Source organism: Cyprinodon tularosa, unplaced genomic scaffold, assembly GCF_016077235.1.
Source record: "Cyprinodon tularosa strain WSP-4 unplaced genomic scaffold, ASM1607723v1 ctg117, whole genome shotgun sequence".
Taxonomy (NCBI): Eukaryota; Metazoa; Chordata; class Actinopteri; order Cyprinodontiformes; family Cyprinodontidae; genus Cyprinodon; species Cyprinodon tularosa.
The window spans coordinates 2229477-2517834 of record NW_024037970.1 but is presented as its reverse complement, the minus strand read 5'-3'; the positions used below and the strand labels follow the sequence as shown (position 1 = coordinate 2517834).

Here is a 288358-nt window from a genome sequence, read left to right as displayed (position 1 = left end):
ACTGTGTAATATATGTGAATAGAATAGTCATACCACTACCTCACCGTTGCTCCTCACCTACTACACTCTAATATAAAAGTCAATCCACCTGTATATAAGCCATCCTGATTGTACATATGTAACCTCAAATCTCTGTGTTACTCCCTTGTATTTTTTTTTTTTTTTTTTTATTGTGTGTGATACGTGTACACTTGTACCTTAATTCTTATTCTTATCTTGATATACTGTATATACAGTGCTTGCTTGTTTATTCTTAATGCACCTTTTCCTCTTTGTTTGCACCTTCTTTAAGTACTATGCCAATATGTGACCAGTGAATTTCTCCGCTGTGAGATCAATAAAGCTGATCTAATCTAATCTAATCTAATCTAATCTAATCTAATCTAATACTAACAACATTTGCAATCTTAAGTACCCTGACCTGGTACAGAAAAAAGAAAAGAAATACAACATAGAACTAAGCAAAGCAACACATGCTGCCACTTTTGGTACTTTTCATAGCCCCTCAATTTAAACTTGAGCACTTGCATCTTAAATGTTGGACACCCTCTGTTCAACCTCCCCCAGCCTAATTATAATATTTTCCACAGTCTCTAAACTCTTTAATTCTTTCTTTAATCGAGACAACATCTGCTGCAACCATTTGTGGTGTTGCGCTCATGTTCCATATTTCTTCCATGAAGTTGGGGTTTGTATGTTTCTCTTCAGTGCAGCTTAAGTCTGTAAACAGGTTAGCAGAAGTCAGGCATGGGGCTGGTCCTCGCTGCTAGCTTGCTTCTCGTTGCTGCACCTTTGAAAAAGTTAGCTTTGTTGTTGCTTGACATTTCATCAGTAAATTATTAATATCTGGCCTCTTAGAAAGGCTTTAGGTTTTAGCATGTCAGATGTATTCATATCTGGGTAAATTGAGAGGTGTATATTCCAGATAAATGTGAGAGAAAATTGTTGGTTTCCAGAGCTTTCTTAGTATGCTGCCATTTTCCTTGGCAGTCCCACGTGAGCCTCCAAAGTTTGATTTTTTGAATATTCTTAGACCTCCAAATTGGTGATTATTTTCTGAGAAGAATCATCATGAAGCCTTTGAGTTTCAATAGGTTTTCACAGCGCTTAACTGTGCTAAGCTAAGTGCAATAAATTAAATAAAAAAGTAAATATTCTTAAACTTCACTTTAAATTAACCTAAAATAAATTACATTAAAAATACTCTATTAATCCCACACTGTAAGACATTAAGTTTAAAAAGTTGATTTTTAAACTTAAAGTTTAATTTGACCATTTAATTGTAAAACTCTTTCTGACCAATAGGGGGGGCTAGAGACTGAGCAGAGAGTGAGCACACTTCCGGAACACCTAGCCTAAAGGGGACTGCAATACCCTGTGTGACCACTAGGAGCGCATGCCTTAAACACACGCACAAATTTTGTCTTGAAATGAAATTCATGGGGACTTCCTGGAAAACTTCACGAGGCATGTTTATACACCATTTTTAGCTGCAAAATGGGGTTGTGCCGGTGGGGACCTCAAATTTGGTCCCCACGGGTACATAGGTCCCCACGTGTATGTATAGAGTCAGGCCAAAGTCCCCACGCAGTTGGAAAAACAAGAACACACACACACACACACACACACACCCACACACCATAATAAAAAATAAAAAATATAAAAAATGGAAATTGTGACATTGATTTTGTCATGATCTTGGCACTAATGCCTTGTCTGATCACTCATTTCACTCACCTGCTTATACCTGCCCAGTTCCTATTACCCGCTTATCTGAGCCACCTGCATAAAACTTTATTTAACCAGCCCTCAGTCCACTAATCAGTGCCAGTTTATTCCGAGCTATAAGGTGAGCCTGACTCCAGCGTACCTGTGTTCTGACTGCATAATCTCTCTGATCCATTCGGCCTCTCATCCTCACACTGAAAAAAAAATAGAGGTTGACAGAACTTACATTTTCTAGGCAACGTGATGCATTTGGTTTTTTGAGTTTTCCTTACTTAAATTCACTGTGGTTGAGTTTACAAAGATTTTTGAGTTCTGCCAACTTAGGTTTTTGGAGTGTTACATAGAAATTTTGAGTTCTACCAACTTAGGTTTTTGAGTTTCACCTTTAAGTTCTGAGTTCTATCAACTTTGTTTTATGAGTTTGACATATAGATTTTGAGTTCTACAAACTCAGATTTTGTAGTGTTATCTGCAAGTTGAGTTCTATCAACTCAGTTTTTTTAGTCCTACCAATCGTCTTCACTACCAATCATTCAACACACAAAAAATTATGTTAATACAACATTTTTATTGCTTCAAGCCAAACATTGCATAGATACAGTATAAAACCATGTTCAACAACATAATCTTAACTGCACAGATCAAAGTAACATGACACTGGACCAGAATGTTCTAGATTCGTAAGAGTGATGATGAGGGAAAAAACAGTAAGACACCATTTTAGTAAGAGGAAAACACACAGGTAATTTTTTGTGAAGTAAGTGTATTAACATATATGAAAAAATAACAGTTTTACAAATTTGGACGGCCTTCAGTTTGTTTTTTTCAATTGTAGTCTCTTTAAATTGGGTGCACCCTTTTAAAAAAAATAAAATGAAATAAAATGTCTTGTTTCCCAACGGAAAAAGAAAAAGGTTTTCCCTTTTTATCTCTGAGTTTTTCTTTTTAGTCCTACCAATCCGACAGGACGATGAATGCAAAAAAAGAAAGTCCTCTTCAGTCCAAATCCTTCTCTTCAATCCAAATCCAGATGTTCACACGGTTGGCTCGCCATCTCCATTTAAGGAGAGAATCCAGAATCCAGGGTATCCAAAAAACCCAGCCTGCATAGCACAACAGGGCTTAGTTAAATCCATTCACTTCTTGTTCTTAACTGTACAGTTTATATCTCTCCAAGTATGATAAATTTCAGTGTGTAATGTAACTTTTCTAACTCATTACGAATTAACTGCTGCATTACAGGGTTAACATATAAAATGTTAATGTCACTGTTTTTCTTGTAAAGCAAATAAAATCATGAAAGCAAAAAATCCACATGTAAATAATGTAAATAACAGTAAATACCCACATCGGATTAAGAAAGTAAAATAATGTAGTCTTGTAATATTCTGTGCCTGAGTGCAACAACACTGCACTACATAAAACAATTTAGAAATTTAATAAGTTATTACACTCAACTTAATGTCTCTTTTCATTTGTACAATGAAAATAACAGGCACACTCTTTTCTCTATGCATAAACACTCACCCGCACATGCGCGGCATAAACACGCACGCGCACACGCGCATTATACACGTGCACGTGCGCTGCTTTTCCTTTCATCAGAACGTGAAAAACATGTGAACTCATGCTTCAACTCGGTGGCAATACACCACAAGGGAATGCTAACTCACGGAGCTAACCGCTAACTGTCTGTACTTTGCAGCACTCACCGGGAAAACTGGTAAGGTCCCAGGGTCGTTCCTCCGTGGTTCTCCAGATGCATAAAATCACAATGTCCGCCAATCTTCTCAAACACGAGGGAAAAAGGCTGTGCCCTTGAAGAAAGGGATAGGAAACCCCGTACCGTAGTGGGCGTGTCCATGAACATAAGCAGTGCGCATGCCCATGAGTTTACAGTTGAGGGAACTCAAAAAATCTTGTATAGGCGATTTAAAACTCCTTGTTAAACCAACTTCTGAGAATTTGAGTTGGGCAAACGTGTATTTATTTGTTAGATGTCAAATTTATATTTCTGAGTCGGATTACAATACAATTGTGTGTTAGAACAACAATTGCCATTTACTTTTTTAACAGTGCAGAGCCTTCCTGTTCCCGTCTGATCTGTTTGCCTGATCTGTCTTCTGATGCATGCCTGATCTCTGTCTGCTTGTGTACCGACCAGAAACATTTCCCGACCACTAAGTCTGCCTGCCTCGTTCAGTCAGCCCCATTTTGTATCCAACCTGGAACTGTTAATGGACTCCGTCTGGATTCCCCTTCGGTGCCTCACTGGATCTCTGACCACCTGGTTATGACAACCGACCACGTTTCCAACATGGGCTTTGGCTTTGCCCTCTGCATTATCCTGCAGAACCAAGCCTGCCTGTCCTCTGACCTCCTATACGCCTGCGTCTGGGACTCTAAACAACAACTGCTGCGCTGTGTCGGCAGCCAGCCAGCCAGAACAATCCTCGACCTCTGGACTCAGACTGAACTATAAGACCAAAGGTTCCTACCTTAGACACCGACGTCATCCACCCGATTCTGTTGTTGATAAAATGTTCAAAGAAATCTGTTTTGTCTGCCTTGAATTCCTTCTGTTCTGAGCTGTTGACAGATATGCTGGTTAATTTTTTAGAATATTTTTTTTTAAAGGAAAAGTCTGTTCAATAAATGATAAGTGTTTTAATTAAGAGTAATTTTCATTTGAATGTGCTTTACTGGAGACATCCATGTTTGTCAACTTATCAGTTTGGGACGTCACGTTGCGGTATCGGCTTTTTAGCAAGTCGGCTTACCACGCCGTGACATGACTGCAGGAAGATTTCAGAAGTGTGGTGTTACTGTATTTGGGCAAAAGTGGCCATACTCAGTTCTCAGTGATCACGACAGAAAATATTGTTTTTATTTTTTTACTGATTAACGCTAAATTGATTGAGTCACCTCAAATGTATTTGTTTTAAGTATAAATAATTATCCATTGATTATTCCTTGCTGACTGGACATTTCCTTTAAAGGAAAATTCTAAATCAGTTTTTTATTTGACTAAATTATCATTTTGTAAATTGTATTTATTAGTACTTTTTCAGTTTAGTGTTATTGAGATTACTATTTTGAATTTAATATTTTCTTTAATAGGAGGGTGTGTAAAAACAACTATATATATTTATATATACTCGTACAGAGCTACCTACGTCATTCAGGATCCTAAGATAAATGGAGCCATTGTTATGAAAAGACCACTTGAATACTGAATCAAGTCTATCAAATATGCCATTAAAATTATATACTCGTTAAATCAGTTTCACACAAAAGGGATTTATAACATTTTGGAACATAAAATGTTTTTCAGAAAAACATTCTTCTCAAGCCTTCCTACATCCCCAATGCCTCCGCAGTGAGCAACCATTTTAGAGCAATATTGTGGGGGTTTTAATATTCGGTGAACTGTGGATCATTTCCTCACCTCATTATTAGAAAAATTAGTATAGCTGGACCTAATTAGCTGGATGAGTCATCTCATGGGCAAATGTGATCTTTTTCTGCCAACATACAGTATTAGTAGGAAGATGAAGATATGTATTTGAAACCTGCTATAATGAATATGTTCTAAACTTAAAAATAATAACTAGCCCAAAAAGTAATTTGGATCTTTTTTGTTTTGAGAATATTAGACTGAGAAAAATAAGATTATCTTGGAGTATCAATGTTCTTTAATGAACAATTACGGGCTACTAAAAAAAATCTGCCAATGCAGCTAGACAATTGCACTTTATAAGATACTCTGCAAGATTAAAAGGATTAAAATACTTTTTAGATGGACTTTTTGGCAGAGTTTGGATTTTTTTAGTTAGTTGAAAGAAAAGGTATATAAACACAAATTTTTTATAACTTACTAACTTTACTGTTTTAACCTTATGGTGGTTTAAAATCGCAGATGCTACTCCTCTGAGAAACCCAATACACTTTTAGTCTTAAATTATGACTAATTATAAATCAAATTGTATTTCCTGGAGTCTCTTGAGTGGAAAAATTCTGAGTAATTTCTTTTGATTCATATCTGTAGATGGATATAGAAAAATATATATATTTAAATATATATAAAAACCTTTCAAAATTTGGTCTCACTATTGATGAAGCTGGATTGTATGTCAAAGCACCGTTTTTTTTATAAGTAATGCAGTGACAAAAGAGCAATTTAAAGAGACAAATACATGAAAAAGATACTAAAGAACTCAGTGCAATGTTAATCAGAGCAACTAGTATTTACATCTTCGGGGAAATCATTTGTTCTCAGGAAAAAATGTTGCAGAACTACTTCTTTACTGAATATAACCTTAGTTTTCCAAGAGCTGTCAACAGCGATGAGGTCATCTGACTGTCTGAGTCCTTAAGCACAACAGCTGAAAGAAACCAAATGGGGCCACGATTTTGATGCCACGTCTCAGTGGCATGTGAAGTATGTGTGGGTCCTCAGCTTGCATCTGCTGGGAGGCTGCAGCCCGATCGGCCAAAGACGTCAGTGTTACGGTACTAGTGTGCATCATGTCACAGTCTGTAATCCTGCAAGCTGTTAGCAAAAGACAAGATGCCAAAGAAACTGTCACCTTAAAACCAAGATCTGCTGTTTGACGCATCCTGCTACTTCATCAATAAAGAATTCACATCTGTTAAATGCACTAAAAAAATTATTTGTATAAAACAAAAAATTGAACTAAGATGCAAGGTTTGACATTTATTGTTAAATTACACTTAAAGTCAGTTTGGCACTCCTCTGTGAGACTATTTTGCCTCATAGTAGTGTGAAATGTGAAAATCCCTATGGGACTGTTCTGGGTGGGGTGCAGTTTGATGGGGTACTGTAGGTTACTTTAATTAATCCTTATGTCAGCCTATGATTTCACTAAGTTACACCAGCTGTTAAACTTTCAAATACGCGACATCTGTAGATTAAACTGTACATGTACCTCTACAGCAGCTTGAGAGGAAAGTAAGAAGTGAAAGAATTATTTAATCCAGAGCTTTATTTATTTTATTTACTAAGATCTGCTCACACGTGAATTCACTCCCTGACTGCAGCCAGGTTTTTTGGGCACGGTGAGTGCCCAAAAAACCTGGTGGACATAACTCATGACTTCATAAGCATGATCGTTTGGCTCATATGCAACACTATGATTGAAATAAGGACGTCAAACTCGAATAACGCCATCCATACTATAAGACAGCATGCTGGGGAGGCTTTTGGAAATTGAATTTGGTCACAAACTGGTTGTAGTGGAAGACAGTGATGTAAGAACTAGTGAAGTATTGTGAAGGTTTACCCTTTTAACAACATTACAAGCGTATAATTACAGACAAATCTACAATATTGTTATAGATTAAGTATGCCAAACTTTATTCTCAGTTTCAGAGTCCTGATGAAAGCAACTTATTAGTTTTCCAGCATGTGGCCAGAGTCAGAGCCCATATAACAATCAAATTTAAGTATGTTAAAAAGGATGCAGTATAAAAGCACACAGAAAAATTGCAGAGCATTAGCCTTTAAAGATTAGAGTCTCACATATATAGTTTAGTTTAGAGTGCATCCATGCTTTGGAAGGTCTTAACAACTAAAAATCTGCTATCAAGGATTACAGACAAAATTATCTAGTCCAACATAGCTTATGTTACTGTACCATGTCATGGAGACTGGTTAAAAAAAGAAAGATATGAAAAACTGATGGGCTAAATATGAAAAGTGTGCAACTTTTTTTCAGGTTTCTAATTCTAAAAAGTTAATAATTATGTATGATTTTTCTTACACAATGCAATCCACCACGTTATGTTTTTTCTGTATTATTTTAATGAATAATTTCACAAAGCACTGCATGTAAAAGCCTCATGACTCTGGATTTAGGGCCTAGAAGGGAAATGGTGTAAGCCCTTTCTTCATTAACTAGCTGATATTTACACTGATTGTATTAAGGCCTGAACACACCAGACACAATTTAGCAGCCCATCCGATGGGAATCCAGATTGTATGAGGTTGTGATTGTTAGATCTCATTAAAATGAATGGGGCTGGTCAGATCGTACACAATTCCCTGCCCCTGGGCTTGCATAGCTACGACTGAGGTAGACCCCCGGTCTATTACGGCCGGATCTACACAAGAATTTGGTGGCAATATCATGAGTGTGACACAAAGAAAGAAAGAGAGACAACTTAAAACACATCTGCTTTGCAGAAGAATCAAAATAAAATCTCTGAATTGTAAGGTAAACCAGCCAGGCTTGCCCAGGTCAGAAACACAGTGTGTATAACAGCAAGACTCAGACATATACAATCAACAAAACACTTCTATAAATAGTGCACTTTACCCACGGTTGAAGCTCAGAAGTACATTAAATAGACAAAGTGATCCTCTTTGAGCTGCAAAAAAAAAAAAAAAAAAATGTGGAAAAACATGGATGCTGATGAGGCACAATGTGGAAAACATTCAACTTTTCATGGTTCTCTCTTTATGAAACTGTAAAAATTATTTCTGCAAACTTTAAAAAAAGATCTGTGAGTATCCCTTTTTACTGTCTCACACAGTCATAAGTTCCACACTATTATTGTGGCTGTACTTTCCTTAAACATAGCCTCCATTATATTGCATCATAGTATCAAAAGACCTTTTCTGTTTCTCTTCCACTGCAGTAAATCACTTCACTACGGTTTTTTTTTCAATTTAGGCCAAAATGTTTTATGAATCTGATCTGATCAGAGCACCTTCCTACACCAGGATGAAGTGTCTTCTTTTAGCAACCTTCAGAAGGGAATACATTTGGCTTTCTTTCAAACATGAATGTCCATTTCTGTTACCCATACACAGGTCAGGATTTCTTGGCAAAGCCAGGGCCAGAGGGGGTCTGGTTATTGGAACAGTGGGTGTGGTCTCTGCCTTAATAAATTACATGGTTAATTTGGCTCCGTCCAGCCAAGACCTACAGCATGCATTGGGGCAGGGCGCAGCTTAGCGGCTGGGAAGAGAATCAGCTCCTCCAAGGGAAAGGTTCTCCACTGGAAATAGGGATCTTTTCCTCTTCCAGTTGAAGGAGAGTTCCGGCATCAATTTGAGAAGTTCAACTTGGAGTAATTTGGGGTCCTGTTTAAGAGGGAGGGAAGAATGGGAAGGTAAAATGATAGACGGATCTGGGTGGCTGCTGTATGTTAACGCTCCACTGGTCTGTTGTGTTGAAGAGAGAGCTGAATGAAAAGGTAAAACTCTTCATTTAAAGCAAGCATGCCCAAAGTCGTTCTTGAAGGGCGGCTGTCCGGCAGGTTTTGAAGGTTTCCTTGTTTTAGCACAGCTGATTCTGATGATTGCAGTTCAGCAAAGGCCTGTTACTCCGGAATCAATTAAAATCAGCCTTGCTAGAGCAGGGAACCCTCTAAAACCTGCAGGACAGCAGCCGACATTGGACCGACATTGGGCATGCCTGATTTAAAGGTCAGTCTACATTCCAAACACTAACTATTGGAAGGAAATCTTAATAATGAGCTTTCTCTGCAGGGTGGCTGGGCACGCCTATAAAGATAGGGTGGGGAGCTTGTTCACTTGAGTAGCTCAGAGTAGAGCTGCTTCTCCTTCATATCATCTAAGTTGGCTCTGACATCTGTTTTTTCGGATGCCCTTCTGGATGCCTCCCTCAGGAGGTGTGTCAAGCACATAGCACCAGGAGGGGACTACTGCACCCTCTGCCCAGTCCCCGATAGAGTGGAAGATGATGACTACAAGCATAAGATTTCAATTTTGTGTTGGAAGCTTCGCCACAGCAATTAGCACAGACAGCTGTTGTGCAATAATTATACATTCAATGTCCACCCCGGGGACGGGGGTGGCAAATATGTTATTTAATTAGAATAATATCCGGACTGTTATACATTGCTCTGTGAACAAATGCACATTTTTCTGTGTGTTAGGAAAACAAATGAAAGTGTGAATCAAGCTCAAAATGTGTTCAAACAGATAACTACACATATATGGAATAAATTTCCCACAACTTAATTCAAAGTCATTCAACTCTAAGTCCAACATTTCAGCTGTAAACTCTTGACAAAACCAGTGAAACTCAATCAAACTACTATGTACACAGAGAAGAAATAATAAGGAATGGTTATTAAAATAATGCAAAGATATCATAGTTCAGCACGAAATTAATGTTTGAGAACCAAGATTTTCTAATTTTTACTTTTATCTTACTATTTAACTAATTTAAAGCAGTTGGAATGTTTTCAAAACAGTTTTGTGATGCAAATCCAAGAGGCAAATGAAACATTGTTTGGTAAGCAGACATGAGAGAACTCCTCTCAAAGGAGTCTTTGGTCATATTTTGGTAATTAAATGTGAGCAGCATATGAGCAAACCCTGATGTTAACGTTATATTAGTATTTAAACCCTAAGTGACATAAAGTTTGTTTCAGGTTTTGAACAACAATTCAAAACATGTCAGTATGCGGTACCATGCAGACACCATTAGTCTCTTGTAGACATTAAAGACCTGAATTGTTTGGCTGGAAACTCTTTTCTTCAGACCTGTAACCTCTGTTGATCTCCATTTTGGAAACGGCTGAGTGGTCTCCAGTGTTTAGCAGCTTATCATGTCAGGCCTGCAGCAGGAAAGCTGTCTGTTCCTATCAGATTCTCCACTTCTCAGTCTCTAGCTTCTCAAAGTTTCCTGTAAACTCAGCAAGAAATGTTGCTAAACAGTCTATATTTGCTGCAGTCTGATTCAGAATTTAGCTACCTGGTGTCCGTTTCACATGCAGGTTTAAAAAACTCAGACTAAAATCCCCAACTCTGAATTGATCTAGCCTAAGTTTGGAAAGACTGAATTTTTAGCTCCTTAAACGCTGCTGTGAATTAGTTTAATCAACTCTTAGAAGGTCCACTCAGAGTTGAACATGTGTGTAAAATCAATGGAAAGCCATTATCAGTGAGCCATTTTTTGATGAGTCACCATGACAACAGGCAACAGGAAGTGCCAATTTCATCCCCCTGGAACTGGAGATTTTAATTCAGAAATGAAAGAAATAAATGGAGAAGAAAGAGCAACAGCGTGCCCAGCACACTTCATATAAACAGGCCATTTTTACATTTAGCAAAAGCTCTCTGTTGTTCCATTTGTACATCACTAAAATAGGCTTCTTCCTGGTCAAAATCAAATTCTTAGTTGGAACTGTAACAAAAGATTTTCTAAATTACATTTTTGCCAGCAGAAACTGAATTTCAGATGGTAAAAAACAAAAAAATTTACTTGTAAGAATTAAGTTTTATGTGCCTACAAATGTTTACACATTTTTGGCGGCCATATTTACATTGATCAGCTTGACTGAATCTGTATTTATGATATCTGAAATACATTTCTTCATAGGCATAATGATACAAATGACGACGAGTAATAATAGGAATATGGAGATCTGAAATTATTTTTTCAACATCCGGAATGTTTTTTTATAGATGTGAAGAAAAGGAAAAAATGTTATTTTAGAAATTTTTTAGATATCAGAAATACATATTCAGTCAAACTAATACATATCAAAACATGCTATAGCCGATTGTAAGCCCCATAATATTACAGGAAAACTAGTTTATTTCTTGAATGGTAGTGGATAAATGCATTCTATTTAGGTGAAATCACGTGGCATTTCAAGCGTCATTTCTGCTTTTTATGTTGACCACTGTCCATCTGTGGTTTTTGCAAGCTCTGAATCTACATCCGCAGCAACTTTAAAAGGGTGCAGACTGGGGCAGCAACCCAACATGTATCTCTCGACCTCAAGTGTCTGTCTGCAGTCGCTTCAGATGTTATCATCCTAATGAATGGCAGTTATCAGTACCGTAGAACAGCTTCAGATTGTGCCTCCTTCCTACCTGTAGGCTTGATAGGCTGTTATCATCAAATGAATCCTAACCCTAAGGCAATTCCTTTTTTCCCCTGCGGTATTAATTAATCTATTTATTTGAAATCTGAAAATGACTTCAGTAATTCTTCATGTACTTTAAATAATCAAATAAATAAATGATCCACATGCCGCTCATATTAAACAAACCAAAAACAAATAAATCTCATGCCCTGTCAACTGAGTTGTAGAATCCTCTCCCAATAAATATTTAATGCTCAGTGAAGAAAATGCTGATAGTTATTTAATAAGATCCTCGTCAAACGGACATGCAATGTGTGTTTTTAAAAGATAATTGGTCTTAAGGACCTAGTGAATTATTTATTTATTTTTATTTATTTTTTTCTTTTTCGTATGCATAAAACTACGAGAAAAATCTCAGACTAAATCAGGAAATAAAACAGCGTGATTGGCTGTAAGGAGAGCGGAGACAGAGGACACTCTGAATTTACTGAACAAAACCTGCTCTAGCTCTGGGGAGAATGTTACCACGGTGACTGAAACAGAGGTTGAGGAAACTCTCATCGTGAAACAGAAAACTCAAGAGTTTCCCTGATTTCAGGTTTAGAAAACTTAAGAGTTTTGAGTAAACCTGCTTTTTGAAATGGACCTAAGGTCAACTTAGCCTTTGATCAGCTGGCAGATTCTGGTCCTTGCCTTGTGTGTTCTTTCGCTACGTCAGCTTAGTGTGAACCTCAGGGGAGATTCAGAGCAAAGAGAATCAGAATCTGAGAGATAGGACCTTTGTCCCAAGCACAGCAGGAGGCAAAATGACATGTCCCTATGGGAGTGTCTTTTGACTGTGGGGTTGCAAAAAAACTTGGAAAAAAAGGCCAACAGCAGAGGAAAACTAAAAACCCTTATACACAAATGATCAAGGTTAACATCAGCATAGACGTCAATCCTCAATGTCCAAAATTAATATCATGGTTTATGGCGCAACAAAGCCGTGCTTCTCTGATTAGCCCTCTGTTTGTTTAGCCCAAGAAAGGGCTGGCTGATCCAATAAAATGTATGAACTTAAATCAGTAGCTGTGACTTTCCAAAATGTAGAAATGCTTTAGATGCATAAATACACTTCCAAGGCACAAGTTATACCCTGAGTAAATCTTTATCATTCTTGTTTTAAAAAATTATGTTTCCCACTAAATGTCCTTAGCCTTGACAGGTGGTATGAATTTACTTTTTCTGGATGGCAGGCATGAGTTACAGCTTTATCTTTGCTGCTTTGAAGCTATGGAAGACGAAGAGGCGTTTAGATCATCATAATAAGCACACGCTGCCGCTTGTGAACTTTTGATAAAATGTTCCCATTCACCATCTACTGACAGGGCTGATGTGGGCTTTCTTGTGATTTAGAACATGAAAATAATCTAAAGCTTAACTTTAATGTTTTAGATGTTCTCTTTGCTGAACGCATGACTGTGATCTATACCCACCACAGTTTCCTACAGCTCAATATTTTCCGACTTTGACAGAAAACCAAAATGAGCAAACAATCTGGGAGAGGTTGCAATGAATGAGACATGTAACTCAAACATTTTGTCTTATGTTCATATTATCTATGGCATTCATTTTGCATTTGCACACAGAACAATAGTCTGTTTTTTACAGATTCAGCTAAATTTAATCTGTATTGAATTATAAGTTCTGTTCCAAATACAAAAAGTAAAAAAGTAATATCACATGTTGACATGGCGGCCAAATTTCACGTGACAGTCTGTGCATGTTGGTTTGTTTGCTGTGGGAAACCATCAATCAGTCTTATCCTCCATTCTAGGGAGAGGGGTTGGTCTGTGAATGTGAAATATTTTGGACACAGAGCAGAGTGACTGACAGACAACAGCTGCTGAAAAAGGCTCCTGGGTAATCTAAAGTATAAAATGTAAAAAAAAAAAAAAAAAAAAAAAAAAAAGGAAATATTGTTGCTTTGTGAACATATGCAAGGCTATTTAAGTGAGTGGAAGTAACAAGACCTGTAGAGATCTCACCAGGGAACCCATCCAGTAAGGAGGCGGATGTCTTTCAGGAAAAACAACCTACTGCTGTCGGTGCAGTCAGATCATTTACAAAATCCCTGCTCAGTGTGGAAACTGTTGCAGAGAGGGCCACATTCCCACCCATGGTGCCATGCTTAGCAAGATAAAATGCTACATTCTCACATGCCATTTTTTAAAATGTTTTTGTACACAGTGCAGCTCCCTTATATATATATATATATATATATATATATATATATATATATATATATATATATATATATATATATATATATATATATATATATATATATATATATATATATATCTAGATTAACAGATTATACAATTGAATATGTCAAAGCTGAGAAGTGTGAGTTTCTCCGTCCTTCTGTCACCTTTCTAGGTTTTGTGCTCGAGGGCGGGCAGGTGAAGCCGTCTGAGGACAAGATCAAGGCGGTTCTGGACTGGTCCACTCCCGAGAACCGTAAACAACTACAAAGGTTTCTGGGGTTTGCTAACTTCTACAGAAGGTTCATTCGAAACTACAGTCAGACAGCTCAGCCTCTTACTGCCCTAACATCTGTCAAAAAGACTTTTCACTGGTCTGCGGAGGCTGAGGCTGCATTTAATAAACTCAAGGCTCTTTTCTCTAGTGCACCCATCCTCATCCAACCTGACCCCTCCAAGCAGTTCATATTGGAGGTGGATGCCTCTGATTCTGGGGTGGGGGCAGTCTTGTCCCAAGTATCTGATTCAGACCAAAAGACTCATCCATGCGCATTTTTCTCCCGCAGACTTTCGCCCGCTGAGCAAAATTATGATGTTGGAGACAGAGAACTCCTTGCAAATAAACTGGCTCTGGAAGAATGGCAGCATTGGCTGGAGGGTGCAGAGCATCCCGTTCTGTTATGGACAGATCACAAAAACTTATCATACATTCAGTCTGCTAAACGATCCAATCCCCATCAGTCCCGTTGGTCTCTGTTTTTCTCACGATTTAACCTGATTATGTCCTACTGGCCTGGTTCCAAGAACATCAAACCCGACTCTCTCTCACACCTGTACTCGCCCGACAAACCTGAAACTCCGGACTCCATTCTCCCTGCCAGCTGCACGGTGGCTACTGTCTCCTGGGAAATCTTCGACCTGATTAAATTGGCCCAAGCTTCTGAACCCGACCCAGGAAATGGTCCGCCCAACAGAACGTATATACCTTTTTCAGTCAGGTCCCGTCTCATCCACTGGATGCATTCCGCAAAATTTTCAGCTCACCCCGGTGTAAGCAGAACCATAGCCCTGATCTCTCGCCGTTTCTGGTGGCCATCCCTGCACAAAGACACCAAAGAGTATGTCCTAGCCTGTCCCGTCTGCGCTTGCAACAAACCGTCACATCAACCTCCCTCTGGTCTTCTCCATCCACTACCTGTTCCATCTCGCCCCTGGTCCCACATCGCTGTGGATTTTGTAACAGGTTTGCCTGCATCCAAAGGTATGACAACTATCTTCACAATCATTGATAGATTTTCAAAAGCCTGCCATCTTGTCCCCCTCAGAAAACTTCCGACTGCCTTTCAAACAGCGCAGCTACTCATCAAACACGTGTTCAAACTTCATGGAATCCCCCAGGAAATCCTGTCGGGCAGAGGCCCTCAATTCACCGCACAGGTCTGGAAACATTTCTGTTCTGCCCTTGACACCAAAATCTCTCTAACTTCAGGTTATCACCCACAATCCAACGGACAAACAGAACGTCTAAACCAAGAACTGGAATCAACCCTTCGATGTTTCACGTCAACCAACCCGATCTACTGGAGCCAATATCTTCACTGGGTAGAATACGCATACAACTCACACACTTCTTCTGCAACCGGTCTGTCCCCTTTCGAAATATCCTTAGGTTATCAGCCACCCTTGTTCCCCGCCGACGAAAAGGAAATCTCTGTTCCATCAGTTCATCATCATATCCGCCGTTGCCGTAAAATCTGGAAGGACACCATGTCTGCTCTGAACCGGACATCTGCCCAAAATAAGAAATTCTCTGACCGTAAACGACGCCCTGCTCCCACAGACAACAGGTTTGGCTCTCCACACGTGACATTCCCCTCAAATCCATGTCCCGTAAACTCTCTCCTAGGTTCATCGGCCCATACAAGATCGAGTCCGTTATCAACCCGTCTGCCGTCCGCCTGCATCTGCCATCCTCACTCTGAATCCACCCAACATTCCACGTTTCCCAGATCAAACCTGTCCTGACCAGCCCTTTTGCCCTCCGTCCGACTCCCCTCCACCCGCCTGGGACATTGATGGTCACCCTGCCTTCACTGTCCGCCGGATCGTAGACTCCCGTCGCCAGGGCCAGGGCTGGCAGTACTTGGTCGACTGGGAGGGCTACGGTCCGGAGCATCGCACTTTGGTTCCTGGATCCTTCATTCTGGAGCCTGCTCTTATCGATGAATACCATGAGTCTCTGCCATCTACTTCCTTTGGACCGCCAGGAGGCGGTCGTTGAGGGGGGGTACTGTTGGGATCTGGAGGTCTGTCCACTTTCTCCACCAGAGGGCGTACTAGATCTCCTGGAGCCGGAGCTGATTGCACCACCTGTCGCTCGTCTGCTCATCAGGAGATCAGTATTTAAGGAGGCAGAGGACGTCTCTCCAGTTCCAGAGTGTTTGCCAGTTACGGTTAGCAAGCCTGAGCCAACCTGCCTGTCTGAATCTCTGACTCCCTGAAAACCTGAACCTAAACCTGATCTGTTTTCTCCTTTCTGCTTCCCTTGTTGAACCTACCTGAAACCAGAAACCCTCAAGAGTTTCTCTGTTGGAAATCTGCCTGTCTGATCTCTAAAGAACCCTGGAGAATCATTCCTGTCAAAGACCTGCCTGCCCACTCTCAGAAGAATCTGGAAGGGAAACTCTAATCTGAGATATGCAAACACTCAAACCAAGCTCTGCCTCCGCCAAGCCCTCAGCCTGCCGACAGACTCTGGACCCTCAAGGTTCCCCCCCTCTGCCGCTCAGCTCAAACTCCTGAACAGGTACAGTCCTGCTCACTCACATCCTGCAAATTACCTGGACTTCCACTAACTCCACTGTCCCCCTCTGCAGTGAACCCACTCGTGACCAGTCCTGGATCTGATTAACCCCTGGATCTGTTTATTGTTTGCACAGAAATATTTCAATAAACCTTTGAACTTCTCTCCTGCTTCAGTGTGTTCTGCATGTGGGTTAGGAACCTTAAGCCAAACATGACAGAATATATTTTTGTATATATATATATATATATATATATATATATATATATATATATATATATATATAGAGATATTATATGTTTAGATTAATCTAGATTAACAAATTATACGATGAAATATATAGTTGTGTGTATGTATATATATATATACACTATATTGCCAAAAGTATTTGCTCACCCATCCAAATTATTGGAATCAGGTGTTCCAATCACTTCCATGGCCACAGGTGTATAAATTCAAGCACCTAGGCATGCAGACTGTTTTTACAAACATTTTTGAAAGAATGGGTCGCTCTCAGGAGCTCAGTGAATTCCAGCGTGGAACTGTGATAGGATGCCACCTGTGCAACAAATCCAGTCGTGAAATTTCCTCGCTCCTAAATATTCCACAGTCAACTGTCAGCTGTATTATAAGAAAATGGAAGTGTTTGGGAACGACAGCAACTCAGCCACGAAGTGGTAGGCCACATAAACTGACGGAGCGGGGTCAGCGGATGCTGACGCGCATAGTGCGAAGAGGTCGCCAACTTTCTGCAGAGTCAATCACTACAGACCTCCAAACTTCATGTGGCCTTCAGATTAGCTCAAGAACAGTGCGCAGAGAGCTTCATGGAATGGGTTTCCATGGTCGAGCAGCTGCATCCAAGCCATACATCACCAAGTGCAATGCAAAGCGTCGGATGCGGTGGTGTAAAGCACGCCGCCACTGGACTCTAGAGCAGTGGAGACGCGTTCTCTGGAGTGACGAATCGCGCTTCTCCATCTGGCAATCTGATGGACGGGTCTGGGTTTGGCGGTTGCCAGGAGAACGGTACTTGTCTGACTGCATTGTGCCAAGTGTAAAGTTTGGTGGAGGGGGGATTATGGTGTGAGGTTGTTTTTCAGGAGCTGGGCTTGGCCCCTTAGTTCCAGTGAAAGGAACTCTGAATGCTTCAGCATACCAAGACATTTTGGACAATTCCATGCTCCCAACTTTGTGGGAACAGTTTGGAGCTGGCCCCTTCCTCTTCCAACATGACTGTGCACCAGTGCACAAAGCAAGGTCCATAAAGACATGGATGACAGAGTCTGGTGTGGATGAACTTGACTGGCCTGCACAGAGTCCTGACCTCAACCCGATAGAACACCTTTGGGATGAATTAGAGCGGAGACTGAGAGCCAGGCCTTCTCGTCCAACATCAGTGTGCGACCTCACAAATGCGCTTCTGGAAGAATGGTCAAAAATTCCCATAAACACACTCCTAAACCTTGTGGACAGCCTTCCCAGAAGAGTTGAAGCTGTTCTAGCTGCAAAGGGTGGACCGACGTCATATTGAACCCTATGGATTAGGAACGGGATGTCACTTAAGCTCATATGTGAGTCAAGGCAGGTGAGCAAATACTTTTGGCAATATAGTGTATATATATATATATATATATATATATATATATATATATATATTAGTGCTGTCAAAATTATCGCGTTAACGCGAGGCCATTTTAACGGCGATAATTTTTTTAACGTGAGATTAACGCTATGTGGTTTTATGGTACAATTTTCCAAGTACATCCCGCTGCAGCCTGCGGGAAGGCGGGGCTATTTTCCCCCAGTCTATGCATTTTCCATAGGCTTCTAGAGCGGAGCTCCTCAAGGAAAAAAGACGCTCATACACTGGGTAGCGCTCGTGCCTTTTCTTTAAGCCCCACCACCAACAAACAAGTTGAGTGTCTGGTAACTAGTAGCAACCTGAAATACGCTGAGAAAACAGATTACTGAGGTGAAATGGAATCTGCTACTGCACTCTTGCTGTCTGTGTACGCCACAGGTCGGTATCGTGTGTGTGTGTGTGGGTGTGTATGTCTGTGTGTGGGTGGATGGGTGTGTGTGTGTTCTCATTTTTGTTAAGAGGCTGAAAAGTAACTTTCTAGAGCATAGACTACCTCCATCTAGTGATGTCGGTCTATTGATTTTGATGTATTGATTGAAAATTGTTCATTATTACCTTGGTTAATTAACATCTAATGTTAACTCTACTGCATTTTATAGCAGTAGAGTAAAATGCTTGTCTTTATTCAAAAGACTGTATTAACTGTAAAGACTGTCTTTTACATCAGCCTGTTTTCAGGGCCTTTTTTTTGGCTACATTTTTGTTATTTTTTGCTACATGCCTCCCCATCTTCTTGCCATATGTTTCTATGGCATAAATCAGTGTCTGTGACCTGTTTTCATTTTAAAAAAAGAACATTGGCAAAAAACCTAGCCTGTATGTATTTTTTGTATGTCATCGAGAGTATTTAAATGATTTTCAATCAGAAAAAAAATTTGCGATTAAAATGCGATTAATCGCGAGTTAACTCAGGCATTGATGCGATTAATCGCGATTAAAAAAATTTAATCGATTGACAGCACTAATATATATATATATATATATAATTTTTCATATCAACTGATGTCTTCTTTGCATGAAAGAAATGAAAAGAAGTATTTTACAGAAGAACTGAAAGATGCTTGGACGCAAACTTTTGTTATGAATAGGTGTGCACCCCCTATCAATGGGCTGATTTTAAGCAACCTTTATGCTGTCTTTGCACCTTGTTCACAAATGGTGGCATGATATGAGGAGTGGACATTTTTGCAAACTGTTTAAATGTCTACGCTTGTTAAGTGATGTTTTTAATGACCATAAGACTGATCCTAGATCCAGGTAATGCACAGGTTACCTCAGAAAGGTGTTGTGTTTTCCTCAAAAGGGTGCAAAATCTAGCCTTAGAGAAATGACCAACCCCTACCTTGGGCGAACCCAGGTTGGGGTTGCTTCTCCTCTAAACTTAAGGTGTGTTCCAGTAATGCTTTGCTTCAATCAGGTGCTGTCACTTATTTGGCATTTCACCAACAATTTGCATGGCCTATTTCCACATTTATTTAATCTGAGTTTGACATTTTTAATTAAGTGTACAGAATTATTTCTTCTGTTTTAAACTGCTCTCACTTCTATCTGCCCCTTTCCTTTTTGAAATCAACATGGATTACCTGTTCAAGGAGTCAAGGAGATATGGCTGAATCGTGTTTGCGTCCTGTGGTCCTTCTGTCTGACCTGGATCCAGAACTGTTATTTTGCTTTGCTAGAGGACCATCCCAAAGCTTCTGAAGAGCATTCCTTACTGCATCCTATGTCAAGATATTTTTTTTTAATCTTCTATTATGATAGAAAAAAGCTTCGTTTCCATTGTGGTCCTCCTTACGTGACAACAACATCCAGTCCTTGATTAATGGATGGATGTGAAATGACAAAAGTTCAGATTTTTAAACGGCAGTGAAACATTGCTTCACTCCTGAAAGCACCTCTTCATAGGATTAACATGGTAATTACTCACTTTAGTTGCATCATTCTCATTTGATGTGATAAGAGATGTCAGGAGAGGTGTTTTTGTCACCTGATCAATGGGATTTCCGGACACCTCCCTGGAGATTTTCTGGGTTTTCCTGATAGGAGAAGACACATGGGCAGACCCAGAACTCATTGGAATGTATTAGATCTATTCTTTGTTTGGGATAAATGAAGTGTTAAAAATGGTTAAATGATCTGGGTTATGAGAGGACATCTTAAACAATGAACCGTGTCACAGCGTTAATGGTCCAAATAGGAGCATCATGGTAGTTGAAGATCTTTCCTATCCACTTGCCTTCCTGTGGACAGCTTGGCAGCTTTGTCATTGGTCACCTAATGGGAGAGATCACACATTGCTATATAACAAGAACAGGGCAAGCTGTCAGTGATCCTCTGACAGGTGCAGTTTTTCCAAAATGCCTTGCAGCTGTGCAAAGCAGAGCATCGCCAAAGCTGCTAAATCTCAGGCTCCTTGCCACTGACCCATCTCCTGCTGATTCAAGTAATGAGGTTTTTCACTCAGGCTTCCTCTGTTAAACTGGAGACGGTTTCAACTGCTGCTTCACACTCTCCTGCAGCTCCAGGCTATCCCCAGCTTCAGTTGTTGGTGGTGTCTGTTTGTAAAACACAAGGGAAGAAAAGAGTGACAGTGCGCTTCAGAGAATGAATGATGATTATGCACAAACCTCCCACAGCTAATAATGATTTGTTACAATAACTGCCAAAACATCTCATCCTGTAATGGAGTGTGGGAGTAGAGCCCTTATCATTCAGTCAAGCTTGTGAAGCAGACATGCCATCTCACAGCAGCTATTTATTTACATAATATGGTTATATAATGAATATAAATGCCTAATGCAGCGTTTTGAAGCATGGGCTTAGAAGACCATTAAGTTTAGAATAGCATGTAAATATGGACAGGAGGTTTAACTTGTGCCAACTAAGTTTATCTTTAAAGCAGAGATACTCGTCAGATTCTGTAAGACTGCTACTGGATTAGTTTTTCAGATAAATTCTAAAACCAGCTGCTTAAAGCGTACTATTGTTAAAGGCGAAGTCTGTCAAATATGATTAATTTGCTATTATTTTTAAGTGTGTACTCTAATAGATGATTCTTGTTTCTTACAGAGTTGTTTTTGACAGCCATCTTAGATTTAGTCTTAGTCTTAAGGACGAAAACTTATTAGTCTTACTCACATTTTAGTCATTACGATATGTGATGAATCAGTTTTTGTCAGTTGCAAAAAAAGTGAACCTTTACAATTTCGAATAACAACCCGATTCTTTGCCAGACTGACAGCTCTTGCCTAGATACTACAATAGCTGGGTATAGATTGCTACCATGCAGATCATCATTGCTGTTTACACCTTTACCCAAATGGCACCTGCGGTAATGGTGCGAAAAATTCCACTTAAACCCACCTGATACCGATAAGCGGTAGTTTTTGGAACTTGGGATGTCTGTAACATATGGATGTGCGTTGTCACCATTGGTTTAATTCAAGGTGCGCACTCACTATTTTTCCGGGTGTGATGTGTGATCACATACTACTGTTGCCTATTGTTGTGTCGTTACGCCATTGGCTAATCTCACTGCTTTTTCTAACCTGGAGATAAACTGCTGCCTAAGACATGTGATGCTGTAACAGAGCGCAATGCTCTAACCACTAGGTCACCACTACCCTTATGTTGAATGATGTGAAAAAAAATGAACCCTCCGAACAAACATTTTGCTTCATCCCAAAAATGTCCTCAGCTTTAGTTCACCAGCCCTTTCTGATTCTCTGGGAAGTTTCCCTACTTGTCCTTCTGATGGAACCTGCCTCTATAGGGGAGCAGGGTCCTGTTCAGAGGCCCAAATCTCAACAATTGACATCTTTTAATTCCAAAGAGCAACCTACTGACACAAAGTCCTACCATGATGAAGGAGATCCTCACCTTATCTCAGCAGCATAACCCATTCACTCTGTAGAAGAAGCCTATAGCTGTTTTAGTATCTGAATCTCATTATTTTCCTTTTCCTTTATGACCCTTGCTTTGTGTGAGCATTGATTTGTAAACTGACAGCGTTGTCTTTTGGCTTACCTTTCATATCTGTAGCCAAACAGACAGGTGCCGTGTCTGGATTACAGGAGATAAAACCTGAATTAGTATATCTCCATGAAGACTTCATCCTGCCATCACTCATAACAATGGTCAGAGAAGACTATCTGCCAAGTATGCTAAGATCAGGTGATGTGTGGGGGGTGCCTCTAAAAGCCTTTTGGTTCTGTTATAACGTCACTTGTCTTAGGCAGCAGTTTATCTCTAGGTGAGAAAAAGCTATGAGATTGGCTAATCCGGAAGGTTTGTTCCATCCCAGGATGCCCCTTTAGTGCAGTACATGTGATGGATGCAAAAAAAAGGTCTCCATCTTCATGTATGAAACTTTGCTGAAGTGGAGAGCTCCTTTTGTGAAAAAAGCTGTATGGTTAGGATTATTTTTGTCATTCATGTACAGTATATGCTCATTTTCCCAAGCAGTTTATGAAGTTAAGATTTGTCTCTCAGTGTCCTTTTGGATTTTCCTTAATCTAGAACACTGTTTATTATCTTGATATTGCTTTACAAGCCACATTTGTATAATGTTTGGATGTGTGATGTGTGGCAGGGTGTGACTTTGCAAATGTATAAGAAAGCTTCTTTAAACTGATATTTTCTTTCTAATGACGAAAGCCTGTTAGACCTGCCATACATAACCTGAGCCATTTTTCTAGTCTGAGTGAGATTAAATTCTGTTAAACCTGCAACCATGTTCTATAGTCATTTAAAATATAAACCTTTAAAAGTGTTATTTAAAGTGCCTATTCTCATTGATTTCTTCCAGGAAAGAATTACAGAGAGAAAGGTTGAAAGTGTAAACACTTAACTTTCCTTTAGACTTTGGTGAATAAAAGAGTTCTATAACCGATCCTTCTTCCAAAAAACTGTTAATCATCACTGCTCTCAAATAGCACAATAATAAGTAAATAATCTAATGTTCAGCTGCTTTTATGCAGAATTATACATGCATTTATTTAAGATTTCATTTCACTCTAGTTATTTCCACATGTATTGAATCTCAGTTTGACTTTTTTAATTAGATGTACATTATTTCTTGTTTCAAACTTTTTTCCTTACCAACCAATCTAAATTTATTTCCTGTGGCACAATAAAGGATTCCTTTTTCTTCTATCCTAGTCTATTTTAATCAAAGCTACAGAGTCTTATTTTTATCTGTATGTAAAAAGTCAAACAACAGAAAAGGTAGGATTCACTGTGCATAAATTTACTTTGCTCTTTAAAATCAAAGCTAAAAAAAAGTATTTTTAGCAGCATCTTTGAACACAGTTATTTTGGTCCATTGTAACTCTAATGATTCAACCCTTATTTTTTTGAACATGAAGTAGGACAATATGCTGCAGGTTTCTATTTTAAAGACAAGCAAATAGAATTCATGTTTTTGGTTCTATTGCAGAAAATATTAGAATAAACTATCTTGCTTCATTAGTTATTTTTCTATGAGTGAAACAGCAGATGTACAGCGGGGCCCAACGGTGAGAATTGTCTGATTTATTTTGGCATAAGCTTGCAGGTTACAGCAGAACAAGCCGTCAGCCAGCTGTCGAGGAGTTGCTGCTCCATGACAAAAGAAGTGATTTTTATCTGAATGGTGCTGCACACTCTTATATATATATATATATATATATATATATATATGTATCTGCTTGTGCAGAAATGTCCAATGCATCAGAGTGTAGTAAAGAAAAAATAAACTTTTTAGGTGGTTTAGATTTTTGTCCTTCCAAACCTGTTTGTGTTGTTTATCCTGTAAAAAAAGTTTAACTGAATGTCTTAAAATATTCTGTAAACTAACACCCAGAGATTCCAGGTGTTTGTGTGTGAAAGTATGTTCCATCTAGTTTTTGGATCTATTGATAGATTTAAAACATCTGGAAAAAATACAAGAACAGAAAAATATGCAAGGGAATAATTACTGTGAGGGAATGATTTCATTGCATCATTTGTTGAATCGATAGAAACTGGTCTCTACTGTGCAAGAAGATATACTCTTAACACAACACTAGAATTATGTTGCATTAAGAGTAAAGCTTGGCAGGGGAATGAGCATCGTATGTGTGAGTCATTAGTCTCCTATTTATGTAGATGGAAATCCGTCTCAACCATCTCTGCAATCCGTATTTCAATCCCTTAGATAGTATAATTGCAGGCTACAGTCTTTCTAATTCTGGGCCTAAAATAAAAAAAAAGGAGTTTTTAGAAACCTTAAAATGACCATCAATGATGCAATTAGATACTTTAACATAATTATTTTTCTTGCGATATATCTTACGAAACATCCTGTTTTACATCAGGTAACAATCAGTATAATTTGGAACAAGATATCTTTTACGGAATAAGTTATGAAGAGGTTTTTTTTTCTTCTTTTAAGAAACACCATTAGTGGATATCAACATGATTTCTTGTTACAAAAAAGAAAGAGATTAACAAATGCCCCTTTCCATTTGTAACTCAGAGTAATGTGCTACAGTTCGACAGCTTGTTTTACAGTTCCAACAACATTTTAATAATTAATACCTTACTGTTAAAGAAGATTACTTATAGGCTATAGTGTCCAAGAGATCTATTAGCTAACATCAAACTAGCATTAGGGGGTGTTAGCTTACGTTCACATATGCTCCAGCTCATATCATTTGATACAGCATGGTATCTCTCTCTTTGATCATATCCAGGGTGCTTTATATAGCAATAGTGATAGAGTGAAGAGATTTTCATAGGTGTGACCAGGGATTGGCTACTGTGTGCTGATGGATGCACCTAGAGCCAAAAGTGGCATATGGCAGGTGCCTGTTGGGAAGCGGCTTCTGCCAGTTGGAAACCGTCTTATACCAGTTGGAAAGAGGCTTTTGCCAGTTGCGAAGCGGCTTATGCCAGTTGGGAACTGTCTTATGCCAGTTGGCAAGTGGCTAATGCCAGTTGGGAACCGTCTTATGCCAGTTGGGAAGCGGCTTGTGCCAGTTGGGAAGCGGCTTATACCAGTTGGGAACTGCCTTATGCCAGTTGGCAAGCGGCTTATGCCAGTTGGGAACCGTCTTATACCAGTTGGAAAGAGGCTTTTGCCAGTTGGGAAGCGGCTTATGCCAGTTGGGAACTGCCTTATGCCAGTTGGCAAGCGGCTTATGCCAGTTGGGAACCGTCTTATACCAGTTGGAAAGAGGCTTTTGCCAGTTGGGAAGCGGCTTATGCCAGTTGGGAACTGTCTTATGCCAGTTGGCAAGCGGCTTATGCCAGTTGGGAACCGTCTTATGCCAGTTGGGAAGCGGCTTGTGCCAGTTGGGAAGCGGCTTATGCCAACTGGGAACCAGCATATGCTAGCTGGGAAGTGGCTTATGCCATTAGGGAACTGTCTTATGCCAGTTGGGAACTGTCTTATGCCAGATAGGAACTGGCTTATGCCGGTTGGGAAGCGGCATATGCCTGCTGGGAAACGGCTTATGCCATTAGGGAACCGTCTTATACCAGTTGGAAAGAGGCTTTTGCCAGTTGGGAAGCGGCTTATGCCAGTTGGGAACTGTCTTATGCCAGTTGGCAAGCGGCTTATGCCAGTTGGGAACCGTCTTATGCCAGTTGGGAAGCGGCTTGTGCCAGTTGGGAAGCGGCTTATGCCAACTGGGAACCAGCATATGCTAGCTGGGAAGTGGCTTATGCCATTAGGGAACTGTCTTATGCCAGTTGGGAACTGTCTTATGCCAGATAGGAACTGGCTTATGCCGGTTGGGAAGCGGCATATACAAAAAAAGTGTTCTGAAAAGAGCATAAATTCTATGTTTTCCATGTTTGGTGTTCAGGTTATTGAAGTAAAAAATGCATTAATGTATTTTTTTGTAAGTTTGTAGTTAATATACTAACAATAAAATGCTAGAGAGCATCCCTGATACCACCTTCAGTTTTGAAGGGGAAATTCGTGTTCTCCAGGTGTTGAATTATGTCCACATGGGAACAACAAATCCTCCGCTAAGATTGGCGACAGGGAGGCCAATGATTGGCAAGGTTATAAGTGGCCATGCCTCCCCAAGGCCATTGCCTACCTCTGCCCCTGTCTAGCAGGCCACAATCCTCTCTGGTACTCCTCATTTACTCTGACCGACTAAAGCCATAAAATGAGCAGCAGAAAGTGGATGATGTGTTGACCAGACCCTTTCTGACCTGAATAGATTAGATAACAATGGAAAGGAGGCATAGGGTTATTAAACTGTGATTAATTCAATTATATATTAAAAAAGCAACGCTATGAGGTACTATGTGTAGATCCACACTTGGCCCATTGCTGCTTCCCTAAACAAGAGTAAGCAGTTATAGAAAATTGATGAACTGTAAATTCAGTCTTTGCTGCACATTTATCTGGTTTAAAACTATACTCTTGGACCCAAATTAGTACCTTTTATCCTTGTTTGCTTCACTCTCAAATAATTCGAGCACACTCCACAGCTCAAAGATGATACCCTGGGGAAGCTTAACAAGAAATCCTTCTCATCATAACCTCCTAAATACAAAATGCAACCCAGAAGCAAGCTTGACTTTTGAAAATGCAAACACAGTCCAGCTTTGTTTATACTGGGACCAGATGACCTATAAAGCAGCAGGCAACACAAAACAGGAATCAGACAGGAAGCAGGAACTGATCTATAGAACACATGTGGATAAGACAGTCAAACTCTCATGACAAAGTTAGATTCTTCAGAGAAGGGGGATGGAAACCAAATATGTCTATGTCAGGCAAAATTGTTTGGCTTTCATAGGGAGTGTTTTTTGATTCAAAATGGATAAAATAGAAATCAGTGCAATGGAGATAATGTGTGCTTTAAGATAAATACAATGGGGGATGTTCAACACCTGTTTGTTTTTTTCTGGTACAGGTTTATCATCTATCATCGTATTATTAAAGCATACATGTTTTATTTGTTAGTATATAGTATGTAGTACCTACGTAACATCTTTTCTTATAGTTTCTTTGTTCTCCATTTTATTTAGTATAAACCATCAATCTGCCAGCGGGTGGATAGGAGAGGAAAATTTATTTCTCCCTACATTTCTCTTAAACAGACACAAAATATAAAATAAGCTAGCTTAAATCATGAAAAATAACTGATTGTAGCTCATGTCTTGCACAGGTCTGTTGATTGATTGTCTGCTGAGCGTGGGTTTAATCAAACAATGAGCAATCTGGCGTTATCTCTTATATAAAGAGAGTGACTTTTTTTTTCTTCTAAAGCTTTTGATAAAAGAAAGCTCATTTTCAATCCAGTAATTAATAATTTTCAAGAGTGCTTGATCTATTATTTCTAAATCCATCTAAGTTTGTGAATAGAAAAAGAAAATCAAAAATACGACCATGGAGGATTATTATCAGGAGTTGTTGCCAAATTCTCTGCAGCACGTTCTTGGGGTAAATGACCAGACATGCCAGGATTGCTTGTGTCTCCTCCTGTGAAGATTAGCATCTCCTCCCTACTCTCTTACTGAGTGTTAGATTTGTTGAGTGTCTGTTTTGGCTCCAGAGGGAGAGATCTTATCTGAGTGGAGACACAGCTTGTTCTGCATCAGCTCACCTTAAGAGAAAGTCTGGCTCTGCCTTTGAAACATCTGTACAGTGTTGTTGTGGTCAACACTCTAGGGATAAAAACCAAAGTATTTGCATATAATGATTATCGTTTGCCTGATAGTTCCATGGCGTCGCTAAAAAAATCAACAAAGATTATTTGTGCTTTTCGTATGCAACCTACAGCCTTTATCAGTACAACACAACTATCTGTTCTGGTACAAACAAGAATATCATTGTTCAAATCAGCATCTGTGTAGTTAATCAGCACAATAAGTAAGGGTTGTTTCTGTCCACTGTATATATCCAATATTCAGAAGGATGGATGGATTAGTGCAAAGTTAAAGACTCAAAGGAATTGGCTGGGCTTCCTTAGGTTGATAAAGTTAAAAAGATTAGCATTATATGGTCAGTATAATTTGACTTTATGTTAGTAGAATCACAGGCTGATTAGAATGTGGCCATTTGTCAATTCATGAGAACGCACGTACAGACTCGCGTTCTCATCAAGTCCGGTCTTGGCAAGAACACAGGAAAGTCTGGACTTTCAATGAAGCGCTCCATTGAAAGCTGCTGTTGCCGCAGTGCATGCTGGGACAGCTTTCAATCTCAAGAACGGAAATGTCTGCTCTGATGCATACTCGATAAAGATGGCAATGGCAATTCGAACAGTGCTCGGGCTGAGGCTGATGACGTTTCACGAGTACAAGAGCACAAAAGAACGCTCAAGAAAGCATATTGAGAAGCGGCCTGTATCTGTAACTGCAATATGAATTTAAACCTCTATGATCTCCTCATCAGTGGATTGGATAAGTAGATGGGGCCAGAAGGAAAGCGTCAGATGGTGAACTTTCCCTGCATGATATCCAGTTGCTATTGTGAAATTCTCAAAGTCCTAAGCTTGTCTCCAACAGCCTTCCCGTTATCTCCAAGAACCAGTCTTTATAGTAATGGTCCTCCTCTGTTCCACTGGCTTTTCATACCGAACGGTCCATCGTCCAACACCTTCTGCAAGGATTTGAGGGATTGCATTCGTCCATGAAATCAACTGGTTTTCCTTAGATAGAAGAATCAATTTGACTATATGATCTAGTGAACTGTAAAGTGCCTTGAGATGACATGTGTTGTGAATTGGTGTTCTATAAATAAATTGAATAGAACATAAACTGAATTGCAACCTCATCCATCTGCAAAGAAAGAAAAATCCAGTCCACAGCCACTTATACTAAAGCTCAGTGAAATGTTCTACCTCCTCCTGGAATCCAGCTCTGGATCTTAGCCACAAGTCCCATTAGTTTGGTACATCAGATCAGTCCCTGTCAAACTGTTAGGGAAGCTCACTTACCTCTCCTCCCAGTGCTGTGTTGCATCCGTTTGGGATTGAGATTTGTTGACCTCTCAAGTTCTTAAAATAAAGTAAAAATTATTTTACAATTACTGCTAGTGCAGTTGTTTACAGAGCAATGGCATAACAACACAACAATAGACCCGTAAGCAACATTATCTGGGTGGGCCCCATATGAAGTACCACACGTGTTGAAGGTTCAGGATACGGCGACAGTTCCATTAATCGTTTATACAATTATGCTGTTCTCAGTAGTATATAATCACACATCCCACACAGAAAAATAGTGACACACGTTGAATAGAACCGTTGGTGACAGCGCACCACCACATGTTACAGACATCCCAAGTTCCAAAAACATAATTTCAGGGAGATGTTGATCCCCAAAACTTCCGGGACACGTGGGATGTCTGATGTTACCCAACAAGCCATCGGGCTACCTTGAGCTTCACACCCCCCCTCCTCACCCACGCTCTCTCGATTCATCTCCTGGTCTCAATTGATGTTTTAAAAGCAATTGTAGGGGACCAGCCAAGGGCCCATCAAGCAAAGTGTGGAAATTTTGAATGGCTACTCCTGTAACATTGCTTCTCTGCTTCAGTTGAACTCCACTACTCCGAGCTGCTTCATATTCACTGTCAGATGACCAAACAAATACCACACAACCAAATATTTTTCTCTATATTTGACACCCAGTGCAATAACTATACATATAAATCTAAATATACATCTATATAAATACCCATGTAAACTCCCTGTGCAATAGCCTTGTATAATGATCCTACAGATAAAAAAAAAAAAAAAAAAAAAAGCTGAAATATGTGGATGCACTTTATATACCATATATATCCCATGCACCTTTTTCTTCCTCTTGCACATTCTTTCCTCTGGCACATATAATTAGAAATGAAATTAATATTAATGACAACAGATTGTGCTTCCCTAAAAAGCAACAATGTCCCCATCTGAAACTACTGACATTGGAAATCAGTCCAATAGCTGCCAGAAAAAACGGAAACAAAAAAACACAATACTGGAATACATCAGCCTACTTTTAAAATTTTTGATATGAGTAGCAGTTAGAAAAAACGATGCTTATGTTTGATATTTATGTTTTTAGTGGAACATATTGGTTAATAAATTGGTTAGTTGTTTTCATACCTGTTCTTATTCTCTGTATGAGTAATATTACTTGCTCAATTTTTTTCCCATTATTTTACACTCTGATAATGCATGGGGTCAATATAAGTATTGAACCTATTAGTTGTGGTGGATGATCTTGCATTGGTAGCTTTACTACTGAGCCTTCTTTTTTTCATTTTCATATGATAGACTAAACATAGCACTATGAGATGTTCAAATATTGGACTATAAATAAAGCTGTTCTTTACAGATGGAACACGTGGATACTGGAAAAAAATTAATAACAATTGGACTCACTTAGCAAGTATTTGGCATGATGGCAGATTTTATTTAGAGGCGTCAATGTAAAGGGAAACATCCATGATAAACATGTTTACAAATATTATGTAAAAGTATATATATATATATATATATATATATATATATATATATATATATATATATATATATATATATATATATATATATATATATATATATATATATATATATACTGCTTTGTCATCAATGGAATTACTTTCCAAAAGCATGAATATGCTTGTCCCTTTAAGGTGGTTTCAAAGATCCTGTTGTAGATTATTAAATACAGATCTTGTTTTTTTTTTATTTCAATCTAAACTTTTCTGCTTTTTTATAATATAATATAAAGAATTTTGCAAGGTCAGCATCCTTTACCAGAACAAATCTACAATTTTAGAGAAAAATTACAGTTCAAGTAAATAATCTAAAAACCCAAACATCTATCGCTCCATCTTTGTCTACTGATCCATCAGGGTCATGGTGGGGCTGGTACCTGTCTGCAACAATCTATGGGCAAAAGGCAGGGACTGCACACATACAGGGATTGCAGGGTAACACATAATAACTAGAAAATTCCTCAAGGAAATTTATCGTAAACAAATGTAAAAATTGAATCTAATAGCCTTACAAAAACTTAGTACAAAAAATCAAAGTATATTGAAAAGCAGGTAATATAAAAATTGTTTAGTGAAAAGTCTTCAGTGAGATTTAAAACAATATATATATAATAATGAAGATAATATTTGAACTTTATTGATCTGATATTGGAGAAATGTATCTCTGCATTTAACCCATCCACTTTGGGGAGCAATGTGAGTTTAAGGTTCTTGCTCAGGCACCCAGAGTGCAGTCTGTGGGAGTGGGGCTCGAACTCAGAACCTCAGGATTCCAAGCTCTATGCCCTAATCACTAGGCAACACCATATAATCCTTGAGAAACTTCATTAACTGATCTAATCAACCATTAAAGGACACACCCCCTGAATCTGAACACAGACATAACCAAGGACTTATTACCTGGTTGAAGGAAAATTAGGCTGGATTTCTTCTCTCTGGTTTGTCCATCTCTGCTTGTCAGCATAGGATATTTGTTTAGGATTGAAAGAACAGTCTATCTAATAACACAAAATAAAAATACCTCTACATTTGATTTTATGAAGGTTGCTAGTGTAATGTAGAAGTGAATAATGATGGTGCTTTTTAACACACTTCTTTCAGTTTTACACTCACAGAAGTTTCAACAGGATCTAACTAAAGAAGGTGAGAGTTCACTTAATTACCACCACTGTGAGCAGTGAAGATGAAGGCACACCCCGTCAGGCATGCAGTCAGCACCTGTCAATCACAGAGAAAACCTGCTACTAAATTTACATATCTTACTGTGATAGCTTTGTTTGAAAAGCAACAATGTTTTAAAAGTTGTTGTACTTTATAGCATAATACCTCTGCTTTAATCTAACCCAGTGGTTCCCAAAGTGTTGGACCCGCCTCCTAGGGGCACCCAATATTATTGCTTCCCGTAGTGGAAATTAATGGAAGAGATCATCTATTCTGTAGTTTTGCTCAGTGACACAGTGGGTGGCACTGTTGCCTTGCAGCAAGAAGTTTGCATTGAGTTTGCATATTCTCCCTGAGCATGCATGGGTTCTCTACAGGTACTCCAGCTTCCTCCCAGTCCAAACACATAACTGTTAGGTCAATTGGTTTCTCTAAATTGTCCTTAGGTGTGAGTGTGTGCATGAATGGTTGTTTGTCTTTATGTGTAGCCCTGCGATGGACTGGCGACCTGTCCAGGGTGTACCCCGCCTCTCGCCCGTAGACAGCTGGAGATATGCACCAGCCCCCCTCGCGACCCCGCTTGGGATAAGCATGACAGAAAATGGATGGATAGTTTTTGTTTTATATTATTAATAGCAGTGTTGATTTTTTTTACACAGTAAAAAAAAAAAACTGTTACAGTTGAAACAATGTAACTATAAAGGTAGTAGTTGTATAATTTAAAGGAGATCCTAATGTGATTCTAGATGTTTAAAGGCCCCAAATGAAATACATTTTATGCTCTGACTTGTGTGCAACATGTCAGAGCTGATTTTTGAAAATGAGAAACTTTTTATGTGTTTTTTTTCTTTCAATTTAGTGCAAAAAAAGAAATAAATGAGAAAACATGATGACAGTTTTTTTTCCATCTCCTTGTTTTTGTCACTAAATGAAAAACAAAAATTCGAATTAGTTTGTTTTTCATCTTTGGTTTCAAATGAAATGACAAACTGCCTGATTATACGCAGAACATTACTGCCATGTATTTCTTGGTCCAACTGTTAATAGGCTTTGGGGGCATAAGTAGGTGCTGTTGGTAGGAGAATTGCTCAGTAGGCACAAATGCTTTCTTGTAAATGAAAGGGAGAGAGCTCTCAGAAATTTTTAGGAACCTCTAGTCTTTCTTGTTTTAAAGAATATTCCCTAAAAGACCATTAAACAAGTTCCACAGTTTTTGCCACCCTTTGACCCGTTATTTGAAATGATACCAGTTTTGTGCGCATTAACGGAGAAGAGAAAACATATCGCATTCTGCGGCGCCAACTGCACAGTTTTTTCCTTTAGAAGCGTAGTCTGTTATTAAGAAAGTTATACTGTACATAATTATTGAAAATTTTTAGCAAATGTTAATGTTAAATGTTTCTCATAATCTTTACCTCTAGAAGACTAGTTGGATTTCATTTGCATAGAGACACCAGGGGGAGATCTGGTGCAGGTCCATTTCACAAAGCAGGTTTGACAAACACAGATTCAAATCCGCAACTCTAAATAGATTTGGCCTAATGTTGGGAACCCTGAGTTTTTGGTTTCAAAACGGCTGCTATGAATTAGTTCAATCAAGTCCAAGCACATGTGCAAAAACCATGAAAAGCCATTATCAGTGGAGCATTGATTCGACGAGTCACCGTGACAACAGGCAGCAGGAAGTGCCTATTTTACCCCACTTAAACCAGATATTTTAATGCAGAAATGCAATAAAAAAAAAAATGGGAATGTGTTTAAAAGACAGAGAAACAGCATTACAAATACAAAGGAGAGGAAGGTGGTGGAGGAGAAGATAGCTGCATAGGTTCATATGAAGTGGGCTGTGAAAAACTGTTTTTACATTTAATAAAAACACTGTGCTCTTTGTTGTTCCATTTGTAGATCCCAACAATAACTTTCTTCCTGATAAAATCACTCTCCCAGTCTGAATGGTAATAATGCATTTTCTAAATTACATTTTTGTAGAAGAAAGAAATTTTAGAAGGTAAAAAAACAAAATTGTACTAGTAGGATATAAAGTTTTATATATTTAGAAATATTTACAAATTTAAGAAGCCATTCTGACATTTATCAGCTTGACTGAATATATATATATATATATATATATATATATATATATATATATATATATATATATATATATATATATATATATATACATTTTATGCACAAAACTACGACAAATATCATACTAAATCAGAAAAAAAAAAACGGGATTGGCTGTAGGGAGAGCGGAGACAGAGGACACTCCGAGTTTAACCGGCTACCAACCAGGTTAACTCATGTTACTATAGCAACTGAACCAGACGTTGATTTAACTCTTTGTCAAACGGCAAAGTCAGAGTTTACTACTTTGTCTGTATGATCTGGTGAACTGTAAAGAGCCTTGAGATGATATGTGTTGTTAATTGGCCCTATATAAGCAAACTGAATTGAAACTAAATTAATGAGCTGGTTGGGAGCAGGTGTGAGCAGGACCAACTGGGAGGAAGCCAAGGAGAAAGGGAAAAACAAGCACAAGGGGTCAACAGAGGATAATTAAATACCTAAGCACTGGTAGAAATAAACTGCAATGACACAAAACACAAATAAACTTAAAAATAAACTCAAATAGAGGGCAGAACCTTGACAACTGGACATTCAAAAGACTTTTCAACGATATGAAAATTACAGCTTTTCAACTTTAACTTTGGGTTCAAAGTGGGTCACAGAGGACCGAAACTCTGCAGGTGGATTGGTACCAGCAATTGCCGGTCTGGTATCACTGCTGTTGTCTTTCCTTCCTTGAATTGTGTTAACACACTGCTCCCGAGCAGCAAACTGGATATACCCCTACTAATATACAGAGGTCTAAGAGAGGTGATTACACATTAACAACATTCAGCTGGAATGAAAACTCATTCTGCTGCAGATAAACAGAATGAATTCTGACTGCCATTCACTGATGAAGCCCAACAGTTATAATTGAGTTGTTTAGAGGTTTCAAACTGTCAATTTAATTCCGACCTGTTGGTGTGAAATAAATTGAAAAGAGGCGAGACACTGATTTGAACTCCTGGAATCAGAAAGAGGGAAACTGAGCTGAGTGTTAATTACAAGAGATAATCATTCATAGACCAGTGAGTCCCTAGAGACAGGGGTTATTGAATCTGTGCTCCAGAGGAGGTTGTGAGTTTTAAATTAACTGCACAGATTTTAAATAAAAGAAAATGAAGGCTTTATCAATCAGTGAGGGGGGAAAAACTATCAAAACGATTTAAAGAGATACAACAAATACAGACAAGAATAAGATTAAAGTTTAGATGAGACCACAGAATCAGTGGGTTTAGTGGCACAGCAGTGCACTGTGTTTATTAAAGAGACGTGCACGTCAAATTAAACTTTTTTTTCTTTACACATGCAAAGAAAAGACATTTTAGATGTAATGTTAACCTGAGCTGCACTTTGAGGCAGAACATTTTACAATTTATCACATTTGACATCTTTACAGACTCCTGATGTGCAAATGGAGCAACCAAAGTCATATTCTGCAAGGAGATACAGATGGTTGTTTTGGCACTCTTTAAACGATCCTCAAAATGCAATATTTTCAGTATCTGTTAATATAATCTGTCGTAGAGACAGATTTAAGCTCAGTTACAAACGTTCCAGATGGTCCCATTTAATAAACAACACAGTCAAGCTCAGCTTAACATTCAAATTGTTTAGAAGAAAAAGGTTTTCTTAGGAAACTCGTGTATTTAGATGAAGTCATTGAGTTGAGGCAATCGTTCTTCCTGAATGAGAATCTTGCAGTTGTGGTCATTTGATTGTACTGAGGGTATAACTTGCATAATGCTTCATACTGAGAATGAATCTCTAAACAGGTTCTCTCCTCCACGAGAACCTTACTGAAAAATTCTACTAATTAAGTACTTTCTTTGTTACTTCAGGAAGGTGGGGTAGGTTACTTTCAGTCAGTTGAAAAGCAGCTTACAGCAATAGATGGGGGAGAAGGATTTAGTTTTAGTTGTTCTGAAAGTTTGACAAATACCACCTGTGCATACATTGATGGCATTCAAAATATCATCAGTATCTACAGTAGGTGAAAAGATTAGTGCACCGTGGACACACTTCCAGTCCAACAAAAGGAAACACATAAGTGAGCTAATAACTCACCCCCACCTTAGGGAAATTTCAGATTAGGAATTAATCTAACATTTTTGGCACTTTTAAAGGAAACGGGTGTAAAAAAAAAACACAGCTGTGGTTGAAATGATAAGGTGATAACGCTGCCTGCAGAAAGAAAGCTCAGAGTCTCATATCCAAGTGAGCAAAAAATATCTCCTCAGTACTAGCAAGACTTGAAATAAAGGCACAGCCCCTGCCTGCCTGATCAATTAGAAAGAAGGTTGTGGATCAGAAATGTTTCAATTGACTTTTCTAGAGGTAAAGATGCAACAGAGGCTCTTTATGCTGCAGGCATTCAGGTGAACCAAGAGTACACAAAAGATCCCCGGTGCACCTCTACCACCCCAGATAGTCTGAGAAATAGAGAGATGAGCTCTGACTGCAAACACACTGGACCTGGGAAGCTTTTTTATGAGAACTTGCCTTCTGGCAGTCTCAGGGTCATAAGGGCAAGGAAAAAAGACAAAAGGAAAGCTTCCTCCCCAGGGCAGTGAGAGCTCCGGTGAAAGCCTGAACCTGGTGGCCGCCCTACTCTCTGCATTTTCACTATTTTTTTTTATAGACATTCAATTTACAAACAAAGATAGAGTATTAATTTCTTGCAACTAATAACTAAATACACAGTCATATCACTCCAGAGCTACCTGTGCACATTTGGTTTTCCTCTTGAGGTATAACAGTTAAGGGTCTTGCTCAGAGACTCACTGTCGCAGTCTGTGGGAATGGGGCTCGAACTCAGAACCTCAGGACTCGAAGCTCTATGCTCTTACCCATAGGCCGCCACTAAATGATTGCTCAAACACCTGTAAGTTTTAGTCTGTGCATGCATGATTGTCAGGTGCTATCCTGTGAGACACTGGCTACCTAGATATATGGAGGTATCCCACAATTTGAACTGTCATCTACACATGTATGGTGAACTTTAAGAAAATGATATCATTTTTAAGAAACCAACTGATGATCTCTGTTGTGAAACTGGGAAATAAAATGTATGCTTAAAGCAACGCAGACATGCTTTGCCCTTTTTCCATGTTTTATTAACACCTTCACCATAATGCTGCTGTTCAGAAGATGTGTGGTTTGCTGCACAGAAGAGAGGAGCCAGGTCCCCTTAGAGAAGATTGTGTAAAAATACCTCTCTCTTTATGATCCAAACTTCTAAAATGTGCTAGGATATTAAGTGTTTTCTTATTATTGTAAACGGCTCAAAAAAGTATTATCAAAAGCTTCTGGTGACATGCAACCACATGCGAGTATGTGTCAATGTGGGGGTGGAGGTTGGTTGAGGCCCCAAATGCAGAGATGAGGGAGGCAGACATGACTTCTAGCAGGTTTGATTAAATAAAGAGGGCGACAGAAACAAAATCCAACAACAAAATACTAGAAATCAAAAACCAGGGGAAAACACACATGAGGAGCCAAGCAACGACAAGAAACCAGCACTTAAGAGCTGCACAGGGAGAGTATATATGGGAGACAAAGACCTAGGTAATTAGCTAGGAGGGAGCAGGTCTGAATAGAAGTGATGAGAAGGGAGGTAGGGGAAAGGAGACAGGCACAAGAGGGGCAACAGAGAGTAACTCAAGACTGCTTGAATATAACACAAAATGGAAAAGAAACCAATAAACAAGAAAACACAAAATAACATAAATCAAAGTGGAATTGAAAACTTAGAAAGAAACTCATACAGAACGCGATCCTAAACGTGGAGAGGAGGAAGGAGATCATCTTGGACTTCAGGAAGAACCGGCCTAACACGCTTCACTGGTCATCAACAGCTCAGCTGAAGAGGTGGTCAGCAGCACCAAATTCCTACAGACACCCTCACCTGGAATGTAAACACCACCTCACTGATCAAAAGGGCACAGAAGCACATGTACTTCCTGTGGAGGATGAGGAGAGGCCACCTGCTCCCACCCATCCACACCACCTTCCACAGAAGCACCATAGAGAGCATTCTGACCAGCTGTCTCACTGTGTGGTGTGGAGGCTGCAGCGCCTCAGAGGGGAGGAAGGTGAGGAGAGCCCGTAACATCATAAATGACCCCTCACATGCCCACCATGGACTGTTCTCCCTGCTGCCCTCTGGGAAGAGGCTTCAAAGCATCCGATGCAGGTCCAGCAGATTCCATAACAGCTTCTTCCCCACTGCCATCAGGCTTCTGAATGTTGAAAAAAAAACTGAAAAAATAAAAAATTAAATTAAAAAGGTGAATGTTGGAAAAACTGTAAATCCTATCACATTCTTATATTTACATCTGATCACTGCTGCACTTTAAGAAATAGAAACTTCTTGAGAGCTCTGCAAAACTAAATTTAGTTTTGTATACACTCTGTGTAGGAAAAAAATGACCAAAAGTCTAAGTCTAAGAAGTCCACAAGGGAGAACCATTTGTGTCTTTCTCCATAGCCATCCCCACTCTTTATTGTAACAGGATCCTATTTTCTAAGCTTAACCCATACCTTTAAACAGACTTTAATGTGTACCAGAGGTTGGTAAAGTAACCATCTTTCTCAGGGATGTTACCCAAATGTGTCACATTATGGCACTTTTTCATTCCCACTGAGGTAAACTGCGAGTGGAACAACCATGTTGTCAAAAAATGGAGAAAAAGTGTTCCAGTGAAAGTTTTTCTGGGAAAACATGGAGAGGCATAATTATGTAATTATGTCTGAATACATGTTGCTTCCAATGTTTGCCCACAGACACGTGTATTTCTGATTTAGATTAGTTTTCTCTTAATATGACCAATGGTCTGTTGGAGGTTTAAGAAAAAAGCTATAGAAAGCTGAAGAGTTCTGTATCAACCAACCTAAAATATAGGACATGTTCATTCCTGCTAGAAAATCCAGTATAATCATTCAGTGCTGCCTGTTTGTAGAAAAAAAAAACACTTACTGGGATGTTTTCTCTTTACGTGGGGGTAATTTGTGGTGTGACCATGGAAAGTACAATTTAAAAGTATTATCTACTGACTGTAAATGGTTATTAGGGTGTCACTCAAAGTACAGATGCAGGTTTCTCTAAAAGGCAAGTAACATATCTAAAGCAGATGTGAAGTTATATTAAAGAGTGACTCTATACAAATATATACAAACTCCCAAATGGAAAAAACAGACAGTTTTCTTTAACCGTGGTGCTGCTTCAAGCACCCTTTGAACAGACTGTTAGAAAGGACTAATTAATTAATTAATATCACCCTTTAAATACATATTATTTTATCCTAACTTACCGACTAACTTTTAGAGAAGCTAAAAACTATAACATCTAAGGAAATGTAATGCTTAACAACATAATCCAAATATTGTTTTCTTTTTTCTGCACATATATGCATGGTGTCCATTTGCTATGACCAGTTCACTCACATTCATACTTGTTATTATTTCATTTTATTTTGTATTTATTTTTATTTTATTTTATAAAACTACTAAAAACATTCTATGTTCAAATATTAAAGAAAATATTTTTTGGGACATTATTAAATAGTTTATCTAAAGCTTTGAGCATGTTTGAGCGGTTGTTTGCTGGCATAATGGAGGTCCTGTGAGGGTAAGAAGCGAGTAACTTACTTTCTGGAAAAACAAGTTACCTCCACCATATTATGTAGGAAAGTGTTGACCCACCCCCTCTAGAAGTACACATCTTGACCTTGTCTGACCTGCATAGTAAGTAAACGCCTCTTTCTCGGATCAGGGAGTGGTGATGTGAGGTAGATCACAATCACTTTTGCTCAAAGTTAAGATAATGTGACTCTTTTACCACCCGATCTGCACAGTGACAGTAACTGTTCTTTTTAAGCTAATTTCTAAATCATGAAAATGTCTTTTTTCATGAAAGAAGTAATGAAAATGTCTTTTTTTGTTTTAGAGGTCACAGACTTCATATAGAAGACCCTAATCCCCATGAAATCATAAAGCAATGGCTCTAGAGCAGGAGTAACCAATTAAAAATCAATGGGGTCCGAATAAAGAAAATCAACAACTAGTAAAGGTCCAGAGAAATTTTTAATTATAATCCGTTACTTTAAACATAATTTATCAATGAAATAAAATGAGGTTTTGATGCATCCATGTTATACAGTGACTTTTTAAATAATAAATATATAAAAGAAAAAAGTAAAACATATTTCCATTTTAAAATCAAAAGTGTTTTTTAAGTAGATAACAACAAACATTCAGTGCGGTATATAGAAAATGTCCTGATTCACACATTTTATAAAACTCCTGAACAGACCGTTTTTTCTTTCTTTTATATGGCTCAATGAGAGCAGTGGGCTTTAAGCCGCCCTGCAAGGCTTTACACCTGGGTTTGAATGGAGACAAAGCCGTTCTTAAGCACATATCAAGGTGCTCATTTGTGAGCCTGGATCCATATTTATTTTTGACTAAGGTCATGGTGGACAATCCTGCTTCACAGCAGCAGGTTGAACCAAACATACTCGAAACGTGCATGGTCAACTTTGAGAACGCCATTTCACTTTTCTGTCACCATTTCACCACAGTTCTTCCAGCAGTCCACACTTTCTTTCACGTTTTCTCATCATCGTTACCCACCACCCAGCTTGCAACAGGTTCTAAAAGTAGCTAGCGGCAACAGCCCTGACTTACACAACTCAGTGGCTAATATGCATCATGTGTAGCCTGGTCCCGGAGGGCTTTACCGTACAAACAGGAGAAGAGGTGCAAGTGAAATTAGACACTGTCGGCAGAAAACATGTGGTAATTATAAATGTTTTAAATCAGGTTGGGTCTGGATGAGCCAGCAGGTGGGTCTGGATCCGGACAGCGGTCCGCCAATCCGTGACCTCTGGTCTAGGGCGATGTCAGGAAATGGTCGGTGCTGACTTTAACAGAGGAGACTTAACACTGAAGACAGGTGGGGGGTTTTCGGGTTTGAAGCATAGCACCAGGGGGAAAAAAAATGGTTCAATAGCAAATCAATGGTCCTTAGTGCCAAGACCAATATACTTATATGTCTATAGGGCTTATAAAGTATGATGTGGAACCTGTTATTTAATTAAAAAACTATGTTAACTGGTTATGACAGTTTGAAGTATAACCAAACATTTCTTAATAGGTTTTTGAGTGTCGAATGTGTAACATAAGCACTCAGTTAAGTATAGTAGAAACAGTCAATTCTAGTGGCGGTCAAGTAGGGAGTTTTCCTCTACTAATTTCTTGCCTTTTATCCTACTTAGCTTAAATCATTTCATCAGCCATAAGAAAAATCCTTCAGTAATCAGGAATACTTTTTTAGCTTTGAACACAAAACATGTCATGGAAAGAGTATTTGCTTCATTCTCATGATTTACCCATGCGAACACGTCATCTTAGAGGAAATAATCGTTATATTCAGGTGACAGGTTTGTGTTGATGAGCTTTCTCACCTTAAATCGGCTAATGAGTTCAACAGGCTAATTATTATGCACAGTGTAGAGAGTGACAGACTGAAGGACAGTGTAATTTCGTCTTATCTCCGTTAGAGACCAAGCAGCTTGGTCTCCTAAAGTATCTCTAAAACCTGCCCTAACCCTATACTGGAGTATAGGGTAATAATTAGAACAGAATAGAAAATCCCTTTATTGTCCCAAAATGTTGAAATTCTGGAAAGACAAGCAAACACAAATCCAGCCTCTGCATGTGTCGGATACTTAGTTTAGGATTTGAATCCCAATTGATCGATGATTCTTCGGAACATTAGGGAATATGGTTTGATGTGTAAAAATAGACTTATTTTCTCTGTTAGCTCAGTTTTAATCCACTTCCCAACGGGCTGAGCACAGTCACAGCTTGAGCTCCTTATACTTTGAGGATAAACATTTCATCCTGACAGATTTAAAGTGCAGATTGAAGAGAAAAAAGTAAAGACAAAAAGGTTGATATCATTTTGCAGAAATAATTGTTGTAGGGCTGTAAACGCTGTAATTTTTGCTTTTTTTAATCTACTTTATTCCCTTTTTTATTCCCTAGTTATCTTTTGCTCAAACCTGACAGGATGGCTGAACAGAAAGATTTATTCTGTCATCTGTGATGTTTAACTATGATGTTCTGAATGCAAAAAGTCTAAACTCATAATTAGATCATCATGATGATCTAGTAATAATGAGATCATATATTATGAGATCAGCAAGATTTTCATCAAAAAGTGAAAATTTTTATATCTACAATTATAAGGATTGTAGGAAGGTGTGAAAGAAAGCATGAACAGTTTAATACTGCATACCAGTAAAGGATTTAGAGATTCAGAAAAAGAACAAACCACAAATGCATATATGATAAATTTTGATGAATTCTGCCGTCCTGGAAAAACTAGTGGAAAAGACATAACCAGGCTGTCTTTACCTGCACTCTCCAGGAAGCAAATATCTTGACTGTGCTGTGCCTTTAAAGTAAAGAAATGCCTTATTTGTCTTATTAGTGATGTAATGCGGAGCATCATTATTGCTCAATGTCGAGACAAAGTGTCTCATGTAATCTGCATAGTGACAGCCACTACTGTTTTATTGGTTAACGATAAAGTTGTGAAAGGGATTTTTGCAGCCTCATGAGGTCTGAAACTTTGCTTAGCTTTGCTAACAGGAGCCTAATCACAAGAAGTGGCAGGAAATGGTAATGTCATGAAATTGAGGACACCCACATACTGAGAGAGGTGGCTCTGCTTTGATAGCAAGTGTCTTTCTTCCAAGTGAGTAGAAATCAACTACTCAAAGGAAATATCTAATTATATATATATATATATCCCTTTAGTTGACTTTGAAAGGCTTAACAGGACAGATATTTTTGCTGTTATTAAAAACATACCCAATTCACGCTAGTTGATGCTAAAGATAATTCTCTGTTCTTTAATATCCAAAGATCAGAAAGACAGACATGTAACAACCTTTCCATACATTTTAAAGCTATTCAGTTGGATTGTTTGTGTCTTACCAGCCCAGCATGTCTAGAAGAGGTTCCTTGATCTTTTATTTTTAGCCGTGAACCCAAAATCGTAACCTCAACGCTCAGCTACATCCCATTGGGATGCCCTCATCTTACCACGTGACCACAGGAGGTTTGGATCTCACTAATCTCTAGAGGTAATGAAAAGGCTTAGACCAATTAATGTTAGAGATGCCCCTCTTAAAGAGAAACTGCACTCAGTGGAAACCACCACCCCACCCAAAAAAAAAGCGGCGTGTCTTTCCCCACTAAGTACATCTGCGCTGCTCACATAAACGTTTAAACAGTGCTCTTATCTTGTAACACAGCATTATGTAACAAACAAACAGATGACAGCGCATCTCACTGTCATCTGTTAAAGATGCAGCATGATAACATTTGGAGGACGACAAAGATAAAGCGATTCTGGTGTAACCAAAGAAAAACATCATACTTTTTTGTAAGTTTTGTTTATTTGTAAGGGTGTTTTACTCTTTACCCTCGTTATAAATGTAAAAGTTAAAACCTGGAAATCATGTGTTTTGTTTCAATTAAGGAGTTTATTTCTGATAGTGAAAGAGGCAGGTATCTCTCAAAGGATAAAACAATGTGAAAAGAATAAACTTTATTGAAAAGCAAATGTTTTTTTTACAATTATTAAAATATATGACATGTCAAAGCTTATTTTTATCCTTTAGGGTAAGCTGGTCCACCACAAAATATTGATCTAACTTCCAGTTAAATAACAAAAAAGTAAAACATATTGTACATTTCAAAGCATACTTCAAACCTAAATGTGCCTGACTTAAAGTCAAACATCACCCTGGAAATGTTATTTTTCTAATGGTGAACTTGAAGTATTATGACTGAAAATTTTCATACCAGCCTACAAAGAATAAACTTTGTTTATCTTTTCTATGCTTTTCACAGGTGCTGCTAGCTTAGATGAGCTTTATTGATCTCACAGCGGAGAAATTCACTAATTTCTTGCCATCAAATATTGAGCTGTCACTACAATCACACCTGGATATTGATTATCCTGATTGCTGTAATAATTCTTTTTTTATTATAAATAATTACTAAAGAAATATACTTTGAAATTATAAATAATGAAGCAATATTTTATATTCAAATTAGAAATTATCCAAAATTAATTACTGAATGCATAATGGATGACAAGCATACTGTATAATGACTATATTTGAAATGTTAGATTATCAATTAAAAATCTCAATCTCAATTTACCAGCAGATGTGGTTGTTTCAACAGGTTGTGCTTCTTTAATACGTTTAAGCACCAGTAAATGATAATAAAATTATTATTCCAACATATTCGATCTTATCATCTCCGATAATGTGATGACACAACAAAACAAAATAAAACGGCAGGAAATAAACACTGAATACAGGAACCTGTACATTTGTAGCATAAATTCTATCACATAGGAAAAGGTAAGTTTGATTAACTTATTAACTTAGGTTCTTGCCAAATTAGACACATAATGAGTCACACCATTAGATGGAAATAATAGTTCAAATTATGCTCTTGTGAAACATTCTCATAATTAAAACATGATTATACAAGTTTGTAAGATCTGGTTAACCTCATGGATTTATTTCTCACAGATCCATAGCTGTTGAGAAAAACAACCGTCATCGTTCCATTTCCCCCCTGAATCTGTCTGCACCATCTCTCCACAGTCCTGTCCTCTGTAGTTGTTGGGCTGTCCAGGCAGCCAGTACCTGATAGAGGCAATAAAGACAGGAAAATTCTATTAATCCAACCTGAAAAAAAGGGAAATAAAACATTGTACCTTTCCCTTATTGTGATGGATGCACTTCTTTTTTTTCGTTGATTCCGTCTGTAATCACTAATCCCGTTCAAACCTTCGCCTAATGTCATGACTTTGCAAACCACTTTCAGACAAGATAGAAGGTTATAGGATTAACAAGAATTATATATCCTCAAAACTTAGAATCAGTTTTTGAAGCTGCATTATTGTTTTGAAGATGAAGCATAGATCATAATTACTAACCGAGGCAGTGGTTGTCTAAATAATACAGTTGGTTTATTTAAAGAGTTTTCTATTATCAGTTTTCTAATGATACTGCCACCTATGGTCAAGACAGATATTTATATTAGAACATATGCTGATGAAGGTTCTCAGTCATCCAGGTCATAGTCATTCCGTAAAAATTCAAAAAGTATCCACTGGACTTGGTTTTCAAGATTTGAAGACGTTTCGCCACCTCTCCAGGAAGCTTTCTCAATTCAAATGTCTGGATCCGCAGTGAGTTTGAGTCTTATATAGGCAAAGCCTTGTATCGCTTGGAAACATGCAAATGGTAACCAATGAATGGGTCGTTTGGTTCCATCATTAGCCTGTAATATCTGAACCTGTCTATGATTCTGAGAGTCGGTCGTTAAGGGGGGAGGATTGCCGTTAAGGTGGGGATTGTCTCCTGTAATACATGAAACCTGTCTATGATTGTTAAGAGTCGGTCGTTAAGGAGGTATTGTTCACCGGCTAGAGCGGGTAGGTCCCTCGTTCCTCTGTGATGGGGTGGGGGGTTTGGTGGTATCTTGAAGGGATCATGTCTATGATTGAATTGTATTAAGTAAGTATGTGTTTTTGAAAGCTGGAATCTGAGTCCACCACCTCTGTTTAAAGTTGTTTTTTCTCTCTTAACATAGATGGCTTCCTTCACGCCCCTCTCAAACCACCTATTTTCTTTATCCAGAATGTGAACATTTTGAGGACCAGAATGTTCGCATTGCATGTTTCCAAGCGATACAAGGCTTTGCCTATATAAGACTCAAACTCACTGCGGATCCAAACATTTGTATTGAGAAAGCTTCCTGGAGAGGTGGAGAAACGTCTTCAAATCTTGGAAACCAAGTCCAGTGGATATTTTTTGAATTTTTACGGAATTATATTAGAACAGAAATCTTCAGAGAACATTAAGAAATTTGCACCAAGGGGTTTGACTGATGAATTGTTCTTAAATATATTTATCTGATAGGCAACTGTGCGTATTTGTAGCATGCATTCTAAAGATTTGTAGGCTATTATATTGAAAGAATAGTGAGCATTTAAATTATAATCTAAAGGCTGCTTTGATTTACACTTCATTTGCTGGAACAAAAGTATATCCACACTGGATAGAATCGTCGTTATTCTAAGGACGTTTCAGACATCACCAGCCAACATCAACTCTGATTGATGTTGGCTGCCTCTGGAATAGTCTCTCTCCTTTTTAATTCTATTTTAAATTATATTTATTTTTGTGAAAACGTTTTAAAAACTTTATTTTTTTTACCTTAATACCTTTAGCCAGTTATTGCTTCTCAATATGGAAAAAAAATATAAAGTTCTATAGCATCTAGTTTGCTTTTTTTTTTAGTGATCTGATTACAATATGGCATCTAGGTAATCATAAAGCAACTCACCTGTCCAACTCACACACCAAAATAGTGCAAATTATTACTCAGTGCCTTCAGATATATAGAACTTTTAATTGTTTATTTTATTCATCAATAAAATACAGACATCTTATATTTCATAGCTGAACCTAGAGTTGATTTTTAAGTTCCAGTAGGACAGCTTTCCATACACTTAAGAAAATTTAAAAGTAACAGCATAGTGACTTTGACTAGTAATGAGTTACTTTGATTTTGCTGTCACTGAGTACTCACAATCCTGGGCTGCGTTACAATCATTGTCACATGACTAAACAAATACCGCATAACAGATTCCCTCCTGAAACAAAAACAGCATAACAATGTAAATAGATGTTGGTTTTTAATACTGGCCCAGTTTTACTTATCAGTCCGATACCAATAAACATTTAAAAACCAACATTTCCTGATAACGGTTTTTGTCAATGTTTGTAATTGGCCAATACTAAGATTCTACTTACGATTTTGTGACAGGGGTCTTATCCACCCACATCCAAACTCCCTCTGTGAGACTGTCGGTGAGACCAATCCAGGCATTTTGATCTTTATGCAGCATCCCATGAACAAAGCTCTGGTTAGCACGGAAAAAGAGGAATAACTGTTTAGGACTTCTCAGAGCACTTTTCTTTTCTTTTTTTTTTTTTTCTTTTTTTTTTTTTACATTATTTGACTATTAATTATATCCTAAAGTTCCATTAATTACTCTATAGGGTTGTAATTATGACAATTGATGCATTTTTTACAGCCAGAATGTATTTTTTGGTCTAATTTTATAATAATGAAAATAAACAACATAAAACTTTTTTAGCGTATTAGCATCAGGACCACCTTGGACTTAAAACTGTATGACTCTGTGCAATAAAAAAAAAAATAATCCAACCCTTTTTGGCATCGACTTAATCATATTTGGGAGTGGTGGTCTAGTGGTTGGGGCTCTGTGCTTGTTATCTACAGGTTCTAAGTTCAAGCCCCACTCTGGGTCCCTCAGCAGACCATTAACCCCCACACTTCTCTGCACAGTGGGAGCCCACTGCTTCCTAAGGGGATGGGTTAAATTCAGAGAATTAATTTCATTGCTCTGTACTTATGACAGTGTAATGACTATAAAAGTAAAAAAAAAAATTTAGTTACTTTAACACAATTGTTTCATGTTAACAGGGTAGGACTAAATATAATTCAATAGATGCCAAAAATAGTGCATTATTTTTTCAGTGTATATTTTTTGTTCAAACTCAAGCCTGATTTTAATAATTACATATTTTGCAAAACTAATTTTGAGGAAACTAAAGCTGTAAAACAAAGGTTACTAAAGGATATAGGTACAGTGTATCTGCAGACGGCCTAATTTGTTTCTATTCTCACCTGTTCTTCATGATTGTTTATGATAACCAGATCCGCCCCCTCGGAAATGCAGGCTCTACGGCTTTCTGTCCAGTTCTTTTTCACCGTTGAAACAAAATAGCATTTTGTTTTAAAATACCTCCAATGCGTTGGACAGAGCAACTCTAGAAATAGAAAAAAATCCTTCACCTTATGCCAGCCAACAGAATTAGCAAAGACACACAGGCAGGTGTTCAGACACTTTCTTTAACCATTTAAAAGGTGATTTATTAAACCCTCCTTCCCCCACCGGCAACTCTGTAACCTCCTCCCCTCTCACCTGTGGTGTGTTACCTGCAGCAACAACCCCTTTCTCTCCGATCCCTTTTCACCACAAAAGATCTGACTTGGCTAAAAAGCCTTTAGAAGAACAGGAAAGCTCAAGCTCTGGCACTTGCCAATGGGTCCCATTATACCATCTGCATATCAACAAGTCTCAGGATCTTTGCAAGGTTTTCCTCCGCTTCACTCTGTTTCCCCAAGAAACTCACAAGTACAGGATTAAATTCCAAAAGGCCTGTCATTCTGTAATCTGAAGTCCCAAATCCTTTTGTCAAAGCATCTGAAGGACATCATTGGCCCCAGTATGGACACCAAGCAGTTTGCTTTCTGGCAAACTGCTTGGTTGACAACAGTGTGAACCTGGAAGGATGACAAGGATGATGTTCCTGTTTGTGGGCCTCAACACAGACACTCCACTAAGTTCAGAGTGCCAGCTTCTAGCAATCGAGTCAATCGGCAGGTTATTAACAGATTAACAGCAGCAGGTGAGGCCAGGGAGACAGATCCACTGGTGTGGTCAGAACCACCTAGAGCATAACCTGCTACAGAACTGATAGTTGACCTATCTAGAACACTCCCCACATTGCCTTCTATTACCATCATCAGTAATATACTGTCTTCTGTGGATCATTTCTGATTCTTAAAATCTAAGTTACTCTGGAGTCGAAGATGAACCTTTCAAATGAGCAGAGCATGTTGTCATTTTTGCACACCCATTGTACAGTCTGTCTTATGCCCATCAATCACTGCGTGGTTTGGCTCAGCCACAAAACAAGACAGGACAAGACTAAAACAATCAATCAGATTTGAAAAGACGATCATCATAGCTGTTTTTCTTCCATCCAGTACTTAAACATATCTAGGACTCCATCTGAAAACCTCAAATCTGTATGGACCATCAAGCCAAGGCATAAGTGCATCTGAGGCGGCCATATGAAATATTATCCTAATAGTGCTCGCACCACTGAAGGAACTAGGACCAGGAAGCAGTCTGCTTACTGGTGGCATTTAATTTAAGGAAGGTAGCCCTTGATGTCCCTAGCCACTGCCAGGAGCTATATGCTTGTCCATAATCATTTGCCTGACAGGACACAGAGTTGAGCAAAAAGACATTATGTTGTGACATGTATGCATCTTCATAAGTTTTGGATTTTATAACAGAGAGCTTCTACAGTTTACTATATGTTGGTAACTTTGTTTTTTTATAGTTCCTTTTGCAAAGGCTGTAGTCCAAATTTTGCCACCCGCTTTCATATGTATCCCCTGCAAAATGGGTTCTGTATGGTTAAGGGCTGTCTGGACTCAGCTCAGCAGTCCAGAGGTCTTTTCTGCCCTAGACATTGCTTTTACTTTTGACTCCACATATGAAGAAGGGATAGGAGTGATAAACAGAAGCCTAAGATTAATGAATGGGTAACATCTGCAGATCACACATATGCTGGACAAAAACTGTTCAGACTTTTACCTTCAGGTCAGTGCTAAAGAGCATCACTTTATTCCCTCAGTAGGTCATAAAAACCCTGCAGAGTAGTCACCCTGTTTATTGGGCCCTATTCAAATGCACATATTTTCTTTTATTTTCAAATCTCCTTCAGTTTGTATTTTTATGCAGTGTTTTTATGGTGAGAGCATGTAAAGTCAAGTCAAATTCCTTTTTCCTTTGCACAACAATAGCTAATAAGGCTTATCTTGATACTTACACAAAATAAAACATGCTTTAAAAATGATCAAAGAAAGCCCTTACCGCTTGGAATTTCTCCTATCTTGTCTTTTGTCTTTAAAATATCTGTGGAGTTGATCAAATTTTGGCATCTCATCTGTAAATCCTCTTTTTCCTTTGTCAGCTCAGCATACTTTGTTGTCAGTAATTCTTTATTTTTCCAAAGCAAACTGTAGTTTGTCTGAATTTCAATGTTACTTCTATTCAGCATCTGGAGGCTTTCCTGTAGCTGGTCCTTCTCCTTCCTCAGAAAAGAGCAGTTTCTTTCTGACTGAACTCTCTTCACTTCAAGAGAAAATCGTGTTTGTAATTCCTCCTTTTCCGTTTGCAGGTTTTTGTATTTGGTGTTTAACAGACTTACATCTGCAGTAAGGTTATTGTGATCACTTTGTAAGTCTTTAAAAGTCTGTTGTAGCTCGTTATAGCTTGTTTTTATATGGCCACATGCTGTTTTTAAGCCACTGTAATTAGCTTGGAGTAGGTTGATCTTGTTTGTGACATTATTGATACTGAACCCCAACTTGTCTCTTTCTATTCTTAGGGATGTGCAAATTTGATGTAATTGCTCATTGTGTTCGGTCAGGTTCCTCAGCATAGCGTTAAACTGCTGCTTCTCTGCAGACAAGGCATCACGTTCACTGCATAATCTCCTGTTTTCTGCAGCAAGGATGTCATTTTGATTTTGAGTCAGAGCATTATAGGCTGCTTGTGGTGCATCTGTTGATGCAGGACAGGTAATATTATCTGTAAAATAAAAAGAACAATGAATCAAGAAATTTGCAGGATTATTATGGATATATATATCCACAATTCATCTGTAGAAGTACTCTTAATGCAATCTACCACATACAGAAAGCACATTTTACAACTGTGCATCGGAAAAGAGGAGGGATGCAGTAACCAGAAACAAAACAAAGAATCAATACCAGCTTCATAGAAGTTGAAAGATGACCAGCAACCCCTAAAGATTACAAAAACGTTTTTCAGTTTACTTTTCAATACAACACGATATTTTAAGCCGGCCTTTAGTTCGAGTAGGTCTATAATTTATCCTTAATAATTCCTTAAGAATAAATGTTACATAAGCATTTTTTTTCTTAGATGTCAGACAGAAACACTTTTCTGTGTTCCTCTCATAACATGCAGTCAGTCAACTGCTACAGCGACTCTACTGTTAAGATTTCAACAGTCAGGTGCTTCTACTGTCCAGTCGTGCACATACGTCCACACAGTGCAATGTTGAAACTATATAAACGCCCAGATTTGGAATGACAGTTGAGAAAAAGCTAGATGTGTTCTGTTGAAATGTGAAGCGCTGTGTTACGTGTACTGAGGACAGCATGTCAATTTGATCTATAAAATAAACGCTTCTTCTCCCGTCCTGAGGCAAGCAGATGATCGACTGAAGGTGTCCTAATTTTTGACCATTGAAAACCACCACAAAAACAAGAGGGAATATGGAGAAAAGCATGTCATGATCACTGAATAAATACACTCACCAACCACTTTAATAGGTACCCCATGCTAGTAACGGGTTGGACCCCCTTTTGCCTTCAGAACTGCCTCAATTCTTCGTGGCATAGATTCAACAAGGTGCTGGAAGCATTCCTCAGGGAGTTTGGTCCATATTGACATGATGGCATCACACAGTTGCAGCAGATTTGTCGGCTGCACATCCATGATGCGAATCTCCTTTACCACATCCCAAAGATGCTCTATTGGATTGAGATCTGGTGACTGTGGAGGCCATTTGAGTACAGTGAACTCATTGTCATGTTCAAGAAACCAGTCTGAGATGATTCCAGCTTTATGACATGGCGCTTTATCCTGCTGAAAGTAGCCATCAGAAGTTGTTACATTGTGGTCATAAAGGGATGGACATGGTCAGCAACAATACTCAGGTAGGCTGTGGCGTTGCAACGATGCTCAATTGGTACCAAGGGGCCCAAAGAGTGCCAAGAAAATATTCCCCACACCATGACACCACCACCACCAGCCTGAACCGTTGATACAAGGCAGGATGGATCCATGCTTTCATGTTGTAGACGCCAAATTCTGACCCTACCATCCGAATGTCGCAGCAGAAATCGAGACTCATCAGACCAGGCAACGTTTTTCCAATCTTCTATTGTCCAATTTCGATGAGCTTGTGCAAATTGTAGCCTCAGTTTCCTGTTCTTAGCTGAAAGGAGTGGCACCCGGTGTGGTCTTCTGCTGCTGTAGCCCATCTGCCTCAAAGTTCAACGTACTGTGCATTCAGAGATGCTCTTCTGCCCACCTTGGTTGTAACGGGTGGTTATTTGAGTCACTGTTGCCCTTCTATCAGCTGGAACCAGTCTGGCCATTCTTCTCTGACCTCTGGCATCAACAAGGCATTTCCGCCCACAGAACTGCCGCTCACTGGATGTTTTTTCTTTTTCGGACCATTCTCTGTAAACCCTAGAGATGGTTGTGTGTGAAAATCCCAGTAGATCAGCAGTTTCTGAAATACTCAGACCAGCCCTTCTGGCACCAAAAATCATGCCATGTTCAAAGTCACTCAAATCCCCTTTCTTCCCCATACTGATGCTCGGTTTGAACTGCAGGAGATTGTCTTGACCATGTCTACATGCCTAAATGCACTGAGTTGCCGCCATGTGATTGGCTGCTTAGAAATTAAGTGTTAACGAGCAGTTGGACAGGTGTACCTAATAAAGTGGCCGGCAAGTGTATATTGAAATATCTGTGATGCTGTGCACCTGCCAATCTCCCAAAGACTCTTGGAACTTTTTTAGAGTGCATGGCGTTATGATTTATTTGCTCTATCAGCAATATTTTAAACCTACTCTCCTTCTATACAGTTAGTCAGTTGGTTGCAAGGTCTGCCAATGCAATAATGTTGAGCCCTACTGCTTCCTTAAGTCAAAACCAACCAAGAATCTGAGAAATATAACAATGAGAAAAAAGTAATTTATAAGCTCACAGAGCTATAAGGAAGTGATAGTGCCTGAGCTCAGTCTCACATAACCTCAGCCTTTTTGCTTTGGTGGAGAATCCTTTCGTGTTGATGCTGCTATCACAGCTAAATGAAATAATATCCTTCTGAACTGTCAACATCCATGAAAGTTTATTTATATACTAAATATGTATCATGATCTTGGCAATGACTGGCCTACTCATTTATTTCACCTGCCTAGCTCTGCCAGGTTCTCATTACCTTTCATTTGATCCCCCTGCTTCAGCCTCTATTTAACCTGCATTCTACCACTCATCAGTGCCTGATTATTCTAGCTTTTGGTGAAAGTTTTTGAGCATATCTAGTTGTTTCTGATTGCCTGATCCTAAACCGTTCTGCCTCTGGACCTCTGAGCATTCTTGTCCCCTTTCTGACCTCTTTGCATGACCTGCCTTCAACCTCCTGCTCAATATCTGCCTGTTGACCAACCCTGTAACTGATTCCTGACACCGTCCTGGATTTCCCTTCAGCACCTCTTCAGATCTCTGATCTCCTGGCCCGGACTCCCAAGCACATCCTCGACACCGGATTTGGCTTCACACTCTGGATTATCCTGCTTTTCCTCGTCTGCTCTGTTCTGATCTCCTGCCTGTCCTTCGACCTCTGGGGCTACAGTGTCTGGGATTCTCTTGGCGGTGTCCCCGAATCTTGTTCGCAGCTGACCAGCTGGAACCAACCTTGTCCTCTGGACAGGGAGTGAACTTTAAGATCAGGCTAGTAACTCATATGTTCTTAATAATCCTCTGCCAGGTAAACATGGTCTCTAAACTGTGTTCTCCTCTTGCAGAGGTTCCTGCCTTAGATGCCCTCGCATTTCCCTGCAAATCAGTTTAATTAACATTGTTAGAAAATTAACTGTTTTTGGAAACTGGGTCCTCCATTCTGAGCTTTGACAATATGTGCTCTAAATGATTAGTTGATCTGTCCTTTTTTTAATGTATCATTTTGATGACAAAGTTTTAGCTAAAATTTTTTATTTTAAAGTGGAAACCTCAGCATGAAAAACTGAACAGAGATCCTCATTGATTAAGAGCAATAATGACCCTAAGCATGTACAGCAACTGCTCCAGTATATGTGATATTGCTGAAATAAACATGGCATGAAATGTAAAACAAAATAAACCATAAAAGAACAAAACAAACAAAGAAAAATGAAGGCTGCCCGATGCATGTACAAAAATAAAAGACTGATATTTTTCTTTTTCATGCAAGTTTAAGCTGCTGCAAACAGCCCAAAACATTAAATTATTATTATTATTATTATTATTATTATTATTATTATTATTATTATTATTATTATTATTATTATTATTATTATTATTATTATTATTATTATTATTATTATTATGCGTAAATACACATTCAGGGCCCTCTGTTGGCATGCAATTAAAATATAGCAAAATCATCACGTGGTCCCAAGAATATCATATTTATGACTCAGTCAATAAACAAGTTTGCTGGGGATAAAGACCCCCTGTTGCCTAATAAACATAACATCTTGCAGAAAAAATGAATAAAATTCATTTCTGACTAAGTTTGGGCACAAATATATGTAAGATTTTGAATGGAAACCCAAATTCTAAAACCAACGCTAACAGAGAATCACTCTGAACACAGTTGCAATGGGAAAGTAGGTCAACATGTGACATATTCTGTCAGAAAAAAATGTTTTCTAATATGATCAATGATGCATGTGATATTTTAGCTGGTAAAATTAGCTCCAAAAGCCATCAAAGATAAAACGTTGAGGGAAAAAAATCCCTGGGTATCCAGGGAATGCACTGATCTACTAAATCCACATGAAGACAGAAGAATTGTTTTGTCAAAAAAAGAAAAAAGAAAATGCCTCCTCAAAGTTCCAGCATGCAGCTGTTCATTTTTGTTCTAATAACTGACGGCTGCATCACATTTTAACAAGAATGTTTATAGGTTTCTTTAAACAGGGAGAGATTCAAATAATAAGTGATGTTTGCCTCGAGTCACATCAGAGCAGTAGGTGGTCCTGCAGCATGAACCGAGCAGTTTGCACTTCATTATAACAAGAAAGAACTAAATATCCTGAAGAAGTCATTCTTGATCTGTAGTTCCTTGGAAAAATCTTTCATACTCTTTAAATTTCCTCAAATGTTGTTCACATTCTAACTTCAATAAAATGTATAAGGATTTTGACCTATCAGCCAGCATTATCCTCATGGATCACAATAACATATTTTAGCACACTCAGGCTGTGTCCGCCTTAATCACTATATAGGCCACTATATAGGGCACTATATAGTGATTACATCATTTTAAATGAGTGTCTGAATGTGTAGTGGATGAAAAGTAGTGGACTCGAAATTTCACACAATTAACCTTGAAAAGTAGTGGCTGTCGCTACTGGCGCCAAGGACTAATCAAAAAGATGGTGCAGCCAGAGTGTGGTGGAGTTATGTGACCAACAGTAGTGAAAAGTAGTGATCATCTGTCCGGATGGTCCGTTAACTAAGTTCATTACAAATTCCACTATATGCCTAAATCCAATGGGAACATTCAAATGCAATAGAAGAACTAAGATGGTGGAAAATATTGCTGAATGAAGTAAGTTTGCAAACAAATGTAAAATAGGACAGAATAGGAACTCAGGCCTGGATAATACAGTTTGTCTGAAAAAAAAAAAGTTGATTTTGGGGTGATGGGAAAAAAATATATATTTTTTTCCCATCACTGCTATGCACAAATTTATATCAATTTATCACATTAAATCCAAGATGAACAGTGTCTGTAATGCAGCGTGAAACCAAAATGTTTAAGAGATGTAAAAAAAATTCTGAGATGGGGATTTTGCACTTTTGAGAATTGCACAGAAAGATCTTACCTTGTTTGGCTTGGTAGGCTGCAAGGTTTTCACAAAGCATTACAAAACTAAACATCAAAACATTAGCTTTTGTGTCACCAAATAATGTACTCACAGTAGACAAGTTGTCCAATATTTCCAGCCAAAAGGACAATGCATAGTAACCCGAGACAAATGGAGACATATCTATGTCGCCACTTTCTTCCATGAATGTTCCCTGAATTAAAGAAAAAAAAAAAACTAGCTAGAATTTATAATTTGGATCTGTTGAAAATATTTTTTTAACTGTTATTCAGGCTTTGACATTAAATATCTGGAGAAAAAATGTCCTTATGCATATTGGAAACTATGAAAAACATACAATTGGTTATCCATAAAATGTAACCTCAAAGGTAACCATGATGTGGACTGTATTTATATAGAAAAGAAAAAGTTTTAATTGTTCTGGAAAAACAAAGTGCATTTCTTGGTAATGTATGCCTTTCTGCAGCAGTAAAGCTCTGTCATCTGTCAGTATTTGACAGGAAATAAAGCAAGACTGAATGAAATAAAAGTGATTTAATGTCATGCCTTTTTCTATATTGTCACAATTTTTAGATCAAAGATGTTTCCCATCGAGTCTAACAGCCTGAGATAAATTACCTAAAGAAGTCAACCCAAACATAATAACCCAAAAATAACAATGTTTTTTTTCTTTTTCACTCTTCTTACAATGTAACTTTTGAAACATATTTATTGTATTCATTAAATAATGAATTCTTACAAAAAATATATAGGTAGAAATAAGAAGAGGAGCATGGGTGTGAATACTGCACCTTGATTCAATAGGTTATAAGTGCCATCATCAGCGATGTCATCAATTTCCATCTTTTCCATGATTCTCCTGCAGTTTTCTGCTCTTCAGAAGAGAATACTAAATACAAACAACAATAATATAAAACTTTGAAAAATTATTTTCTTTCCACTGTGTTTTTATTTCTCATTTAGAAAATAAATTTGCAGCATTTCTTAGTCGTATAAGTGTAAAGTGTCCAGTTAACATTATATTAATAAAGTTTCAATATAAAGCCTTTCAGAAAATTAAATACGAAAATTGTTATATTTTCTTACTCAGATTGAATAAAATAGTCTAACTCAATACTCAAGCATACTATGTTTGAATATAAATGCACATTTAATATAATCTAATGAATCCATTCAAGCAAAACATCGTGTCTAAAATTCAATAAAATAAATGAGAAACATACAGGTTTCCACTCACCTTACCAATGTTTCAAAATGCTTCATAAATCTGAGTTCAAATATGCTTTAAATTAGCTGACTTCCCAAAGGAAACTGGATTTTTTTTTTTCTGCAGGATCATCTAAGCTCCAAAAGTGGGATGTCTTAAACGCTGCGGTCCAATATTGTGCACCTAACACTGATAGGTGTGAAAAAAAGTTCATATTTTAGGTCATTTTTGGTCAAACAGAAACATTGCTAAGTTTTATAAGTGCTTAGTAATGTTTTCTATAATTTATTCTTGTTTGAATTTTTATTGTTGTTCACAAATTGTCTAATTTAGTTTCTGTTCCTGTTTCTCACACTTGGATTTCCTTAAAAGCTTAAATAAATGAAAGTTCATCAGCACATAAAACCGGAAGACTGAAACTCAAGGGGGTAAACAGAACAGATAACCACACCTTTACGAAGTATTTGGTATGGATGTGTCAACTATTATGTTTAAATTCTCATTTAATCTTAAGGATCACTGCAGATGTAATTTTCTGTGAAGCTTTTTTTCTGTATTTAACCTATTTTTTAGGTAGCTGTGGGCAGCTTGCAGGGCCTGGGGATCAATCTGGGGCTCAGCGTCTTGCTCTGGGACAAACCTTTTATGGGTCTGTCTCAGCCTTGAACATAGCTACAAATATCAGGTTCCAGGTTGTTAATATATAACCTGGAGGAGCGTTCTCTCTCAGGCTGCTCCAGCTCTGCTGTTGAAGGGAAAGATACAGGAAATCCTTCCTGCCATATGCCATCACATTGTACAATAAAAAACAGAAATAGAAATTGAACTTATTGATCTCACAATGGAGAATTTAACTCTGCATTTAACCCATCCCCATGGGGAACAGCGGGCTTCCACTGTGCACTACCCAGGGAGCAGTGTGGGATTGAGGGATAGAACTGGGTAATTCCAACCTTCTCAGAGCACAAGCCAACACTCCAAAAATAAACTAGCAAAATAAACTTTTTTTTCAGCATACAGTAACCAGCACTGTACTGTACTCCATGTCGTAATATATTATATATAATCTATTCACTGCACCATAGTCCTGTTTACGGGACTTGATACTTATTTTATTTTACTTGTATTTTAACCAATACTGCTTGTTTATACATTTTATATTGTAATGATATTGAAAATACCTCATTGTGTTGTGACTCACTATCTGTAAAACTTCTGCTATGCTGCAATTTCCCAGCTTTGCATCAACTCTGAACAGGTTCTTTGTCACTACTAAAAACAATATCCCACCACATGTGGTACGAAGGGAATTGTGTTTTTAGGGTGTTAGCAGCATCCTAGCTCTGCCAATGAGCTCTTACCTTTCCTTTGGGAGGATAACCCTTAAACAACTGTTTTTAATGCAGGGCAAAAATTGCAATTACATTTTGGGGCAAAAATAAAAGGAAGATACAGGAAAACATCTTCTAAAAGTACGTTTTTGTGATTCAAAAAGTTACTAAAAAAACTGAACTGAGTACTGTAACTCTATAGGTTGGAGGTCTCCCCTCTAGGGGGTCCACTGAGGTACTGCAGAAGATGTCTTTCAGTCATCAATGCTCACATTCAGCGACACACAGGAGCTCTTTCAAGCTGGGCACCGTTTCATTCACAACACCTGTCCCATTAACCAGGAATCAGAATCAGAAATACTTTAATAATCCCAGGGCCAAATTACTTTCATTACATTACTCCATCTGTAATAGAGTGACTATAGGACCAGTTTGATATAACACAATTTCAGACAATATATATAAATAGGGGGTCCCCGCTCCATCTCTCCGTCAGTTTGGGGGTTATTAGCCTGGAAATCATTGAAGACCGCTGCTATAGGTAGTTGCTACCAATGTCAAACTAGCTCTGCACTGGTGGAAAAACAATACAGTGGGTATGGAGGTCTGTTGAAAACTATAAAGATGTTTTCATACAATTTTTTTATTCATGAAGTCCTCCAGAGATGCTCAACAAGTGCCACCACCAGAGCCAGGACCTGTGGCTGGATGACAGTCCCTACCAGTGATATTTATGTCTGTCCAGGACCCAGTAGCAGGACCTCCACATCACCCCCCAGTGGGTTTTTGTCTGAAATAAGCTTTCTTTGTCCGCTCTATGCCTCCAAGTTACAACGAAAATCAGATCATGATTGGTTAAAGCAACAATAATTTACAGAAAGATTGTTTATCTCCAGCGAAATTTGACATCACTCTAGTCGCAGTTTCGCTTCACTCTATTTGCATCACTCAAAACGCATCCATTGTATTGTCAACCTATAATTCACTTCTGATCTTCACATAGGGATTACATGCAGGTCATGACATAAACAGTCACCAAGCTCCCAAATGTTGGTGAATGTAAGACGTGGTGGGAAGCACAGCCACTCCTACTAGCTACTAGTGGGTATAATACTGTATACATTTCTTACTGTAGTTTTGTCAAATGCCGTCTAAATTAAGAAACGAATTGAAAGACGACAAATCCCATGACAACTGACAGCACACTGTGTTTGTTTATGCTTGTGGAGAACACAATAGTGAAGTGGTGGGGGCATTGATGTCACAGCACATTCAGGGTGTCAGAAAACCCAGAGAGCTGAGGAAAAGAAAACCTGACGATGAAACCAAAAAAGGGGAAATAAAGAAAAAGGAAAGACTCTTTCATGAAAAGTGGAAGACAGCAGGTTGAGAATGGTTTATGACCCAGGAGAGAACATCATGTGCTGCACTGACTCTTCAGATTTTTATATGAATTGTCATTCTTATTTTTGGGCTCTATGTGTTTTTTTTTTTTCTATTTAACCTGCTACGTCCATACACTGCTGCTGTTATACACTGAAAAAAAGAATTCAACCCCCTTTGGCATTTACTTAATCATATTTAGTTACTTTAACACAATTGTTTTATGTCCTACCCTGCTAACATGAAAGAATTGTGTTAAAGTAACTATATATGATTAAGTAAATACCAAAAACTGTTGCATTACTTTTTTCAGTGTAGAATAAGACGCCACTCTTTTTTATTACTTTGAACACTGAATATTTGCATATTAAAGGAGCTATACAGAGAACCTTATCAGGGCGGTGAATCAGCTGTAGACATAAACACTTAATGTAGAATTGCTATGTGTAAAATGGTCATTAACAGGTTCAAAAAAATTTACTTTTATTTTGAGTACAGTTAAGCTGGCTTTAACAATAATATACAAAATTTCCTAACAACATGGCTAGTGAAAAACGCTGAGTGGCTAATAACTTTAGATACCATGCCACATGAGCTAGTGACTAAAGAAGATAATCGCTGTTTCTCAAGTCAAGAGTATGTTCTTGACAAGAATACATGAAAGTATGGACTCGGGGGAGAATGGGAGCATGCAGAATAAATCTGGGTCAATTGGAAAAGAAGCATATTCATGACATCACCACATTCGAAGCAAGCTGGAGCTGCCAAATAAAGAAAAAAGAAGCCAACAGAGCCAGGGGTTCTTCACACACGGCTATGCAGAGAGAGGACTGCTGCGGACGGGCTGGGATTAGATCTGGCTGCGGTTAGCCTCGGAGGTCCGCTGGTTGCAATGGTCTTCTAAACATTTAAATTATTGTCTTTATATTTTATTTATTATTAAATTATGCACTAAATTAGTAAATGGGCCATATAGTGAACCTTAAAGCATAATATTCTCATCTCAAATGATCTTAAAATGTACTTTTGTAGAAAAGCAGAAACAGTAAAGAGAACTTTTAACTCAATACTCTGAGCTCTGTGAGCGCTTCCCTGGAAGCTGCTGCTGCAATTACCCAGCTGCTCTGATGCATGCTGGGTAAAGATGGAGGAGCGAGAACAACATCCGGGGACTTTGTCCATTCTCGGTCTTGTGTTCCTGTGAATTGGACCGGTATTATGGCTAAGGCTGATGAAGTTTCACGACCACACCAGAATGCACAAGTACACATATTGAGAAACGACCACAGCCAAACCCTGGTTATATGTAAACATTGCTCCATTGACAAAGTTTTTGTTCACATAAATCTTGAGAGCTTTGTATATGCATCAATATGATAGTGTTGAGATTACTGACTGAGTGGAAAGATGGCTGCCATATTCTGGATTGAAATGTCCTTACGTTAAAGGCTGCAGAGCTACATTCACACTGCAAGCAAATCCAATTATTTTGGATTTTATTAATTTAAATTTAATTAATTTGCTGTTATACAACTCATATCTGACTTTTTCATTTGGAAATAACCAGAAGAAGAGTGGCATCAAGCACACCTGTGCCTCATTTGTGGAAATCAGTCCACTTGTGAGAGTGATTAACATGAACTGCAACGATCAGTCAATCATTTTGGGGTTAAAAAAATAATAAGAGCATTATTTAATATAAATAATGCTGCATTTGATATAAATAAAACTTTTTTGGCGACGGTATTACAGGATGGTTCAATCCTATAAGACCAAGACAGTAATTAAGAACTAGTATTACATTTGTAGAACTTTTTCCATGACTTTAAGAAACAAACTTGGACATTTCTAACACATTCAAAAAGAAAAAGAAGAAAGTAGCTTGGGTAGAAAAAAACTGTAATAGCAAAAGCAAATTTAGATTGACTAAAGCCGAGAATAGAAAAGACAAGATGTCAAAGTCTGATAAGAACAGAGTCAACATACTGACATACGAGCAAGTGTCTAACTTTAGTAATCTCAGCAACAGCTGCTGCAAGTTGTAAAAACACATTTCTACAGAGTTTGTTTAATTTAAACTGTCAAAAATGTTTCTTTAAACTCCATCATCAAAGCTTTATCTTTTGACAGCATATCAAAAAAAAAAAGAAAGTTATTTTTCTATTTGCTGATTCAGTGAAACAAGTGGCTGCAACACAACTACTCTCTATATGAACATCATCTTATTTCTGAACATGATTTATTTGCTTCTTCATATACATAGTAGAGTATAGAGTTACCACCATGACAATAATATCAGCAGAAGTGTGGCGTTAAAGATGGCGTAGCCACATAAAGTGTGTCTGTCAGTTCTCAGTGACAGAAGTCACTTTGTTTTGCAGATGTGAGCCATAAGCAGCTGATATATTCATACTCGTCACAGCTGATTTAGACACCACGGCTGTCAGGCTTAGTCCACAGCTTTGAGTTACTGTTTTAATGTTTCCTTAATCGCTTGCCATGGTTTTTGCTAAGTATTTTGTTTCATATTTCAGTTATTGTTGCTTTTGTATACACGTAGGTGTATGTTGTATACACATACACACACATACAGACATCATCCATCCATCCATCCATCCATCCATCCATCCATCCATCCATCCATCCATCCATCCATCCATCCATCCATCCATCCATCCATCCATCCATCCATCCATCCATTCATCCATCCATCGCTTATCCGGGGTCAGGTCTCGGGGATGGCAGCTTCAGTAGGGAGGCCAGCTCCCAAGGCGTTCCCAGGCCAGTTGTCTTTGGTCTCTCTCTGGGTTTCCTCCCAGTGAGATATGTCATTTATTCCACTGACTGCTTGGCAATAAGACCTTTTCTAATTCAAATTTTTCTGATTCTTATGAGGCCTAACAGTGTATCTGAACTGCCGCACAATGCCCCACCTTTATAGATACAGATTACATTTATAACTGTACCTTCTTCCCAATCTGCTTTTGTCTTAGAAATGAAAATTAGTCCAGTTTAGTTCCGGCTCCTGATAATAGCCCCTCCTAGTGTCTAAAGATCTTTGATGGTGATCATTTGCCAAAAAAAAAAAAAAAAATAGGTTTACAAAATAATCCAAAAATGAATAGGATCACGGTTAATATAAAATAACATAGCATAAAATGATATATATATTACCTCTTTTGTTTTTCATCTGGTTCTTGATGGCAACCTCCTCCTCTCAATCTGTCTTTTTTTTTAGAAATTAAAAAGGACAGCTGTGGGCAAAAGAATCTGCCTCTTTGGTGTGTAGCCAACCATCACTTGAATTTGGATAGTAATTCTCACATTGAAGCAGCAGTATTGTTGGTAGGCCCACTCTCTTGCCTGGAAAGAGGGTTGTGAGAGTCATTGGCAATGGATATTGTCTGGTATGCACTGGGTGGCAATTTTTTGGAGGGACTGTGCTATTTTAGTCCTGAAGGATATTTTTGGGTTGCCAGTCTGCTGGCAATGGGACGAAGGTAGCTCCACTGGTAAAGAGTGCAAAATGGACTCATTTTTAATACGTTTTGTGTCAATTCTGAGAGACATTTAATTAGTTTAATCAATCTATGATGAATTATGTAGCACTATCACACAATAAAGTAACCAAAGTTCTTAACAGGTAAAAAAAAAATCTCATTACAAAGGAACAGTTAAACGGCTCTTCATCCTTGGCAGATGGGTTTGAATGACATAACATTTTAAAGGCCAATAATATGTGGGCCTAAGTCTGAGACCTACGTAACTTAGAAGTGGTCACAAAGCTTGAGGTTAAAGAAGACAAAGATCTTTTATTCAAAAGCCAAATTTCCATGTGTGTACATTGATGGTTCTCGACCCGGGTCCTCAAGGCACATTGCTATTAGAGATAGATTACGGATTGTGAGCTGTGTACTGTTAGATGTATGCTGATCTGTGTATCTCCATGGAAGTAATGTGATCTGGGAGTCAAAATAGGACACTGCAATCCTTGTCTTTGGGTGAGACTAATGCAGGTGTGGTTTGAGTATATAAGGGGGGGGACCAAGTTAGGGGTTCTCTTTCCTTTGGCTGATGGAGGAGATCTAAGCTTAAGGTACAGGAGTTTTCCTTTTCTTTTTGGATAACATGGAGAGTACTCCCTCTCAATCACTGCCCTGCCCCTTTTTGTTATGACACTAATGACAGGCTTAATTGCTTATTCCATTTAACTTTCTATCTCTGCCTGGTTGCTTACCTCTCATCTGATCCACCTGCTCCTGCCTCTATGTAAGGTGCTTGAATCCAGTCATCAGGGCCAGATTATTCTTGTTCCCTCTAGCCAGTGGTGAGAGTGTTTTTAGAGTTCCTTGGTTGTCATTAAGGGCGGACAGATGGACACTGCAGGTGGGGGGGCGGGGCACCGCCCAATCTCAGACACTCTGTAGTGGGAGAAACACAGGTAAGTGACCACGATCATTTGATTATCCAAGATTATTCAAGTTGGTCACTTACCTGGTTTAACAGTCCAGACCAAGAATGTCCCCAAGTGCTGCAGTCCCAGAGGTCATGCGGGAAGCCGATCCTGGTCAGGGTTCCAGAACTGACAGGAACAGACAGAACAGGCAGGTCCAGATCAGGCAGGAACAGAAACAGGTAGCAGGATCCAGACTTTCAGGCATCCACAGGCTCCCAGGAGGGTTCAGAGTCTGACTGGGACCAGAAGCATGACCAGGTGGTCACGTACAGGAGCAGACAGGATCAGGTGCAGACAGGCAGGCTCAGAGGAAGAGGGTAGCCGAGACAGGACGTAGAACCGGAACTTGATGCAGGACTTTAAACTGGTCTCCTCCCTGGAGCCAGGCTTACTGGATAAAAACTTAACCTCCCCACATATAGAGCCGAATACACAGAGGACTCCGCGGGGGAGGAACAGTGGACGATCAGGAGATGAGACAAACACTAAAACCCTCTTTCCACTGGCTGCCAGGATCCAGGACATGAACCAAGGAATAAACTCAGACAGACAGACGAACAGAAAGACAAGTAATGATCTGGCACTGAATGCTCAGGCTAAACTGAATATAACCAAGAGGAAACAGGTGAAAGGAATAAATTACAATTGAGGCAGGGAGGGAAAACCTAGGGAAAATTAAGGGGGAGCAAACAGGCCAGATCATGACATTGGTGTTTCTGATTACCTTGTTCTCCTGGGCTGCAGCATCTGGGAAACTCTGGGTGGTGCCTACCGCATCTTGCTGGCATCCCATCGGCCATAATCAACCTTGTTCTCTGACTGAACTGTTAAACCAGGTTAGTGGCTCAGGCAATAATAATCATCCTTCGTCAGATTAACTTGGTCACTAATCTGTGTTTCTCTCCTGTAAAAGTTAAAGCCTTAAATGCCATAGCTGCTGCTACTGCAGATCTGCAGTTTGTGTTTTAAATAAACACTGTTTGAGTTATCCCACTGTCTGTTTGACATATCTGCCAAAAAGAGCATAAGAGTTATTTTGGCATCATGGAGGCCCCTGAAATAATTTTGTACAAAAACACACATTCATGTAAAAATAGCTTTCATTGTTACTGAAATATAAATACTATTTCTATTGACCAACAATTTCTTTCTTATTGACAACTTTGAAAGAATTGTAAAACATTCGGACACATTTGGATTGTATATACACTAATCTAGTCTTTTTTGCAGCTTTAAGTATAACCCTGCAAGGATGTATCTTGGATTAGAAGTTGCTTATAAAGGTAAAATAATATTTCTTGCTATTTTTTTTTTTTTTTTAACTGTCTTAATATCCGGTGTGGACTTTAGAGGTGGGAAAATAGTTAAGTCATCCAAAATACACTAACAGCACACCCAGTTCACATGTTCAGCACATTGCAGTGCTGACAAAGGAGTTCACAGGAAATAAAATGAAAAAAAAAGTTTCAACTTTTTTGAGTTATTTTCGATTCCTTCTTAAACTCCTCCTTCTCTAGGTTTTGGCAGAGAAGGCAGAACTCTTGGCGCATACCAGAATTAATTAAAAGTTAGCACCCTGCGCCAATGTGCCATAAAATATAAAGACATTAAAGCTTTGGGCTACACGTTCTTCTGGGAGACAAGCAGCCAAGTAAAAATGACAAATTGTTCCCCCCTGAAAGTCATTTAGATTCACTTTTCCAAATCATCCTGCATTCTCTACGGACTGAAATATTTTGACCTTCCGGTTAAAATACATGAGAGATAAGGAGCTAACCATCAACCATGACAGGCTGTTAAAACTGGATACATCTCTATATAAGAAATACAGATAAAACCAGTTTGTCCTTTATTCTGCTGAGTATTGACTATTTAATATATATATATATATATATATATATATATATATATATATATATATATATATATATATATATATATATATATATATATATATATATATATATATATATATATATATATATATATATATATATATATATATATATATATATATATATATATATATATATATATATATATATATATAGGCTATATATATATATATATAGGCTATATATATATATATATATATATATACATATTCATTTTCACCTCTGACTTTCTTTATCACCATTTTTACATATAAATTAAATCTGCATTGCTTTATATATATATATATATATATATATATATATATATATATATATATATATATATATATATATATATATATTTTTTTTTTTTTTTTTGTACTTATTTTTCTTAAACGGAGTTTTTTTATTTTACAGTGCGTTGGATGCCTAAGGGACACACTGATATTGCGTTCAATTATAAATAACTGTCAGTACCTAAAGAGAGTAAAAGGTTTAAAATTATGTAAACCTGTGGGAGAGTAATATTTACATTTACAACTAAAAGTGTAACTCACACAAAATCATTCTTTTATTTAGGCTGTATAGACTGGATTTATAGTGTGTTATATTTGTTTTACTTTGCATATTTTACATTTTTACGTGAATTATTTTAATCTGTGCAATATGAGTCGTAAAAGTGTTGAAGTGCTGCCCCAAGTGGTTGAATAGTGGTTATTGCAGCTGAATTTCTAATTGGTTCAAGTTGTGCACACTGCTACATATCTACATAATATCAATAGGCTTTCATCATCCCTATAGTGCTCTACAAAGCCTTCTTCAATCTGCGGTAAAAGCGGGAAGAAAATTCACTGTCTCAAAAGATCTGACCATGCCCTGCAGTAGTTACCTGTGCTTGCTGTCTATGCTTAAATATGGCTGAACTTAGCTAGGTAACGGTGACATATGACATATTCTGGCCGCGCTGACCTTCCGGGCGTCGTCAAGCATAAGCCAAATTGAGATCTGTTTTTCTAATTTTACCTTTCCTAGTTTTCTTGCTGGTTTGTTGGTTGTTGGTCAAAAAAACCAACAATATTTCTGAACCAACAAGATTTCTGAGGTACGAATAGATTGTTCTGAAAATGTTACCACATATCTTGGCATTGGTGGTGTCTCCATTCATGATTCTGGATTTGAGGACTTCTTAAAGGCTCCCTTGACATTGTTAGATAGAGATATAAACTGCTTTGATTACCCATATTCTGAGTGTTTTCTAGTCATTTGTAAAATTACTTTTAAATGGTTAAATAAAATGTCAGACTGAAGAATACATATTGAGAATAAATTCATAAGCACATCAATCTATTTACTTTCAATGTCTATCAAATTTTTTGACTTTAACATTTACTCTGGAAATTAAGTAGATATCTGGTCATAATTAACTAAGCGTAAAATTGTGGATTCCATTGATCATGTGAAAGCTGAGATGGCATAGGATACAGAGCCTTCTAAAAAAAACAACAACTTTGTTTTGTCTTACCTTGTAACACAGCCTGTAGTTCTTAATAAATGAAATGTGGTGAAGTGTAATTTAAGAAGGTGAAAATGTGCACTGACTGAATAGTTACCTCCAACTTTGCCTCCAGGTAGAAGAACCTGGCACACAATTGCATCCCCCCAAAACTACAAAGCAGATGGAAGGATGAGGTTATGTTTTGTGTCTTTCTCACCTGCAGGTGTTCCCTGTACTGGAGGGAGCAGCTGAAAATCTCACTCTGTTGTCCCATCACTGCTATGTTAGATTCCTCTCACTGCAGCTCTCTGGGACCACCCTGGCATGTTTACCACATTCCTCAGGCACCCAGTTTGAGTTTGACTGACAGCTGCGGCCACTGAGTCACAGGCAGAGACTCACTTTCAACCCCAGGAACATTAAAATTCGGCTTTCACAAAGAGCGAGAGTCTAAATGCAGAAGACTGACACCAAAAATTAGCCTGCTTTTCCTCAATTATTATCCCATCACTTTCTATATTTTTCAGTGAAACGTTTTCTATTGCACTTCCATATTTTTGTCTCATTTTTTATCATCACCTCTTTCTTGTCTTTTCTAATCTCACCAAGCCATTATTCATCACTGTTTTTGATTTCCATACCTCATTTCTTTCCATCCGTTAATCGATCAATTTGCAGTGGAGAGATAACAGGTGTGGAGGCTCTGGACTATGATATTCCTCCCAAACAATATTTAAACATTAAGAGTTTCCAAGAAATAGGATGAAAATTTAGTCCTTTCAGTCTTTCGGTCTACCGCCTGAACTGGGTGAGTAGTAGGTGCCACAGAAACCTACACAGCTTAACCAGTATAACTTAACCAATATAACCAGGAAAAGTAATAAAGGAACACTTTTGTTGTAAAGCAGGAGTAACTTCAACTGTGAACTGCTGCAGTGCACATTAAGCATTAAGGCTTATACTCACCAGAAGAGCAACATCATCTGCAGAAAGAAAGATGAGCTCCTGAGATTCCAAAACTCTACTTTGTCCTGATCAACATAGGACATATAGGAAAACTAAAAATGGCTTGATTGGGCAGCAAACAAATCCCTGCTGCACTTCCTTCCAAGGTTCACCAATCAATAGGAGTCTGTTTTATCGAATTGTAGGGTACGCTTAAACACACTAAGACATTTCTCTCCTTAATGACTTGGACAAGCATCATATTGTGTTACGTTGAAGGTTTTGTCCCGCTGCTTAGTGCATCTTTAGAGGTGAGTGAACTATGACAGCTCAATAACATCCTGAGTTCTCAGCACTTTAGAATTAATCTTGGTCCCCGTGATGAGTTGTACCTGTTAGGTTTCTGTTATGTTTTTCTTTTGATATTCAGTTTTGCTTTGCTCTTTGTTTTATAGGTTTTTATGGTTTAGTTCTTATTTTGTTGTGTTCCTTGGGTTTTTCTCAGTTACTGTCTCAGTCTTGGTTCTGTTATATTTTCTTTTTAGTGTTCAGTTTTGCTTTACTCCTTGTTTTCTAGTGTTAGTGGTCTTATTTTTATTTTGCTGTGTTCTCTGGTTAATTCCTAGTTACTGTTTCAGTCTTGGCTCTTTTACTTTTTTCTTTTGAGTGTTCAGATTTGCTTTACTCCATGTTTTATAGTCTAAGTGGTTTAATTCATATTTTGTTTTTTTTCTGGTTGTTTTTAGTTCTTAGGTTTTTATTTGTTGCCCTCTGCTGCCCTCTTGACTTCTCCTTTTTTCTCTTGCTCCTTTCTTGTTTCTGCTCTACTCAGACCTGCTCCTAATCTGCTTGTTAACCCTCGTTAACACTCTCTCTGTTCTGTCCTTCTTTGCTGGGTCCTCGTCTAACCTCTTCAGTCTTCCTCCTTGAGTTTTGATTCCCTGATGTCTCCATGGTTTTCAGGTTAGTTTTCTTCTTATTTATTCATGTTTTGAATTTTAGACTCCTGGTTTCATGCTTGTTTTTTGGACTTTGTTTTTATTTTGGATTCTTGGTTGCCTATTTGTTTGGACTTTGCTTTTTTTCAGTTACCCCTTCATTAAACTAACCAAAAATTCACCTCTGCCTGCCTGCTTCTGCTTTTGGGTCCAACAATCCTAACCAAATCCTGAAAGTACCCGCTTTTGTAGAAACAGCTATCTCTACAATTGTTCATCAAACTTAAAACATTAAATATGTTTTTGTTGCATATAGAAAGGACAACCATTTTTTGGCAATATTTTCCAGACATTTATTTAGCAATATTTATTTAGACAACCTATTGTTCTCCTTTGTGTAACTAGGGTTAGAAACTATGACTTTTTCTATTTTCTACTAAGTAGATTACTCTGATTATGATATTGTTTTGACTGCATGTCTACCAAGATACAATGCTTTTTAAGCCTATACATTCTTTTTCACAGTTTTGACAGACACAATGACTATTTATTTTATTGGGACATTATGGAAGAAACCAAGGCAAATTGGTATAAGGCAAAATAATACATTAGAAGTGTCAGGAAACCTTTATTGCCCTTTTTTGTTTTTGTTTATTTATGCAGCTTTGATCTTTTCTTTACAATTTGACTTGGACTTTTTTTTAGCAAACATTTCTTTTTCTTTGTCAGATAAATTGGTTCTGACCTACTTCGATTTAGTAGCTCACCAAATCCACTAAAAGCACAGTTTCTCCTATCATAAATCCAGAGGCAGTAGCAATTCAAGGAGTTTGCTCTGTAGAAAAAAAGGGAACTTAGGGAAACTTCTGTGTTTTATTCAAAGAAACAGAAGGAAGAGAAAGAGAAGTCACTTTACTGGGAGACAAGACTGTTAACCCTACTATGGAGACCATGCTCATGACTCAGTTCTTTTTTCTGCATAAGCTGAAAACTGTATTCAGCTTTCAGTCTAACCCGTCTCCCCGTCTGCTGTAACCTATAGTATGCTTTGGTCCGGAACCTCTGAATTCATCTTTATATCTTTGAGTCTCATCACCAGGACTTTAAGATTCCAGTGTCTCCTATGTCTCTGAGGGTCCAGACTTCTACTCCTTACCTCCTGGAGAGAATCAGGTGACACCTTAACATTCACTGTCAGCAAGCTCCTATTGGCAAATAGGGGGTACTAAGCTCAAAACTCCTGAACAGGGGCCCCAGTACAATCCTTAAGCAACACCACAAAGCCTAAGTGCCATTTGGAGTTTGTGCCTCTCTATGGCCTTAAGCTCCACTCAATGCCAGTGCTTATAACTTTGTCTGCAAGTGGTATAATGTTGTAATCAGGCATCTAAAGGGCTTAACTCATTAACTGGGGTATCAAATGAGGAACCATTTTTGAAGAACCCCATTGCATTTTCCTTTAATTTCTAGAGGAACCACTTCATTAAAAAGTATTTGGATACCTTGTTTTTTCCTTATTTCTATGATAGTGCTCTATGGAGAAGAGTCTGTATCTAAGAAAACATTGTTTGTCTTAAGTTATTATCATAGATGTTTATATTTTCTATGTTTTAAAATCGAAGGTCCATTCTCTTAAACTACAATTTAAATAGATTTATATCATAGAAAAGAATGTACTCAGCTATGTCAGAGGGAAGCATCCACATCGTACTGAGGAACTCATGCAGGATTTGCAGCCTCAGCTGAACAGAGGCGGACAAGTAATGGTGTGTCACCATCACTTAGTCAACACTCATCTGTCCACCACCCTCACCATGCTAGGGAAGGTTGGGGGTGCAGATGGAGAAGAGGGGTAGTGCAGATGGGTTGCAGGTGTTGTAGGTATAATACAGGTGACACGCTTTCCCATACAGCTTATTCACTATCTGACATGTTATAATGCTTTGAGGGCAACCCCAATGATCCTGCTCATCAACAAGGCAACTGTTCACAAGAATATGATTGGGTTTTTGTGTAAACACCCTGAAAGCCGCTCCTTTAATTAGATTTTTTTAAAAGGCCAGAGATTAGAGTGTTGACAGCTACCTCAGTGGAGCTAATGGTGAGTCATTTCACAGAGTAGCAGTGATGAAAATGATTGTGTTGGCCCATGGCTTACGTTTGTCCATTAAAGAAAGCTCTTGGTAATGGGGGAATTGTCTGGAAATAATGCTGGCGTGAAACAATGATCCCCACTCAGCAACATTACACAAAAGAGCAGGAAAACCACACCTTTAAAGGGTTTTAGCACAAGCCCGGATGATTCAAATGTAATGTTACTTGAAATGTTGTTTTAAGTTGCAACAATCAAGAAGACTCGGTAACAAATTTATAAGCCAACTTTTTAAGAGATTGTTGAGAAGTACACATAGTTCATAATTTATAGGGAACTTCAAAAAAATGTAAGTACAGATCACGCTGATTAAAATATATTACTAATAACTGTAAAGAAACAATGAGGGTAATGTGAAAAAGAGTAAAGTCCAACTTATTTAAACCTCCAGCCAGCTGGACGTGCACACTGAGCAAAGTTATGCTAAAGATTTCTTCCCATTTAAAGAAAGTCTTTCCATTTCTTTGATGCAAAATTCATGCTCAGTGGAAGGGATTGCTGCAAGGTTGATTACTCACTGCTTTTAGTAGTCCCCCCTTTCCAAGAGTAGCTCTGGGGGAGGGACTGCTGCAACCTTTGTGCCTTGGACTGGTTTAAATCCAACTGACTTCTTTTGTGTCAGTAGGTAACTTTAAATAAGAGTCCACAAAAATTCAATCTGGCATGTCCTTAGGGTCCATCTTAGGGCCCCTCCTGTTTAATATCTAAATGCTCAATCTATCTCAGATTTATCATAATTAACACAAGTTGCCATAACCATGTAGACGACAGACAGCTGTACATTACGATGTGACAAGGTTAGACTATGAGCCAAATCTGTCTTTGGGTAAATGCATAGAAGAAATCAATGGATTGATGTACCAAAATTTACTCCAGCTGAATCAAAAACAGCTTTGTATGTTAAGCACAGAGCTTCAGTTAATACAGCTAAAAACCACCAATCAGGCTTGAAATCTTGGCATAGTGATGGACTCATACCTGAACCTTCATGGGCATATGAAGACAGTAGAAAAGTTAGCCTTGTAGCACCTAAAGAACAAGGATTAAAGAACTAATATCACAGCTGGACCTTGAAAAACTAAGTCATTTAACTTTTAGTAGAACTGATCATTGCAACAATGTTCCCACAGGTCTTCCCAAAAAGTTGATTAGAAAAGCTGCAGCTGATCCAGATTGCTGCTTCTGGCATCCTCACTAAACCTAAGAAAGTGGAGCGCATAGCCCCAGCTCACTCTCGATATCTCAGAGAATATATTTAAAATACTGCTGTTAGTCTATAAAACACTGAATGGTTTGGCTTCAAAATATAATACAGATTTATCAGGGATCAACCACCCAAACCTGTTCGGTCTTCTGGCTCAAATCTATTTTGCCAGAACAGAACCAAACATGGAGAAACAGCTTTCAGTTCTTTTACCCCACTTCTCTGGAATAAATACACAGAAGACTGTAACAGTGCTGAAATTGTGTTCAAATTCAATTCAATTAAATACAAAAATACTTTATTAAATTCTCTAAGGGAAATTAAATAATGACTGGATAATTAAACTGTTAGTGTTATTAAATCAAGTCTGAATATCAATTTGTTTAGAGTGGTATTTAATTGTCCTATCAAAACATTATTATTCAACTTTTCATTCCAACTTTCTTTACCTTTCTTATGAATAATCTAATCAGATTTTTTTAAATAATCTATATTACTTAGATAAATTACATTTTAAATGCCTTTATGCCATTGCAATGCATTTTTACTTTTTCTTTTTTTCAGTTACATGACTTTGAATTTTCCTGGTATTGAAATATATGCTATAAAAATAAACATACCTCTCCACTCTGAAACCAGCTCGGTTCCCTTCAATAGAATTTGTTTTATCAGTTAGGGTAATAAACTTAATTTGACTGCACTGGTTTTAAACCAGGCTGAATTTAATGTATTTTTAACTTGAAATCTGTTAATTGAGTCTGAAATGGCAATATATTTCTGTATTTAGGATTTGGGCTTGAACTAGTGTGAGTCAATGCAGCCGGTGAATTTTTACCAGGGCAGCGCAGGGACACAGCTGGTAGCGTCCCGACTGGAAAAATAAGGTCCTGGTTTCAAATTCTGGTTTGTGGTCTTTCTGCATGTAGTTTGCATGTTTGCCCGATGTCCAGCTAGCACCCACGCTCAAATGGAACAATTCAGATTAAAACATAGATTCTAGTTTTATTGTGATTATGAAGTGATCTAGACCAGCTGCTCTGATTTATATATTACCTTTGTAGAAACACCAAGTATCTGGTGACAGTGGGGAGAAACCACTGTCAAAATACACATTTCTGTCCTGTAATACCGCATTTGAATTTCTATGGTATTTCAATTTTGGATACTATAAATGTAATTTAATAATTTGCTAAGTTTATGTGAGTTCAAACCTTCAATGTTTCCAAGCCAGTTGTGCTTGTGTTTGCCACATCCTTTTTTATTAAAAATCCCTATGTATGTATAGTATATAACTAGCATACTACTATGTAACACAGGTAAAATACTGTTAAAATATTCAACTGCTTCTGAAAAAAAGCTGTTGTTAAGAAAATGTATTATAATTGCCCTAAAAAACAGTTCCAGACGACTAGTTTTCGATTTCTTTGTCCTCTTTTATGACTTGAAAAGAGAACCTCGAAAACTTAACTGACTGCTTTTACAGTGGCTGACAACACAGAGAGCAATGAAGAATCACAAGTTTCACTATCTGAGAGAGAAAAAGGGGCGTCTGAAGCTTTACTTCAGAAAGCAGAGCACGTTTTGGGCGCAATATTTTTGGAGCTGCTAGCGGATCAAAAAGCACTAAGCAACAGTAAAAATGCAATCATACAGGTGAAGCAGTGGAGTAGCAGCAGAAATAACCAAAGATTTTAACACTTAAGGACAGTAACTGATTTGTAATCTATTTAAACCTTAGAATCTGCAGTGAAGTGGTGCAATATGCCCCATGCTTTTACATTTCAGTCTTGTAATGTGTTTTTATTCTGTTAATTCAATAATAAAACATAACCGGGATGTTCAAAGAAACCGTTAAAAGTATGTTTAAATACACCTTTTATCTTGCAAACAAAAATATCTTTATCCTCCTTTATCGATATGCTATATTGATAACATAAAATAGCATGAATCTGGTCGACTACAGTTTTGAAATGATTTTGAAATTCACATTTTTTTTATGTCTGAAAAGTAGAACATGTCAGGGAAGAAGAGGACATCTGGTCACCCTACCATATAAACAATTTTGATGTTTCAGTGAGTGAGTGCTTGTTGCTATGATGCGTCTTTGCTCAGCAGCTTTGCTCATTTTAAACCAACCAATCAGCACACAGCCCATCTAAATATTCCTTAGCATACCATAAAAGGAAGAAAATCTGTCGCTTCATTCTAGGGCTTTTAACCAGGCTTGCATTAGGGCTCATAGACCAGCAAATATGCCATTTTCAGCCCAACCAATGTTACACACCCTATTTAGAGACCTTAAGGGCCAGCACCAAATACCCTATATAATCACTCTATGACCCCTTTAAAATACAAGGAAATAGCATTGTCCTTTAAGGTCTTCTTTCCTTTGTAAAATTCTGGGGCCTTTGAAATAACTTCACCAGTTGTTAAAGAATTCTCAGATTATAACAGGCTGTGTTGGGTCAGACTAATCCAGAAGTAGAGTACCCTGATAGTTTTACATCTCCATTCCAGGCAGTGCTATCACTTTTCACTCCAGAAACGTAGTGCAGCATTGCACCATTTTACCAGATTAACACTGTTTTTTTGTAAACTACTATATATCTGAACTGTTTATGACAGATATTGGTACAAGTATGTAACTACTGTGGACATCCCCTTTTAGATCACTTCCTACTGACTTTTTAGTGTCAAATTTGAACAAATATGTTGTATTTGGAGGCATGATGGCCTTTTAGGTTAAAAGGTAATTCTGCCTCAAAATACAGAGAAATATTAGCATGAATGGTTATCAACAAGATAAGACAATTACATTTAAATGTATTGCAGATTTTAATCAAAATGCAATGCGTTTCAAAGGCATGCATCCTCATCAAATGTGTTAACAGGCCAGGACAGGCAAAGTCAAACATGTCACCAGATTAAGTAGACAGTTATAGAGCAATCCCTCACCATCAGAATATATGTACAAGTAATGGTCAGTGTTTTAGGGGTGTTAGGCAATGTTGATATATAGGATGTAAAATGCCCCAGGCAGTGGTGCCATAGCATGAGATCCCAGTTCCCTGCTCTTAATGATTACGTTTACAGTCAAAATTAGGAAACCGATTAGCATCAAAGTGATGCAGCCACCCCCAGTCATACTTCGAGCGCAACCCTAAAGCACAATATCTAAATTGCATCCGGGGATCCTATTTAGATACAGTATGGGACAACTCCACTTTTCATTTTTTAACTCTATTGATAGTTAGAAGAAACTGCAGCTTTCCACCCAAGAGTCCAGGAATGTTTAACTGCACACCACATAAGAAAGAAAAAAACAGTGTAGATAAGCACACTTCAGAGCTTCTTTACTAAATGAAACAATAAATATTCAAGAGTACCTCATGAACACAGACCTCAGAGAGAGAAAAAACAATACATGGATGGTTCTGGCAGCAGAAATCGAATTGGAAGCACAACAGGAGAAGATTGACATGATCTTGGCGCTGATGATTGGCATTATCATTCACTCCTGTCACCTGTTTAATTGGCCTGGCGGCTCATTACATTAATTTTGTCCACCTGGTTGCTTTCTACTACTTATGCTGCCTTTTTGCCCACCATCGGTGGCAGAATATTCAAACTGTTTGGTGAGAGTAACTGAGTTCTGAGAGTTCTGATTCTAACCTGTTTCTGCCTTTGGATATCTGAGTTTTGCTTTGCCCTTGTCTGCTCTGTCAGTACAGTTTATTCTGGATGTAATCCTGGATTCTGGTGGTTAACCAAACTTGGACTGTGCTTCTGACCTCAGCTTGGATTCTCCTCTGGTACCTCCTCAGCTTTCTGATCTTCTGGTCTGTAAACCTGTTTCTGCTTCTACTTCGGCTCTGGATATTGCCTCATGGACACTGCTGCTCCTCGGCGTCAGCTGGCATCAGCTCTGCTAATCACTCTGAACTCTGGGAGCGGCACCCACTGAAAGTGGTGGACAATCTCCCTCTAAGGTTCATGTCCTTCCTCTGGGATCGGATTGAACTCTGTACCAGGTCAGTGAGTTTTTGCTTATAGTTATGGTCAGCCTGTTATTTTAGTCACTGACCTGAGTTTCTATCCCCACAAAAGATCTGGTTTATTCGCTCCAGCTGACAGGCAACCGCACGCTTTATTGTACTAAATAAAGAAAATTGTCCAGATCTGTCTGCTTCAAATGTTGGGTCCAAGGTTCAGATGTCCTGACAGAGCTTCATGAAAGGGCAATCCACTGATTAAAAACTGCAGAGGTCAACATTTTGGTACTGCTAATGTCCAATCTGAGTTCTTAATGATGGGACCCAAAATTAAAAAAGTACTCAGGGTGATTCTAATAACCTTGCATGCAAGCTAAATTCGCAGTATGTGTGCCTTCACAAATCCTTGCTGTACTGCTTCCACTTCCACCACTGGAGACCAGCCCAAAAAGCTAAGTAAGTGTTGCTGCTCGGTCTTGTCAGAATCCGTGATTTCATCTTTGAAAGAAAAGCAAGAGCATAAAAAAGAATAAATTGTGGTTTCTCATGGTGTCTGCTGCCCTTTCATTGTCACCGTGATTGAACTTTGGTAGGTGAGCAAAAGGTGTTGCTTCGCCCAATCTGCCTGAAAAGTTCTGTTCTCAACGTCTTTCCCTTTCCCCGAACAGATTTGATGGGAAAAGTCCCAAATTGACATTGTGGAGAACTAAACCTGAATGCCACACACTATCATTCAGGTTTAGGAGGTTATGATTCTCACATGGATTTAGAAATATCTGTTGGGGGGGTCCCGCGGCGCTCGCGGCCGGTTCGCGGCGGATGCGCATGGGCCCCGGCCGGGGGCAGGGCCGCCTGAGTGTTTTCCTGGGTGGTGCGGTCGCGGTGGGTGTTGCGGCCGGTCGCCGGGGCTTGGTGCTGGGGGGCAGGGCGTGTTTCGGTGCTCTGTGGGGCTGGGGCGTTTCGGTCGGTGCTGTGGGGGGGCTGGTGTTCGGTGCCCGGCCCTACTTCGGGGTGGCCGGCTGCCGGCGGGGCCCGCGGACTCGTCCCCGCGGCTCCCCGGGGCGCCGGCATGGCGGTGGCTGGGGGGCTTCTTCGTGGCTGTCTCTCCTCCTGCCTTGGTGGGGTCTGGTTTCCGGGGCTGGCCCCGCCTTGGTGCCTTCGCTTCTGGGGTCCCCTTGGGCGCCTGGGGCTTTGGGTCTCCCGGCGCTGGACTCAGTGCTCTGGGGGGTGTGCCTCTCCGGCTCTCCACAACCACTATTGAGCATTTTTTCTATGGTTAAAACTTTACATGCACAAGTTCACCCTCACAAACAACTACAGGTGCTAGGCTTCAGGTACTTAGAGATTCACTTCCAAACAGAAACCCCACACTCATATCTTCAGGTAACACAGAGTACATGTCAGACTTAATAATATTACGTTAGCGATAGTTTCAAGGTGTTTGCTTTATTGTATATCTCGTACCATGTTTTTTGGTTGTGCTGTTTTTTTTTTTTTTTTTTTTTTTCCATCTCATTACAGGTGTTGAAGCAGACTGAAAATGTTTTGTCATTGTCTCCTTCCTATCTCCTCTTTCTTTCATCTTTTGTCCTGTTTTTTTCTTTTTCTTTTTCCTTCTTCTTCTTCTGTTTTTCTGCTCTACTTACATTGCAGTGTCCATATGAACTGTAAAACTCCCTGCATAATTATAATAAAGCAATTTATATACATGAAACAAGTGGAGCAGTATGGCAATTGCCATACCGCTACACTTGTGAAAGTAGAATCTGTTGGGCTCCTTTTGGCATCAAGACAATTATTCTTATTGCCACCTTGCAGAACAGGACACTGTAAAAAAAAAAAAAAAAAAGAAATATCTGTCCAGTTAAGCACAAAGTTTGGATTTTGCAGAATCTTGCAGCTCTTGGTGTCTAGTAGAGGATGACTGCCCACATGAATCATTGTTTTATTGCTGTATGCATCTGCTAAGCTCTCTAACCTCAGATCATAAGCTGGGTCGAAAAGACAAACCCAGTACAATCACAGGCATGATAAACTGCCTAAGTTTGAGGACAAGAGGAAGCAGAGCAAATGCAATAAGCACCACATCTGCTTTTTATTGTTAAGTCTGCAGGGTTATCATTACTGTATAAATCACTGCTAGGGGGAACATTGATAAACCAGTCTTGGTGCACCCTGAGTCAGATCGTTTGCCTCCTGAGTTGTTAATATGAGATACGCTCTCAGTGAAAGACAATCATTTAGACCTGCTGATAGAAGTACTGTAAACAAGAGAGTATAGGACATACATTTACTGTTATTGTTTGCACAGTGATACCCAGTGCAGCTTTGTAAGGAGGACATTTATTCTAAGGAATGCAGAACCGATAAAAGTGGATTTATGCTGAGTTATAAAAGCGGAGGAGATCTCTATCCCCATATCACTGCAAGCTCACAGTCTTGTGGCTGAATTTAGCCAATCAGTTTTATAGCTTAGGTAAGGTCACTTCATAGAATAACAGACATGGAGCTCTGGTTAAAATGATAGCCATGTGGTAATTTCATAGGTCATTTAAACTCTTGAGAACAATTCATGTTACTTCAAATTCAGAGATGATTGAGCCATGGGAGAGGTGAATCTTTAAAAAAGCATTGGAGAAAGCTGCAGGAGCAGCTGCCAGTTTCTTATAGGTTTAAAATCCACTCAGCTGCTTTACAGACATTTTTATTTGTAGCTCAGAACAAATACAACTACAAGATATAACAAATGTTTAAAATAAAAATGTTACATTTTCTCCATTTGTGGATGATTTACTCCGTGTCTCTACAGAAAGACAATATTCTATAATGTTTATTTATAGTTAAAATTAAGCTAGATAATAAAATGCAGCGAAGTTTAAACATGAAGAATAAAGCTAATTTAGCAAGTCCAAATCTACCTCCAAAAAAGAGAGCTCTGCCTTATAGAGCTCTGTGTATTTAAAAAGTACAGCCTTCTAGTGCCCTTTTCATGGGTAAACCTTTAGCCAAGTGATCTGTTTTTAAACGGATTAAGATTAAGGGAAGCAGATAAAAAGAAAAATGCATCAGATAAACATCCTGGATTTTTAGAAGGTTTCCGGCTATTGAAACATTGTTTTCTATGTACTATTCATTAGTTGTTCTCTAGCATTTTCTGGGTTCCTTAATATGAATATAGAAAATTACATCTCCTTGACTGCCTTGACTTTAAAAAGAAGAAAATTATTGGAAAATGTTATGCTAAAGGCCATATGATCGGCTCAACCTTTAAACAAAATGTGTCCCAGTTAGACTTCCTATATAATCATATTGAAAGAATATTCTGTTATGATTACTCCTTAAATACTGAGATGATTCAGCCGTGTGAACAAACTGTGACATGGTTTGTGCAGATATAATCCCAGGTTGAGTCAGACGTTTTACTTTGCAAGCATTTAGCGTCTGTCTGGGGGATTGTAGCCATGCTAAAAAACACGGCCGACAACAGGAGCCAGAGAGGTGGAAGCTCACAAAGCAGGCTTTTTATTACCCAGAACCCCGCTGTCTCTCCGGGAGCACATATTTAATTACAGACACGACGAGGAAGACATGAGGGAGTTCAAATGCAACAAATCCTTCATCTACCCCCCACTCCTGGGTAGAAGAAATATCACTCTCACCACACAGCATGCGGCACAGATTAGCTGAGGGTCGGAAATTACAGAACATCTCCCGACCTCAGTGGAACCCTGCAGGGGCTTGCCAACTTTCAGCCTCAGTTTCCTGAAGACTAATGATTTCTCAGCCCTTTTCCCCTTTATATCTACAGTAAAGGTAACTTCTAGTTGTAGTATGCAGAAGATGAATATTTATTTAGCTTGACACTGAGGATAATAATTCAAATGTTTAAATTACTCTCTTCAGGCCCTTTTTAGCATATTCGACCACATATTTGACCACTTGCATATTTAAACAGTCTTTGCCTTATTGTTACAGTTAAATTACGCTACGTTCACACTGCAGCCTGAAGTGACCCAAATACAATTTTTTGGCCCATATGCAACCTGTATCTGATCTGTTCATGACTGTCTGAACAACACAGATCCGATTTCTTCCAATGCGACCCAGGCCACCTGGCTACTGTATGTGGTCCTGAATACGATATGAATCTGTTCTTTTCAAATGCCCTACAACGGTCACTATTCTGCTCTTTGTAACGCAGAAGTAGCAATAAAAACAACAACCATGGTGGATGATAATGTGGAGAGCAGTGTTTATGTTTAACCATCCTGGTTGGAAAAGATCGCTAGATACACGCAGGCAGTACCATCCATGTTTACTGCAGTCATTGCGTTGTATGACTGCAGTTCACACAGGAGATCTCATACAAATCGTAGATATTTGGAAACAGCAACGCAAAAAAATCGGATTTCACAAAAAAAAATCCGAATTGAGTATCAAGGCCTGCAGTGTGAAAGTAGCCTTAACTATTTCAATATTAACCAGCAATAATCTAAGTGAAATTAAAAGCAGTTGATTTTATTTTATAGTAAAAAAAAAGTGAACCTAATCCTGTGTAAAAAAAAAGAAGTAGCAACTTCCTGAACCGCATAACTACAAAAAGCTCTGGTAGTAATATTTGGCAAAGAGTGTTTTCTGTCACTGTAGAACTATTTTGACCAACTCTTTGCAGAATTGATTAAATACAGGCCAATACTTGAACATAGAGGCCATTTCTGCTTCTTTTTTATTAAATCGTAATCACTGACCTTAACTGTGGTGTAGGAGGTTCATGGTAATTTAGGTTTGTTTCTTTGCCTGACCTCAAGGATTGAGTTGTTAATTATTATAATAATTATTATTATCTTATCTTTTCTGATTGTCTTAGGAGTAGATTGTGTTGATTTTAGTGGCCTTGTTGCGTATCTCAAGTTTTGAAGCAATGCTTTCTTACCTTTGGCCACTAGGGGCGCTAGAACTGTAACTTACAGGTTTAGAAATGTTGAAAGCAACTGGACACAGAACTATGGCAAAATTTAACAGAGTCCCTCCTGCTAACTGCTAGTAAGAAACCATTTACACGAAGGACTGCCAAGATACCTGAACATCTTGATTGGACACATTTAATTCAAAACCTGCATCAGATTGAAAAAGTGACTTTTGCATTGAGAATGGAGCCGGACAAAGTAGAGGACAGTTTGACACCCTAATGGAGTTTAATAAACAATAGATCAGAGTGTAGCCAGTGAAAAAGTGACACCCATCATTCTTTACTGTTGATGCTTTTTGTTTTACTGTATTTGTGTGATACTTTAAAAATATGTAGAAAGACAGATATTGCGCAAATACTTTTATGAATATGTGGTCTAGATTATTCAACTATTAATAAAGAGAATTGTAAAATGGTGTGCTATACGGAAACATTTTAAAAAAATTATATATGTGTGTATCCTCTTCATGTTATTAAATAATTTTTTCAATGGTTATAAAAGTCTCCGGCTGAACTTGATGGCAAAGCAGCAGTTTGAGAAGTCACTGATTTCCTGGCAGAGGGAAAGCCATATTCACCCCTCTAGATTAAATCCTATACATTAGAGAACCGAAAATATATCTCATCAGCTAAGGGTCACTGTCACAACCTAATCCATCCCCATCAGCTTATTTGCACACGAGCAGCCAGATTTACATCCGGGTTTCCAAAAATAATGTTATTATTATGGTACTAAAATTACTTATTTATATAGTTAACTCATTAAAGAATGATAACACACATCTTTAAAAAGTGTTTTATGACTTTTCTGAGACAACTTTAATGCTTTTTACATTTTCCCAGTTAAACAGCTTGTCTGACATCATCATCATCGGATATGCTCAGACCAGTCCGGCAAAATACTGTATGATTAAATCCTGTTTATTTGCATTTTAGTTTTTTTCTTTCTTTAGTTTACACACTATATACCGTAGTGTTGGCACGGAAGGAAAACATAAAACTCAAAAAGGCTCGATTTATGTTTAAATCCAAAGCCGAAGAAGTTTGCTCCCGGAAGTGGCATTAGATTCCATTTCCTACGCAGACGAGTGAAAAGATTTTCAGGCATTTATTTTCTCAGGAAATACATTATTAACCTTTTACACATTATAGTTTAGTACTTTTACTGTTTTTAGGGAGGGAAAATTTTAATTTAAGTATTTTTTTACTGAATAAAATGGAGGGCGACATGGACGTATATCTGGTAAATGAGCTGATGGTACGGATCGTGCTTCTGGTACATTCGTTAGCCCCCATTTTTCAGGAGAGCATTGGCTGCCGCAAAGCAGAGCTCTAGATTACGTGAACAGGGCCAGCCCTGGATAGGCACTGAGTCACACCAAGTGTTGCACATTAACCTGAAATAACATTAAATGTATCTCAAATTAAGTTCATGCGCAGGTCAAAAGTTACACAGTGTTGCTTTAAGACAGGTTTCTTCAAACTGAACCAAAGAAAATATGAGTCACTGTTTTGTAGAGGAACTACTAAAACAAAACCAGTAGAAATCTACAAGGGAGCAAATCCTTTATGGCATGGCTTTGAGCCTTGTGGTACAATGCCTTTGGACTTTCTTAAAAACAACACCTCTAAGAGAGCAGTAACATTTGATACCAGGGTAACTTTAGAAATAATAACAAACTTTGCCTAATGGGATGCCTGTGGGACCCATCTGCCGCCCTGCTCCTATTTCCTCCCACCACAACACCACCTACTGAGTAAAATCACAAATCAAGAGATGCCCTCTTCTTTAAAGGAGGTACAACATGAGCTCTCCCACAGTCAGCACATTCAATTGGAGCTCTTCTTTTTCACATCCATCATGGATGAAAGTAACACTTTCTAGGCTATTATTTACCTCTGTGAAACATGAAATCTATGCCCTGGAAAGAAAAGGACTATGGGAGGTATCTTAATAGAGGTGGCTCGATGTTAAGTAAAAGACTTAAACACTTCTTTACAAAACACAGCCTCAGGCTTTTATCCGTCTGATACACCACACTCACATGGCAACAGCAGATAACACACACTCAGAGCTGCACACTTTACATCTGGGGAAATAGATAAGGTGAGCTTTGTCTGGGCTGTGCAATGTTTTGAATTGCCATGCATCATGAAAGACTGTTTGCATTCTTTATATAACATGCTAACAATCTACATTTTCTCAGGTTTGATGAACTGCTGTTAAAATCCAGATGTTTACACCCATAACATGAGCTGTTTCAGTGACTATTCCTCCACAAAAATGTATTACCGTAAATGACTGCAGAAGACTTTGATGTAGGGACGATTTAGATGTGTACCTTACAGTATACACCAAGAGATAAAAAAATATAATAGAAGTGTGAATAGAAAGAAAATGTTCTTTAATTTCCTCAAAATAGTTTTGCTGTTTGCATTAATCTGTGAAAAAATTGCAAATAGTTCTTTTTAATGTACTACTGGTAATTTGTTTATTAATTTTGGTAAATTTAAGTCTGGGGTCATTATTGAATGGATTATTATTGGATTATTGAATGTTTAGCTCTGTCCACAAAATTTTGAAAAGCTTACTTCCAACCTGAATCTGCCAGATGTCTGATTAACTTTGGCCTCAGCTGTAAATCATTAAAATATGCAGATTGCCAAAGTATTTGTTTCTTTTTTTTTCTTTCCTTTTTCTATACTATGGATTTGCTGGACTCTGGATTGGGAGAAAAGAAAAAATTTTGCTCAGAAAAGGAGTCGAATGAGAAACTCTATCAAAAAGAGAAGTGTAAATTCTAATTTAATGATTTAACTGCTGCAGTAAGAAACAGAATGAAATAAAAAAATGTAAATACCTTTAACTTTTTTTTCCATTATTAAAAAATTATAATTTACCCTAAACCTTTTTGAAAAGTAGAATAGTCAAACCTGCTGCAGAAACGTTGTGTTTCATTGTTATTTCCTTCTGTGGCTAATAAGGGATTTGCCAAAGAAATACATAACTATTTTGTAATATTGCATATTTATTTTCTTATCATTGTTTCAATGCAATGAAACTGTATTTGTCTGCCTTATTGAATGTCAACATGGTCACAAGGAAATCTTGCTTTAATCTATGCATTGATAAGAACATAAGTATGCATTTTTCCAGGCACATCTGAATAGTACATTTATAAAAAAAATTTTTTCCTCTCTTGAAAAAAGTACACCTTTGTACTAATCATAAAGTAATGACAGCAGGTTCCGAAATGATCAAACTAATATTTTTCAATCGAGGCAAGTCAAAAAAAGAAAAAATACAAAAAAAAAAAAACTATATTTTACGCTATTAACAATATTACTTTGAAGGTGTATAATCACGTCACCTGCCTATGCACAAAAGCTCAAATGCAACCAATGCATGCAACCAAAGTGAGCTACTGGCTTATAAATAAAAAGTACAAATCAAATATTGTAAATATGTACCTTCAAAATGGCCTTAAAAATCACATCTGTACGTCTGTTAAACAATGTTTCCTTTTTTAAGGAATTGTAGAATATCATGGAAACAAAAAGGTTGCTTTAGATCTCCTCAAAACAGCTTTTTGTAATTCATGACTTCATCTTTAAAACCATTTAGTGGAATCTGTTTTTGGTACATTGAAGCTTGAATAACTGTAGAACCTGCATGGACAGACAATTATGATTATTTCCGGAGGTGCAATAGTAATTTTATATTCTCATGTTTTTGTTAAATTCACATTTAAACATCATAGCTCTTCTAATCCTCTGTGAAATTGAGCTAATGCTAACATTTATGAATAAAGAAAAGGGAAATGTTACTCTTAAATGTCAGCTCTTTCCTTCCAAGCTTTTACATTGAAGAAAAGGTTGTATGAAAATGTACCATACAAATCCTCTTAGTTATTGACCTAACAACCAATGTTTCATTTGTTGATGTAACTGTAGGAAATCTTTCTTGTCTCACCACAAAATGTCCCATAGGCCTAAGTATGACGCAACATAATGATGGTGAACTGTTCTGCTTTATTGCAAGAGAAGCTTTTTTGCCCTTTTTCTTTAAGATTATTTTACCAATGAACACTTTTCTTAAGTTAATAGCCCAACACCAGAGTAAACAGCTTCTGTGTGATTAAAGAGATTTTTGTTTCTTTTACAGATTTCTTAACTTGGTAGGGTATTTGGGTGTAGGCTTAAAAAAGGAATTGCATTGAGGCATTGCAACTATGATACTGTTCAATCTGCAATCTCTTACTCAGATAGATGTTATCAGACTGGTTCATTGAACCAACATTTAAAGCTCTGCACAGTCAAGCCAAAAAAACAAGAATTGTTTCTTTGCTTTAGAAACTGCTCCCCCTGCCAAAGTTACACATAGTGTCTTCAGTTTATTTATCACCAAATCAACTCCTTTGCCTGCTTAAACGAAACCTAATAATAAATAAAGAGACAAGTAAGTAGAAAAAAATATTTTAGGGTACATGAAATGACCAGCATCTTATAAATATATGGTTTTAAAACTGTACATTTTAATATGACAACTATAGATGAAAATTTAAGATGAAAACTACCAATAGGAGGCTCGATGCAGTACCACATGCATCAGGCGCTCCTGTTGCATGAGGGAGCACCTGGCCCTTATCCTAAGGCTGATTCGTTGTTTATAGACCAGAGGAAGTTGACTCATCTGGAAATGAACATACTGATTTGAGACTTAGTTTCAATGATCCTAAGAAAGGTGAGAAATCAACCCAGAACTACATGGGAGGAGCTGGTCAATGACCTGAAAATAGCTGGGGCTACCTTTTCCAAGGTTTGTGTTGGTAATACACTAAGTGCCGGATTTATCAAGGTCCAATTTTGCGTGCAGTAATTTGCGCTCGCAAACTGGAATTTTGCGCGAGGGGCTGAACCATGGTTTGCGGGTGATTTAACAAGAGCGAGTGCGTAACTGGTGGCAGGTGCAAAACTGTTGGAGACGCCCTATATAAATGATGGTTTTGCGCGTTTTGTGGTTTGCGGCATGGCGAGTTTGGACAGCAGAAGGCGCAAAAGGAAATTCGACCCTATGGAAATGGAAGTATTGGTGGATGAAGCCAACAAACATTTAAGTGAGCTACAGCAAAGAAGTTTGACTGTTACACAGAGGAACGCTATATGTGAACAAATCTGTAATAAAGTAAACGCTGTTGGTGAAACTTTGCGAACAGTGGATGAAGTAAAAAGAAGATACCAGGATATTAGAAGGCGAACCAAAGAAAAACTGGCATATAACAAAACATCTGCGAACAAAACAGGAGGGGGCACAGTAGATGAGATGCCTCTGACCAGCATTGAGGAACAAGTACAGCTGACGCTCTGTGAGGAGCAAATCACTGGAATTGCAGCTCCAAAATGGCAATGCTGGATAAATGATATGTTTTGATGATCGTTTCCTCGTTCATTCCAAAAATATTCACACGGAGTGAAAAAATGCGCTCTCCGCGTCTCCTTCCTTCATTTCCATGTCTCCTTCTTGCGACAATAACCGCTGCCATGTGTGCGCTATTACGCATTCAGACCATTTGCACCTCTTTTGAAACGTGTTAAATATAGAGTCAGATACCGTTAGCAAAATTGCTTTCAGGTTTAATAAATCACTTTGCGAGTGCTAAATTAATATATTTACATGTTCTCCTCCCACAAGACGCACTTTTGCGTGTAAACGCCCCAAATTGCATATTCATTGCAGAAAAAGTACTAAATGGATAAGAGGCGCTATTTAGCACGTTTTAAAGACCAAATCCTTTTAGCACGCTGTTGATAGATCAGTTTGTACATTTTTTAGCGTGCGCAGTGAAATAGCTCACGTTTTTATAAACACAAACCTTTGATAGATCCGGCCCTAAGACGTCATGGTTTGAAATCATGCACCAGAAGGTTCCCCTGTTTAAACCAGCACATGTCAAGGCCTGTCATGGAAGAAAGTATTGTGGTCAGATGAAACCAAAATATAACTTTTTTGTCATAATTCCACTAACCGTGTTTGGAGGAAGAAGAATGATGAGTACTATCCCAAGAACACCATTCTTCCTGGGAAGCATGGAGGTGGTAGCTTCATGCTTTGGGGGTGTTTTTCTGCACATGGGACAGGGCGACTGCACTGTATTAAAGAAAGGATGAGTGTGCTCATGTATTGCGAGAGTTTGGGGAACAACCTCCTTCACTCAGTTAAAGCATTGACGATAGGTCTTCCAACATGACAATGTCCCAAAGCACACACAGGATAACCATGGAATTGTTGTCTAAGAAGCATATCAAGGTTTTGACATGGCCTAACCTGTCTCCAGACCTAAATCCAGTAGAGAATCTATACAGGGAGCTCAAACTCCATGTTTCTCAACAACAGTCCAGAAACCTAACTGATCAAGAAAAGATCTGCATGGAGGAGTGGGCCAAAATCCCTCCTGTAATGTTTGGAAACTTGGTGACATACAATAGGAAACGTTTGACCTCTGTATTTGCAAACAAAGGCTACTTTACCAAATATTAACATTGATTTTCTCATGTGTTCAAATACTTATTTGCAGCTGTCACATACAAATAAACAATTAAAAAAAATCATACATTGTGATTGATGGATTTTTTTTTTTTAGATTATGTCTCTCACAGTGGACACGGACATACGATGACCATTTCAGACCCCTTCATGGTTTCCAAGTGGGAAAATTTGTAAGAAAGCAGGTTGTTCAAATACTTATTTTCCTCACTCTATTACAGTATTAATCCTCCCTGGTAAGGTCTATTCAGGGAGAGGATAGTTGGTTGAGTAGTTGAACCTCAGATTTAAAAAGAGCAGTTTGATTTTCGTCCTGGTCGTGGAACACTGGACCACCTTGATACTCTCAGTAGAGTCCTGGAGGGCACTTTGTTTGCTCAACCCATTTACATATGCTATGCGGACGTGGACAGTGTCCCTCAGGGTGTCGTGTGGGGTACTCTTCAGTGTATGGTCTCAGGCCATTTGATATGGGTGTTATGATCGCAGCCCTAGTAGCTAATATGATTATTCGCCTGCCGTTCCCTCCCTGCTCTCCAATTGTCATTCATCTTATTCACCTGCGCCCTCTGCTATATATTCAGTTAAGCCCAGCTATCTTTATTTGTGTTATGTATTTGTGTCAGTTATTCATGTTTGTTTTATGAGTTTTGTTTAAGTCCCTGGTGCATGTTCCCATCCCCGGATGCCAGTGGATTTAGAGGGCTTGGTGTTTTATCTCCTGTCTTCTGAGCATGTCCCAGCTCTTCTCCGCAGAGCTCTCAGGGTTTTGGCTCAGAACGCGGGGGAGGTCACTTTTAGTCCTGTAAGCCTGGCTCCTAGGTGATCAGTTCAAAGTTTATGCAATTATCCTTGTACCGTGTCTTGTCTCTGTCCCTGTACCACTGACCTGCCTGTCTCCATCTGCACGTGTCTTTCTGAGCTGGCTGCTGGACTTATGGAACTCTGAACCTGCCCGAATCCTCTGTGGATTCCTGGAACCCTGGATCTGTCTGTTCCTGCTTGAAATAGAACCTCTGGTTGGGCTACGGACTCCTGGTTTCCAGAACTGTTCATGTCTGATCTGTATCCCTGACCTGGATTGGATTACTGCCTGCTCACTGAGTTGGCTGCGTCAGGGACACTCTGAGCGGCTCCTTGCAGCACGTTTGGCAGTCCTTCGGCTGAATCCGGCCTTCCTCGAAGAGGTTGGACTGAACTGTTAAACCAGGTAAGTGACTTAGTCGGATAATCATCTCCTGTCAGATGATCAGGGTCACTTACTTGTGTTTCTCCCTCCAGGGTGTCAGTGATTGGGACGGTGCCTCCGTCCTGCAGCCACTAATGTCTGCTTATCCACAAAAGCCCGCATTCCCATCTGTTCTGTTTTGTTTTTATTTCTGTCATTAAAACGTTTTGAAACTTCCCATTGCCTGACTTCTGGGTCCATTTACAGTATCTGGTTTTATAACAATAGGCTATTTAGGTAGAACTTGCTAAGCATCTCTGGCAGTAAGTCAGACTCATTTTCAGTGACAGTTAGTCACTGTTGCTCTTTGTCACAGATTTTGTTCATAATATTTATGGACAGAATCTTTAAGTGCAGTTAAGGTGTTGAGGCAATATATTTTGGTCTTACAATTGCGTTCTACTTCTGCGGATTGTGTGATTCTGTTTGGTCTAATCAGTCAGTTATCTACATCTCTCACTGAAATGGTTCACAGGCGAGTGTGAAGCAGCCAGAGTGAAAATCAGTGCCTCAAAATCCAGGGCCATGGTCTTGAACTCAACAAAGGTATAGTGTCTTCTCTGGGTAGGGGATGATGTCCTGCCCCAAGTGACACTGCATGAAAAGTGAGATTTTCGTCCCCGTAAACCCCCGTAAACTCCCGCAGATCTCCCTGATTTTCGTCAGTTTCCGACAATTTGCAACCCGTGCTTGTCCGCGTTTGTCGTGCCACAAATTGTCGGAAACGTACCATGACGTATGTGGAGAGCGATCAGCTGTACTAATGGCCCTAATTAGCATATGAATGCAGCAAACCCGCGCGGCTGGCCAGGTCTGGCTTGAATAACCTACTCAGTATTGGCTGAAACCACTATTCTCAAACAAATGAAATCGCTCGTGATTGGCAGCAAAACCACACGTGGCCACGCCAGGTTTTAATTTTCTTACTGAGTATTGGACGGAACCACTTCTTTTTAAACAAGTAAAGTCGCTCGTGATTGGTTGGCATATATATATATTTACATATATATATTTATTCATATATATATATATTTATTCATTCATATATTTATTCATTCATATATTTATTCATTCATATGGTGTGTATTTATGTTATCCTACACTACTACACAATTATTATGCTACCATCAAGGACATGAATGAATTTATACAGGAAATGAAGATTTGCCAGGAAGCTGTTTATGCAAAGAAAGAGCTTTATTAAAACACACACAACTATATACAACGCATATCCAAACACATGCGTTTCTAAAAATTAAAAGTCCGTGAACGGTCCGTTTGCTTCCTCGGGGTTGGAGGTAACTGGCAGCATTCCCTCCGAGGTAGGTCCAATGTGCAGACGCCTACTGTGCGTGGCCCTGTACTTCGGCATCGCTTCTAACCGGGACTGCAGCTTAACACAGAGTTCAGTGAGATCCGGCCTACGAAATGGCGGCGACCGTACAATCCATCCAGAGACACCGCCGAGGAAGGCGGACTTCCAGAGTTCCACTTCCTCATCTGCTAGCACACTACACTGCATGAAAAGTGGGATTTTCGTCAATATACGGCACTGTAGATTGTCGTGGATCTTCAGGTTAGCGGCAGTTTACGGCAATTTGCAGGCTTCGTCGAAAACTCCCGTAAATTGTCAGAAATTGACGTGGAATTTCTTAGGCAGTGTTCCCCCCATGCCTCCCCCCCATTGAATTCTAGGGGAGGCTTTAACATGTAAATGAACATGCTGTGAGCTATACAAATGCAAACCAGGGTTGCAGGGGGGGTTTTACCCCAAGTGACATCTTTCTGAGGAAGAAAATCTCTGATACAAAGAGATCAGGCTTAGTATAGCCTCTCACATTTTAGCTTGAATTGATTTATTTAATTAAAGTATAGAGACCAAAACAGATCTTTAGCTGACAGAGCAATACATTTAGAGCAGTAATTATTTTAAAAAAATTTTGCATTTAAGATAAAAAATAAAATATTGTCTGTCAATATGCTCAATTCACAATTACTTAAGTGGAAAAGTTTCAAGAAATGAGTCTGAGATGATTCACTTTATAACATGGCGCATTATCCTGTTGGAAGTAGCCATCAGAAGATTGGTACACTGTGGTCATACGGTCTGGCCAGGTCAAGATGCGCAATTGCAATTGCACCAAACAGGAAAAAGAACATCGACAAATTCCGGTTCGTCAAATTAAAATATAGCAGCAACAGATTGGTGACTAGAAATTATAGCACAATTCTTATAAATATCTAAAAAAAAAAAAAAAAAAAACTAACACCGTTTATTTAAATGATTGGATCCAAACTATTGGTTATTCACCAACCAGGAAGCAGATTTCTCATCTCCATTAAAATATGTATTTTATACCGAGGGACTTAAAGTTTAATCAAATCCAGTTAAAAGAAACTTCTTATTACAGGAATGAAAAGAGATGCTAAGTTGTAGAGAACAAGTTCATAAAAAAAAAAAAGCAGTTTTGAATTATTCTTATCTCTGTTACAAAAATCTACAAAAAAAATATATATATATATTTGGGCAGAAACTGAACATATGCTGGATGATGGTGGGATTTTTTTAATATGTCATATTAAATTAAGCGCTCACAGGGTTCATACAGGAATGAGTGACTCTAATTTAATGCTATTTTAATGCTATTAGAAATTATTTTAATGCTATCAACAAGAACCATGTACACAAGTTATTAGTGTACATGAAATATGAAGGAGCTGCAAGCAGAGTTCCATGACTCCTGTATGTATGTAAACACACACACACACACACACACACACATATATACGTATATATATTCTCTAGCTTTTTCTCCGCCTCGAGCTTCCTTTCCGAACATACGGCTTTATAAACAGTTCCACGCAAATTAATAGCGATATAATATCTGACGAAATTGTTTTTAGAAGCATTTTTATTAAAGAATCATAAATGCAACGATAAACATATTTAATTAATTTTAGTGCCAATTAAGGCCTTGATTAAAAAAAGAATTATGAATTGTAATTATTTTTAATGATCCGCGGAAACCCTGGTTCATCTGGCGCATGCCCTCTACAATCTCCAAGGAACTCAGAGAGGAGGGGACGGAGCCACAGCGGCGGCTGTAGGCTTTGCTTTGTGCAGGCGGTCTGGAGCGCAGCGGGGCGGAGCGGAGCGGAGCGCAGACGGAGTATGTGGGATTTCGGGGTAAAACTCCTCTTGGACGCGATGGCGACTCTGCATCGAACAAGACGAACTCAAAGAAGAGATGCTAGCGGTAAATATATGTTCGATTACTGCCTGCTAAGCTAAAAGCGGCCTAGCCTGAGCTATGGCTAATAGCAGCCTAGCTATTAGCCTATCTAGCCTAGCCTTGCAAGAACAAGCTTTATTAAAGTGCATTTTTTTGTGATTTACAGGAAGCAGTACGCCGTCTTAACAACTCGGAGACTAATTGCAGGCGCTATGAACCGGAGCAAGGGTAAGATTTAAAGAATATGCTTTCATTCTGCGGTAAAAGGTAATGGATACCGATCATAGCTTTACATTTTGTTTTCACAGACCTCCTTTTTGCTCGGAGCCATAATCAGCAAGTCCAGATTTGCACGATGATGATAAAGACGACGAAGCAAACGGACCGTTCACGGACTTTTAATTTTTAGAAACGCATGTGTTTGGATACGCGTTGTATATAGTTGTGTGTGTTTTAATAAAGCTCTTTCTTTGCATAAACAGCTTCCTGGCAAATCTTCATTTCCTGTATAAATTCATTCATGTCCTTGATGGTAGCATAATAATTGTGTAGTAGTGTAGGATAACATAAATACACACCATATGAATGAATAAATATATGAATGAATAAATATATGAATGAATAAATAAATATATATATATATATATATATATATGAATAAATATATATATGTAAATATATATATATATGCCAACCAATCACGAGCGACTTTACTTGTTTAAAAAGAAGCGGTTCCGTCCAATACTCAGTAAGAAAATTAAAACCTGGCGTGGCCACGTGTGGTTTTGCTGCCAATCACGAGCGATTTCATTTGTTTGAGAATAGTGGTTTCAGCCAATACTGAGTAGGTTATTCAAGCCAGACCTGGCCAGCCGCGCGGGTTTGCTGCATTCATATGCTAATTAGGGCCATTAGTACAGCTGATCGCTCTCCACATACGTCACGGTACGTTTCCGACAATTTGTGGCACGACAAACGCGGACAAGCACGGGTTGCAAATTGTCGGAAACTGACGAAAATCAGGCAGATCTGCGGGAGTTTACGGGGGTTTACGGGGACGAAAATCTCACTTTTCATGCAGTGTGCCTCGCTTTCAGCAGCTGAAAAAAAAAATAATTGAATCAGCGCACTGCGTATGGACACAACACATCTATCAACGCACCTGAAAAATAGTCACCAAATAAAGTCTTACCCTCTTTCTTCTGGCCCGACTCCGAGCAGATAGCCTCCGCACGCAGCGTGTTGGCTGGCTGCGTATATCTGAAGCTCCTGCGTACCGTCTCAAAATACGTCTTACAGGCAGCTGGAAAACAATTAAATGAGAGTGGTATAAATAAAAAATCAAACGCAAGTCACAGTAACAAGGAAGGAGAAAACATTAAAACAAGTCACTTACACACAATGTCGTCTCCATCAACATCGTGAAAATCTGGACTTGCTGATATGACTCTGAGCAAATAGGAGGCCTATGAAAACAAAATGTACAGCTATGATCGGTATCTATCCGTATCCGTTGCCTTTTACCGCAGAATGAAAGCATATTCTTTAAATCTTACCCTTGCTCCGGTTCATAGCGCCTGCAATTAGTCTCCGAGTTGTTAAGACGGCATACTGCTTCCTGTGAATCACAAAAAATACACTTTAATAAAGCTTGTTCTTGCAAGGCTAGGCTAGATAGGCTAATAGCTAGGCTGCTATTAGCCGTAGCTCAGGCTAGGCCGCTTTTAGCTTAGCAGGCAGTAATCGAACATATATTTACCGCTAGCATCTCTTCTTTGAGTTCGTCTTGTTCGATGCAGAGTCGCCATCGCGTCCAAGAGGAGTTTTACCCCGAAATCCCACATACTTCGCTCCAGACCGCCTGCACAAAGCAAAGCATCCATCCTCCACTGTGGATCCAGCCGCTCCGCTCTGAGTTTCTTTGGAGATCGTACAGAGCATGCGCGAGATGAACCAGGGTGTCCGCGGATCAATAAAAATAATTAAAAAATCATTCTTTTTTTTTTTTTTTTTTATCAAGGCCTTAATTGGCACTAAAATTATTTAAATATGTTTATCGAAGTATTTATAATTCTTTAATAAAAAATGCTTATAAAAACAATTTCGTCAGATATATTATATCGCTCCAGGCGGAGAAAAAGCTAGAGGATATATATATACGTATATATGTGTGTGTGTGTGTGTGTGTGTGTGTGTGTATGTGTGTGTGTTTACATACATACAGGAGTCATGGAACTCTGCTTAGAGCTCCATCATATTTCATGTACACTAATAACTTGTGTACATGGTTCTTGTTGATGACATTAAAATCATTTCAAATAGCATTAAATTAGAGTCACTCATTCCTGTTTGAACCCTGTGAGCGCTTAATTTAATATGACATATTAAAAAAATCCCACCATCATCCAGCATATGTTCAGTTTCTGCCCAAATTTATATATATATTTTTGTAGATTTTTGTAACGGGGATAAGGATAATTCAAAACTGCTTTTTTTTAATGACCTTGTTCACTACTTCCAAACTCAGCATCTCTTTTCATTCCTGTAATAAGAAGTTTCTTTTGAATGGATTTGATTAAAGTTTAAGTCCCTCGGTATAAAATAAATATTTTGATGGAGATGAGCAATCTGCTTCCTCGTTGGTGAATAACCAATAGTTTGGATCCAATCATTTAAATAAACGGTGTTAGTTTTATATATATATATATATATATATATATATATATATATATATATATATATATATATATATATATAGGAATTGTGCTATAATTTCTAGTCACAGATCTGTTGCTGCTATATTTTAATTTGACGAACCGGAATTTGTCAATGTTCTTTTTCCTGTTTGGTGCGATTGCAATTGCGGATCTTGACCTGGCCGGACCTTATGACCACAGTGTACCAATCTTCTGATGGCTACTTCCAACAGGATAATGCGCCATGTTATAAAGTAAATCATCTCAGACTCATTTCTTGAAACTTTTCCACTTAAGTAATTGTGAATTGAGCATATTGACAGACAACATTTTATTTTTTATCTTAAATGCAATTTTTTTTTTATAATTACTGCTCTAAATGTATTGCTCTGTCAGCTAAAGATCTGTTTTGGTCTCTATACTTTAATTAAATAAATAAATTCAAGCTAAAATGTAAGAGGCTATACTAAGCCTGATCTCTTTGTATCAGAGATGTTCTTACCCAGAAAGATGTCACTTGGGGTAAAAACCCCCCTGCAACCCTGATTTGCATTTGTATAGCTCACAGCATGTTCATTTACATGTTAAAGCCTCCCCTAGAATTCCATGGGGGGGAGGCATGGGGGGAACACTGCCTAAGAGAGTCCACGTCAATTTCTGACAATTTACGGGAGTTTTCGGCGAAGCCTGCAAATTGTCGTAAACTGCCGCTAACCTGAAGTTCCACGACAATCTACAGTGCCGCATATTGACGAAAATCCCACTTTTCATGCAGTGTGAAGTATCTTGGGGCCTTGTTTACGAATGAGAAAATATTGGAGCAATAGATTGATAGGTGAATTGGTGCGGCACGTGCGGTGAAGCTGGCACTGTATCATTCTGTTGTGGTGAAGACAGAACTCAGTAACAATGCAAATGTGTCGATTAACTGGTCGAGCTATGTTTCTCTTCTCTGGTCGTGAGCTTTGGGTTGTGATCAAAAGAACAAGCTCTCCCTTAGTGATAGGGTGAGAAGCTCAGTCATTCTCGAGGGACTCAAATGGAGCCACTACCTCCCCACTTTGAGTGTAGCAAGTCAAGGTGACTCGGGCATCTGATCAGGATGCCTCTTGAACACCACCCTGCTGACGTTTTCCAGGCAATCCCACTGGGAGGAGACCCAGAGGGACAATACTGGAGGGACTATGTATTATGGCTGACCTGGTAATGCCTTGTTATTCTGCAAAGGAGCTGTCTCAACCGGCTGAGGAGAGGGAAGTCTGGGCCTTCCCACTTAGGATGTTACCCCTTGAAACCCGACCCCAGATAGGTGGAAGAACATAGATGGATGGATGGATTGCATGTATCTATGCTTGGGCATTTCCATTTTGAAAGGACATCAAAAGAAAATGAGATGAAATGCAGCACACTCAACTCAGCTTGATTGGTCTCTTAGTCATGGTTTGTGGCCTCAGTGAAGAGTTTTATGTCAGTTCTTAAAAGAATCAAAGAGCCTCCTTCATTCTCTTATCCTTTTTTAGAAGCGGCAAACGGGTCAACAAGTAATTAACAGTTCAAATATGAAAGCTTTTTTGCTGTCTGAGCTCTGTGTGGATTAATTGAAGGTAAACTGTTGTTAAAATCATTCACTACATCTACAGTGTGTCTCTTCATAAACTTTAATAGTAACTGATCAACTGAAGTTAAGATGGTAACAACAGAATATTTAAAAATGCAATTAGCTGGGTTCTTTTTGATATAAATGTTTTTAAACCATTCTTTTTGTATGATTCAATTACATCAAATGTGTAATGTACCATGACATCTGCTATGAATTGGTATTATACAAGTAGACTGAGCTTAAATTAAATAAATGTAAAAGTTTTACTTGTCTGTTGTTCCTATGTGTTTGGTGGCTTTAATTGGTGTTTATTACCTTATCTCATTCTCACCTGTTTTGTAACAAACCCTCACTGCTGGTTCACTGTTTGCCTATTCCTAAAAGATAAGTAGATTATTTATGTTTTTATTTTTTGTGCCCACAGGGAAGCTTTGTGACTTCAAAGAGACTTCATCTGAGGAACAGACAGGCATCTGACCACTGGGTCCCAGTGGAATCTGAAAAAAAGCATTTGTTTTTACCAGATTTCCTTCAGCATAGCTCTATTAGATACAGGCTCATCTCATGAGGAATAAACAGTTTGGAGAGGAGAAGAGGTTCTGTAATGTGACAGTGGCGTTGATCAAAGGATCAAAGGAAGCATTTTAAATTGTGCAACAGTGACATCTGTTGGCAAGTTGTAAATGTACCCGTTAATGACTAACAGACATTTCAAGTATCTATATACAGGTGCTGGTCATAAAATTAGAATATCATGAAAAAGTAGATTGATTTCAGTAATTCCATTTAAAAAGTGAAACTTGTATATTATATTCATACATTACATACAAACTCATATATTTCAGATGTTTATTTTGTTTAATTTTGATGATTACAAATGACAACAAATGAAAATCTCAAATTCATCATATCAGAAAATTAGAATATTGTGAAAAGGTTCAAAATTGATGGCCCCTGGTGCCACACTCTAATCAGCTAATTAACTCAAACCACCTGCAAAAGCCTTTAAATGGTCTTTCAGTCTAGTTCTATAGGCTACACAATCATGGGGAAGACTGCTGACTTGACAGTTGTCCAAAAGACGACCATCGACACCTTGCACAAGGAGGGCAAGACACAAAAGGTCATCGCTAAAGAGGCTGGCTGTTCACAGAGCTCAGTGTCCAAGCACATTAATAGAGAGGCGAAGGGAAGGAAAAGATGTGGTCGAAAAAAGTGTACAAGCAAGAGAGATAACCGCACCCTGGAGAGGATTGTGAAACAAAACCCATTCAAAAATGTGGGAGAGATTCACAAAGAGTGGACTGCAGCTGGAGTGAGTGCTTCAAGAACCACCACACACAGACGTATGAAAGACATGGGTTTCTGCTGTCGCATTCCTTGTGTCAAGCCACTCTTGAACCACAGACAGCGTCAGAAGCGTCTTGCCTGGGCTAAAGAGAAACAGGACTGGACTGCTGGTGAGTGGTCCTAAGTCATGTTCTCTGATGAAAGTAAATTTTGCATTTCCTTTGGAAATCAAGGTCCCAGAGTCTGGAGGAAAAGAAGAGAGGCACTTCATCCACGTTGCTTGAAGTCCAGTGTAAAGTTTCCACAGTCAGTGATGGTTTGGGGTGCCATGTCATCTGCTGGTGTTGGTCCATTGTGTTTTCTGAGGTCCAGGGTCAACGCAGCCACATACCAGGAAGTTTTAGAGCACTTCATGCTTCCTGCAGCTGACCAACTTTTTGGAGATGCAGATTTCATTTTCCAACAGGACTTGGCACCTGCACACAGTGCCAAAGCTACCAGTACCTGGTTGAAGGACCATGGTATCCCTGTTCTTAATTGGCCAGCAAACTCTCCTGACCTTAACCCCATAGAAAATCTATGGGGTATTGTGAAGAAGAAGATGCAATACACCAGACCCAACAATTCAGAAGAGCTAAAAGCCACTATTAGAGCAACCTGGGCTATCATAACACCTGAGCAGTGCCACAGACTGATCGACTCCATGCCACGCCGCATTGCTGCAGTAATACAGGCCAAAGGAGGCCCAACTAAATACTGAGTGCTGTACATGCTCATACTTTTCATGTTCATACTTTTCAGTTGGCCAACATTTCTATAAATCCTTTGTTTTTATTGGTCTTCAGTAATATTCTAATTTTCTGATATGATGAATTTGAGATTTTCATTTGTTGTCATTTGTAATCATCAAAATTAAACAAAATAAACATCTGAAATATATGAGTTTGTATGTAATGTATGAATATAATATACAAGTTTCACTTTTTAAATGGAATTACTGAAATCAATCTACTTTTTCATGATATTCTAATTTTATGACCAGCACCTGTATATATATATATATATATATATATATATATATATATATATATATATATATAGTCACAACTCATGCATGTCCATTGGTCAGAGATACATTATGGAACTTGAGAACAATATTCTGATATCTAACAATTCAATTCAGTTTATTGATAGCGCTAATTCACAACACATGTAATCTCAAGGCACTTTACAGTCAAATTGATTCAAAGTTTTCTATCTAAGAAAAAGCAGTTCATTGCATCGACTCATTGACTGAATGCAATCCCTCAGACTAAGCATGCTTGTAGCGACAGTGGAGAGGAAAAACTCCCTTTTAACAGGAAGAAACCTCCAGCAGAACCAGGCTCAGTGTGAGCGGCCATCTGCTGAGGCCGACTGGGGTTCAAGGAGACAGAAGCAGAGATACAAAAAGCAGCTGTAAAAGGCGGCCCCGTCCAGGAAACACACAGCCAGGCAGACGAGCTCCGAGCCAGCTCCCATGCCAGAGGACATGGGAACACATCCAGGAGAGCACATCCAGCCAGTCACGGTCAGAGAAACAGGACTACACTGGAAAACAGGCCGATCTCCAGCATCTATAAACGAGGGTGTTGATGGAAGCAGCACCACTGATATTTCTTTGAAGGATGGTGTTACAGCCAAACAGAACAGACGAGGCAAAGCTAGTATGAAAAAAAAACAGAGAGAGCATAACTTTAGAGATCGAACTAACAGGTTCTGCAGATTGGGAGAATAGAGATAGAATGAAGCAGAATGATGAAATGGGGGTCCCTATGTCCTCCAGAAGTCTAAGCCTATAGCAGCATAACTATAGAGATAGCTCAGGATACCATCATCAAAGATATCATCAAATATATCATCAAATAAAAAATATTGTTTTAAATGTAGTTTGAGTGCTGTATTTTTAAAACCTTAATGCTAAATGCACATCATCAATCTGTGAGGATGAAGAGAAAAGAAGAGAAGAGAGAAAGAATCATACAGACAGGAAGCCTAAAGGTCAGTCTAATATTAGGTGGAAAAGATACTTGATAGCAAGAGATCGGTATTTGAATATTATCTATAGAGAAAACATATGATAGTAAAACGTGTACTTTATATAAATTATCATACAATGCTTATTTGAGTGGAGAAGAACACATGGCATATGAACAGGCAGTATAGTGCTGGCCTTTGGTATAACCAGTGATACCTCAATATCTCCATATTTCGTCATATCTCGTACTCGTCGTCTCCCGCTTTATCCTGAACCGGGTCGCGGGGGCAGCAGACTAAGCAGAGACTCCCAGACTTCCCTCTCCGCAGACACCTCCTCCAGCTCTGTCGGGGGAAGTCCTAGGCGCTCCCAGGCCAGCCGAGAGACATAGTCTCTCCAGCGTGTCCTGGGTCGTCCCCTGGGCCTCCTCCCGGTGGGACGTGCCTGGAACACCTCCCGAGGGAGGCATCCAGGGGGCATCCGAAGAAGATGTCCGAGCCACCTCAACTGACTCCTCTCGATGTGGAGGAGAACCGGCTCTACACTGAGCCTCTCCCGAATGACCAAGCTCCTCACCCTATCTCTAAGGGAGAGCCCAGCCACCCTGCGGAGGAAGCTCATTTCAGCCGCTTGTATCCGGGATCTCGTTATTTCGGTCATGATTCAGATTTCACGACCATAGGTGAGGGTAGGAACGTAGCCCGACTGGTAAATTGAGAGCTTTGCCTTTTCGCTCAGCTCTCTCTTCACCACGACAGACCGGTGCAGCGTCCGCATTATTGCAGCAGCCGCACCGATCCGTCTATCGATCTCCCGCTCCATTCTTCCCTCACTCTTGAACAGGACCCCAAGATACTTGAACTCCTCCACTTGAGGCAAGGACTATCCTCCAACCTGAAGGGAACAAGCCACCTTTTTCCGGTCGAGAACCATGGCCTCGGATTTGGAGGAGCTGATTCTCATCCCGGCCGCTTCACACTCGGCTGCGAACCGCCCCAACGCACGCTGTAGGTCTTGGCAGGAGGGAGCCAGCAGAACTACGTCATCCGCAAAGAGCAGGGACGAGATCCGCTGTTCCCCAAACCAGACCCCCTCCGGTCCTTGGCTGCGCCTAGAAATCCTGTCCATAAAAGTTTTGAACAGGACCGGTGACAGAGGGCAGCCCTGTCGGAGTCCAACATGCACTGGGAACAGGTCCAACTTAATGCCGGCAATGCGAACCAGACTCCTGCTCCGCTTGTACAGAGAACGGATTTCATCATATCTATCCTACATTTATCATTCCTTACATTGCTATCAGGATCTGGTGTGTTCCCCAGAGGTTTGATCCTTCATAATGCACCCTACTGGATCCTGTGGATTAAAGTCGCACCATCAGTTACTTTTACATTAACCTCTCCTTCAAAGGTGGTTTAGTCTATTCTATCCTGCAAAATTCACTAAGATAACTTCCCACCTTCAGATATGTATACCTCTAGTTAAGTAAATATTTTATAAACTTTCACAACAACAATCTTAACTGAAAGGAAAAGATAAAGGAATTAAGTTTTTCTGTTTAACTTCCGCTTCTGAATATCTTGAATTTGTAACATCAAAAATTCTGTGTTCAGTTGGACAAAATACCATGTATCTAAATTATGAATATTAGTTTCAATCATTAGAGATTGAAATTTGAATGGGACAAATGTATGGATAGGTGGATGGGTCTGTGAACAGATGTATACAATACAATTTTTTTATATCAGTATAAAACAGTTGCCTTTGAATTTAAAGGGTGTTTACCTTATTTCACCAAACATTCTGGCTTCGGTCAACAGTGACGGAATTAGAAAGTTATAAGGTTTTATTTGTAACAGCTCAGTTGTTAATGCCTGAACTTAGAGATTCTTTTGGGCCTAAAATGTTCTTTAATAAAAACACTCTTTGTTAGGTAATAAGTACAAATTCCTAGCTAAAAGGTTGCAGGAACTCATAAAGGGCATGTTACTCTTTTTCAATCTGGGAGTCTTCCAGCTGAGTAAGCTTTTCCAAACACACTATTATTTGGTGTTTGTCTTAGTTTCTTTACCTGTTCAAGAACAGTTTTTTTTTTATGTCATAGTACTGTTATTTGCACAGTTTCAAATATGCTCAATACTTTTTTTGTACATCAGTGCCTTTAATTATTTAACCTCCTCTGGATTGTATTTTCTACAATCATCCTCATTTCCACAGGTTTTCCAAGTCTCTACAAACTGGCTGCTGTTTTCTTTAATTTTTTTAAAACTTAAATCCTTATATATATATTTTTTTTATCTTAACATGTTAAAAACATCTTAATAACTTTAACGTTTTATTTTTCCCGCAATGTGTTTTTCCTTCTTTGGTTTACAGATTATTTTTTCAAAATGTAGCTATGTTTCTTTTCAGTTTAATCTTCTGTTCACCTGTAAAGTTTTCCTCTCTCCTGTATTGTCATTGATACCAAGATCTTTCGAATAAAGGAATTTCTATTCTATTCTATTCTATTCTATTCTATTCTATTCTATTCTATTCTATTCTATTCTATTCTATTCTATTCTATTCTATTCTATTCTATTCTATTCTATTCTATTCTATTCTATTCAATTCTATCTTATATCCCTGCAATCCACAATAATTGCTTAACACTGAGTGTCAACCATTCTATAAAAATGTATTTAATGCTTTTTTGCATTTCAAATCAAAATATTTGAGCACTAAAAGGCCACATTCTTCTCCTATTTGATCCTCCACTATAGTGAGTGACTGGTTCATTTGTTTAAGATATAATTGGTTAAAACAATATCTGGCACAACACCCATATGATGCACTGAACATTTGTTCTCACTGATTAATATTTATTTATCTGGCTTGATATTTCCAAACTAAGTGCAGCCGTGATGTAGAGAGCAAATGTGCACAAATACGAGGAAACAGGATCGTCTCACATTAGAATCAGAAACATTGGGTCCCTGCTGCAGAAAACCAGGACGGCAATTTGAAACCCATAAGCAAGTTAAATAACTGCAGATGTGCCATAGATCCACTGTCAGCAATAATGTTTGGCTGTTCTCTCACTGGTCATTAGAAATAAGGGCAATGTTAGCACTCACATCCCAAAAGATTAACAATAACCCTTTTTTGGTCTTTCAAAAGCCGGTTCAAGTCAAGATGTTCTTCTGATACCAAAACCATAAAAAGTCACAATCCTCTCTGTTTTCAACAGTGTTTTTCTCTTTTTTTTTTTGGCAGCCTCATGGGTAATAAAATGAATCTTAGAATAAAAAAACTATACAGATGGAAACTTCACATTTTAAAAATAACCTGAGCTTTAATCTTATTGTCAGTATACTCAGGTCGACCCTCATTTTTACACTTTTTATGTGAACGTGATGCTGGAATGGCCATGATGGGCACCCCTTCATCTTCAAAGTGTGCATTGGTTTTCATGACTGAGCCGCATCTTACATTAATTCATTATTGTAAGATGAATTGATGAGAACAGGCACATCAGTTGAACTAATTTTTTTTTTTATCAAAAAGATAGACTGACAGCTGTTTACTTTCCTGACTCCAGCTCTTAAAGTTCCACTAAATAATATTTTACCTGACTTTTATTCTGTGATCTTTATTTATTGTAACATTTTCAGAGATATTTCCATCAGCTTTAGCAAAAGGATGTCATAACTCTAAAGTGCACCTGTTTTATTTTTTCTGCTTCAACTCAAAATGAGAAGGGTTCATTTTAATAAATGCAGAATGAAATGAAAAAAAAAAATCTTCATCCAAATTTTCATCCAACTTTTCCATAGTCATTTGGTGTCAAAATAAGGCTTGTAATGTGCACACTTCACTTTCAATGCAACAGTTGTGATTTACTAAAAACAAAATTGATGTGGAAAAGGAACAGTCCCTCACACCAACTCTGACCCATGTGTAGGCACCTTTTGGAGGAAAGGAAAATAGCAGACACATTTGGTTAGTATGTTACCACATTAGTTACATATCCATATTTCAGCCATGGCTCTAGTGCTCATCATTGCAAAATAAATGCAAAAAATACTCCAATAAAAGCTCTTTCAAAATTTGTCCATATAGCAAATGCTTTTTTGTGATTACAGTTCACCCAGCTTGATTGTTAATGGAAACGATGCCAGTAACTGCAAAGTGCCGTTGAGCATACTGGCTCTGGCTATGAAGGAAAAAGTGGTGGAAGCTAAAAAGAGAGAACAGGTGTGTGCCTTTGAGTGGCAATTATCATCAGTTTTGTGGGAAATTACAAAAATGAATACAAAGATATATTTTTAAAAAAACATACCTTCTACCATGTGTTTCTAATTTATACTATATGTCTTAAAATACTCTCGGACAACATAACTAAAACTAAAATTTTGGTTCTACATCTTCTAAAAAGCCTGCACAGGAAACATTGATTTAAACCACTGAGATACTTTCCTCTTTTCTGTCTTTAACTTTTGCTCTAAAAGCTTAATGCAGACATACAGATCCAGTACACCGGTTTACAGTTGGTTTCCTTATATACTGTAGGAAAGAATAAAGGGCCAATTGAACACTACCTTTTTCCACCACCAGATGCCGCCGGTATCCACAGTTCCTTTGAGTGGCTGCTTCTACAGATGCTGGTCATAAAATTAGAATATCATGAAAAAGTAGATTGATTTCAGTAATTCCATTTAAAAAGTGAAACTTGTATATTATATTCATACATTACATACAAACTCATATATTTCAGATGTTTATTTTGTTTAATTTTGATGATTACAAATGACAACAAATGAAAATCTCAAATTCATCATATCAGAAAATTAGAATATTACTGAAGACCAATAAAAACAAAGGATTTATAGAAATGTTGGCCAACTGAAAAGTATGAACATGAAAAGTATGAGCATGTACAGCACTCAGTATTTAGTTGGGCCTCCTTTGGCCTGTATTACTGCAGCAATGCGGCGTGGCATGGAGTCGATCAGTCTGTGGCACTGCTCAGGTGTTATGATAGCCCAGGTTGCTCTAATAGTGGCTTTTAGCTCTTCTGAATTGTTGGGTCTGGTGTATTGCATCTTCTTCTTCACAATACCCCATAGATTTTCTATGGGGTTAAGGTCAGGAGAGTTTGCTGGCCAATTAAGAACAGGGATACCATGGTCCTTCAACCAGGTACTGGTAGCTTTGGCACTGTGTGCAGGTGCCAAGTCCTGTTGGAAAATGAAATCTGCATCTCCAAAAAGTTGGTCAGCTGCAGGAAGCATGAAGTGCTCTAAAACTTCCTGGTATGTGGCTGCGTTGACCCTGGACCTCAGAAAACACAATGGACCAACACCAGCAGATGACATGGCACCCCAAACCATCACTGACTGTGGAAACTTTACACTGGACTTCAAGCAACGTGGATGAAGTGCCTCTCTTCTTTTCCTCCAGACTCTGGGACCTTGATTTCCAAAGGAAATGCAAAATTTACTTTCATCAGAGAACATGACTTTGGACCACTCACCAGCAGTCCAGTCCTGTTTCTCTTTAGCCCAGGCAAGACGCTTCTGACGCTGTCTGTGGTTCAAGAGTGGCTTGACACAAGGAATGCGACAGCAGAAACCCATGTCTTTCATACGTCTGTGTGTGGTGGTTCTTGAAGCACTCACTCCAGCTGCAGTCCACTCTTTGTGAATCTCCCCCACATTTTTGAATGGGTTTTGTTTCACAATCCTCTCCAGGGTGCGGTTATCTCTCTTGCTTGTACACTTTTTTCGACCACATCTTTTCCTTCCCTTCGCCTCTCTATTAATGTGCTTGGACACTGAGCTCTGTGAACAGCCAGCCTCTTTAGCGATGACCTTTTGTGTCTTGCCCTCCTTGTGCAAGGTGTCGATGGTCGTCTTTTGGACAACTGTCAAGTCAGCAGTCTTCCCCATGATTGTGTAGCCTATAGAACTAGACTGAAAGACCATTTAAAGGCTTTTGCAGGTGGTTTGAGTTAATTAGCTGATTAGAGTGTGGCACCAGGGGCCATCAATTTTGAACCTTTTCACAATATTCTAATTTTCTGATATGATGAATTTGAGATTTTCATTTGTTGTCATTTGTAATCATCAAAATTAAACAAAATAAACATCTGAAATATATGAGTTTGTATGTAATGTATGAATATAATATACAAGTTTCACTTTTTAAATGGAATTACTGAAATCAATCTACTTTTTCATGATATTCTAATTTTATGACCAGCACCTGTAGAGCTTGTTGTTCCCAGGTTTGCTCCATGCACACCTGTGACTCATTTTAATTAGCTGGGCTTATAAAGAGCTGACTGGATTGTCTTCAGTGATACAAGCATTTTTTGTGCCTGCCTGTGTCTTTCTGGTCTCTTCATCATCCTTGCGATGGTCAAATGAAACTTCACAAAGCAATTAAGCCTTCCAACTCATTGCTTTGCTTAAGGCTCATTACTTGATACTTTATTCATTACAAACTTCATATTTCAAAAATCAGAACGGAGCAATGTGGTGCAATATTCTCATAATAACAAGTTTTTGTTATAAATGTGCAATTATATGTGAATTATACCATAATAATCCTTACATTGAATATCTGTGACAGTTTACTTTTTTAAAATTTATGTCATGGATGTATTTTGCCTGAGAAGATGTACTCTATGCTTTGAATTCTACATTCTCTAGAACTCTCATGCTTGAGATCTTTTATAGTTAGATGCCCACAGATGTTCCTTTTGCCGACAGCATTCAGTCTGTTTATCCTGTGTGAGGCTGTGTCATTGTTGATCAAACAGCAAAATGTCAAATTTCTAGTGGATGGTATTTGGGCGTTAGTTATTTAAATTCAAAAACCTCTGTAAACAATGTGTTTACAGAGGTTTCCTCATTGGCTAATTTAGACAATTTAAACAATTACATTTAAGCAATTTAAGTTGCCCACATAAGACAGACAGACAGAGAGACAGACAGACAGACAGAGGTTTTTACGCAAGACGGCACAAGCCTCAAAGCGGGTCTTCATAAGACACGCCCCCTTTTTACTCAGTACACGCCTCAAAGCCTGGCTTGAGATGTCTCATCCCTACATCATCATCAGCATCCTCTAAACCAGGCTTCTTCACCTTTAGTCCTCAAGGTGTCTCTGCTTACACACATGAATCAAATTGCTTAATTACCCCCACAGTATACAGCCAAGTTCTCCAGAGTCCTTCTAATGACCTGAATGTTTAACTTAGGTGTGTTGAAGCAGAGACATATCTAAAAGGTGGATGACACTGGACCTCCAGGACCGTAACTTAGTAAGGGAGTGAGTAATGACAATGTTGCAAACAAAATAGAGAAGGCTTAATGGTGAAAGTTATGATGTAAGAGAGGGCTCAGCCAGGGCTCTGGGGATTGTTCAGTAAGTCCAAGGGACCTGTCATGAACAGAGGAGAGACAAATAGGTTTGCATGAAGGCAAACAAGGAAGAGGAGTGAAAGGGATGGAATATCCGCAACTTGAGATGGTTTAGGCAGGCTTCCTCATTAATCTCCTTTCTTTCCAGTGAAAGCTGTTCAACGTCCGAGTTAGCCTAAATAAGATCTGGCTTCATTATCGCTCATATTTGTTAATAAACCTTTCTGAACTTCACTTGTCTCCTGAAAGATTTGCGAGTATGAGTCAAACAACTGAGCAACTTCAAAATGGCTCCCAGGAAGGAGCTTCTGTCACTTTTTAACTATAAACAACAGATTTTAAGTCGCATTTCTAAAAGAATGAATCTGTGTCAAAGCAGCTACCGCTGCTCCTGTCCAAACTGTAAACTAACATACACTACTTGACTCAAGTTTTACTTAACATCCAGGCAACAAGTGCTGTGATTACAGGAGCCACAAATTGTCAAATAACAAACCTGAATAAACATTTATGTCCCTAAAAGCCAAGACGGGTTGTAATTATCCCTCTGTGATGTTATTTCACAGAAGTGCAGAAGTTCAGCAGCAGGCGTAATTTCATTGAAATTTAAACAGTTTCCTCCTTCTCCGCTTAAACTCCTCTGTGTGCTCTTCTGACCTGAACTCGACCTCTTCTCTGTGCAAGCAGACATTACAGAGCTGTTTCTGGAAATTATCAAGCTGCTTGGATTGATGTGCAACAAATCTGGATGTCTTATACAGCATAAAGATCATACCACAGTGACTCTTGTATTGGCCCTCGATACGGTTATTTTGCTGTGTTAGAAGTGCAGTAAAGTCTACATTAAACTTAATAGAACTAATTCTTACAAAATTTTTGATTATTACTATGATTTCACAAAATTCTACCCGGACCTTAACTGGAATGTTTTTGTGGGATAAAATAAGACCAAAATCTGGTTTATACTTGACATGAATTCGTAACAGTTCTGCACGGGAAAAATGGGGAAAGACAGAACCTTGTGATTTGGACCACCTCATCTATGATCAACAGAACAACTTTTAAAAAAAATAATTACTGTCCCTCTTGGATGACATGAAGAGGCATTTAAAACCCTGAAAACAACAGTTTTTACTTCTTCATGCTGTGTGGTATAAGGTTGCAGTACTACCCTTTGCCTCCCCCCCTTAACTCTTGACAACACTAAGAAACTCCCTTTCAAAATTGACAAACATCGAAATGGTTCACCAGACAGAAAAATCTGATTCCCCTCATTTGTCTGTGATCTTCCATGACCTTCTTAGTCTGCAAGCCTCTGAATGATCTAAAAAGATTTCAAAAAGAGTAGTGGACAAACATACATCCTGCTATGAACTCTTATCTTGTAAAAATGTATAGTAGAATATTAATTGCTTTCCTATTAGCAAAATATGGTGTACCAAGTATCAACAACAGGGTTTACAGTAATAAATAAATAATATATATATATATATGACAATTGTGAATTTTTTATGCTTTTTTAACCCATCTAATTTGCTCAGGGCAGTTGTGGTTGACGTTACGTTAAACTTTACCATTCAGATTAACATATTAATTGATAAATTAATGATTGGTTTTGGCTGATTGATTTTGAAAAACAAGCACTTATGTCCTGTTCCCTGGAAAGAAAATGTATTTATCCCAGGTGGGGTTGACTCAGAGTACAGATAGTCGACACAGGGCTTGAATTGTTGCTTTGAAAACTCTCCTAATCAACAGGTGGAAACCAAGAAGATTTTCTGTTTAATCAGTAAAATCATCAGCCCTATTCTGAGGCAAGGTTTCTTAACATTGGTTCTTGGGTCCCATGTCCTTTATGATTTAGATGTGTCACTACTCAAGCATGAATACATGATTTAATTACCTCCTTGGTATTCATATTGATGCTGCAAAAGCCTGTTAACTACCTTTTCATTGGTGTGTTGAGGCAGGGAATCACCTAAAACATGGGTCACTAATGCAGTGACCAAACTGGGTGCCCTTAGCATCTTTTGAAAGAAAAAGCACAACACACCAGTTGCTAAAATTGTATTATTCTTTTGGCCTTCCTTTTTTAATCACACTTGGATTTACAGAGATTTCAAAATGTCTTATTTTCTAAAACAAAATTTAAAGAAAAATAAAAAGCCGTTTATTTTGCATGAAATGGTGGTGAATGCTGGCTCCTCCACTCATAGGTCAGTATTGATAGCTCTTCTGATGACTCAGTACTCATGACTCCTGGTCTAAAACGTGTTGGACAGTGGACCCTGAGGACCAGGGTTAAGAAACCCTGTTTTAAGTTGTAGTTTCTTCAAGTACTGTAGCAGCCTATCTAAAGCTGAGTGGAAGCAGTTAAAGAGGTTCATCAGGAAGGCTAGGGGCATATAGGATAAACATAGAGCAGGTGAAGGGAGACAGAAAAACACTGGCTTAGATAGTGAGCTTTAAAAAATGTTACCCCATGAATCAAGCTGCTGCAGAACTGGAGACCATACTGCTGAGTCCTATGAACACAAAGTAGTGTTATCACAGATGCTTCATCCCAGCAGCTTTAAGGCTCACACAAAATCCTGTGCTATTTGTAATTATTGCATTATAGCTTTTAACAAAAACTAAAAATCATACATAAATACATAAAATACCAACATTAAATATTTAACAATGAACAATAAAAGAAAACAAAACAATAAGGTCAGCAGTTCAGAGAAAATGATTTCACATAGCTCTTCACTACTTCAAGCATTGGTTCCAACCAGTTTTTATTATCAGGGGATTTCCTAAGTCTAAGGGTTGTTCTGGTGGCTGTGTCAAACTGCGTCGCCGTTGTTTGATCCTGGGGTATCACTGTCTTATCCCCAACCAGCAAAGTTAGCTTGTTGTTCAGGTTCTTGTTGTTGTTTTTAGTGCAAAAAGTTACATGCAAAGTTTTTAATTAACCTATTCAGTTGCACATATCTGAATCTGTAAATGCTAAACTTTAAAACTATATTGTTTTGTTTTCTTATAGTGCAAATTTGCCTTAATTACATAGTTTATACTGTATGAAAACAACACTTATTTCTACCCTATTTAAAACATAGCATTAAGCTGTTATACTGTAAATACTGTACAATCTCACTTGATCACATGTTATATTTTTGTTTGTTTGGTCACTTTTTGTTCAACACAATTAATCAACCAAACAATCTGTTTGTCTTGAATAACTACTTTCTTTTTCCCTTTTTCGTTTTCTTTTTTGCTCAATGTGAATGTGTTTTGAGGAATCATTATCCAATCTATTGAATATTGAAGATTTTTCTATATATTTTTTAAAGCTAAAAAGACAAAATTATGTTTAGTAGTACCACAGTATGAACACTAGATGGTGGTGCATACTCATCCTTGTAGGCCCACTGTGTAGCACATTTAATAGAAAAACTCAAGTGACTTCAGGACTTAAATATACCATACTTTAGGCCATGATTGAAGTTTGCATTTTAGTGTATTTTTTTTAAAGATTTTAAAACATTTAATAAAAAAAGTAAGGTAGCTAAAGATGAGACAGATAAATAACATATCACTCATTTTAAAATCTCTGAATGCTGTGATAAATGTAATGGCAGCAATATGCACTTATTTATGTAATTATGTATTATTATTATTATTATCAACTTAAACATTAATTTTAAAGTTAACCTCATATATTTTTTATTGCAAAACACCCATTTGATATATATGTTTTATATTTTTGTTAATTATGTATATGAAGTCTGACTTTTTTAATATATACATATATTATATATTTGTATATATATCTATGTATATATAAAATTATTTCTCTGTGGGGTATTTCTACCTGATTATTTGATTGACACCTCTCCACCACCAGCTGTAAGGAGGGCTGGCGAATGGAGGACGGACAGGAGAGCAGCCATCCAATGGGATCAGTGATGGGAGGGAGTTTACTCAACTCCAGCTTTGTTCTAACTTATTGGGACTCCTGAGCGCAATATGACTGAAGTACCGTTATTCCCTGGATCTGTGCGCGTACGCTCAGTGCGTTCTAACTTTGGATAAACTCATTGCGCATCTCCAAGGATCTGGGAACTTTTATTTTGGCTTTGTGTCACATTGCCAAGAAGAAAGGAAAAAAAAGGCAAACTGAAAAGCTGAAATAAAACTTTCCTGATCTGCAGGGATCATTTTCCCCATCCAGAGGATTTTGTTGCAGCTGGATGAAATAACACTTGTGGAGCACTTTTGGGACACCTCAGTGCGGATAGAGGGGAAGAGCTGCTGCTGCTTTTCTCATTGAAACCCTTTAGTGGAATACAATGCTGCGGAGGCTCCAACTTTAGGAAAGTTGATGCATCATCGGCATGGACTCTGTCTGAGAAAGGTGGACAGGTTGACTGACCATGGCGCTCACAGTTAGAGGCTTTGGCCGGTTTCATTTGATTCTGCTGATGCTGTGGACTCTGCAGCGCAGCCGCGCATCCAGCCAAGTCCGTCAGGAGTTCCGCGTCCCGGAGGAGCAGCCCGTGGGAACCTATGTGGGCACCATAGAAACCAAACCCAGCTTCACCTACCGCTTCAGTGAGAACCACAAACTTTTCGCCATCAACGGCACCACGGGAGTCATAACAACATCATCGGTGATTGACAGAGAAGTTCTGCAAAGTGATGTTATCAACGTGGTGGTGCTGTCCAGCCAGCCCACCTACCCCACAGAGGTCCGAATCGTGGTTTTGGATATTAATGACAACTCTCCGGTGTTTCCAGACGCGTCTATAGTCGTGTCCTTTAAGGAGGACGCCAGCAGTGGGAGACAAGTGATCCTGGACACTGCCACGGATTCTGACATTGGAAGCAACGGAGTTGATCACAACACTTACAGGATAGTGAAGGGCAACGAGCAGAGCAGGTTCGAGCTGGGCATTACAGTCAATCCCAGCGGGGAGGGAGCATTCCTGCACCTCGTTTCAACCAGAGGTCTGGACAGAGAAGCGACTCCCTTCTACCAGCTCCTGATCCAAGTGGAGGACAAAGGAGAGCCGAAAAAGTTTGGTTACCTGCAAGTAAACGTCACCATTCAGGATGTTAATGACAACCCCCCTGTTTTTGAGCAAGATCAGTACCAGACCAGCGTGTTTGAGGATGCTGCTGTAGGCTCCAGCATCCTGCAGATCACAGCATCAGATCAGGATGAGGGAGCCAATGCTGAAATCAGGTACTTTTTAGATGAGGGGACACCCTTCCAAATTGATCCTAAATTAGGAACAATTATTATTAAAGAAGGTTTGGACTATGAGAGTAAGAAAGAGTACTCTTTGACCATTCATGCTGTAGATAATGGCGTTCCTGCTCTGTCAGGTCGGACAGAAGCCACCATTAAACTTTTAGATGTTAACGATAACGACCCCGTTGTGAAGTTCAGGTATTTTCCCACCACTTCTAAATTTGCTTCTGTTGATGAAAATGCTCAGATTGGGACAGTTGTAGCCCTGCTCACAGTTTCAGACTCAGACTCATCCACAGCTAATGGCAACATATCTGTTTCAATCTTAGGTGGCAACGAGCAGAGACACTTTGAAGTGCACACCTCTCCTGTGCCTAATTTAAGTCTGATTAAAGTGGCAAGTGTGTTAGACAGAGAAAGGATTTCCTCATACAATCTGACTGTTTCGGTTTCAGACAATGGCAAACCTATGGCCAGATCCTCCTTTGCCAGTCTGGTTATTTTTGTAAATGATATCAATGATCACCCTCCAATATTTCAGGAAACACTGTACAGAGTAGACATCAGTGAAGACACCCCCAAAGGCAGCTACATTAAAGGGGTTTCTGCAACAGATGGTGATTCTGGGCAGAATGCCAACCTGAGATACTCCCTGGTTTCTGGAAACGCTTTGGGCTGGTTTTCCATTAGTGAAAACAGTGGCCTGGTTACCAGCGCTGCTCTGCTGGATAGGGAAATTGCATCTGAAGTTGTCCTCAACATTAGTGCCAAAGACCAGGGGCTGCAGCCTAAGATTTCCTACACTAAACTGATAGTCAACATCACAGACGTGAATGACCAAGTGCCTACATTTACCCAGAGCACATATCATGTTTCCCTGGTGGAGCATGCTCCCGCTGGTTCTGAGCTGGTGCTTCTGTCAGCATCAGATGATGACCTTGGGGCAAATGCAACTATCCGATTCTCATTTGATGCAGAGACACCTGCTAACATCCAGGAAGTGTTTCGTCTGGATGCTGTGTCGGGCCGATTAAGCACAGCCATGGAGGTGGACAGGGAGGATCAGGCCTCATATTTGCTCTGCATCCGTGCAGCAGACGGAGGCAGCCCCCCTTTGCACTCTGTGGGAAATGTAAACATCACAATTTTGGATATAAATGACAACAGGCCAGTGTTTTACCCTGTACAGTATTTTGCAAATGTGAAAGAAAATGAGCCTTCAGGTTCCTATGTGACAACCGTTTCTGCCACAGATCCTGATTTAGGACGAAACGGAACTGTTAAATATATAATTACAGAGGGAGACACTTCCAAATTTCGTATTAACAGCAATACAGGGAAAATCACAACCCTAGTACCCCTGGATAGAGAAGAGAAGACTGCCTACCAGCTGCAGGTGACAGCAGCTGATGGCGGAAACCTGCGCTCAAAAACCCAGGCCATTGTGACTGTAACTGTAATAGACACACAGGATAATCCACCTGTCTTCAACCAGAGGGTGTACAGCTTTGTGATGTTTGAAAATGTGGCTCTTGGGTCAGTCATAGGCACTGTGTCGGCAACCACGCTGGATTTGAACACAAACATTTCCTACCTGATCACCTCAGGGGATCAGAGGGGGGTTTTTGCTGTAAACACCGCAGGTCAGATCACAGCAGCGAGTCAGATAGACAGAGAGGAGCAAGGATTTTATCAGCTTAAGGTTGTAGCCAGAGCTGGGGAGATCACAGGAGAGGCCTTTGTGAATATAACTGTGAAGGACTTAAATGATAATGCTCCTCATTTTATTCACAATATGGAGCATGTCAGCGCTGTGGAAAACTGGAGGACAGGACATGTTATATTCCAGGCGAAGGCCTCAGATCCTGACGAAGGTCCGAATGGCATGGTGATTTACAGCCTTAAAGAGAACCCAAAAGGCCTGTTTCACATCCATGAGCGGCATGGTCTGATCACACTGACCGGCCCCCTGGAAGTAACAACAAGCTCCTATGAAATCGAAGTCCTGGCTGCAGACATGGGGGTTCCTCGCCTCACCTCCAGCCTAATCCTGATCATCAGTGTTTACGATGTGAACGACAACTTGCCCGTCTTTGATCAGCTCTCATATGAGGCTGTCATTTTTGAGTCTGAACCTGTCAACAGTAGGTTCTTTAAAGTGGAGGCCACCGATAAAGACTCTGGTCTAAATGGGGAGATTATGTATGACATCATCACCGGTAACATTGGTGATGTGTTTGGTATTTTTCCAGATGGGCAGCTATACATTAAAACTGAGCTGGACAGAGAAATTCAAGACAGATATAACTTGGTGGTTGTTGCCAAAGACAGGGCTGTAGAACCGCTAAGCTCCTCAGTGAACGTCACTGTGATCCTGGACGATGTGAACGACAATCGTCCTCTGTTTAACAGCACTAATTATGTGTTTCATTTTGAGGAGGAGCAGAAGAGAGGATCAGTTGTTGGGCAGGTTTTTGCTGAGGATAAGGACTTTGGTCCCAACAGTGAGATTAGATACATATTTGAGACCCCACAGCCCAACTTTGAGCTGAATGCCATTACCGGAGAGCTGACCAGCACTCTGCAGCTGGACCGTGAATCACTAATGAGACAAAGGGGGGCCGCAGTGTTCAGCTTTGTAGTTGTCTCATCAGATCAGGGTCTCCCTAAACCCCTAAAAGACCAGGCTAAAGTTCAGGTTTACATTCAAGACATCAATGACAATCCACCAAAATTCACCAAAGACATTTACCAGGCCTCCATCTCTGAGTCGGCTCAAAACATGACTCAGCTGCTGCGTGTCTCTGCTTCAGATGTGGATATAAACAAAAATGGACTTGTTCATTATTACATCTCTGAGGGCAACGAGGAAGGCCAGTTCATGATAGATGACAACTCTGGACAGTTGACTTTAGTCGGAAAGCTTGACTATGAAACCACTTCTTCTTACTCTCTGAAAATCATAGCTGCTGATGCTGGAACAATTCCATTGTCCTCCTCTTGTCTGCTGAGCATTAGTGTCCTGGATGAAAATGATAACTCCCCTTCCTTTCCTAAAACCTCTCTTTTTGTGGATGTGTTGGAGAACATGAGGATTGGGGAACTGGTGGCTTCTGTAACAGCTACGGATGCAGATTCAGCTCAAAATGCAGATATAACATACAGCATCACAGCCACAAACAATCATGGCACTTTCAGCATCAGCCCAAACACCGGCAGCATTTTTCTGGTTAAAAAGTTGGACTTTGAAACACAATCAGTTTATAAACTTAATATCTCTGCAAAGGACAACGGCAGACCATCCAGATCCTCATCCATACCTGTGATCATTCATGTCCGTGATTTTAATGACAATCCTCCAGTGTTTGCACCCGGAGACATTTTTAAATCCATCCCTGAAAATCTTCCTCTCTCAGCCTCTGTTATGACCATTACAGCTCATGACACAGATGCAGACATTAATGGGCAGCTGGAATACTCGATTGTCCAGCAGATTCCTCGAGGGAACCACTTTAGCATAGATGCAACCTCTGGTCTCATTTACACTAACAAGGAAATTGACAGGGAGTTCTCCAATCTGTTTGAGCTAACCATCAAAGCTACTGATCAGGCTGTTCCAGCTGAATTCCGGCGATTCGCCTTGAAAAATGTTACAATATGGGTCACAGACCTAAACGACAACGTTCCAACTTTTGTGTCCCAGAATGCTCTTGTTGCCGAGCCAAACATTGTTATCGGGTCCATCCTAACAACGGTGATGGCCCTTGACCCTGATGATGGTGAAAACGGGGAAGTGGAGTATGAGCTTTTGGAAGGAGATGCAGACACCTTTGTTATGGACAGGTACAGTGGGGATATTCGCCTGGCTTCCCAGCTTGTACCGTCTCGACTCATGTACACTCTGACAGTGTCAGCAACAGACCATGGTTCTGACCCTAAGACTTCCAGAACTGAGCTAACCATCATCCTTCAAGGGATGGACGGACCCGTTTTCTCTCAGCCCAAATACATAACCATCCTTAAAGAAGGTCAACCACCAGGCACTAATGTCATCTCCCTGGATGCCTCAAGTCCAAGGGGCTCTTCATCAAGAGTGGAGTATTTCATTGTTGCAGTACGCAGTGGCGGAAAAGCTGTGGGACGCCTTTTCACTATCGGACGCCACACTGGAGTGATACAGACAGCTGCGGAGCTGGACAGAGAACAAGGGTCTGATCTGTATCTGGTGGACGTGTACGCCATCGAGACAGATGCCAGCCAACCCAGAACACAGCGAGCTGAGGTAAGAAAAATGCTGTTTTATTCTCTTAGAGCACCTAAAGTAGCTCAAATTTTGCACTGTTGAGCTGTTTGGCAGGAGAAGGACATGAACTCAATAACTGGCATTTGTTGATATACTTCTTTGCAATATGCTTAACAAGATCAAATTCTACATTTCTCATATAACAGAATGCAAGTTTAATGGATAGCAGTATGATGCATTTTACTTTTGTATTATAACCCTTAATATAAAGCAGTATGCTGGATAAAACATCCTACATGTCTGCTTTACAAACTCCTGTCTCCTTTTCTTTACGGGCATTCTTCTGAGGGCTAATTTCTTCTGAGTTATAAATAGTAATATCATATAAGGTATTCAAAAAATCTAAAAAATTAGAAAGGGTCATTTATATGGTCTTGCTGTGCAGGTATGCAAAATTAGAGCCAGACTTAGTCTGAGCCTTTCAGCTGCCTGAGGTTATTGTGGCACAGGGGTGGTCTGGGGATGCATTTATGGAAATAAGTGACCATCATAATCGAGTTACCTCTTAGACTACTAGGAAAGATGCTAAAGCTAGAAAGATGCTAGAGCTAGTAAATAGGGTTTAAAATGTTTAACTCTGTGATGCATTTGAGATTTTCTTTATGGCATGTTGTAACTTCCAGGCCTGATTTAGTTGGCTGATTATTATCTGCCAGTCTAATAAAACCCTTAAGGTTTTATCATTTTAGAAATCCTATGTCATACCACAAACATTGTGGTATGAGACATTTCAGTTAAAACATAACAAAAGTGTTATTTTTTTTCTCTTGTGTATGTGTTCATTTTAAGAATAAATGAAAAACTGAAATAATAATTCATGATTTGGTTGGCAGAGTTAATTGAAGGGTTTGGACAGGTTAAATTCAAATATCAGATGTTCTCTCACTTTGCTCTCAGTGAAATAGCAATCTGCTGTCCTGCAAACTGTGCTAAACTAAATAGAAAATAAAGAGCTTCACTTCTCCTTCCCCAAACTTTAAACTTTGGAATGATTTCATTCTAAGCATGAACAGTATCATCCCTAAAACAGATGACTTTAACATTGCTGCAGCGCGATATTTAGTGCCAACGTTGCCTTACAAAACTTTTAACACCTCTAGAATCTTTCCACATTTTCTCAATTTACAAACTGAAGCCTTAATGTTTTTTACTCAGATTTTATGTGATGTATTGTGTATTACAAAGTATCACATAATTCTAAGGCAGCTTTTTTTATTTTAAAAGCTTGAAATGCACTTATATTTCACCCTCTCTCCCTTAGTATTAACTTTGGATAATCGCCTGTAATGAAATCTGCAAGTCTTTTGGGGTTCTTGGGATTATTGTTGTTTGCACTATAGCTTAAGCTCAGTCATGTTGGGTGTCTGTGAATAGTAAATATTACGTTTTTACAAGAGTTATCTGTAAGGACTTTGGTTTGATATTTGAATATTTATAGGACATAAATATGCTTTGATCTAAAATATTAATATAGCATGTTCAGGGTCATTATCTACTCTACTCTTAAGTCTTTTGTAAATTCTTGCAAGTTTACTCCCATCAGTTAAGTGTTGTTGGCATTATCCATCTTCCAATCAACTGCCTGCTAAATCCCCTCAGTATGGTGCTGGATTCCCCAAGCTTAGGTGGTCTGCAGTAGTGTCGCACTGACACCGATACCAGTATTGGACGGGGCCCCGATCCAGCACTAAAATAGTGGTATCAGTATCGGCGAGTACCAATAAATAGGGAATCGATACCATTTTGAGAGCCAAAAGTTTATTCAACTATTGTCAACCATTCCGGGTAGGCAATAAAAAGTTCTACTGGATTCACTTTGTATTGAATTAATTTTATACACTGCCTGAATTCACACTACAGATATACATAAACAGAGAAAAAGAAGAAACTTGATTTAAAAACTAGTTACATTATATTTATATCTCGCAGTGTAAGTAAAGGCGGAGTCATTGGCAGTTTTGCGCATGCATGTATGTTAGCTGTGGAAAAAAAAGAGAGCAGGTCTTCTGTCTCCTGTCTTTGCTCTGACTGTCTGCAGACTTTTAAGACTAGAGAGCTTCCTGGGCCTGTGAGACAGTGCATGGAGAAGTGGGGAGAGACTTAGGTTAGTTGTCATGGCTGTCATGAGGCAGCACTGAGCACTAACTAGAACTTCTCTAGCCAGCTTTGCAGCTTTCCCTACCTGAGCTGTCGAATTCAACTCCTCTGGAATTATAATTATACTCTTAGTTTCTTCTTTAAATAATGCACTCCAGTGGACTGCATTTACAGTACTTATGAGGTTCCATCTGAAGGTAATTTTTGCCATAAGCATGAAAGAATAAAAAAAAAAACAGACTTTACTTATTGTTTTTGGGGGAAAATTTAGAAAACTTTGTATCATTTTCCTCTTACTTCAGTTTTACTGATTACATTACAAGCGCATCGCAAATAATATTACTAAAAACTTACATCTAAATTGTTGTGGCGACAGATTAAGTCCAGTTGTAGTTCATATTAACATGATTTAATCCTGCAGTGCTTGCCATTAAAGATGAATGAGCTGATCCTATTTAAAGTGTTTGTGTCCTCTCTGTCCCTGAGACCTAACAGTGCTACAGCATAAACCTACAGACTTAGACTAATGTTTTTCCACTGCTGTGTTTATACACAGGATACCCAGTAGCAACTGGGGGATCATTTCCATCCCAGGGGTTGTGACCCTTTCACATTCTCAGTTTCTCATTTTCCCCCCATTGATTGGATGCACGAGGGAAAGCTGGCATGTCACGCTTTGCTATGTAGCATGTGTGACGTTTTAAAAACAATTTGGACAAAACAATTTGGTTGGAGATGCTTTATCGGGTGCTGTGATCTTAAAACAGCTCAACATTTGTCAGTTTGCTCTCTCAGTCTGCGTTGCTCTCCTCAGGATGGTTTCTTCCTTCTGGATCAAATTTAGGTCATATGCTGCAAAACTCATTTGAGTCCCCTTATAGTCCATTGGTACACACTGTTAGACAGTTATAATGAGATGTTTCTATTTAGTAGCTTCAAGTTGCAGTTCCGTATTTCTTCTTGGATGATCTCATTAGCTGTAAATCTTTCTTTCATTTATTTGTAATTCTTGTTTAATATGAAGAGAGAGAAGAAAAAAATTATCTTGGCAGCTGATTTATCTATTGTTGTTGTGGAATTTGAAGAGTTAGGGAGGATGTTTTTTATTTTGCTCAAAAGTTTTGTCTCATCACATCCTGTATTGTTCTTGTTTGGAACTGGAGAGGACCTCTACCCCCCCCAAGCTCCCAGTGGATAAATTCACATCTGAAACTCATCCAGCTCTCTCTGTTCCACTCTGGGCCATGAGTGGTGTGACAGCACGTGTTTCTCATCAGCCGTTAAGCAGCCTCAGATCCCTGGAATGGGGTTTGTGTGCCACCTTCCTCGAGTGCATCACCTTGGGTTTTTCGCATCTACCAACAAATTAGGAGATGTGATTAGTTTTCACAAAGGAGCTTTTTACACTGTGGTGTTTGATCTAAATGGTTTGACTGGTTTCTGTTATATGACGTGTTGTGTGACTTCATGCTATATACCCTAAATCCTTCCAATCCAGAATGAGAAGTTAAATAAATATTGTGTTGCACGCAATTCTCATTTTAGAAAGCATTTTTTTTGCCTTTTTCATTAAACTGTAAACTGTTGGTTGTGATCAAACACTGGCTGCTGCATGTCTTAGAAGAGAGGAGTAAATTCCAGTGTTAGATATGCAGTGTCATAGTACATTGACTCTTTTAGAGTTATTGCAACAACAACTGTAGTGAAATATATACCGAAGCCGAGAGCGGTCATGTCCCTCTGATACCTTTTCACAGTTGTTTTATCGAGAAAATGAGTCCATTTTCTCAATATCTAAAGCTAACGAAAGTCATTTTCTCGTGACGACGAGATGATAATTTTCTCATTAGAAAGTAATTTTCTCGTCATAACGAGATGATTGGTGTGTGTTTAAACTGATCCTTCAATACCACAACGGTGGGAGAGGATTTATAAGTATATGTCATGGCAGCCTATGCGTAATTCTGTAACTTTTTGGTAATGAGACGATGTTGTTGGTTTGATGATTTGCTTCCACTCCTGATTCATAAGCAATTAGCCCTATGCCTCCGGCGCCTGAGCACCAGGTGTTCTCTGAACGGCCCCGGTGTAATATCTGTAACAGGTATAGGATGCATTAACTCCCAAAATGAGTCCAGATTAAAGATTTTTATTAAAAATCAGAATCAGCATGTTAGGCTTTATAAAGATTGGTAATCGGTGATCGTCCAGAAAAGTGCAATCGGTGCACCCCTAATGCCATTAAATAAATGCTCTCTGTACCATGAGGCTGTCTAAAACCTTTAAGTACATCCTCATTATAAAAATGACCCCAGCAGGTTGTTTATGCTAAATGAAAAAACAACACTTGCTTGCAGATTATCTGTTAGTTTGTTTTTAAAATGAACAGGTTTTGCTCAGTCGAATCACAGCAACATTTGAAGGACTTGGACTTGGAGTGGGTGGTTATGCACCTTATTCCGTCTCTTTGTCAGCATTTCTGTTGTGGATTTGCGGCTACGTTTTGGATCATTTATGAGCCTGTTTAGGCAAAGCTTTAAGTTTGACATGATAAAGCTATATTTTGGTTGACTCAGTGGCTGCCGGATCCAGGCTTGATGTGGCTGAAAAACAAGCCAAAGCTATGACTCCACCAACATTATGGATAGGGAGACTTTTTGCTATGTTTGATTTTCTCTGAAAAGGATGCTGCGCTAAATTGTCAGAGCTTTTTTAATCTTTCTGTTGTTCCAGAACTCAGTTAGCTCACTGAGATTTCCTTATTATATAGGGCAGGGTGAGCCACCCTGCCATATTCTTTTTTCCCTCCAACTTATCCAAACAGGCCATTTTTGTTCAGTCTGTTTTCTGACCAACCAGTTTTAAAAAGGTTCAAAATTTAGACTGTGATATTGCAGTTTTCTTAGCAACAGTTGCTTCTTTAGGGTAATTGCGGATGTTTAACAATGTTGGTTCTGCTTTAACAAAAAGGTGTTCATTTTAGGCTAAAATCATTCTTAAACCTACTTCATTCGTCTGACCAGAGCAATATTAATTACCTTAAGTCAAATAGAGTTTGAATAGAATTAAAATCTGTGGACTGAAGGGAGACAGAGATTAGAGTGATGGCAAAGAGAACTTCCAAGCTAAAAAAACTTGGGGGTCCAGTCATTTCAACAGATATATTTTATAAAAGACGATCATTGAAATCATTGATTTTAAGGATAGTCAACAAGCATTCCATTCAAGATTTTTTTTATTTCTAATAGAAAATCGAAAATCATAGCATAATGGTAGTGTTTTTTTATTATATGTTACCTGTATTTTTCATCCTGTTTGTAGCCATAAACTAGACAGCAACGGAAACTTAATAAACTCCCTTTAATCTGGTCAAAGTGGCGTTATACCCTGAAAGGCCTGAAGTGGCACATCACTCCTTGCCCTGTCCTCTTTAATGCATTGTTCCTTTAATAAAGTAAACACAGTAGAAGCCTTTCACAGGCCTTCCTTTGTTCTGCCTTTCAAGATAAAGTGTTCTGCTGCCCCGTCAGGGATTTGCTAGACTTTTATTATTCTTTTGTCTGTGCCAACGTCTCACCCTGGCAGATTTAGGAGTGTGTGTGGAAGACTGTGACAGCAAGCTCTCCTTCCCTTCTCATCACCTGTACGAGATGTGAGAGTAACAGTAGAGCAATTTGGCTATTAAAAGATACTGTTTCCGAAGTTTCCTCTGGATATGTCAACCGATGGTATTGGGAGCTGTAGTAAAAAAGGAAGTGTTGTGATGAAAGGTTTTCCTAAAGGATGCTGGAAGTGCTGGAAGCTGGCAGAAGTGCAAGGAGTATTAGGAAGGAAGCAGGAAAGGAGCAGTTTGGGGTCTCCAGTAGAAACAGAGAAGTTGTAAAGATAACAGTGGCAGGGTCCAATGCATGGTCTAAATGACCCCGGACCTCTGTTGCATATTTGAAATTCCCTGAAAAGTAGTTGCAACCTTATTCTTTTTTTACATTTACAACATCGCAACCTCATTCCTCATTAAGTCCTGTATGAAAAACCCACACAAAGAAGTACATGCTGTATGTGTGAGTTGATAGAAAGAATCTAACAACACTGTTAATTAATAATCTGAGAGTTGTGGTCTGCATTTGTATTAATTCCTTTCAATTTAAACCCACTGTAGAACCACATACCCACTTCCCTGATGGAGAATATCATATATTCACATTATGCTGCCACCACCGTGTTTCACAAAAGTGATTGTGAGTTTGGGTTGATGTTTTATTGGATGCTGTGGGAGCAGCTTCTCCTACCTGAGCTGTGGATCTGTGCAGGTCCTCCAGTTGCCATTGGCCTTTAGGTTGCTTATCTAGTTACGGACAATCTTTTGCCAAAGGTAAGGATTAGGGTTAAGCTCTGTATTAGGCTTAGTTTATTTTTAAGGTGACGTGTGCACTGGTAAGGTTTAGGTTGAGGGTTATTGTCAGGTTTTGGGGCATAGGAAGGCTTGAAAATGACTGAAAATTAATGAAAGTCAACACATAGGCCTCACTACCCTTAATAAGAAAGATCGTGTGTGTGTTTTTATATATAAGTATATATTAAGCGTGACAGAAAATGGATGGATGGATGTGTGTGTGCACCTAGAGGTTATTCAATAACCATCATTTAACAAGAACAAGAGGAAGAAGATGAAAACAGAACCAATGATCATTCGTTATACCACTGATGCCTTTAAAAACTACTTATCACCAAAGCTATACCTTTCGATCAAGGGATCTGTTTACTGTTATGAGGCACCACATCTAATATTTTCAGGGGAATTTATCTTTTTATTTTTTAGTTTGATTTAGATCTGCTTCAATATCATGATCCTGAATTTCCTTGGATCTTAACACTGTTGACAAAGTAATTCAGACATCAGAGACGGCGTTGAGGTTTTAGAGAAGACAAAAAAATGAGGCTCGCTGAAACACAAAACCGCCACATCCAGCCAGGTCAGCGAGCCGGCAAAAGAAGGTCATGTACAGCTGGATGATTTGATATGGATGCTGGGTTTTGTGCATTTCTCTGTCTATGGGAAAGTATTAATATTATCTGAAGTGTCGATGACACCAGTTTCCAGGGAAAGGTTGGCCATCGTTACAGTTTCAGAGCTCTCAAACCAAACCTTGTATCCATGAACAAAACCTAATACACAGATTTTAGGGTTCCCAGAAGAGGCAAGAAAAATGATCCAGAACAAACTCAATCCTTCTGGATTGTAATTCATGGTCTGATTGCAGTATGTTGTGTATTTAACTGTCCACGTGTACTTTAGCAGAGGCTGTGATGCACCGTCCTTGACCGAAATCATAACTCGTAGGGTAATCTGTGCAGACAAGCATTTATTTAAATGGTCATCAAAAAGGGGAGGCATCTGCTTACAGCTCTTCTCGTAGGTGGTCCCAGCAGGCAATGGGTCAACCAGTGTCGAAGAAGGCCAGCTTGTCTCGCAGTGCTTTTACGAGACGCCATCGCCATAAAAGTCGGATAAACATTCAATTGTGCATAAATGCATGCAGGCAGATGCTGCCAAGAAAACAGAGAGCCACACAGACACACTGACCACAAGTTCAAACTGCCGTTCAGCTGCAGCAAAGCTTGAAGGGTCGTAGCAAACAAAATAAGTGCGTTTTGTTTATTTTATTGTGAATATGTGGCTCTCAGAGACAAATGTTTGACTTTGGCGCTTCATGCTTGTGGGTGTTTTCTTGCACCTTATTTTTCTTACCCTATTTGTTTTATGTCTTTCTGAGTAGAAGTGTTGAATAGCTTAGGCTGCTTTCCCACTTTTTTACAAACAGCTTAGTCCTTAAAGTCTTATAATTGTTGTGCTGGTTTGCCAGGAAGCTCTTCCACACATCTCATCAGTCACATTTGTCAAACTGAACTTCAAAGGTCAAAATTATATTGTTCTGCCACAAAAAAAATCCAATAACTTCAGCCAAACATCAAGTAAAAATGGTATTTCCCCTGCCTGACAGATTTCTTTTTCTTTTTTTTTTGCACTTTATTCTTTTAGACCACTGTTTTCAAACCATTTATTAAAGGAAAAATGCAATTCAGACCATATTGGCCTTTCATAATGATATAGTGGCCCCTTTTTAAATCATGACTCATCTGCAATTTACAAAATAAGTGCTGGTATGAATCCACAGGTTACTTGGAAATTAGTCAGACCTGCAAAAAGAAGAAATCATTTTCAAAAGAAACTATCCAAGAATACGTATCCCAACCTAGACAGGCAATTCAACAGGACAACAGATGAGAAACAAACTCATCTATATCCAAGTGTTTGGAAATGGTAAGGAAAGCCATTTCTAAGGCTTGGGAACACCAATGAACTACAGTAAAAGTCATCATCCGCTAATGGAGGAAACGCTGCACAATGTGGAAACCTTCCCAACAGTGACTGACCTACAAAAGCTTCTCCAAGAGCACATTGGTGACTCATTCAGGGAGTCGCAAAATAACACAGAACAGCATCCTATGCTCAGCAGCCTGACCTTTCTCATTTAAGGTTAGTGTTCATGTTTCAACGAGGAAAAAGATATTGTGCAAAAATCGGATCTATAAAAAAGGTCACAGTTGAATAATAAAAAAAGTGAGATTATCTGTCTGACATTTCGAAAACAGTATTGATGATTTTTTCTTTTGAGGAGATTTTCTTTGAACTGAGCAGAAAAAAGTTTAACTTCTTTAAAGTTTTGTGTCTTCTTATAAATCTTATATTACCGGTCATGCATGTTTGGCTTTTACATCATATCAATAATCTGTTATTATTTGAGTTTTTGCAGCCCTCGTGGCTTGTTTTTTTAACAGTAGGCTGACAGGAAAGGGGGTATGAGAGAGGGGGAGAGACTTGTGGGAAAGGACCACAGGTCGGATTGGAACCTGGGTTCTCCAGGTCGAGGATAAGGCCTCCATAATTCATGCTCGCTAACCGCTGCGACACCGGCACACCCATCATATCAATAATTGAACCTAGATCATCAGATCCGCCTCTGAATGGCTCATATAAATAAAATAAAATGAAGGTTATCATTGGCCTTGAAAAAGTATAGATTTAGATCTGATTGAGATGCTTTGACATGAACTAATCATCAGAAAGCTAAAGTTTGATTGGATTAAAATTGTATCACAAATGAGAATAGAATAAACCTCCACTGTTAATTAAAGGACTCATTGGCAACTGTATGAAGGGTGGTATGACTTATTATTAGCTCTCCAGGTTTATTCTTAGTTTACATTTTGTACTTTAATTGATAATTTTTGTGATATTTGAAATTGGTTAATGATCAGAAACATTTACATTTGGTGAATGCAACAAAGAAAACTGAATCTTAAGTGATAAAAACACATTTTCTCAGTAGTGCAGCCCTGAGCTTCCTCCCTGTAGACTCACAGTTCCTACCTATCTGTTGGTCGATATCCAAAAAGATGTGCAACATTGTGAAGCAGAGAACCTAAGGTTTGCTGGCTGGTAATAAAAAAGAAAGTTGTAGAGGCTAAAGAAACACTTCATTGTGTACGATTACTCTGACTGTTTCATTTTATTTTCTGCCTGCTTTGGGCTATAAATTTGCCCTTTAGAATCCTTAACCATTTTAAAACCTTTACCTGGATACTTGCAGGTTTCTTTCTAGTCTAACAACCAAGGGGGTCTGTAGGATTTACCTGCAGCCTCAGAGTAATCATGCAAGGTAATATATATTAGTGTGTTCACACCAGATGTATTTTGGGTGTCAAAAAGGTGTCCAGCGCCTCAACTTGTGTACAAGAGAACAAATTGTGTACATACTCGACTGATGCACATCTGGCAGAGCTGTCCTGTTTTTTTTCTTAGCCGACCTCTTGTGTACAATGGCACATGCAAGCAAAACAGTAGCTTGGCCTTTCTTGCTTTGATATGTGGGGGAAAGGAAGCTTTAAAATTTTTTTTAAATCGAGATAGTACACTTCAAAACTTTATTCATTCAATCAGTTCATCAGGATTATAATCCTACTTTTAAGTATTACGTTTTTTTGAGTGGCAGGTGGCAGCGCTCACTCAGACTGGCCAGACTGTACCATCATATGTGGTAAAAACTGCAAGCATCGGAATACAAAATTTTATATTTTTTAGTAGCAGGTTTTTATATTTTTAGTTAATATACATATCAAACTGTTTTGCTAAAGTTCAGCAGTACACCTGAGAGCACTCTTACTTTTCCTTGTACATAAAACCTACGTACATTTTTTACTTTTCATATAATCCACTTTTCAAGTAATCCCAGTGGAGGGAAACCCCTTTATATATTCAATTTTTTACACTGTTTTATGCTGACAGCTCTGCAGGGGGATGAATCAGTGTCTGTCTCCCATACAGCTCCTAGATCAGCTTCTCTGATTGGTTGCAAGTTGCACAAATTCCAATTTCTTAACTCCGGCATGTATGCTTGAACACTCAAAACATGCCGCTGGACATCTCCACGCCACCAGGAAATGCATCTATCATATACTCTGGATGCTAACTGGACACACATTACTTTTGATGTTAAGGCCATAGAAGGGCAGAGTTGGTGAGCATGTGTGCGTTTGAGAGAGAGCAGGAGAGAATAGGGCAAGCGTTCTAACTCTGAAACTGGCGGCCATGAATTCAGTCACTGTTTTCAAGAAGTGAGCTTCATTATGTAATATTGTGGTTTTAACTTGTAAAACATTCAGTTCTCTTCAAGGAGGGGTCATAATTTGCTGCCCTTTTGCTAAACAGTTATATAAAATATTTAGTGTAAGTTTCAAATACATAAAATTATGCTGGGTATTTTAAAGCCTGTGTTTAAACTTTCTGTCATTTCTTGAATTGTCGTCTGTGGCAAACTGAATTGTCTCGTTGCGGTAACCCTGCCCTGTGCTACTCTAAACAGGTTAAAAGAAAACATTATTTACACTATCTATATATAAGAAAAATGCTGGTGAAGGGAACATGAATGTGTTTTAAAAGACAAGTTTGTTGGCTCTGAGGTTGGCTGTCCGCAGCTTTTTTTTCTCCCTTTTTCTGCCTGTTGCAGTGTCCAGGCTGGACTTTGGGCTACAATAATAAATGGCTGCGGTGAAATGGCTCCCGTCTCAGAGATAGATTTCTCTTCTAGTGCAACTTTAATCGTCATGCCTCATTTGGGTGGGGGTCATTCCTCAGTGTTAGGCACTCTGTCTTCAAATGTATGACCAAAATAATCTTAACCTCCACTGGGGCAGTGCTTTGTGCTTGTGTCATCAGAATTTGAAATCATCAAAAAGGAGCCATGAGGATTTCTTTAAGTGCAATCAGAAAGGTGTGTCATAAGCTTTTAAGTTAAGTTTCCAAGCTTTACATAAACTCAACTAAAGTAGTTTTGATTGGGTGCAGTGGAACTGAGATTTAAGTTGTGGGTTTTCACTGAGAAAATAAGTCCCTGCCTGCTAAGACTCCCATCTCAGGGAAGTCTTCATCCTTTCTCTCTGCTCTGTTCTTACTGCAAAGGGACCATAAAATATGCCCAAGTCTCTCCAGCTCAAAAAAAAAAAAAATGTTCCACTACTTTCACTTGTAAAACGAATGGACTTAGAGAGAAAGAAGCAGAGCGCTGGGTTGATTTTGGCAAAACTTCCCTGCAGTAATAATGGATCCCAGCTATGGGGTGATTTATTCTTCCACGTGACTCACCAAGCTTCCTAGCATCAACAAATACTCCAACTTATCCACATGCAGAAACACACAAGGGCTATTGCCATTGTTTTTAGAGCTGACTTGATTCTACTTCAAGCTTTATTAAAAAAAGCAAAGAAAGGGGATCAGTGCAGCTCTCCTGCACATCTCGCTTTAAGTCTGCCGTCGATCAGCAGCACCTCCAGAGTGACATAGTGCAGAAGGTCCTTTTCCCGAAAAATATTGCAAAATCCTTGCAATATTTTCTCGCTTAGTCGTTTGTGTGAGTCTCGGTCGTTTGTGTGAGCAAAGCCAAGCCACAGCTGATTTGCAGCTGCTTTCAATATGGAAACTGAAATATTTCACCTCACAGAATGTCCCTGCATGACTTTTTTTCCGGCAGTCAATTTCTGTGCAAGTTGTATGTTCTTTTAAAATCATACAACAGAGTGGTAGTCATAACTCTGTTCGTGCTCTTCGTTTGACAGCTGCTTGGCCTCGTCTTGAGACCTTCAAAATCCATAATCTGCTAAGTTCTTCTGGGGATTTCTCTCCCATTTTAGCATTCTTCTGTGTGTTTTATTGCTTCTCAAAGTATTTTCCTTCCTGTTCTTATAGCACTTTTGAGTAGGAAAGATTTATGTTTTTATGTAGTATTTCTGTGCCATTAAAAGTTTAGAAAACTGACCAATTTGAATCAAGGTAGAGGTAAGATTGTTTATTTATGTGCAGTATAATGTCATCACCTGGTGCCTATACTTAGAAGGTCCTGGTATTGCATTAACTGGTATTGCATTGACTTAGAATGATCAGCTGTATTCCTCTCAGCTGTCTTCCTATAATATTGGTTTGAGCTTTTATGGAATCAACAGGTGCTTTTTATTCAGGTGTTTCCGTGCTGCAGTGCATTGCTCACAAAGCCGGTCCCTTTTCACTGGCTAAACTTACTGTCCACATTTTCCTCCCATAGGTCATATTGCTGAAAGTCTGTGGTTGTTTGCTGAGAGTCGAAAGTCTCAGGAAAGAAAAGCTTGTGGTCACAGACACAATAACTGTAAAGTATGATCTTTAGCTTGCACGGTCATTATCTCATTCAGGCAGAGTCTTGGATCAGAGTTGTGTTTGGCGATGCTTACTCTGTATTTTAAATGTATAATTCTGCAGTCAAGTTTCACATAGAAGCCTGGGTGCATGGCCTTGAACCATTTCTGGTGCTTCTGTAGGACGTCTAAAAAATTCTGATACTCTGCTAGCTAACAAAACTCTTTGTTTACTCTGATTGCGAACGGCTTTGCAGTCAGACTGAGAGCAGTAAGCGCAACTGGCTTGAAATAACTAAGCATTTTTGGGTAAATGCAGGCCTCCTCTCCCCTCTCCAGTTGGGTCAGTTTAATTGAAAGCAGCTGGTGAGGGTTTCTGGGCAGCGATGTGCGGGATCTGCTTAACGTGACTCAGGCCCTTGCTAATGTTCAATGTACCTGAGCTTCCCCGCTTAATAGTTTTGTTTTATCAATAACTGTTGATTAAAGGTTAAAATAAAAAGCTTTAGCTTTACTTTCCATTCTGTATATTAACATTGCTCTATTTTGGCTCCTTTGTTTTCCCCTGCTCACTTTTACTCTCCTACTCACCACAGTTTTACCAGAACCCATTGTCTCAGGATGTCAAGGTGTAATTTAACAAAGTGCTGTTCTTGGAGTTGATTCTGCGTTCTTTCCTGTCAAACAATGAACTATTTCAAATGCATCGCTCATGTTTGTGTGAGCACACCTCCTCTACATGCTTTCAACCATAAACACCATCCTTGCTGTATACTTTCTCAACAACCCATCGAAACCTGGCGCCCTGTTCTCATTTCTCTACAGCTATCCTGCCTGGGCTCTCTGGCACAGACACGTAGCTCATGAAGGTAAAAAAAAAAAAATAAAAAAGAACAACAAACCTTCAAATAAAACCGTCCACTGCAAAATGAATCATCCAAAAACGTCTAAACTTGGCTGGCCTGCTGTTGACAGGCAGATCGTAATGAATTCTCCCTCCCAGGACATTGCGTTCTTGTAATATTACAAAGAGGGGTGATCAGACATAACAGAGTTTTGTGTCTGTGTTTCCTCCGGGGGGCTGCTGCGGTTGAGGCTTCACATACAGATCTGTAGCCTGACTGTGAAGGCAAGTGGGGAATGTTGGCCCAGTGGTTAGAGCAGTGTGCTTGTGCTCTGAGAAGGTTGTGAGTATCCGGTTCGATGGGTTCCTGAGCAAAACCCTTAACCCTACACTGCTCCCTGGGCACCACACAATGGTAGCCCACTGCTCCACAAGGGGATGGGTTAAATGTGGAGAACAATTTCTCCAATGGGAGATCAATAAAGTTCAGTTATTATTAAATGAAAGGGAGAGTCAGAGCATAAATATACAACTGCAATTATATTTTTGAAGGTTATCCTAAAGTTAGGTCCTTAAAAATGAGTAAAGTATAGTCGGAAAGTTGTTCAGTCAAAAAAAAAAGTATCTGAAACAGGTGAGCAGCAGCTGTAATTGTTGTGTTTTTATCCTTTGTAGGTAGTTGAACTCACAGTAAATGCCCTTACATCATTCTCAACAAAAACTACGTACTAGAGATGGATCAATGCAGCTTTTTATGGCTGATGCCAATACCATTTTTTTCTTTACTCTGTATATTTGGCATCTTTTGGATAGAAGTTGGATATTTAACAGTGCTCTATATATGTAAGAATTCAATGAAACATTAGAAAATGGTAATTATCTGCATGCTTGGTATAGATTTTCTTCAGAAAAAATAAAATAAAATAAAATTTATAACTTTTTTACCACTACTTTTACTTTTAGGTCTTTCAGTGTGTTTTTATTTTTGTCTGCAAAAAGTTTGAAATGCTTTGAGGGTTTTTTCGTATTATTCCCATTAATCAGACACCAAACAAGTGATTCTGCTCTACATTGGAATTTTTTTTTATCTAGATAAGTAATTTTTTCTTAAAAGAAGTGAATTTGTTTGGGGATTTAGGAGGTAAAAGAGACATTTTGCCAATGGAACAGGACAATTTCCACTTAAAATAAGTAAAAACAATTGCATTGTCTTATTTCAAGTGCAAGTTAATTATTAAATAATTAATTATCTTATTTTAAGAGTAAAAATAATCATTCCATTGGCAAACCATCACATTTACCTACTCAAATTAGGGGTAAATACACTTAATTTAAGATATTTTTACTTATTTCTAGATCGTTTTTCCAGTGTAATAGATGAAACATCCGTTAATTAATTCCCTTATGACTAAACTAAGCAAAAATTGTATCAAGACATGTCTTTCATGCAGGATGATAAATGTAGGTTGGTTTTAAGAAATGAATGTTTCATTGCTCCTTTGCTGAATTCTTCTTACTGACACTGGATTGTTTGATCTTTTTCACAATGAAAAAGTTCATAGGTCAGAGTTAAGCACCTGACACATTAACATTTTGAAGAGATGAGAAGTAATTTAATGTTTTTATTTGCAAATTATTATAATTTTTTTATAATGCAAAAAAAAACAAAAAAGTTTTGCTTTGAAAGTTGAACAGGCTCTTCTTTGTCTGTCCTTTAGCCGTAGCCTAAGTGTCTTACGAACTGGTCGTGCAGGTTTTTTTGTAAACTTGTCAAGAAGCAACAAAATTGACAAGCAGAATAATGTTGTCCAGAAGTTTTTTCTTTGCAGCGATGAGAAATCAGCTTTCTTGTCAAATAAAGTATAATAACTTCTATGGTTTTGGAAAAGTTCCTTTGGCAATTTTTGGTCATAGTTATTTTTAGGACTCCAGCAGACTGACAAGCAATTTCCCAGAAGACGTAGTTGTTTTTAACTTAATCTTCTGTCCACAGTTGTCATATGTCTTTACATTCATGTGTATGTTTGTGCCTCCCTGCAGAAAGCCTGCAGACGTCAGGCACGCCAGCTGCCTCAGTGCTAATCCCTCCTCTTGCAGATTTACACATGATCCCTTGGAGTGCTTCGTGCCACTTGATGCAGCTATTTGATAATGAGTGAGCGATCCGATGAGTAGCGTGGCTCTGAGACTGCTCTGTAAACTCTGACCTGACTTGGCAGAGCATGAGCAGGAGCAGAGCCGTTTGTCCCTGCAGCCAGACAAGCAGCTATATGTGTCCAGGCTGAAATGCTCTTTCAGAACGTGTGACTGTATTTCATCAGGCGGATAAATGTTTGTATATCTGTCTCAGCGTGTCACTGTGTGACCGAGTCCCACAGCGCCGTGGACTGGCAGCTCGAGTGTGAACTCTGCATGCTCTCTTTATTCTTCTGACGTCTGACAAGGCTGAGGCCCTGTTGGTAATGATGTGGATATTACTTCCCATCATGCCTCGCTGCAGGCTTGACTGTAAAACTGCACGCTGTATCCTCTGTGTCCTTCAGCAGCTGGTTGCAGGTGCCGGACTTGGCTCTTTTAAAACTCTTTTCTTTTTTTCTTCTAGACACAGATGTTGGACCTCAGTTATGAGGCATTAGTTTGAGATGTTTTTCTTTTAAAGTCATCACATTTGGCCAGTTCTATACAGGGATATATTTCTGGATACCAGCGCATATCGAGCATGTTTTTTGCTTTTCAAAAAGCCCTGATCTTGTTGTTATTGGAGGTTGTTCTGGTGTGACTGGTGCTGAGTATATCCACAACAGATCTTATTAAGTCTGTAGATTATATAATTTGGGTCTTTTGCCTTTCAACGCTGATATAAGCGAGTTTTAGTTTGCTACCTGTGTTGCAAACTGAGGCCAAAGAAAGGCATTGGCTCTTCAAGGAGAGTTATATCGCCATTTATGGAGCACATTTGGGCTGTCAAATTTCTTAAGCCGTGGACACAATGTACAACTTTTTTCCCTTTTCTCTAATTATGAGAGAACGTTTTGGATCGGGCAGAGTTTCAGCCTCATCACTGGGCCTGCATCGCGCAGTAAATAGGAGTTAATGAGGGGGAGATCAGCCATTCACGACCACCTCCTGATAAGGAATCGTAAGGTTAGGAGAAAATCAAACATGTTTGAAGTTCAGTCGGCCCTTGAAAGGTGTTGGTTGGCCAATCCTCCTGTTGAAGCAGAGCCACGAGGGATTCTAAGTCGATTTACCAGAACCTTGTGCACTGCCCACTGGCAAACAAGGGAGTTGTTCTTCTTCTTCTTCGAGATTGACAAATTCCACCAGCTCTATCTCTCAGTGCTTAGTCCGACATGTGGTTTTTGGATGTGCAGTGTGAGCAGTTAAGTTGCATTAGAGCGTCTGGCTGTACAGTGTAAGAACATGCATCGTGAGCTGTGAACTTTTAAACCCTACAGTTTCATCTTACAGTTTGAGCTGCAGCTGAGTACAACAATTGAAAATATCGTTGAGCGTATGTCTTGATTTAGTTTGTTGGAAAAAGTAACACTCTTGTGAATGCATCAACAGAAGCTCAAAAAAAGTAAAAAAAAACAATCCTCTGGACTTTTTTTCGCTTCCCATCCTGGAAGCTTTTTTTTAGTTTTTACAGCACTAGTGGCTAGTTTTTTTTTTTTTTTTTTTTTTGGAAAATAGGCTGACAGGAAAGGGGGTACAAGAGAGGCGGGGAGACATTAGGCAAAGGACCACAGGTGGGATTCAGACCCAGGTCGGCTATGGCCTCCGAACAAGGGTTGTGTACGCTAACCATTGTGAAACACACCCATCCAGGAAGCTTTTTCAATTCAAAATCAAAATTCAAACATTTTGAATTGAAAAAGCTTCTTGGATGGGAATCAAAACATCTTCAAACTTGGAAACAAAGTTCGGTGCATAGTTGTTTAACTTTTTTTGGAATGACTATGACCTGGATGACTTAAAATCTTCGGCAGCATATCAACAAAAGTTATTTTTCTCTTGTTAGAAGACAGAATGATATACTGAGGCTCATATACTGAAAGGTCAAAGCACACCGGACGTGATTTAGTGTCCTAAAACCAGGTCATATAAGGTTGTGGCGGTTAAGTCTCATTGAAATGCATGGGCTGCTCAGGCTGAACAACATTATCTGCAGATGTGCTAATTTTGCTCTGATGGAGGTAAACCTCTGTTTTTTTGGTCAGACCTACGCAGCAATTAGATCAGTGGCAATGACATGAGTCAGAGACAAAGAGGGACTGTGGCAAACTAAAATATATCACTTTTGGGAAAAATATAAAATAAAATCTCTGAATCAGAAAGTTAACCAGACTGTTTATAAACATGGTGCGTGTACAACAAACAGGGTAGACTCAGACATAAACAATCAATAAACATTTCAATATACGGAGTATTTTACCCATGGTCATAGCTAAGGAGCACAGAAAACAGATCAAGTAAAGTAGGGGGCTGATTGCGCTTCTCTCTAAAATTTTTGCCACAAGCTACTTTTTTGAATAATAATATTAAACATTTACTAGTTTCGGATCATGAAGTGCACAGAACATTGCAGTAAATTTAGAGAATCGGTCTATCATTCATTATGGTGACAGTTTAAAAGTGGCTGTTTTAAGAGGCTTGTGTTCTTAACACGGCGCCACAGACACACACAAGCTGAACAATTATGAATGCTTCTACCATCATAAATTTTACGTATATAATGTTAATGCGACAGTTAGAGTCAAAATGTCCAACAGTTTTAGTTGTAGCAGCAATTGTTTTTGCTTTTTTGTTACAAATCAACTTTTATCAAACCAAACGTGTGTAATGCAGTGATATTTGCAGAACTTTTGATTAGATGCATTTTTTTGTCAAAAGAGAGGCAACAAAGCAACGTGTTTCTAACTTAGTGTTCTTCACATCTAAGTTAAAAATCCAGTGTTGTAAATACTTTAAATACTGAAATTCTTGTTTTTTTTTTTTTTTCTAAAAGTCTCAGATCTCTCTAATAACAAAGAAGACAGTTAATTTAATATCAGAGATTACTTAAGACTTATGCAAAGTAACATTTGTATCCACACCATAATTTATGAAAAGGAAAGAGGATTTAAATCAGGGTTGGTTTGGCATATTTTACACTTTTCTTTAATAGTTTCGGTATGTCATTTTACATATCCTCTTTGGGAATTCAACTCTGTACAAGAAAATCAATCAAAAACAGAGGAAGGGCATCAAATTTCAAACTGTCTTTGAAACTTAAGATTCATTTGTGGGCTTTATACGTGACCCCCGCTGCTGAGTTTACACGAGTCCTCTACTTTGACTCAGAGGAAGCCGTCGTTGCCCCCGAGGCTGGAGTAATGCCAGCTGCTCTCATATGGAACCAGTTTCATTCCCGATTGCCCTCAGCAAGAACGCCCTGTGGAAGGTTGCAGGGAAATGGCGCTGCTGCGTGGTATTACAACTCCCATTCTTCTTCTTTTATTCTAGACGTAAACAGATTCAACTGTCAAAGCAAGAGCATTGATGCACATTTAAGCGAGAGAGTTGGCAAAAAGGTTTTGTGCTTTAAATGACTCCCAATTTCTGTTTAGTAAAAGTGGTTAGAAAGACAAAAAGTCCAGCGTATTTGTACATTTTCCAATGTAGTTAAAATCATTTAATGCATTTGAATAAGCGTTCTGATGAGGATTGTTTGTTATACAAAAAGTATCCCTAGAAATTAACTTTTATATGTGTTTTAATCAACATTTTTCAGAAAGCACACATTTCTGAATCGAAATCAAACATTTTTTTTGGTCCAATTTTAATCTTAAATGTCATGTTTTCTTTATTTAAAAGTAAAACTTATCATGATACATAGAAAAATGGCTCAAAAATATTGTGTGAGTAAATAATCAATGTTTTTAATCTGAGTTGAATTCCAAGGAAAAAAAATAATTTTTTATATTTTAATTAACTGAACTTGAGCATATTTATTCCATGAAAAACAACTTACTTGACTCTAAAACAAATTTTCCATGAAACATGAATACACATTCAGTTCGATTTAATCTCCTCTTTGCCATTATTTTGTTACGTTTTGAAAGTTTCACCTTATTTTATCAGTAGCTTACTTTATTTGTTTATCTCATACTGTCGCCTCCTTTGTTTTAATATTAATGAGTTGACTGATACTTACAATTTTATAACAGTAATGAAAACCATACATTTTCTTTTTTTCTTTTTTTCAATAAACGTTGTAATGAACTATTTATTAATGAGTTATTGGGTGAAAACCTCTGTATTATAATAATAAAAATGACTATTTGAGAATAAAAGCCAAATCTACTTCTGAACTGTATGCAACTAACAATTTTTTTTTTATTTCAAGAAAGGCAAATATTATTTTCAAACCAACAGTGCAAACACCACTACAGAAAAAAAAAAAAAAAAGAATTATTCTTATCGTTGTATGCTTTCTGGGTTTGCAGAATTTATTTTGAGTTTCAGGTTTACTTTTTTCATGAAAAAAATAAAACGAAGAGCATTAAGCTTTAAATCCAACAACATTTTATAGAACACATGAATACTTTGATTAAATTAAGCATTAATTATAAAAATCCCCACTGCCAGTAAATGATTCTTAGTGGCTCTTTCAATGCAAATGACCTGCTGCAATGTTCCCAATGTCTTGTTCGCTTCAGTCTTTAATAAAAAAGGAAGGATTTTCTTTCCGCAGCTCCTGCACATCCATGCACGCACAACACCGTCTAAGAAGATGAAATAAGTTAAACTTTTCATATCAAACCCTCTCAGCTTTAATTGTATTTTCCTAATTAACCCAGCTTATCACAAAATCAAATGTATGCCCTTATGACACAAATTAACTCTCTGCCATGATTAAGCTGCCTTTTGTTGCTGCTGTTGTGTTTTCCACTGTTCTGCATACATCAGTTTTCTCCAGCTTTAATTAATTCTTGCAGTGAAATTAACTTGGGAGAAGTCCCGGGACGGTTCATTTAGGGTGTATATGATTAGGAGCAGCCTAGGAGATCAGAGCTTCTCTTTATTCTGTAGCTCTGATGTTAATTTGTTTACCATCACCCCCCCCATCTCCCATTCTCACTATCGTGTCTTGTTGTTTTGAGGTTTTCATTCCCTCCAATCATATGGCCTCCTTTACTCCTTTGTACAGTTTGTGTGAGATGGAAATTAGGTCTTTCCATTTCCTTCGGGATGAAACGGATAAATCATTGGATGGATGTATAGATGGATGTGCGGTTGAAGTAAACCTTGTGTGGAGTCTGTCTCTGCAGGTTTCTATTCAGCAGAGATTACATTGCCGGTTGGTGGCCGCAAAATGCAGCTCTCTGCTGGCAGACACCAAACAAGGCTCAAAGAAGTCTTTTCAAACCTCCCCATTGTTAGCGAGGGATTATTCTTTGGGTTGTTATCCCATTATGCTGTAATGGTTGCAATTTTCTGCTTGGGAATTTGGCTATTTCTGAAGAGAAATAAATGGAAGAATGTTTTTGTATTCCTAATTTATCGTTTGCAATTTCTAAAAATTGTTCGATTTAATTGTCACACTCGGTGGTCTTATAGAAAGTTAGTCGTTTGCAGAATGAAGCATAATACGTCTTTTTATTGGTAGACAATGAGACGTTAGATGACAGAAAGTGTTATTAGTCATTTTACATTCCTCATTTGAAATTCTTCAAATGTTTTGGGGAATTAATCTTTTTCCCCGTTGGGAGCAATACTTCGTTCTTTATTACAAAGCGAGACATCAACAAGGCTTTTCAAAGTAATGCTCTTAACATGTCATTAAGCCTCCCCCCCTTCAGTTTTCTGTAAGTTAGCACAAACACTAAAACCTTGTGTCTTTCACGTCTGATTAGTGACACTTTAATAAAGTCGTTTAAAGTTCAGCAGACTGAATTTTCCACCTTTTCTAGTGTTTCTATGGTCACAGAGAAACGACCCGCATTCAGGCCCCGTACGCAATCTTTTAAATGCAAATCCTTTAAAAGTAACTGTGTAATTCGGTCTGTGGAGACTCTACCCACTTGGCTAAAAGAGAAAGTGTTTTCTTTTTTTCTCATATAAGGCAACCATGGATGTTTTTCTCTCTTTTTCTTCTTGATCTGACAGCAATTGACTAAGCAAGTCCTTAAGGCGTGACTAAATCTTGGCAAAATCTTTACGTTTCTTTCCGCCTTCTATCTTTTCCTTTTTCTCGGATGGGCCACGGTGGACAAAGGCTGTCTTCTCTTCCACTTGATTGGGTCAGAAGGCTGAAATTAAATGTTTGCTTCAAAATTGTCTTTGCATTCCCAGCATCTCGTTTCCCCCTTTTCCTCCTTTTTTTGCCGTTTTATGGTGCTTGGGGAAGTTCGGGAAACTATGTCGAATCGACTACAATCAAATCATTTACGGTGAGCTCACAGGGAAGGAATTAATGCATTTTGTATGAGGATGCCGAGTCTGAGGCAAAGTATCCTCAGCAACATGTGAGGAACTTTTCCTCTCTCTCACTCTCCTTGTCTTTTTTTTACTTATTGAAATTATAGCTGTCACCCACCTCACGACAAGGAGAGCCAGGGGGAAGCAGGTCATTGACTTGATTTTCATGGGAAGCCTTATTCGGCCATTCAGTGTCTGATAGGTCCGGTATTGACAGCGCCTTTGCACTAGGGGAGGGGAGCATGCCGCCTTCATTGTGCCCACGGTTTGGTGAGGAAAAACAAGAGAGCGCCTTGGAGACAAAAGACTCAATGGGAACAGTAGCCCCTGTGTCCCTTTGCCTCTGACTGCTGCTGCTGCTGGGAGGCTTGTGTCCTCCATTCTGGCCTCAAGTGCTGCTCCCACCCTCTCTCAAACAGCCCCGCACTTTCTTCTGACACTCGGTTTTTCAAGCTGTCAAGTGGCGGCAGAGGTGTTGCCGTTTCATTCTCGCTGACCTCTGACACTGTCTCTCTGAGTCCCGTCGCCTTTCCATGCAGAGGTTGTTTGTCATCTTCAGTTGCACAGGAGCGCTCGTCAATTGTGAGAACAAGCCTCATTGCAGTTGTAAAGTAGATTCAAGTGTCAAAGTGATCACTTTAAACACAATAAAACCAAATGTGTCTGGTTTTTTAACAGTAACACCTGAGACCTGATTTTTAAAGATTCCAAATAGGGGCACTAAATTGGGCTTATTGAGGGCAATCTACGAAGATAGCTCTGCAAAAGTGGAGAAGTGCAAACTGATTTGGTTCTGTCTCCTTCAAATGAACAGACTGCATTTTCTCCAGACAGTCTGAGAATAACTCTAAAGGAAAGATAGTTTAGAAAGTTTTCAACACGTTGGAGGTAGTAATTATAATACCAATGTCAGCCTATCTTAAAATGCTATAAACTAAAGAAAAAATGAATCAAATGATAAAAATCATGAAATTTAGATTTAATTATATAAAAAATAAATATCATCAAACATAATATTTGTCTGATGGTAGACTGTAACATCTCAAAAAAGCATAAAAGTATTCATACTCCCTTCTTAGATGTATTTATTTTTCGATAAATAAATGCAAAGGCGCAGGACAGGAAAGCTAGTATACCTGGATGACAGAAACCAGACGATTTTTTGTCACTACATGAAAAAACATGCAGTCGTGTTTATAAAGTGGACAAAGTATGGAGTGCGAAGTGATTAGAGGCATAACCATAACCCAGCTAACCAGACAAGTTAATATATATATATATATATATATATATATTTTTTTTTTTTTTTTATCAAAATTAAGAACTGATTTTTAGATTTGTGAAAGATGAATAAAACTTTAACACAATTTATTTCACAGTTGGTATTGAAAGGGATCCTGTTCAGTGTTCTCAATTGGGTTCAGGCTGCACGTTGGTGCAGTAGGTAGCACTATTGCCTTGCAGCAAGAACATTCTGGGTTTTATTCCTTTCTGCATGGAGTTTGCATGTTCTCCTTGAGCATGCATGTGTTCTCTCCTGGTACTCTGGCTTCCTAAAGTGTCCTTAGGTGCGAATGTGTGTGTGCATGATTTTGTGTCTTAGTGTGTGTCTCTGTGTTGCCCTGCAACAGACTGGCAGGGCAACACATGCCCCATCGTGACCCTGACAAGGACTTAGCGGAAGAAAATGGATGGGTGGAAGATTAGGTTCACACTGTTGTGACCTGGTTTAGAAACCGTTTTTACACCAAACCATTGGTGTGAAAATGTTAAATAAATTGGAGCTTCTTCGGGTATGGTAATACATGTGGAGGTAATGGAGTCATTTAAAATAGAGACACATCTAAGTGTGAAATACTGTTAGCCAAAGAAGTAGGGTTACAAACACTGGTCATAGAGGTTTGGATAAGACTAAGTAATAGGCATCAAGTCTTCTGTTTTAAATAATGCCTGCTGATACTGGATACTGCTGCTGTCCAAGACATAGTCTTAAGCACTTTTACTTTAACAAGTTCATGTCAGCCAAAGAGCTCTGGGCACTGCTCAGTAGTGCAGCAAGCTGGTCTAAGTTTAAGGTTATCAGGGCGCTCTTATCGAGGCCTCTCTTTGAAGTGCATTCTGGCTCTGTCTCTGCTGATAAATACTGTATGTGGGTTCAGTCTGGGCAGACGTCCAGGATGTGTTTGGAAGATGTAAAAGTTTCTTGATTTGCCTATTTCAGTGTGTTCCAAAACACCAAATAAAACATCACTAAAGTCTTCCATTTATGCAGACCTGATATGTTTTTGGCTGTAAATTTATTATAGCAATGGTTTCACTCCCCTTTAGGACATGCCTCATCTTTTTTTTTTTTCAATATATTTGAAAAGGTTTAAATGTGATCTTAAAAGCAAACCAACCTTTTTTTTGCCTTACATAATCACTTCCTCTCAAGCTAATTTATTTTTATTTAAGCGGTATAAAAAAAAGCATGCTAAGATAGGAACATAGAGAAAAGTGCGTTGACTAAAAAGGTTGCGCTTTTTTAGTCTTCAAACACATAATGGTAATTCCAGCTATTTTCATGGCCCTGCCGTGACCTGACTCCCAATGTTTTGGGCCCTTTTTTGACCTCTGTAACCCTCTTGGTTAACCCAGGAAATTGCTGCTGCCTCGTCTGACAGGGAGTCCCTACCATTCTTCCGACATTCAGTGAAAGAATCACAATAGGAACAAAATAGGGAGCCAAACACTGAAATCATGCTGTGTTGACACAGTGAGATCACAGCTCATGAATATGAGACCAAAGACGTCAAAAAGACGATAAGCCGACTGGTAATCATTATGTCTCTTTTTCTGATGCTCGGGTCTTCAAAGAATCTTAAGAACACACACGTAAATGTCTTGTGTTTTCATTATTTTTTTCTTTCCTTTGGCTATCGCATTGGGACGGCCTGGCAGGCTTTATAGTAGTGGTGCTTTATCCTTCGCACGTCCAACACACACAAGCACTCCTCCCCCCCTCGACCTAAAACTGGCTTCTTTTGAAGTGCGGATTTTCTGCAGTGGTGTGTCTTAGCCCCTCCCCACCGACCCACCACCCAAATCTTTCTGCTGATGTACCGGGGGCCTCTTAGCTTTCATACTGGGGTTTGGTCTCTCGATTTTGGGTCGTGAGCTCCTTATTGTAATTTACTGTATCAGGGAGTGCTCTTCCCCTGGTATGTGGGGATTGAAAGGAATGGTCATGTGCAGACCTGATTAAGAAGTTGGTGGTGACCCAAGGTTAAACCTCCTGGAGTGGAAGGAGGGGTTGAAAAAACACAAAAGAAGTTGGAATGGGCACTGTGGATGGCTTGGATGGATAGAGGGGGTGAAATAGGTCAGAAGTTAGTTGGTAGGAATAATTTAAGCCCTATAGCCAGTAGCGAGAAACTGGAACTCAATTAAAATTCATTTCTAAGGCCTTCCCTGTAAAAAAGATTATAATAATTTCTTTAAACCAACCTTTTTACTATCTACTTGACTTGCTTGGGTAAAGAAAGTTTTCCTTATCAATTTCCATTTTCCGCCTAAGTCCTGTCTTTCTCCTTGCTCTTCGTGATTCAGGGCACCAGCAGACTGTTTTTGTAGCTGCTTGTCTCCTCGCAGGACTGGTCTAAACGGAGCAGTGACTGTTTCCCTGCCAGAAGAGATGTGATGCGTCTAAAGCTTGAGTATCTTTTACCCTTTTTGATGAGAGTCAGATATTTGGCTGAGGCTTGAGCAAGCCAAGAGAACGTCCAGCTGGGAACATTGAAATTGACGTTGAGAGATGTCGCAAGTCCAAGAGATGCCTGATCAGAGTTTTCCACAGTGAAGGTTGGCCCTAACTCCATGAAATAATGAAGGGTGGATCAAGGAAAAAGAGTCATGAACTGTAACACATCTGATCAGCCAGTGTTTTTTCCTTTTATTTTAAAATTTCACACTCTATGAAGTGACCTAGAAAAACTGTTATTGGAGGATTTCCGCCTTTCTTTCTAAAACAGTTATTGAAAGCTGCTGTCCTTCCTGGCAATTAAATTGCATAAAAAAAAATCTCTGAACCTTCTTGATGGTTAACTTAACACAGCCGTATATGATTATGCTCCAGCAATCAAATGTAACGGCATATTGTGTCTAATTTGGAAAAAGTGTGTTGAGGAGTCTTCTTTCCAAGCTATTGGAAAACTTTTTCCACCTTCCAAACTTGTGGTCAAAATGTACGTTTCTCCACTTCGGTATCATGCCATTAATATTATCAGCCATTTTAGTGAAGATGTCTTTGCTGTCCTTGTGGCAGAGCCTGTCAGTCAGTCAGAGATTGGTGAAAAGCATGAAGAATGGAGCAAAGTGGAATTAATCAGCATATTTTGCCCTGGAGACCTGACCTGGAGGTTTTCACTGCACCCCTTGTTGGCGTGGCATGGGGTTCGTCAACATCTCTTTGGCCCAACAGGTTATTCCCAGGCATTTCCTCTTGTTAGGCTTAAGGAAAAAGTAACCATATGCTGTCCGTTCATGTTTTCTAAAATCCCCAGCCGTTAGGAGGTAGAAGGGGCAGGATTGAAGAAAAAATGATAAAGCTGCATACATAGAACTGTGTTCAATCTTACTTAGTGTCAATGCTTGATGTTACTTTGTGTCTCATTCATTATAATGTTTTGAAATTCTGGCATGAAGTCACACATACTTATTTTACATCAGGTTTTAGTGATGGGGATAAAGTTTACTTTAAACCATTTTTGTATATATTAGTCTACTCTCTTTGCTTTTAACAGTACGACTAAAAGAAAAACAGCACTTATGATTCTAAAAAGACAAAGTTCTACTAAAAGGTTACCGCTCTCCTAAATGAAAAAGTACCATTAATCTAAAATGTCTCTTCATAATCTTATGCAGCCTTTTAACTCAAACATTTGATGTTCTAACCTGTCTTATCACTATTTCTTTTTCTACTCTAGTTTATATAATGGAAGGTAATCCTAAATCTAATTTACATTTTGCTTATTATAAAAACAAAAAATAAGCAGAATGATGGTGAACACCAGTCAAGCTTCTGAGCTTGAGTACTGACTTAAGAGAGCAAAGAGGCTCAGTGGCAACATAGAGGTTGCGAGTGAGCCTCTAAAGAGGTAAATTAAATGTTCAATGCTAAACAAGTCTTAGTATTACCATTATCTTTAGTAATAGCTCACATGACAACTGACAGAAAGAATAGAATGAAGGCAGGTGGTAATAAAAACTGCTGAAAATCTCCTGAATGGTGAAACTGGTCATATGAAGCACTCAAGTATGGCTTAACCTATTCTTCCACCCTGTTTTTTTTTCTTTTTTAAAATCTGTTTTCTTCTTCAGCAGTAAATTGCTTTGAGTCGTAGAGAGGAAGGATGTCCTGTAGTGCTCTGTGTTACAGCAGAACAAGAGAGGCCTCTGACAGAAGACACTGTTGTTGTTCGAAGCTCTAATAAAGAAGGTGCTCAGGGTTGACCGTAATACTCTTTATTTTATGACGAATTCGTGATGAATGTTAAATCATCTCCACAGGAGTTCCAATAACAGTGTGGGCCTTCTTTGTTGGCATTTGCTCCAGAGCTACTACTCCAATGGCAGAAGAGATCATAGTCTCAACAACAAAATAATAGACATTATCCAATTATCTTGATGCAAACAAGAAGAATTCTGGGTCTTAGCAGCTTTAGCACGCTCTTTTCGTCATATTTTTCCGACGAAAATATATTTTACGACGAAAATATACTTTACGACATATTTTCGTCGTATTTCTTCGCTTTGCATTTCCACTTTTTATGCCTTGTACTGTATGTAGACACATTAGTTTTATGTTTATTTTTGTGTGTGAAATACTGGTATATTAAAAGAACACAACACTCATTTTATATAAAGATATTTTATGCAACAGGCAGTTTTTTTCTCATCTATATAGATTTTGTTTTTTCTTATTTTAAACAACTCTATATGTTCTATGGCGTCTAAATACTGTAAAACTGTATTAGGCAACAGTTATTGTCTGGTCTAATAAAAACTTTTTTGAATAATTTGAATGCAAAAAAATTTTAACACATGCTTACATCTATTGCATTAGCAACAATCAAAACATCAACTATATCTAGACTGACTGATCTATATTATTCAAAAGTAGAGAAACCTTTGTAGAGAATTGGTTTCTTTTTTCCTGAAAAATGAATAATTTCACAGAAGTTGGGAGTCCTTTAATGTGAGCGGGCATGAGGTCGATGTAGTGCTTTGTGGGTCTTAGTGGGAATCCTCCTGGGCCCCAGTGGGAAAGCAAAAAAAAAGCCTGTGTGACACTGAATCACTGGCCTTTTTGAAGATTTCCACAGCCCTGAAAGGCAACTGTGATCATTTAGGGACAATCTTCGCCGGTGGTCTTCCCACTGGCATCCCTTAATAACTATATTAGCAATTAAGGAGCCAAGGCCGAGGCTCAGCTGGAACGTATAGCTGGCCTACCTCATTGTCCCCTCTTCCCCTATCTCGGCTGACTAGGCCAAGGCTTAATGAGCTGTGAGAAGACATCATCCATGTATTCTTTAACCCTCATTTATTATGGTCTCACCATAGTAGATAACAGACAGATGAAAATGTCACTTACATTATAGCCCCGTGTGCAATGTTTTTTCACAGTCAAGGTCTCCCGACAATTAGGCAAGATAATGAATGAGCTGAAATTTGGAACTTCCAGATACAGGAATCACAGTCCAGATTTCAACAACTTAAGATACAATGAATGATGGTGGTCCACTGCCTGATACCTTCAGGGCCTCTGGGGGATTTGAAAGTGTGTTAATTTAGCGATTTGCTTTAAAGAAAGTCACCATTCATTTGGATATCTAAGTATGCATTTGTAATAGATACTCTAATATATTATATATTCTAAAAAAAAAGAATCAGATTGTCCTTATTTGCGAAGGAATCACAGAATTGCAGTTTATGGAAAAGTAAGTCTGGTTGTTCTGCATCTGCAGGATTCAAAAGGGAAAGTTTTTGACAGTAACTTCTAAATAGATTTCGTAAATACGGGTATTAGCATCTCTACAAGGTAAGAATTTAACCATTGTATAAAGATAATGCTTGGGTGAAAGCACAGGGGCATTTTATTTTGAAAAGCATTTTTTTTATATATGTTAAACAATCTTGGAGCAGTTACAAATCCTTTTCCATTGAAGTTCAGCTTTCTAATGTTCTAATGCTCTATAAAGGAACATCTTTCCAACCAGACGTATAAGACAGCTGTTGATATTCTCAGGATTTTGTCGACTGTAAAATGCAAAGAAACTTTGCACACAAAACAAAAACTTAAAAGTCAGCCTGTACAGACTTCGCTGAGCATGTGAACATTGATGTACTGTGGGTCATATTTGCAAGACTTGTAGGAGGAAGCCTTATGTGTAAAAATAATATGTTAGCCAGACAAAAAAGTTTTCAGAGCTGCATCTGACGGAACCACATGAAATATATGCTTGGAGAAAACAATCACAGGGTATCAATTCAAACACATCATATTGTACCAAATGGCAAACAGGAGTTTGAAAGATGATCCAGGCTTTTCCTTCAGCCACAGGCACTAGCCTGCTTGCAGTCACTGAGTTGACCTTTTATTTAATCAAGTATTCTAGACAAATATGGGTCCACTTTCAAAATTATTAAATTTAAAAGACATACAGACCACTCGTGAAGACCATCAAGCGCTATTTTGGGTATCTCTATATGCAGTTAAATCAGGGGGAGTAGACCTTCGGGTCTTTATACCTGCTTTGCATTTTTGTACCATTAATAGATTCCAATAATTTTAGAAGTTGCTAAATGAGTCCTAAAGGTGGGAACTGCTACTTTTCTTAACATTGTTGCAGTTTACAGCTTTTATGTCACCAGATCCAACATATCAGAGTTTCAGTAGTTCAGTTGGACATTGTTTAATCAGTACTTTCATTCCAAGCCTCCTGTAATTGTAAAGAACATTTCTCCAGTGTGATAATGTAAAATATAGGAGTATGTGAATTTGAACAAAGTTGTAAAGCTCTTTGTGAAAAATGTTTAGGTTTAAGGCGCCATTTCAGTGTGGGCCACTTACCATAATATTTATGTCTGCAGTCCAGCTCCCGAGATTTCACTTGTCACTACCTATTTTGGAGAGTCTGCAGTCTGTGAAGTTAATACTATGACTGTTATTAAGTTCATTTGAACCCATGCGGAAAATATGCTTCGACATTTAATTCCAAGTTTAAAGAAATCTGAATTTATTTAATTTGTTTTCTTCACAGTCTTTTTTTCCTCCTTCAATCTAGACGTTGAGTTAAACCTGAGGAGACATAGCCACATCACATTAGCAGGGTTAGGGCTACAGAGTACACCGTCCTGCTTACAGCTGTAAGGAGCACAGTGTGCCTTATTCAGTTTTCTGTTATGCCCTAAATCATTTTTCAGTGGTTTCAATTTATTTCATGGCCTTAAGAGAAATTTCTGACCCAAAGGCTGGAAAAACAAAAATCTGAGTTTATGATTTACAGCTTTTTACGACACATGCATGCGGGTTGTAACCCACACTGTCTGTGAAGAATCGCTTAAATGAGGGTTTTTCACAGACTGTAAATCCAATGATGTTCCTGAAAGAGAAAACATGATTGGCTGTGTGATTTGTTTTTAAAATTCAGCTCAGAAGGTGAATGAGTGTGAATTTAGGCACATAAGCTTGATGTTTTTTTTTTGTTTGTTTCCTCTGAACTTTTTGGGTTTTTTTTGGCACTTGTCTCCTCCTCTCACAGTGTTTCTCTGTGGTCAGAGAGCGTTAAGAAGTTATGGAAAGCATACTGATTCCTCTGATGAGCATTGCCCCACCATTCCTGATAGGAAAAAGAGGAGATTCATCCTACGGTCTGCACTCAACACCCCCACCCCCCGGACCCGCAATCGGGGATGTGTATGGTGGGGAGAAACCAGGGATGACAAATAAAAGCTGAACTCTTGAATGGCAAGGTTCTGCTTCCCGTGGTTCTGTTTGCAGCACGGACCCCGGAGGCCACAGCCCCTCGGCCCAGGGGGTTGTCAGTTACTGATGGGGCTGTTGTTGGATCCAGTGTGAAGGGGGCCGAAGAAGGCCCACCACAATCCCACTTGTTAAATAGCATGAATTAATGAAGTGGCAGAGCTGGGAACTTCCTACCCCTGAGCGACTTGGGGTAAAAAAAAAAAAAAATTGCACTTCCTTAGCATTTCTATGGGCCCCCAACTTCTTTTCATCCTGTCGGGTTCCCCCTTCCCTCCTCCTTCACACCATCAAAACTTTTCTTTTTTGTGTTTCTTTTTTTTTTTTTTTGTGGAACTCCTTTAATCCTCAGGAATTATGCCGGCCTGGAAACAGCAACTGATAAGCAGCCTCCCAAAAACGAAACAGCTTCAACATATATAAATGTAAATGCAAATATAGGCGGCGTTCATAGCTAAGGGCGCAGAAAGTGGAGATGAAAGAGAGATGTAGATGCTGCTGTTTGGTCCTGACATCCGGCCCAGACTTTGTCTCAAACCAAACCTTTGATAACCAGAAGATTCTGCAGGGCATCAACAGCAGGACGGGTTCCTGTGGTGCAGCAGTCTCCATTTTTACCACCATGGTAAAGTTATTTATTAGTATTTAGTTGCCACTTCACAAGCCTTATGTTACGAATGATTTCTGCACACCTGATTTACAGATGGCCAAAGATGTAGCAACACTTTTACAGCACTGTAAACTGCAGCAGTGATGCTGATGGATAACTGCAGCTTATGCTGCTTATAGTCCAATAAAAGTCTTGTCAATTGCAAACCTCCAACAACATTTATCAAGTCTTAAGTTGAGACAAAAAAAGTCCTTGCCTCAGGTCTGCGTCTGGCTCAGAAGGATACTCCCAATGGTCTGTTGGTCTCATACTTGTTGATTTAATGCACACAAACAGAGTTCACACTCTCCAGCGAGGCCTAAGGGCTGTAACGCACGGTTCTAAACACAGCAACGATCCTTGCTTGTTCGTTTTCAGCAAACGAGTCAATTTTATGGAGACAGATTGGCCTTTAGACCGCGGCTGCAGCTGGACCTGGCTCATCTCAAAGTCTTCTACAGTGGTCCCTGCAGTGAATCACACAGAGTCAGACTGAGGCCAGTGTGCCGATAACACAAACCACTCCGAGGTAAGGGCCGCTTGTCTACGACTCCCCTAATGGGAGCGTGTTTATGCTTTGAGTTTTTATCGGCTGTGATGGGTCCTCCGCCTCATGCAGGGGCTGGAATTTCTCTTCTAAAAGCCACAAATCATGTAAATAGAAAAAAATCAAAGAGATAATCAGTCAAGGTGGGTAGAAAGTGAGCAGAATGCCTGTCACATGTGTACACATTTGGCTGCAATGGTATCTTCTCTTTGGAGCAGGCATGCATGCAGAGTCCATTTTGTCCTGGAGGGAGAGAATGAATGCAAGTCCAAAGCTTTGCCTCATTTACTCACTTTGGGAGTAAAACTCTTTAAAGGCTCAGATCCCAAACTTTGATATGCAGCTCCCCGTCGCACCTTTGTTCCAGTAGAGGAAAGTTTGCTTGGCGACTGCAGTGGGTAGAGTAACTGATGCAGGCGCTCTGATGTCTGGCTGCAGCCACTTTCACTATTTTATGAGATTATTGTTGGCTGTGCTGTTAGTAGATGATTGTGATTTATTTAGTGAATGTTATTTGAAGCATATTAAATCTATTTTCAGCTTCATAGAGAAGAAACAGCCTCCATGGTCGGCAAATGCAAGGACGATGAGTAGGCAGATCCAAGAGATTAAGCATTTCTTTCACAGAATAAGGACCGTAGACATGACTACTGAGCACAGAGTCAATATTAAAGGTTTTCATATGGATTGGTGGATTTGAAAAGTAAAGTACAGTACAAGTACAGTAAATTACTGAATGAATGAAATCATTCAGACGGATTACAGATTTAACTACATCTATGGATTTAACCAATTCATCCCCTTCGAAAATATATTTCCTATATCACAGTTATGATGACATGGAAGATGTGTATACGTAGGTTTAGTAAAATACTACGTTTTAATACATCACCCAGTAGTCAAAGGGTACATTAGATTCGACTATCCTTCAGATTCTTTGATAGTTCTTCACTGTTCAATACTCACTGTACCCTTTAAACACGTTGGATGACATATAAAAGTTGGACGATCAGGTTTGTCATAAGTCCAACCAGGGATGGGTGATATATCGAATATACTCAAAGTATCTCAAGTTTTCCTCCCCATGATGGTTAAAATGACTTTATCACAATAATCAAGTGCAAATTTTTATGGCAAGATTAAGCCGTTGTATTTAATTCGCTATGAATTTAGTTTGTTCCACAAGCTATGAATATATCACTAACTCCTCCTTCAAACCAGAAAGTGATCTGGCACAAACAACAAAGAGCATGTGCTTTTACTCGCGTCAGAGAGACAGCGAGAACTATGGTGACAGCAGGAGTTTCAGCTAAAAAATAAAATGAGTCTGAAGAGGACCCAGACGAGCTTGTTCTAAAGAGAAAACAGCCCCGCATAAGTATAAAATATATAAAATATAGATTTAAAATTTATATTAGTGTAATTGTTTAACATTTTTTTTTGTTTCATTTCTATTACATTAACGAAGAAACAATAAGCAAAATGGACTTAAAAAAAATCAAAAATAGGTAGTGTTGTCGGTTCGAGCCCCGGCTGCGGCTTTCAGTGTTGTTGTGTCCTTGAGTAAGACACTTCACCCCCGTTGCCTACTGATAGTGGTCAGAGGGCTCGGTGGTGGCAGCGTACGGCAGCTTTACTAATGTCATTGAGCCCCAGGGCAGCTGTGGCTACAATGTAGTTTGCCACCATCAGTGTGTAAGTTTGTGCGTGAATGACTGAATGTAGTGTAAAGCACTTTGGTCAAGTCTTCTGACTTGAAAAAGTGCTACATAAGTACAGGCCATGTACCATTCCAATGGCAGCATCAGCATACATATTCTGGTTTGATAAAATTGAGGTTTCCACTTGAGGAAATAGTGTCCGCTGTCTTTTAACACTGAGGATTCCTCCTCTTTGCAAGCTCAATGCAATGAGACCTCCATCAACTCAAATTGAGATAACTTACAAGAATAATAAATTAAATGTCAGGACAAGTTTCAAACTGTGGGAAATCAATTAGTGTTCAAATACGAAGCAAGAACAAAATTAAAAAACTTTCTACAGATAAGAATTTGGCAAGACAATACGTTTAACAATAAAATACGATAATCACAATTCGATTTATCCTGATATTTGCTAATACAATAAGAAAGATGATGTACTGTGATTTTTATAACATTATAGCTTTGGAAAATCTTGTGAGATATTGTTGTGGCTCTACAGAGCAACCCAATAGGCTTTTGTACTGTGGGTTAAGTGTTATATAAAAGTAGGACAATTAAATGAATGTTTATCTATGTGGTATTTTTTCCTTCAAGATCCAATCGGCCGTATTTTGAGTAGGTACAATATCATCTAAATAAATATTGTGATATTTGACTAAATCTATTATTTCTAACACCCCTAGTCGCTTCTATAGGTTTATGTTATATTCACAATTAAAGAATAAGCTGCTGATTTATTTGCCAATCCTGGAACTTTAACTGTTAGTGTTTATTTAACATTTGTATCTACTCATCCACAAAAGCATTGTCTTTCAGACCACATTTAGGTACAGTTTCAACAGTGTTCAGCGGGTAGCTTTCCTTTGTATTACAGATCGTTGTCGTTTCAATGCTTGGGTTTATCACTTTGTGAAAAGTTGGACCCAACAAAGAGATGATAAATCAGGCTTCCCACCGCTTATACAGCCAAACTACAGGCTGCGTTCTGTTCAAATAAACTTTGTCAAGCTCAGCATCAGTTTCACTCAGTTCCCCGAACAGCTTGTTAGCAATGATATCCCAGCGGTACTCCCCGGATAAAATAACGAGTGGGTCACAGACTCCTCCTTTTAACAAAACACTGGGAAGTGACCAGTTCAGAACTGGACTCAAAGGAAACTCAATGTCTCGGCGAAGCAGCATTCTCATTAACTCCCTCTTGTGTTTTCCTATGAAGAGACCCCCTGCTGAAACCGCCTCTCATCCTTCGCTTATGCCAGGTAGTGCTGTTGATACCCCTTCTTTGATAGTAAAATAAAAGGAAAGTCTTGGTGAACACCCATTTGAGTAGTTTATGAAATTATCCAATTAAGAGCTGCAGGGTAGTGGGACAGGAAGAAGAATGTAGAAGAAAGAGCCTTCTCTTATTCTCTCCTTTCTTTCAGACACAAACAGCCAGCACTCCCAGATCCCAGCATGGATTAATCACTCTGTCTAAGCGAATGAAAGGCCGCTCACATCTTTGAGGCCTGCTTTTTACAATTGAAGCAGTTAGACAATAAAGCTTACGCCACACAGTCTGCTCAGGCCTCCATAACTTACTCTACTTTTACTTTTTGCCCAGGAGTATTCTTGACATTAGCAATTCTTTACATCTTCACCCCTTTTTCCATTTAGTTCTCTTTGTTTTTGTTATGCGGTCGCTGTCCCCCCCTCCCACTCCCTTCACTTGTTTAATTGTTTTTCCACTTTCTCCTGTGTTCTCCTGTGAGAAGAAGCAGAACCAGATAATGAGGCGAGGAAAGGTCCTGGCCCATTAGTTACCGATGGAGGAGAGAGCAGGAGATTTGAACGACCCTCGTGTTCTTGCGGCATCGAGTCGGTTGAGTCAAATCACACGCGAGTAAACAAAGCGACGTGCTGACTCATGGAGCCGAACACAACAGAGATTGTGCACTGCAAATATTTATGCTCGTTGAGTTTAGTCAGAACGTTACAAGCTGTTTTCTCCTTGTGATATCCTGATCTGTGAAATAAACAGTGAGGGGGAGTAAGTATTTGATCCTTGTATGTTGAGAGTGAAATAATCAACCAATAAGCAACCAAAAATGAAGAAAAAATGGTACTTAAGATGAGGTCCGATCTTAAGTGTGTCATTAAATGATTCAATGATGACTCAGAGAAATAACTTATATTATGATTATGATGTGAGGAATATAATTATCACTAAATAGTACAGTGGAGTGTGGGTTTATTGTTCCTTGTTACCATTTGTTTATGTCTTATTGGCATATGTTTCGTGCATATTGCATATATATTTTGTTTCAATTGTCTTAAATCTTGTGCAGTGCATTATTTATGTTGATTGTCTTAAAGAAGCTATATCATGCAGAATCCTTTTTTGAATTTTTTAAGCTATGTTACAATCCTCATCAGTTAATCAACATTGTGTGACAAGTGGTGTTTCGACTGATTCCTGCATCTTTGAGTACTTCTTGTAAATAATAACTATATAAGAGTGCCTACACTAGGAAGTTACCATGCTGTGCCAAAACTGTCAATGAAAGCTCTCCTTCTCTGATTAGTGTAAAGATTCTGGTTCAAGTTGAGACCAAGTGCATTTTTTTGGTAAGAAATCTGCACTGGGTAGCTATTTTTTTTTATATTTAATCTCTAATTCATTAATATCTGTTTATTGGCCATGAGATGTCTCAGACTTAAGAAGTGGGTTGACTTGACAACAACAGAATATGGCCACTAGATGGGCAAAGGCAGCTTCACTTTAAATCTTCGAGGTTAGAGGAAAACAACTTTATTTCATAACAAATAAATACTTGAATAGTAATGAAGCCATTATTACATCATGTATTTGCATACAGGTGACTATGAAGTTTGAAAATGAATCCATCTAACAGTACATTTAGGTTATGGAATGACCGTGTCGACCTTTCAATTCTACAAAAAAGACTTCTGTTTTTGGTGTAAAATCTTGTATGATCTGGAACTTCATGGGAGATCCTGCATACTGGGGTAAGAATGATCATGAAAACCATCAATTATGAAAAAAGCTTAAGAATATGACTGCAACCTTACATATTGAATATTAGAGTAAACCTACCATAAACATGTGGGATGAGTTGTCAAATAATTACTACTTATTTCAGCTGTGTTCCTGTTGGTTATCTTGTTGGTAGCAAAAAATGTTGTTTGGCAGCGTCTCTTAATAGTGAAATAGTTAGAAATAGTTATCATAAAGTTACATAAACAGTTTGTTTTAATATCTGTACAAAAACATCTCAGCAGTCCATTTATACACTGGGAGGTAGTAGTGTTTTTTGTATTATTTAAGGCGCAATGGATTATACTGAAAAAATTATGAAAAAAAAAATAGTCCTGTTCCAATAACTAAACATATATGAAGTGGGTGGATCGTTGAGGTAGGATTTCTTTAGATGACTGGCATCGAACTAAATAAACATGGGTATTATGAGGAAAGCTTAAAAATTGGTTCAAGACCACAGAAAATAGAGCAAATGTATCTAGATGTAAAATATTGAAATGTCTGTTTTCTGTCTGTGACAGGTCCCTGCTTGCTTTGGTCCAGGCTTTCTCGTCTAATTCAGCGAAATAGAAACCAGACTGCCTGCTACATGACGGGGGTTTTCAGTATTTTAGCCGTCAGATAATTTTGATGTGCTGAGTTCATACAGTTCACATTCTCATGAGTTAACCTGAGGCCTTTAAGGTAAAGATAAAGATGCAAGATTTAGAATAAGAGGACTATCAAGGGTAACTTCCAGAGCAGTTTAGTTAAGCATGAGCTCTGATTTGAAGACAATTGACACACACAAAAACCATGCTCTGAGATGTGAACAAACACAGACACACGCTTGCAGTGGAGCCAGTCGGAGGACAAATGGCTACTTGTGTCCCGCAGTAACATGGTCAGCCATGCCCCCCTGAGAGTCCGTGTTTACTACCAAACAAATAACAGGAAACTCTGCTGGCCGTGTTGCGAGAACCTCAACAATCCACACCCTTGTGTCTTGTTCCGCCTGTTCTTGTGCTGACTTAACTTAACAGCCTCCTCCAGGCTCCTTTTTTGCCTCAGTCAGACGTGGCCCAGGGCTTTGAGACACCGAACAGTCGCGATAGTTATTGTTCCAGACACATTGTGTCTCAGTGACTTCTTGTTTGTCCAGTTCCCTCCTAAAGTATAAGCAACGTCCAAAAAGGGAGATGTTGTATAGATTAAGGTTTTACAAGTTCCTGATACCAACGATGGCAAATTAAACAAGAAGCTTGTCTCATGTGGCTTGTTGCAAAATCTTCCACCCTGAGCTGCTTATTGTTTTTCCATATAGTGTTCTCGAGTACAATTTGGAAAAGTGGTTTTCCAAAAGGTCTTTTCCGTCTGAAGCTTTTGTTTCAAAGTGCATAAAGACACCAGCTGACACACCACACATACTCTCACACACACACGCGGCTACGAATAGATCTGTAAGCAAATCATTTACTTCATTTATTATAAATACTCCTGTGATTGATAACTTAACCAGCTGTTTTCCTAAAACTTTCCTAAAGGTTTGTTTGGAATTAAGTGCATCCTCAAGCTTTTCTTCTCTGCTGTTAATCCCTGCAGAGATAAGTGCTTCTTACTGTATGTCAGCGTATCGTGAGCAGTACTTTTTAGCTTGTAAATATCACATGATTTAACTTACATGAATTTTACAAATAGGCTGACTGTATTTATAATCTTCTTTCACTCATAGGTGAATACATACATTTACAAAATCTTTCTTTTTAACTTTGCTTTTGGTAAAAATCCGATAAACCACATTATAAAAAAAAAAAAAAAAAAAAAATTATTTATTGTACATAATTTGAGTTTGGGGGTCTTACAGTATTTCCAGTAGGGATACGCAGAAATCTGGCACCCAGCCCTCAATCTCCAGGTGATGTTATAGGATTTAAAGACATTCACTGTCTGTAATAGATATATAGTCCCTACAGTGAGTTTTTGGGTCTAATAAAGGTTCACGATCCACATGTCATTCCTTATCTTTATTTCATTTAGTTTATTTGTGTAGCTTCAGTTCACAATTCTTGTCATCTCAAGGCACTTTGCAGATACAATTAAATCAGATCATACAGTCAGACTGGTTAAAGCTGTTCTATCTGATGAAACCTAGCTAAAAGTTCCGTAAAAGTTAAAAAAGTTTTTAAAAAACAATCCACTGGACTTGGTTTCCAAGATCTGAAGATGTTTCGCTTCCCCTCCATGAAGCTTTCTCAATTCAAATGTCTGGATCCGCAGTGAGTTTTGCTAAAAGTGTGGAGGAGTAGTTGACTTTGCAGGATTCACTCCTCATTCTGTAGATGAGGCCATGCAACAGTAGATATTCACTTGCAGAGTGTCATTGACTCTGCACAAATCCCTCTTACTAAGCATGCATCAATCAACAATAGAGAAGAAAAAAGATTTTAAATAAAAAGAATACCGCAGCTGAACCACGCTCAGTGTGAATGGCCTTCTGCCGAGGCCCAATAGGGTTTCAAGGTGAGGTACTGATCCATAAATACTTTCTAAGTCAGAAAAGGTCATGGTAAACTAGCTCCATAGGTGCTCTGTTTAGGAAATAAGCAGTTAAGCAGATGGCCTCCAAGCTAGTTTTCATGTCTAAAAGTGTAAGAGAGAGCACATACAGTAAGTCACAGTAAACCCCGGCGTACACAGTGCGATTTTCGGGGCGTTTTTCCAGTCGTGTGAGAATCACGCCGACTTTTAGACTGATCATGCGTCATGAGTCGTGTTGTGTACAGGGGGTTACGAGGGGCAATCAGCCTCTCACGACCACCTCCCGATCAGGAGAAAATCGCTCAGGGCAAATTGCTCTGGGAGCATGCGTAAACAAGGATTCTTCTTTTTCTTCTTCCTCTCAGATGTAAACACAGAAGCATGACGGGGGTGCAATATGTGAAGTGAAGTTATTTCTGTAAGATTGACGGACCGTAGTAGCCACGTTTGATCAGCCATGTCTTTGTCCAAATACGTCGTTGCCTTTTCTTTTTATGGCTTTCAGCACAAAATTGCCAAGGCAGCGCATTGCACTCTAGTGAGCATCATAATCCTCTTCAATTTTCTGGCTTCCAGATAGACGAGTCAGAGCAGATCCATCTATCTGCAGAGCTGAGTCTGACATGGTTTTTGGTCGTACAGTGTGAGCAGGTAGGTCGCATCAGTTGTTGGGCCATACGACTGAAAAAAATCACACAGTGTACGCCCAGCTTAAAAGCTGTGCTCATACTTATGTCTGTGAGAGAAACAGGACTTTGCACTAAAAAACAGGCTCATCTCTTTGTGCTATAAAGTTCTCAATGGCAACAGCCCAGATAGTATGTCCCTCGAGGAAGGTTTCCCAGCTAATCAGAACCAAGCCAGATAAAGCTAATATGACATTACACTAGGGGTTGAAGTAACAAATACTGCAGAATCAGAGGATGGTAGAAGAATGAAGCAAAATTAAGAAAATTTGTCTCTATGACCCCCACCAGCCTATGGCTACTGCAGAATTATATCATTAGACTGTTATCACGACACTGTTTAAGCCTAGTCTTAAAAGTTAACACTTACTGGGTAAGGTAAGACCAAAATGTCTATACAAAAAATGCATGGATATATGTATCAAACATATACCCAGTCAAGTCAAACAAATTTTTTTGTTCATTAGGTTAAAACAATAATATATCAATAAACAGGATTGATTTCTTTTAACAGAAAATAATTTATGTTTCTTCCCTTAAGGAAGTAAAAAATCTGATAAACTGCATCAAGATGCTTTTGCTAAGTAAAAAGTGTGGGAAAACCTCTGTGTCGGCAATTGGTAAGCTTGTGAAATGACAAAGATGGACTATATATTTGTCATCTTTAAACTCTGCAGAACACAGCCTGATCACCTATTCTCATGTTCCTCTCTGTGGGATTTCTAGCAAAAACCCCGGCTCTCCTGAGAACGTTTTAAACCAAATGAGAGCGTGGGTTCAGGACTCCTGATGTTTCATACTTGATGAACATGAACCAACTTTGGACAATGTCATCAAGTTAGAAATAAACAGCCTGACCGAGCGAAGGCGGAGAGGCTCGGAAAACTGATTACAGGGCTTCAATTTCTGGCCCACACTTGACCAAAGAATCAACATATACGCCGTATAACATTTCAAGAATAGATGAGAAGAGAGAGACGAAGCAAGAAAAGAGAAGAGTGTTAGAGAAAAAAAAATAGCATTACTCTACTGAATTGCCAGCTCTGTGGCGTCTGCCAGCAACAACACTGAGGGGAGTGTGTTGCAAAGAGGAGTGCAGTACTTTTTGGATAGATTACATTTACGACCTGAACTCTGCCCAAATATCGGAGAGTAAAATAAGCACCGCCATTCTGTTGGAAGCCATGGCAGCATGGTGCAAACACTCGACCTTATCTCATCTCTTCCAGTATCTCCTAAAAGCAGATTTACCATGTTTAGGATATTTGGAGTAAGGTCTTTATCCTCTGTGCACTCCCTCAGTTTGACTTATCGAAGATAAACTCCATCTGCAATCTGTGTTTGTTTTCATACGTACGCTTGCGCTCTTAGCCAGTGTGTGAGTGTAGGTGAGATAATGCAGAATACGTCAGTCTGGGCTTAGATTACGTTCCGGCCATGTTGAATGATTCACTTCAGGGTTATCTTTATTCTTTAAGATAAGGTGGACAGTTCTCAGACTCCCACTCCCACACTGTTACTCCATCCTCACTGTCTTGGATCCTACCTGCCGTCTAGCTGGTTGCAGACTTATGGCGGTAATGGGAATTTTGAAGAGAAGCAGCAAAAATTGGACAGTAACTCTTATAAAAACTGATAAGAGATGAAGGCATAAAGGTAAACTGCGCAATCCTAACATATTTACATCCTTTAAAATATGTCCTGTTCTGTTCACTTTTTTATTTTTGAGCTTTTAACGTCACAAGTGGCTCTTTTCTGAACGAGAGGGTGAGAATTCAGTCTGGATTCGAACCCGGGTTGACCACGTTGAGAACTAAGACCTCTGTGCATGGGTGTGCGTGCTAAATACTGCGCCGCTGAAGCTCGCCCCGTCCTGTTAACTTTTTACAAGCATTTGGAAAAAGGGGCTTTAATGTAAAGACAGCTAAATGTAAGTTTTTGCATCAAAAGCTGGTGATCTCAAAAGCATAGGCATCGATATTTTATAAACCGTTTGTAAATATTGGTTATCTGCCTTAGCTGCAATGTTATTATCTGATATCGACATCGGCCCAATATTTCATATTGGTGTATCTGGAAAAAAAACACTGTGCATCAGTTTGAAGACCTCCTCCTTACCATAAGTCATAGCGGCAGGAGCATCATATTGCGGCATCTTTTCTTTACCATGGCAGGGAAAATGTTCAGAGAGTCCAACATTTATGTTCACAGGTTGGCTATTTTGTCAAGAATGCTGGGGTAAAATGTAAAAAGCGGTAGAGACATAACCCAAAAGACTCTGATGTTCAACAAAGTATTAAGTCAGAGGAGATTAATATTTATTTTATATTTCCATCCATTGCACAGATATGCACTACTCTGGTTTGCTCTAATAGCTGTTGCTTGACAAAATTTTAAAAAGTTCAAGTGGTATGATTGATTTTACAAGGCACTTTGCGCTACAGTGGCTTCAAATATCTCCTTGTCAACACTTTAGCCAATAAGTTCTTCTCCAAGGGCAAATTGTAAAACTGGAAAACCGTTCATTTTTCCTAACCCTGGCCAAAATATAATGAACATCTGCAAAAATAACACATCTTAATAAGATTTTCCAAACAGCTCTCCACAGATTATTTGACGTCACTTCTCTTTTCCGTTCTTGTCATTTTGTTCTCTTATAAAGTCTCCCTACTTTCCACCCAGCCTTTCCCTCTCACTCAGACAGACTCCATTCATTAGAGTGCTTTATTTGTCCATACTGTTCAGCTTTCTCTAAACAAAGTGGATGAAGCAAACACCCAGGAGTGTCTAATGGCCTCCCCAGCTGTTGATGCACTAATTGCGCCGTCCTCAAACCACAGCGTGTCTGTCTCCTTTAGTCGTGATGGATCTTCGAGAACGGCTTCAGCGAAGGCCGATTGCAGATTGAGACGACACACGTGGAGTTATGGTTAGCATATATCACCCACTGCTTTAGAAAAATTGCTTCCTTTCTCAAACACAGCTGCAAGAGTCTGATGTCTCTTGCTCAGATAAAGAGAAGTATAACAAAAAGAAAGACTATGGATAAATGTTAGTGTCCAGTTCCACCTGAAACCAGTCAGACATTGGAAAATTCTTTGTATCAGCCTGTACATTTTTTTACCTACCTTAACTTGAAATTCCCTTGGTGATTGTTAATGTGCCTGGAGATGCTTAAAATGATTTTCTAACGAAGATATAAGCAAGTGGTTTTTAGTGAAAGATAATTGTAGCTTGTTTTTAAGACTTAATGTTGTGGAATGTGCTGATGCAGTGTTACTATCTGACCAGCACCACCCAGAGCAGCAGAAGTGAACCACATTCTAGGACTGAAGGGAACACTAAATTCTCATTTAAGGCGTCCAGGTTGGCTGAATGTTGATTCTCTGTCACACTGTTAATGGGGATTTACCTCCACATGCTTAAATTGCTCTCCTGCTTGGCTCCCGGTGGAATGCAGTAATAGCTGCAGAATATAAAGTACAACACTTGAATGGCTTTTGTCATTGCTAAGAGATTAATCCACAGCACCTCATGGTGCCATAAGACGTTTAAAAACCCAGCGGTGTGTATAATACACTCTAACACTGGTTCACCACGGTTAAAGAGTGACAGAATCACCCAAACCATTGCTTATTTATCAATACTGGCATTGTTCCTGATTTGAATTTTTCACAATGGTGAGCAATTAAACACCAGAAGGAGAGTTTATTTTCAGAGCTGATTGTAGCGGATGGGGTTCAGAAACTGGAAGAGGGTGGGACTGAACTTACAGACTGTTCAGATTAATTTGTAAAACTCAGATATTCAACTCAGCTTTTTCCAGGTTTTTAAAATAATCAATAAGCCCAAACAAACCCACCTACTTTAATATATATATAAAATATAAGACATTTATCAAAAGACAAAGGAACAGCTAAAAGAAATATAGTCAAAAAATTTCTGAGACTCTCTTCAGCCTTTATCCTGGTTTTGTTATTCCATAGGGTGCCTACCCAGAACTGAAAAGTCAAGGAAAATGTGGAATTTAAACTGTTTTCCAGCCTTAATTTGTAAGTTCCTGTAAGTCTGAGTTTGTGGATCCCATCTGGAAAAAAAGGGAGTTTCTCCATCCAAGTCCAAAAAGAAAAGGGATCAAATATATGAAGATGACATTAACTTTTTCCTTAGTGTGACTGGACTCAACGCAAAAAATATTACATCTTTATTAACCAGCTCTTTAAAAAAAAAAGGATACAGCTCTCCATCCATCCATCCATCCGTCCGTCCGTCCGTCCGTCCGTCCGTCCATCCATCCATCCATCCATCCATCCATCAAAAAGCCTGTGAAGATCTTTACTAGTCTAAGTACATAAACAGCACGAAAACTTACTTTACTGACTAAAGACAATAACAGGGTTCCTTTGATTGTTGTGGTGCTTAAAGCAAGTTGTGAAAGTATGTGATTTTGTCTCATCCTTTAAAGCTTACAGAGGTCTAAACCCCTAAATTAAACCTAGAAAGTGCACCCCCCCCAAATATATATCACCCATGGAAATAAGTTATAACCCTGTACTGCAAGATATGCCCATCAGACAGATATAATATTTTTGCCTGATATTATATTTTATTGCATCAAAACTTAAATGTATCTGTTAACTTTTCTTTAATTTAACCTATTAAATTAATAACAATCATTAAGAACCTTATAGAAATAGACATACCGGTAATGAACATTTGTTTTTTCACTGATGGTTAAACATCCTAGTGTTTTTTTCATTTGTTTTCTGTAAAGTATGAAAATGTTTGGCAAATATTCCAGTGTTTCACTTCAAGAGTAAAATAAAATGCCTTTTCAGGGGTGCGCCAAATCAACCTATTCTCATTATGAGTTCGTATGAAATTGTACGAAAAGTTATTCACCGTAATTTTGTACGTTTTGGATGTTTTTTTCGTCGTATGCGCATGCGCATCTGACGCACCAATCACGAATATAGAATATAAATTACAATTAGCCCTAACCCTGACCCTAAGATATAAAACAGCAAGCAACGTAGTTAGAGACATGAATAAGTGATGATTGCACTGTTTTTCCCATTTTTACGCCCTTCCGCGGATCTGCTTTTTTTTCTGTCTGCCAGCACATGCGCACTGATGTGGTTTTTTGAGAAAAAACGTCCAAAACGTACGAAATAGTGTGCATAACTTTTCGTACGATTTCATACGCACTGATAATGAGAATATGTTGACCAGATGCAGGTTTCTGCTGATCAATTACTGAACTTTAAAAATCCTGATATGCCAATTCCAATTTTCGTCCATGCTTTACAAAAAAAATAAAAGACAGAGTAAGTTTTTGTATGATTGTAAGTCACCTTCCATATTTATCTTGAAAATCTAGAATCAGTCCCTGTGAAACAATAAAAACAAATGAATAATAGTTTATAGCATTGACAATGTGGGATTTTACTATGTGTGATTTCAGAGCTAGATAAAATTTGTGGATAAGATTGGTTTTAAACTTCAGTTTTTCACCAAACACCAGTTTCCCAAAATGAAAGAAATTGAGGCTGATTTTTTATTTTATTTCTTTTTGGTGTTGTACCAGTTTTTACCAATACAGCTCTATTACTCTCTCGATGTTGACAAACAGCTATATTCTTACCATCAACATTAATATATTTTGTTCAAACTCTCTGTGGCATAATGTTACATCATTTTTAGCAAATATGAGCCAAAATATCCTGAACCAATGCAGGAACTTTACCAGCCTGTCTGATATTTTGTCTGATGGCGAGGTTAGAAGTAAATCTGAAATCTCATAGAGAAAATGCTTTTCTCCACAGACAAGAAAAAAGCGTAGAAGAAATTAGATACGGTGTTTAAGCAATAAAACCGATAGGCGCATAAACGGCATCTGCTAACGCTATCAAATAACCCTCCGTCTGCTCGCCTCTCACACCTAAAAACTCTCCAGTTAAAATTCCATTCATGGATCAGTCTGGTCACACATTTCTCACACTGATCCTTTCCTGATCCGGATCCTTGATTTGGCAGAAAATAAACAGACCAACAAAGAGCGGTGTGAGATTATGGCAGCATCTTCTCACGGAGCCACAAAAACCTTTCAGTCTCTTTGGTGTTTTTTTTTTCACGTGAGCATGTTTGAGCTTTCAAGTAATGAGCATGATCTCTAAAGGTGCCCAGCAGGCCGGGGAGTGCTTTTGACAATTCCATTCTCCGTCTGGCTGACCCTAATCTGGATTAGTTGATTTTCTTTCCCTGGATTACCATCTTGTGGTTCAATTAAACATCACGCAGCCCAATGAGTTTGAATCGTGGCATTACTGAGTGCTGCCGGGAGGTAGAAGCATAACTGAAAAAGATCCAACCTCAATGTTTCCTCCGTGGGAATCCTATTCTCAACTGTCCGGCCAAACCATCTGCCTCTGACAGATTAGTCCTCTCTGTTTCCTATTCCAAGCAAGATACATCTTTGCAGTTACTTTACTTTTACATTTGTAGACATGTCAGTATTTCTTTATGGTATTTTTATTCACATTTACGTATGAGTGCATCAAGTTTCACGTCCTAAAAAGCTATTAAAAATTTCGTAATTAATAATTAATTACATTTATTTCATTTTCAGCTGTTTTTTATGTCATAAAAAAGCATTATGCATTATAAAGAAATACGCTTTTATAGTTTGGTTTTAGCATGGCCCTTGAAAGGGTTTAGTGCAAGCTTTCTATTTGCCAATTCATAACATATGATTACTGTTCTTTTTGCATTGGTTAAGAATTTTGCAAATTTTTTCTCTATCACAAAATATCATGCATTATATATTTTAAAGTTGTATTAAAAGTTTCACATCTTTGTTTAAAGATATAGCTTTAAATTCATATCTCCATAGACATAACTTCTCTTCTTTTTCAAAGTATTTTAGGTGCTAGATAATGCCTCAGAAGCTAATCACTGCAGGAAGCTCAATAGGAAACATTGTATTTATAAAAAAAAAAAGTATTTTGATATAAAATAAGCAGGAAGAAAAGTATTTAAGGTAGCTCTGTTAGCTGTGTTCTGCAGGCAAAGAGTGGAAGTAGACTTAAAGTCTAATGTGTAGCTCTCCCGTCTACACAATGTTTTTTTTTATGTATACAAAAACAGACTTAACAAGTAATTTCTTCACAAAATTTGGTGTCAAAAGTTATATTTAACGGGGGTAAAAAGACATTTTTGTTTACTTTCTTTAAGTCTCATTTGGGCTTGCACAAAAGATTTTTAAAGGAAAGTAAACTGTCATGCTTTCAGGTTTGACATAACCCAACACCTTACAAAGACTGGAGAACTATGCTAGGTATATTGGACAATGTTGGGAAAAAATGAAAAAATGCTTTGGGTGTATTTTCACTTCACTCACTTCTTAACAATCTTTTTTTAAATTTATTTATTATTTTAACCATTTTTTGATTTGCTAAATACTGCATTGAGCACTTTTTATTATGCCTGTAAAATAAAAGTAATCAAGTGCTCAAGTATATGTTTAAAAAACAAATACTTTAGCATTAAAATTGTCTACACTTTGGCCAGCTGGGATATCCTTTAGGGGAAGACTTGAATAAGAAGTACCTCTTCAATTAATGACGCTTAGGTGCCCTTCAGGAAGGCACTTGACCAATCATTTGTGCTAAAGAAACGTCTAAAAGGAAGGCTCTGAGTTGCCGGCAGGACTTGGCTATCTTTAAGAGGGCACCTCTCAGGTGTGAATGTGTGTAGCTGTTAAGATTTGAAGTACGCTACTTGAATTTCGGCTCAGCAAAATCTCTCCCTGGGTGGAAAGATGAGAATTCAATGGTCCAGTGATGTACAGAGTTTCGTGTCAGATGGAAATTATATCACCCTAATTGAAAATAAACCCCTCGCTGTGTCGCAGTCTGGTATGCTAATTTTATTTTATTTTTTTTTCTCCAGAACAGAGCCAGAGAGTGCCATAGCATTTATTTAGTTAGAGATAGTCTGTTATTTTTCATAACTTTTTGGCCATTGTTTAAACAGGTTGGGATAAACAGTTGTGGCCAAGAGCTGGATAAACGTGAAATCTGAGACTCATGTCAGAGGAATCTCAAATGAAAGAGGAGCTTTGGAAAAATAGAAAGAGGAATTAGGTTGAACAGATGGAGATGATAGACTGAGAGTGGATTTAGAGAACTTTGTCTGGTTATTGATAATATGTAGTGGTTTCTTTATGATTGATTCATTCTGTAAAAGAAGACTTAGCGCATCACATTTATAACTTTGCATTAGGTTTTAAGAAAGACAGCAAGGAAGGCAAACTGCAGGCAGAAAAAAAATGTTTATAGGAAGATTAAGTAGAAGCTAAAAGATTGAAAAGTGGAAAGTTGAAAGCTCTGACCGATTCTAGTGTCTTCCTTGTCATCATTTAGGGTCTAGATTGTTGCTCTTTCTTTTTTTCCACTCACTAAGCCCCAGTTCACTGTCCTTTGCGTTGTGCCAAGTGGTTGATTTCATCCATGCATGCTGGCCTGCAGCTATTGCTGGGGGTTGGCCGGATGGAGGTGGAGGTGGTGACTGTTTCTGTCGCTGACCAGATCATATGTGACACTGTAAGCCCATTTTACCCCGGCGCAGTCCGTCTTAAATCCTCTTCTCTGTACTGACTGACAGCAGCCAGACGTTGTCCGGCTTAGACACCGGCAGCTTCTTTGTTTCACCTCCTGCCCTGGATGACGTAAACCGTCAAACCAACATGGATTTCCTTTTTATTTTCCTTTGGGATGTCACGAGAGTGGCTACGAGGGTTTTTGGGTAAATGTTTTTTTTCTCAGTGATGTTTAGGTCGAACTATCCCAAACAATGAAGAAAATCCCACCTGATGGCTCATGATGCAGTTCTACTTGTGTTTGTATTTTCCAAAGCTGCTACATCACATACGGATTGTAGTAGTGAACACAATCAACTTTTCCCAAGGCTCATTGTTTAAAATGTTGTGCAAATGTTAAATTTTCCTGCCACTTCTTAGGGCTGTTTGTATCTTTGTTTGGGTGTGGATGGACCTTCGGACATGCTGTTTATGACTGCCGTCATCTCCACATTGTCTGCCACAGATATTAATAATGACTTTTCGTTTTCTTTTGTTGTAAAACACTTTCCTCACTTGTAAACACCAAACACTTAGGCTTTTGATGTTTTATTGAGTCTTGCTTTCTCTTCTCTTGTTTAAAGTAAAACATATAACATTTCTCAAAATGTTTTTTCCAACTCTTAAGCACAAAACGTCCCATCTGTCTCAACTTTGTAGACAAATGAGCTTGGAAATGGTCATTCCCTTCAGAAAACGTCATTTTTTCATGCCACAATTATAAATCATGAATATTTTATTGGGATTTTAGATCATCATTTTGAATTAGAGGAAAAATAAAGTGACATCTATATGTTTTTAACCTTTTTTTTTATTTTGTATTTTGGAATCTCTTGAAATTTTGTCTAACCTGAGAAAATCCATTCAACATCTCAAATCACCTTTGCACATTTAGAGACTTGCCCAATTGGTTTTGCAAAACACAACTCCCATCAGACTGGATGTGAACCGCAATTTTAAAGTCTCTCTATATTCTTTTAACCTTACCTGAAAGCTGAATTCTTGTGGTACTCACAAATGCATGAAAAGCCATCATGTCCTATCACCGTTTCCCAAAATAAGGTGGTACATATAGTTGTGTTGACATGAGGTATAGGAGGATGTACCTTTAGCTGATGCAATCATATCTGTTTGGTGAGAATCTACAATTTCATCTTTGAAAGAACAAGAGAAGTATAAAATGGTAAGGTGTTATGGCTTCCCATGCCATCCACTGCTATTTCATTTATTCCTGTAATTGGCTAAGACCAAACTTTGTCAGGCGGGCTCAAGGTGTCGCTATGCCCAATCAGGTCATTTTTTTCAAACAGATTTAATTGGAACAGTCCAGATTAATATTGTGCAAAAGGAAACTTGAGGGTTACTTATTATCTGGCTTGCCAGGTTAACATTTTTCTAGATCTAGGTCTTGAGATTACAAAGTCCTGTAAAGTTACAGATATGCTTTGATCCAAACTGTTCTATGCTAGCAGGTTTGTTGTCGCTCCAGTGGAAGGTCTCAAGGCTTTTGCAGGCTGTAGCAGGTTTTCTAACCTAAATTCCCTGCATTTAGCTCCTTCTGTCTTCGTAGTATTTGTAAGCAGCTTGCCTGTCTCTTCTGAGGAGAAGCAATCCCCCAGCATTATGCTGCCATCACTAGGCTTCATGCCTAGTGATGCTGCCATCGAATCGAATTATCGAATTAACTTGATTTAAGCTGTAAAATTCAAGCTTGTATAAAGCAACTCCAAAAGACTTTGAGTTTTATTCAAATTGTGTTATTTTTATTCCATGTATAATCTGAGTTAAATTCATTGAAGAATATCACATTACTTTGATAAAATCAAGAAAGTTAGGTTTTTGTGCAGTTTTTATTTAAACCAGCAACCAAAATGAACAGCAGTGGCCTTTTCCTCTTTGTGTGTTTCCTGATCCACAATATACATGTCAGAGCTGCAAGAAAGGTCAGCTAACAAATGGCAGCCTTGTACTAAACTGCGTTTTCAACCCCATTGTAACAAAAATGCTCCCACAATGCAACTGCTCTGAGGAATAAATCATCACCCTCTGACCTCGCGCGCTGACCCTGTAAACCCCGGAGAAAACCTAAAGGTGTTATGGATGATAGCAGAAACTGAGATAAAGGAGGAGGAGGGGAGGGAGGAGAAAAAAAAAGGCATTGGAATAGAAGCTGCTCCTTTTCTCCCTCATGGAGCTTTTATGAGTTTGACAATTAATAGTCTCTGTAGGTCTCTTGAAAGCTGAATTGGGCCAAATTGTTTCGTAGCTTTTCAGTTTCGTTCAAGCGTGCCGCACAACAACAAGAGAAAAAGGAAGAAAGAATGGTTGCGAAGGCGAATTACCCTTAAAGCGGCTTTTTTGTAACATTTCCTTTTTGTTTTCAGACACAAGCCCTATAGGATGCCTTCCCCATCCGCTCGCACAAGCGCCTAGTAGAGCGACTTGTCCGCAAACCAAGAACACTTTAAAACAGAGATCTTTCAGCAGCTCTTCTTATTGCGAGAACATTTGGTGAGAGAAAACAGATCATATTGAGACTGACGTTTGTTTATTTGGGCTTGACATCTGAAGGCAGACATTATTTTCGGTCGTCGCAGTAGCCGCACATCAGCATGCTATACATCAGTGGCTTTTTGCTTTACAGACAGCGAAGCATTCATGTTAAATCCGACCAGTAAATCAAGAAGAGGGTGCCTCAAATTATGTTGAACTTTAAAAGGAGCGGGAAGGGAGGGCTCCTGCCTTTCTATGAAGAAGGTTTTGGCTGCCATCTGTAAAAACATCAGGATGAAACTAGAAATGACCACGAACCAAGGGAAATATTGAGATGTACAGGCAGTATGGGAGAGTGCTTGGAGTGTTACTGCTTTTTAGGTCCACTGAGGGTAGACATAAAAAAAAGAAGCTGAGAATTCAGCTTTGGCCACCAAATTTCTTCCCATGCTATTTTTTTGTCTCAGGGTCTGAAGTGCATACAAATGGCTCGTTAATTAAGATGGATAGTACTTGTAAGAGGCTCATCTTCATGATAATAAGAGAAAGTTAAACATGTGAAACTTGTAAGACCTCTTTGTAGCGTGGAAGTAGTTGTGGAAGTTTGTGTGGGGTAAAAAAAAAAAAAAAAGAAAATGCGGGGGAAGGGTGACTTTGGCATCGCACATGTCTGAATGAGCATGTCATCGCCTACCATGTGATTGCTGCTTAGTTTTCATCTGCGTGGATCATGTGTGAAAAGAGGCAGCACTTTCCATGAAAGGCCTGCGCAGGGGGTGGGGGGTTGTCTGGTGTTGTTGAGTTATCTGGCAGAAATCTCTCGTACTTTAGTCATGTTAAATTCATCAAAAAAATCTCCACCATTTTTTTTTTTGTTTCCTTTACTCCAGAGTTTAGATCTTTTTTTAGGGCAAAACTTCTTTCCAGCTAAAGCCTAAATTACCACGGCAGATGTATAGCACACCAAGAGAACACAATGGTTTGTGACCATTAGTGAAAGTAAAAGGTTATCAAATGACAGGTTTAAAGCAAAAGGAAAGACAAAAGAAAATGGACTGAGGCCACATGTGTTATTCTGCTTTATAAAATATAAAGTGAACCTTCAATCCACGTCAATATGATCATAAACTAAAATGAAATACATTTCTTGCAAAAATATTGTATCTGTTTTAAGAAACATTATGTGCATGTGTTTATCATGACAAAAACTGAAAACCTACTCGAGGTTTCTTCCTGCTATAGGGAGTTTTTCCTCTCCACTGTCGCTACAAGCATGCTTGGTGGAGTCAATGGGTCGATGCAATCAGCTGGTTTTCCTTAGAAAATTATGAATCAGTCTGACTGTATGATCTGGTTGAATTGTCTCTGTAAAGTGCCTTGAGATGAGATGTGTTGTCAATTGACACTATATAAATAAACTGAATTGAAAATTAAATATAACAAGTATAATAACAAGTTTTATGCACAAATGAAATCATCTGAAACAGAATGTGCCACATGAAATTTAGACAGAGAGTTTACTCTACCTCTGTTTCTGTTACCATAGCAACATTCTCGCCAAAGCTAACTGGTTGGGAGAATGTCATATATATATCCACATCATATAAATGTAAACATGATATTTCTCATATAAATGTAAACAGGATTTCTCTTTTGTGCAAAAGAAAATTATTTACTAAATGCGTTTGACACATTAGGTGTTAAAAGCACAAGCATAGCACGTCCTTTTGACAAGAATAGAATTAAAGAATGAGTGGCATTAATTTGCAGAGAATTAAATATTTATAAGGATTTAATGGGGTTATTAAAAACAACTCAGTTGACAGGGTGAGATTGTTTGGTTTTGGTATGTTTAATATGAGCAACCTGTTCCGTGAAATGGGCCATTTTTAAATCAAATGCAATCATCTGATTGAAGAAGAGCACATGTTGAGCGCACAACACAGTTCTAGAAATATTAATAGTTAAGACTAAAAGCCTTAGCAGGAAGTTAACAGCCACACCATTGAGCTATCCAAAGAATAGAATAGAAAATTCTGTCTGTTACCATCGTATTCATTTTTCAGATGTCTTCTTTTGGTACAAAACATTTGTTTAGTACCATAAATCATTAATTCAAATAATTCAACAAGTGTAGCCTAATATGATCCTTTATTTTCCCACAGGCTTTCAGAAAAAATCTGTGATTCTATCTCAGTGCGGATTAATCTAAAAGTTCAACACCTTACTTTTTAAATAAATGTAGATTAAAACAGTCGGGGTAAAAGCTATAATTGATGCAATGGGACAAATCAGTGCCAGCTCGTATCACAAGAAACTGATTTAGTATATTTTCTTCAGTACAGGGACCATGGCCAGGTTTGCAGGGGTACTGGCCCCTGTTGGTCCCCATGTAGAGCAGTCCATGCCCCAATCGTAGTTTTTTGCAATCAAACCAGCAACAATGCAGCTTTCTCAGTTAAGGCAACAAGCTTTAACCACAAAACCATAACTTTCAAAAAGCGGGTTTATAATAGGGTACAAGTTCTTAACCTGTTGGTTTGTTTTTTTTATGTTTTCTGTTAAAAATGAGCTATAAAGCTATATTCCCAACTCAGCTTTTCTCTTCTACCTCTGCAGCACTGCTTTTCTGTATTTAAAAAAAGGGTGCTTTTGAGAGCAGACAAGAACAGCTCACCTGTCGTCCTTCAAAAAATCATTTTTTTCTTCCTTTCGAAAAACACATAGGTCATGACTAAGACAAAATGTCCATGGGAGGTTTTAACCATATAAAATGCTACCTGCTTCTTAAATCTGCGGACATCTGAACAGTTTAATTTAACAGTTTACAGTTTAATTCTAAATTAAAACTGGTACAAAAACCCTTTTACATCTTTTGAGGCTTATATAGAGTGTATATGATGGGCACTAATATTTATCATGAGTTCTGGTTTTCTCATCCATTATGTGCTCTGCCCCTCAGCACTCTGGAAATCTTTAAATGCTCGTAGTCTCAGTCAGCGGTATGTTTTTATATACAAAGCCATATTTGGTGAAATGCCTGCTTTTTAAATTCATTTTTTTTTTTTTCTTTTTTTTGTCTGTGCTTTTACTAATACACCAAACCAAAAACTCAAGAGCGCCTATAACACTTTGCTGCACTTTGTCATTCTGATTGGTCAAAAACTCTTAGGATTTTCCATTTTATTCATATTTATTCTATATGTAGTATTATATAAAACTTGTATTAAAATATAGAGAATTGGGTGATAACAATGTGGCAAAATGTTCAAACCCCTAAAAAAGAGAGCTTTTTAAAGGCTCTGTAGATATAAATATTGTGATTCGTATTAAAACGTAGATATTCTATATACTCTGAGGTAATATTCAGTGGTCATGAGTCTTGGGTGGCGGTTAAGGTTCACCCTGGATCATAGGTCAGCAACAAGTTTAACTACCACATCCCCCCCATCTTACACGTTCCCAAATTGTTTTCACACACGAACACACATTCTGGACCTCCCCCCGTCTCTGGTGCTACTTAGAGCTTTTTCAGAGATGAGATTTAACACTCATGTGTGTTTGGGTGCTGATGTGCACAAAAAAGACAAGTTCTAATCCTAAAACTTCTTCACACGCTTATTGTCTTAAAAAAAACCCACAAAGACAGAAGAAAAGCTACACTACACATAAAAGCTTTTTAAAAGAAACAGTTTGAGTAATTTATTGTATTGTATCTCACAGTTCTGGGACCAGGCTAAGTTCTGAAACATTGTGCACAGACTAACATGTTTTTATTTGATTTTTTAGATCAAATTTCACCAGACATCCTTCAGCTGATGTGCATCTCATTCTCTCAGCTTCTTCCCAATCCCAATCCATTCATCATTTCTCCCAGCAACGATGAAATTGAAACTATAATAGTCTTTAAAGCTTCTAACTGCAGTTCCAGAGGTCCTGGAAGCCAAAGCTGGCCTCAGGAAAAGGGTGCCTGATATCTGCTGTGTGTCACTTAGATGGAAGATTATCAGTGAGAATCTCAGGGAAGGAAAGTTTGACTTCATCAGGTATCATATGAGCAGCAATTTCAACCAACTCTAAGGAATGCACATCAAAGCAAAGGGCAATTATCAGTGGAACATGATGATATCCATATTCAAATTCAGGGAAAATATGAATATTGCACCATTACTGTAAGGAAAAGCAGTATAATATGCCTATTATTCAAGAGCGCAAACTCTGCAGTGGTTATAAATTAGTGCTGTATTGATCCCTTGCGCCATAAATTTAAGTATTTTTTAAAATATTGTCGAGTCTTCATTGTAAAGACAAAATCTTAATTCCATCCTAATGCTTAAGGCTATTCATTACATTCTTATCAGCAGGTTGAAATGCATTTTTACAACCTGTTTAAAAATTTATATTTATACTTGATGTTTTTATCTTATGTGAGATGTTTAAAATAAAATCTTTAAAATGGTAAACAGCAATGTGATACGTTATGTTTTAAAGCACAGCAGTAAAAAATGTATAACAACCTCGTTGGCATCTCTTTATAAGGAAGTTCAGAAGCTTTGGTGCGTACTGAGAGGAATGTTTTCCCTTTCTTAGCAAGATTTCTGGATCATCTGAAGTGCCGGGTGCACTTTTTGCTTTTTTTTCTTCACCTCAAGCTCAAGTTCTCTTCTGTATTTAAGCCTGAGGAGTAAGGCGACAATGGAATGAGGTTTATATGGTGTTTCTGTGTTGATTTGGACCAATATCCATTAGAGTCCGCTAGAGTTTTATTTAAAATACACTGATATTTCAAACAATGGTCTCCAGGGTTCTGGAAGAGAGCCAGGCCCTCAGCATCATAGCTTCATCATTGTACCCACTAGTAGGCACATTTCTGTTTCCCTATTTTTCAGGGTAAAATTAATTTCCTCAACTTGTTTTTGGAATATAAATCTATTTTCAATCTGAAGTCTTATTCTCTTTTACAGTAAGTGTATTTTCAGCACTTTAAATGGGAAAAAAAATCAACAGAAATCTTAACTTATAGTCTTTTTTTGGAGGGGGGTTGATAGGCAATTACTTAGAGCTTTGTTCCCCAGTTTCTCTGTTTTCCATGGTCTGCATGGTTTCAATGCTGTAATTGCAGGTAATTGCGGAGAGAGCGGAGCGATAAAGCCACAGACTCACGCAGAATCAGTGGCACCAACACGGAGGGAGGCGGCAGACTGCTGTTACGGTCTCCTTGCATTTTTAAGAAGCCTTTTAAAAAGAACAGACAACTGATAAAGTGAAAATAAATTTCTTTTCCTATATCTTCAAAGCATGGCGTTTCACAAATAGGCTAATTATTTTGTTTTTGAGCTTTCATCTCACACCAAGGAGAGAATGCTTGTTTTGAAGTTCCTCTAACCTCTGGATGCGGGGATTCACAGCCAGCCGCGTCTAACAGGCTATGGTAATTTTGATGATGGCTTTGAATTGTGCTTTACCTTCAAGGAGAGTTAGAGCTCACCTTGACTCCATTAGCTTTACTCTGATCTTACCTTATTATTCAATCCAGTCCTCACAGGTAAGAGTGAGAGTCTGTTTATAAAGTGAAGGATCTTGTAGTCAGATGCAGGACTCTGAAAAGTGACTTCATGTCACGATTTCTTTACAATCTGCTATATCTATAGATGAACCCCATAGGATGTGCACTATGACGTTGTAGCTATTTCATTCTCTTGGTCTATGTACCCTGCAGGAATGCTTGGCTCACTCAAGGCTTGAGGGGGTCCTGGTGTAGACAAACAATCTTTTAACACTTGGTGAAGTGGTCCACTGAGAGCAGACTGATCCTTTTTATTGAAACCACTTGTCTTTTTGTTGGTTGCATAAAGCGAAGGTACTCTGTGATAATCTGCAGACCCTCCCTTTGTTGTCTCTGTTTCTGACTTGCTCGGTTGTTTCGGCTGCAGAAGATTTTCAGGGGGATATGATCCTATCCTGGTTTCTCTCCTGCAGTTTGCGTTTAGGTTTGGCAGCAGTCCAGCTTTGTCTGCGTATTCCCCTGGCACTTTCCCATCAGATTCCTCTCTCCTGAGCTTGCATGCTCTTTGCTCAGTCTGATGTCTGTGGTTAGAAGATGGATTAGCCTTAAGGCATTTGTTTGACAGATCGAGCCAGTTGTGACTGTACACGTGCTAAAGAAGCTGTGGAAAAGAGATTGGTTTGACCTTGTCGTAACTGTTTAGATTTGCTTCCTGTTGTTGTTAAAACACAGAACCAGGATTGCACTTTTACCAATGCCCTTGACCTGCAGAACCCTTGAGGTTTTAAGCTTCATAAATCTGGACCCAAGAGCCTGTGACGTCTAGTCTAAACATCTAAAATAACCTGAAGGAGAGTGATGGAGCTGAAGATGAAGTGACATAATGATCATCTCTGTCTCCAGAGCTCAAGCTTGTGAGCTACCTTAATTGTTGACTTCCTTAAGCCCTGACCTCCTCTTAGCACTTTCTTTACATACGTTTTATCAAATCCTTATCAACCCTTCTTCGCAAGTTTAAAAACACTTCAAACCTTTTTAACAGTGTTACCGTCTTAAAGTTCCTCTAAAGCTGTTTACTTCTGAGATCTCTTTGTGACCTAATGGGTTCATCTTGGTATACAGAAGAAAGTCAGTTCCATATCATCACTGCATGGTGTTAAATGTTCTGCAGCCACGAACCAAGCCCAAATCCTGCCTCCTCCTCTGCCTTACTTTACTGATAAGGATGTTGTTAATCTGACTTTGGTTTACGTCAAACATGGTGCATGGAATTACATGGTTGGATCTTTACTTTTGTATCGTTGATCCAAAGGATATTGTTCCACAAGTCTTCATGCAGTTGAAATGTTCTGCTGTCATTTTTTACTTTTTAATGTTTTCTAAACAAACTATTCTGAAATGTACTACTTTAAATCAAACCTCAGCCAAGCAAAGATGTTACGCTTTGGTGTGTTTTAATTTTTTAAAAATTTTTTAAAAAAGTATTGCATGATCTTAAATTGGGGGTGAATTGCTTAGACATGTTTCTAAACGATTGCTCTCTATAGAATAATGGTTCCCCCACTTCAACTCTCTGGTATTTGCTGGTTTATGTGGGACTTTTTAAAATCATAGCGGTATGTTACGAGCCAGGATCATGGTATCACAATGGCCACCCTAGTGTGCTGAAACCTCAAATAACATTCATGTCCTTGCAAACAATGATATGATAACCTTTTTATTTTTGTATGTTTTCTTGGGCTGTACTGTTGGACAGTTTTTAGTGTTGTTGTCTTGCAGCAGGAAAGTTCAGGATTTGCATAGTTCTTTGGTATTGCTCCTCCTTTTAAAGCGTGGCTGCATAACTTTTGACACAAGTATTGCCTTCATTTAAAATATAATTAATTATTTCCCAGGTCAATATTTTGGACTCGGTGCTCCATGCAGGCTGTCATTCTCAAAAACTCATCCACGTAACTTGAGAGGGTCACTTGAATGAAAGCATCACAGAAGGGATTATATGACCTAGTCTAATCTTCAAGAGCTACTAAGGCTAAATGTTTTATCTGTTTTAGCCAGCAAAACAGATATGACAGTCAACCTGATCAGACATATTGTGGTTCTCTGATATAGGATAAAATACAGAGGGGTGAATATGGCCTTGTCCTTACAAGTAACTCTAGGACTTCTCTTGCTGGTCTAAAGTGGTCTGCTAAAAAACAAACAAACAGGAAGACTGTTTTATTTACACATTATTGCATTAAAGAATTTGATTCTGACTCTTTCTGTTAGACTGGATTTGATTCCTGCTTTTAAAAAGGATCAACCTGGGCTCTTGCATATTAGTTAAAAACAAATAATCAATTTAAAACAATTCGGTCATAGAGTCGTACTAAAACAAGCACCTGGAAATCCTCGTCAGCCTCTGGCCCCACATCGTCAGCAGCAGCTAACGAGGCTCTTAATAATTTTGAGATGTTAAGTTCCTGCAGGAGGCTCAACCTGCTCTATTCTGTGCTTTTATGATCAGATGATCTCCACATTTACTGACCAACAGTTGCATCAGCTGCATTCAGAGGTTGGAATGATTCCCATTACCGTTGAAGGACATTTGAGCTGCTAATGAAGTGGATTTGTCACTGGTGGTGAGCAGAAGTGCAGGCATGCACTGTGCTACTCAACCATAGCTCACTACTTTATCAGGCTTTCCACAAGTTAATAAACCAACGGATTTGTTAACTGCAAAAATATGTGCTTTACAGTCTTTATTGAATTGTGTTTAATTACAGCATCCTTTGCTGCAGGTGGCTTCTTCCTCTCTGTCAGTCTGCTGTTCTGCTTTGGACTTGGCAGAACTGTATGTCCTATTTTTAAAAGCAAAACATTAAAGTTGCTTTATATTTTCAAGGCATGGAAAAGTGGTCCAGTGGTTTTCATGGATGCAAGTAATATTTAGGGTCATCTTAAAACATGTTTGAAGTCTTTGCCTGGTAAACCTCTGCAAGTAAAACCTTAGAGATCATCCTTATTCTCATCTTTGCAGAAGTATTCACACATTAACCCTACAACTTTCTCACATTACAACCTAGAACTTCAGAGTTCTTCATTTAGTTTTGATGTACAGTAGAAGGACCTGCACAAAATGGGGCACATTAGTGAAGCGGACTGGAAAATGATACGTGGACAAGTACATTTTCCCAGTAACCTGTGCAGATATAAATAAAGAATATCTAAAAAGCCATATGCTTCCAAAGCATTGAGAGAAAAAAAGTATTTTTGTAGTTTGAGTAACATAAACCTTTAAATTATAATTTTATGAGGTAGAACACAGACCAACCTAGAGAATCTGAGGTCATGGGATCTAAATCATATTACCTGCCATGCCTACATATATCAAAGAAGCTCTGGGAATTTTTCAGCAAGATGAATTCATCACAGCTGAGTAGGGGGAAGGCTCGTACACCAACGTCTTGGACAAATATCTTCCATCACTTACAGTCTCGTAATCGACAGCACTCAGGAGTTGCTCCGTGTGTACATCATTCATACCTCCCCATAAATAATAAAACCCTGGCAGCCAGATAGCAGCACCTGCAACTTGAAACAGTAGTTCCTGAAACACAATCTTATAGCTTGTAAACTAATGTGTTTCACCTGCCTGGGCAATGGTGTCTGGGTTGGAGGTAACAAAACCTCCCTTCCTGCTTGCCTACACCCGTCCCCCTGTCCTGCCCTTGCTTCCTCTTCCTTTGATACATTTTTCACCAAATCTATTTGATATATCTCTGTCCCAAAGGAGCCATGCTAGTGCAAATCTGGAAGCGTAATTATGTCTAAAAACTGCACTTCTACCCTAATTAGTTCACTCCTTAGAAGTTGGCCTTGCATTATTTACACATCAAGGGGGACATGCAGGGCGAGAAATAAATATTCATTGTTTGTTGAGTTTGCCCCGCTTCCTTGGCTCTGGCGCAAGTTGAGTCAAGAGCTGCTGTCATTGTGACTTGTTTATGTGACTTCTGCATCGCTGGTGCCCCAGAACATAATCCGCCTTGTTCTCCTGTAATTATCCCCACTCAAGCTGACGGACTGACACCGACTCATAGTGGGCTTAATAAGTGAACAACATCCTCTTCCTGTGCAGCCTGATCAGATGAATGGCTTCTGAATGAGGCGATTTGTCGTACGTAATTGTGACCTACGACCTGAACGTGTCACTGAACCAAACAGCAGAGCCGTGTTTCATCATGTTAGGCTGTGGCACTATGTCAGCGGTGTTCGGTTCTGGGCCGTCTCTAATGAGCAAGGGAGAACTGACTCCACAGCGAGTCAGTGGCAGCTGTTGTTCAGAGTTTCCTGCTTCTGTTGACTGGAAAACAGATATGTAGGACATTTAAAGACAGCTTTTCCTGTCCGATGAATGAATTCCTCTGTCTGACCTCCTATCTCAGCACTTCTATGGCCTTGAGGTCCATTGTTTGCCCTTTCAATGCCTAAAGGGAAACTGTTCACTGTGTCTTTAGACTGCAGCCAAACAATTATTCTGTCTTAACAATATTAATATATGGTCAGGAAAACCTGTATTAATACGTATTGCAGTTTTTAAACAATGTCTTTATTTCTTTGTCTATAAGATAATCAGCTATCCTAACCAACCTCAAACTTTGCAAAATGGCAACTGTTCCCATAAACCTAATATTTACTTGTGGCCAAGTCATTGCTAAGTTGAAAAATAAATAACTAAAGAAATAAGTAGGTAAATTCAGAAAAATAACTCTGTTTTCCACAAAGGATTCCAAAAGGACAGATTTTAGCAGATGATTGTTTTCCTTGGCAGCAAAACATTTCGCAAAAAGATCCTAACTTATTACTTTGGCATCCTGGTTCTCTAGGCTAAGGCTGTTTTCAAAGTAGGGGGCCACTCGGCGGAACTGGGGGGGGGCCTAAGCAAAATTACGGAAAAATAAGAAAATCAAATTACAAAAATAATACAGTAAAATATATATATTTTTTTCGATAATATTTTCTGTACACTATTATTAAATATATTTGTTTTAAGCATTTTCACTAAATTTTAACTGTATACCTACTCTGAATTTGTGTAGCAGAATTACCCTAAAGGTATCAGTAAGGTTTTTTTTAAGTGGGGGTGCACCTATTGTGGTTTTCTGGCCAACATGCTGGTTTCAATTTTGACCAATGCTTATATTTGTTCATCACAGATTTTTTTTATATTTGTCAACAGACCTTCAATGTTTCAAACTTATTTTGTTAAAAAAACGCAACAAAATGATTAAGATATAGTGCTCTTAGTTAAAATAAATACATTTCATTACAATGACAGATTCCTTTGCAGAATTAGATAAGATCATACATGTCACGTCAAAATGGCCGATCCATCTGGATGCTCCTATTTTTTCATAGATCTGTTTCTCTTATCATTAGGTTGAAAATAAAAATCTACATCCCATAAAGAAAATCCAACCTTCTTTGCAAAAGTTTTCTGTTTTTTTATGACTAAAAACATCAAAACAGCAGGTTCTGTAAAATTAAGACACATTTCTTTTTTCAGAAACTCGCATTTTTGGCTCTAAGTCAGTTTTATTTAGCTATACAGAGGAAAGAACAGCTTTTATTTTTTAATCTAATCTTTTGCTCATTGGCTTTTTTAAGAACTTTATGTAATCAGACAAGACTTTTTAAAGTGAATTGTTTTTTCTGTCAGTATCAGTGTCACTCATAGGGCCTGAGTGTGCCTTGTAAAACATAATAAACAAAATTTACAATATAAATATATGGCCAGGTAGTTTTTTTTGAACTGTTAAAAAAAGTAGAATTGAAGGAACCTGGAAAAAAAAAGATTTTCTTCAAAACTTTGTATTGCACGTTTTTCTACTTGCTCTACTCTTGATGTTCTGTATTATACCTTATGTGTTACTTCATCTAAGTCTATTATAGAAAGTTGCAACAAAGCACCAGAAAATTGTGCTACAAATGCGAGAATTCCCATAATCAGTGTCAATAGTAATGGAGACTCAATCACTAGAGAGTTTATAAGAGGCTTTTTTATATTTACTGAAGCAATCAACATAAAAATGCATGTTATTATTCCAAAGCTAGTTATATTTACTGGATGTGAAATGCGTATTTGGATTGGTGGATGAAACGATGGGAGTAGAAGTCTAAGTTGTGGTATATGACTGGAAATTTGATTTTGCTTCCCCAGACTTGGAACTAAAACCATAAATGCTTCACTCTCACTGTCTCAAGACTTTCCACTTGTACCCAGAATGCTGGCCACTGTGATGGTTAAACTATCCGCTTGTCTTTCTCTTTATAGCTAAGCTATCTTTATGTAACAAAACAGCTGATCTATATTCTTCTAATTAAGGTCCAGATTTGTCATTATATAACACAACAGCCATAATTATGTCAACCCTAAATACCTTGTTTTAATCAACTCTTGAATGAACCAAAGATTTTTTTTTTCCTGGACCTGCTCTGATAGCAGGGTTTCCCCATGTGGGCGCCACCTGGTTCAGACTTAATTAATAAAATACACAGTAGACTTTGATTAACATGAAATATCATAGTTTGTATAAACAGTTGATCTAATTGCAGGTTTCAGTCAGACCGCTGCTCCATCTGCATTGAATCTAACTTATCAGAGAGAGGTTCTTTGTATTCGGGGCAAAGTTTAGCCACATGGGGGGTCTGTGGTTTACTGTTTTATTTGGTTTGGAAGACTTGAGAGTGAAACTAACTGAGCCGCAGTTAGTTTGCTCTACTGTTAGACTCGCTGCAGAATCACAACAAAAATATGCCTAAAATAAATTTTTAAAGGGTTTGATTTGCATATGACCCAATATTAACTGCGTGCAAACAGATCAGTAATATAGAAAGTCTGCTTCCCTAGTCTGTTTCTGTTATTGTTTGTTCTAATATGATTATTTCTACTGTAGTATTGGTAATGTACTCTTTGAGAGAAACCCATTGTTCTTTTTTTTTAATCATTATATTTCAAGTTTTATATTATATAATATATGTATATTATATATTATTATATAATATTATATTTTCCCCAGCATTTTATTGTCATTACACTGTCACAACGAAATTCACTCTCTGCATTTAACCCATCCCTTTTCGGCGCCCGGGGAGCAGTGTGGGGTTAAGGGTCTTTGCTCAGGGACCCAGAGTGGCAGTATGTAGGAGTGGGTTTTGAACTCACAACTTCAGGATTCCAAGCTGTATGCCCTAACCACTAGACCACCACTAACTAGACTGTAAACACAATCCATGTAAAAAATAATGTAAAAATTACCATTGCATATCGAGTAGCAAATCCACTAGATTTCATTGGGTAAATCCTACCTTATTTTTAAAGATAGCAAATGTAGCATAAAAATATCTAAAAAAAATCTACCCAAAGATTGTTGCTGTCATGCATGCATGCGCCAAGACGCAACACCTCTGCTGAACCATTCAGAGCAAGAAAAGCTTGCAACAAAGAAAGCAGATAAAAATCAAAATTTGTTCCTTAAATCTAAGTTGTACAAATTTCTCATTTTTCTGTTTTAAAAAAGCAGTTTGAATTCAGACCAGCTGTGCAGCCCTGTTAGCTACGTAGTAAATGAAAGGTCAGCATAGCAGCCTGGATGCTAATAGAGTTTGTAACACTCCTGTCTTGTAATGTGGAGCTCATGCATTTGCTCCCATACTGAGGTCTATTTTAATTTCTTTAAAAGTTTGAGTATACATTACTAAATTTCTCATGGTGTATAATAGATACTAAAATATATATATTTTTACCAATAAAATGTCAGTAAATTTACTTCTCCGAACACTGCAAATTATTACCTTCGCTTTTTAGGGTCAATTGTATATGTTGCCTTTTTTTTTACGGTGTGTACTTTTTGGTTTATGTTTTTTTTAATAGATTTTAGGATGTATTATCTTAACCTTTTCTAAATATATTTAGATTGTTTGCATCAGAATCAGAAGTATTTTATTAATCCCTTGCGGGAAATTCCTTTCTTGCAGTGCAACAGTTTACAGAAGAGAGAAAAATAAGATTGTAAGTATAATAGACCAAAATAAAATATAATATGATAAGATAGAATTAAATAAGTAAAATTACACCCTTCCCATATAAACAGTGTAACATGAGATCTATGAATAGAATAAGACGAGGATAAGAATAGAATAAGATAAGGATCACCAGTATCAACAGTATTTACAATTTACAATGCTGCTCAGTACCAAATGACAATTATTGCACATGACCCTGTCATTGCACATAATGAAGTAATGAAATAAATAAATATTAAGAAATGAAAAGAAATGGCTGTCAGAGAGATGCATTTTACAGTTTGGTGGCCACAGGCAGGAATAACTTCCTGTTGTGCTCTGTGTTGCAGCGTGATGAAATGAGTCTCTGACTGAAGGTGCATGACGGACTGATGTAGGCTTAGCCAAGCTTTTTACTGCATAAAGTATATGTAAAACAAAAAAAAGTATATGTAAAAAAAATTACAGAATGAATGATGATGTCTTAGTGAATCACATTTCCCTGACAGAAATAGACCACTTTTGTCTTCATGGGTTAGTGAGCCACAGCTTTATTGGTTTGGTTTAATAACCTCTCTCTCTGTCATGTTTGGGTGAATTACAAGAAATGAAAAGTCACACATGCTAAATTGCAGACAAATCACAGAATTGTCTATCTTGTTGCTTGCTACCTTTAGAAGCAATAACCTGATTGAGCTGTTTGCCTTCTTGACATTATGAAACTTCATCGTCAATGTTGAGGGTTTTTAGTTAGTGGTTAACCCAATGACTCTCTCATGCCCCAACATATATTTTTAAGGAATATATTGGCTTTATTTTGCCTTGGTAGCGCAAACTGAACATGTAACCATACTTCTCTCACAGATTAAATGCTTTCTCATTGCAACCAAACTAGCACCTCTTTAGTAATATCTGTCTCATAATTGCACACTCTACCTTTTTTCTGATTTTACTTTTATACATACTTCCTAGCTTGATTTTCTGTTTTCTAAGTAATAATGCCAGAAATTGGAAACCTTCCTGATTTTTAAAGTATAAGAGGTTTTTTTTGCTTTCATTCCCTTAGAGTTAGTTGACTCCTTTTTTCCCCTTTCAACCACCCTTACTGATGTCACATTGTTTCCATTAAATTTTTTCTGGGACATTTATTCTGTAAATGCAGCTCCTTCATCTTCGGAAATCTAGGAAGACAGAAACGGTTACTCCTTGACTGTGATCTCTGCAGCTGCAGCAGGTAGAATGCAGCCATTTGGCAAAGCTTTAATAAAAACTCTGTTGTTTCCTCTTCTTCCTCTGCAGGTGGAAATCACTCTGCAGGACATCAATGACAACCCACCTGTTTTTCCTAATGATATTCTTGATGTGACCATTGAAGAGAATGTCGGCGATGGCTTCAAGATAATGCAGCTAACAGCCACAGATGCAGATGAGGTAATGGCTACTCAACTTTTCTTTCCTGAGCAATATTTCAGTAGAAATAATTGGAAATTGGAAGGTAGAAAAGCCAGGGTCCCCAGCTTCAATCAGTATGATGCTTGGTTAATCTGAATTCTAAATATTGTCTCCTTTCAATTCTATTCCAAATACTTTATTAATCCCAAAGGGATAGGATAGTTGTTTTCTTATGAAATTTAAATTTGAATATCAGACAAAGCATCTAAAAAATAACTAGAGTCAATATGATAATTAACAATGATAAGACAAACTTAAGCTGAAGTATCTGTAAAAGTATTACAAAGCTGTTTCTAAGCCATTGGGACTCTATTGATTAACAGTGAGACCTTTTATCCACAAATGAACGTGTGTTAATCATTCAAAGAGCGGCTAGGAAACCAACATTACTAATAAAAACAGAACAACATTTTGAAGCTTTCTTGACTTCAGTGTTCTCATTTAAGCTAGTAATTCCACAATAACAAAATAGGGGAATAATAATAATGGCCTCTAAGGGAGAATTCAATGTCTTGAACCACTGCTGACCAAAAATATCACAAGAGCTGAATCAAATTCATTAAAAATACCTTTGCTGACCCTCAGGACAACTCTGTGGATTAAAGGTGGGCATTTATCATATAGATTATTGTTAATGTAATAAGTTTTTGCTTATAAAAATTGGTCATGTATCGTCTAAATGATTAATTAAAATCAATGATGAGTAAAACTCCAGAAACAGGGTAAATTGTTAGAATTTCTATTGTTAATACCTTTCTTTCATTTTATTTAGGTTGGAGCATTGGATATTCTGAAGATTATGATTGAATGTGTTTTAGTCATATAAATCATATTTCTTTATGTAATGGGTCTCCTAAAGAAGCAAATTGTAAGTTTATATGTTCTTCAAGAATCTTATTTTGTGTTTTGGAGCAATGGTTTTTGTGTTAAGCAGTCACAACCATACAGTTACCTAAGAAGGAATACAAATAAGTAATGTTTGCATTTTAATCATTATTTCTATTGTTATTATGGCAACATCACCTGATAAAATATGATTTTAAATGATATCACCCAGTCCTACCCTCAACTGACAAAAACAAATGTTCACTCATTTAAAAGGTATTTGTCTCCATTAGTCTGTCTATGACTAGAAGTCAAGCTCACTTGGGTCATGCATAACAATGGCCTAGTATAAGAGGTTTTTATTTTTGTAATATAAGAACGAGATTTTTTTAGCTTGACCTTTTATAAGCTGTTGATGCTCAAAACCACATAAGTGTATAATAACTACATATAACTGTAAAACAATATTCTTCCACAAAAATGTAAAATACTCATTGGCAGTTAAAAGAGCCCACAATGGCAGCTGTTGCTTCCATAGATGGAAGAACAATTTATCAAGTTTAGATAAGAAGTTGGTTTCAATTCTTTTCTTTTTTTTCCCCTAAAGGGTTGACATTTTCATTTAAAATCTTGTTTCAAGGTTTTGCTGTTTTATATTGAAGTTAGATGTGAAAGTTTGAGGTGAGCCCAAAAACAAACAACTAAACAAAACAAATTTGTTTGGGAAAACATACTCCTTACAGCACTGTCATTATGCTGTTGAAAAAGCTAACATTTATCTCAGTGATACTTGCAAAAAAAACCTGCTACACAGAGTCCCAGCCTTTGTGGAGAATGTTTGCTTTTTATCAACAGCATAATTCTCAATTAGCTTAAGCCTTCATCTTTAGCTGCTTTGGTGAAATGTAGTTTAAAGATCAGCTTTCCTTTCTTTAAGTCCCAAATGAGTAGAAAAAGTCAAGCTATACAAAGGAGCAGTGATGGGACTAACGGCGTTGAAAGTAACAGCGTTACTAACGCCGTTACCTTGTTTTAGTAACGAGTAATCTAACTAATTACTTTGACTGTAACTATAACGCAGTTACCATTGCAGACACCCCGTTACTGCGCGTTACTCAGGTCGCAAAATGAACCTTTTTTAATGATAGGACTCGTGCGCAGCTGCGTGAAGCTGACACCCCACCCACGTCAAAAAACTCTGCAAATAGACTGAATGGTTAGTGCAACGTTAGTGCAGATTTGTGCAGAAAAAAATATTGTTTGGGCTACTTTTGTTTAAGAGATATTAAAGATTATTTTTTAGGTCATCCAGAGGTGCGCGCCTTGTCATGAGAGAGGGGAGGATGAGAATGGCTGATGTATAGTGAGATTCTGTCTGTCAGTTGGGTAGGTGGGTGTTTCTGCTGGTGGGTGTTAACGTACAGCACACACAGAGAGATGGAGAGTGAGGATGACTCCAGCAGCAAAACAGCGTTTTCCAGATGGAAATACCGGTGTTACGTAGAGCTGCGTTTCCCCATCACATACGGTTTCCTCTGCATTTCCGCACAGCGCAGGCGGCACGATTCACCGCGCAAGCGACAGGAAACGCGCATGCTCGCTAAAGGCGCGCAACAGTCGCCCTGTGCTCGCGCCACAGGAGAACTATGGAGAGCGTGAACGATCAAATGAAAGGGAGAAATCTGGATAGATGGATGGATGGATGGATGGATGGATGGATGGATGGATGGATGGATGGATGGATGGATGGATGGATGGATGGATGGATGGATGGATGGATGGATGGGTGGATGGATGGGTGGATGGATGGATGGATGGATGGATGGATGGATGGATGGAAGGATGGATGGATGGATGGATGGGTGGATGGATGGGTGGATGGATGGATGGATGGATGGATGGATGGATGGATGGGTGGATGGATGGATGGATGGATGGATGGATGGATGGATGGATGGAAGGATGGATGGATGGATGGATGGATGGGTGGATGGATGGGTGGATGGATGGATGGATGGATGGATGGATGGATGGAAGGATGGATGGATGGATGGATGGAAGGATGGATGGATGGATGGATGGATGGATGGATGGATGGATGGATGGAAGGATGGATGGATGGATGGGTGGATGGATACTCTGCCTTTTCAACCTACTGTATTTTTTATTTTAAACATTATTTGATGGCCTTTGTGGCAGGGATGGAGATCCATATTTTATGTCACACGCAGAGTATACAGATAGATAGATAGATAGATAGATAGATAGATAGATAGATAGATAGATAGATAGATAGATAGATAGATGTTGAATAGATAGATGATTTCAGAACTAGACATCCCCAGTTATTAATTTCACCAGATCTGAATGCCCTGTTAAAAAACTTCACATGGCGTTCCCCCCTGATGTCATTTACGTTGAGTTGCAATAAATGCTAAACTCTCTGCAGGTTCTTGTCTTTGTCGTCCGCTCTATTCAGCTGGTTTTGGAAACACACCGCGAGAAGGTGGGGGCTGGGTGGTGAGGTTTACGGGGGCGAGAAACGCAAAAGTAACGCAATAGTTACTTTTACTAGTAACTAGTTACTTTTATTGTGGAGTAACTCAGTTAGTAACTCAGTTACTTTTTGGGAGAAGTAACTAGTAACTATAACTAATTAACTATAACTAACTAAAGTAACGTGCCCAACACTGCAAAGGAGAACGGTTAGAAAGCAGTCCTATGGACTGAGATTTCAATTATTTGCCACACATTGTTATTTCTCAGCTGTTGCAATTTTCCCTTCTCTGCAATAAATGCGAAAGTCACAGAAAGATCTAGACTTATTTACTAAATGATTCAGGTATTTTTATTTTTTTTTAATCAATTATAGAGCCAAAGTATTCAAATGTTTAAATATAAAGCTTTTAATATAAGGAAATAAATCAATGGCCATTTTTCCTTTTATGAATTTATGAAAAGCCTGAATTGTGTAAGTCACAAGGTAGGATCTTTGTTTCAAATAAATCTGTTCCCTTAGAGAGCTGTATGTAAAACCTGATTGAAAAATCAAATGAAATCAGTTTTGAGAGAGAAGTCAAATCTTGTTTTGATGCACAGATTGAAATAAACAAGAATGCAACATTGAGGAGCCTTTTTAGGATTTAAAGATTATAGTGATGTTTACTCCAAACTGCAGGGCTGCCATGAATAGATTGCAAAATAGAAGCCTGTATTTTATCCCAGCTCTCTCCAGAGCCAGATATGAATCCAGCCAAGTCTTTGCCCACATCCTTATGCAGGAAACTAAAGTTGCGCTGACATTCAATGTTCGGAACACATTGGTGGGAAAGCCACATGTGCAAGTAGCCAAGAGTGCAAGATGTTGGCCAGCTGACGGGCTGAGTTCAGACGTTATAATGATTCCATCCCATTTAACAGCTCTACATGTGGGAATCATGTGTGATGGGATTAAAATCTTGGTTCAACACATCCGTTTTTTCCTACTCACATTTCCACCCAAAAACAAGCTCTGGATTCCAGTTGGATTTAAGTAAAATCAATAAGAACGTTTGGCTTACTTCAAAATGTTTCCCTTTCCCTTTTTTCGCCTTTTTGAATTTAAAGGATTCATTAGACCTCTTATAAGTGCGTTTAGAGACTGAACCATATCATTGTGTTGGTGCAAGACGGGCTGGTCTGAGTATTCTTAGAATCGTCTTATTCATTTCAATTAAATTATCGCTATTTATATAGGTGTCTCAAGGCAATTAAAAAATACTAAATTCTATTGTATTACTTAGATAGATTCCAGTCAAGAATATACATTATAGTTCAACCTGGAGAAACTCACAAAGAGAAAAGTTGTGATCAGAAACGTTTATTGGCATCAAGTTTTTTTGCCCCTCGGACACCAGCTGAAAACTTCGTTTTCAGAGCTGATGGATGATCAGATTGGTGGATTTAGGAGAGAGAGGACACTGATGTTGGAATAAACCCAGGTTGAAATAGATGGAGCCTGTACCGATATTCACTTCTTTAGGAGGAGAAGGGGTGGAGGTGGGTACAGAAATGGCCTTTTAGCAGGAGGAACGTTAATAAACGACGCTTAAAGAACAAGACCTTGCAAGTCGATTCGTTCCATGAAGGGTGCAGTACCAAGGCTGATTGGCTGAGATTTGTAGGTAGGGCTCTAGCAGGTTTTTTTTTGCCTATGGAGATCCCGTAGATTGTTTTGAGTCAATAGATTGCAGCATTCACTCCGCCTGGATGAGCATGTAGTAATAATGGAAAGTCACTTTCATTGTGTTACTGACTTTGCAGCAATCCCTCATACAGCAGCAAGCATGCATTTTGTGACAGTGGGAAGCAAAACTCCCTTTTAAAAGAAAGAAAAGCTAGCAGAACAAAATTTCGCTTTGTATACACTGTGTATACAAAAAGACAGTAAATGTTGTCTAAGTCTAAGAACCGGGCCCAGTGTAGGCCTTCTGCCATAGGAGACAACAAGGCCGAGTATAAACACACAGAAAAAAACACAGAAGCACCAATCTAGCAGAAATTTCCATTTGAAAAACAAAAGTGAAAAGTAAATGACAGCAGTAAACACTTTAGTGGCTACATCTAGGAGGAAAGGGGGTTCAGCCACAGTCTTAAGGTACACCTACTTAAGGGCCTAAGTGTATTTTGGAGGCTCAAAAAAACCTCCCCTTAAATTCAATGCACCAGCTTGGCTTATTTTCTAACTGGCTTTATCTAAAAGCTGCCATTGCTTATTTTCTAGGAGTCTGTGTTATGATTGTCTCGGCTCTGCTGTATAAAGGAAGCTTTCTGTCCTTGTTTGCAGTCTGTTTTACACTTCTCACTTTTCCTGGGATTAGCAGCTATCCTTTAAACGAATTTCCCTGTGCTCTAGCACTATTTTTTTAAGCCACAGTCCCCTCCTCCATAACAGCTTTCTATGTCAAAGTGGGCCATAAAGCAGACAACAAGAGTCGAGGTCAAGACACTGAGATTTTTTTTTTTTCTGTATGGAGGTTTTCAGTATTTTAAAGTAAAAGTGACCAATATTTTTTAGATTTTAAAACAATTATAATTATAATAATGACAGCAGAGATCCTTTTACAGATCCTTGTGGTCAGACGAGCCCCAAACCCAGCATCTTCCATTTTCTTTGCTCTGCCACTGAACCAGATCAAAAAAATTAATTGGCAAACCCTGGGTGTTGGGTTCCGGACCACAGCACAGGTGGCTAATGGGATTGCCAGATCTAGAGCAAATGATTAATGACAGCAGGGTCCTTAGATGAGCAGAATTTTACCCTCCTTCCTTTTTTTTTTCATTGGACCTGGAACTCAGACAAAGTTCTGGTAATGCAATGAGAGAGACGGTGAAGAAGACAACATTTAAAAATACAGTCTAAGTACGGAAAAGTGATGAGTACATCAAGAACTTAATCTGACAACACTAATTGCGTCCAATAATAATATAAATTTAAAAAGTCTTGATGAAAGAATGTAGTTTTGTGGGAAGCAACTCTATCTTTTGTCCAGTCCAGACAGACTGTTACAACTTCTACTAAAGGTAAAAAGCTCCAGACTAAAGTAACTTTTTATTGTCTTCAAACTCAATGTTCCCGCAGTGGAACACCAGCTATGTCCAAGACTTTTACAGACCACTGCTACGAAGTTGCTATGGTTGTACAACTTCTGACCTGTAATATCGATTAGAGTTGAAAATGTACAATCAGTCAAAATTTATCAGTGTGCATCAGTGGAAACAAAAAAAAGAGCATTAGTACTTTTACTCTATCACAGTTCAACCATGAACTTTGATATATTTTAATATTTTGTTGAAATTTTACGTCTCCTCAAAGTGAGTGGCTGTCATGGCATGGAAGGAAGAATGGTTTTCCAAATGTTTGACACAATAATCATTTCCTAATGATTTTTAGGGATACACAATAACTTCCCATTCCTAAGGGCCAGACCCTTGCTTCTGGTTCAATTTGCATTGTCTCTAAGCCAAAACAAGATTTTGGGCTACTATATAAAGCTTCAAACTCAATGCTAATTCTGACATTTTGAATTGAAAAATGTCAGGTTTCACTTCCTGGATGGGAAGCGAAACATCTCAAAACTTGGAAACCATGTTCAGTGGATTGTTTTTTTTAACAGTTTTGGAATGAGTATGAACTGGATGACTTAGAATCTTTACCAGCAAATGACACAATAATCAAGCAGAGATTTTAGTTTTTGAATTTTGAAATCACAAATGGGTTGGAAACCAGGCAGTACTGTTTGAACAGCTTTTTGAAACAGATTGTGAGAGCATCGTTCACCACGATTATACATGTGTCAGTTTGAAACAACCTAATGCAACACCTCTCTTTATAAGCTGTCCCTTTGGTCTGATGGGATCAGACAGCAATACACAGACATCAGGCTAAACTGAAAGAGACTCTTTTAGCTTAACTGTAACTGGAGCCTTTGGTTCTTTTTACTGAGTAGCAGTGAGCTTTTTGAAGTCGCTTTTAGCTTTTTTGGCAGAAGGTACAAAAGGGAGACAGTGGTCTGATCTCTCATTGTCTCGACACAAATATAAATGTCAAGCTCTGTCGTCAGGCCCATTCACATGTCATATCACATTCGCTCCTCTTCTCCTATTCCAAAGCTTCTTGCCACGGCCATCATGTGCATCATGGAGCTTAGAGCTATCTGAAGCAACACAGGATTAGTTTATTGGATTTGGAAAGGAAACTAGGAAATTTCATAAGATGAGAAAGGCTTTGCACAAACTCAAATTCCATGTTTTGTTTTTGTTTGCCTTATCTTAATATTGAATCTGTAAAACTTTATGAGGCTTTAGGGTAACATTCTTCATTTTTTCTGTGAAATGAATCACAACATTTTAACACAGTAGTTTTAAATTATTATATATATATAACATTTTTGTGAATACTAATTTTTTTTGTGAATTACTAATTTTGTAAAACTAATGTTTTCTTATTCTTCTAAGAAATAATTATGTAATTATGTCTTGTTCATCACAGGCTCAACTCTTATAAAGACACTTAGGGCATACTTACAATAACCACTTACAGTAATTAAATGAACATATTTTTAAGAGTTTCCAAAACCTGTAGCGTAACAGGACTAGAAATTGTAGAGGCTAATGTTTTCACTTTAGAATAATATTTTGATTAATTAAATTTTTTCAATCAAGACATTTAGATTCTACTGATGGATGTAATCAACCAGTATGAGACCAGTATGAGACTTAAATCCAGATCCAACTGTATATATTAAACCTTAAAACTGGAAAAAAAAAAAAAAAAAAAAACAGACTATAGATACTAATTAAAAGTGGGGGAGTGGCAGCCTAGGGATTGGGGTATAGGGCTTGGGATCCTGAGGTTGTGAGTTTGAAACCCTCTACCACAGACTTCCACTCATGGGGCCCTGAGCAGCCCCCTGCTCCACAAAGGGGATGGGTTAAATGCAGAGTTAATTCCTTCATTGTGAGATCAATAAAGTTAAATTTAATCTTTATTATTAATCTTTAAAAAAAACAGACAATTCCCTAAATAATTACATAAAAGCTGCTTGTGAACTTTTCTTTAAATGTATCTTCAACCATTTTTAGGAGGAAAAAAAATTAAATAGAATTCATCTTCTTATACCTTTTTTTTTTGCTTGAGGAGGTAGGAATCTGACTTGTGTGTATGCATGTTCATCTTGATGTATTGTTAGAAACAGAAGTCCTTTGCCATGGTTTTTTTTAGCATTGTTTCGTGGTCTCTTAGACAATAACTAAAAAGTTACCAAAGGAGCAATACTTATGAACTGCCTGCAGGTGAGTCTCTGATATTGGAAGCAATATTTTTTGTCGTGTAGAGATGAGATTGGTGACTACAACACTGGTTAATATTGACACCCTTTTACATTGATGTCAGCATAGAAGGAGAACCAAAATCGCATTTTGTAGAGAGAATACTCTTGCTGGCTTTTCTAGCTTAAAAAAAGAGCCCACAACTAATAGATGCTTTCACGCTCCGGTTTTTAACAAAACTCCAACACCAAAGCACAGTTTTACCTGAAAAAGTCATATTTCCTTGTGATAAAATCATTTAGATGAAAGAAAATTAGAAAAGAACAATTAGAGTAACAATAAAAAAAGAAAAGAAACAAAGCTGTTTAAGTCACTAACTTTTAGCTATGATTTAGATGTAAAACAGGATTACCTTCTTCAAAAATGTTTTGTAATGGTTTTACTAAACGTTTTGTAAAACGTTTAGTAAAACGCTAAAAGCATAAATTGGTAAAAACTTGTATGACCTTTACACAGTGAACCTGCCTTTCCCAGACCAACTTCATTAAAATAACTTAATCGAGCACAGCAGCCTTATGTTAGTGAGCTTGTTTAGATTTTTGATGCTCAGACTGATTAAGACCTTCTAACATTTTTTCTTGTTCTGGTTTCATCGTCCAAATTTGAGATACGTAGCAAAGAAAAAAAAAAAAATCAAAATCACAAGCTCTCTCCTGACAAATTGTCTCTGGGAAAGAAGCCACAGAGAAAGGTTTCATTCATCCTCAACGAGTCTGGAGTTTGATCTGGAGACAGGGAAGTCGAAGAGTCTGGCTTTGCTGCCAGACAGTTGTTTGATTTTTACCTGTCAGCCTCTGTTGGTTGATAATTAGATTTTGAAGGATTTTTTTTTTTTTTTAAGTCAAGCCAATGTATTGTATTACTGCATTCAAAATCCCCCAAAATAAGTGAATAAAACGAATAAAAATGTAGGAAAGGTTAAACAAGTTCTTTTTCTTTTTCATTTACTCTCAGGGTCCCAATGCTTTAGTGACTTACACCATCATTAGTGGAGCCGATGACAGCTTTCGCATCGACCCTGAATCCGGTGACCTGATCGCCACCAAGAAGTTGGACCGAGAACGCAGGTCAAAATATTCCCTCCTGGTGCGAGCAGACGATGGAAAGCAGTCCTCAGACATGAGGCTGAACATCACTGTCCAAGACGTCAACGACCACACGCCCAAGTTCTCCCGTGCGACGTATTCATTTGACATCCCAGAGGACACGGCGCCAGGTGAGGTCACTTAATGGAGCATACGGTTACAAACCAAACATGCTGAAATGGACGGAGCAGGCCATGTTTTGTCTCCTGGAAAAGCTCTCAGACCAATCTAACACAGCTCAAGGGGGACATTTTTTTTCTTGTGCATTTTTTGCAAGCTGTTTTTATATGTGTTGTAGCCTTGAAATATTCTGCCTCTTTCTCAGGAGTAAAATCAAAAGTTTAGTGGGTCAAAAGGAGTATAAGTCAGCGTTGATTTACAGCCACTGACAACCATCTGGCAGACCTCATTCACCCCTCTCAGCGCCAAAAAGGAGTTTGCTAATCAAAGAAAAATCTCCTTTAGGATGAATTTCAGCTATAATCCTGTTAAGTACACTGAAACCCCTTTATAATCACCTGTTTGTTCAGACACATTAGACACAGACAGAATTACCAACCCGCTCAACAATCAGTGACTCATTTCTATTAAAGATAATCCTCCAGCAATAATATTTTAAAAGAAAACAGCAAACATTGCGCCCTTGTCATCCCCTTAGGCTCCATTGTGGCGGCGATCCTGGCTAGCGACTCTGACTCAGGGTTGAACGGGGAGATCACATACTTGCTGGAGGAGGACGATGAAGATGGGACCTTCCTCCTCAACCCAGTGACGGGGGTCTTCAATGTGACGCGTCCATTAGACTACGAAGCCCAGCAGTATTACATTATTACTGTGAGAGCCGAGGATGGCGGCGGGCAGGCCAGCACGGTCCGGGTATATTTCAACGTGCTGGATGTGAACGATAACTCCCCAGTCTTCGACACGACGGTGTACAGCGCCTCTGTCTCCGAGAGTCTGCCGCCTGGATCCAGTATCGTCACCGTTACGGCCAGTGATGCTGATGATGGTACGTATGGAATTCCACAGGTTCTTTTTTTGTTGTTTGTTTTACAATATTTTAACTTTGTTTCATGCTACAAATGAAGGAAACTACTCCCGCTTAAAAACACAGATTCTATTCAAGGGAAAAAACTGTGCTCAAAACATTTCTGCTGAAATTCTGACTTTTTATAAGGCAGCAAGTTAATATTGCAGAAAGCATTTATGGTATTATCATATGTTTTATAAGATATAGTTAGAAATGAATTATGACATCCAAACAAGGGTGCCATTATCTTAGCAAGTTTGAAGCAGTTCTGTTGCTCTTTTAACGGTTAATATTTCCAACTCATAAGTACAATAAACAATTACAGGAATGTCTTAATACCATTTTTCTAAAATCTTTGTTCTATAGTATTTTCATATTTGTTTTTTCCCTTTTATTTTGCTCGAGATTTTTCTAAAGCACAAAATAAAAAATAACACATCTGTAAAGTATTCATTTGCAACGTATAAATAAGAGTAATAATAGGAGTCTTTTTGTAATGTGGTACCTTCTTACTACAAAAAATGCACCAGCTGTTATGTGGAGTGTCCAGGGTTATTTTTGCTTTTCAAGTGTTGGAATTTTGAGATTTTGAAGTGAGTGTGATACTTGAATGATCAACACTGCTCTATCCTCTGCTGTAATTACACCTTTATCCAAACCTAATGTGGTTATCCTGACCTACATTCCTTGGAAATACATTTCCATGCTCTCTTAACCCCGAGCCTGGCTTCTTTCTCCACATAATCTGACCACATCGTCCTCTTAGATACAGAGGGGCAGTTTTTCACTGTCACTGTAAAACCTTGCCATTGTTAGCACTTCCAAAGTCCCAACCCTTGACCCAAAGACTTGTCCCCCTGCAGCGTAGCCTAAACTCTAACAGAATCAGCATTCAGGCTCTTGATGATGAATAACTTGTGTACTGTAAATACACATTCAGTGTGAGAAGGTGTCAAAGCTTTCCACATGAATACCCTGTTGAGTTGAATAACCGATGCTCAATTTAAGTTCATTTTAACTACTTCCTGGGGAGCTTGATACATTAGTGCAGATTTCAAGGTTAGATGGTTTCCTCCATAAATCTATTCAGATGTGAAGCAGTTATGCAGATAAATAGATGTGCCTTTGGGTCAATTTGTTTTTTCTAAAACTAAAGAAAGGCATTATCAGTTGTGGAAGTAGCTTACAGTTGGGTTTCTGTTTTGATAGGAATCTGTCATGCTGCTTGAATGGATTGAAATGGTGGAGGTCAAGAGGAGAAGCCAGTTGTTCCACATGTACAATTTGTGGAAATGGATGTTGATTATCCACATGATAGCCCAAGGCAGTATATTTAGTTTTTAAAATATCAAGAACAATAGAGATATCGGAATTTGACCTTCATTTTAACTTGCTTTCTTATAGTCGTCTGCTTCTCTTTGTTTGCTTTTCCACAATTGAGGTTATAATAAATTTAGTCGCATACAATTTTTGGAGATGAGTCAGTTTTATATTGTTTTCACCAGGATTGGTTTCACCGAATTTCCTTTACAGTAGGTCGAGCCTTAATGTGGCTTCAAACAGGGTCCCTGCAAGGTCTTAAAGTCCTTCAGCTAATGATGCATTCAGTCATTAGTATTTTCTAGAGAATAGTGATGATTTATTGAGTTAGCAAATAGAAAATCATTAAATTCTGCAAATATGTTGTATAATACACAGTCCTATAGTGTAAGTGCAGGTTTGTGATATAACTTCCCCTTTAAGTTATTTTTTCTTTGGTAAATATATGTATTTTTTGCACAGTCCTCACTTAATTTAAGCTCTAAGTGGGTTTTTCTTTCACCATTTGTCATCTATTACTGTATATTTAGTCAAAATATTAATAATTCATCAACTGGATTAATTGACTGTTATTTGAATATATAATCAATGACCATTAATCTGATCATTTGTTTCAGCATTAATCCTTATTATAGGCTTTAACAATAACTATAGCTATGTTTTTAAAATTCCAAAATAGGTCATGTCTTATAATTGTTAGGTTCTTTCAATATTTGCTATGCCTTTCATTTTAACTCTACTTAAATAGATATTTAGTCATTTATTGTGCTGAAAAAGGCTCATATGTTTTGCCAACTGAAATTAACTTAAGCTAATTAGGCTACCCAATCCATAACCACGGAAAAAAAATATACAATGTTGGACATAAAGTTGGAAAAATGTGGTTGTCAGACACATTCCTGGTTTTATTGTGGTTTTATTTCCACAGTGATATGTTTCTAAGATAATGATCTATAAAGATTTAAGTGCATATAAACCTAATCTGTCAAGAATAAATCACATTGTTGCAATTACCTCACGAGAAGAGGTACAAATATTTTATTGCAACTTTATGAGCAACAGTGAATTTAAAGAGCTTTGGCTTAAATACATAGATTTCATTGGTTGGTTAAATGAATAAAACAATCATTAAGCATGTGAAGCTAACTGTGTTGTGTAAAAGTGCTAAAGTTGGGAACTCATGATATAAAAGTATCTAAAACACAAGTCAAATTTAAAAGTAAAAAACAGTATTGGCCCACTTAAAGATTTAAGTCACTGCTAAATATTTTAAATCAAGTTTTTATATCAAAGATACCCTATATAATAACACAATCCAATTTTGATGATTTCATCATTATTTTATAGGAGTAATAAGTGAAAATAGATACTCGAACAAACTTTGTGCAGTGTCAAAATATAAATTCCTCCGTTGTTAAATCTTGATTCAAAAGATGTGAACCATGATTTCTGCAGTACTTCCGAAACCCGTTGAATGAAGAAATCAGTTAAACAGAACTTCAAGAAGAAAGCCACCAACAGCCTAAAAGCCATTTCTATGAGTTTGGGAGGGGCATGAAATTATGAACTTGTATCTTTTTGAGATACTGTATACCTTAAACAGTTTCTTGTTTGTTAGAAATTCTCCATTGTAATAAAATCAATTAAATATCATGCAATAGCTAGCTGATAAATAAGGAGGATTGCAGTAGTCATCTGTGTTTTTTGTTTGACAGGGTTTCTTTCTGGCTAATATAGAAACAGAAAAAAGAAAATAATTTCAAAGCACATTATAACAATATCATGCAAAATACATAAGGATTTAAAAACAAACACAATATTAATCTGAGATTCAAAATAAAATGTACAATAACATGCTCTAATAAAAGAAAAAAACCTTTATCTTTTCAGGTCCAAATGCCCAGCTTCTTTACAAAATTTCATCTGGTGATCCTCATGGCCACTTTTTCATCTCCAAGGAAGGTGTTCTCAAAACAAAGAAGGCACTTGACCGGGAAACCCAGTCCTTCTACAACCTGGTGATCACTGTCAATGACCTGGCACTGCCTCCCGCCTCTCGCTTCACCAGTACCGCCCAGGTGTCAGTCATCCTCCTTGACGTCAACGACTGTCCTCCCAATTTCACCTCCCAGAAGATGACTTACATTCAGGAGAACACGCCGGTGGACACTGTGGTGTTTACCGCCCAGGCCACAGATGCTGACAGCGGACCAAACAGCTATGTGCAGTACTCCCTCAGCGGACCTTTTCGTAACAAGTTTAGCATTGGCATGATCGACGGAGGCGTCAGGTTGGTTGGAGAGCTAGACAGAGAAGAACTTTCCAACTATACACTCACGATTGTCGCCACAGATAAAGGTGAGCCCCCTCTCTCCTCCACCATGGATGTGATTATGATGGTTCTGGATGTCAACGACAACACACCAAGCTTCTCCCAGAACATCTACGACATTGAGATCGAGGAGAACATCTTGACTGGCACTGATGTCATCCAGGTCTTTGCCACTGATGCAGATGAGGGCACAAATGGGCAGATCCGGTTCTCTATCGCCAGCGGGAACACCAACAATGATTTTCGGATCGATTCGGTCACAGGGGTGATTTCAGTAGCCAGACAGCTTGACCGTGAAGCACATTCGTCCTATTCACTGGTGGTCCAGGCTTCAGACCGTGGAAGTAGCCCCAGAGTGGACCGCACAACCGTCAACATCATTTTATTGGATATTAATGACTGTCCACCAGTGTTTGAGCTCTCTCCGTACACCATCAACGTCAAAGAGAACCTTGAGAACTTACCAAAAAACATCCTGCAGGTCAGTCTTTTCCCTTCATTTTCTTTTTCGTTTTGTGCAGTGATGTTTAATTTCTCTTTTAGTTCAAAGAAAGGTCCTTATGATAAAGCTAAGCGAGTGCTTTAAATGTCAGTTCAAAGACCTTCTGCAAGCTAATGCCTTAACCAAATTTGTACTAATGCTAACCTAATAAGCGCAGGTATGTAAGTGGTACAAGTTCACTGAATCACTGGGCTTGGTGGTCTTATTTTGTTAAATGACAAATATCTGACTGAAATGATAAATAAATGATATATGGCAGCAATTTGTTCTGCTCAATTAAGCTCTTATAGGATTTCACCAAAATATGAAACTGTTCTAAATTTCATGACGAGGCAATTAACATCCTAACCACCCTGATGACTAAATGAGGCATGTATAAAAAATGGAGCCTTATTTCCAGTAGCACGGCAGCTGCGCTTTCCTTCACGTGTATACCTTAACAGGAAATGAGGCTACAGTTATGTGATGGGAAAGACTCCAGACGTCGTGGCTGCACAGGAGCTCACATCTGTGAGCTGAGCTGGTTGTAATAGGCATGTCAGGAAGGTATGTGAAGCCAAGTGGGTGAAAATTGGACTTGTGAATACATTTTACTCTGAGAAAAATTAAAACATATGTCCGCATCTAAAAGCAGGGGAACCCTACTTAGCAAAGAACTGGTATTACTTTGGTGTATTCTTTGGGAAAGTCTGATTAGACTAGTAATGACCTTTCCTGCCTTGACAATTACCTCCATGGTGCCAATGGTGGTAATTACCCCCATCTGTTTTACTGGAATGATTTATACTGGACAGTGGTTACACTGGTTTATACCCTGCTTGGTTTATGGCCCACTTACTGCAACCCTCGGTGAAAATGTGCAAAAAGCCTTAAAATGCATTAAATTTTTCTTTGATTTGCAATATTATACCACAAAGCCTAGCTGGTTATTGGATCTTATTGTTATGTAAAGGAAGAATTCCTTAAGATAATTCCTGAATTCTGTATAAATAAGAGGCAGGATTCATCTGTTAGGTCTTGAACAAAGGAAAAGCAAAAGAGCATTTTTAGATATACTTTCCTCAATCAACAGTCAAGAAAATAAATTAAATGGTGTCTATAAATTGATGTTAACCCCTTGATGCCTGATGTTGGAAATCTGCAACAAACCTTTTGTATTCCCTACACAGCCAAGATAGCATGTGCATTCCTCAGAGACAGTTACTACACATTGAAGCTCTTGGGTCTGTTACTTCTGGTTCATATAAATATTAAACTTACATTTAAATCTTGCAACTAACATTTTGCATAAGAATTAAATGTAATCTATTCTTTATATTTTTTATGAACAATAACCTAGGATGGCTTGGTTTTACATATCATCAAAGGACAAAGCAGATTGTCCAAATAGTAAAAGATTACTCACTTATTTAATGATGACAAGGTAAAATGTAATTATTTATACATATAAAATGGGAACAAAGATAATATTTTGAAGTTAATTTAAATAATTTAATAATCTAATTTCCAGGTTGTTGCCAGAGATGACGACCAAGGCGCCAACGGACAGCTGAGCTACATGCTTAGTGGTGGGAACGATGAAAGAGCGTTCACTCTGTCATCCAGCGGTCAGCTGAGTGTCACACAGACTCTGGACCGGGAGACTAAGGAAAAATACATCCTGCTTATAACAGCTACTGACTCAGGTATGTTTTAAGACATATTTCATCTCATCAGATACATGTAAACCTTTTTCAAAATGTATAAACCTGTCATTTTTAAACATAATTCATTGTACTGTACCTTAATCTGTAGCCATCTCTTCTGGTTTATGGGTACAAGTTTGTAAGGAAGGATATATGCCCCCTGAATGTACTTACACCTTGGAGCTTATTCCCAGTACTTTGGCATGGAGCGATAAGTTTTTCAGCAACACTTTAAATAACACTTCCTTTTATACTAAACGACTAACAGAACCTAAACTTTTGCAATGATTTGATGTTTAGCAGAGAGAAAGAAAATAACTACAGTGCTTGATTCATTGAGGCCTGAAAAACAGTTCTGGTTGGGTCTGATACCTTAGTAATATCAGTAAACTGTTTGTCATACCAAGTTGGTGCATATCTGATTCTTCTCTAGTTTTGTCATTATTTGGTGTCCAGTCATATGTTCAAAATGTGCCTCCTCGTTCATCAATACCCACAATTGCAGACGCCTTTCATCAAACCTGCACCTTGTATAGAGTAACTGTATTATTCATATCTCTATTGCCTGGCCTCATTATTTTTCCTTGTGACAATGATTCTGAGATAAGGGAACTCTGCATCAACTAATCAGACTTCAGGGGGAGAGGAAACATAACATTAGAATTTATATATGATACTCTGGGTAGGAAAGAAAACCAACTATAATGAATGAAGAAATAAACCGTTTGCAAAATGCTGCTTTCCATGAACACCAGTGTCTCCATGTTCAGAGTGTGCACATAGATCTTTTTGTGTGGCACAACAACATAAACATTTTTTGGAGTTTTTAGCTTGCAAAATAGTGGTTATATATTTTTTTTTTGTTTCACAGAAGTCTTTCAGCAGTTTGCATTGAATAGCATCCTGTGTTTATTTGGATATGGCGGTGGAGCTGGTTATAGCCAGATAAAAGGTTAACTTGTTATTGCAGGGAGGCAAGTTAATGTGCAGTTAAAGGACTACGTGCGTATCCCCATTGCAACCAAATCACATGGTATTCCCCTTAAGTATACGTTTCTCTGAGCCCTTCTGGCGGAGCTGTCATGGTTGGAGGGTGGTTCTGTTTCATTCCTGGTCCGACCATGTGACCGTGCATAGGGTTGTATTTTTCTGACTGAGTTACAGACTTTGATGAAATGTGGGACTATGGTGATAGTGTGGCATGTGGAAAATAAGTTATTAAAACGCATATCCAAATATTTTGGTAATTTGAAGCAGTAATGATGTTTGTTTATTTTTTCATATGAAATGCTGCTTATGATTGTTTATTGTAATGAAGACACTTTGATTCAACTGTCAAGGTTTTGTTGCTTCATATGGTGTTTAGAGAAGTTGCCCAAAACCCAACATAGTCATTACGATTTGATCCCATTCTGTACTCTTCGCAGGGACTCCATATTTAGACCCCTGACAACAATTCCAAAATATTTTGACAGGTCGCTGCAGTACAATGTTGAGGCAAAGAAAGGGATTTTGGGGTAGAATATCAAAATATCAAAGAGCCCATAATCACAGTGCAGGCAGAATCAACCAGCAGCATTTTCTTACATTTTTGAGGCCTGCGCCCAGACGTCGGGGGGGAAATGGTTCTCCCAGGCGCTATCTGGCAGGAAATTTCCAAGGTGGACAAAGCAGAAGTGTCTCCAAGCAGGCTGTGTTCCATGACCCATTCTGAACCGCAGACATTCGTGTTGAAGTCTCTGGTTGTCCACGCGTGTTTGAGAAGACCGGCAGTCTTTGTCAGGGAGTGCCTTTGGTTTATAGAAGATTTATTTTGTAGGAAAAAGGGCTTTAACTGTCTGTCAGGAAGATCAAGTGCTGTCATGCTCTGTGTTGTCTGAAAGCAGAGGCAGAGTCCTGCTGGAACCACAGTGCACAACAAACACTTCAGTTTGACAAAAAGAGATAAATGACTTATACTGGGGGAAGGGAGGAAATAAAAAGGAATTTTCAGGTTTTGTCCCTTTTTTAGCTACGCTTTAGTAAATCGTCCTCTTGAGCAGATTCCTGTGAAGGTAAACTCATTAATTCAGTTCCAGCAGAGGTTGAGCACCATCTATTTAAACCAGCTGTTCACTCATCATGATATCAGAAAACTATGTGTATAAAGTCAGAAAAAAAAACTTTATGCCAGAAAAAAGATTTTCTGGCATAAATAAATAAGACAAAATAAAGTGTAGTATGATAAAAAAAATAAATCCTTATCTGTGTCAATAGGCTAATATTTTATTCATCCTATATTTAATGTCCATCTGTTAGTCTATGTTTCTGTTGCTGCATTCTTCTGTTCAACATTTTAGCCATCCATTTTTATAGGTTCCAGATTGAAAGTTGCACCACTGCAGTAAATGTTTGTATTTAAAAATAAAATATTCCCTCACAAAATAAGAATTTTGAAAACCTGGGCCTGCTTGACATGAGGATTCTGCATGAAGAGCTGGGTGAAATAATGGTTTCTGCAGACGATTCCTATTTAACTTTCCTCAAAGGTGTTTTGCACTGAATGGGGGCATTTTTTTTTTTTATTTCTGTATTTCTGATTAGCATTGAGATGGATAGTCTACTGTAAGAGAAACTGGTTTTGCTGCACTTGTGAATTGAGTGCATCTGCAGAGACACTTTAGGGCTTGTGCTGTCCCTTTCTGCTCTTGCTGCTCAGCCAACATCCTGGATCAGCTGCAGGCAAATCAGATTTTTAAGCCACTGCTGAGTAATGCACAAGTTTAGAGGAATTTAAAACAATGAGCCCTCCAACAGAGTGCTTTTCTGAATAAAATCTTGCTGTTATGGCTTTAGCAAAGCATCTGGCATTATGGAAAACATCTTCTTCTGCTTCTTGGTTAACACCATTTTACTATTACTCTCTTGTTTTTTTTTTTTTTTAAACCAAAACATATAGTTCTCTGTTTAAATCTGAAGACCAAGTTAGTAACAGAAAGACATCTGCAAATGATGTTATTTATGGCATTGCACTATTTTGTCTGTGAGTATTTAAAAGGTGCTTAAAATCAAATTAAAGTCAACAGTTTAGATGATTGTTTGTGTCATGAAGGCATTGCTTTAATGTATTTGTCTTCACATTTTAGACCTTTATGGGAAGGATGTGCCTCAGATGTGTGTGTTCATAAAAACAGAACCACAGAGGGAAAATTCTTACGATTAATATGAGCGGTTGTCTGTGTATATGTGTACATTTCTATGCTTGAACCTGCATTTACAAAATAGACTTACATTAGTCAGGAATATTTCAGAGTAGGGATGCAACTAATGATCATTTTGATAATCAATTAATCTGTTGATTTATTTCTTGGTAAATTTTCTTAACAATCGGATGGCAAAAGTTTTCTTTAAGAAGATCTTTTACAGAGTTAAACCAGATCAAACAAACTTTTCAACTTGAGGAGTTCCGGATAGAGCATATGGACAGATACAGTAAAACGGGTTTCATGCTAAATATATATATATATATATATATATATATATATATATATATATATATATATATATATATATATATATATATATATATATTCTTTTTTTTTTTAATAATTGTTTTTTCTTTTTACAGTATTTGTATAATAACTGCTTTAAGTGAGTTCCTCTGTCAGCTAAAGGCATGTTTAAGATTCTTTATAGTCCAGTTAAGTTAGATTAATCGATTGCTAAATGAGTTGAAGATCATTTCAATATAAATTAATCTCGATTAATGTGATTAATTGTTTCAGCCCTGTTCCAGAATGGCTGTGTAGTTATTCTTTATGTCCAAATGTTGCCGTAGTGAAATTAGAGCCTATCCTCTTTGAACTGTAGGGTTTTATGGATCAGAACATATTGAAAATGATCTGACCAAGCTAAAAAAGACCGGATCCTTTTTGAGTTGGTGCTGAAACACTAGAGCTAAATTAGCGTGCACTGTCTATCTAGGAAGGCCATATTTCGAAGTATTTGTGTTGTCATATTTTATGCTTTGGCGAGGACTGTCATTGACATGAAAATGTTTGAGTGCATTTATTTAAGAGAAGGCATGGAAAATCCCTTGGACCCTTTTGTATTTGTGGGATTACATAGAAAACTCATGTCTTTCACATCCCTCCAGCACATTTCTCTGCAGCGCCTCAGCTTTCTTACATGGCCTTTTGGAACCCAGTTGAAGAACATTTGAGGAGCCAGAACTACTGCATAGGAGATATATAATGTTGATCATCATCTCTGTTTAACAACAGGATCAATTTTATTCTTGATGGGCTGCCATTGATCTACAGCAGACAAACATATTTAAATGACCAGAGATCTAATTCTTTCAAGGCTAAAATCAGGTTTGAAGATGCCCATTTTAATCATATTATATATCCTTCACTTTCCAAATAGCCAAACAAGAATAAAGAGAACAAATGACAAACATTGATAAAGTTGCAGTAAGATTGTTAGTGCTCACAGTAATAAATCATTAATAGAGTCCGTTTTCTGGAGGTTTAAGGCAGTCTGCAGCCTAGTGGCAACACAAAAGGTAGCCAAATAAAATATCTGGTTCCTGAAATGAACTTTAACAGAGCAGTTAGGTTTGGGATCAGCTCTTAAAAAGCTGTGCAGTAACAATGTGGTCTCAGAGTGTTTTTTCCTATCGCCTGTTTTCTCTTTTCCACTCCCTGTTACAGCCTTTAACAACAACTGGAATGTTTCAGTAAATAGCTTTGCATGGGCTGGTGGTGTTGGTGGTGGGGTATTAAAAAGGTGGTGTAGGTCGGAGGGTTAGTGCCTTAACTCGGCAAAGTCTGCACAGAAATGATGTTTAATCACTCTCGGGGCTTCTTGTCGGGAAAATAACTTTCCCTCTTTTTGAGCGCATGTGAGGTTAAACATGTATGATTCCTGCTCTTAAACACGGTTCCAGAATCTCATTCCAGCGTTATGCGGTCCATGTATGAACATTATAGAGTCATATTAAGAGCGACCTATGCTGCCAGCCTAACTTTTCCACGTCTCTCACTGGTTACGACCTGCTAGTTCTGGTCCACAGGGAACAATCCTGCATTTTTTTTTTTTGAATTTTCAACAACACAGCAAATAAAAGCACCAAAGCAATAAAAGTCAAAAGTTCCCAGCAGGCCCTAAATATAAAAATAAAATGTTTTTCTGCATGTGTGCAAACCAGTGCAAAACCCTTTTTAGGTACATATGTGGAAGAAATTACACAAAAGCATTCAGACACAACACTCTATAAATATGTACAGTACTAGGCCATACAGTAAAGGCTCAGTTTAACTTTACAGTATGATTTGATGTAATGAATGCTTCTAAAACTGTCATTCAGTGCCTGACAAAAGTATTCATACCCTTTTAGACTCAAGTTTCAAAGTATTTTGTTGAGATTTTATATGATACTTTTCCAGAAAGCAGTAGATACTAATGTTTAAAAAAAAAAGTGGTTTGCTTTTACAAAATTACAACTTAAAGGTGCATCTTCCAGCTATATGACTTTTTTTATGTATAAGCCGGCAACTCACTTTAGTTGCATACAATGTTTTTTCTGAAAGACTATGTTGTGCGGTTGGAATATTGTTTGTTATTTTTGTGTTTTACGCTTTGTGTTAGCTCGGTTTGTTAAAAAATTAAGCCCTGAGTTTATATTAACGATAACAACGCAGGTGCGATACAGCGCATTTGGGTAAAGCAGAGAGCTACAGAGCTCAAGGTGTGAACAATAGAATAGAAAAATCCCTTTATTGTCCCACAATGGGTAATTGTGGTGGTAGCCAACTGCGGCTAAGCCATTAGCACCTTCCCGGAACGTGTGGAAAAAATAAAAAAGATGACAAATGGCTTTCAGATTTTACCATCATTAAAAAAGAAAGACCGTCAAATACAAAAAAATGGTACGACCCTGAGTCTGAATTATATAAAGGATATTTTCCAAGAATGAGCAACAATTTTTCTCTGTATATGTGTCAATCAGGTGGAAATATGCTGAACATACATCATAAGAGTGTATTTGCTGTAAAAGTTGGTTCTACGTAAACCCAGGGGTCTGCATACAAATGAAAGTTACACTTTTAGTATTCGTATTTTATCGTTTTCCCATATTTTTCCCCTATATTTTGCTCTGCTTTCGGTTGTAATTTATCATGTAACTTATCACCCAATTTACAAACATTGAGCTTTGTGAATCTAACATGACATGCTGTGAAAAGTTCAGGGTGCTGCATTAATATAAATATTCTACTCTGTTGCGCTGGTGTGAAGCTTTTGGGGGCTCTACTGACATATCTCTTTCAGTGTTTTGCTTGTTAACTGTGAGAAAACCTTTGTTTACTCTGTTATGTTTGGCAAACTGTGCAGAGGGACAGCTCGCACCCTGCACTCAGCTCCACGAGGCTTTTCATGGCTGTTCATGAGGGCCGCATTAAAAAGAGCTTTGTCGCAAAGCAACAGGTTCTCAGGGGCAGAAAAATGTCAATTTCGCCTCGTTGGCACCCGATTCTCCCCCTTTCTTAAAGTAATGATTTGTTTTATTTACGTCGTCCCTTCAGAGCACAATCTAGCTGAAGTCCATAAAGCGTAATTAACAGTTTAGCCTTGAGCTTCAGTCTACAGATGGACTGTCTCATAAATTCCCACATTCATCCGTCTTCTCCCAGTCAACCTGTCCCGGACTTCCAGCTTTAATGAATTCGGCTTGTTTGGACATCACAGCCTTGCCCTTCCTGTGTGAAGATTAGCACATTTCTATTTTCGATTTAGCGTCAGTCAGTCATATATTAAAAGAGATGATCTGTTTTGCCACCAAAGACACTCAAACCTGCTTCTTAGCACAGCTTAGAGAGAGACTCAGGGTAGTTAGAGGTCTTTCCCAGGAGGTGGGTGCTGCTGCTGTTTGCTTCAGATCAACCCCCTGCAAAGATCTCACAGCGGCGTCCACACTCATGGCTCAGAAAACACTGTGCTTAATTGTTATTAACACATGTCTTTGTGCCCCCTCTGGCTCTAGAAGTATGGCCCCATCACCTTGTTTGAGGTTAATGTGATTTGTTGGGTGGTAATGTACACTGATAAGATGCTTAGACCCTGCCATATGTTTATGCTAGACAACAGGTTCTGGACATAGAGACTTACAGAGAAAACTGTCTGTGAAACATGTCAGGGGCAGAGGGGGTAACAGATGGTCAGCTGATCTGCTTTGGTGTCGGCTTTTTATTTTTTGAGGCTGTATTTTTGCATTTTTTACTTTTTTTGCTGGAGCAAATATCTTAGACCTGTGGTGTGGCAGAGAAGTTTTAATACACATGCCCAAGTGACTGCCACCTATGTATTTAGGATGAGATCTTCAGGTTTCTGTGTCTTAAAACAGGTGCAGATGTGTTTGTGCGAACAGAGCAGATCTTCAAAGAAGGTGCAAAGGCATTTTCTGTTTGCAATTCAGCAGACAGAGTGTGCCAACCTTTCCTTGCGTGTGTGTTTTCATCAATATGCAGATCATATTCTATTGGCCAAACTGCACAAATACATGGATGGAGGAGATTTGCCACATGCCAAGAGATTTTCCAAATCCGAAACTCAAATGCAGCCAAAGTTTTTCTGTCTTTTTTGATAATTCTGAAAGTACTAAGGTGCAAACTGACATGCAAAATGATCTGCAGTCCTTGCAACAGGTTGCAATGATTCAGTTAATTTTCTACATTCATTAAGACATGATCATGTTTAAAATTTGCACCTATTTTAATACACACAAACCTTAGTAGAGTAGGGTGAAGCAAATAAACTGTATTATGTTTTATATTTGATTTTCATACATTTAACTTTTGTTATTTTCATTGTTTTAGTTATTTATTTTTTTTAGCAATTATATATAAGCTACCTATATTAAGTGCTTTAAATATATCTTTTGACTGAGAACTTCACCGTTCTCTTACGTCAACTTTGAACTGCCAGCACACTGCAAAATAATTGAATCTAAATAAGTCATTTCTACCTAAAAATAATTGATTTTCTTCTTGGATTCAGTAGGTAAGTGAGACACTTTGCAAATGGACTATGACAATTTACATTTAGAAAAAGAACAGAATAACTGCAGTCGCTTGTTTCAAGTAAATAATATTTATTCTAATAATTAAAATGCTAATAATCCATCGGCAAGTCTATTTACCTACTGAAATTCATTAATGTTAAGTAATTTTAAATCACTGTTAGATGGGGTTTTGCAGTGTAGAACATACAATCTGTTGTTTTAATTGGGTGAATCCAAATAGGTTTACATCTCTTTACATTTGTGCAACATCTTTGCTGATCAGCAACAAGCCCGCTTACTGAACATACAATAAAAAAAAAGAAAAAGAAAAGAAATTCTAGAGCAATTTAGCACCTCTTCTTTGGAATCTTTGAAAATTAGGCCCTAAATGTTTTTCGTGTGCTCTGGTGTTAGAGATACAAATGTTCTGCTTTTTCTTTAGACTGAATTAAAGCATGGATGATTTCCCGTTTCATTTGGGAGCTTTTTGCCTCCTAACAGATTGTTGAAGTGAAGTGATGCTAACGTCTATCTACTCAATCCCATTTGGTTTGTTGCTGATGGGATCAGAGACCTGAGGCTGTCTTTAGGCCACTACTGTAAAACAAGAAAAGCATACTTTAACATTATGACTGAAAAGTGAAACTTGTTGAGGAGTTTGGGGATTTTTCTTGAGCAGTATAAGTAGGTAGAAGTGCTTCAATCAATTATTGTTTTTTTTTTTTTTTTTTTTTTTATGCAGATTTTGAAGAACATGAACATTAGAAGACCTAAAATGGAAACAGCTAAATTTGAACCAACTTAAAATTTTGCAAAAAAGTTTTCAGCCTAGAGGTTGTATTTGTTTCTTTTGAGAAAAAGTAAATGAGCTAAAGATTATATCAAAACACATTTTGAATAAGTTCGGATGGTTTTAATGCTAATGTCCTGAATTTACTGCATTAAAATTACACTTCTCTATTGGTGTGTTTGAACGGGATGTACTATCTTTAACACTCACTGACAGGATAAATTACAGTAAGTACAACTCACTCAATTGCAACACATTAGTCTAAACTTCATTCCATTACTAATCTGTGGTCCCTGCCTACTTGTTTATTACAGCCAAGAGTGAACTAAATATATGGCAATTTTAGACCTTGCATTGCCTTGTTAATTTGCTTCAAATTATTGGAAACATCTAATATGCATTTTCTCTTTTCCAATTTTTAAAAATTCACATAATGAGATTAAAATGCTGCTGCTAACTCAAGTAAAATTGTATTCAAATACTGGCTGTCACATATAAAAGGTGTTTCCCAAAACACTTTCAGAAGCTATGCAAATTGAAATTTTATTAAAAACTTGTCTGTACAAATATTATTTTAGCTGGGTTTAAAATAATAACGGTCGACACGTCATAAAAACAGTGGGAGAGAATTTCACAATGGGGTGCCACAGCCTGAAATAGCCAGTCTCCACTGGTCATAAACTTTGTAGGTGTGACTGCCAAAAGACCCCGATCAGCTGACCTCAAAGTTCTAGCAAAGGCCTGGGGCTGAAGCATATCAAAAATATATTGAGGGACCTTCCATGAAGTTTAAAGTAAAACCTAAAATTAACTGTGAGCTGATAGAATGAAGACAGGAGTAAAGTGAGCTCTCCTGCTAATCCACAGTATTCTGTGGCCAAGCCTTAGAAACACACTTTTCTAAAGATCGTCACTGTGAAAAACAATCAGTTATTTAGCTGCATTCAAAACTTATCACCTTTATATTCAAGTGTAACTTAAAGTTGCAGTTTGTCTGATTTATTGACTGTATTGACAGTCAGTTTCATTAATCCCTAACTCTTATGTCAAAGGTTTTGTTTTATTTGAAGAAAGCAAACGCTAGATGCATTACATTAGATAGATGTGGAGCATTTAATCTGTCATGTTGAAATAACACGTAAACCTTTAAATCTTCATTAATGTTTTTTTTTTTTTTTTGGCTCAATGTAAACCCATTAACGATGGGATGTAATCACCAGGAGAATAGTGTGATTTTGGCAACATGCTGACCTGGGATTAACCTCTGAAATAAGATTACCATCTCAGTACAAACTTCAGAGCATGACTGCTGGATCTCTAACCACCATTTCAGATTATGACTACTTTGACTGACATTTTACCAAATGGTTTTGATTCATGTAGGGTATTTATATGAAAAATAAGCTTTTTAAATCCTCAGATATAACAATTAAAAGAGGAAAAGAGGACGGATCAAAGAGTCTGGGGAATCGTTTTGCCAATGGAAACATACTTTTCTAACCACAGTAAATGGTTGTCACCGGTGCGCAGCTGATTTCCCTCTGCAAATTTCCAATAGCTCTTTTTTCCAGGCTGAAATGATGTCATTTGTCTGCCAGCCGTGGGCAAGGCTGAGCATTACAAAGCAAACTCATATTTTGCTGTCATATACCAACCGTGCAGGAGGGTGTGACACCTGCCTGGGCTGCAGTTATCTTTCATTTATCCTGACAGTCTTCCTCAGGCTTTGCCCAATTCCAGTAAATCTGGAATAGATGCTGATGTTTCTTTGCACTCTTGGAGAACATTCCTCTACTGTTGAGTCACTACCTCCATAAAAAGAAGAAGGGGATGGGGGGGTTTGTGTGATCATGGTAAAAATGCTCCTGGATTGCTTTTTTTATTTGAAGCAGCTTCAGGTTAAAAAAAAAAAAAAAATGAATCAAGAGACGGAAACTCTTAGCATTCTCAGCTGCACCATTGTCCTCATTATTTAGCAGCCGCTCTCCCATAAATCTAAAAAAAATGTCTCACCTTAACTTTAACTACTTGAAACAACTGACATTTACATGCCTTTTGCGTACCTGCCAAGATATAGTATTCCTCAACTAAATCTGTCATCCCACGCAGTGTAAGCAGATATATGTGAACTATTTGCACTTGGACAAGGTTTAGAGTGGCCGAAGCAACAGCTGCCAGGCGATATGTGATATCCGCGAACTTCAGGAGCCTTAAAGGACGCGTCTTGAGGTTCCATGGAGACGCATGTCGCCTTGAGGGTCAATATGCCAAGAATAATGCAAAAAGAAGTATTGTCCTTTGGCTGGTTCCTGAGCAGGACACTGGGGTCACATAGGTTTAGGCTTTCTAAGGAATAATTGGAGTCCCTGTGATGTGAGCCAGAGGCCAAAAGGTCTACGCTAAGGAGGCTGTTGATTCTCTCCAGGCGGTAAACAGGTTGTGACATCACATCCTGCAGAAAAGTAAAACACTGGGAAGGGGGGCACACACACACACACACACACACATAACAGCAGAGGCCTGCCCTTGTAGCCCAGCCTGCTTCCGTCCACAGATTAGAAACAATAGTATTGAAATGCAGCCACAGCGCTCTCTGTGTGGCAGAAGGCTGCTGCAGTTTAGAAAAATACAACTGTTGGCTTGATATCAAAAACAAATATTTTCTCCATGTGCTCAGTTCCTTGGTCAGAGCTTATGGCTTCTGTAGACAAAGCAACCCTGAGCCACTTATCAGCCTGGTAGCTCCAGCAGCCTGCACACAGCATCTCTGATCAACAGCCCTATTAGCTGGTCGTTGGCTGTCACACACACTTTGCCTGGATTCATTTCATTAAGAGTGATACAGACACTTTGCTGTCTTGGATTGCACCTCAGTAAAGAGGATCACCCAAAGGGGAAGGGCTTCTCTAATCTGTTGTCATGGTAACAAAAAACAAACTATTTTGATTAAGCTATTTCTACATTTCTGCTGTTTTATCTTGTTTTAATGCTAGATGAATATAGAGATAAAACATTTAAGTGGATTCCACTAAAAAAAGCAACGGCATGCCTAATTAAAATCCATATTACCAAAGTTTACCAACTCAATGCCAAAACCATGAATCACTTGAAAGAGGGAAAACCTGTCCCATAAAAACACATTTTATATTCAGACAAGAGGAAAAAGACAAAGACATAGCATAGATTTTAATTTGACCACAAAAAAAACAACCTTATTTTATTTTTTAAATTACCAATAATGTTCAAAGGCTTGCACCATGTAATCAGAGCATCTTCTGAGCCTATATGCAGGGTTTAGTCAAAGTACAACATTGACTGCAGTGCTCAGTGACAAATGCACATGCAGTCAATAGATACCAGGCCATCTTTCCACAAATGACAAAGACCAGAGAACAAATGAGGTAAAAGCTAACAATTTCTGCATCTGAATTTCCCAAAGAATATAGCCTTTTTCACATTTACAACCTTATCTAATAATTAAGTGATAATTTACTGGATCAAGGTTATGTGTGAAAAAAGCCAGAACTGATTTACCAGATACTGACTAGACTAAGACCTATTATCATACCCGCCAATTTACTGTGACGACGCTACTGTAGTGTGAAAAAAGCTCTTACGTTACTGGCCAAGGCATCCATTTGCTTGTTAATGCAAAGCATTTACAGTAAGTGACTCCCTTTTGACTCCTGCTGCATGTTTTAAACCTGCGTAAAAACAGCACTACTGACAAAAGATTTTTTAAAGCATTTTATAAAACAAGAGGGTACGTTTTTAGTGACCACTAGAAACTGAGTGAAAGGCTATGGCAGCTGTGAGGAATGTCCTGTTCTTTGGTACCATGGGGTACACCAGGCGCAAATTCTATTTATTAATAAACTTAAAAGTCTACATAGGAATAACTGTAAATTAGAGTAAAGAACAGCATAATGTTTCAATAAAACTTCGTATTAAGAGTGAGGTCTAGTGAGGTAGTCATGTTTTACATGATGTTTGGGACAGAAACAGTGAGCTCTACAGTACAAGCACTACAGTCAGCTGCAGCACACCCACTGCCATCCACCACACTATGGTCTGAAAAGCCCTTTAGCAAGAGGAATGGATGCATTTTTATGTGGTGCTAATTTTATGTTTTACGAATAGGGAATTAAGAAGTCTTAATTCAAACTAATGCTCGATCTGGATTTCACAACATGGTTCAAAACTGGTTATTGATTAATGCATTCCACCCCTAGCTTATGACAAAACCAGGCCTTTGCTGAGGCATCAGTGCTGCCATAATGCATTTCAGGTAATACTGAAATGCATTAAGGCTGCAATGATCCTAAAACACGTTTGTCCAGTGAAAACAGAAAGCTGAAATGACCATGTATAATAATTTTCTCATTTTGGTCAAACTACTCTTCCTGAATCCTTCTGCATCACTCAACTGTTCTGTTATAATTAATTTACAACAGGACAGTTTTACATTTATGCAGATACTTATTTGCACTTAACACATATTTATAGGTTAGATTTTACTGTGTAAACTGGTGATGATTTTATAATATTTTGTTTACCATCTGGATTCTAGGTTCCATGAACACTTTTAAAAGGAAAACACATAATCACGTCGATTTCAACATTGTGTAAGGACACTTATAAACATGGGGACATTCAAAAGTCAGCAAAGTCTTAGAAAGTTGACTCACTGTGGTGATGAGTCACTTAGGTTTAGTGTGGTATGGTTTCAGGTTCTCTTTTTAGGAGGAAAACTGTTTACCGATTGCTCTGTTTGTGCCATTTGTTTTGCTTCTGGAATTCAGCTGTGTTTATTCTCAATGTGCATGTTAGCCACTTCTGTTCTGACCAGAAAAATCTGGGTACATTACAAGCTTCAGGTCAAATTTCTGTTTATTATCATAAAGCCAGGCTGTTATGTGAGGTTCCAGTAAACTAACTCAAATCCCATTTTCAGAGGAATCCCCTTTCTCTTCCTGAAAGAGAGTGCGGGGGTCTCCAAACCCAACGGTAATCTTAAGTTTTGTTGATGTTCGTTGGGAAAGTTTCCTTTTGCTTTCTGCCCACAGGGAAGCCAGAGCTAGTGCATCAGCCAAAGCACTTGCAGTAGATTTTATTTGTTTTTCTTTTAGGGCTTTTTTAACAGTGCTTTAAAAGCTCTGTTTTTTTGTACATTATGCAGAAATCCCTTTAGCTCTATACTCAATATTGGGTTTTTGCTATATGTTTTAACATGGTGTGCACATATTGTTTTGGTTTATCGCTATTTTTATTTCAGCAGAAGACTCCTACATGGTCTTGATAGGTCAAATTCTTGCTCAGAATAAAAAAAGCCTTTTTTTATCTCTTGTTTTTGTGTGTGTGGGGGGGAAATATGTATAATCTCCCAATATTAAAATTAATGCAACATATAACTGCATGAACTGGTTGAACCTAAAATAGGTGGAAAAATATGATGAGTCTTTTGGTTATTTCATCTTTGGTTAGATTTAATTTGAAACCTACTAGGCTTTTCTTTTATTCCTACAAAACTTAAAATGTTGCCATGCTCTATTCTTATTTATTTAATTTATGTGTTTCTCTATAAAATCTTGATTTACTTGTGTATTTAGGCACACAAGTGAATTTGAATGACCTTACAGCTCCGCTAGTCAGTCACAGAAATAATTCAATGCCAAATTCTAATAGGAACTTCATCTTAACTTATATTTTACAAAGATTAATTATAATGTTTTTTATCAAATAATTAATATTATTTCACAAAATAAAGAACAATACATGGACAATACTGAGAACCTCTTTAAGCGACTGTTGAACAGCAGCAGAGTGTCATCAGTCAAAGGCTCCCCCTGATCTGCAGTAAGACAGACCACTAAAGAGATCCTTCCTGACTGCAGCTATTAACATCTGCAACCACTTCATTTCCATACAGGAATGCTTTTTTTTTTATTTCAAACTAAACTGAACATGAATACTGATGTTTGGAAAATGTGTGTAATTTCTAGCGATTAACTTGTCTACAAAATACTGTTTTTTTTCATATCAGTTTTATTGTGTCAAAGAGAAATTTATGCAGTTTCCACTCATCTCTCTGTTTTTAAAGAAGGTCTAATTGTATGACAATTTGGGATGCAGACAAATAATTGAATAATGAAAAATTGTTGATTGTTGCTGTGCAATTTTCAATGTTTGCAAGAGGAACAAAATATGCCAAAGGACACTGATGTAAACTTGATAACTTTTACACCATATATAGAAACTATTCTTCTAGTGACATTTCTTTTTATTTATTATTATTTTTTTTTTATGCAACTACTGACCAATCTGGCCACTTTTTTGGTGTTATTGGAGACTTTAGTGAAGTGAAGTCACCAATTGCTTTAAATTTACTACACTTCAGCAAACAGTGAAGGCTTATGTGAGCCCCTCACTCCTCCGAAGCACTGGCAGGTTGTCAGACTCAGCAGCAGTTGGTCCCTGCAGTCTGATAGAGAAGCGACTGCTCTATGTTTTCCATTGAAAATGAGTCACATATACTCAAAGCTTTCATTGATCCTCCCGAAGCAGGATATAAATATAATATTGATATTTATATGTATTTTAACTACAAGTAGGTATTGGAATTAGCCTAAACTCATGTTTTTGTGTTTTTCACGTCTCTTCTTAGACATGATAATTGAACATTGTTAATGAGATTTTCCTATCTCATGTATGTACCTCTGCTAGATCTTAGAAGGCCTTAAGGAAATTGGACCTAATGTGAAATATCAGTCTGTGAATCTGTGTTTGGCTACTTTGTGGTTAAGGAAACAGTTGTCTGAGATGAAGGGGTCACCTGAATAAACCTTATTGGTAAGGATGCTGAAATTGAAGTGCTTCAGCCAATGATAAGTGGCCTCCGATTAGTGCTGGCAATAAGGCAGTTTGTGCTTCTAATTGTATTTTTGAAAAGCATGGCAGCTGTCATTTGTGGCAGCAAAAAGTTTCTTAAATAAATTTAATTAAGCTGGAGTACGAAAAATGTTTGCTTTTTTTTTCCCACTTTCTTGTAGAAAAATGTTTTTTTCAATGTTGGTATGCAGTAAGGTGCAAACAATTTTCATGCACCAATCTGGCTTTTGTCAGCTTATGTTAAATTTCCTTTTCCTTTTGAGATCTGACAGGATGGTTACGATTTTCTTTTTAAGGAATTCCACATAGGCAAGTTTGTCTGTGTCTACTAAGCTTTTATTTGATGATAAGTTCAATATTCACCAAAAAGTTAAATAAGTTCCTGAAAATGTATTTTGGATCCAACAAAAATTTAAAAGATTGCAACATTGTCCCAATTTGAAACCAAGCATTATTTTTCAACTCAAAGCAAACTATAAACCTGCTAATGAGCACCTTTACTTTTTATATTACTGTGAGAGTGATGGTGTAAAATGTACAGGAGAAAAAAAAAAACAAAAAAAAAAAAAAAAAAACACTTATAAATTGTAAGTTCTGTAAGCTCTGACAATGATTCCCCCCCCTGATATTTATTTATATGTAGAGGCTCAATTATAAATTAAAAGTCTCTCCACCTCCCTCTGACCCCCGACTCTTCTGCCCTCTCTTTTCTCTGTATCATGTTTGCATTGCAAAGATACTTTCTGTGGCCACCGTCCCAATGCTTGTTTTTTTAATCTCTTATTAATACAAGCCCCCCAATGGTATACTTTTCCAAGCAACTGATGTTTTCCACAGCTGTGTCCACATGGCTCGTTTATGATTTGATCTTGGCACTTTATAATTGATGCAGTCACACATATTCTGCAGAAGAGTTGCAGGTAGAATGAACTTTATCTTTAAAGGAGAAGAAAATATCTCTCAAAGCTTTCAGATCTCAGCTTGTTCTCCCTCTTCAGGTACTCTATAGGCCATATGTGCATCATTAAGACGTGAAATACCTCCAGGCTTTTAGCGATGTCCCCAAATCCCACAGAGCGACTCTCAGTAACGAGGCTGAACTTTTGTTTATGTTTGGAATATAGATTAGGCAGTTTAGCATGCCGCTAGAGGAAGGATTATAAAAGGGCAACTCAAGCAAGGCACATGTATGAAATTCTTTTTTTTTTCTGCATTGCAGTTCATTTTCATCTGCTATTGATTAAAATCCAACCCCCCAAGGCCCAGCCTGGCCCGTTTCATCACCCGTTCTGGGAAGAAAAAAAGTTTGGATTTTTGCTGAAAATAGCACTTCTCCTCGCTCAAATTCCACTGCCTGACTGCTGTGCTCCTTAAAATAGATCCCTCAGTGTGGAGATTAAATCTATAGGTGTCCAAATCCCCAGGAAGGACAACTGAAGGATTGGGTTTCATAGACGTTGAGCTGTTTAATGTGTTCTCTTCTGAAGTGGGTCGATGTGACAGTACCAGAGGTAATGTAAAGCGTTACTCAAACATACTGGCTTGAATTAAACGAAGCAGTAAAAGTGTGGCTGAACTCTCACGATACCCTTCAGCTCAGTCTTGATGTTGCAGTATATGATGAGCCGGTTACAAGAAATCCCTGTGTTGCAAGACAAAATATGCGCCATGATGGCATTCAGATGTGTTTCCTTTGTCAGCTTGCAGTGGCAAATACTTAAAGTAGTAGTAACAAAAAAAAAAAAATTCACCTTTTTCTTTCTCCCTCCTCTTCCAGGTTCTCCATCCCTCAGTGGTACGGGCACGGTAACTGTTCTGGTGGACGATGTTAACGACAACATTCCTCTTTTTACCGCTTCCACTTTTCACACAACTATCAAGGAGGATGCCCCGACAGGAACGGACGTGCTTCTGGTCAACAGCTCAGACGCAGATGTGGGCAAAAACGGCGTTATAAGGTATTCAAATATAGAGTGTTCTCATTTCCTTATTATGTAACCCACAGTCTTGGGGGAAAATTAACTCATAATTATTGTTAGACCAGTTATTATAAAAAAATAAGCAAAAAAAGTAAACTAGAACACTTCTCTAATGGACCATCAGCAACCATTACCAACTGTGTCAAGGCAAAGGATATGACACTTCTTTTCTGTCTACACCTAAGTTATGTGTTGACACATTGCAAGAGATGAAAGGCATGAGCAACAACCTTAAAGCTCCATGGTCATGTTTAATATATGTTTTTAATTTATGGTAGTTGCATATAACTTTTTTTTATGATTATCCTGTTGTTGTATTATCTGTGATTGTTGTAAAACTCTCTATGTACATTTATAATAGAAATGGAGATATAATAAAGCGCAAGTGTGCAGAGGGTAAACAAAGTAACCCACATAGCACCTCCCAACAAAGTGTGTAAACAATGAAAAAAAGAAAACATATTTGAGTCCAAGTGGTCTAAGACTAAAACAGTGGTAGTAGTACAGTATGAAGGTTGGTGTTTACTGAAGTGGAAGCTAAAGCTGCTGAGACATTCATATATGTCCGTTAAATTGATAGATTTATCAGTAATGGTCATATTGATACTGATACTAGTGAAAGCGATGCTTTGTCTCAGTCTAAGTTGAAACAACATTATAATACTTAGATTGGTTGACTGATTGGTTTTTTAAGGTATAGGGGAGGATTTTCCCAAACTTTTTGAAAAGGCCTGCCCTCTCCACTCTCCAAAAATACACATGGACAACCCTGTACCTGCTCCCTAGAGGGAACGCCTATAAAGTTCCTATTTGCATCGCTCATAAAAGCTTGCTTGTACACTTTTTATCTTATGACGCACGGCCATTTTGAAAGAACAGTGGCGAGAAAGGCGAGCTTCAATGAAAGGCGAGCATGCACAGAAAAAGAAAGCTAACTGATGACAAGCACGTAGGGCGGCCTTACGTAAACATTTCTCCAGAATGACTGACAATTAGGAGGACCACTTATTTAGACGATCCACCCGAAAAAAGAACACCATCCACTATACCTTTAATGTGATGCTGTGTCCCTGTTTGCATTTGTTAGCAACGGGTATTTTCCTTTCCCCGATGTTTGATACGAGGCTCTGCGATGGACTAACTAGAAATTAGAATTGCTGTAGATAATTTTGTTTAAATACTATTGGTTGTTCTTTTACCAAACTGAGCTGTTATTTTACCATGAGGTACTGCTAAATTCTTGGGCTCTATTAGGTAGCTGCCTCAACTGTCAACATTTTGCATTCTATTTATTCGATGCTACATGGTTCCATGGAACCATGAGCAACAATAGTCTTCATTATACCATAGTATTTAAGAGTCAAATGTGTAGTAATCAGACCAAGAGCCAAAACATATTTCAAGCCTAGTCAACAGCAGGATAAGGATCTCTTACACAGCAGCAAATCAACAACAGAATGAGCCGAAAATGAAGGAGCTGCAATTATCTAGATATTGACTTCTTTTTCTGCTTTTCTGTAGATCTTTTTCTTAATTTTTATGCGTCAATAATTATTCCAATATAGTGTGTTAATTTTGACAATGAGGCGGTTACTAAAATTTGAATTATTATTTTTCCATAATGTCATACATTACAATAAATAGTTTTTAGTTAATTAAAGATTTCACATAAGGAAATAATTGTGTGTTTCCAAAACTGTTTCTGAAGAAATGCATTAGTTTGCAGAGTTGTAGCAAAAAACAAATTTTTTGAATGGGCTGCTTTTTCCAAGCTCGGATAAAAGCTGTTTTTCCAATCACAGTTCCTGCCATTTTGGGTGGGGGGGGGGGGGGGGGGGGGGGGGGGTGTAAGACCCTCTGGCTTGATCTCTCTAAAGACGGACGCTGACTCAGGTTCAGCCCCACCTCTTTCCTCAGCAACCCCACTGAGTACACATTGGGGATACCACAGCGTGTTCCAGTTTCCCAAAACACAGTAATGAGGATGTTAATTGTTGATGACAGTAGGAGATGGTGCCCATCAGGGGTTCGAGGCCCTTTATGGAGTGCAGAACCGGTTACCTTTACTTAATAGATTTCATTCTCACAGATCATTTAACATAAAACATGAGCTGAACTACAAGCATCTGTGGACGGTTTATGTTGGGGAGGATGTCCAAATAAGCTGTGCATGAAGTTCACACGTTGTTCCACGATTTGTCGTGCTATCTCTGCAGGGGAACACTTTTCAAAATATGCACTGGTGTGTACATGTATGTGTCAGTTTACATTCAAGTCTGATATCCTGATGGAGACTCACAAGCTAAAGGATGAAATGCAATATTTATTTTGTGAGCAGAAGTGGCCCCCGCTACCTCTGTTCCCAATCCTGATGAGTTTATAGCACGAGTTTATAGCATGTTCCTGTTACATTATGAGCCATGCAGTTCTCAAGAAGTTTTTTTTTTTTTTACCCAGATTTCAACCATGACCATTTTGTTGATGTTGGTAAACATACAATGCTATAAAATATTTCTTCACTTTCAGAAGTGAGTTGAAATATCAGACCAACATAACCAGAATTAATGCAAAGATGCATTTTTTTATACTGCATGTTTGCTTTTTGTTTGTTACGGGTGAGCTTTATGTTAGAAGTGGCTAACTGATATAAATGAAATAACCCCTTAGCTCACGGATTTTACAGCATGTCTTTAGAAAAAAAAAAGAATTCAACTGTTTTAGTCAACCTTGAAATTGTTCTACAAGGTGACAATTCTTAGCGATATGTTTAATCTTGGACCTTTGAGTGCTGTTTTATATGGACATTTAACCCATACTGTAATAACGTGTATGTATTCATGTGCCTCAATTGCTGAAGTAGTTGTATTTGTTTTTTTTGCTAAATAAACAAATGGCATTAACTCCCGTCTTTGTGTTTCCAACAGCTACAGTCTTAGCGGGGGACACGGCCAGTTCTCTATCAACCCTGCAACAGGACAGATTATTACTAGCTCCCTCCTGGACCGAGAGGAGAGGGCCAATTACCAGCTGCTGGTAGTTGCAACAGATGGAGGGCAGCCGGAGGGCTTGTCCAGCTCTGCAACTGTATCTGTGACGGTGGCCGACATCAATGACAACCCTCCACGTTTCCATCATCACCCCTATGTGACCCACATCCCTACCTCCACCACAACAGGTGAGTCAGGGGCCATAAAATGTCTCACTTTGCACCTGGTAACGCACTTACCCCACTGTCCTTTTGAAACGTTTACATTAGAAAATCACTCATTCTAGGTATGATATATTTCCTAATTTAAAGTCAAAAATAAAACCCATTACTAGATTTTTGCACAAAAAGGGATATATTTAAAACAATTATTTCTATGGGCCTTAAATAATTGTAACCAAAAGCTAATAAGGCAAAATTTGGTTTTACTCGGAACATTAGAACATTGTATATGGCCAACAGAAAATATGCATATTTGAAATAGCGTTGAATAGTTTTGAAATAACCTAAAAGATTTAAGGGAGATTGCTGACTTACCAGTTGTCCATCAGTAATTGATTGTCTTGTATCCATAAGGAATATAAAATACAGAAGGTTTTTCTAAGCAATCAATAAATGTGGATTAAAGCCTTGGTTTTTTGGAAGACATTAACAAGGTGGGGATTGCTGCTGAACTTCAAAAGCCACCAAATACAGACATATCCAGTTCACAACAGTTTCATTGCTTGTGTTAAGCCACTCCAGGGCAAAGGAAAGAAAATCTTAAACTGTTGCTCAGTGGTTTGAAGTTTTTTTTGGATGAAAAATGTTCAGTATTTTATTTGGAAATAAAAGTCCTAGAGTCTAGAGGAAGGCACAGAATCCAAGCTGCCTGAGATCCAAAGTAAAGTTTCGAAACAGTGATGATCAGGGGAGTCTTTTCAGCTGTGAGTAAAAAGGCAAAAGCAAAATTTGGAACCTCATTACACTTCTTTCTGTGACAACCTATATGGGAAAAAAAAGTTATCTCATTGTTTTTACGAGGACTTGACACTTACCCACATTGCCAAAAGCACTGATACTTGCTTTAGTGAGGTCACTGATCTTGCAAAAAACCTAACCAAAACCCCATAGTGAATCTGCAGAGCAGTGTCAAGAGCAATGTGAGAGGCAACAGAGTCAACAAAACAGACAACTGCACAGGTTGCTGGTAAAGAAATCTTTCTGCAGTCCTCAGCAGATTTGCAGACTGATCACCTTCCTACCACGCTGCATTGATGTAGCTTTCTACTGATGCATCGATATGGTTATAAACTGATGCACTGATGTAGTAATATCTGTACTCTATGAACTTGAATACCAATCAGGTGGAAGCTATTATCATCAGCAGACATAAAAACTTGAGACAGATGATCAATGATAGCTTTACTTTCCAAAACCGAACTATTTAAATAAATTAAGATATTGAACACATAATGAACACATTCTAATCTGTATGTTTGCATACAGAAAATGCATTTACTAAGATGCCAGAGCAGAAAATAATTCCAATCTACTTGATGGTTTATTAATGAACCGGTCAAGAACCTGCTGAGTGATCTACTAACTAGGACCAATGGTTTCTGTGGTATTTCCCACCTTTTTTGGGTAGCACGAGGCAGGCAGGAACATGTATCAATAGTTCTGTACGGTTAGATATAAATGCAAATCTCAAACAGTCATTATTCAAAGACAGTGACTTATATGAGAACCAGTGTTGAACCCATTAGTGGTAAGAGCTGCTTGTGGCGCCGCATGTTCATTTGTAAGCATTTGTATTGTTTGATCAAAATGCTATGAAGTTAGAGATACCCTTTAATTCCAGGTTTAAAGGAAAATTAAGAGCTGAAACATAATGGTAGTGAATTTTAGTTTAAGTAGTCTAGAAAACTTTTTAGAGCCCGCACCCAAATAAAAGCATATTTGAAACATTATGTTTCTTAACTACTCATGCACTGTTATGCTTGTTTTTTTGTTTGTTTTCTTAAGAAGTAGAGCTTATATTACTGTCTTACACAGTTTAATTTTTTAGGAGCAAACATATCATTCTTTTCTTGTCCATTTCTGTCTTTAGGCTCCCTGGTTTTTGCTGTCACTGTCACAGATGAGGACGCAGGCTCTAATGCCCAGCTACACTACTCCCTGATGGGTCGAAACTCTGAGAAATTTAAGATTGACCCAGTAAGAGGTGCCATCACTGCCAATGAGAGGCTGTCTGGCAGTTCAGAGGTTACCCTGACAGTTCGCGTAAAGGACGGTGGAGCTAACCCAAGAATGGATTCGACCACCGTGACAGTGAGATTTGTCACTGGAGGAAGCTTCCCCGTAATAAAGCTAAAGGAACGGGCATTTACCTTTCTGGAGAATCAGCCAATAAACCACATTGTTACAACAGTAACAGGCTCCTCTATGAGAGGTGGACCACTGTCATATTACATAGCAAGTGGCAATATTGATAATGCTTTTCACATAGATCAGCTTTCAGGGGAGTTATCGATTAGACATCCACTTGATTATGAGCAGATTTCCAAGTACGTTCTGTGGATTGAGGCCCGAGATCAAGGTTTCCCCCCTTACTCTTCCTATGAGAAATTAGAGATAACAGTTCTGGATGTAAATGACAACCATCCGGTGTTTGGCAACGACCCATTTCACGCTGAAATACTAGAAAACCTTTCACCCCAGAGTGTCCTTATGGTCACAGCTGTTGATCTGGACAGTGGTGCCAGTGGACAGCTAGAGTATGCCATTTCTGAGGGCAACAAGGAGAACAGTTTCAGCATCAACCGTGCCACTGGTGAGATAAGATCCACCAGGCCGCTGGACCGAGAGAAAGTGCCACTTTACACACTAAAAGTGAAAGCCACAGATCGAGGTTCACCACCAAAAAGCACGGCAGTTAAGGTTCTAATTACTGTGCTTGATGTGAACGATAATGCTCCCAGGTTTTCAAAAATATTTAGTGCAACAGTGGCTGAAAATGCACCTGTTGGCTACACCGTTACCAGAGTTACCACAACGGATGAGGACGCTGGTTCAAACGCAGTGAGCCGCTACTCTGTGACAGATAATAGCCTTCCATTTAATATTAATCCAAACACAGGGGATATAACTATCAGCAGGCCACTTAATAGAGAAGACACTGATCACTACAACGTTAAAGTGTCTGCTCATGACTCTGGCTGGACAGTAAGCACAGACGTAACAATTTTCATTACAGATATAAATGACAATGCGCCAAGATTTAGCCGACCGTCTTATTACCTGGACTACCCTGAACTCACAGAGGTGGGTTCATTAGTCACGCAGGTCTCAGCCACAGATCCAGATGAGAGTGTTAATGGCAAAATTTTTTACTTCATCCGATCCCAGTCAGAGTATTTCAGAATCAATGCCAGCTCTGGAGAGGTGTTCATTAAGCAACAGTTGAAATATCAGAACTCAACTGGTCCTGGTAGTCTGAATATAAACAGGCATAGCTTTATTGTGACAGCCTCAGACAGAGCGGTGAAGCCTTTAATGAGTGAAACAACAGTGATTGTAAACATTGTAGACAGTAATGACAATCCTCCTGAGTTCGATTCCACCAGTTACTTCACCCCTGTAACTAAAAGTGTCAAAGTGGGCACCAGACTGATGAAAATCACAGCCTATGACAGGAAAGATTTTGGCCTTAATTCTGAGGTTGAGTACCTTATAACAGGAGGAAATAGTTCAAGTAAATTCAAACTAGACAAAATCAGTGGGTGGGTAACAGTCGCTTCTTCCCTCACGTCAGATATAAATAAGATTTTCCTTATTGACATCACTGCAAGGGACAAAGGAAACCCTCCACTGTCTGCACAAACGACAGCAAGGATTATAGTGACAGAAGAAAATCATCACACACCAGAGTTCTCACAAAGTCAAATATCAGCCACAGTACCTGAAAGCCTTGCTGTGGGAACAGCAATAAGAACTCTGTCTGCAAGAGACAAAGATAAAGAAATGAATGGCCTAATCACTTACAGTATAACCTCTGGTAACGATGAGGAGTATTTTGCACTAAACAGTAAAACAGGTGTGTTATCCTTAGCTCGTCCTTTGGACTATGAAAAACAACAACAGTATGAACTAAGAGTTTCTGCTTCTGATGGTGGCTGGATTTCCAAAACAAGTTATGTCTCAGTCACTGTTCAAGTGACTGATGTGAACGACAACCCTCCTGTTTTTGATCCTGATGAGTACTTCCCCTATGTGCAAGAGAATGTTCCCAGTGGCACCACGGTGCTCAAAATGAATGCTACAGACAGAGATTCAGGATTGAATGCTGTCATTGCATATGTAATTCAGTCATCAGACAGTGACTTGTTTGTTATTGATCCTAATACCGGCACCATCACAACCCAGGGCTTCTTGGACTATGAGGCAAAGCAGATCTACCATTTAACAGTGAAGGCTTTCAACATCCCAGATGAGGAGCGTTGCAGCTTCGCCAACATAAATATTCAGCTAAAGGGAGCCAACGAATATGTTCCTCGCTTCGTCTCGAAACAGTACTACTTTGAGATCTCAGAAGCTGCTCCAAGAGGTACAGTTGTCGGAGAAGTGTTCGCCAGTGATCGGGATCAGGGAGCGGATGGAGTGGTTTACTATCTCATTTTTGGAAAGAGCAGAAAGAAAGGCTTTGGTATCAACAGGATGACTGGTCAGATTTATGTCACAGGTACTTTAGACCGTGAGAAAGAAGAGAAAGTTTCTCTAAAGGTTTTGGCGAAAAATGCTGGAAGTATCCATGGTGCAGATATTGATGAGGTTTTTGTGAACATCACTATACTTGATGCCAATGATCCACCTGTTTTTACTCAAGATTTGTATGATGTGCAAGTGAGTGAAGGTCTATCCCCTGGGGGGCTTGTCACTTTTGTAAGTGCTGAGGATTCAGACTCAGTCCCCAGTTGGAGCAGGTTTTCTTACTCCATCGCTCCTGAATTTAATACAAATGTCTTCACAATAAATCCAAAAACAGGCCAGGTGTCTGTGGCTGCACAGCTAGACAGAGAGACAACTCCTATTTATAATCTGACAGTTCTGGCAATCGATACAGGCACTCCCCCTGCCACCGGTAGCACCATCATCATTGTGAATCTGGAAGACATCAATGACAACGGCCCAACATTGACAACCACCTATGCTGAGGTGATGGAAAACCAGAGAGCAGGCTCTTCAGTTACAACCTTGACAGCATCAGACCCAGATCTTCCCCCTAACCAGGGCCCTTTTCTGTTCAGTCTTTTGAATTCTGGCTCTGCCAACAGCTACTTCAGGCTCAGCTCTACTGGTATCCTAACGACCAGCCGTGAGATTGACAGAGAGCAGATTAGTGACTTCTACCTCTACGTGGTTATCAAGGATTCTGGTGTGCCTCAGATGTCCTCTACTGGAACAGTTCACGTCAAGATAAATGATCAGAATGACAACCCTTCAGAGACCCGGTCCATGGACATCTATGTCTACTACTTTGGAAACACCTTTGCTGGAGGTTCTTTGGGAGATGTCAGACCACAAGATCCTGACATCCATGATCGGTTCCACTGCTCCCTTATCCCTCCATCTTCAGGTCTGTTCACTATCCCTACAGGGACATGCAACCTTAAATCTAAAGCTCGCTCAACGGATGGATCATTTGAACTAGCCATTCGTAGCAGTGATGGTGTCCATGGATCAGTCAGTAACACAGCCAAAGTTTTCTTCATGGGGTTCAACAATGCCACTGTGGACAACAGCATTCTCATCAGACTGCACTCTGATGGAGTCAAAAGCTTTCTCACAAATCACTACCTCAGCTTCTTACGCATTGCCAACTCTCAGCTAGCAGGACTAGGTACAGGGGTGTTGCTTTATGGAGCATTTGAGCTCAACAACCAGACTTTTCTGATGGCAGCTGTGAAACGGGGCCATGGACAATATGTGAACCCCAGCGGCGTGGCCACATTCTTCCAGAGTATCAAAGACATTTTATACAGACAGAGTGGGGTGCAAATAGATGCAGTAGACCATGATCCATGCACACATAACCCATGCCAGAACGGGGGCAGCTGCAAACGGCGTCTTAGTGTCGGGCCTGATATGAAGACAGAGGAAAGTGTCCCTGTGATCCTGGTTTCCAACCACCCTCTGCAGCCATATGCCTGCAGCTGCAGGCCGGGATATGCAGGAGCCTTGTGTGAGATGGACATCGACGAGTGCCAGCCTTCGCCTTGCCACAATGGTGGCACCTGCCACAATCTTGTGGGGGGGTTTTCCTGCACCTGTCCTGAGGGCTTCACTGGGATGGCCTGTGAGAGAGATGTCAACGAATGCCTTTCCAATCCCTGCAAGAATGGGGCTCTCTGCCAAAACTTCCCCGGGGGCTTCAATTGTCTCTGCAAATCCGGGTTTGCAGGTACTACACTTAAACACAGTTTAGTATATATATATACAATTTGTCACCCTTTATATCTGATAGCCAGGGGGAAAAAATCCACTCTATGAAGCATCAGATGAAGACATTTTTTACCTGTTTTTTAATGCAACAGAGTTTGTAGTAATAATACAGTGTGAAAAAGGAGTAGGGGTGTCAATACTTAAAAAAAGACATTTTAAGTCCTAGACACTATGGTTACACATACAAGTGTAAATATGTCCTCCTACTGCTTCCAGTAGACCACTTTTTTGAGCAAACAAACAAGTTGGGTTTTCTTTTTTGGTTTCTAGTTGGGGGGTGTCAGCTGTGATGCATATCAGCCTGCAGTGTTTGCTTTAATAAAACAGGATGATACAAAGCTGACCTTCGTCAAAGATCCTGTCTTCACTACATATACAGTTGACTAGTGTTCTATTTCCCTTTGTGCCTTCATGCACAAGCAGTTCTGACCACACACAGACACAAGGATCTCTGCTGCATTACACACACATATTTCCTCATCATGGATTTGTTATTTGGCTGCGTTTTGAATTATTTCACAAATGAGCAGTTTCATAAGAGATCTAATCAGGCCTCTTAATTTGGAAATTTAATGAACACAGTGCATTATTGGTCTGAATTAAAGAGGAGTGGATTTTAAGTGGAAATAGTTTGAACAGCCATTTGGATCCTGTCTGATGTTTAACCTCTGTCTGAGGCATCTGAAAGAGATTTTGAAAGCATGCTCCACAGGGCAATTTGCCTGAAGTGAAGTCATTACTGTCCCTTTTTATTATCACGATAAAAATGGCCACAAATCTTAAAAGTTTTATCAAGATGAACTCCCCGCATGCACAAATGAACCTTGTGACCTACAGTAGTTTTTGTGCCCTCCCTTTAAACTTTAAACTTCCTGTTCTCCATAACAGGATTTTGGCAGCTAAATCTATCTCCATTAAGCAGTATGTCTCAGGATTTACAGCATTAAATTTACAACCCCTGGCAAAAAGTATGGAATCACCAGTCTTGGATGAGCACTCATTCAGACATTTCATGCTGTAAAACAAACTCAGATCAAAAACATGATACAATATTAAGGTCGTTCCAAAGTGCAACTTGTTGGCCTTCAGGAACACTCAAAGAAATGAAGAGAAAACATTGTGGAAGTCAGTGAATGATACTTTTATTGACCAAACACAGGGAAATAAATATGGAAAATATGGAAAAACGCATAAACAAAAGACCATTCAAAATACATCACTAGTATTTAGTTGCACCACCTTTGGCTTTTATAACAGCTTTCAGTCTTTGAGGCATGGACTTGATGAGTGACAAACAGTATTCTTCATCAATTTGGTGCCAACTCTCTTTGATAGCAGTTGCCAGATCAGCTTTGCTGGTTGGACCCTTCTTGTGGACCATTTTTTTCAATCTCCACCACAGGTTTTCAATTGGGTTGAGATCTGGACTATTTGCAGGCCATGACATCGACTGAATGTGTCTTTCTTCAAGGAATGCCTTCACTGTTTTTGCCCGATGGCACGATGCATTGTCATCTTGGAAAATTATTTCATCATCACCAAACATCTGTTCAATTGAAGGGATGAGAAAACTGTCCAAAATGTCAATGTAAACTTGTGCATTGATAGAAGAATTAACCACAGTCGTCTCCCCAGTGCCTTTGCCTGACATGCAGCCCCATATCATCAAGGACTGTGGAAATTTGGTTGTTTTCTTCAGGCAGGCCTCTTCATAAATCTCACTGGAACGGCACCAAACAAAAGTTCCAGCATCATCACCTTGTCCAATGCAGATTCTTGACTCATCACTGAAGACAACTTTCATCCAGTCATCCACAGTCCATGATTGCCTCTCCTTAGCCCATTGGAGTCTCGTTCTTTTATGTTTAGGTGTCAATGCTGGTTTTCGTTTAGCTTTCCTGTATTGAAATCCCATCTCCTTTAGGCGATTTCTTACGGTTCGGTCACATACATTGACTCCAACTTCCTCCCATTTATGCTTCATCTGTTTAGTTGTACTTTTTCGGTTTTCAAGACAAATGGCCTTAAGTTGTTTGTCTTGACGCTTTGATGTCTTTCTTGGTCTACCAGTACGCTTGGCTTTAACAACCATTCCATGCTGTTTGTATTTGGTCCATATCTTGGATACAGCTGACTGTGAACAGCCCACATCTTTAGCAACCATGCGTGAAGGGTTACCTTCTTCAAGAAGTTTCACAATCCTCTCTTTTGTTTCAAGGGACATTTCTCTTGTTGGAGCCATGGTTCTCACCACTCCACTTGGTCCAGCAGCCCTCCAAGGTGTCATGACTGCAGGTGTTTTGAACTGCACACTAACGGGCACATCTAATCTGGGGCAGGTGTCCATTTAGGGAAAGGAAATAGACTGGGTGTGTCCTTTTTTTTCTACCTCCAATTTGAGTGATTCCACACTTTTTTCCTCAGAATTGAGTGATTCCATATTTATTTCCCTGTGTTTGGTCAATAAAAGTATCATTCACTGACTTCCACAATATTTTCTCTTCATTTCTTTGAGTGTTCCTGAAAGCCAACGAGTTGCACTTTGGAACGACCTTAATATTGTATCATGTTTTTGATCTGAGTTTGTTTTACAGCATGAAATGTCTGAATGAGTGCTCATCCAAGACTGGTGATTCCATACTTTTTGCCAGGGGTTGTACTCCCAGAGTTCACTGTCAGTTTGTTTCTTTTGTACCATGTGCCATGCATCATTTCTGTCTGTTGTTTTTATTATCACTGTCACATTCCTTATCAAGATGTCAAACCTATGCCTGGATATGTGGCAGCCATCCATGTACATTTCAGCAGTTTGTCTGTCTGCACTGCAAAAAAGAAAAAAAGCCTGCAGTAGGTTAGGAAGTCTGATTGTTCTGGCCAACTTTCTGAAATAATTTTGCTTTTTCTAATCAAGTTAGTTGTTCATGAAATAATTACAGTCCAAAAAACAGTTGATATTTAGCCATGGTAAAAATGAATTACACTCTCTGTTTGGAAAAGTGTTTTATGTAAAAAGTCCGATCTTTTAATCCTATGTTGTATTATACAAAAAAACCCCACCAGATTTTCTCCATTGTTGTCATAGAACAACAAGCTTTGTGTGGAAAATTAAGTACATCCCTGTTGCTTTTATTAAATTTCAAAGGAAAAAGTGCTTCCAATCAATTTGAAATGGGTTAAGTCATCAGTATATTTATGGTGTTGACCCTAAAGTCTTCATTGGAGTAGATGTTAAGAAAGTCAAAAGCAAAAATTTGCAAAAATAACCATAATGAAATCCATCTCAAACTCTGAGATTTTTTTAGAGAAAGAATAAATGTCTTACTACCACATTTTGTCCATAAAGAAGATGAATGGATCATGGAGGTCTGTGAAACAACAGGACTCTCGGATTAAAATTTAGATCCAGAGTGGAGTAGAGTATGCTTAAACACCTCATACATCATACAGTATGTCCTTGCCATCATACAGTAGATGATGATTGTTTGGGCTTAATTTTATACCAAACTATTCTAGTTTGGTGTGAGGTAATCTGATGAAGAGACAAAACTTGACTTACAGCAGGTCCTCAGCAGGACAATGATCCTAAACACAAGCAGCTAATCTACAACAGAAGGAAATGAAATGAAGTAGTGGCAATGATAGGCTAACCAGACTGGTTGAAATATTTTTTTTCCTCAATTTTTTTTATGTGCAACTAATTTAGTAAAAAAGAGGGAACAGTCCCACAATGTTCCTGTACAACGATCTGAGAGTTACTGTTAGTAAAAATGGGTTTACAAGCTAATAAATAATGGGATGTACTTTCTTATTCACACAGAGCTGACCATTTTCCTTTATTGTTGTTTTATTAATAATATTACAATGGGTTATATTATGTCGTCATAAATAAATCCCACAACATAAGGTTTATCTACTTTATTTTACTTTTCCATGATTGAAACCCCCACCCCAAAAAATAAAATTTTATTTTTATTTTTTTTGTTGTAATAAAATTTTATTTTTTGGGGGGATTTGCAGAGCAGTTCTCAGCTGTGATGTCATGAATAGTTAGCATGATTCAGTATTGAGCATTGTCTTCTGTGTTGTTGTTTTTTGTTTTTTTTTCCACCACCCCATTCCATTTTAATTTGCGTTGTTTTGTGAACTCAGGCAAAACGTGCGATTCCATCATCAATCACTGTGAGTGTAACCCTTGTTTTAATGGCGGCTCCTGTCAGAATCGGTTGGATGGATATTACTGTCACTGTCCGTTCGGTAAGTAATGAAAGGAAACTTGCAGGGTGACATGGTTTAAAAAAAAAGAAATTGCAGGATAAATGATTAATTAGGAAAAACACTGCAAAAACTGACCTAAAAACAGCTCAACATTTCTTAAATGATGTGTATTTGCCCTATTTAAGCAGGTGGATATGATGATCTGAAGAAAAAAATGAAAATATTATAACTGTAAATTTACAGTCATATGTTTATATTATTTTTTATATATATATATATATATATATATATATATATATATATATATATATATATATATATATATATATATATATATATATTGTTACTATTTTTTATGGCTGCAAAGATGAAATTGTCCAGAGAGCTGTTCCAAACAAAATTCATTTTTGTTTTACACTTGTGTGAACAAAATGACAAATAAATCTGTCTAAATCTGTCTAAGATCTGCCAATGGAATATGATAATTATATTATGCACTTGACATCAAATAATTGTAGTTGTTTTCATTACCATTTTACAATAGGGCTCACCTTATATACTAATTTATAGGGATTTATTGTTCATTAATTAAGCAATAAAAAGAGACAAAACTGACCTGTTACTTAGGTCGCAATAAGCTGTTCAACAATTTATATAATCTAGAATCGTTTCTATTCAACATTTCAGACTTAGTTACCACCTTCTTAGCAAAATAAGTAATCATTGTAATAATCTATGCATAATATGTTGAATGCATAATAACATATATGAATTTAACACATAAATTAACTTATAACACATCTGTAAAGTATTTGTTAGCCATTTATTATGGGAACCTTGTTGTAAAGTGATGCTTCTTTTATTTTAAACATAAATCATCATTTTCCTTTGAAAAATTAATGTTACCTACCTGCCCAAATACAGGTGAAATACATTTATATTAAGAAAATTTGGCTGACTTATATTTTAAAATTTGCGCTTCAACCATTCTCAAACCCGTTTGTTGTGGAAATGCTCCACCGTCTTCATCTTCATTCCCTCTATGTTTTATTACAATTTAGGTAGTTTTTGCAAGGCTATTTCACAAGATGAGGATTTGCTTGATTCAGTGTAAACATATTATGTAAGATTTCAATTTGATTTGTAGATATTTTGTTTTTGGACCAATCTTTTTCTGGTATGCTTGTTCCTCAGGGGTTTTTGGTAAACACTGCGAACTGAACAGCTATGGTTTTGAGGAGCTCTCCTACATGGAGTTTCCATCTCTGGATCCCAACAATAACTACATCTACATCAAGTTTGCCACCCTGATGAGCAACGCTCTGCTGATGTACAACCACGACAATCAAACAGGCGACAAGGCGGAATTCTTGGCTTTGGAGATCTTTGAGGGCAAGATGCGTTTTTCCTTTAACCTGGGCAGTGGGACCTACAAACTGATGACCATGATCAAAGTTTCAGATGGCCAGTTCCACACAGTTATCGCCAGGAGAGCTGGGATGGTAAGATGCCTGTCTTAAATCAAGCTTGTAAATCCCTTTATTGTCCCACAATAGGGAAATTCACTCTCTGCATTTGACTCATCCCCATGGGGAGCAGTGGGCTGCCACTCTGTGGCGCCCAGGGAGCAGTGTGGGGTTAAGGTTTTTTTTCAGGAACCCAGAGTAGAGGCTGTGGGGATCGTACCAGATACATACAACCTTCTTAAAGCAAAAGCACATTTCTCTAACCACTAGGCCAACACTCTCCATTAACAAGCTTATGGCCATTATTCATTTAACAGATCTAGTCACCATAAGAGGGATCAACAGAAAGAACTGTATTCAACACATTTATGTCCTGAGCTTTTACTGCTTAAACCTACAGTCTTTTTTGGCTTTAGTCTCTTCAGATGATAATTAAAACCCCAAACCACTGATAGCTCAGCTTATGGTTTTTATAGTCTGTAATTACATATTATGGTTGCTAGGATTTATGAAACCAGAATCCAGAAGGACTCTTAAATATGAAAATGTGTCTCTCGTGCTCTGAATGTGAGTCTCCTCCATGCCGACAGCACTGTGGCAAACAGAGGGGAAAAAAGCCTGATCAGGTTCTGTCAGTTCCCTCCTAATGCTTCAGTCCTGCTGGACGTCAAATCTGCTGTTCCCTGTAGGGCAGAGAGTTTTCATAGGAAGCTGGTAAAATCGTTAAAAGTTGCAGAGCGATGGGGCTGAAAGGAATATAGCACATATCAAGGACTGTGAATCAGTGAAAATGGTGCTCTTGAAGAATGAGTGAGAAATGTTAGGACTGTAACGCCAGCTCCCTATGGGGCTGTAAAGCTCAGCTAATGGTCGTGTTTGCAGAAGTTGATGTGGGTCATTTCTATGGTTGGGCATCAGGTCAGTCCCCAGTTCCTGTTCCTGACTTATGATCTCAAAAACAGGCCAAAACCACAGCCAGATTTCTCATTGAAGTCTCAGAGTGATCAGACAGAGAGGAGAGGAGATGTTTGAAACCATTTCCAGCAACATTATGTCTGGATGTAGATTAGCAATCAAATCCTTTTTAAATGCATAAAATAATCATAGTTCTGTTACTGAGTTGGTCTGGTCTGATAAAATTTGTTTTAAAAGGAGAATCAGTGCTTTTCTTTCTGCCATTAAAGCAGAGGAAAAAAAAGTGAGACTGAAGCTGTTCATTTCAATTCAGTTAATTTATTCAGTGTGAATTTACAACATATGTCATTCACAGGATTCTCTGCCCCTGGATGAGCATGTGGCAAAAATGTTCTCTTGCATTTTGAAGTTGACCCTACGGCAATCCTTCACACCTAGCATGCATGCAGCAACAGTGGAGAGGAAAACTCCCTTTTAAGGAAGAAATCCGCCTGCAGAATCAGTCTCAGTGTGAGCGGCCTTCTACTGAGGCCGACTGGGGTTTTAAAGACACAGAAGCAGACATGCAAATAGAACATAGAAGTACTGATCTATAAATGGTCTAGCTTAATGAGAGGTTCTGGCTAGGAAAGAAACAACTAAACAGGAGAATGGTGAATGATTTTTCAAATTAAGTTAATTTAGACGCCTTTCCATAGCTCTATTTTTCTCACAAGGGTACAAAAAATGTAACCAGTGTGTATACACGTTCATGTGGATAAAACCTCAGCAACATTTGCAGATTGCAAAACATTGTTTACCATAGTTTACTGGTCTCCTACACAAAAGGTAAAAAGTTGCACAAGCAGGAATTGCACCTTTAGGCAAGACTGGCTAAAGTTAGCAACATTCAACAACTAAATACATTGAGAAAATTGCACCTTGTGGAGAGCACACTCATGGTCTTCTCTTCCTTAAACAACAAGCCCACACACACAAGTAAAAACGAGTTACTCTCACACTCTCTGTAACTCAGGTGTCAGAGTGATGACTACTTTAAAATTAGGTTTTAAAATATTATTAGTGCTTTAGGTTTTAATTAAGCATTCATCTTAGATGCTTCACTGCAGATGTAAATAAAAGAAAGCAGGAAAATAGATTCATTTCTACTGAAATAAATTCTGTATAATGTAACAAAGGTATTTTTGTTTGAAAGATAAAAAATGCCTTTGTAATGATACTGTAATTAAGCTAACTATAAAAGAGGGAAAGTATGGATGGACTTACACACAAATAACAGAGCCTGAGTGATTGATGGTAGAGTACAAATTCAATTCAATTGATTTCAAAAAATGTTATTAATTCCAAAATGGAAATGACCTAAGATTAAATTAAAAAACACGCCTGTATAAACAGGGTAGCTTGTTTTTAATTAATAAGAAAACCTAAAATACTGGAGGCATTTATAAAATGCAATCTGACAGCCTAGTTTTGTGTGCTGTCAAACAGCATCACCAGAAAGCTTTTGTTTTGTTTAAAACAGGCGTAGAACAGCAAAAGTAAAGTCCCTCCACAAACTTTATCAAGGGAAAAGCGAATCAGTATCAACAACACACAAAAAGGCATTCTTCATTCTTCTATGTATCATTTACTTCTCATTTCTAATTCTTTCTTGTTTTTTTTTAAATGTTGCTTCTTTGTACAGCTGTACTGAATCTATGTGTGAGACTGAACAGGGGATCATATGTGTGTGTGGGTATGCTGGCCCTGTAGGGTCATGCTCCACTGGATGATTTGTGTCAGAGATCCGGGGCAGTGTGGTCCATGTTGACTTAAACTCCAGGAGAGGTGGAGCGTAATTGCTCCAGTTTTTCAACACTTTCACACACTTTTCCGGACAGTTTCCTCGCCGGCACATTTCTTTTCTTCCTCCTGGGCTTGTTCGCCACATCAGAACACAGAAAATACAACACACATCGGGGCAAATGCTTTACTGGCACTGACGGAAAAACAGGAAACTGAAAATGTTTGGCATTTCTGTGCCACTTCCTTATCAAATATTTAAATCAAATAACAAAAAGGGTTTGTCTAAATGTGTTATAGAGAGCTAAGTTCCCATTAACTCCTAAATGACCGTATAATCTGGTGAACTGTAAAGTGCTTTAAGATGACATGTTGTGAAGTGGCGCTATAGAAATAAACTGAATGACGATCATCCTTTCACATGGAACCAAACCCTTAGTAAAAGCATGAACTGGATGCTGAGAGAGATTAAGGGCATGATCTTCTTATAACTGTTTGATTACTGCTAGTTTGAGAAATGTTCCTAGAAGAAAGATGAGGTTCACAGTCATGGAGATGAAGACGATAGTGATAATTGAAAAAAAAATGATGACGATACAAAATAATAGTTATAGTGTACCTCGTAGCTTATTTCAAAGTGCTACGAACAAAAGTAAAAAAAAAAATGGCATACTTCATGTATGGTAAGTTCATTAAATGTGAGGAGAAAAAAATCTACCAGAAATTTAGGCACTAAAATCTATTTTCAAATTCAGAGTTTGATATTTTTGATACTACAGTCTTTTTAGATAAAGCATTAATTTGCCTACTTAGATGCACACTTTTGTTGGGAAGTACTTTGTCCTCCACCTCGTTAGCGCGTAATGTGTCAGTAGAAAATGCTAAGCACACTATGATGCTCTGTTCAAACCAACAGTGTCAGATCATAAAAGAAATCTATGAGAAGTTATGTTATCTTCACAAAAATATGACCTGTGATGTTTGCGGGAAAACTGTGAGAAACCTTTACCTGTTGGTGAATAAACCCCTTACCTTCTTGCTTTGAATCAAAGTGTTGATTGTCCTATTATATTTTTCTCTCAGCAGCTGTCTGGCATCTCATCTACCTACCTAACTAAAATAAACCGCATCTGTCTGCAATCACATGGTGTATTTTAATAGCATAGAGTTAAGAAGTAATTTGGATCATCTCTTTTAACTCTTTACAAGACATAAAATAATCACTTTGTCTCAAAAAAGCTTACCGTCTGTTTAAGTTAAACAGAATTTGTTTATTTAGTGAAACATTTTCAAAGTTAGTTGCAATAAAGCTGATAATAAATCTGCTGATTTTAGTGCTGAATATTTTGATTAGCTTGTAAAAATAAGGGAGGTAATTGGGCAGAGAGGACCTGTAGCGTCTAATCAGTTAACATTGCGGCATGTTTAGCATCCATCCTGTTAGCTTCACATTATAAATCCTGTAAAGGTTAGGAAGGGGGAGCTGGAACCCGTCCCAAATGCCTCTGGATGAGAGGGGAGCTACTCCCTGAATGGCCAATCTGTCTATCAGTGGGCTACAAGAGTGAGCCAGACGACTAGGCATGCTTAGGCTAACTCCTACGGCCAATTTGAAAACTCATATTAATCTTAACATGCATCTTGGACTGGAGGGGAAAAAAATATATACCTACATAAATACATAGCATAGATAAATGGATACATTTTTAAAAACGGTTTATAGGGTGGAATTTTGTTTTTATCAAAAAAGTTCTATACAAACCACCACCAAATAGCTTTGAAAAGAGGTAAACTCTTTATAAATATAAAAAAAACAACAGATTTTATTTTATTTATAATGAAACCCAGTCAGATTACAGTAGCTTTGGATTCTAATGTCCTTATAATAGATCTTCTCTTTTTTTTGTCAGCTTGGTTGAAAGCCTGAGACAATTATTACAGAATACCAGTGGGGGAAATAAAGCATCAGAGTCCAAGGACCAAAGCAAGCAGGACAGGGATGAAGTTGCGGAATAGATTACCAGAGGTCTAGGTTATTAAACAGTATCCCAAACTCACATGACTTGACAGAACTCTAGTTGATCAATAAATGAAATTTAAAGAGCATGGTCCATTGGCAATGCATGATTATATACTATAGAATGGCCATATGGCTATAATGATTTGAATAGAATAGTATAGAATAGAATAGAACTATTGATTTCACAATGGAGAAATTAAATTGTGACATTGGCTTTTTAAACAATTGCAGGTGCACAATGGAGGTAAAGGTGTATGAAGTATATACAATGTATCCAGATATATACAGTGAACGGTAAAATCTAAGTAAGGTGGTTTATATATACAGTATCTTATGTACAGTGAAGTGGTGGCAAGTAAAGTGTAGTTTCTGATTTGTTAAATAGATAAATAGTATAAGTTATTGCAGCGTTATTAGACCAGGTTATAGTGCAGTGGGAGTGTAAAGTCTGATGGCAGCAGGGATGAATGACATTTCAGGAAAGGAAAGCGTTAATAGAAGAACCAACCCTGAAGAACTTGAGCTGTAATTAAAGCAAATATGGCTCTACAAAGTATTGATGTGTGGAGATTATCATGAATGTACAGAGAGAGATTTTTGTGAAATTATTTACATTTAAGTTTGTGTTAAAATGTTAGAAAAGGAGCCACAGATACGTTTTAAAATAACTGTATATGGATGGATTTGCCGTCATAGATGAGAATAAATGACGAGTCTCCGTCAGACATAGTCTGCCAGGAATGATTCAGGTTGTTTCCCATGATGTCAGGAATTCTTTCAGACAAAGTGGCTTTCAGCTTCCTTCCTGAAACAGCGTCTGTTGTGTTTTTGTCATTTCACAGGCAGCCTCCCTTACCGTGGATCTGTGTGGTGAGGACCAGGAACCAGGGTACTGCGCTGTTAGCAACGTGGCTGTACACACCGACTGGTAGGAGAATCTGACACACACACACACAAACACAGTAGCTAATGCTTTAGGGTAACTCTGGATTAGTGGGAAGATTGGTCGCCTTGCAATCTGCAAGTGGTGGGTTTGATTGCAACTTCCTTCTGTCAAATGCCGATGTGCTCCTAGACAAGGTGTTTAACTCCAGGTGTTTAACTTCAGGTAGTCTACTGATCTGTGAATCATTATATGTGTTGTGTAACAGGGTGGAGGTCATCTTAGTGTAAAGCTCTTTGAGAGGTGTGACTAGCAAATGTCCCCAATTGCTTTAAATGGGGCTAAGCTTGGAAGTTACAGGTCTACTGCCCCTAGTGTCTAAAGCGTACACAGTGTTGCTTTAAACTCTCTGACCCAAACCTTTTTTTGTGGGCTTTAAAGAAACTGGAAAACAGTTGAATGCATTTTGGGAGCTTTTGGATGTCTGAGAATGTGCTTGTTTGCGTGCCTGTTTTCACAGGATCCTGGATGTGCACCCTAACCGGCTCTCGGTCGGCGGCGTCAGGTCGATAGAACCCGTCCTTCACCGCCGTGGTCAGATCGCCACCCACGACTTTGTGGGCTGCATCATGGAGCTCGCCGTCAACGGACGTCCACTGGAGCCCAGTCAGGCATTGGCATCGCGTGGCATCCTTGACAGGTCTGCAGCCCCCCCGCTCCCATTCTTTTACCGTCTGCATTTTTCCCCTTTTTTCTCATCCTTCCATCGTCTCCAACCTTCATGGCTCCTGCTGTGGGACATCTGTTCACACTTTTTTATCCCCTGAGACTTTTTAAAAGATGTTTTTTTAACCACGAATGGCAGACCTTTGATGGGGAAAGGCAGTTGCTGAACATTTTCTTCTCTATCTCAGCAGTGAATAGTAGGCAGAGGCAGATCTTTTAATATGCTAATCCTCTTGGGTTCTTGTATTGGTTTTTGTACTGGCGCTCCGGGAGACAAATCAAAGCTCATCTGCTCCTGTTTTTAGAGTTTCTTTAACAGCAGACCTCCAGGCTTCTTACTGTGAGGCTTAGCTGTCAAATTGCCCATCTGATTGTCGGGATTTTGTATGGTTGTGTGTCTATAGATGCCCAAGACTGGAAGGAGCCTGCACTGCCAGCCCCTGCAGACACGGTGGAACCTGTTTGGACCACTGGTCTTGGCAGCAGTGTCAGTGTGTGGACGGCTTTACCGGGAAATTCTGTGACAAATGTAAGTATCTGCCTTTGAATTGTTAATTTAGTCAATTTTGCATGATCTATATGTACAAAGTTATAGAAAAGACTTTCGGTGTTTCATTGTGACGTTCCATATCCTGTACAGTACCAGCACACATCAATTTTGAGGATTACATATTCTTACTGGAAACAAATAGTGGCATTGCTGAGAAAACTGGAAACTATTGTGTGTTTGCCGTCAGGTTCAATTTAGGGAGAAATTTGCAGGTTGACTTTGCAGCGTGAAAAAATAGAACCATATTTTTCTAATCCAAATGCAGTCATGTGAAAAATACATGCTGTAGAAGAGATCGAGGCTCTCCTATGACAGATTAGGAGAAAAATTATTCCAGTAATCAGAACCAGAAAAGTTCCTCTTAGGGTGGTTGTAGAATAAAAAGCAACTGTCAAAGGCCTTTTGTAGCCTATAAAGTATTAAGTTCAACATTTTTTTTTTTTTTTTTTACCTGTTCTAAAAGTTAGGGGTATCAACTTGTCTGTGTGCATTCCTCACCTGCAATAGTCTCATTCTTTTGCAACAGGTTTTCCTCGAGGATTGTCAAATATTTAGCTTTGTACTCCCTGCAGTCAAGTTGTGTCAAACCCCTCCCCGTATCATAATGCAGCCCTTGTCATGTGGCACTGAAGGGGCAGTGTTTTGAAAAGATAGAAAATGTAACTTCCATCTCCTCTGTCTGGACCACCTTCCTTGTATTAGAACCGCATTCTTCTTGCCACTCTCCTATAAAGATCATATTAATGAAGATTATAACTAGCAGTTGTTCAGTCAAAAGATTTTTCGACCTGAGCTGTGGGTCTCTGCAGGTGCAATATACTGGTGAAGATTCTCAGTGTTTTCGTGTTCACTTTGTTTCTCTTTAGGTCCTCTAAGGTAACTGTGGAGCTGGTTCTGCCTCTCTTAATAGGGCCTTATTTGCCCTTTCAGTTTAATTGGACGGCCATGTTGTACTAGTTAGATACCGACCTATATATCAAATATTTTAGACCGTTCTCTGTAGTTATCTAACCAGAACCTCCTGAAGGTCCCTTGGAACCTGTTCAAAACTCAGGGCGACCTGTCATTTCAGGTAGACTCCAGATTTCCGCCATACGTCCATGTGGCCAACCCTCATGACTCCTCCTAAATTTTATGCATATTTTTTTATGAACTGTTTTGTTTTTTATTGTATTGTTTTATATTGATCCTATATCTTTTACTTAAGCTGAATTTCAAAAGTATTTTGCTTTAACAAAAAATGAGAAACCATAATGTCCTTCTCCTTCTCCAACAGTTCGAGACCTAACAAAAATGGGTTAGCCAATCCCCTAGCGATATCATGTTTTAAGGAGGCATATAGCTATAATACAAACAAGAGCTGCTTAGCCCACAGTAGAAACAAAATAAACAAGAAAACACAAGATGATGTACGCATTGCTGCTGCTATCACATTTGTTTTGTTAGAATCCACGATTTCATCTTGGAAGGAGGAATAGCAAGAGCATAAAAGCCTATGTTTTTGTGGTTCCTCGTGTCATCTGCTGCAATTTAATTTGTTACTGTGACTGGCTGAAACCAAACTTTCATAGGTGGACAATAGTTATCGCTTTGCCTAATCAACGGCTGAATAATCCTCCGCTCCCTGAACAGGTTTCATTCAGAGCAGTCCTAAGGCAAGGAAAGGCAAGGGAAGACAAGATTATTTTTATAGCACAATACAGTACAGGGACACTTTAAAGGGCTTTACATGAATTAGATTATAAAATAAAATAAAAATAATAGCAGAATAAAAGCAAATATATTCTTAAAAGACATAAAAAAATTGGAAAACCCATTTGTTTCATCAGTCATAGGCTGTTGAAACAAATGGGTTTTTAACTTTGACTTAAAAGGCTCTCAGCACTTTAACAGTCATCTGGGAGTTTGTTTCAGATAGGTGGAGCATAGGAACTAAATGCTGCTTCTCCTCGTTTGGTTCTAATAGGGGGTTTTCAGGTGACGTCACGCTCACGTGACTACTCAGCGCGTCCGCCATATTGGGTGGCAGCCTTAGGCAGTATTGACAGTGAAAAATGGTGAAATCGTGTGTAATTGTTGGTTGTACGGCCCGTGGAGGTGGAGATCAACGCTCTTTCTATCGCATACCAGCTGTAATCATGAATCAATGTGAAAAACAAAACAGCTATCTGAACAACGCCGTCACCTATGGCTGACACGGATATCCAAGTCAGATTTGGACGCTGTTAAGCTGAAACACGCCAGAGTCTGCAGTGCTCACCTTGTCACAGGTAATTAACTGTCAAGCATTTAAAACATGTAAGAATATATTAATAATAGGGCTTGGGCGTCATGATGTATTACTTTCCGTGGCCGCAATGTTGACTGCCTCCGCCCCCGCTACTCAGACTACTGCCTATGACTACCGCGTACTGGACTCCCTCTCTCAGCCGTGTTTTAATTTGATTAATTTCACCTTAACTTGATTTCAACCAGCGGGAAAAGGCTCAAATATGTGAGAAACCCAGAGGGTTTAGGGAGGTTTGGCAGTTAACGTTACTAACCAAACCTTTGAAACACATAGCAGCTAGTTAAAAGTACATTACATGCCTGAGTGGTTGTTAGCACTAACGGTTAGCACTGTTTGCTGGCTTTATGAGCTGCAGCTCCTGAACCCATCCATTCGTAAACTGCACATGAGACTCCAAGGACTTGTAGCTTTGGAACTGTTCGCGCACCGCCGGCCGTTAGCCACCTAGCATAGCGAGCCCTGCGTCGGATTGTTTACATTTTTACCATCTTATTAAAACTCACCCGTCCACGTATGATGGCGATTTCCTTCATGTACATCAGTTCGACATCTCGTACCCAACCAGATGTGAACTGGTTGTGCGCCTCTAGACCCTTGTACGCTCTCATTTCCTCAAGAGTGTGCAGAGGGTTTTCACTGAACACCGGGTAATGAACTATGTGACCGTGCTCTACATTTGGCCAATCATCTGGATTAGTGCTAAACAAGGCACCGTGGAGGGCATAGGGGTCCATATGGTCGATCACGGAACATTTCCTCAGATATGTTCCATGATCTGGTGGCTCCAGCGTGCTGGCGTACTTATCCTTTCGCGACATGATATATTTAATATACGATAATATGCCACCCAAGATGGCGGACCGGGAGCTGGCCAGTGACATCACTGAAAACCCCCTATTCTGGGTTTACAAAGCAGGCTGGAACTAGAAGAGCATTTACAGTATAACTAATCAATAATGTCTAGAACTTAACCTGAGTTTCTTCCATCTGACACTCCATGTTAACACAGAGGACAGATGTTCCCTAAAATGCAAAAATGTAGCAGTGTCCAACTCTGATTTTCCAGTTTTTATTTCATTATTGTTTTATTAAACTGTTGTCAAATTATAAATGAACAAACTTCTTGTGTTTGGTTAATATGTATATGCTGACCCCCCCTAAACTCTGACTAAACTACTTTTTTCCCACTTCTCTTAAATTAGTTGTAGCAATAATACGTATTGTTTACACATTAAGTTAACATTTTCTAAGGATTTTATTATTTTATCTCATTCAAACATCAATCCTCTACTGCTTGTGTGCTGAGACACACAGCCATGGAAGTACATCAAATGGAAAATAAGTTTCCAATCAAAGTAATATGTTTATTCACCGCAGGAGGAAAATTGAGAACCTAGAATTACCCAGAAATAATCCTCATGCATACAGAATATGTAAAGAAAGACCCAAGGTCTTTCATACAAATTGTGCCAGCGTGCAGCCGCTCCTCCAAACCGATTAACAAAAAACTAAAATAGTATTAGAGCTTTTCAAAATGACAAAAAGGAAACTTAGTGGGTCAAAATACTTTTTTTTTTTTTTTTATGAAAACTTATTATGCTATATATATCTTTTACATTTTTCATGGTTATGGTTTTGATTTCACAGATTTTTTTAGCTGTACATTCTGATCGTATGACAGCATCAGAGCCTATGTTTACTTTCATTACATTCATATTTGGCTAAAGCACAAGCTATTAGAGGTTTCTGGAACATAAAATCACGTTATGCACTTATAGGCTTAGGTTTATATAGTTAGTAAACAAATACTTGGGTATTACATTAGATTTTGTGGATTACATTAAAATATCAAGCATTTTGGTACGGTTCTTAATATAAGCCTCGGTCCATGAGACCGTAAATATAAGGATTTAATGTGTACTCAAGTCACATGGGCTGTTCTGGGGATTCCCTCTCATACTGGAATGTATTTGTAACCACTGGTGAGAGCATGGGGACAAATATTTGGCTGAGGAAGTGGAATTGGGAAAATAATAATAAAAAAAGTAAATAAAACCACAGCCCATTGCGAGCAAAGAGGAAATTTCACCAGGCATTAAGAAGCGTCTTCGACATCAACAGGGTCTTTAAGCACGTTCTGTCTTTTCTACAGACATGACAGCAGACACTGCCCTGTCACTGGATGGTACCGGCCGCCTTGACTACGCTCTGAAACAGGGCCCTAAACGTGATGTCCTGCTAAGGCACGCGCTGCAGGGTGGGGCATCTGATGCAACCGGTCCAAGCAGCCTGGAGGTCAAGTTCAGGACGCGAAGCAAGAGCGGCACACTGCTGCACATTCAGGAAAGCAGCAACTACACAACTGTTAAGGTGAGGCATGAAGTGACAAGCTACAGTAGTCTTGGAAAAAATAAAATCTCTCCCAATCAGCGTAGTTCCATTATTACCCTTTAGGTTTAAGTTTTCCCCCAGTGAAGGCATTTGAAATGAAAGAGCATAACGCCAGATAAAAGTTTGCGTGATTGAAAAATCTGTTCATCCCTACACCTCATCAGCAAAGTGCACTCACACTCTATAACCTTTAAATAAAAGGCACTGATAAAAGTAAGATTTTTCCCATAAAGTTGCTGTTCTGGCTCCTTCAAATGGACTTTTCTGTGTGTGTTCCAACGATGAGCTACAAGTTCTAAATCCTGGACAACCAGTCAGTTTTGTTACGACCAGGCTTTTGGGATGCAGCATAAAACAGAGAGCTAGGACAGACTGTAGAAAAATACTGGTTTTTATTGAGCTGGGAAAGTACTGAAAGGTAAAGGCTTTGGAGAGTCCATGCCAAACCAAGCACTGCAGGCCCTAAAGCTTGCATTAATTCCCATCAATTCAGCCAGTCAAGACAAAACACCAGCCAAAGACCATGACCAGGAGAATAACACCTTTGAAAAATGTGTCTGACATCCTTTGGCTTTTATCTGTGTGGAGAAAACTCTCCTAATCCAAATCCTTCTGGAAATAGTTTTTGCTAATAGATTTGGCCACAAAACACTGTGAAAACTGAATATGGTTTTTGACTGAGGCATTTTTTTTGTTGTGACCGCAAACATTCTGACTTCGTTCACTAAAACAGTGGAAAATAATATGAGAATAAAATACAGGGAATCCAAGGCACTGTAGTTAAATTTAATATTTTTTTATATATATTTTTTGCCCCAATCACAAACAGACCAGCTGTGTTTGGAAAATTAAAGACACCCTATTGCTTACATATTATTTGCCAAAAAAGGGGCAGCTATTGTATTGTAACTCACAATTGATCATCATCAGTGTTATAATGGGTTGCTCCGTTTGACTCGTATGCCTCATTTAGAATGTTTGAGATTAGTGTTAAAAACAAAAACTGAACGAGTATAACTCATTTGAAAGGGTTGCCAAAAAATTTCTTTCTCTCTAAAAAATAAGGTAGAACAGCTTAGATGTGTAAAGTTAAATGTAATTTTAGAAACATTAAAACAAAGTAGAGGTGTTGCCATGATTAAAGCAACACTGTGTTTTTGTTGTTGTTTTTATCTCAGTCTTAGTTAACTTGCGATACATTTTATGAGTTTTCAGTTCAACATACAGCACTTGGCCTAGATCGATGTTCCATGCGGGCTGCTGTTCTCCAGGACTCACCTTTGTAACTTCAGATGGATGATCCGTCATGTGATCCAAACCGCAGCTTTACTGTAGATTGAGCTTTCTGCAAACAAGAGAGCTAATTGAGCAAAAATGTGTTGTAAGGCGAAGCCATATATAGTCTTTAGCTGATGATACATTTTTTTTTCTCTGATGCAGAATTCAATCTAAAGAGGTGAAGTTCTCTGAGAGTGGAGCTCCTAGTCTTTACAAGGATCTCCATAACTTCTCGATCTGCTGATCCAAAGTGGTCTAGCAGTTTCCAAACAGAGTCAGACTGTTCCATATAGCAACAGTGCAATGTTTCTCATTTATTTTAGGGGTGCTGAACCAGGAAGTTAAACATCTAGCAACCCCAGTGGTTATAAAAGTTACTTAATGTTTATTCAAAGAAAACATAAAACCTTTTTGATAAAGCTTTGACCTAAATGGATCTACAAGAAGAATATGGGCTTAACCACAGCAACAAATCCACTGCAAGTTCTGAAGCAGTATTACAAAGATCTTAAAGTTTCCTAAAAAACATCATACATCTATGTGATAGGAATATGTCTTAATGTAGCTTTTGGGTCAACATTTTTCTGCAAACAGCTTCTAAAGGTTGCCCCTGTGTTTATATAAAACAACAATTTTTTTATACCATTCAGGATTTGGGGATTTTATGTCTTTACTATTAACTCAGCACTATTGGGCTGATATTGGTTATATCTATATTTTATAGTATTATGCTTTCCAGAAAAAAGGCTACAGAAATGTTAAAGAACAAATTGAACTGTTTTTAAAGAATTTTCAAAATTAAAGTCCTACATTAAGGTTGTCATAGCCACAAAGAAAAGCGTTGTTACTTTTTTAAAGCTTTTTAAAAGTGCCACTTTTACTAAATGCAAATTACTGTTTGATTAGAATACCTTTAAAAGAAGAGTCTGGACTTACCACAACCATTTTTGCTATCATGTTGTTTCTAACAAGAATATTAATTCATATACCACCAGTCATCACTACAAACTGACTAAAGCAAAGGTTCACTGGTCTTTTAGAAAACTCCCTTTTAGCCCCTCTCCTCTTTTTCTCACTCCCTTTCTTACTGATCCTGGGCCACTGCCCAAAGAGGCCCAAACCTTCATTCATCGTCTTCAATTTTCCTTTCAGACCTCTCGGCCCCATTGACCACTTCCCACTGTAACATGAGGTTTTCTCTGCTAGGATTTGGTCTTCCAGCTCAGAGAGGCTTTTGGTGCTCATCAAATCACCATCTAAGCTTTGTGCCTTATTAAAGAATCTAGAAAAAAAATGGGTGTGGGAATGCATACTGTGTAGGTATATATAAAAAGACAACTATCTTAACAATGATATGAAAAAACAAGATGTTTAATAGATAAGTCTCATGATCCTTTTTCCAGCTGTAGAGCGCTCTGATTTCTTTGGCTTAGAGGGCTTTTTTTTCCGCATTTCCCATTTTAAATCAATTCTTCAGGAAGCTACTTATCATGGCTGACTTTCGGGTTCTTTGTAAAGGGAGGAGAACAAGATTACTTTTCCATCGAAGTTAGGGGAACACGAGATTACCATTCGCAGAAAAAAACCACAAACTCAAAGCTGATGCCAAAGAGACTCGTATTAATTTTCTTTAAAGACACATTCTCTGCTCTTTTTTTTTTTTTTTCCTGAAGTCAGAGGATGAAGCATCACACTCCCTGTGAATCCATTTGTTTGCAGGGTTTTGATTTCCTCTTGGGTGAATGGCATGAACCAAACCCACGCAAGAAGTGAGAACATGATAGAGTGCAGGGTGTCCCGGCAAGGGAAAGATTTATGAGCATCAAGCTGAATTTCTGTTTTTGATCTCTGACATCAGCATCCCAAGCAGAGAGCAGTTTGGTCTCTGTTCGGTGCAGACTCAGAACACTTTTCCTCCCATGAGCCTTGATTAATGTCGGCATGACAACGCATTGTATTTATCTGGAAAGCTGCTGTTTTTTTTTTTTTTTGCCTTTGTTTATGAAACTGCTTCTCACAGACCGAACTTTATCTGACATTGAAAAGATCTAGGGAGTCAGCTTCCCATGTTTCATCTTTGATAAGCTGAATGTTTATATTCACACAGTGATATTACAATCAAGTAGCTCATTTCATTTGCAGTACTAAGACCACATAAAGCCTTTAGATGAATGCAGCTTTTTGAAACTGTAATACACACTGTTAACAAGGTTGTCCAAAATTTTAATCTTGTTTTGGAAGGTGTTTCCAGGGTTACACTAGATCCTCTATAGATTTTACCAGCTTAGACAATAAAGACAGCGGCAGAGCTAGATGGGGGGCCAGGGGGGACCATGATCACCCTTAGCCACCCTTGTGGCCACCCTACTTACAGTTCGGTTTTTCCCATCCAAACAAAGATCGCCAACTCCTGAACATTTCAGCTTCAGGGTACCAAGGGCCTTTCGAGGGAAACAAGTCCTTGCTATCACATTTCCTCCCTTTTCCAAGGGGCTGTGTCTCCCAGACACAAAAGGATTAATTGCTTAAGATAGCATGGAGTTCTTTTCTTCCACTCAGCCATCAGGGTCATGGGATGGTTGGTACTTTTCTTCAGTAGTCCATTGGTGAAAGTCATGTTACATCCTGGAAGGATCACAAGGCAGCACAGGGGAATCCAACCATCTATAGACACACCTAAGTTAACCTAGCAGTCGTGATTTTGGTCGTTGTTTGGAAGCTGGAGCACCCGAAGAGAACCCCTGCATACACAAAGAGAACATGCACACTCCATACAGAAAGACTGTCGGACAGGAATTCAACTCAGAATTTTCCTAAAGAAAAGCAAAAGCGCTATAAATGTCAGTATGCAACCCGCTTACAGGAGAGAGCTAGAAATTTACTATAACTCATTTCGGCCAGTAGGCACCGTCATGCTCCCCCGTGCTTGTTTCAACTTTTTATTGCATATCTTCTGAGTCCCTTTGCTTCCTCTTACGAAAGTATACGGATTCATGAAACTCATAGGTGATTTTTTTTGGTTCTCTTTCAGTTGAGGAATGGCAACATCAATTACATCTCGGATGCAGGTGTTGGTGGAAAGGTGGAGCGATCTCTAGGAGACTCTGTACTGTCAGACGGCCAGTGGCACATCCTCTGGATGTTTAAGAATGGCTCATCGACTGTCCTCCAGGTGGACAGTGGACTCCCCCGACTCATCCAACATGCCACCCAAGACTTCGGAGGTCTAGGTGTTCTGACATTCTCACTGGGTGGAATCCCAACTGGGTCAGCACAACAGAAAACCGGAGCAGGTGAGAACTTATTTTTGTTTGATTTTTTTCCCCCCAATCATTCATATAGTCTTGCGTGGGTTAGGAAACTATTAGCTGTGATATGTAACACATAGCATAGCAAACATCATAAATAAAAATGTTGTTGTGGGTTGTGCTTCATCTTAGCATTCCTGCTTCCACTTATTGATATAATCATCTGACAGAAATGTGGATGTCCACCAGCCTGTGTCATTAGTAACAGCACTATAAAATTCAGAACAAGATGATCTGGAGTAAATCTATGCCTAAACAGAAAATATTAATATATTTAGTTCAAAGAAACCAACAATGATGCATTTTGGCTTCCTCTGCAGCAATAAGGGTGTTGTGGTGGCTTATTGTTATTGAGAAGCTGAACTTAAAAGGAAGTTTCATACTAAATGGTTCCTGGCATCCAACATCAAAGTCTTTCTCCATAATATGGATATAGAACTTGCAAGTAATCAGCTAAGGTGGGGGTGGTTGGACTTCTTAACATCAAAATAAGCAAGTGAAGGTGTCCTGCAGAGTTTTTATAGCTTTAGGGGCAAGGGTGTCAGAGTTAGAGTGGATGGCCCAACTGGATGTCCAAGGTTGTTGAACATCCAGGAAATAGACCAGGCCCAGTAACTGACAGTTCAGAGTAGGTTCCTGGTCGCCTAGTGTTCCTTCAGCAGTTCACAAGCAGCCAGGGCCCCAGGACAACTGGGTGATGGGATGTAGAATGTCCTAGATCCCTGCTCCCTGGTCAACAGCAATGCATTTCTAACTAGTTATCCCCGCTCACCAACTAATTTGAATTACAGCCCATAGGTTCTGATCTTTAGTGTCAGGTTTTCACTAGTTGTAAATTGAAATGATTATAATAAACGTAAACGGTTGCTTATAAAACACCAGTTGGATGTAAATAACCTATAGTTTACAATGTGATTCATTTAGAGGTCCTTCCCAATGTTCTTTGTGCATTTTCAGTTGTCAAAAAATACAGGGGTTCAAGCTGGTGTACACTTTTTTAATAATTGCATATCAACCCATATTACTGCACATTTTACTCTAATACGATCCATCTTCTCCAAGTTATCCGTTAGAATCACAGTGGGGTTGGTGCCTATCTCCAGTAGTCTATGGACAAAAAGCAGGTTACACCCTGAACAGGTTGCCAGTCTGTAGCTGGGCACATTTTGCAGTATTTGCACATTTAAATTGATGTTCAGGCAGTTGTTTTATTCTATTATGTATTTATTTTCACCATGTTTTAATAGAGTGAGTTTGTGTTCAGCGAAAGAGATGCACCAATATATTTTTTATAATCTGATAATGTTACCTGGCCCAAGCATATTGGACAACATCGGATACGGATCCGATTCAGCTATTGAATGAAATAACCACATATCCTGCTATACAAATGGCGGCTTTAGCCCTGACAAACATTATTTTTCAAAAAAGCACATAAAGATGGACGTAAATGTACTTTATATTATTTATGTTTTGAAAAAGATACATTTCTAATAGTGATACACAACAAAACAATATAATTTTAGAAAATGTTGACTTTTGGTGCCAAACATCTTCCCAGCTGTGCTGCTTTTAAATTCAAGATCAGATTTCCTTGAGCATAAGTTTTCAAAAGGTGAAACAGAGGGTTTCCAGGAGGAGGTAATGCAACACAGCAAATTTCAAAGGATTTCAAGAGGAGGGAAAAGGGCTTACGCCATGTACTAATATGGTAAAAATTAGCCATTTGAATGATTTGTTGAGGTCTTTTACGAAGGGACCATTTCAAAACAAACACACTCTCAGCACGCAGACCTGTGGCAGTCTGCCTGTTAACCAGTCTTTACCCCAGTGTGTGTCTGAATATTTGGGTTCTGTTCTATGCTCACTGCTCCTGAGCTAATGAAAAGACACAAATGGATTTAATCTGCAGTGGGATAAATTTAATAAAAAACCTGTTTACATCTGTGAGGCAGTGCTGTTAGGCAACAGGCTGAATTAGACACAAACACATTCATCCAACCCAGATGCATGTCTTGAAGCCATAATGGCCTCAGTGATGGATTCACTGTTATACCACAGTGTATATATATATATATATATATATATATATATATATATATATATATATATATATATATATATATATATATATATATATATATGGTGTGTGTATCCTTTTCTTTTTTCCTTTTTTCACAGGAAGAGCTTTCTATGAAATTTTACCTGTGGTATTGTTTTGTTCTGAGCTTGAACTCATAAGCCATCTAAACAAAATCCCTGTACCTGATTACAGCTCCCAGGTCTAGCTGTTTATGAGGACATTATCCAGGCCAAGGGATTTTCCTTTGGGTCCTCTGTTATATCCTGCTGACTGTTCTTGCAAACTCACCCTTTTCCCTTCTCTATTTTTCTGCAGGTTTTGATGGCTGCTTGGCATACGTCAAGTACAATGGGGAAAATTTGCCATTTACTGGCGAACACAGCCTTGTGACATTAACCAAGACAAGTTCATCTGTAAAGATTGGTTGCAGAGGGCCTAACCTGTGTGAGAGCAGCCCGTGTTCAGATGGCCTGATGTGTATCAACCAGTGGTACACCTATCAGTGTGTCCCACCTGGTGACTGCGCCTCTAATCCCTGCCAGAACCATGGCAGCTGCATGCCTGACTCAAATTCAGGGTTCACCTGTATCTGCTCTGAATTCTACACTGGCAAGACTTGTGAAACTCTGGTGGCCTGTCTAGGTGTGCAGTGCCCTCAGAGTACTGTTTGCACCACAGCCGACAATGGTGGCTTTGTCTGCAGCCTAAGTCCCACAGTAGAGGCCATGGTTCTGCCAATTTGGGCTGTGCCGGCTATTGTTGGCAGCTGTGCCACCATCCTTGCCTTGGTGGTGCTCAGCTTGATCCTGTGTAACCACTGCAAAGACCGCAACAAGACCAAAGTGCCAAAAGAACCTAAGGAGAAGAAACCTAACGAGAAGAAAAAGAAGAAGAAAAAGAAGAAGGGAAGTGAAAATGTTGCATTTGATGATCCAGACAACATCCCACCATATGGAGATGACATGACGGTACGAAAACAACCCGAAGGAAACCCTAAACCCGACATTATTGAGAGGGAGAATCCATACTTGATATACGATGAAACAGACATTCCCCACAACAATGAGACTGTTCCTAGTGCTCCTTGTGCTCCTTGTAACGGACCAGAAGCAGATATTGAGCATTATGACATAGACAATGCCAGCAGCATTGCACCGTCAGATGCAGATATCATCCAACACTACAAGCAGTTCCGCAGCCACACTCCCAAGTTTTCTATCCAGAGACATAGCCCGCTCGGCTTTGCTAGACAGTCTCCGTTACCACTTGGAGCAACAAGCTACACTTACCAGCCTCAATACACACAGGCCCTCAGGTCAACTCCACTAAGCCACTCCCATTCAGCCTGTCCTACCCCCAACCCTCTCTCCAGACATTCCCCAGCTCCATTTACAAAACCGTCTTCCTTCTACCGCAACACTCCCACCAGAGACCTCAACCTGGCTCGCCGTGAAGGCAGCCCACTGGATATGCACAATGACATGTGCCAACCTCCACCTATGTTTAACTATGCCACCCGGCTGGGGAGGCGTAGCAAGAGTCCACAGACAATGGCTGGCCATGGCCACACCTCCAGGCCAGGCAGCCGGCTGAAGCAGCCTATTGAACAGATCCCACTAGAGACAGGGCCTCCAGTGGGGCTGTCAATTGAAGAGGTGGAGAGGCTTAACACACCACGTCCACGCAACCCCAGCATCTGCAGCGCCGACCATGGCCGCTCCAGCTCAGAGGAGGACTGCCGCAGACCCCTATCAAGGGTCCGGAACCCAGCTGATGGTATTCCAGCTCCAGAGTCCTCATCTGAGAGTGATTCACACGACTCCTTCACCTGCTCAGAAATGGAGTATGACAGGGAAAAACCTGTCTCCTATAGCTCCAGAGTTCCAAAGCTGTCACAAGTAAACGAGTCAGATGCTGATGATGAGGACTATGGCGGGAGGCTCAAGCAGAGGCGGTACTCTAGCCGGCGGGCAGAAGGAGGGCCTGGCATTGCCCAGACACCTTCCAGTGAGCAGCACTACACCTTATCCCACAAATTGGGTCAGCAAGCTGGAGGCTTCAACTGGGACAATCTTTTGAACTGGGGGCCTGGCTTTGGACATTATGTTGACGTGTTTAAGGACTTAGCCTCGCTACCTGAGGATGCTGCAGCAAAAGACATTGAAATGAACAGTGGGGATGGCTCTGTAACCATTCTTAATGAAGGAGAAGCTGAGCAATATGTATGAAACTATTTATTACAGTGTTGTAGATTATTGTCATTCTCCATTTGAAAAAAGGAAGATTGTATATTTTGTGAGTACATTAAACTTTTTATTATTACTCAACAGCAAAAGACGACTTTTAATGCAGTAAGGCAGAAAACCGGTGAATGATTTCACTGTTGCCACCTTGGAAGAGTTTACCAGTCTTTTCTATGTTTAAACTATACAAACTGTGCATTCATCTCTTTGAGGCCTCATTACAGTATATCTATCAATACTGGGTGAGTTTAGGAGTAAAACCCTCCCCTGAATTAAATTTGGGAGTTTACATTATCCATCCATCCATCCATTTTCTAACACGCTTATCCCGAGTGGGGTTGCGAGGGGTGCTGGTGCCTATCTCCAGCAGTCATTGGGTGAGAGGCGGGGTACACCCTGGACAGGTCGCCAGTCCATTGCAGGGAGTTTACATTATCTTAATGACATTTTTTTGTTCCATATTACCAATAATGTTTCCCCTCCCAGAAGAAATCGAGTCAAGAGATAAGAGACCGGCTTAATATTGATTCCGAGAAAGCCAATACTGAACGGAATAAAGGAATCTTTCTTAAGGGGTGCATTGTTAGTTTTGTAAAATTAAGTAGATGTGTTAGATCTAGGATTACCTGATGCAGAGCTTCTGAAAAATAAGCACTTATGATGTGTTGTTGCCCAATGATATGATCTCTTTCCGTCCATCTTTGCCTTACTTTGGATCCTCCCTTTAGACTGGCTAAACACTTCAAGAGTGAAAGGTATTAACGTCTGCTGCCTTACAGACATTTAAGGATTCTGTTTCATTGGCCTGAGGAGATGTTATCTTTTCGGGAAAATAGATTTTGCTAAAATATTGCATTAACACTCTCTGACCAGCCAATTGTCTCTCTGGCACTTATGAAAATGAAAATGTTGATCCTGTAAAACATGACCCTAACTAAAACTCATTGAACTTATGTACATTTCTTATTATTTTATGAAAATTCACAGTCATTTGTCACATCAGTGGTGTCCTTGTCTATTATGTTGACATGTATGGTTTCAACATTTTTGTACTGTTTATTAACTTAAATTACTTTAGATGTGTTTTTATGCAAATTTTCATACGCTGAAGTGTTACATTCTTACTTTCGGGGAAAGTAAGGTTGATTACTTATTTTTTACATTTGTTACATTACGTAACATCAGTGTTTTCCACTTTTGATAAACTATAACATGTTGTATGCTTTGTACCTGTAAAAAGCCAATAACAGAATAAAAATGGTATTTATTTAAAAGGAGCTTCTCATTCCTTATTTCTGAGTATCTCATTGAGATGCATGTTGGCGTCTGCAGTTTCTAGAAATAGATAAAAATCATTTGGGAGCTAAGTTATTCTCCATCTGTGCAGGATTTTAAATGATACACAGTCTTAACAAAACATTTAAGAAAGCTTTTTAAGACCTGAATGAAATTGAGCCACATCACTCATAGCCAAACCAAACACGGAATGGACTTCATGACACAGGGCTCCCCATTGCTTTTTACAATTATTTACACATGGTTTATTTAACAGAACCCTTATATTTTATTGTAGCTCGGCGATTTTGAATGTTCATCTGCTCAATAATTTGAGTGTGGCATCCTGAGAGCATAGAGAAGATTGATAGTAAAATTAGAGCAATAAACCACTGAAGCTGAGAAAATAACACTTTCTTGGAGTTAATTGAGAGCCTGGGTCAATGAAAGGGGTGAAAAGACTGAATCTCATTTAGATTGCTCATCTTATTTCTTATTTGTCCTCTACATTTTTTTTATGTCATACAACCAGAACATGCAGAATATTTTTTTTAAAGATTGTTCTATTCATTTAATTAAAAAAACTATTCAATCATTCCCTATGTGTGGGGGAAAAGTAATGCCTCATAGACCCCATGAGGTGATTGTGATAGTATATTGTTACCAACCCATCATCCCATTCATGCAGCGTCTTGGTTATAACTAAAATAAAAAGTTGGTTAAAACACAATCTAAAAGTAGCAAATCATAAAAATCTCAGAGGAACTTTAACAACTGCAATTGAATTGAGACCTGGTTGCATTAACAGGATTATGGGTCATTTCCGTCTGGTATTTAATTTTTAATTTTCTTTGAAATACTGGGCAAGGAAAATATTTATTGATGATTTAGAGTAATTTTTTTTAACAACGAATCATTATTGCTCCCTCGTCCTATGAAATTGCAAAGAAAACATTTTAGATCAACTCTCAGACCTTTTTTTAAAAAAAAAGCTTCTTTATGGATCTTTATAGTATCGGTTTTATTTTAATTTCCTACTTATGACAGAAATACACAGATGAAATCAATTATATATCACAAACTAATCTTAGTTTGTGTTATTATCAAAGGCTAACTCACTGTTTCAATACAAAGCTGTGAACTTAAAAGAACAACATGAGGAAATTGGAGAAAAAATGTACTTCGTACTCCAAGTGGAGACGTTTTTAACATTTTTAAGATTTTGGAACTGTTAACTTTTCATGATGGTAGAGAAAAATAAAATCTTTTTGGTACCTACACAGAATCATATCCCTCTGAGCCATCCACTCCTTTAACATTCTGCTGTAGTGACTTTATGAGAGTCTTTGCTAATAGAATTGCTACTGTACATGTTATTGTAGAACCTGGTCCTTGTTTAGACAGTTTTGTTTAAAAAATATAGCTTAATCTGATCTCTATTTGCATGTTAGAGCAAATAAAAAAAAATACTTTAGGGAAGTGTTTACTTTGATGACTGTCTCTATTTTAGGTATGACTGATAAATAGATATGTAACACAGCCTTATAGGTAGCTATAATTAAGCCTTTACTCAAAAAACTATTGAAAATTAAGATTACTTTTGAGTTATAGAGCTGTATTTGTCTTTATTCCACATCTCCCAGATTTAAGATAAGTGCTAAAATACACAAGTTAGTCTATCTGCGCATAAAGGTTTCAGTTTAAAGAGGAAACTTAGGTCCTAGACAGCACCTACCTCTTTGTAAGAATCTCTGAAGAAATAAAGGACACATACCATAACGCTATCTCAAGTGTACTGTAGCATCCCTCTCTTATAAAATATCAAACTCTCTCACATAAATATACTTCACTCTGTGTCCCTAGCCAAGAACCTTAGCTTCCTCATAGCTCCCAAGGTGCTGTTAGATGCTCACTGTTTTCTCGTGATGATGGGTTAACTGTTGAAGATAAATTTCACTGGAATGTAAAATCACAATGACAAAATTGAGATTACCTTAAAATGCCACTGATATTTTTCCAGATGTGTCATTTGAATTGAGAAAGCTTCCTGGAGAGGTGGCGAAACGTCTTCAAATCTTGGAAACCAAGTCCAGTGGATATTTTTTGAATTTTTACGGAATGACTATGACCTGGATGACTGAGAACCTTCATCAGCATGTGTCATGTAACTGTTATCTTGAGCTAAACTCTTTACAAAGCAAATAATTAAAGAGGTGTAAGGATTTCAGTTTTTTTTTTCAAATATAAGTAGGAAACATAAGAAAATTTAAATGTTTTTAAGTAAATTTACTTATAGCCCATCCTAAATTTTCAATATTTCCTTTTACATTTTAATTATGGATTTTAATTGTAGTGTGTTTTTTAAGGTCCATTGCACAAGTTTAAAAGGTCAAGGTCAACAATTGCATGACATTTAAGTTTTCCTCTTGTTATCACAATTGAATTCTCTGCATGTCTTCACTCATCCGGCTACTTTTTTATTTTATTTTATTTTTTTAATAATTACACAAACTAAAAATGCACCTCAAACCCTGTGACAGACTCCACACAAGAGTAAGAAAATCAAACTTTTGTCCATTGCTAGGAAAAAAGGTGAAATTAGAATGTGATTGTCAATGGAATAGTAGAACAGTTATTAAAGGGGAAGCTGTCCGGAGTTCTTGCTAGAAAGGTAAGTTGTTCCGTTCAAAATAACTTCAATATTTGATATTATTTATATTTCTAACTCTCTTACACAAGAAGAGATTTTGCCTCTGAACAAAATATCTGCAGCTTATAGCAGCAAACTGCTATAATATTTATTTTCTCTTATTTGTGCACAACACTGGTGTCATTTCAACATGGCGCTAATGTCTGCAAAACCTGTGTTATGCTTCTTTGGAGCTGCTTATTAAAAACTGTCCTTTAAGAATAGTGGTATATGTTTGATATGATAGATGTAAGAGAGTTCCATGGTTTGTATGAGAAAGTTTGAGTATACTAATGTTTGTGAGAGGGTTTGGTTGTCATATAAACGTAATTTTAAATTCTGCATCATAGGCAGTTCAAACGTTTTCCTTTCATGAATATGATTTATCCGACAGTTAAATGTTTTGATGTGAAACATTCAAATGTTTCAAATCATGCTGAAACTACTATAGACCTTATTTTATTAAGATCTGTACGTAGCTGGGTTTTGGTTTAGTGTATGAAATGTCTTGCCATATTTAGTCACCTACTCTGTACTTGTCTGTTATAAAAGGCATGTCTGGTTATTCCTGCAGTCTTCCCTGTATGCCTTGTTGTTGCTGATTATCTAAAACTCTGCCATGTGCAGCGGACACCTTGCTTCCATTGTTTTCATTAATAATATATTATTAGGTACCTAAAAGTTATCATATTTATTATGTATAGTTTATATATCTATCTTCCTAAGGAACAATGTTTGATAAATATGCTGATGTCGGTTTACATAGCACATATTTACATATAAAGTCATATATGATTACTGGAAAACTTGTGATGTACCAAATCGACTGCCCTAGAAAATGTATAATTTCGCAAATCTATATAATAACCACTCCCTGAAACAAGTGCAAAAGGAAATGGGTCAGGATTACACTAGTAATGGGAATTAGCACAAAGAATAGGTGAATTTAAATGATCCACTGACCCTCATCCCTCACAGTGCTTCATGTTTTAAATGTTTCTCCTTACAGACACCTTGTAACTACATGACCTCCTCAGCAAGCCACCAAGTGCTTCAAAAGACTAAATCACCACTTCATTTAAGTCAAGTGTCAAGCATCAAAACATGCAGGACCGTGGCTCCTTGAGGTCCAGTGTTGAGAAACTAAAATAAACTTAACAGTTTTCCTCTCAAGAACTGCCACCTCTTCATTTCTATAGGCTTGCAACAGGGGCGTCCATCAACAAAAGGAACATTGTTTGCCTAGTGTGGTAGTGTATAAACCATCCATGAGAACTGAAGGCAATCTATCTTGTTGATTGTCTTTGGGAGCAACATGCTGTCTATCGTTTGATGGGGTGTTACTATTTTCTTTCCCACAAATGCTGCTTTTAGTTGTTTTCCAGACTGCTGCCTGACTTCACCAGCTTGTACGGGAGGTTATGATGTGTTTAAGGATTAATTGCAACATATATCTTTAAGAGAAAACATTTCATGGTACATTATGGGACATGGCCTTAAAGAACTTGGGGCATATGTTATTCCTGTCAGCCAAAATGTGGTTATTTTACTGGGTTGTGAGCTATTTGTGTTAATAATGATATTTAAGTTCCATTTTAAAATGTCAGCTGTGATGTGTTTCCCACTGGTGAGAAGCAGCTTATTCATCTTGAATGAAAGTGTGAAAGAATGAATTAGAGTTTCCCATGATAAAGGAGTGCTGTGCCATTTTTTTTTCCTCTGCTGAGGTTGTCAGAGTCATCAAAGCTTAACTTCTATAGGGATGATTTCCAAACTGACTCAATGGTTTTCTTTGAATTCCTGCAGGCAGGGATCAGGGAGTGTTGCATGGTGGATGCATGCTGCTGTAGTTTGCCGCACTTTTGCCTTGCAGAAATGTAATCCTTAGTTCAAAAACCTGACTGAAGGGCTTTTTGCATTTCGTTCGGAGGTTCTCTCTGGCTTTCCAGAATCATCCAAAACATGACCATCTGATTGGTGATTAAACTGCCCCTTGTATTGCCATGTGACACACTGGCAACAGGTCCATGGCATATCCTGCCTTTTGCGGAAAGTCTGGTGGGGATATGCAAGGTTTAAAAAAGTTTGATAGATGGAAGGTTTAGAATGAAGTTCTCCTTTACCAACACAAAATAAGATACAGTTAATGTAGGTTGAAATCCTTCTCTACCCTCCTGTGAGTTGAGTGTTACTGTCAACCAAACCATGAGATGCAACACTGACTCTGACTCCGAAACCTGCCCCTAAACACTAACCCTGAGCGCTAACACACCCTTTACGCGTTCCCATGGAGGGTCCGCCACATTAAGTGCCATCCCAAAAGCAGAGATGGGAAGTAACGAAGTACAAATACTTCGTTACTGTACTCAAGTAGATTTTTCTTATAACTTTACTTTACTTTACTACTTATTTTTATGGCGACTTTTTACTTTTACTCCTTACATTTTTACACAAATATCTGTACTTTCTACTCCTTACATTTAAAAAAATTGGCTCGTTACTTTAGTTTTGAATCATTTCAATGGAGTTACCGTTATTATTTTTCACGTCATCAATAACAAATTCAATCTAATTGGATGGGAATCTACGTTGCATTTGACGCACCACTACAAGATGAATCGACAGATTTGGTGGTATTCATTCGCGACAAATCATTGCAGCTTGGTGGCGGTGGCGTTAGCATAGTAGTATGGACGACGAGATGATTGAAAATGAACACAACGGAGATCTAGTCCTATTGGCAGACATCCATTTAAAATGTAGGCAGCGGCATGAAAAAAGTGGTTTCTACTTTTACTTTTATACTTTAAGTAAATTTACAAGCCTGTACTTTGTTACTTTTACTTGAGTAAAGAAGTTTAATCAGTACTTTCACTTTTACCAGAGTATTTTTTAACATAAGTATATGTACTTTTACTCAAGTACGGAAAGAGTGTACTTTTGCCATCTCTGCCCAAAGCACGCCAGGGGAACCTACAGCCCTTAAATAGTGAGTGTGCCTCAGTTGCAGGCTTGCTGGAATTCAGCAGCAGGTGTAACATTGGCCTGGTGGCAGAGGAAACATGTTACGCAATATGTATAATATCATAGGTTGGGTATATGATAAAATTTATTTAATTCCAAAATGGAAGGTCCTCTTTGAAATAGTTTAATTTGATCATATATGATTCTTTTAAAGGGGCAATTGTTTAATATTATATTAACCTGTGCCACTGAGCTACAACCACACACGGGGCATCACTGTTTTGCCATAGCAATGACTGCTTTCCTTTTGCGCTGGAGGGAAGACGCCATCCCATTCTCACTTATACCCCCACCTTCCACAGCTGCAAGTGAGACTTCATTGGGAGTGACACCTGATAATGAAGGGTTAGTGCCTATGGGGTGGTTTGGGATTCAGCCGTTTTGTATTTCTAAGTAGCATATTTTTCTCAAATTGAAGTGAGTTTACAGATTAATGTTTACAATATTTTGACCATGTTTAAGTGGACACCGAGTATTGTCTATGAACCTGACTTACCCAACAGTGTCACAAAAAACAATAATACTAGAAATACATTCTTGAACACAAACATTTTAGAGCCCAGTCAGAGTATACATTTTTCCCAGTTTATTAGTAGGGATGTTTTCTGGATAAGCAAACATTTGAAGATTTGCCAAATACACATAGGATGACATTTTTTTTTTTTTAACAGAGAAAAAGCAACAGTGGAGCTTGACTATTTTTGAGAGGCGTTGCAATTTGAGTTTCTTAACATGGGTGATATCTAAGTCCATGTTAATCACCAAAGGGGTTGTCTTTATAATTTACTTTTTATTATCAAAATAACAAAAATAAAAATGCAAAGAACAACTTGAAATATGTGAGTGTGTAAATATTTTTTGGGAATTGGTGAATATTTTGACAATCATTTTAGTTTTGCACTTTAAATGGTATAGATTAAGCCCTTTATGTATAAATCTTGTCATTATAGTTTTGACCTTGTTTCTCTTTCTTCCAGTTATCTCTCCTACTGTCTTTTTTTCATCTCCTATTTTCTCCCATTCTTTCTTTGGCTGTTGATTAATCCTAAAGTTATTCCTCTATTTGGGTGAGTTTTTGGCTTTATTTTTTTTCATACAAGCTCTTTCTTAACTTTTATTGAAAAGTTTAAGGCCAATATCTTTTTTTTCCTTCACAAAATAGGCCAGAAGGATTTTTTTTTCTTCGGGCTTCTCGGTAACCTTCTCAGTAACCTTAAATTTGACTTTTGCTTTTTTGTCCTTTCTTTGAGCAACATTTTGCTTTGATAACTTTACTTGTAAAATAAGTTCACTTTTATGTGCATATTTTTTTGCATAACACTAAGTACTATACAGGAGTGAGCACCAGTCTAGAGAGTCCTATAAATGGACAAATTATTTAAAGAAAATGCTTTGAAGCAAAGGGCTTTTTTTTTTTAGTTCTGCTTTACACAGCCCCTTAAAAACTGGGGTATTCGACCATCTGTTTAACGGTTTTGCTTAAGCAATTATTTAAAATTACGGAACAGTTTTCATTTGCTAGATCAGGGGTCTGCAACCTGCAGCTCCAGAGCCACATCTTTGGCTCACTAGATACATTAAACAGTGTCCTATCTTTTTTGTTTAATTTTCATTTTCTTTATCCAAAAAAAAAGTGGTACTTGGTTATCAATTTAAAGCATGTGGGATACTTCTCATTGATGACTGGGGTTTAACAGCCTTTGCTTTAGTCCTTGAGTTAAAAAAAAGTGGAAGAGACAAAATTAAATGCTATAATTTGTGAGATGTTGGTTCAGAATGTCTGGATTCTGTTCCCTCATTAGTAGAATCCACATATAGATTTTCTGCTAGATAAATAACCTTCAGAATGCTAAATGTGCAAAAGGTACAGCACTAACCTTGTGGAAAATTAGCCAACAGTCTCCTTTTCAGTTTACAAGTGCATTAAGTTGTAAATGTGTTCCTTGATAAGGGTTTTATTTCTGAGTGTTCTCTTGCCAGATTTCCTTTTCAACAACATTAAAGCTTCCATGAGAAGCTGGAGCTGTTTGGAAATGAAAGAGAGCAATAGATGGATGTGAGTCTCTGGTCATGTGAGAGAGGCGATGGGTGTCCTTTCATTTGAAAACTTGCTGTGTAACGTGGTGTCACTGTGCCATTTGACCACAGCTTGGAAGGATTTGAACAGATTCAAGCTGTGGTTGCATAAAGCTTGAGAATATTTACAGAAGTGTATGATGAATGTTCGACTATATTGTCATCTTCAGATATTCGTTTCAAGTGTCACCATGAGTAACTGCTTTGGGATGTTCTGCAAAGGCAGCAGATTTGTTTCAAATCCACATTGAGTTGCTCTGCTTGCTCAGTGACTTTCATTTTGTTTTCTCACACAGGGGATGCTGACTTAAGTGCTCTTTTAGTCAAAGTGTCATTGCCAGTCACTGTGAACTTTAGGTACTGTAGGAGGATTTGCCAACAGTTTTTCTGCTGATTTTAAAACTTTCAGCCCAACTTGAGCGACTTTAAATGTTTGCTCTTGTGACATTATGGTTCTTTCATTTGCTTGCATTCAAGCACAGAACTGCTGTAAATAAGCGATGCTCTTTCTACATGACAGAGCAGAAGACAAAATATATACACTGTTAAAAATTATAAGGAACACATAAACAACAAAATATGACTTTGATTAAATCAAACTTTTGTGAAATCAAACAATCCACTGAGGCAGCAACACCAACTGACAATGTCATGAACGCAGGACAGAAGGACCCAGTATTCAAGGTGAGACAGACAGTAGGATAATTCAAAGCATTTATTTAAAAAATCATAAGCGGAGCTGGAGATCTGCAGTGGCTGCACACCGTCCATTACTGGTTACTGTGGTTTTACAGGTCAGTCCATCTAGGATCTAACTGGAGGGCTGTCAATTAGATGCGACAGGTGCACCCCAGAGTGAACCAGATACTGCACTTCCGAAGGGCAACATGGAGTCCGAGCCAGGTCAGGGAAACAGATCAGAACATGAAGGTTAAGAGGTCCAGGGTGCAAAGCCCAGTCAGGGATAATGAAGAGAACATAAACAGGCTGGTCCTGGGTTCCAGGAGTCCACTGAGAGCTCAGGCAGAAGGTTCAGATGGAAACAGGCAAGCTCAGTAGTTGAGAGGAAGAACAGGTCACGATAGCAGGAACTCGATAGTATGCTAAATACTCGCTCTCTCCACTGAGCCAAGACAGGAACAGGGCACACTCAGTGTATAGGAGACAGAACATGATCAGTATATCAGGAACACAATGAAAAAATAAAAACCTCTCTCACCACTGACCCCCAGAAAACAGAGAACAGGAACTAGAGCTTCAACAACAATCTAAAACTCAACATCAATAATCTGGACCCGATAGCTGGGAATGAGCCGTATATATCAAGAAGCAGGAGGGTGGATTAGAAAAGTGGTAATCGTAAATTGGGCAGAGTTAGGCAGGTGAATGAAATGAGCAATTAGGCCAGCTCTTGGAGCCATGATCATGACAATCAATTTTACATGCTGTTTTTCCAAATGGAATGGACAACAGGTGGAAATTATTGACAATTAGCAAGAAACACCCAATAACGGTGTCATTATCTTGGTAGTGATGGCTGGCTTAATTGCGCATTCCATTCACCTGCCTCATTCTGCCTGGTTGCTTTTTACTGCTCATCTAATCCACCTGTTTCCAGATCCTATTTTTTCTGCCAGTTTTCCAGGCATCAGTTCCAGATTATTCGAGTCGAGTGTGAGACATATCTAGCGTACTCTGTAGTGTTGTTTGACTGCCTGATCCTGACCCTCCTCCGGATTGCTGAGTTTTGGTTTTCCCCTGTTCCAGGGTGTTTCTCCATCTTCCTGTGTTCGGACTGCTGTTTGGACTCTGCCTGTTAGCGAACTTGGTTATGTCCTCTGAGGCCATCTTAGATTATCCCCTACCTCTGCATCTCTCTGATCTTCTGGCCTGGACCCCTGCTTCATTACCTTCTCTGCATTCTGCCTCTGGACCCTTCTGCTCTTCAGCGTCTGCTGACTTCCGCTCTACAGGCTCCACCCTGCTCCTGTATCTCTCTGGGTGGCTTGAGCTGCATGTTGTGCAGAAGTCATCCGACTGGTTCCCACTACTTCCTCTGGACACAGACTGAACTTACAACCAGGTTAACGACTGACATGCTTGTTCCCCATCTGAGCCTAGTGATCACTACCCTAAGTGTCTTTTTCTACAGAGAATCCAGCAAGCCGGTCCCTGCAGATGAGTCACATGATCCAGAGCTTTCAATAAAGCATTTTATCTTTAAACAAACCTGTTCTGTCTACAAGAATTCTGGGTACATTTTCGAAGCCTTGACAAAAGGAGTGGTTCTGCAGGTGGGGACCACAGAGCTCCTCTCATGTCCTATGTTTTCTAGCTGCTGTTTTGGTAACTTTTTAATGTTGGTGGTGTTTTCACACTTGTGGTAGCATGAGATGGATTGTACAACCCACATAAGTGGCTCAGGTAGTGCAGCTCATCCAAGATGGCACATCAGCTGTGGCATGAAGGTTTGCTGTGTCTGTCAGCGTAGTGTCCAAATGCTGGAGGTGGTACCAGAAGACAGGTTAGTACACCAGGAAACATGGGGGAGGCTGTAGGAAAGCAACCAGCCCAGCAGCAGAACTGGTACCTCCCCCTTTGAGCAAGGAGGAACAGGAGGAGCACTGCCTTAGCCCCCAAAATGATGTCCAGCAGGCCACAAATGTACATCTGTCTGCACAGGCGGTTAGAAACCGACTGTATGAGGATGGTATGAGTGGCCGCCATCGACAGATGGGGGTTTGCTTACAGCCCAACACCTTTCAGTACACTTGGCATTTGGCAGAGAACACCAGCAGTGGCAAACTGATAACTGGCACTCAGGTTCACGCTGAGCACATGTGACTGACGTGACAGAGTCTGGAGACACCTTGGAGAGTGATCTGATGCCTGCAACATCCTTCAGCATGACCAGTTTGGCAGTGGGTCAGTAATAGTAAGAGGTGCCATTACTTCTGAGAGCCACACAGCCCTCCATGCGCTTGTCAGAGGTAGCATAACAGCCATTAGGTTTTGAGATGAGATCCTCAGACCCCTTGTGAGAACACATGCTGGTGCCATTTGCCCTGGGTTCCTCCTAATGCAGAACAATGCTAGACCACATGTAGCTGGAGGATGTCAGGTGCTTCTGCAAGATGAAAGCATTGAAGCAATGGAGCAGCCCGCCCATTCCCCAGACCTAAATCTGATTGATCATATCTGGAAAATCATGTCTCGATCCATTCAGCTACGTCTGTTGCGGCACAGACTGTCCAGGAGTTGGCGGATACGTTGATCCAGGTTTGGGAGGAGATCCCTAAGGAGACTACAGTATACACCACCTCATCAGGAGCATGCCCAGGCATTGTAGGAACGCCATACAGACACATGGAGGCCACACACGATACTGAGCCTCATTTTGGACCTGCTTTAAGGACATTACATCAGGGGTAGCTGGCCAATAGAGGGCGATATTAGCCTGACGTAGTCCGACTCAATTCTAGTCAGAATATGAGTCTGATACTGCTCCATAGAGCTGTGATTATGGGGCGTGTTTCGAACGAACCAGGAAAAAAAATGCCTCTGCACTCAATTGGATAGACCTACAACCAATAAGAGCAACGGAGTGCGTGACGTATGTTAAGCGAGGCATAGTTGTTGTCCACAAAAATCAAAGCGTGCAGTTGCACGCCTAGAATAAGAAGATGAGCCTTGATCGCGTTTCTCTGTTCCTCTTTTAAAATTAATTTGCTGTCGATATCTTCTAGAACAGACCTAATAGCAGAATCTACTCACCTAAACTCGCCAGCGGCAGCCATTATTGTTGTCACCCAAGCGCGCATTGGTCACGTGGTTGATTACGTTACTGTCGGTCAACTGTCCATCATCGTATAAAGCCCGCCCTGACAATTTGATTGGATCGCCTGACAGTGGGCGATAATACTCGCGCTACTATGGAGCAGAGCCAGACCGAACTTCCCCGACCTCAAACTTTGTGGGCGGGACTAAGTTCGGAATGGCACCCAGGCTAGGGCGATATGGCGCTGCCCCACCATCCCAATTACCTTAATTAAGACATTACCTTTTTTTTTTATGTAATTATAAAATTAAAATATTTCAAAATATATTGATATATTTTTTAGATGTGCAAGATAACCATGTAATCTTTAATGAAGAGTAAAGCTGTTTTCATGTTTCGTTGGATTGGCGACATATGTCCTCCTTAGGGTGCAAAAATCTTTGCCAATTGACTCTCGTTAAAAAGTTGAACACGTGCAGTAGCTTCTCTGTAATACAGAAATATAGGAGTGCTTGGGGGGGGGGAGACAGGCGCGCCGCTTTCCATCTTCCTTTTTTAAATGTCAGAATCTGACCCAGCATGGATAAAGACAGGTAGGACTAATTTAAAGCACTTTTTAGAAAAGGCAAAGGACAATGAACAATCTGGGATTCACATCGAAAATGATATATTAAAGTGTACTTTGTCTAGGTGTTTGTTAATTTCCAGAGTTGTTCTTAAATAAATACATTCTCAAAAATATATAGTTTTTATATGTTAAAAAATATAAAGCTGACTAATAGCTTCTCCATTATTACATCATATTGGACACCATATTGGACTATGCAAAACACAGATGTTCCTGCACAAAGCCTCAGAAGGGCAAAATGTGTGTACAAAAAGTAAATATGTACATGAAATTATGGTTTTTCTTCATAAAGTGTTTTTCTAATGTTTTTTGTTGTTGGCCTTCATATAAATATATTGGTGTTATAACTTAGTATACTGTATGTTTGATTTTGGTATATATCTATTTTGCATTTATAGCCTCCCCTGGAGAAAACTCCACCAGCTGCCACTGCATTACACCTAGTTGGATCAGGCTGTATTCAGTTTTTCAACTTTAAAGTTTTTGGGTCCAAATATAGGTTAGGGTTAGGTATGAACCTTTTAGGACAAGGGTCATGGTTAGGCTGCAGAAATTTATGGAAGCCCCTGCAAAAATTGTGTGACAAGTTTGTATCTCTAGTTTGTGGGTTTTTGTTTGTGTGTGTATGGATGGTTTTTTTTTGCAGAGTGGAAAGACTTGGCGAATCAAACAAGTACTGTTTTTGTAAGTCTGAATTTTAGAACGACTCTAAACCACAAATTAGATAAAATTATACATTGATTTTAAAACTTCGGCTTTATAATGCAGTCTCTAGTGTGGCAGAAGAAAACATTTAAAAAGTGATGAGAAGTTGTTTGTCCAAGGCAAAAATCCAAAATCCTATGACTAAAGCCAGAGATGGGAAGTAACGAAGTACAAATACTTTGTTACTGTACTCAAGTAGATTTTTCTGATATTTTTACTTTACTTTACTACTTATTTTTATGGCGACTTTTTACTTCTACTCCTTACATTTTTACACAAATATCTGTACTTTCTACTCCTTACATTTAAAAAAAAATGGCTCGTTACTTTAGTTTTAAATCATTTCAATTAAGTAACCAAATTCAAAATTCAATCCAATTGGATGGGAATCTACGTTGCATTTGACGCACCACTACAAGATGAATAGACAGATTCAGCGGTATTCATTGGCGGCAAATCATTGCAGCTTGGTGGCGGTGGCGTTGGCATAGTAGCATGGACGACGAAATGATTGAAAATTAACAGAACGGAGATCTAGTCCTATTGGCAGACATCCATTTAAAATGTAGGCAACGGCATGAAAAAAGTGGTTTCTACTTTTACTTTTATACTTTAAGTATATTTACAAGCCTGTATGTACTTTGTTACTTTTACTTGAGTAAAGAAGTACTTCCACTTTTACCAGAGTATTTTTTAACACAAGTATCTGTACTTTTACTCAAGTGCGGAAAGTGAGTACTTTTGCCATCTCTGACTAAAGCCCCATTGGAATCATACTTGAGACATATAATGATTTAAAAGTGGGTGACTAAGTTGGATTTTTAGTGGGACCATACGTTTACACCACAACAGGAAATCAGTTCTTTTTTTTTTCAGTGCAATCTTTCAGTGTCATGATTTATATGATTATGTTGCTTTTGGGTCTAGAGTTTTTTTCTGAGAAAAAATACATGTATTCTTTTGGTTGGACTCTCTGTTCAGCTTCCTATGATTAAATATTTCTTATCCTTAATTATGCTTTTGAGATATAAATATTATATAAATAAAGGGATGGGTAAATACTGATTATGACAGAAATATTTAGACCTTGTCATTCAAAATTATGGACAATCCCTGAGTGAGACTTAAGAGCAACCCAAGTCAGTGACATCACTGGAAAAACTTGATTGCATATTGAGATGTTAATATAGTTTAATTAAGGAATATAGGGCAATCCTAAAGTTTCATGGCACCAGGGGGTTAACAGGTAAATTTTATACCACTTTGGGCGCAATGGATTTATTATTGATCTGGAAAATAAAAGTTATTAATAAATAGGCTGATTTTTCTAAAGTTGCACCTCCAGACCTTTAACTTTTCTTTTTTTATTAAAAACTACACAGATGAAGCTTGTAGCAGGGGTGAAGTCAGAGGCAGATCAAAACTGCTAATCGCAATTGAGTTAAGAGCATAGCAAAAGAGTGAAACCTTTAACAGGAAGACTTAAATAAATATACTTTAAACTGTCGGATAACAAACAACTGAAAACACTCAACTCTAAGCTCAAAGCCTAAATGTCCGCCTGGTAGAATAAGTGTCAAAAGAGTGCCAAATGATTTCCTAGACCTTAGGAACTAAACCTTTTCCCTTGTGTGTGTGACCAGGTTAGGTAAGGACAGTTTCTCTAATGGTGCTTAGATGAGAAGATCTGAACAGAAAACAATGCCCACTCCGCTGCCAAGGTCTGAGCGGAACAAAACAAACAACTGTAATGGGCCAAGGGAGGTTGTCGTTACAGAGTCCAAACCACAAACTCAAAAACCATCACATAATAGGCGAAAAAAAGACAGCAAAGTCGAACCCCACCTCAGATTTAGGCTCCATGACAATAACTCAACTTTCATGACATCACATTTTATAAGACAGAAATGTGTTTTCTTCATTTGATGTCCATAAGTTCAACATCCCTGGTGCTCTCTGGGCTCTAAATGCTGCTTTGTAGGCGATGCATTAGTTAATTTATGACTCAATATTACATGATGCCACATTATTTATGTTTATATTGATCTACTGATATGTTTGATTTTGTCCTCAGTCATTGTTTCTATCCAATATTTTTATGCTTTCTTCAAGACCTGAAAGGTGCTTAAATTGAACCAACAGATGCTATATTTTATTTAGGTAAGAGAAGTCAAATTAATTTCAGATGAGAAAAGCAGGGATCAGGTTTTCAAATTCTTGTGAAACAGGCATTTAAAAATCTGTCCAATTTTATTTACCTTTTGCACCAAACAAGCAGTCTTAATTTGTAGGAAAAAAATCTGCATGGGAAGTTTTTTTTTTTATTTACACCCTTTTAAGGATGTGAAAAAAACTGAATAAAGAGAAAAAAAGTGTGCAGATTTGGTTGCTCTAAACTGAATGTGGTTACCATGGTTTTCTTGTTTGCTGTTTCAGTGTCCATGAAACCCAAGTGCTTCTCTATAAACAGCGTTGTAGGAGAATCGGATCTTTATCACATACGCAGGTGTAGAACTACAAACAAATGAAACTCTGTATACAAAAGCAGCTGTAATCCCTCCTTTTGACCTCTGTGTTTATCTTGTCCTGCTGAAAAAAAGGAAAGTTATGAGTGATGATGTCTTTAGGAAACGGCAAAGGGCTAAATGTCACCATCCAGAGAACCAGCACGGAGAATCTGTTTCCTGCATTAAAAAATGGCCTGCCTTGGACTTGGCAGCATTTCAGTGGAGCGGTGCCTGAAATTTTACTGCAGAACTATACAGACTGGAATTCCAGAAACAAAATGCAGCAACATGTGAAAGGCAGGCATGCTCATTAAAACCATTAGGCCATTATGGGCTTCTCAATGGCACATGACAGGCATTTAACCACAGCCCAGCATCGGATCCTCAGCTCTACTAACACCTGGTAGAATTTTGGAGCTGAATAGTTTGGAAAAAGCCTCCATTTCTTTCACCCTACTGTCACGCGTTCTTTAAATGCAGATAGGAAACAACAGTCACGTTCTAACAAGTGGCACCTTTTAAATATGGAGGAATGCACGCACTTGGCAGCTGAAGGAAGCCCAACATTTTTTAGCTACTGGGGGGGAAATGCTCATAGCCTCTTTGTCCAAACGCTGCTCATTGGCTACTTCAGTGGCCAGATTCCCTTTAGATTTTCCCATGCCCCTGCTATCTTTTCTCAAGTCTTAATCTTTTCACTCTGTCAGGCCTGTACTCGGCAGCCTCCGCGCCTTTTCCAAAGGTCTGGGCTTCATGCTAATTGTCTCACAATAGGACTGTCACCTCCCACCTACATAATGCACCTTGTTTCCTCTGCTGAGTCTGGGCTGCGCTGTTTTTAACACATTTAGATTCAGAAGTGAGGCAGACTATGAAATGCAGTGCCTCAGGCTACGATGAGGCAAAGAAGAGGAAAAACACGCTCCAAAAGAAATATTTACTTCCTTTTCTTTTATATTAAAAGTTTGGGTGGTATTGCTGGCGGGACATTTTAAAAGATCAGTTGAATGTATGTCTTTTAATTTCCTTTCAAAGTTCATTGTTATCCAACACTGCTGTAGAATCTCGAAGCTTTATAGTTTCACTAATATCTGTTCAATAAAGCAATTAGTACAGAGAACTTTTTCACTTAAACATTTAGGTCATGAAATGCTTCTACCTCCTCATTTAAAATGGGGAAAAGGGATAGCTTTAATGTCAGGTAATGTGTTATTGATGGATGTGGAATGAATAAAATTCTATGAAAGTCAATACATGAAAGACAGATATTGCTTGGTAACCATGAGACAATGGACTAATCTAAACAAAAATAAACTAGTGAAACAGGCCTGAAAAAAAATGATAGTACCCTTTAAAAGCTCTAAATTTATTAGACCAAAGGAACATGCTAAATCAGGGTGTGTCCACTGATTAACATCACAAGTGTCAATATTTTAAGATTGTCAGTGGGGGTATGCATACTATCGGGCTACAGTTAGTCACTATGTTGTTCAGTGACATGGAGTGTACCACACTCAAAATGGACCACATATAAGACCATCTTCAAGTAGCTTGATGTACCTGTGACTACAGTTGCACAGATTATTCAGAAGATCTATGGGACTTAGCTAACCTCTATGGACATTGCCACAGGAGGAAAATTGATGACAAATCAATCAGATGCATACAGGTTTTTCGTTCTTGAAACGGGAGGTAACAACATTTCTGTCCATGTGTTTATTTGTCTATTGATTTCTCCTTATAGTTAAGAAAGGCGGTAAGGATTAGTTGAACTTTTCAGGATTTCTCCTTCCCTTATTCCTGCTGACTGAATCCTGTCATCTGTTGAAATACTCAGTTGATTCTGCAGGCATCAAGTGAATCAGAGATAGACAAAAAGCTGAGTACAGGATGCTGGTGAACCACTTACTGGCCTGTTGTGGAATAAAATCATCTGATTCGGAAAGTGAACAAAACAAGGGAGATGATTGTAGTTTTCAGTAGAAACAGAAACAAGCTGAAACTTATTAACATCATGGGAGAAGGTGTGGAGGTGGAGAAGGAGCATAAATACATAACTTTTCACCTGGACACTCAACTGTGAATTCCTCCATAGCAACAGTTCTCAAACCTGCTCCTCAAGTACTACTGCTCTGCATGTTTTAGATATAGCTGTTGCAGAATACCTGATTGAAACAATTGCAAGATCTTCTTAGCAGCCCTCAAGCACTGTATAAGCCTCTTAACCATTCCTTTATATATATCAGGTATGTGGCAGTGAGGATAAACCCAAAACATTTAGGGCAGCGGTACATGACGACAAGGATGGAGAACAACTGCTCTATAAGAAAGGACACAGAAAACTGCACTTCATAAGGAAAAATAGGTCCTTTAGTGTTTGCAGCGAGATGCTACATGTCTTTTATAAGTCTGCTGTGGAAAGTGTTATCTCTACTGCCATCGTCTGCTGGGGTAGCACCATCAGAGCAAGTTACTAAAAAATCTTAACAAGGTGATAAAGCAGGCCAGTTCAGTTCATAGAGCTCCTCTTGAACCTCACAAGATGATTTTTCAAAAGAAAAATTTTTCATAAAGTGTAGAGCATCTTCTTCATCGGACTGTTAAACAAAAACAGAGAGATTTGTTCCAGAAAAGATCACAATGGAGGATCCTTGCTTACAGCTATCTACATCTCGAACAATTTGATCAAAACCCATGAGTTATGTTATTTCACTCACCTGCCTAGTCCTCCTCAATTACTAATTATCATTCATCTTATCCAACTACTCCTGCTGCTTCATGTACAGCTCACCCCAGCTATCGGAGCCAGATCATTTATGATATTTGCTTATTTGTTTGAGTTTTTTTCATAGTTCATGTTTTCGTTTTTGAAGGCCAGTGTTGAGAACATAAGCGTCGTTAGACCTATTTAAGGGTGGCTTCAGTCACCCTTTCTTTGGCATTAGCCACCCTATAATTATTTTGCGATTTAAAAAAAAATATATTTTTTTTTCTGTATTTATTTTTTCCTCATATTTTCCCAAAACAAATGCAGTAAAGCACCGAATAAAAGCCATAAAGAAGACAAGTTAATCTGAACAATCATAGGCGTAACTTCCTTAAGGACTGGTGTGGACATGTCCCCACCAATATTTTGTACACGTATTTTGCTTTCGGTGCTGTGTATATCTGATTAAAACCCCATTCATGCCGCTCCTCAGAAAGAAAATTAAAAAAGTTCTCCCCGCTGCTCACCGTCGACAAACCCCGACAAAAAACTCAGAAAAAAGAATCTGTTGCCTCTCGCTTTCTCCCCATCACCCCCCTCCAACCTCTCCCCATAACATTTGAATTGAAGATATCCGCGGGTGACGGGTCGGGTTCGGTCGTCATCCTAACGGGTTCGGGCGGGTGCGGGTTGGTAAAACTCGACCCATGCAGGTCTCTAAGCTACACTACATTCAGTATCGTTGCCATAGAAACAGACAACAGCGCCAATATATCAGAATTATACTAAAACACACGCAAATAATTTCCCACATAAAAAACAGGACTTTCAGTCCATTACAGTTTTCCGTTTTTAGAGGGTTGTTTATTTTGCGTTTATTAAGTGATGGCTGTGGTATATTAGCTTTCACTGCTATAAGCTTTCGCAGCAGTGATTGATTAATTTAAACACCTGCTCTACTGATGGTCTATCGGAGTTGGTGTTTAGGTTGAACATAAAGAACACCTTTTATTTGAAGCTTCTTGTAGATACTGTTTTAATCCCGGCTTTACTTAAAACTTTTTCCTGACTTTGATAGTGTTGCCATTCAGTAGCAAGCACTGCGCCCCTTTTTCTTTTATATGTACACGTACATTTAAGATTTAGCGTGTTATGTTGACAACTCATGAGCAAGCTGCTTTTTGCAATCTAGCAGGAAGGTAAGGATAGGATCTTGCAGGTGTGACGTCACTCTGCAGGGGGTCCAAAGATAAAAGATTTAAACAATTTTGGCATTGGAATTTCAGATTTAAGGGAGTTAGAAAGTTCACTTAGTAAAAGTGCAAATAATAAATCTGATTACCGATTACTTTTAAGCTGGTTGAACATACTGCGACAGACTGGTGACCTGTCCAGGGTGATCCCACCTCTCACCCAGAACGTGGCTGGAGATATGCACCAGCACCTCCTGATCCCACTGAGGGATAAGGTTAAAGAAAATGGATGGTTGAACATGGTCCGCTCTCCCAGACTTCTATCAAATCAGCATTGATACCATACCCTGCTGGTGGATGTTCTTGACAGAAAGACGGAGTTGCTTAATCATATTCTGCTTAAGGCCCCATAAGATCTTGTCCGAGTCCTGGTTTAAAAGTAAATTAATTTTAAAAAGTGACCTAAAATTGACTGTCAATAAATGTTCTACAAAATTGATATATTTCTTTGATTTGTACTGTCTGTTTAGATTTATGTGATATTTTTTGCACAAAATATATAAGTGAATATTGTACCAGTTATGTTTTCAACTGTAAGCATTAAATTGATAAATGTTATTCGCATTCTTTTAGCTTTATCCTTTCCAACAAAAAAAAAAGGCGTCGCGCAGGTAGCTCCCTTTCCTTATGAGCCGTCCCCACCAACTTTCAACACAAAGTTACACCCTTGTCTTAGACAACGCCTTAGCAGGTGCACTGGAAAAATTCATTATCTTCTACGGGCTGAGCCACCCTTGTCTCTTAAACCTAGAGACGCCCCTGGTTGAGAGAGGGTTTAAGCCTTGTCCTAGTGTTTCCTGATCTTGTCCTGGCTCTCCTCCACTGAGCATGCTCTGTTCCTGCTTTGGATCAGTGGAGGGAGCTCGTTTAAAGTTCTGCAGTTTTCCAGGTGTTGTGTCTTTTTCTACCTCTCAACTGCTGAGACTGCCTGTGCTAGTGTGTTTGCCTGAGCTCTCTGTTTGACTCATGGAGCCCTAAACCTGCCTGAACGCTCTGTGGATTCCTGGAGCCTTAGATCTGTCTGTTCCTGTTCGGATTGGAACCCCTGGCCGGGTTGCGGACTCCTGCTCTCAGAACTGCCCTGCTCTGAGCTGTTTCCCTTAGGTGGCTCGGACCCCTGCCTGTTCACCTGGGCTGCTGCATCAGGGACACTCTGGCTGGCTCCCACCGCACCTCGTTGATAGTCCATCAGCTAGTTTCTGTCTCACTCTGAGAGGATGGACCCAGGAAATATGCATTTATTCAGAACTTTCAAAAGTTTATCATTTGGATGGAAACATGGTTAGTGACGGCTCAAACTGATCACATCCTAGTTCAATATGAGAGCATTTCTGAATTTGAATGAAACAGTCATGGATGACATAAAACTAGAGGAAAACTAACACTGCATACACCCTGAACACACCATGCAAATGGTGACACAAGGCAGTGGAAGTATTATCATTAAGCATAAAAAATCTGCACTGGTGGTCTTGTGCCCGCCTGATGTATCTTGGGTTTCATCCACTGACTTTATGTCCAAATTATCTGCTCTGCTTCAGGATGATCTGCATTTGGTCTGGTGAGTGGCCAGCATAGAAAGGCATCTTATTTCATCAAAGCGGATAGCTCCAGTGCATCTGTGACACTTCAGAAGCATACCACAGTAGATTTGGTGCAGCAGCTCTGAAGGACTACAGTTGCAGTAACTAGCTGCATAGGTGCATTACAGCCAAACTACATGCTTCCACAGTTTATGAATCAGAGGGCCTAGAAGCCATTAAAGCCTTAAAACTTGGACAGAAGTTTACCAGAAGTTATAAACTATGTCAGGTTGGGTGAAGACCCAAATGGCGACGAAAGCTGAGTTAATTTCTTAGAGATTTGATAACCAAAAAGTGGCAACTGAAGCAAAAATCCCAAAATAACTCAACAAGGAACACAGGGAACAGAACCAAGGGGAACACATGAGTCAAGGAGGGAATGAATGAAGGAAGAAACGAAGAGAATTAAGACCATAGTAACTAAAGAGGAGGATTATACACAATATGCCAAACAGAACAAAGAATAATAAGAGTAATCAACTGATTGGGAGCAGGTTTGGACAGATGGATGTAGAAGGGAGCTAGGGGAAGGAGACTGACACAAGGGAGTAACAGAGGGTAAACTCAAATACAACCAGAAAACAGCTAGAATGACCAAAAGGTAAATTAAACCAATTGAAACTCAAAAGAAAATTGAAACAGAACCAAAAATTGCAGAACCATGACAAACTGTAACTAGCAGAGAGATTTACCACAGAAAGATTTGGATCAAAGTGTATACATATGTTCACCTAAAACCTGTCCTAAATACACTGAAAAACAACAGCTGGCTCTATAAGTATTAAGTTAGGGTAGCAGAATATAAAAGAAAATTCCATGTTCTCGCTTTTTATTCGTAAAAAAAATAAATTTTTGGTTTAACTTATGGCTTAATGCGTGTTCTGCAATTACATACAACTCAAATGAAATCGATTCAGGTTGCAGTTTTAAGTGACAAATTGTGAGAACTTCACCAGCTGACGTTTTCATAGGATTATTTTATAAAATTAACTTTTGCATTTGCTGACAGTTTTTTTCATGTTTCTAAGAATCAGTGAAAGGGCAAAGAAAGGTGAAGGTTAAGAAAATCAGTAATGACATCAATGCAAAACTTCTCCTGGGTTAAACGAGAGTGCTGTCCTGAAATGAAGGCAGATTTACTGCTAATTGTGTCCACGAAGACCTAAATAGGCCCTTTTTTTCTTTGTTTTTTTCCCACTGGAGGGATCTCAACTGCTCAGGACTAAGACGACAGCCATGCACCATTAACATCTATTCAAGTGCACATGCTTTGATCTTCTCTCAGAAGGAGAGCGCAAGGGGGAGAAAAATAAGGAGAAAAAACATCATCAACAATTCAAATGCACCCAATTATTGGACCATAAATAAAGGCCTAATTAGCATAAATTGCTTCCACATTGTTGCTATTTTTACACCATTTCTTCTCATTTTCTGGCCTTTTTACTTTCCTGGATTTTGTGTGCACAAGCTTCTGCATTTCAGAGTTTGAGTGATGATGGAGATGCTTAATTTCATTGTTAAATTGCTGTTCTAATTAAAACTGGAGCATAAATATTTGCTCTTGCTGCAGCATCCACATGTGGTTTTCATTTGGAAACACAAAAAAAAACATGGTGTCATTTTGATTCTTATCGCAAACCTTTCAATGCAGAATCTGTCACTTTTCAAATGAACAGTCCTCTTTCACTTCTGATATTTTACCTTTTTTTGTAATTAAAGAGTATGCTTGCAAAAATGGGGAGCAGAGCAGACGAAAGAAGCTTAACACAGCAGCCAGATTCACACGTTGCCTTGGGAAACTTTTGTTTCCCAGCTGACTGTTTAAAAAAGAACAGCTTGTCTGCACTGTCTGGTTTGGGTTATGAAGTCACTCTTCAATGCAGAAACAAGGTGCACATGATCATTTTGGCCACAGCCTCTTCTAAAACAGTTTTGACTCAGCTTTCTTTAAAACTCAAGGGGTAGCCTACTGTCTCTTGACATTTAAACCTGTGCAAACGGCAGTAAATGATCATAAACTTTTAAAGATGCGTTCCCAAGCCGAAGATAACGGTAGCAGCATCACGGTTTAAACCTATACACTCCACCTATACACGCAACACTTCCCTCTTACGCTTTCAGCACATTTACTCAGCGTGTCTCTTTGCTGTTTGGCTTTAAGAAATAATTTGTTCTGCTGTGGCTTCTCAATAGCTTTTATTAAATTCTAATTCATGTAAATCCTATTTATGATTTCCAGTGAAGAGAGGTGGAAAATGACCAAAGCAGGTCTCTCCAGTTTAAATATTTTACTTGGTCAGTGCTGATGATGTGATTGAGCATTTTACACCTTATTAATGATTCCAATTTTCATCCTAGTGTCAGAGGGAAAACACAGATTTGAGATAAGAAGAGAGGAGAGTGTTATGAGGATTTCTATGATCTTTTCTCCTCATCAGTGACTGATGACTATTTTTTTTTTTTTTTTTTGCATGGCAATTTGCAAATTTTATGGTACAGTAATATAAACTTAGTGATGAAACATTGTATGAATTGAGTTCAGTCCATACATAGAGCAACTAGGCGCAGCAGAGGACATTTAGACCATGATGCATTTATTTAACTCCTACAATCCCACTGCAGCATGTTTGCATGAGCATCAACTCCATCCCTTGGCTTCTCTCTTCTGTGTTAAAGCAGAGAGTAAAAGTCACAGTATCTGAGAAGGGCATGGAAAAGATTGACATGATGAAATGTTGTTGTTTGCTTGAAGATAGGCCGAGGTTTCATGGCTCCTTTAGTTTTATGGTTTCTGATTGCATTTTGATTGCACTGCATTCTGTTTGTATTGACCTCCATGTGAAGCACTTTGGTCAATATTGTACTGCTGCTAAATGTGCTGTATAAATAAAACTGACATTGACATTGTTTATCCCAAAATCAAGCATTACTTATTTTTTTCAGAAGACACAAAAATAATTAAAAAAAGAGCTTCTTGTAGTTAATGCAGACAGCCAAAGCAAGTTTTCTTTTTATTGCACATTTCAGCAACATGACAATTAGATAGGGCGTATTAAACAGGAAAGAAAACACAATGTAAGTTGCAGTGGCATGATAAAGAAAAGTAAACAACAGTAGCACTTAAGACTGAAATTAATAATATTTCAGTTAGTAGATATTTAGAACAATTGGGTGAATTTTTAACTTAAGGAACTTTGGTTTTCTGCATTTTTGTAGCGTTTAAGGATTTTGTCAAAGGAGTCCCCATTAAAAATATGGAGAACAATCAAATCCCAGGCCCCTCTGCTATCTATGTTTGATAAATTCATAATTTAACTAGTTTACTAATATTATTTAGACGCTTTATGTTTTGCTGGTCCAATGCAAAAACTGATTTAAAAGAGAAAAAAAAAAACAAAAGCATTAAAGAGTAAAACCTAATAACCTTTATTTAGTGAAGAACAGCAGATGTTACTGCTTTGTGTGGCTTCAATCATGCATTTCAACCCTAAAGATATTTGAATAGCTAATAATTTAAATCTCAAAATGTAATACCAACTATGAATCTTGTGTCCAAAGCCCTGTTGTACAATTTCATTGTACAATATCTAAGCTATTCAAGATTTAAGGAGAAAAAAAATATATGTTCTATTAAGTTCAATCTCAGTCTAGGTTTAAATCAAATAGTTTTGCGAAGGAGGTAGGAAGACTATCCTGTCGATCAACAGAGATAGAAAATGAGTCTATATGCTGTATAGTGACAATTTTCACTACATCAGTTTGCCTTCACCATAGAGACGAAGTGCAACAAAAAATTTGTTTCATTGTATCATATGAGCGATCTGTGCCTGAAAATTTTAAAAGATAAATTACTGACTCTGGTAAAAAAAAACAAAAAAACAGTGATGCTCAAAAAGTTAATGAACCCACAATTAACAATGCATAATCCTGTGGAGCATAATGAGTATTTGTTCTCATATACAAGTTCCTATTGGTTCCTCCAGTACAGAACATTTCCAAAACTTTCCTCCAGTCAGGTCTCAGCTGAAATGTGTGACAGACTGAGCATAACTAGAAAGAATCAAGGACCAATAATTGTTTGTCTAAAGCAAGGGTCACCGACCTTTTTAAGACTGAGGGCTACTTCATGGATACTGAGTAATAGGACGGACTACTAACCTATGATCTCGAGGAGTCTGCATTCACCTAAACTTCATAGATACATATTATAAACATATTTCTATTGTTTCTTTTAATTTCTAATTTGCTTGTAGATATTCCTATACATGATTAAATGCTCTAAATGATTGATATGATAAGATTAAATGCCCTATAAATGATAGATAAGAGCAGCGGCATAAAATAACATTTCAAACTTAGTACTCTGGTGACTGGTTCTTGGGGGCCCCTTGACGCCCACGGGCACCACTTTGGTGACCCCTGGTTTACAGAGAAATTTGTGGGATTCATTTCTCTCGGGATGATACCTACAATACATTACAATAAGCAATTGCTTACCCGCCTTGACTCGCATATGAAGCCTAAGCGAAAATTCAATCTGGAAGACTTGTCAGCCTCACAAGGAGCCCACATGATGTCTCATATTCTAAAAAAGACCAGGAAAAATGTAACATTTGAATCTTAAATTTAGAAATAAAGTTTGAAAAGTGTTTTCTTATTTCACATTTTAAATTGAACTATGGAAAAGGTATTGCAAACTGTATTTATTATCCATTATTAAACAAAGAAAGATAAAAATGTAGTTTCAAATCATATTTCTAAATTGATATTTAAAAGCCACACTTATTAAACCAAATTATAAATAACTTTCCCAATCACATGCCTTTTATAAAGATCTTCTTCATTTAGCCATAGCCTTCCCAACTTTGAAATTTTGCATTATTCTTACCAGGAGTGTAATGGTCTGGGGGTCTGTGCCAGGGCGTCACCATGTGTTTCCAACAGTTAAAATAATGGAGGCACAATTTAAAGAGAACACATTTTTTACTGCTTAAAACAAAATATAATCTGTAGATCCTCTTTACAAGCTAATCATTTCAGCATACTAATACCATTGTTTTTTAAATTATGCTCTTATAAATAAAAAGTGAGAAAACAGTTTTTTGTATTCTTCTTCCTTTTTTAGAATGTGTGACGTTCAAAGGTTTAACCACAGACCGCAACTCTGTGTTGATCAGTCTGAGAAAGGAAAACACTCCCTCTGCTTCCCATCAGACACCATGAAATCAGGAATAAACGGAAGACGACCTCAGTCCACAGATGCAGAAGTTCACTCCTACCGTGGCTGACCTGCTTCTGAACTGCCAGACTCTGTCTCATAGTCCTAGCCAATGTAAGCAGATGCCTCTTTAGGTTTGCTTTCAACCTCTTATTTATGTGTGCAGCGATAGCACTATCCTGCATGCAATACTTCGAGAGAAGGAAGAGTCTGATTCTGGTGAAAGCAGTGCTCCTTTTACTTTCAGTGTACCACCCAGGTTTTCCCCTGATACGCTCAGTCCTGCAGACCCTCACCTTCCAGGCCACACAGTTTGTTACAGCAGCGCTCGTTAATTTATTTTGGCCTTTTTTCATAAAATCCCTTTGGAGTTGAGATTAGTGTGCTTAATAGCTGCAGATAGAAAGATGGTGAAAGCTTTTGGAGGGATTGATGAAATGCTGTTGAAGATAAAAGTGTCTTCTACACAACAGATCCTTTTACAGTGTAGAACATCCAGCAAATGGATAGTTTTCACTAGTTAAAATGACTAAGGCGTTCCTCTCACTAATCCTGGAATCAAAATATATATGTTTTTAATATATACCTGAATTCAATCTGAAAAACTCACACAAAGAGAAAAGACAATTAGGAGAAATTTATTGATACAATTACTTCGTCTTTGGCGACCTCGGCAGGAAACATAGCGCTTAATTTTGATAGATATGTATGAACAGGAGTAAAGAATAGGGCTGTTTCCCCCCCAGGCCTGAAACCGGTGGTGGAGTCGAGATAGTGGTGGAGGAGGGACTGGAGGTGGGTTGAATCGGTGTCATCTGAATGAAGTCACAACGCAGGGGATGATAACCCAATCTCCAGCAGCCAAGAGAGTACATTTTTAAAACATAAATATTACATACGTTATCACCAAAGCACCTTTAAATTCATTAAACATCCTAGAATATACCAGACCCTAGTGGGGGAAAAAAACATAGGCTTCTTTTGATTCAGGATACAACGTTCATTAAACCATGTCCCTCAGGGGTGGGTGAGGGTTAGGGTCATTGTCTGAATTAGCATAGGTATCCATTGTTTACTGCTGTAAATTTTAGCGGACTCCCTCTCATTTCATTACTTCCAGTACCATGTTTTAGATAGGAATGAAACATTTACTCAAAAAACAATCCAAAAAGCTTAAATAGTCGATATATACTTACATTTTGATTTAAAAAAACTATTTCTTAAAGCTACAGTGTGTAATAATTACAGGGATATACAGTCAGAAATGTAATATATTATACATAACTATGTTATTTATCATCATCTACGAGCTCAGCCTCTTAACCTTAATATTTGCGTTGCCTTAGAATTCGTTACTTATAATTACATAGGAGCGGGTCTCGCAGCCATGGAGGCAGACATCTTTGCGCTACGGCAGCGCAGAGCCAACAAACTAGCGATTGCAAGATCGCCCATGTAGAAAAAATAACGGGTATATTTATTATCTTAAGTCTACATGAAATCTATACCCTACACAGACTAATGAAATACTATCTGTAAAATTATCTATGTAAACACACCTCATCACTTGAGAAGGTAGGTGATGCGGACGTCGTGGAAGACATTTTGTCATGTAACGCTCGCCGTACTGTTGGGGGGGAGAAGCGGTGGGGGGGAGATGTTCATGTTGCTGCGGTCTGCGGTCTGGACGTTAGATGTCGCTGAAAATTACACACTTAGGGCCGGATCTATCAAAGGTTTGCGTGTATAAAAACGTGAGCTATTTCGCTGCGCACGCTAAAAAATTTACAAACTGATCTATCAACAGCGTGCTAAAAGGATTTGGTCTTTAAAACGTGCTAAATAGCGCCTCTTATCCATTTAGTACTTTTTTTGCAATGAATATGCAATATGGGGCGTTTACACGCAAAAGTGCGTCTTGTGGGAGGAGAACATGTAAATATATTAATTTAGCACTCGCAAAGTGATTTATTAAACCTTAAAGCAATTTTGCTAACGGTATCTGACTCTATATTTAACACGTTTCAAAAGAATGTGCAAATGGTCTGTATGCGTAATTGCGCACACATGGCAGCGGTTATTGTCGCAAGAAGGAGACATCGAAATGAAGCAAGTAGACGCAGAGAGCGCATTTTTTCACTCAATGTGAATATTTTTGGAATGAACGAGGAAACGATCATCAAAACATATCGTTTATCCAGCATTGCCATTTTGGAGCTGTTGGAGGAACTCCGAATGGATTTGGAGACAGCCACAAGGAGGACCCACGCAATACCAGATATCACAAAACTCCTTGCAACATTGCACTTTTTTGCATCTGGGTCATTCCAGCGTACGGTTGCAGCGAGAGCTGGGATCTCCCAATCTAGTTTTTCAGAAGTGCTGTCCGACGTTCAAAATGCCATGTCGCCCTGACGCCCTACAGGAGAACCCCGACCTCCCCCCTGCGCCTGTGGAGCAACATACCAATGCTGCGGGGATGCGTACGCAAACTACAAACTACTTTGCCGCAAACCACAAAACGCGCAAAACCATCATTTAAATAGGGCGTCTCCAACAGTTTTGCACCTGCTACCAGTTACGCAATAACTCTTGTTAAATCACCCGCAAACCATGGTTCAGCCCCTCGCGCAAAATTCCAGTTTGCAAGCGCAAATTACTGCACGCAAAAATGGATCTTGATAAATCCGGCCCTTAGGCTTTAAATATTTTTCTAAACACTGATAGAAGTGTCAATTTAACCTGCAATGTGCTCTTTAAGTTTTTAGGGTGGATAAGATTTGATTAATATTTTATTCCCAACAGAGGAAATTATAGATCTAATGTTGAGGTCCTTGCATATTTTGGGAGCTACTGAAATAATATAGCAAAATCTTCTAGGAGGATAGAGAATGAATGGTCTTGGTAAAACAATACTTTTATAGTTCTTTGCAAATTTTACTTGGAGCATTACTGTGTAAATTAAAAATTATTTTGAAATGGATTCAGAATAGTTAAAAATATACTATACTATACTATACTATAGGCCTATACTATATATAGTTATACTATACTATAATACTTCCCCAAAAAAGTGTTTCAAAAGTAATCATATATATATATATATATATATATATATATATACACAGAGATATATATACAGAGATATATATACAGAGATATATATACAGAGATATATATATAAAGATATATATGTTTACCTTTGAAACACTTTTTTTAGGGAATTATTCTATTTGTGTGAAGGAAATTGCATTGCATAAGTTGATTGAACATGTGACAGTGAAAATTCCAGTTAGACATGATACATTAAATTAATTTAACATAGAAATGGATTTGTTTTGTTTGTTTTTGGAAAGTGAAAATATATATATAGATTTAGATTTCTATATATTTAGAGAGTACTGTAATGTTAAATGGCATTTGTTGAAACATTTAGGTCTGATTCTTGAAAAATGAATGAAAAAATAGTGATGATTTGGTCAGAGCGTTGGCCAATAGGCACAGACATGGTTTGAAAGACAACGAGTTGTTCTCATCAACAATCTTATGATGTCTCATTCATCAGGGCCAGACTAAATTACTCATTTAATCTCACATTTAGTCTGGTTTATCAGGCTAACTTAAAACCCTAGTGTGTAGGCCTTACTCACATCATAGGTAGGACAATGTCAACATCCTGCACAGGTGTAAAAGTCTCCTGAGGTGATGAGGAATAGAACTATGCATAATTCTGCCTTTTGATATATATGCCAATAAGTTACAAGAAGGCTATATTATCCATGTAACTGATACAAAGCAACTGTTAGAGCTGCGGGCACCTAATGGTGGGACTTCTGTGAAGAATAACAGCAATACCTTGCAACTTTGCTCAACCAGTGTAGGCTAGCAAAAACAAACAAGCCATATCTGATTGAAGGACAGAGTTGCTAGACTACACCCCACTGTTTCTAAGAGAGGGACAAAATAAATTTCCTTGTTATACTGAATTAACTAATCTGTCCAGAAGATAGCCTGCAACCTCCATGTCCATTTTTAAAGTCTAGCTCTCTCATGAATTTTCTCCACCAGGTTAAGCTTTACCGATGTAGACTCTCGTTTTCTCCCAGTTATTCTTTTCCTTTACTTAGTTACTTTCTCATCCCTCTTGCTCTGATAGAGTATGAATGGGCATCCATTTGAACAGAAAATGGCAAGTAGAATGACTTACAGTACAGTAGACTTTGCTTACTCCTCCTCCACCACCAGCGTGTCTTCAAATATCGATAAAACACAAATGGCTGACAAATTTGTCTTCTTTCAGGTACCATAATGATTTCAATTTACTTCTGTTTATTTAAATTGTGCATGTTCACAACTCATGTCATCTAAAGGCAAGACTATATGTAATCAACATATATAAGGACTTTGCTTACTCCTCCTCCACCACCAGCATGTCTTCAAATATCGATAAAACACAAATGGCTGACAAATTTGTCTTCTCTTAGGTACCATAATGATTTCAATTTACTTCAGTTTATTTAAATTGTGCATGTTCACAACTCATGTCATCTAAAGGCAAGACTATTTGTAATCAACATACAGTATACAGTCAGACTGATTTAATGTTTTCTGTATAAGAAATCCCTGACAAGAGGCATGCATTTTGCGAGAAAACTCCTTTTAACAGGAAGAAACGTGCCGAGGCCAGAGGTTCAAGAGGTCAGAAACAGACATGAAAGAGGGACATATAAGTTCTGGTCCATAAATACTCCATGAAAGGTAAACTAGTCTACGAAAGGTAAACTAGTTTCATAGGTAGCTCTTTCTAGGGGGAAAAAAGCAGTTAAGCAGAAGAGCTCTAAGCATTTTGGACCAACTGAAGGCTTTTAATTACATTTTATGGACTTTCTGATTGCTAAGTATTACAAAGTCAGACCAGACAGGAAAAGGCAGGCTCAGAGGTCCAGCAGTCCAAAATCAGGTCAGTCAAACAGATCAGAACAGGAACAGGCAGGCTCAGAGGTCTAGCAATCCCAGTCAAGCAAACAGATCAGAAAAGGAACAGGCAGGCTTATTGGTCGAGAGGCAGACCAGGAAATCAGAAACCCTAAGGTACACTTACAACACTCTCACCACAGGCTAGAGAGAAATAATCTTGCGCTGATGACTGGATGTAAGCACCTTAAATAGAGGCAGGAGCAGGCAGATCAGATCAACAGTAATGAGAGACAGGGCAGAGACAGACAGGTAAATAAAATTAATAAATAAGCAAGTCATCAGGGCCAAGATCATGACAGACATTGTTTTGATCATAGTAACATTGAATCCACCATTGATTACCCCAGAGAGGTAGAGCGCTGTCTCCTATTATTCTCAACAAGCACTGCTGACTATTCTTCTCTTTGCCAGTCCTTATGAGAGGGATATTCAGTGTACACAGATCCAGCCTCAGCCGTACTCGGTGCCCTTATCATCAAGCAGGAAAGAAAGGACTGAAGCAAAAAAAAAATACTACCATTGGCTTCGAGTCGTATATATTTTCAAGGGCGCAATGCTCCAGGCTTGGAGGAAAACCACATCTTCAAAACTCTTTTACCCCATGACCTCTAAGAAGGCATTAGATATGAAGTCACCATGTACTGCCCTTTCCATTCAGGAAATCAGGAAGTATATGCTTACCGCATCCGTCCCAGCAAGGGAAGCAAGGAATAGTGACAACAGTTCTACAGATTCAGCCAGAACCAGTGAGAAGTTTAGCTTTAGAGCGAAAGGTGGTCCCTCCCCCCAAGGTTAAGTTTAAAAACAGGTCTCACAGACATGATTTCTGTACTCAGATAGGAGGAGTTCACGGGACATAGGAGTGAGTGAATTCCAAACAAGGTATAGATTAGAGATAAAGCGGCGTAATAGAGAGTCTGACCAGATGAAACAATCAATGATGAAGGAGATGGAAGCTACCTTTTGCAGGTTGTGGACAGAAACGGTACGACAGATCACCCCCCACTTTCAATCACCACCCGAACTTCAATTCTCCAAACAAACAAGGCCCTGAGCTCTCAGCAGCATGACTAGGCCTCATTCCACTTAGTGGGAAAGGGGGTTAACCTGGTACACAGTTGGAATTTTCCCAGGCTCTACCAGGAGTAAATTTAACTTCAGGTCACATCTTCTGAGGTGATACAAGGTTGCTAAGCACATTGGGGATGATGTTCTGCATCACTAAATATAACTCACAGATTGGAACTCAAGATGTCTTTAAAGAATATAATTTCAGCATAAAAACCTCACACGTTCAGCATTGACATTGGTTCCCCTTCCTCGTTTCCCTAGAACTGCTTATTGGACAGAAGACCACCTTATGACCACTACCATACTTCTCATGGTATTTGGATGGTACATCAATCCAGTAATATCATATACTGCCCCGAGGTACTTATCAACCGCCATTCAAATGCCAAAGTTGAGTAAGCTACGAACAGTCTTTCTTATCATTTTTATTTCCCTCTTACATGCCTTTCTTTCTTTCTCTCTTTTCCTTGGTGTCAAATATCAATACAACAACCAAAGAATTTATGACAATGGTGATTATTGTTAATCAATAATTGAAGAGCAAAAGTGTAGCTTGTTAATTGCTTTACCCAGGCTTTGTGTAACTGCCCAGGCAAGTACCCTCTCCTGGATAATGAAATTAACTTACAGTGCTACCAAAAGAACAAAAGGAACCTGACTGAGGTCATTTCAGATCAAAGAACTTGATTGTAGCTTTAAAGACTTTGACCAGCAAAGCAATCTTCAAAGTTTAAGAGGGTTATGGATCAGAACCAACTTCACTGAGGGTATCAGATTATGGACTTGTTTGTAGCAGCCCATCCCCCTGACGTCACATCCTGAATGTTGCCCCCGGCGATATCTTTAAATTGACCAAGAAAATGTTTTCTCTCTCTTTCCCTGGATCTCGGTCTGGATGCAACAGAGAGATCTTAACTCCTAGCTGGACATCACGTTACACTTGGTGCAATCTCTGGAACAGTAGTCAATTTTTGCTGGTTAAAATGCCTGCATGTCACTTTAAAAGAGCTCTGAGCAAAAATCCAGCAAAGACTTGCTGGTGTGCCAGTTCTGATACAACGGATGAGGAGTTTTTGTAAAATTTTCATCCGTCCATTGACCAAGATAACACCCGGTTCCTGTCCTGTGTCTGCTGCGAGCGGTTCTTACCCAAGTACCGCAGAGTCATTGCCCGCCTTCCTGTCTATCACTTCTTTTGATCAGAGCATAATGTGTTTGCCC

General features: G+C 38.5%; 2 protein-coding genes across 2 annotated transcripts; one reads left to right on the top strand and one right to left on the bottom strand.

The window, feature by feature from the left end:
• Positions 1-43725: 43725 nt before the first annotated feature.
• On the bottom strand, positions 43726-63017 carry LOC119798901 (C-type lectin domain family 10 member A-like). The gene is made up of 8 exons (XM_038308572.1): positions 62838-63017; positions 56534-56631; positions 55834-55935; positions 55740-55757; positions 49915-50634; positions 47871-48013; positions 46970-47079; positions 43726-44791 (listed from the first exon to the last, which is right to left on the bottom strand). Exons 2-8 carry the CDS (start codon positions 56592-56594, stop codon positions 44662-44664), a joined length of 1284 nt encoding a protein of 427 aa, XP_038164500.1. The 5' UTR covers positions 56595-56631; positions 62838-63017; the 3' UTR covers positions 43726-44661.
• A 48690-nt stretch (positions 63018-111707) lies between these two features.
• LOC119798822 (protocadherin Fat 4) lies at positions 111708-254920 on the top strand. Its single transcript, XM_038308451.1, has 17 exons — positions 111708-117223; positions 183529-183660; positions 193330-193591; positions 194119-194469; positions 197701-198623; positions 200155-200329; positions 217826-218006; positions 220952-221202; positions 223106-227455; positions 231646-231750; positions 232906-233213; positions 238737-238822; positions 239298-239477; positions 239908-240032; positions 244496-244713; positions 249044-249305; positions 251719-254920. Exons 1-17 carry the CDS (start codon positions 112121-112123, stop codon positions 253629-253631), a joined length of 14925 nt encoding a protein of 4974 aa, XP_038164379.1. The 5' UTR covers positions 111708-112120; the 3' UTR covers positions 253632-254920.
• Positions 254921-288358: the final 33438 nt, after the last annotated feature.

Excerpts from the sequence above, each read along its gene's own strand:
- LOC119798822 (XM_038308451.1), top strand. The coding sequence starts at position 112,121 with ATGGCGCTCACAGTTAGAGGCTTTGGCCGGTTTCATTTGATTCTGCTG. Across the intron at positions 200,330-217,825 it reads TATAACAGCTACTGACTCAG|GTTCTCCATCCCTCAGTGGT; the intron begins GTATGTTTTAAG and ends CTCCTCTTCCAG. Across the intron at positions 249,306-251,718 it reads ACAACAGAAAACCGGAGCAG|GTTTTGATGGCTGCTTGGCA; the intron begins GTGAGAACTTAT and ends ATTTTTCTGCAG.
- LOC119798901 (XM_038308572.1), bottom strand. The coding sequence starts at position 56,594 with ATGGAAAAGATGGAAATTGATGACATCGCTGATGATGGCACTTATAAC. Across the intron at positions 55,936-56,533 it reads TTATAACCTATTGAATCAAG|GGAACATTCATGGAAGAAAG; the intron begins GTGCAGTATTCA and ends TCTTTAATTCAG. Across the intron at positions 48,014-49,914 it reads GATAGGAGAAATTCCAAGCG|AGTTGCTCTGTCCAACGCAT; the intron begins GTAAGGGCTTTC and ends TTCTATTTCTAG.